The sequence below is a fragment of the Canis lupus genome, chromosome 5 (assembly GCF_011100685.1).
Source record: "Canis lupus familiaris isolate Mischka breed German Shepherd chromosome 5, alternate assembly UU_Cfam_GSD_1.0, whole genome shotgun sequence".
Classification (NCBI taxonomy): domain Eukaryota; kingdom Metazoa; phylum Chordata; class Mammalia; order Carnivora; family Canidae; genus Canis; species Canis lupus.
Genome location: NC_049226.1, coordinates 18292537 through 18580894, shown reverse-complemented (window position 1 = coordinate 18580894; position 288358 = coordinate 18292537). Strand labels below are relative to the sequence as shown.

General features: G+C 45.1%; 2 long non-coding RNA genes across 3 annotated transcripts; one reads left to right on the top strand and one right to left on the bottom strand.

Moving 5' to 3' along the window:
- Nucleotides 1-140975: 140975 nt before the first annotated feature.
- Nucleotides 140976-184275, top strand: LOC111095827. Of its 2 annotated transcripts, XR_005359260.1 has the most exons (4): nucleotides 140976-141136; nucleotides 155274-155342; nucleotides 172501-172593; nucleotides 183713-184275. It is a non-coding gene; the product is annotated as an uncharacterized LOC111095827 (long non-coding RNA). The 2 variants fall into 2 exon arrangements; XR_005359261.1 differs by lacking the exon at nucleotides 155274-155342.
- On the bottom strand, nucleotides 145350-286178 carry LOC111095828. The gene is made up of 4 exons (XR_005359262.1): nucleotides 286000-286178; nucleotides 283757-284016; nucleotides 268702-268928; nucleotides 145350-147166 (listed from the first exon to the last, which is right to left on the bottom strand). It is a non-coding gene; the product is annotated as an uncharacterized LOC111095828 (long non-coding RNA).
- Nucleotides 286179-288358: the final 2180 nt, after the last annotated feature.

Here is a 288358-nt window from a genome sequence, read left to right as displayed (position 1 = left end):
TGCATTTCTCCTGTCCCCATGGCAGTGTTGGGCAACTGAAGCGATATGCCGATGCAGTTACCACATACTAGGAAGTCATGGCATTCCTTTCTTCCCTCTACAGCAAACCTTGTTAACTCATCACAGATCTCTTCCCAGCTGCAATGGATGAGGTCTCAACATCCTTCTCAATGCAGTGCTGTAACAAGCCCAATTAATTAGCACTGACATGCACACAGAAATGAATTTTCTATCCCTAGAATAAAAGTATTTGTTAAAGAGAATTTATCTTCATGATATATAGGTAACACTCTGTAGAGTTTAGTTTTCTTTTTCTTTCCAAGGCTGTATCAACTACAATGAAAACCATCATCTCCCACCAGAGTAGGTTCTTCCTGTACCAATTATGCAACTCATCATCCATTCTCACTCCTGCCTTCTTCCACCGAGGCTGGGCAAGACATTTCTTACGCCAGTTATGTGACCACATCTCAGTTTTAGTCAACGGAGCAAAAACTATTCGGGCAACATTTCTTTTGGGGACAGAAGCTCTTTTTCTCTTAGTTCTTTCTCAGTAACTTCTCATTTAAAGTTTCCAGAACTCTCATACCCCTTTCTCAGAACAGAGAATAATCATTAAAAATGAAAATTTACAGGATAAAATATTATTGCCCCTATAAAAGAGGGATTTGGAGAGGGTCATTCTTGGTCTATAGCAATGACTTTCTATGATAGGATTTCAGGCAATAAGACCAAAGGAGAGATAGGTCAGAAAGAATGGTTTTTCTCATTTTACCATTTGGCTTTCTAGCAAGGAGCGACAAATGGGGTGCCAGGGGGGAAACTCGTATTGTTTTGAGAAAGAGTTGGGGTTCTTAGAGTTCCATGGAAGATGTCAGAGACGAGATACAAACAAATCTTCACATTCAGGAGCAGTGGCATTTAATAAAGTGATTAAGCAGTGACATTAAATAAATTCTCAGGCCATTTTTAAATGATTAACATGGGTGGATGGAGGCCAGGATTCACTGGGGAAGGAATATAGGGGTGTTTCTCTTGGTTTTATAAATTACAAGCAGTGGTGGTGAAAATTTCATGGGAAGTTTTGTTTTATTGTCCTCAGTATTAAATGACATTGATTATTAAGAAGCTTTCTCCCCCTCCCTGCGACAGAGGTGAAGATAAAACCTATTGAGGAATGGAAATATTTGTGAGCAGATTCTGGGTGGTGTTTGTGTTACTCACAGACACTTTAGATTTTTCCCCATCCATTAACCTCTCCCATTAACACAGTGGTTAAGTACCTCCCTCCAGGGTTATAGGGGAGCTTCAGTGATATACTGTATGTAAAGTACTTGGCAGAGAACAAGGTATGTGACATCTATTTAAAAATGGGAGATACTATTGCTATTGTTATTATTATGTTCTATTTACTACCAGCTCTGATGGAAGGAGTCTTATAGTATCTTTATCCAGCAGCTATACCCACAGGGCTCTGTCTCTATGTCCTAATCCAATGGAAAAGTATAAGAAGCACATTTGGATTTATTATAAACCATGTTTGTTTTATTCAATATTAAATCAGGTATGTGATAGGTGACTTGTTGAAGCAAACTGATCTGTGCAGAATTTATGAGTTAATAAAAATAGATGGACAAATTCCACTCAAGCCAAATTCTTGCTGCTGGGGATGGTGGAAGACAGTGGAATGATACTATTGGAAAGTAATATGGGGTTATCCAGTCCAATTTCCTACTTAAAGCAAGAATCACAGTCTTAGCTTTCCTTCAAATGTTTGTCTGCTTCTTTAATGCTGGGATTGGGAGGTTTCACATTTTTCTCGAGGAAAAAGTAGGATACATTCATGGACAAGTATGAATGAACTTACTCATATCATCAGCATCAGAAGATATGCTGGTGCACTAGTTAGATCACAGTGGAAGTCTGAGATATATGGTTATTCTTCATACAGAGCAAAAAACAAAACAAAACAAAAAACAAAAACCTGTGAATCATACCTGAATTCTGGTTCTGATTCTCTCACTGAAAAGGCAGTAGATCATCAAGAGGTTGGGCTTTGGATGCAAATATGAGCTAGAATCAGAGGAGAAAGCTGAAGCCAGAACCCTTCATTTGCACGAATGCTTTCCAAGGCCTGGGAAGGGCCCTGGCAGTGTATTCACATAGCATATGTTTCAGTAAAAAAAAAAAAAAAAAAAAAAAAAAAAGAGGATATATATATATATATATATAAAAACATGTATCTACATGTTTTATAAATATATACAAACATACATACATACATATTTTATAAATTTACATATTTTATATATTTATAAATATATATATTCTATAATTATTAAGACTGAGGGTTCTTTCTACCCCATTCTTATACGTAGAGGCAATCCAAGACTAACCACTAAAATAAACACTGATAGTGGCTATTTCATATATTTTATTGGAAATATTTGGAAATATATAATAAGGGGAAATAGGAACAAAGTAACAAATACAGTTAGAGACCTCAACACCCTTCTCTCAAAAAATCAATGTAACATGTAAACAGATAATCGGTATCGATAAAAAGGACTTAACAAGATCAAGCAACTAGACACATTTGACATTTATTGAACATCTAACCAACATCAACAGAAAACATGATGCCACTTTGTTACATGTCAACTTGCATAGGCTGAAATATACGTCCCAGGATGTTCCCTTTTCTGCATTTCTGATAATGATGGGCCACAGGGAGAGTATTGTGGAAGATTTGGGAGGTGGAAGGGAAGTGGTGGCCATCCATAGAGCATACATGTTGTTTGCTGATCTGCTGAGTCAACCAATAGTCTGAGGCAGCAGGTGGACTGCAGCTGTTCTCTCTTCCCCTGGATCTTCCAACAGCTTCTACAACACCTGGGGCTGCTATGCATGATTCACTCCAAAATGAAGGGCCTCCATTCAGCCACATCCCTATACTGCTGTGTCAGAGTCAACAAGAGTGGACCCAATTTCCTGTCCATCCTCATGGGTTTTCAGCTTCTGACGTTGCCAGCATTTGTTCTGTACCTTCCCCCAAATCTACTTTCCTCAGCTGCCTCCCCAGTGGCCTGTAATCCCCAGTGGAAGATGAGAAGAATGCACGTTACAGAATGCTTCATCAGCTCCCACAACTGTGTCAGGTCAAATTCCTGTAACAAATCCATACGTATGTTGTCGTTCTTTGAATAAACCCTCTCTGGTACAATTAAACCCTCCCCTCCACACTCCACACACACAGCAAAGAGTAAGTAACCAAAAATTTAAAAATGAGGAAAGGAAGGGAGAGATGCGTCAGGCAGTTAATTAATAAAAATGTTATTTTTCTGAACTTTGTAATGTTTGGCATAATATATAAGCTTTTAAAAATGTGTCATTGATTTATTTTTAATGTGCTAAATGTGTTATGATTTATTTTCTCATTCTAAATGTCTTCACCTTTGTACCTAATTTTGTTTTTAATTTTGTGTCCTTTGTCTTTCAAACATCCCTAAAAGATCCACAACTCATACCCACTCGGATTGGAATCCTAGTACCACGAACTCTGTGACATTGGGCAACTTCTATTCAGTCCCAATTTAACCTATAAAACAGCAATAATACTTTAAATAGTATAATAATACTATGAAACTACAAAGGTCATTGCTAGGATTAAATAAATTGAAACATATTCAAGTGCTAATAAATATTAGCTGTTGGAATTATTATTTATAATAATAATACATGTTTTTCAGTCTCAAAATGGAGGTAACAAAATATACCCTTATACTCATGAGGGTTCTTGAAGAATCAAATTAGTAACATTTACATCACTCTGAAGATGTACGTTTTTTCTTTTCTTTTTTTTCGAAGACTTTATTTGAGAGAAAGAGAATATAAGAGTGGGCGGGGAAGGCGGGGCGGTGAGGAGGAGCAGAGGGAGAGGGAGAAGCAGACTCTCCACTGAGCAGAGGGCCCGACATGGGGCTTGATCCCAGGACCCTGAGATCATGACCTGAACTGAAAGAAGGTCTGACTGAGGCACCTGGGTACCCCAAAAGTTTTTTCTTTTAATCACTGAAAGAAGGGCATGTATATGGACCCACATCCTACATGGTCTACACATATACACACACACACTCTCTCTCTCACTCACTCATATACATGCTTCCTTCTAATTCCAATGTAAGATTCAAATGGATTGGCTGAATGTACCCAGACAGGCTGTTTCCATTCAGTCAGGTAACACATGGGGGTCCCCTAGCCATGTCCAGACTGCCTGGCTTTGAGCTCCAGCTCTATCAGCAACTGCTGTAAAGCCTTGGGCAAGTCCCCACCTGATGTCTCTGTACCTTAGTTTCTTCTCTGAAAATCAGGTGTAGTGATAGTATTTACCACTAGGGATGTTGAATTAAGACATGTACAAATACATACAAAATATGCATAAGTGTTACTCCTTTGGTCTTACTGATGCTTAGAGAGTGCTGTTTGATGGCTAGCTGCTGTTACCCTTTGTACCGAGTCAGCCTCCCAGGAACACACCGGGGATGGTATTGAGGCTAAGCTTCCAGGTATTTGGGAGTGAGTATTTGGTCGGTTAAAAAAAAAAAAAAAACCACAAAATGAGAAAAATTACGATAAAGAGTAAGTTGTTCATAAAGCAAATTGCATTATGTTTATTATCCTTTAGTCACTTTGATTATGTTCTTCCTACTTTTTATACCTTATGTAATTTTGTTAGTGGTGGATGGTAATTTAGTTATTGCTTTATTTGACAAGGTAAAAAATTAGTCTTCCTTTTTAAAAAAAATTTACTGGTCTATGAAATCCAAAATTCTGAGATTCCTCAGTCTGGAAGATTGCAAGTCTCCTATGAATTCTGCAGGCATAAGCACTGCTTCTAAGGGTCACCACTCTCAACAAGATGCTGAGTCTATGCTTAACAAAATTTGCATCTGTCTTCCTGTACCACCCTTAATTTTTTCTTAAAGCTCTTAAACCAGATGAAAGATGAAAACTCAGGCATCTTTTCTCCACTCTCACTAGCCTGAGGTTACAGAGAAGGGACTTAAATATGAAGCTAGGGTGATTCCCAGGGCTATCGCAATAACTGGTAATACAAGGGAAAATTAATTAATCCAGAAACTTCCTTAGCATTTGAGCCGAGATAAGGGAATGTCAGTGGATAGCGAAGAGTCCAAAGGGTCTGCAAATAACAAAATGTCTGATTCCAAGAAAGGCCACTTGTCATTGGCACCTTCCCTCTGCCCCTTGCTCCCTACTCCTTCGCTCTACTATTGTGAGAACAGAGAGCTATTTAATAGGCAAAGACCATTTCAAGGCCAGAGACAACCGGTTAATGACAACACTTCCCTGAAATTTCAGCCCCCCTCCAAACATAGGCTTTTTAATCAAAAGAACAGCCCTCTACATCCCTCCCCTAATAGATCCTGGTCTCCATCCACCCACATTAATCACTCCAAGATGGCCCCAGGACTTATCTAATGTCACTGCCTAATCACTTTATTAAATGTCATTGCTCCTGATTGTGAGGATTTGTTTTGTTTCTCATCCCTGCCCATCTCTCCCAGAATTCTGCTGAAAGGTAGTATTAGGGTCCAGACTATGCATTGCCTTTTTGCATCCTCACTGGGATCCCAGACATTTTGAGATGGGGTGCATTTCTGCAATGATGACATGCTGTCATAGAAGTCCTCAGAAAACAGATGAACTCAACACCTGACACCTATCGCCTCTCACACTGTCCATGATAGAGGCTGGAAACATGGAAACTGAGCTATTTGTAAACCAACATGATGGAGAAGCACCCAGTTTTATGGCTTTTTTTTTTTTTTTAAGGAGGGCAGTATGTTTAGCTATGGCCTGAGAGAGAAATCAGCTGTTTTCACAATTACAGGAAGAAGAATCTCCAGTGATTTTCTATTGTTTGTCTCATCAAGCCTTAATTTCTCTGCCTGACATCCAGAGCATCCCCCAATTCAGTCTCACACAGGCTACACTCAAGCAGCATGTCCTATGACCTCTCTAGAAGAGCCTCAGATCCAGTCAGGTGCTTCTTGTGATTTTCCTTCATGCCAAATGTCTTCATTGGTGTTTTTATCCTTGCATTTTTCCTTGTTCCACATCCCCCTCCCCCATCCTCTAGCCAGTCTTCTGACTTAATCAGTTATTTATTTAACCCAGAACTTTTTTTATTAAGCTGTCCCATGTGCCAAACACTGGGGACTGGTAACACCTAAGGTAAGGCCCTCACGTTCAAGGCAAGAAAGACCAAAGTTTATGTAAGGACTGACATGTGAACGAGAGGTAGATGAAAATTTCACAGGTGGAAAATGTCTGCAGGAAGGACAGGAAAGGCAAGTCCACTTGGTGGTGATGGAGGGAAAGGTGTCATAGGCGAGATGACTCTTGAGGTGGGTTTTGGAAGGGGTGTAGACGTCCTCCAGGTGGAGAGGTGTTTTGCATCTCTGCAAGCTGTGCCCTGGCAGGGGTTGGCTCTGGGAGTCCCCCTGGCAGCACCTCCTCTACTGTCCTAGGGCTCGTCTGGGCAACGCGAGCGTGAGTGTGTGTGTGTGTGTGTGTGTGCAGGTTGGAGCGCAGTGCGTGTTTCAGTCTGATGTTTAGGAGGCTCTGTGCACATATCCAAGGCAGTGTGTGAGGCAGTGAGGCTTACTTAACATTCACTACGGGACAAATAAGAGAAAATTAAAAGAGCAATTTTAGGAGGGAATAATTGTTTGCCATACACCATAATTACAACTGCTTGTAAATGCTGCTATCATAAACGAATCTGCCTTTTAGAGGTCTCTTAAATTCTCTTGGTAATGAACAGACGCCAAAGGAAAGGGACCTCGCAGCCCTTCCAGAGAAGCTGGGTCTGCACTGACCCCTGGTGTCTGCCTCGTGCAGAGGTCTATCACCGCAGGCGCAGAGCTAGCTGGTGGGCTCCAAATGCTCCCTGCTACCCCCCCTCCCTGGGTTCAGAGAAGACCTGAGCACCCTTTAGGACCAGAAGTGAACCTCAGACTCAGCCTTCCTGCGCCTTGTGAGGTCATTTCCTAGGATCTGTCTTCAGTGCTCTTCCCCTCTTGCGCCCCCTCCCTGCACAAATGGCACGGTTCAAAAGCTGCCATGGAGAATCTGAATGTCCTTTGGGATGCTCCCAGTCCTTCCCCACGCTTCTCATGCCCCCCAGCCCAAGCTGATATCCACTCCATCATTGAGGCCTATTGGTCATACTTGCTCCATAACACTCCAGTTCATCCACTGCCTAAAAAATCAGGACATCATGGCCCCCTTTGGCTTGCAAGCAACAGTCTCCGAAAAAGGGCTTCTCTGCTTAAGAATTGCTGTCACCGGGGATATCCCACTTTTAGCTCACCAAATTTATTCCTCAACTAACCTTTGATATGCTAGAAGGATTGCTGTTAATTGCTTCCATTAAGTAACTGCACGAGCTTGGGTATGTCACTTGGGCAATCTCGTCATCTATAAAATGAGGGTTTGGGGCAAATAGGGTGTTTTTCTATCTTTTCAAAGGATTCTACTGTTACTTCCCTCAGCACGCTGCCCTTTCCCCTTCTTTTAAAAATCTCTTCCACCAAATAAACTCACTGGTCAAAGAAAATTAATTTGTTACCCTCATTATCTTTTATTTTTATTTTATTTTTCCCATCAAAGACATACTCTGTTGGAGCATCTGGTCAGCAGAAGGTAAGCAACGTTCCTGTAAAGAGTTAATCCCAGCCTAAAATAAAACAAAAAGTAGAAGCTCTGATGTGTTATCTAGCCTGTGCAGCCTTATCTTGAGTAAATCTAGCATTTCTGCTAGTCAGCTGGAAATACTGAGAATTGCACACAGCCTTGTGATACAGCCACCAGAGATCCCTATAAAATGAAGGGATCCATTGAAATAAATGACCATAAACGTAACGCCGGCTCTCAGAGTGTAGCTTTCTCGGTCTCTCGTATCTGAAACCCCTCTTAGCATTCCCTGCAGTGAACATAGCCCATTCCTCTAATTGCCCCTGGTCCATAAATAAATATTCCATCACCAATGCTAACTCTAATTAATTAAGGTTGGGAGGAGTTGGCCATGCTACTTGTAAATTGAGCATATATGTGTAGAGAACTTAGAACAAATTAATTTCACAAAGATTTAATGATTTATTATTTAACACATGGTAATTAAACAATTTTTGGTGGAGTATAATGAGTCTAATATTAATTTTACATTGCCAAACCATCTTTCTAATTTTTCTTTTCTCTCTTGGTCCTTTAATATCTAAAAATTGTTTTCCTCTGATACCCTCCACCAGTCACCTTGATATTCATCACCACCACCACCACCACCACCACCATGACATGTTTACAGATGATTTCGGGCAAAGGTCTATGTTCCCCAACCAAGCGGATCTTCTCACATGCTATTATTTCCCCACAGCACGAATCTGGCTCACTAAAGGATCAGTCTATCCAAATTCAGTCTAGCCCACCTCACTGCTTTTCTCTCTTTAAATGTACCAAATACAGTGTGTGATCCTTGATGAGACTGGAAATGGGGGGGGGGGTGGAGGAGAGAGGAGAGCTATGAAGAATATTGAAGAACAATCAGAAAATGCTGAATACAGATGCATGATAAGGTAAAAGTATTGCATTAACTTCTTGGGATATACAAAGGTATCGTAGTTCTGCAGGGAACCTTCCTTGTTCCCAGAAGATGCATGCTGAAGTGCTCAGTGAATTGATGTGATCTCTGCAACCTACTTTCAAAATTTTTAAAAGATATTTTATTTATTTATTCAGGAGAGACATAGAGGCAGAGGCACAGCCAGAGCGAGAAGCAGGGTCCCCTTGGGGAGCCCGATGAGGGACTCAATCCCAGGACCTCGAGATTGACCTGAGCCAAAGGCAGATGCTCAACCACTGAGCCACCCAGGTGCCCCTCAAATTTTTTTAAAGGAAAACAGAAAGAAGAAAGAAAGAAAGGGAGGAGGGGAGAGGAGGGAAGGAAGGAAGGTGTATGTGTGTGTCCATATACATGCCATGCAGAGAGATAAAGCCAATGTGGCAAAATGTGAGCGATTAATGAACCTGGATGAAAGGTCTAAGGGTGGTCATTATACTAGCCTCTGAACCTTTCTGTAGGTTCAAAACCTTGAAAACACAAGCTGGGAAAAAGAATCTTTCTGAATCCCGTGGATACTAGCACAGTTACAATTTCCTAGCTTTTCTTTCCTTCAAATCCCAATTCCTCCCTGCTGTCCTAATCCCAGGAGGCAGCTCTCTCCCTGCATTCAGTCAGGATGGATTGGGTTATGCTGCAGAAATGATCAGAAAAGCTCAGGAACTTCAACCCTCAAAGATTTCTTTCTTACTTGTGCTACGTGCCATTTCAGATCAGTGGGGGATTAAAGTCATCTTTGCCAACATCTCCTGTGCCCCCATTCTCACCATGGAAGGGCTGTGCCTCTGAAGTGGGCTTTTCTCCAAAGGAAAAGGTTTCTTTCCTCTTAAAGATAGCTGCTTTGTATGAATTCTGGACCCTTGTCTCCTCTGGGCATTTTGCTTCCACAGGAGAGCTTTGGTTCCTCCATCTCTTGGGGCTTCAGCCCCCTGGCCTCCTGGCGCTGAAGGCTCCCTGTCTCTGAAAGCCCTGTGTTCCCAACCTAGGACACCTCTAATTTCCACTCTTCCTTTTTCCTGATAAACCCTTCAAGCTTGTGGCCTTTGCAGATGTCTTTGCTTCCTGACACCCCAATCTTGGTTTTCACACAAGCCAGCATTTGCTCCCAAACTCTATTGCAATGTCTTTTGTCTTTTTGCAAAACAAATGGGGATGTTAGTCCTCTGCCATGTTATTTGTGATCTCTGCTCTGGGGCACTATTGACAATTCCCTCATTTTTGACATCCTCTCCTACGCTGATCTTTGTATGCCAGATTTTAGGGGTTCTGCTCCCATGCTCTGGGATTGCTTTTAATCTTTCTTCAATGCTTCATTTTTATCCTGCCTTCCTAAATATGAGGATTCTCCAGGGACCTTCCTTTGCCCCTTCTCATTCTGTCCCTCTAACCACTCTCTGCAAGAGCTTGTTGACCTCCAGTATATATGTACACATCCAGCCATGACCTCATCTTGTCATTTCAGTCTCTTTGTCCAGCTACTCAGATGATTTTCCCATTAGAGTGTCTTGCCCAGCACCTCAAACCCAATACATTTTCACTCAAAGCCATCCTACCTCCTCTTTCCAAATACTTAATTCCCACCCATCCCGCCCCACCACCGGAGGCATTCTTTCCTTCCAGTTTCTCAAGCTAGTAAAATCCTGGCAGGATTCTTTGATTTTTTTTTTCTTCTTCATTCCTCATTCTTATTTCTAACATTCCAAGTCCTATCTCTTTCCCTTAGATCTGCCCACTCCTCTTTGCTCTTGCCCATGCAGGCCCTCATGAATGCAGCGCAGATCACAGACCGCTCTGATTTGGGCTTTCTACTTCTCCTTCTGGCTTCTCCCCAAGCCGCCCTTCAAACTATGATCGAACAAAACTTATTCTATCATGATAATCCCAGTCATGACCCAAATAAAGAGTCCATCCGACAGAAGCATCACATCCAGACTCTTCAGCTCAGAATATAATTTGCCTTCACTCAAACTCTCCCACATCACAGACTCTGCTTCACCAGCTGTCTAGCCATGCCCTTCACATCCATGCCAGCCTCTCTGCAAATGCTCCCACCTCACCCATGAAAGCATCTCTCACTGCCAGAGCTTATACACCAAAATTTTCCTGTTCCCATTGTGACTGGATTTAGTTGCAGTTTGGTAGCTTATTCTTTAATATATCTTTTTCTTTTCTTTTTCTTTCTCTTTTTTGAATGAAATATTTGTGTATTTCTTGGTTGTTTCAACTTTTTATTCAAATTCCAGTTGGTTAACATATAGTATATTATTCGTTTCAGGAGTAGAATTTTGTGATTCATCACTTAAATACAACACCCAGTGCTCATCACAAGTGCCCTCCTCAATACCCATCACCTATCTAACACATCTCACACTCACCTCCCTTCATCAATCCTCAGTTTGTTCTCTATAGTTAAGAGTCTGTTTTATGGTTTTCCTCTCTCTCTTCCCCCCTCATTTGTTTTGTTTCTTAAGTTTCACCCAACTAACTCATTATTAGCTCTTTGAAGTTCTACTTAGAAATCACCACAATGCCAGGCACATGGCTGTGGTCAGTAGATCCTTATAATTTGACTCACTAATCTCTTTGAGATCTAATAGAAAGTATTGGCTATGTGTTTAATCCTCCTACCCTAGGAGGAATTATACCCACAAATATTTGAAAATATTTCTCCTCCTCAACCCCGTAAGGATGAACTTGGCCCCTGAAAGGGGAGCTGGTGATTTCAAAGTTCCAGAACAACCCATTTCCTGGGGGCATCCATATCTATTATTACACTGTTACCTAATTCTGTGTCACGGAAATATTTACCTTGTTTTTATTCCTGTTCATACTTTCCTTTCTCATTTTTCCCATCTTTGTCATTATGATGATGAAGCACTATTGTGCTTTCATTTATATCGACTCATTCAATTCTCTCCTCAATCTATTTAGGGATGGTAATATCGGTAGATTAATATTTTTGTAATCCAGCAAAAAATGAAAGTAGAGCTCAAAGGATTTGACCTGACTCGAGACTACACACACAGAACACAGATCCAGGTGTTGTTATTCAAAGGCCTTTGCTCCTTCCATCACTTTAAGTTCATTCTGATCTGGATGCCCCTCCTCTGGGCTTGCATGGTTTCCATCTACCCATGCATGTAATGGCAGCGTAATCATTAATTTACAAGTTGGTCTCCCCCGTTAGACTGTGAGCTTACTAAACATATAGAGTATTATTATATTTCATGTTTCCAGTGAATGGCATAACTTGTGTCGGTTGGATGTCTGAATTAAGGCATGAATAACAGAATGAATGACTGAGCGAGAACTGTGACTTGTTATGTCTGCCTCTTAGAGAATTTGGCCCCAGACTCTACACAACTGTGTATTCTCTATGGCACATTATGTGTGACTGTAGAGAAATTTGCAACATTCCTCTCTCTTACATCTCTTTATTGATCTCCTTCACCCTAACAGTCCAGTATCCTCAGAAACACACATCTCACTGAAGTCTGTGCATAGTTAGGATTCAGACAAACTACGGTTCATACCTTTCTTTCTTTTGCTAATTATTAGCTAGTTGAGTAGCTGTGGACGAGCTATTAACATACCAAGTCTCAGTTTTCTCATCTGTAAAATGGACATAATAATAGTGAAAAATCCCAGTGTTGTTATGAGAAATCAGTGGGATGATTTATTTGAAGCACTCAGCCCAGGTCCTAGAACATAAACCAGGGAAGGATGATTGATGTACTTTAGGATCCACTTGGCTAAAGCCTGGGGCTCACTGACTAGCACATTTTCAGATTCAAACCTACAAAAGATCTTTTTTTGGCCAAACTAAAACAGAGGATTTAGACAATGATTCAAATAATTTGGGCTCTAAACTCCACTTTCATCTGAAGAACTCCGAGGGGTAAAGGGATGGGATGGCCCTGGCAGGTCATTTTTAGCATCTCTAAGAACCTCACAGAGAGCTGGAACAAAAGGTCATTTGTCATTTATTTATACCTGTAAAGTTGGACCTTCCTGCTAGGGCCCTCCCCATCTATCTCCTGCTGCTACTGTGTTTCCAGGTGTGTATGTGTGTGTGATGCTTCTTTAATGGCCTGAGTTGCTACCAGCTATCTAGAGGCAGTAAAATAAAGCATTACTCTTAGGTACTGGGGAAATGCATTTAGCGTATATGTAAATCCATCTCCTGGGACAGACAGTTGTATAAACAGAGTTAACATCACATTAATGCTGTTTATCACCAAGGGCAGGGCTTTGGGTTTAGAGACAAGGTAGCTGCATCTCCACACAAATCTCCATACAAATCAGCTTTATGAGATCTCCCAGAAAAAAATGGGGGTTGCTTCCTTCAACACAAGGGTTGCTTCCTTCAACACAAGGCACTGCCCCAGCCCGGTCATTTTCTAGGTGAGCAGACTGGGGTCTTATAAGATCCAACTACACACACGTCTAGTTTGATCAGGCTTTCATTCAGAGGGGACCTAGAGAAGGTTGTCTTGCATTCATGCCCAGGTGGGAAGAGAGTGATCTCTGGCACCTGGGTTTAAACCCTAGCTCTGCTGGTGTGTGAACTTTGGTGAATTGCTTATTTCCCTAAACTTGGTTTTCTCTTCTGTCTAATAAGGACCGTGATACCTCTCAGAATAATTCAATTATTCATCCATTTTCCTTATGTCTGTTAAGGACATATTATGTACCAGACTCTGATGTTATAAGAATTAAGCGCCATTACAGATGTGAGTATCCGGCCAAATGCTGGCTTTATGGTGGATACTTAGTAAAAGTTATGTGGCCTCCTCCCAAGGCTCATGGCTCTGACTGACCTTTCTCCAGGGAAGAATTCCTTCACCCTCGTTTGGGAGTGAGTCAGATCTAGAGTATTTGCAGACTGACTTCCTTCCCTGTCTCCCCGCACCACCCCCCACCAATGTCCGCCCCCTCTGCCCCCAGAACTTCTCCCTCAGGGCTCTTGGGACTAGAATACCCCACTAACTTTGACAGATGATCTTTGAGGGGAGAAATCTCTGACACTCCAGGCCCTAAGTGACAGCGCAAGGATATTCACAACGAACCTGCTCACACTAGATAAAGCCGACTTGTCAAAAGGGGACAGGTCGTTTTAGCACTGGCTCATGGAAGCCTGACAAGTGAGCAGCTCTACCCATTCTAGGGCCAGGTTTCTTGCTTCCTTCAAAGGAGGGAAAGATGCCAGGGTCGTGGGAAGACAGACTACCTGGGAAACAGGTCAAGTAGAAGGCAGGATTACTTAAGAGTGAGGATTACTTGGGTGGGAGAACCAAACATCCTTGCGAGTGCTCAATCCCATGTCACCTTTTGCTCTGCCTGCCTTCTCGGCCAAGGCCCATGACCCTCCTTCCACTCTTCCACCCCACTTCTCACAGCAGCATCCACATCTGACTCTTGTTGGTGTCCTGCTTCTCTTTCCATCGTGGCCTCAGCCACGGCGACGGATGCAGGGAAATATAACAACATAATCCTCTTCACACCACTCAGTCCCCAAAGGTCCTTACTCAGAATTCTCCATTTATCTGGTCATTAGATCTAATTAAATCCCTCCAACTTAGAGCACTGATGAGTGGCACCACTTTCTCTCACCAATTAAAAGAGAGGAGATTAAAGAATGCCCTCGACACTGTCCTTGTGAGGGTGGTGGCAGGGGAAGAGGCAGGGGAGGAACTCAGAAGACTGTCCTTTATCTCCGAAGCAGCGTTGATGTAATGTGGGTTCCTGCCAAAAAAATGTACCCTTTGCGTGGCCGATCCAGCTGAGGACGTCAGGGTGCGTTAAGTAGGCTGCTGTCTCATAGAAACGTGTCCCTCTTTCCAAAGATGGTTTGAACATCTTAAACAAAGGACATCTACCATAAGGTAGACAGAATTCAAAAGAGGAAACCAGGATTGAAGAAGGGAGTTAGGAAGCATATTAATCCACAGGATTAATTAACATATTTGTTGCAATTAACTCTAAATCTGATCAGAGCTTCCTGGTAGCTAAGGCAAAAAAGGAAATAAGGCGTATCACCATAGCTTTCATCATCTAAAAGGAGGAAGTGCGCTTCCTACTATCTGCGATTCTTAGGGGATTAAAAAAGGTCTTCGTTCTTAATTCTGAAAGGACCTTTTCATGTAGGGCTTCACATACCTGAGCGATAGAGAATGTTTTCGATAATATTATTTAATAGTATTGTCTTGTATTTGACAGGCAAGGTTCTGAGTGTTGGAGCTTTGGAATAATGTTTTATTTGAAGAATTGACTTTCCCACATGGGACTCAAAGAGTGACCTCAGTTTTATTAGAACAGCGCTCAGGCCATTTTAGCTTATGGGGTCCAGCAGGATGGAAAAGGCTACTGACTCCTACAGTATCCAGCTCATCAGCAAAGTCCTTCTAAAAAGTACCCCTACTTTTTGCTTCTTTGGAAACAGACCTTCCTTCTCTGCCCTACCCCCACTAACGTGTTTGCTCATGAAGACAGTCATCAGACAGAAACAAGGGTTTGCCACTTATTGGAGCACAGGTGGGTCTCCAGGCTCACCCGCCCCCCCCACAGACCACCTCAGCATAATCTTCTCTCTTCATCATAGCATTATCATCAGAGCCAGCCTTTCTCCCTCTTCTCCTGACTTTCCAGAGGGCTATTTGGGAAGGACATGCATGGATATCTCTTTCAAGCCCTCTTGAGTATTCAAAGCAGAATCAGTTCTGGTGTGGTTGAAAGGATTGGAAGGCTGTGGGGCCCTGAGGCAGAGGGATGAGTGAGGTTCTCAGGTTCACTAACTCTGAGATTCACTCCCTGCCAAGAAGGCATAGAGAAGCTCGGCTTCTCCTCAAGTGTGGGCCTGTGAGGATGCACATTTCTGCCAAAGAGATTCCTTAGTGCACAACTTCCTCTGTTTTCATTCCAGATTCCTTCAAAAGAAACTCTAAAAGAAAGCTCTGAGTTCGGGGTCAGCTCACACCCTGCATGCCCTCCTTCTGGATCTCTGGAACCTCTGACCCACTCAGACATCTATGTCTTTAAGATACTCCCAGGTAAGAGCCCGCTCCCCCCACCACCTCCACCATTTGCCCTTGACTCAACAAAATTATCCTTCAAGGATCCTTCTGGAGAACTGCCCTTTTTCTCTTCTTGTATCCCTACCTCCAATACTGGGCCATATCCTGGCTCCTGACTTGGCTTCTCATCCCAGGGTTTTGAGTTTCTCCCTACACTTTAGACTAGCTCCCTGTTGCTCTTCCTGTAATCACCAGATGATGCTTCTACAGCTTGAACCTGCCTCCTGAAGGACAATTGGAACCTGAAGCCTAGCAGTTTCTCTCCTTACTGACCAAACCCCACTGAGGCTCAGCCCAGTTATGCCAGAGCAGGTTTCTGATTTCACGTCTGGGGCTCTTTTCATGCCTCGGTGGCTGCCACCTGACCACAGCCACTGAGCACAGAGAGGAAGCAAAAACGAAATGAAAACATGGGTAAGGGGAACATTTATAAAACCTGCCCTTCACTATTGTTCCTTCGAGTGTGCTCTCCACTGGCAGCCAAAGCTCCCTGAAACTTGTTGTGTCCTATCCTTCAATCATTGCTTCTCATTGCAATTTCAGCGGAGAATTTGAGAAAGCCTTTGAGGAGAGATTATGAGAAGGGAAGATGCTATTCATGGTCTTACTGAACGAAAGAGCATGGATTTGCTTATCCTAGAGGATGCTGGCCCTGGCAGTCACTCCTTGTGTGTCTTTTGGACTCTCTGTGTCTTTGTTAGTAACCCGGGGCTGGAGGTTTATTTTGTGTGAACGTTTAATGGGATTATACAGGTGGAGTGTGCGGCATGCTGCTCATCGCATGAGGGTGTGCACTCTCGGGGCTCCCTGGAGGCCTGCTCCTTGTCCCCGGGGCCCCCTCCACCTACTCCCCACTGATCATCCCTTGCCCTGTAGGCGTCCCAGAGCTCAGCTTCTTTCGGAAGCCTCCTGGCCTGTTGCAGTAAGAGCATCATTTCCAAAGGGGGCGCTCTAAGATCAGGAAAAAGGCCTTTGGGGACCTTGACTGTGTGTGTCTGTGAGGAGTGCACGCTGGTACCTATGGCTGGACATTTAAAAAAATGACTTTTATGAAATCTTTGCCTTGATATGCTATCAATTTTTCCAGATGCCTTTTCAATATCTGTCTACAGAACTGTATGAAATTATAGTAAGTCCTACAGCTGGGGGGGATGACGATACTGCAGTTGGAGACAGACATCTCTGGCTCTGATGAAATGAGGCAGAGGCATTCTCCAGTTAGTAGGTCCATTCTAGGGGGGCTGCCCAAGCTGCACACCTCCGGAATGCAGGACTCTGGGGCGCCCTCAATGGGAAGCTGCCTGTCTGCAGCTGTTGCTCTGTCTCTCCCTTCCTCCTGCCTTAGCCTCCAGGTAGGCACCTCCCAGGTGAGAAACATCCAGGCTTCAAGATTCCAGGCGGTGCAGGCTGAGGCTGGCCAGGGTTTGGCTCCCTCAGCAAGACTTAGGGTCTTCAGGATGGGGTGAGGAGACAATGAGGGTCTGAACGGCTTTCTCTGAGCCCTCTTGGACCACAGAAGGGAGAATGGTGCTAGAGGTGGCTAAGAAGATGACACCTTCTGTATGAACACGAACACTGAGGTCACCAGACTGCCTGCCAGGGTGTGCCCAGTGACCAGGCCCCTGCCCGGGGCTGCCCGCGGGTGACTCAGCTCGCCCCACTCCTTATTCTGCACAGTGTGCAGGGCACCACGGAAGACCACGGACAGACTGACGAGGCTGGGAACCTCCAGGGTGGGATGTCACAGCTCCTGAGAAAACTGGAGGAGACAGGGGACTCGTGTCTGGCTTGCAGTTGTCCCCCACGCGGTGTTGAATAAGTGGACACACGCACCTGACACCAAAGTAACACCTGCCCCCACCCCGTGGGTGTCTTTCTCCCCGGCTGGGAGGAGGCCGGGCGGGCCGCAGGGCCACCGCGGGAATCGGGAGGGCGCGGTGGCTCCTCTGACACCGCAGGCCACCAGGTGTGCGGCCCCGGGAGCCCAAGAGAAGGAAGGTCCTCAGCATGTGTTACAACAACCTGCGTGTTGCTGTTTAACAGCGCTTGTCATCTTGTCCGTTTTGTCCACCTGCCAAGGCTGCTTCCACCGAGCACTGCGGAGTGGGAGGCGGCCGAGGCTCCCATCTGCGGCTGATAACAGACGGCCTTGCGTGAAGCGCAGGAAGTTAAGAGGCTTTTCTTTGCTGTTGTGGAGAGACCTCTGGCTCCAGGCAGTGCTCTCCGAGGGCAGCGGAGATACTGTCAATTATCAACCTGTCCCTCAAGCCTCGGGGCGGGCTGCGATGGGCCCTGTCTGCCAAGGGATGTGCGCGCTCCTCCTGGAGAAGCCCAGGTGCTGGCAGCCAGGTGAGGCCTGGCTGGGGACCTGCCTTCTTCCCTATCCGGGAGCTGCCGTAGTGTCAGGGTGACCCCACCCCACAGGATGACGGTGCCCACCGGAGGAGGTGGTCCTATTTAAGGAGTGTAGTTTATTCCCCCTCTGGGATTATGTCAATCTCCATAGGAATTCCTTGGACACCCAGGGATCCCCATACTTGCTTCTATCACAGCATCCTAATCCCAGTGTTTTTTTCATGGTGCCTGGGACCAAATGAACTGGTCGTTTCCATCTTCGTTGGAGGTAGCTAGTGTCAAAAAGCTTTGTTTAAGTGTTAACATCCTAACGCCTTCATAGCTATTTGGAAAAATATCAACTTACAGGAAAAACACTTGTATTTCCTTCTTAAAGGAAAAATTCATCATAATATCTTCTTAATCATAATTAGTTACTAAAGGGATGTGGGCACCTGTTGGGCACTGCACAACTTCTCAAACGTTGGACACTGCCATCTTCACTTTCTGTTCCACATTGATGTTTGTCTACCACTTGCCTCTTCTCACAGCAATCGCAGAAAACCCACTTTCATAAAGAAATGGCTCCATTGAAAGGAAATGGTGAGATCTAATGTCAAAACTGTAAACTTCCTTGAATTGGTAATTTGCTTGGTGTCTGGTGGATGTTGAGTAATCTCCAGCTTTTCGTCCAAAAAAAAATGGAAATATCCTGCAGAACTGTGAGAGTTTACCATGTTACCCAGGATCCGCTGGTGCATAGTTTGGGAACTGTGGCCTAGGTACTCCATAGGTGGATTGCATCTCCTTGTGTTGAAGGAAGTAGGGATGGGCTAGAAGTTGGGATGGGGGCCAAGAACGGGGAGAGAAAATTTGCTGGGACTAACCCATAGCTTAACTTTGTCAGGACACATCCTCAGACTATGCTCAGTCTATAAAGAGGAATTTCTAGGGAAAATCAGGAGGCTGGGGACTTTGCTGGGGATGTTAAAGATATATTGTGCTGAATAGAAGGGAGTACCTCCATGAGTTGAGGTCTGGGTGCACAGGGTCATACCTGGTACTATCTGGTCACTTCTCCAACTTTTCCTAGGCTAATTTCTCCCTCTTTCTTTCTTTCCTCCTTTCTTTATCCATCCCTCCTTCCCTTCCTCCTTCCTTCCCTCCCTCCTTTCCTGCCCTCCCCAAATGAATATGTCCTCCTCCCATGTGAACATAGAACAGTGATGAAGAGCAGGTCTCAGGACCCAGATGACCTACCATCTACTTACTACCTGTGTAACTTTAGATAATATCTAACTAAACTCTGGGCTTCAGATTCTACTTCTATAAAATGGATTTAATAAAATAGTGTATTTTATTAGTTTGCTATAAGATTGAATACCTATTGGAGAATAGAACAATGTCAGCTCAGCAAACAGCCGTGACAAGGCGGGCTTGGTGTCTACTTGTGCCCGGCCTATAGTCCAGGGGAAAGATAAATCTCAAGCCACTGTTTGCCCAAATGATTAATTGATTACAATTTTTATGTGTATTACAAAGAAGTGGAATAGTCTATTTAAGTAAGCAACATGGGGATTTAATCTAGATGTGGGGTATGAGTCCCTCAAAATTCTTCCCGGATTAAATAACATTTAAGTCAAGACTGAAAAGATGTATAGGAGTGTATCAGGCCAACATCCAGTGGGTGGAGGAGTTGTGAAAGAACGTTCTAACAGAAGGAACACCATGCCCAGGACCCTGAGGCTCCAAAGAGTTTTGGGCAGAGAAATGCAAGATGTTACATCTTATAGATCACTGTGGTTGCTGGGTGGAGTATGGATTCCAGTGGGTGAGAGAAAAAAACAAAAGACCAGTTAGGAGCCTACTTGTAAATGGTTTGGGGGAGATGGGAGGTGACCCTGCCCATGGTAGCAGTAGAGAAGAGGACAGATGGAAAGGTAATTAGGAGGTAAACTGGATTAGATGCATTGTGAAAAGAGAAGAGAACCCAGGCAAAGGCGCAGGAGTCTTCTTGGAGCAGTTGGTTGGAAGGAAGGTGGGACATGATGACAGGGACAGGGAGCCCTGGGTCAGGGAAGATGCCCATAGGGGCTCTAGGTAGCAAATGAAGAAGGGAGATGACCCAGCTCTACCAAAATCACTCGCCAAATCCTTCTTAGCTAATGGAAAGAAAACAGGGTTTCTGCGCTCCTCTTCTGAATTATCCACATAACTAGTCTGGGTCTTCACTTACTTGGCAGAAAGGCCAGATTGTGGGGGATGGAGGTAGAGAACCTGCAGAGAGGAAGAGAACCCACTGGGGCTGCAGAGTTGTTAATTGAACCTAGGACATATATGGAGTAATTAAAAACAAAGTTTATCGTCATGCGGTCCACGAACAGGCCAGTCCACATTCGCTGTCAGCGACTTTCTCCCTCTCTATGGAGCCATCTTTCTTTCTTGTATTTAAGGAAAAAATGTTTTTGATATTAATTAAGTTACATGGCAATTTCCTCCCCCTAATTAAAGTGGAACCTTTTCACAGGACACTTTGAAGTGCAGCTCTGTGGATAGAAGAAACTTTTCATCCTCCGCCAAAGCTCTGTAGTGTCTCTTCATATTGTTCACTTCAGTCAGAATAAAACTCTTTCTGATAATGAAGGGAAGAGCATTTAACTTTTTCCAGCTATCACACCGTCAAGTTGGCCTGGAGTGGGATGTGGGGAGCGGGCTGGAGCCTTGGCTTCAGGCAGTACGAGGGGCTGGCGGCGGCAACCTGGGCACGTCTGAGAAGGGATGCAATGGGTGGCAGGGCCGGGAGGTGGTGGAGGGAGGACCTATAGGGTGCTGGGAGCCCCTTCTCTCAGGACTATCACAGAGAGAGTGGCAACACCTAACTCCTGGGACATCACTCATTTCCGTCCATCATTGCTTTGCCCCCAGGTCTGATAGGTATAGCGGTTGGACGATGAGTGCCACTGTTCTAATTTCTAGGGGGGGGGCAGTTCCTGTGCTTTTTTGGGGGGGCCCAGATAACCCCCTGAAACTCCTAGAAATGGACCAATGACTAATAGTCAAAGAAGGAAGGCAGAGAGGAGAGCAGAAAGTGGAGCGTGGGTATCAGCAGAGAGACAGAAGCAGGAAAGGAATCCATCCCTGGCTATGGGAAACTCATGTGGCCAGGAAGACATTCTTGACTCTTCAAACCCTGCTGGCTCCTCTGATTTGCTTTCCCTCCCTCCAAGTCTTCCTCTTTTAAGCTCCTCTGAAGGCCCTGGAAGTGAGGAAAGGAAAAGGAGTCTTGTCCCCTCCCTGTCTTGTCCCCTCCCTGCCCAGAAACCAATTTCTCATGAAAACACCCCGGGGAGGAAGCAGAGGCCACTGTTTTTTATCTGTGAATCTTACCGCTAGTGTTTTCCCTGTAGGTATCGACAGCCAGTAAAACACATATCACAGATGGAACCAGAAACAGCCCCTGTGTGTCCACCTCCTCCCCACCAAGATGCTACGGGCCCAGAGTGTCAGACGCTTTAATTGGATTATTGCTGTTTCTCCAGCTGTCTCAAGGTGTCTCCCAAATAGCTCCAAAGCCACAGACAAAGGCAAGTGGAAGAGGCATCTGAGGGAGGTAGAGAAGGATTGCAGGTTCCCTTCCATGGTCTTCCTTCAACAACTGCCTGTCTGTTGCCTTGGGCTCAGGAGGCCTCAGCTTCCTGTCCAGCTGGCAACCCATGTGGTCATAGGGCCCTGCCTGTTGGAAACGGGTTCCCACACAGGAGGGGAGGAGGACAGGAGGATAGGGTGTTGTGGAGGACTTGAGAAGGTAGCAGGGATTTTCCTGATGTCCTGTGGCTTCATTCAGTAACTTTAATTCAACCCACACATAGGTATGGCCACCCCTAGATGCCAGGCATCAGGCAAGGTGGCAGGAAGGAAGATGGAGCTGCAAGGTGCCAGAGTACCAGAGGCCCCCATTGAGCAAGAAGTGGCCAGATGTGCATGCAGGTAGGCAGTGGTTGGCTGGCATAACTGAGCGTGAACCAACAACATGCTCCAGCAGCATCAGGAAGGCAGACTTGATTCCAACGTAAGGAGATCTGATAAAAGCCTCAGGAACCTATGATTTCAGCTGTGTGGATTATATCTGGGAGGGTAGAATGATGGCAAAAGGAACATTCCAGACAGAAGGGCCCCACATGGAAGGTGCTTATGAGGGCAGTGCTGGTGTGCCTGCATGTTTGGGGTACGTTAACTGGGAAGGTGTTGTTGGGGGCAGGGGAGGCACTGCAGAAAGGCAGCAGCAGTTGTGTGGGGCCTTGTGTGGCAGGCAGAGGAATTTGGCCTTTCGCTTTTGTGTCCTAGGGAAGAGGCAGGACTTATAAGGTATGGAGTGGTGAGATTAGGATGATACTTTAGAGGAACACTTCTGTTCCTTTTTGGCACGTGCGCCCTGACCCTTTATTCCCACCCCATGCCTTGCCATCAGAAAAGCTAAGGACACTTGAACACTTCAGTGTGGTTTAGGAGAAATCCGGAGCTGTGGCATGAGCTTCCCCTACCCCTGTACCTGGCCTCTGGCTTGTCCAAAGCTGCCCTGTGGATCATTTTAGCAAAGCTCCAGCAGATCAGGGCACAGATGCCAGAATGGCTTTTCCCAAGGACCCTGGGTCAAGCGCTATCCCATCCCTGTCCCCAGCCATGCTGACTTTCATTAGGTACATATATAATAATCCAGCCAAATCTACAAATATCAAGGGAATTTGCAGGAAAAGGGGGATAAGAGCAAGAGAAGGGTATGGTCACTCCGAAAAGGCTTCCTGAAAGATGTGGCCTTGTGATCACGATGTCATAGGTAGTAGTGAAATGATTTGGGAGGATATAAAAAGGAGAGGTGATGCAGGAGGGAGACAGGAGGTGTGACAGTGGGGAGGGCACAGTATGTTGGGAGGAGGTGCAGGTGGGGAGGTTGCAACAGGTCTCAAAGATGGAGATGCCAATCAATGGTGCTATGAAGTCCAGGCGATAGAGGACCATAGAGGAATATGTAAATAATGGGCCACCAGCAACCCATTCTCCAGAGCTCTTCCTTCTCCACCTCTATCCAGAGTGTAGACAGCCTCCCCTCTTACTCCCTTGGGGCACAGTTCTGCAGATGGATGAGAGAAGACCCTGCAACTGGGGGATCCGGATCAGTCATTGACATTACAGTCAATCCCTGTAAGATTGGCAAGGGCAGGAAAGGTCTTCCGACCAAGGCAAGTGGCCTGAGCGATAGAGATTATGCGTGTATATTAATTCTGTGGTTAGACGGTTAGGTCCGAGAGCTATGCGATAATCTGTGCTTTCTATATATTGGCAATACATCTGTGCTGGCCTGCTGGGAGCCAGGTTTGGGTTTCAGATGTGCTCAGGATACCTGGGAGCGTCCTTCCATAGCATGGCTTCATGGGGAAATACTTTTTTTGGACAAAGGCAGCCAATTCCACCCACATGAAGAGCTCGGTAAGAAAGTTAGCTTAATATCTATTTAGTGCTTTCCTTTTTTTTTTTTTTTTTTTTGGCACCCACATGCCGTTTAACATTCACAGAACACCTATGAAGACTTCCATTTTACAGATGAGAAAACTGATGCTCAGAGAAGTTAAGTAATTTCCCCCAAATCCCATAGCTCCAAATTACAGAGCCAAGTCTCAATCCCTGGTCTTCTGAGGCTGAGTCAAATGTACTTTCTGCCACAGACATAGTCCTGATGAATACTAACTCCTCTCTGTCAGGGTGAGGGACAGTTTGTGAATACTAGGACCCAGCACCCGATTCTTATTGCAGGGCTTCCTAAGGGCTGGGTCTTCAGCGCTGTTGAAAGTCAGACTCCAGCCGCCAGCCATAGGGGACACCTGCAGGCGTTCCAGCCAACCCAGAGACCTAGAAAGAAAACCCAAGCATTCTTAACCTTTAAAAAGATCTTAGCCTGTGGACAGATAAATTAACTCCAGGGCTCTGGGGAGATTAAACCTTATTTTATGGTTTGCTTGTTAAAAACGCATAACTCCAAATCTCACCAGAGATTGCAATTAAGATAGCACGGGGCTAAAGCTATATGAGAAGTATTATTTACTCCTGGCTCCCTGCAAAGACCAAAATGACAATGGGCTTTTCCATTTCATAACCTGCAGTCGATCTGAAGCCACCTGCCTTTGTACCTAAAATGCTTTAGGACACGTGCTTCTCCGCTCCCAGCATAGCTGCGGCCACAGTTCTGTTATCCTTTGTGGTTGCCCAAAGTAACCATAAAAACCCAAGTTAAAACAAAGTTTCCAGGGTGTTAATGTTCAAGAGACACAAGAACATTTTTTACCATCTGCTCCTCTGCTGTTCTCACCTGAGGGGCCCTTTTTCCTGTCTTCCCCTTTCAGTGCCTGAATGCTACAAGCCCCAAATAGCTCCCTGATTTCTAGCAAAGTCCAAGGAAAAGCCAGGTCACTCCCAAGCAGACGGATCTCAACTAAACTGTGCCCACGAGAGAATCACTATGAGCCTTCTCAACAGTCACCATTAATTTCACATAAAAGGCACACAGATTTCCTCTCCTGAGGATCTGTGAAATGTTGGTTACTTTGTTTACGCAAAGACACCACCAAGAACTATCTACATTACTCTTTCTGGGCTCCTTTTCTCTTCTGGAGATCAATAATTCATTTTTTTCAACATATATAAAAGAGATAAATAAAGGAATGAGAGCCTTCCTCTGAGAATATTCCATCTTAGGGTCTGTGATGCACAGAGGGTCTTTCTCAAAAAAAAAAAAAAAATTTTTTTTTTTCTGTCTCAGGACTCACCTGGGACATTTGACTCAGATTCAAAATTCCAGACTGCGTTCAAGAGTTACTCATCCAGGTGATTCTTAAAATCCGTAAATTTGGAGTCACTGGTGTAAAGAACACTGAAGAGAAAGTTAGGAGGATTGGATTTTTTTTTGAGTAATCCTGACCACCCCGTAGCCGTTCCATCTTCGTGGAGTCCAAGTGTCTTGCGGGGTGTTAAATGCCCCCTTGTAAGTGAAGGGGCTGCTACGATGAAATGTGTCGAGCATGTTCCAGTTACTTTGTGAGCATCGAGCCCCAGTGTCACACAGCTTGACGGAGGTAGGACCCAGATTCAGATGGAGGTCTGCTGGACTCGTGAGCCCAGGCTTCCAAGCACTGTGCCTGCACCTCTCTGCATGGACCCCCCTCCCCCCAACAGCTCTATTCTCCTACTTGTTTCTTAACAGGCAAAGAAAAGACCTCATGCATTATATGAGAAGTAAACCATTCCAACTAGTTCCCTCTCTGTCCACTGCGTTAATCCCCCAGGCCCCGAATTACACTGAAATTCTGGACCAGCCCTGTATTTTTCCCCCCTTCTCTGGTGATTATCTGGGGCTGATTTGGCCAAACTTCTAAGTCTGTTGCCTAGCAAGTCCCAGCACATCTGGAGTCCTGCTGTTGCCTCAATTGCACAGCTGTCTACAGCAAAGATGTAGTCATCAGAAAGCTGCTGCCCAATGGAAATCCAGAGAGCAATCTTTATATGGATCAGCTCTTTATACCTTTGTGTGGATTTCACTTCTCACTCACAAAGACAACGGGCTGGCGAGTTAGCAGAGTTCACACTGAGATGTGAGCGGCTTTATAACCAGCATGAGGAAGATTTCCACAGAAAAAAACCTCTTCTTTCCTGGTGACAAACCTGAATTTTTGCTAAGGGGGGAAAAAAAAAAGCTCTCTCTCTGAGAGCATTTGTGCGGACCCAAGGGCTTTGAAATGGGAAGAAAAAAAAAAAAAAAAAAGCCAGAAGATTCCTCTGAGGCAAAGAGACACCACCAAATAGTGCTGGCCCCAAATTTAGGTTTTGCAGACCCTTACAGTAAAAGTTTCCCAAAGCTTAAGGAGGCAGAGCCAATCTGAAGCTTTAAAAAAAAAAAAAAACAATTTTATGCACCAGGGTAGAGGATATTGTTTTAGGGGTGGGGAAGATTGAAGCCTGCAGTGAAAGTAAATGAACCAAAATCTCTGCTGGAGGTATGGATAAAAACCAGAAGGGGGAAAAAAAAAAAAAAAGGAAAGAAGAGAAAAAGAAAAGCAAAAGCAAAACTGACCAGTCTTATGTCGCTCCCCAAGGAGAGAAGTGCTTCAGAAAAGACAGTGGCAACGGTGAGCCCTGTTAGCTCCTATCCTATTCATCAGGCCTCTCCATCAGAGGACACTCCCCCAGACAAAGGCCATTAATGTTCAAAATGGCGCCCACAGGCATCCAGGATCCTGAAGTGCTTTCTGCATCCACAAAGACCAATGTAATTAGACCCAATATTGAACCTCAGAATGGCAAGACTGGATGGGACCTTAGAAGCACTCCGGGCCAACCCTCTCATTTTGCAGTCAAGGAAACTGAGGCCCAGAGTTCATCAACCCAGAAGTTGATGTGTAACTGGGAACAACCTAAACCTCTGCGTTCCAACTGCTGTTTCCTATCACACCACACTGACGCCCCAAACGCTATTGTGTTATAATTATTTGAACATGGGTAATCTCTGGATAATAGGGGATTAATTTTTTTACCATATTATTTGATTAAGTAGGGCTCATCGATGACTTTTTTTTCTCTCTCTTTTTTTAAATTGATGTATAATTGATGCATAGCATTATATTAGTTTCAGGTCTACAACATGATTCGATATTTATATATATTAATTACATTAGCAGTTTTATTCCTGTGTGTTTGGTGTGTGCATTTAGCTACCCTGGGCTTCCAAAATGCAGTTCTCCTTATGTGATGGCCAAAAATGTGAGTCAGTGAGCTGAGCTGATTCTTTCCTTCCCTGGGCATTGTCAATGACCTAATTTATTAATTTTACCTCCCTCCCAGTTTAGAAACCTGGACACGACTGGCTTCACATTAGCTGTCAGTGTTGTCATTCACACTTGTATCAATAATCCTGGGCTCTGACAACTTTCCTTATTTTTAGACCTAAATCCTATCTTATAATATAAATATCACACTCTAGGCAGGGCACCATAGAGCAATTATTGCACTTCCCAGGCGAGGTGACTTTCTTGGCCTCAACGCTTCAAGGCAGCACCTGAGATGTGTTCTAATCACTGAGAGGCATTGGGGCAGAAGTTTATTATACTATTAAATACTGCAGGAAGAAGAAGACACCTGTTCCTTTGGCAGATCGCCAGATCCTTCCCTCCAGAGAGAAAAATGAAGGTGGGGTGGTTGTAAGTGCAACAAGAGGGTAAGCATGGGGTGCTGTAGGAGCTCGTAACAAGGGGGGGGGTCTCTCCCAATGGAGGGAGATTGGACAATCTTCTGGAATTTGCTCAGTGCTTTGCAACTTACAAATGTCTTTCATTTGCACTGTTGCATCAATCCCCAGGATGGCATTTGGATTTTTATTGAAATTTAGAATATTGAATGATGTCCTCCTTAATGGATTTTCAGAACTCCCATTATAGAGATAAGGATGCTGAGGATTGGAGAGGCAATCTGAACAGAGCTGGAATTCAAATTCGGATCTTTTTATCCCCTTCCCCCAGTACTCGTAAGATGTGCATTTTCTCCATATCCCCCCCCAGATCAGATCTGACAAAAGTGAGGTACTTGGTTTCTTTAATTCACTGATTCAACCTTTGTTTGATTAATAGCAATAAAATGCCAGTGAGTGACACAAAGCATTGTGTCATGCCCAGAACCACAACGATCACTAGCTTCCTTACTCTCTGTGCCCAAAGAAACATTTTTGAGAGTAAACTTCCATGATTATAGATGATTATGACTTCTAGGTGGGTATCTGAAAAGATCTTTTAGGGAGTAAATGGTAGAAAGGTCCAGAAAAAATGTCCAAGTCAGTTTCCAGTTTGCTTTGTCAAGAGAACTCTAATGCTCCTTGCCCTTCACCTCCTATCCTACCTTCACGTGCAACTGCCCCCATACAGCCTCACATGACCTGTCTCATGTATGCCCCTTATATGTTACACACAGTGTCATACACAGGTGCACACACATGCAGCCCCCACACTCCTTGGCTGGCACTGTCCACCTTCATCTCCCTTCGTTCCTGTCACATTCTGGTGGCTTACCCTCCTTCGGGGTCTTGGTCTGCTAAGGTGCACCATGGGGGCAGTGCGTGCTGCCTTGAGCCAGGAACATCCCAGAACAGCTGCCTGCCCCCAGGCTAATGTCCCAGTGCCTCCCACAACTCCCCAACCCCTTCTCCCTGCATACTCAGCAATCACTCCAACCTCCATGTCATACTTTCCCGGAGCTCCCTCTGACAAGTTTATCAAGTTGAGAGATGACACTGTCAACGGGCATATAAAAAAAGGAAAAAGAAGGGAGAGAGGAGGAAAAAAAAGCCCAAAGCCTCCCTTGGTTCTGCAAGGAGCCATTCCCACACTCCCAAGGTCATCAGGGTGGGCTAGGGGAGGCATCCTTATTCCTCACCATCACTTGCCTCTTAAGTGAGCTTCCCCAGGCATGGGCTGGGGGGGGGATGGAGTGGGTGGGGGGCTCTATGCTTAGGCAGAGGTTGCCTGGTAAGACAATGGCTGAGCTGATAATGCCAGCAAAGTCATGACACCAGGGACCTCTTACAATTTTAAGATCCAATCAACTTTAAAATATTACCGGCTAAGGCGGATTTGAGCAGGGGCTATAGCAAACAATTGATCCCTGTATATTTACTGAGAGCGCAGGCACCCTGCTGAAATATTAATCCGGGATGGGGGGAGGGGGGGCGGTGGTGGGGAAGGAGAGGCAGCATTAGGACTGCCCAAGCTCTTCAGAAAAATCCTTTGACAAAATGAGTTTAATTAGGGAAATGCAGATGCTATTTTTTTTATGTATGCATTTATTCTGTTCTTTATAAAACATTCCAAGAGTTGACAGCTTACAAAGAGACCTGCCTCCCTTCTTGGGTCTTTCCCTCCATGGACTCTGCCTCTCAACCAGGTTCAGAGTCTGCTCCAGGAGTTGCCTAGGACCTCTCTGCCTCGGACTTGGCCCCTCCCACTTTCTACCCCCCACCCCTACCCGTCACCCCCCTGCCCATTAATGCCTTTCCAGTCATCCCCTAGAGGTTCTGCAACCTCCAGCCCCAGGACCTTCAGAATGAGGGCTCGGCTCTCAGGTTGTAATGAAGGCCTTGGAGGAGGGAGGTGAGAAGACAGGAGGACAGAAGCCAGTACAATAAGGAGCAATTTATCCAGCTCACATGTCTGGGGGAAGGACATCAGCCCCCTGCTTCTCCTGCCCTTGGAGGCATCAATAACAACCATAGAGCCCATGCCCCCAGCATGGGCTTGCAATGTGGCCATGAAAAGAAGGACAAAGAAACAGGCCCTTTCCCGGCAGAGCAGAGCTTATTGCTTGCAGTTAATGGGAGGGTGGATGTGAGGGCCAGCCCTGGGGAAGGCTGAGAAATTCCAGTTACTGACAGGCTGGACCATGGTCAGAGATGCACGGCGGAACCTGAGGCTCATGGGGAGCCGGATGCCTTAGACACTGCTGGATGGAGGGCACACACCTAGGGCCCAGGGCAGCAGCCAGCGCAACTCCTGTGCAGGGGGAGGGCCACAGGAGAAAACCCTGTTCATCTTCCTAGCAAGTGGGATCACCAGTATCTCCCTAGTTTGAAGAACTGGTTTCTTTTTAAAGATCCATAAGAAGATACTTGCTTTTATGATTGCATATTTGTTTTGGCGACAGTGGTCCACTGGCTCCTTACACCTGCTGTGCTGCTTTCACAGCTTGTCCTCATTCTCTTTGCCTGGAATGCCCCGCTTTGTAAAGACCGCCTCTGCAGCCTTTTGAGCTCAGGTCCTAAGTCACCCCTTCTGGGAGGTGCTTCTGACCCTCCTCATTCCTGATTCCTCATTCCTGATTCCCCCTTCTTGCATTTTCATAGCACAACTGTTTGGATTTTGGTTGCATTAACCATTATATTAAATTATAACTTTTCTTGCATGTCTGTCTCTTCCTTGAGGATGAGGACCTCCTATCTCTACACCCCTAAGTCCTCGTGTGCGCCTAGCGAGTAGGTGATGTGCGAAACGTGCTTCATATACAGAACAAGGTGTTCATCTTCCCTGAGGCATTGCTAGGAAGACACGTTTTCTTCTAAGTTAAATCAATTAATCCATCAAGGAGATTTGGGTCACTGGAAAAACCATTAACATGTACCATATGAAATTCCTAATAGCAACCATTTCCCAAATTACCAAAAATTACCCAAAACTGATATTCAACCAATTACCAAAAATGGTAATTTCACATGGTACAACCAAATCCAGGACATAGATTCGCCCAAGGAGGAAAGGAATAAAAGGAAGCAGCGTTTGCTGCATACCGACTGTGCGCCAGGTACTTTGCAAACATCATCTTGTTTGGTAATCATCATCTAATTCTGATTCAGGAGAAAAAAATAAACCTAAAAGGTGCAAGATATTTAAATGCTGAGTTGGGTGGTACTGTAGGACAGTGGGATGGGAAAAGAGAATTATTTGGATGGTGAGGGTTTCATAAAGAAGCTGGGTTTCAGCCAGGGCTTCTCAGGGCAGCCTTGGTGGCAGTTGGTGGCTCTGTCCTTTTTCCTGTGGTAAGCTCACTCTCCTTACCTCCATCGTGGCACTCCATGGCTTCATTGCTATTCATTTACTGGTGTGTTTCCATCCTACATGCTGGGTAGGTCCTTCAAATGGCAGGGGTCTTATCTCATTCATCTCTGTATACCTCTGCCCAGAGTGATACCTGGCAGTCTGCTGGACTCAAATGTTTGCTGGGAATATATACAAAAAAAAAATCATGCAGTAAACTCCAGCAGTGAATGCGAGGATTTCTCAGAGACAGATATGGCTACAGGCTCTCCAGCTCCACACTAGTGATCTGTGTGCCTACAATGGTTCAGGAGTATGGATCTCAACAGGACCGAGCCAAGCAAGAAGGAGGAAGAGACCCAGGAAGGGTTACAATTCCAAATAAGTGTCACTAGACACATCCTTTTCCCATCTCTTATTTCCCTGGCTTGACAGCATAGGTCGTTCATGAACCCCCAATTCCAGACCATCCAGTTGCCTCTGTGGGGACCAGTGGTGCAGTGGGAAGATGCATGAGATACTCCTAGTAACAGCTACCACTTACTGAGCACTCCAGGGTGGGTCCTATGATCCCCATTTTATAGATGGAGTCGTCACAGGCCTTGCCTGAGGTGATAGGCTACAATTCCAGGTGTCTCTGGTTTTTTTAAACCTGTACTCTTAATCACTAAGCTGTATCAGTACAAAATTCAACTTGTTCCCAATTTCCTAGAGTGTCTGGAATTTTCAGGGCCAGAAATGCACACAGGGGTCTTCTCTGGTTTTGGTTCCTTGCCTCCAACCTTTGGGACAAGTCAGGCAGACATTTGAGCAATCTGGGTCCCTCCCCAAGCCCAGCTCGTGCCAGGTCTTAGAGCCTTTCATTCATCATTCTCAATGAGGAATTAACTCATTGGGGTTGATTTATGGAGATGGGCAGGAGCTTCTGCCAGCAGAACCCAGGCTGTTCTCTCCTGTCTTGATTTCTTGCCCCGACTTGTACCCAAAGAGCCCTGGCATCGAAGCTCATCTTGAATCTTAAGAGCCTGTGGACTCATTGCAGATTTAAGCACGTGCCCTCTTGACCCTCAGGATTATGTGGGTTTTTTTCTTCTTAATCTTTAAGGAGGCGTATCTCCAAGGGGAAGGCAAAGTTTCACAGAGGAGATGGAGGTGGCAGAGAGAGCAAACCTGCATATGCTAAGAGCTCTATTCCACAATTTGAATGACAGTGAAGACACATCTTGTCAAATTACCGCTTCAGTCAAACAGGCTAACCCTCACCAACGTTGACAACAGAATGATTTCACATAAAAAAAAAAAAAAAAAGTGAGAGACGTGGGAAATAAACCTTGGGCTATTAACAGGGCTCCCATTCCACTGAGCTAATACAGGTTCTCGTGTCTTCTGGTGTCCTCCTCCAAATAGCTGTGTGCAGCTCTGAGAGAAAGGTCCAGGTTGGGCTGTGTCCAAGCTACTCTGCTGGTGGGAATGGGAGCCCTGTAGAGAAGCTGCTTGAGGACATCAGGCCACCAGGAGTTAGGTAATGCCCGGAGAATAGTGGGAAGGGGGCTCTCCACCATGTTTTCTCCTAACTTTCCAGTGGGGCTACCTTTTCCCTAGTCACACGGCTAGGGAAGCACAGAGCTCTCCACGCCCCAGGACTGGACTAATCGCACGTGTCACACTCCTGCAAGATGTCTGGGCTACTAAAGCAGAGTAACAAAAATCAGAGGCCGAGTCAAGGTCAGCTTGCAGGTGGAGTCAGGGCATCACCAGAGGTAGTCCAAATGAAAGAATGGATGAGGTGGGGAGAAAGTAGAGCTGAGACCAGGATGGAAACAGTGGATGGGCTGCCACTAAGGATGAGTAGGGGAAACAGAAGAGAAATCCATGCTGGGTGCTGGTGGGCTGGGATGAAAAAGGGAGGGCGAGGGAACTCACATACTTGATCAGCAGCTCCATATGTAAGAATAGCACTGGCAGATGATGGCCTTTTGAAGAGTCTCATGGGTCCCATCCTCGTGGGTGTGCCTTTACTAGATTTAAGGAGGGGTACCCCGAGCTCTGTTGCATCGGGAATGTCATTGGGCTCTGGGCGAAGCAGCTTCTGCCGTAGTGAAGTTTTTATCATAAAGATCAGCCCTGACTCCACTAGATCCATCTGCCTGGTTTTTACATCTGGCCTCCTGTGAACTCGTATTTCTAGATGCTCTTAAATCTGCGTTTTGCCAGCCTGGGTGCTGACTCCCTGTCTATTCCTGACATTATGTTTTTGATTTGGCAAACCTGATTTCGGATTTCTTGTCTGTATCCAGAGTTTCACATCTCTCTGTGCCTAGCTCCAAATCGCCTCTTCTGGATCCAGTGCATTTCCAGAGACTCCTGTTTTACTATGACTCTGGGCCCCAAATGAGACTGGTAATTTACTAGGGAAGTGGAAGCCACGTGGTACCAGCCCTCCACCGAAGTTATACCATTTCAGTAAATCCAACTTCACTGGCTAATATTCATTATCTTATAATCATAGACATCTGGGCTTGGGAGAGACTTCAAAGATACCCAATTTGACGCCTCTCTGATTTGCAAATTTCCTTATTACATTAATTATTTCAAAATAATAAGAGCTAACATTAATGGACTTGGCTAGACACTTTCCATATATTACCTCATTTAATCCTGATAATTCCATGAGGAAAAAAACTGTCATTATCATGGTATAGTTTCAGAAACGAAGCCCAAGCTCTGAACCACCATCCCCCACTGACCCCACTTACTATTGGTTCTGAGCTTCTACTTGGATGTCTCCAGTGGAGAGGAACTCAGGACCTCTTGGGACATCTGGCTCATCTTTGACAGTTCTGACTTTGAGAAAGCACCTCCTCATGTTGAGCTGAAAAGCCTCTCTATAATTTTTACCCCTTGCCCTGGTTTCACACCTTAGGAAGATAGAACAAATCTGACAGCTCTCTAAATACCACATCTCACATGTTTCTCTTAAAATTTGCAAAACATCTCCAGGTTCGAGTTTTTCTCATATGACTGTTTTTGATGATGCCTGATTGTTCCAATTTGCTTTCAGTTGGGGCACCCTGGGTAGGGCCCTAATAACTGTATCATAAATATAATGATACATTCTACTGTTGGGTTTTTTTGTTTGTTTGTTTCTACCATTTATTTTCTCTCTTGTGCTAAATTTTAGAGGCTAAGCAAAAGACATATAAGACAAAGTCCTTGCCCTCAAGCTACAATTTTATTGTTTTCTTGGATAAGAAACAATAAGGCAATATATTTAGTAAACTGTTTACTTTGTGGATCTGACTATAGGCATCACAGCAAATCCAGTAAGGGGGACAGGAGTAGGCAGGAGCCATAGGGGAAAGCTGCTTGGAAGACATGTGGCACCCCGGGGCTTCCGAGATAGGTAGGATTCAGGGTGGTGAACCACAGGGATAAATCGCAGGTTGCTTGTTGAATGCAAAAAGGGGAATGGCTGCGTAGGGGGTTTGGGAAATGAGCATGGGAAAGAGCCAAAAGTTTAGAGGGAGATGAGGATGGGGGATGGTGCAATCTTGAATATTAAGCTAAAGGATTTATATGCATGTGAACGTGGAATCAGTGAGAGAGCAGGAGGTTATTTTAAGGGCATTTTGTTCAGTCCAGCCTTTCACATAATTTGGTTTCATGGGCCCCAAATTTCTCTGCAGGGCACCTATGCTAATTTCTATCACCATTCCAATTTACCCCCAACTGGCTTCTCTGTGTCTGTCGATTTCAATCAGGGCCAGTTCCTTTTCCTTTACCTTGCCTGAATCCCACTTTGCCTGAAGTGCTGTCTCCTACAGCTGGACTCCTTTCCTGCCAGGATTACTTGCTCTGAGATACCTGCCTGCCTCCTGCTTCTACTCCTCCCTGTGCTCCCTCCACACCCCTGCCAGCGACTGCATGAACCTTATTTAGCACTTCCTGCTTGATCTCTCCCATTGGCTCTCCATCATCTTTAGAACAAAGTCCACACTTCCTGCCCATTTTTCCAGCCTGATGATATCCAGCTACACACTCCATTCAACAGTGTACCAAAAACTTTTTAATTGCTCAACCATCCCATATTCTCGTTCAATTTCTTGGCCTTTGTGTTCGGTACTCATTCTCCTTGGAGCACCTCTCACCTTGCAATAATGTCCTCCATGAATTAGCTTAGTGTAGCCTCTGGAGACACTTCTGTGGACCACCTGAGCTGAATGAGGTGACCCTCTACTTCCAGAGTCTCTTGTGGCATTTCATGCACAAACATTCAGGGCGCTGAGTGCGAATGTGTACCTGCCATACTGTGCAAGAAACAATACGAAACAACTAGGCTATCTTTTCTTTATTGGAAAGTGAACAGAGGCTCACAGAATCCAACCTGGAGAGCCAGGCTTGAAAAATAAGCAGGAATCCAGTGAAACTCAGAAGGTTGGCTGCAGGAACCTGAGAAAAGGTCTTGCTATGGATGCAATCTGGTCTGTGTACAGTCACTATTGTGGGGACAGACTCGACCTCCAAATGTCCTCACTACAACACGGGGATATTTAGGGATTCCCATTCATAGGGCAATTTTTAATTAGGGGATACCTATCTTCTATTCTTCTCAGTCTCTTACTTTCTTAATTTACACTGTTGTAATGAAAGCCTGCCTTGAGGCAAGGGGATGGCTGAATCGACTCCTGCATCCTGAGGAGTAACTCTGTCTCAGCTCTGAACTCGGCAACCTCGGGAAACCAATCAGACTGCTTTGGAACAGTCCTCCTGCTTCACAGAGTAGTTGAGAGAAAGCTCAACAGGAAGCTGTCAGAGTAAACAACGAGATGATGTCTAATAAACAATTTCCAGCATTTTGTAGCTGATAATAATTGCTCACTTAAGTCTCCCGAAGCTTTAATTTGGTAGGTCTGTAATCAATGGCAGTTTTCTCCCTGAGGTAGGAAAAGGCTGAGTGACAGAGAGAATTGTAAGTTCCTGTGTGATGCCAATCCCTGGGAGCTGAAGGAAGGGGGAGAGAGCCTTCTTGGCTTGCGAATGGATGGAAGTGGGAAGTGGAGGACCTAGGCTGGATCTGAGTGCAGGGGAGCAGAGGAAATGACGTTAAAATTACCAGATGGGATGCGTTCATCAGTAGAAACTGGCTACCTTTCTTCTGAATCAGCTTCTCTCAGCTGGCTTCCCAGTCAGCTCTCGGAGGCTCTGCTCAGAGAGCCTTTCCCTGGGGTTAGGAAATTTAAACTCTCCCAAAGAATCCTAGCACAACTGAGTCCCGCCCGGACAACTTCATTTGGTCTTTGCATGCATACTTTATAATTCCCCTTAATCCACGTCTCTTAGATTCAAGTGATAGCTGGTTTCTGGCTTCTACCTTCGGATTAGCTCTTTATCCATCTCTCCCCATCTCTTCAGGCCCTGCTGACCATCTTAGCTTTGGCAGTCCCATAACCGCATTAATCATTCATATCCTGAAGGGACCCCACACTACGAAGACATGAGTTCATATCCGCCATCAACTGGCATCCAGTGCAGCTCCTGGATGAAACCTCTTTCTTCTAGTTAGAATGGCACCTCTGCCTCTGGCCACCATGCACCTGGGCATGTCCTACACTCACCTAAGATATAAGCCCCAGCACCCACTTGATCAGTTTAAAGCAGTTGTTACAGCGGATTGGCAGGTTCACAGCGGTGAGCTGAGAATTTACTGGAGTGCGGGCGGTAGGGCTCCGCACTGCACAAACACATGGAAACTCCTTCAGATTTTGCTGATGGGTTTTCAAGAGGGATCAGTGTCATGTTTCCTCTCCAGGAATGGCTTCACAGTGGTCACTTAGATGGTGTGATTGGGATGGTGCCAGGCAGACCCACAATTCCCCAAATAGCTCTCTCACGCTTCTGTCCAATGCCTAGAATTCCTCCCTCATCTAGAGGGAGTCGTGGTGTTGTGGAAGAAATGGCACCGGATTTGAATTAGAGAGATCTACCCATCTCTAATTCCTGGCTCTGTTCTTTCTGTCTGTGTGACCTTGGGTGGGTCATGAAGCTTTCTGGGTCTCTATGTATTGCAGGAAGCAAATGAAAATAATTTGGAAGCTTGTTGAATACCCCAAAGCTCTGTGCACCTATTAATTATTACTGCTCTTCATTTATTCAGTCTTTGAAGACTTTTTACCTTCCCAAACCAAGTTTTAATTTTAAATATCCATGGGAGGTGTAAACTTTTATGAATACTAGCTAACACCTCCTGAGTTAGAAACTGAAAACAAAGATCAGGGAATGACCTAGAATGATATCCTTAGAAAAATTTTGAAGCTATTGAGATGAAGAAGTGGTCATCTTTTCCTCTGAGATTCAAATAAATCTCTTGTGACCCCTTTCTGTGTCCAATATCCAACAATGGTACAGTGAAGACATAGTGAACCACCCACTTGTCTACCTGTTTACTTCTTCATCTTACAAAGATCCCTTCAGAGCCTAATTTGTGCCCGGTTTTGTGCTACTTGCTGGGGCTGCAATGATGAACAAGCATCTCTGGTCTCTGCCCTCATAGGGCAAAGAGTCTGCAGGTAGAAACAGACAAGTAACAAGCCAATTATGATAATAGGGTGGTAAGAGCTCAGGGGAGCAAGGTAGAATGTGATATGAGAATGTATAAAAGAGGACATAACCAAGACAAGTGAGATCAGAGAAGATTTTCTGGAGGAAGGCAGGCTGTCTAAGAGTTTGTGAGCAGAGCAGGCAGGCATTGGGTGGGGTGGGGGAGGATGTAAGAGTTTTCTAGATGGAGTAAAAAGTACAATGAGAGTCTAGAGGCAATTGAAATATCTTTTTTTTTTTTTTGAGAAATCAAAATAGTTCAGTGCAAATGAAGCCCGATTACAAGGGAGAGAACGTTGAGAGGTAAGGGGAATCTGTGTTAACAGGGATATCTGCGTGCTATAGTAAGAAATTTGACCTTTAGGCAGGAAGCAATAGGTCACAGAAAGGTTTCATGTAGGAGACTGGCATTCACTATTACATGACTCATCCCGTATAAAATAATTCTTAGCTTGACTGCTCTCCCTGCCCACCCTAACTAGGCTGTGCGTTCCATGAAGACTGTATAATGTCATATTAATCACTGTATCCCAAGGGCCTGGCATATGCTAGACACCATAATAATGTTAATGGAAATGAATGAAACTTATTGTCCCTCCTCCTTTCTTTTCTGTAACTGCCACTCAAAATAAACTGGCACAAAATCAGAACGATGACAGAAGGATTCAGCGGAAACCAGGAGATGGTGTACCTTGTGACTTTGAGCTAGTTCTGTACTTTCTTCTGTTTCTTTTCCTCCTGGGCCTACAGGAGAAGAGTACAGTCTCACATTTCTCAAGCTGATACCTGAGTAAAGGGTTAGGAAGCTAACTCCTGCCAGGCCTCGGGTTCTCAGTTGGTTCACGTATGTTGCCATTGCCCCATTCTCCTGTATTTGTGGCACACACAGAGCTAGTCAGGTTCAGCATCCTTTCCCTCTGAGCACCTGCTCACTCCTTCCCAACACATTCTTTCCCGGAGAAGCTTTCGAGGCAGCTAAACCAGAATTTGCTCTTGAGATCAAATCCATTTGGCATTCCAGAGCTCAATGAATTCTCTGAGACTTTCCAGTGAGCCATAAGACAGCGAGGACATTTCATTCTGGCAACTTTATTAGACAGGGTCCGTGAACATCGGTGTGGATAATGCTCATATTACAACACCACGATTAAAGATTTTCATATTAAAACAATCAGGTTTCATGTGAAGTTCTGAGGCCCGCAGCCTTGAGCATCTAGTGTCTGAAATAGCACAAAGTAGCAGCTTCCAGCCAAGTCCTAGATCTGCTCTTCAGTGTCTGAAAAAGTCAACATTGGGTCTAAGTATTTGTGTGGAAACCAGAGTAAAACAGGGGAATAACCAAAACTAAAGTTAACCTGGCTCTCACATCTCGGTGGTGCCTAGATCATTCAATTTCTTCAAGTTTTGCTTCCATTTATAATACTCATCTTTATCTCTAAAAGAAAATGCTGGTCCAGTCACATCCCTAGTTTAATAAAAACCTATTTCAACAGAAAAATATCAAGCAATACTTGAATCCTGGATATGTATTTCTGAGACTTGTAATTATAAATGGCAACATATGAACCCTGAAATTGCCATCACTGTCCAGTGAAAAATGACCTGAATTACAGCTGTTGTCCCCAGGAAAACATGGCCAACTTCTAATGATCTTGCCCGGTAACCTTCATCTCCCTCTCTCTCTCTACGTCTCTTAGTTTTTCTGCCCTTCTCCACTTTGTATCATTTACTTCCTGTGTCTCTTTCTTGGCTCTCCATTCTGCCCCTGCCTCTGTATATAAGTTTCTTTGTGTTGCTCTATCCCTTTCTAACATTTCGTTCTGTCCCTTGATCTTCCTGCCTTTACTCTATCCATCTCTCTACATCTGTGCCTTCCCATGCCTGTGTTTCCCCCCTCCTGGTTGCCCCTCCCTCAAAGGTAGAAAGCCATTAAAGCCGCTCCACATGCTTTCTTCACACTGTCGCATTGCTAACGTTGACTCCTTGCGGCTCTCACTAGAAATAGCTTTTGCCTTTTGTTGCCAAATCAGAATCTTCTCAGCAGTGAAAATGTGGCTTATGAAAGCAAGTGCCTTGTAATTAAATAAATGGGTAATTTCAGTGTTTTTATTTTTATTTTTCTACCCAGGGATTTTCTTAGTAACAGGAAGGAACAGATAGCGGTACTTTAATTCCTATTGATTGAGAAGAGAACATAAGTTAGACTATATTTAGGTTTTATTTGGGTATTTGTGATAATTAATAAGAAAAGAAGGAAACATCTGTCCTAGAAATGGAGAAGATGAGAGGGAATAGGGCAAAAAAATTGGCTGCATCAGTTAAGACTGCTGGGAGATGCTAAGGCTGGCAAAAATCCTGGCTGAGTTATAGTTTGGAGAAGAGTTCGGGAAAATAAGAGTTTCATCAAATATATCAGAGGATAGAGTGGTCCTGAGGAGGCAGGCTATGGATAAATGAGACGGTGATGAAGTGTGACCATTATAAGCTAATGGACACCTTGAGGGGAGAGAGAGCCAAGGAGACAACACTGACATTCCAAATCAGAATGGAGCAGCAGTCCAATGATGGGTCTCCCTGGGTGGGAAGGAAATTAGCCGGTGTATTCTGCACGCTGCTTACAATCATTCTCCCAGACCTCTGAGGCAGATGGGGGATCGGAGGGGCTGCACCCATGTAAACAGCCACAGGAAGATGCGCAGCAAGCCAGAGAGTCCCAGAGCAAAAGAATCAGTGGCCAGAGGCAGTGTCTATAAACACGAAGAGGACAGAGGGATCTGCAGTGATGAGCCCATAGTCTACCTCATGGCAGACAAGGTTGATAGTTCCTCTTTATTTCCTTCCTCTCTCCATCCTCTACCCCTCTCCCTCCCTATTCTTTCTTCCTTCCTTCCTTCCTCTCCCTCTCTTTTCACCCTGGTCCTGTCCCCTCCTCCTCCTTTCTCTCTCTCTCTCTCTCTCTCTCATTCTCAAACAAAAACAACTGAGTCCTGTGGTATATAGCATCTTTACAAAAAAAAAAAAAAATCATAAGCTCCTTGGATGAGCAGACATTTGTCCCTAGGATTAAGGTTTTAGGCAACCTCGAGACAGTTAAACCTCATGTGGGCCTGATACCATTTTTCTTACCCAAAATACTTCTAAAATAGCTTTCAGAATATCCTAGCATCACTATGAGATGCTTGGGTAGATGTTATTTTATCTCTCCTAAAGCTACATTACATTATAATGTGAGACAAATAATGAACCTTAGACTTCTGACACTCGTTGATTATTCAGGTTGCTTGTTAAACTAATTTTCTTAGGTTCCCCCGGCCCCTATCAAGTGTTTTTTGTTCCGTATTTTATTCTATTCTTTTCAGCAGTGAAGTTTCTGTCTAGGAAGATAATTTAAAAACCTCATACCTGGTGAAAAGTAAGGAGTTGGCTTTGTTAAATATTTATCTTTCATACGTTTTTATTATATTTACTTAAGAGAGGTAGCGTGATGTCATAGGTAAATATTGACATTAGAATCTATACTCTTAAGTTTAAGTTCAAAACCCACCAATTTTACTTGATATGTAATCTTGGAGAAGTCATATAATATCTCTGGGTCTCAATTTCCAACACTGAGGAAGGAGAAAAGACTAAGAGAGCTGTCTTACAGGGTTTCTGTGAGCATTAAATTAGACTAATGTAAAATTTTGTGTCTGGTATATAGTAAATGCTCAATAAATAGTGTCATTGTTGCTGCTGCTGTTGTAGTGTTCAATGACAGCTTTATGATCTACTACCATAACTATCAAACATATCATTGATTTTTGTGTGGAATTGTAAGGAAAAATTTTATATCCCTCAGAATCTCCTTTCCTTGCAAGAGAATGAAACCCAACCACATAACTTTTGTTCATTCACTCAACAAACATTCATTGAGTACTTCCATTTACTAGGAGCTATCTTAGGTGCTGAGATTATAGTAGTGAAAAGACAAGATCCCAGGTTTTATGATGCACATGTTCTGTAGTAAAGAAAGACAAAATACAAAGAATGAGTAAGGAGAGAATACCAGGTTGTGATAAGAAATGTAAATAACATAGTACATACACTTACTATGGACTGTTACTGAGGACTCAGAGATAACTTATGTTTGGGGGATAGAGAAGGCTTCTCTGAGGCATTCAGAGGATGAAAAGGAACAGTCGTGCAAACATTCTGCACAGAGATGAGCAAATGCAAGGGCCCTGAGGCAGAGAACAAATCTGACAGTTTCAAGAAAAGAAGACTTAATTAAGAAGGTGAGTGGGAGAGATGAACAGGGGCCAGATCATAAATCTTGTGGACCATGATAAGGAGTTTGGATTTTATTAATTATTGTGGAAGTAACTGTAGGAAATTAAGTACAAAACTATGTTATTTAAATTCTAAAAAGAGTGCTCTGTGTGGTGTGTGAGGATGGAGAATATATTGTAAATGGTAAAGAGTAAAAATAAGGAAACCAGTTAGGAGGCTATTGTTGTAGACCAGGCTGGGAGAAGAAGAGATGGGAAGAAGTAGATAGGCAGGAAATTTATTTTAAAAGTAGAACCGGGATCCCTGGATGGCGCAGCGGTTTGGCGCCTGCCTTTGGCCCAGGGCGTGATCCTGGAGACCCGGGATCGAATCCCATATCGGGCTCCCGGTGCATGGAGCCTGCTTCTCCCTCTGCCTATGTCTCTGCCTCTCTCTCTCTCTCTCTGTGACTATCATACATAAATAAAAATTAAAAAAAAAATTAAAAGTAGAACCAATGGGCTTTGGTGGTAGATTGGTTGCCAGAGGTATAAGATAAGGAGAGGTCAAGGATGATGCTTAGTTTTCTGACCTAAACAATTGAAAAAGGCAATCAGTGGCACCACTAAGGAGATGGGGAGCTTGGATGAGAGATGAGGGAAGGAGAGGGGATTGTGTTGGATATGTCCAATCAAGATGACTACCAGACAAACAAATCGTTGAATGGGCAGCCAGACATATGGGTGTAGAGGTCAGGGCTAGGGTACAAAGGACACTGCCATCATAAATGGCACTTAAAGCCATGAGACCTGATGAGGTCACTAAGGGATGAGTATAGATAAAGACAAGAAAATGGTTTGGAGAATGAACCTTGGGGATGCCAAGATTTCAAGGTCAATTAGAAGAGGGGTGTCTGGCTGGCTCAGTCAGTAGAGCATGTGACTCTTGGTCTCAGGGTCATGAGTTTGAGCCCCATGTTGGGTGTAGAAATTACTTAAAAATAAAAAATATCTTTTTTTAAAAAGGGTCAATTAGAAGAGAAAGATTCAGGACTAAAAGGGAATTCATTAGCTTGATAATCAAACTGGTTTTAGCCAGAGTGGAACTGACCTCAGGACAGTAGGACTCAAGGTCTAGGATGACATCAGGGTTCTGTCTGTTTCTCGTTGCCACTCTGGTGTTGCCCCAACTCCCTCAATCTTCCAACTCAGCCTTTTTCCCCTCTGTAAACTTAAAAATTTTTCTTTTTGAAGGAAGCATAGCCATAAACAGCCCTGAATTCCATCTTCACAATGCAGGAGAAAAGGAAAAATCTTCTTCCCAACATCTTTCAAATATCTTAAGGAAGGGGCACCTGGGTGGCTCAGTCTTCTAAGCATCTGTCTTCAGCTCAGGTCATGGTCCCAAGGTCCTGGGATTGAGCCGCACATTGGGCTCCCCACTCAGTGGGGAGTCTGCTTCTCTCTCTCCACCCTGCTGGTGCTCTCTCTCACTACCTCTGGCTCTCTCTCGCAAATAAATAAATAAAATCTTTTTAAAAAATCCTATGGAAGATCAGTAATTGACCTGGTATGAGTCACAAGCCATGCTTTCAATGAATCCTAGGCCAGGAGGGCAGAGCCCTATCTCTGACTGGCCCAGCCTGGTTCTGTGCTCCCTAGAGTTCCTGAAAAAAGTATGGCCTGTTTTCTTAAAAGAGAGTAGCCCATTTGTGGTTATTGATGAAATCACTGAGCTAGGCAGCTTTTTCAATTTAGATCTGCTTCCTAATTGTAAACTTGATATATCTGTCTATATCTCCAAATATAGTATGACACGATAGCCTGGGCTTTAGTTCTGGTTTGATATCTTTACCCAAGTTTAAATAAATAAATGTGTTCTTATCTAAAGTTGAAATTGATGTACTCAATATTAATACTGGAAAGTAAAGTGGGTCATGAAAAATAGAAAGAAAGGACCCCCCCCCCCAGAATATCGGGAACCTTCTGCAGACACCAAACCATATGATTCTAGGGGTGATGTGTTCACTGGCAGTGGTAAAGCTGGGTCTCCCAGTCCAGAGGCTCTTCTTCCTTATAGATCGGCATATCTCAGGGAAGGTCAGATGACCACTTGTGACCTTCCTGCCAACGAATGGTTCTACCTCCTGTAATAGGCCGAGCTAAAGCCACAGACAGTGGCCATCCGCCCCATGCCAATTGTTCTGGTTTGACTACCTTGTACATACTCTGTAATTACCTGACTCTAGTCTGGGCCTGTTCCAAGTTTTGTTTTGACTCACTGTGCAGGAAAAAAAAAAAAAAAGTAGAAGAATTTATTTCCAAGCCCACACACTTCAGGGGACTAAGAAAAAGTGACATCCCGAATTTACTAACCAAAATATGATGATGTGAATCACACATTCCATAACGGTGACTCAGATGGCCTATTTAAGATGCACATTTCGATGCCTCTTTAGAGCTCCTATAAAAGACGACAATTTCAGGGGTATCCAGAAGGCTATCCATGCAATGCAACGCACCTAACTGCAGTCTGCGATCTCGAGGAGTCCTCAGGCAGGTTGTTGAGAGGGACCCCCTAAGTGACCCCAAGAATATGACCAAATGAAACTCATTAGATGTCAGGGAAGATTTCTGACCATCCTCATTCTCTCTGCTCCAAACCCACCTGATCTGTTCTAGAGAGCTATACTTTTTCACCTTTATAACCTTTACTCAGAAAGCCATGTTATCTCCTCTAGCAAGATCCTAGGGTCTGGAGCCTTGTCTCTAAAAAACAAATAAACAAACAAAAAACACAAGAGGAAATCCTTCCCTACTAAGAGTCTAAAAGGGCAACATTAATAGGGACAATTAAGGCCTAAGTATTCAGGATGAGCCCAGAAGCTAGTTGGAGGGCTTTTTTGTTTGTTTTGATTTTTGATGCTCTTTCTTTAGCATATTTGGCTTGTCACTTTTTATTTGTCCCTGAAAACATCTGATCCTAGAAAGAAATCTTCATTTTTGTCTACACGGTAGAATCAAAGTGAAGGATAGGAACCAGCTCAGATTGGGGTCAGCAAGGCCATTACTGAGTGAGGTGCTATGTTAGCTCTTCCCTTTTCCTTACAAAGAGTTGGATATTGTGTCCTTGTATGAGAATGCTCCAGGCCCTGGGCGGTGGCTTCCTGAACAAAACCTTCAACTGGTGAGAACCACAGCCTTTGGCAAGCTCCTCATCTGTGAACCACAGTCTCCAGGCCTGACAGATCAGATCCACGGATGCCCAAGGAATTGGAAAGTGTAATCTCCCTTAAGGAACTCTCAAGAGATGTTTTCTCTCTAGAATATATCTCTACTCCTTCCCCCTCAAAATAGGAGTCCAAATAACACACATCTCTCCCAGCTGCCAAAAAGGTAGTGGGACCAGGTGCAATCAGAGCCATCTCCTTAGGTGTGAGATGAGATTAGCCTTTCTCCATGTGATTCCAGGGCCAAATAAAATTCCTTAGGTTACTTTTTGGGATTACCAGTTTTTTTTGTTTTGTTTTGTTTTTTTCTTTTTTTTTTTTAAAGCGGGGGCAGGAGAGACCTTCTCCCGAAATCTCACTATTAGAATTGTGAAGAAGAGAAAATATGCAAATACTAAACACCACAACTAGGCTGGGGAGAAGAAAATGTAAGAAACTTTCAAGCACTCAATGTGGTGGAACTAAGCAAACGGACAAGACAGGTAGTGAGTGTCAGGGAAGTCTCTAAATAGAAGGCGAGGCTACCTGGGCCCCACCTGGGCTGGGATTCAGGTAGGACTTTAGTCTGGGCACCGGGGACCCACAGGGATGCGCCCTCTACCTAGAGGTGCTAAAAGGGACATGGGGCATCAACTGGAACTAAAACTGAGGACACCAAGAAAGTCCAGGGTAGACAGCTTTGCATTAGAGCAGCTGGCCCTCTCTTAGAGAGTGAGGCTTGCTCCCGTGGCATCCTCAGCTCCCACTTATGACATCCATGACCTTGGGAACATCACCATACCTCCCCGGGCTTCGGTTTCCTCATCTGTACACCAAGGGCAATAATATCAACTCTGGGGAACTGCTGGTAGGATTGCAGGATAACGTGCTGAGCACAGTATCTGGCGCATGGTGAACACTCACAAAATAATAGCTATTATTATTATTACCAAAATAAGTAGAAGCCTGTTTAATCAGAAACAAAAGACACAACAATAGAACCACATTATCCAGATTAGCATTGAGAGAAAATTGATTTTTAATCCCACACAGTTGGGCTAGAGTGCCTTAAATCCCTCCTGCCCGAGGCCAAGATTAGTCCCAGTACCCCAGAGCTGAGCTGAGTCCAGAGTTAAGGATGAGGTGGCCGGAGCCAGGGAGCGGGGAGGGAGGCTGAGGCTGGGAGCCAGGTTAGATGCGACTATAGCTTAGTTGGCTTTGAGGAAGTACCGGGACACTTTGAGTAAGTACCAGGGCACTGGGGATTCCTGGGTGGCTCAGCGGTTAAGCGCCTGCCTTTGGCCCAGGGTGTGATTCTGGAGTCCCGGGATGGAGTCCCATGTTGGGCTCCCTGCATGGAGCCTGCTTCTCCCTCTGCTTGTGTCTCTGCCTCTCTCTCTCTCTGTCTGTCTCTCATGAATAAATAAATAAAATCTCAAAAAAAAAAAAAAAAAAGTACCAGGACATCATCTGCAAAAGGAATGAGACTTGTTCTCATCTTTCTCTTCAAAAGCATGTCTGAAAGGGAAAATTATGGTTCAAAATGAGAACTTTCTAATAAGTATAGTCATTTTAAAGACGGAAAGGTGGCTTTGGGAAGGGGCGAGCTCCTCTTTTAGAAGTGATCAAGCAAAAGATGGACACACAGACACTCTTACAGGAAACACCTGGTGAGACGGTTGGACCAGCTGACCTCCCAGGTGCTGTGGTGGAGATGCTAAGGGACCATGCTCTGTTGGAATTGTGATGGCTGTGGAGCAAGGAGCTAAGGCATTGCCAGCAAAGTTTCGGGATGAAATCTTGTCTGGTGCTTTTTGGCCTCCTGAGACAATAATCTTTCCCAGGGGTTAATGATGAAGGTGGTACGTCTGCAAGGGGCTCCTGGCTTCCCAGTTACACCGTGCTGCTTCTGGTCTTTGCAAAAGTTGGTATAGTGGTGGTGCTGGGGGTTGGGGGGAGGGGAGAGGTGGCAAGAGAAGAGAAAATGAGAAAAAAAAAATAGATGCACCATGAAGCCTGCAATTAGTTTGTACCGTGCTATTTCCATAAAGTAGACCTCACACTTGAGATCTGAAAGGTAATCATCTGAGATATCAGAGCCTGACTATAAATAGCCAAGCTCCCCGGGGCTGTAAGGCTGCACCCTGGGAAAAGGGGCTGACAGAGAGGCCCCCTACTGGGGTCCTGGGGGCCAGGGCCACCCTGCCTCCAACTCATCCTTGTCGGTGCCAGTTCCCAGGACAACGAGGCATCTGGGTAGCTATTTATGCCCCATCAACTCTAATTGCCATACTCTAGGGGAGGAAAACTATACTAGACAAAGCTGCTGTATCCACCCAGTGGTTAGAATATAAAAGGTGTAATCACAGGTTCCGCCCAGGAGCTGCCAGGAGATTTGCCCTCTGGCCTCTCTCTCATTCTGAAGCCCTTTGTTTGGGTCCCTCTCCAGGTAGCTGCACCCAGGTTCCTCCCAGCAAATCAGGCAGCTCATCTCAAAGCCGTTTGCCCAGAAGGCCTGAGGAGGGACCAGCCAGACTGGGTTTGCAAACAGCCGCTTGAGAGTCTCCAAACACACACCCCTTGGAACAGACTCATCATCTGGTGGCATCTGCGAACTGCAGCTCAAGCCAAGGCTCTGTGCTCTGGGTCTTTCGCGCCCACTCAGTGGGCTTCTCACCTGTGAGTGCGTGTGCGTGTGTGCGCGCGTGTGTGTGCATTTATGCACGTGCCTGTGTGGGGGTGGGGTATATTTAGTGAGTAAATCCTTGGGTGCACCTAGCTCTGTCCCTGGGCTCCACTGATAATGTATCTCACACATACCTGATGTGCAATTATTTGTCAAATGTTATCAATGTTGTGAAGAATAAAACACATTTTCAAGTATGGCTTTTTGTCATTACACGGTTTCTTGATGAACAGATAACTCAAAGAAAAACTACTTTGATGTGGGAGATTTCAGAGTATTTTTAGCATTCGAAAAGAGCAAAAAACATTGGGAACCACAGCGTTACTAAGTAAAAGTCCACACAAAGCGACTGCACTAGGGCTGTTTTTATGCAGTGGACATTTCAGAAACTTGAGTGAAAAATGAAACTTGCAACTTGCTGAATTAACAAATAAAATGTTTGAGGAGATGCATACCCTATTCGTGCATCTTGCTCTCTCCCTGGCATCTCTCTATCCCAGCCCGCCCAAGGCACTGGGCCAGGCACACAGAATCCAGTAAATGCTTGTCGACTCACCCTCTCCCCGAGGCTCAGCCCGGCACAGCTCCCTGGCCCCTGGCACATCTCTAACTTCGGTTTTTCTTCTTCCTGGAAGTATGGGAAGCCACCCCGTTAAGAGAATGGGGCTTTAGCAAGAATGTAATCATACCCCAAGCACCCCACCCTTCTGAGCATTTCAATGGTCTTAATGGTTTGATGAGGTCTTGAAACTATTCAGTTTCAGGGAAGCTGGCTTAGGTCCCCCTCATATGAGTCTACACTCGACTGGGGGCTATATTACAAAATGTATGGGCTTTGGAGCAGAAAAATGTGCATGCCCATCTAGACTCGGTCCATCATTAGCAATAATTAACTTTAGACAAATCACTGATCCCTTGTTTACTCATCTATAAAACACACCCGATGTGGGAGTTAGCATAGTAATGTAAGATTCCTTTTACTATATTTTTAAATCCAAATTTGATGAGTTTTTTTGGTACTCTAAAGTACTTTTTGGACCGAAAACACAATCCTCACCCTAAAGAAATGGACAATGCAATTGGGTGAGTGATCCATGCAGGGCCAGCTTCAGGGGTGGGCACCCTGTGTAGTCATGCAGGGCCCTCTGCTCAGAAGGGTCCTGTGCTTGGTCTAATAATGCTCTACTCTTGCTGTCTTGAAATTCTTAATAAGTCTTGAGCAAGACACCCAACATTTTAATTTTGCACTGGGCCCCCCGATAATGTATCTAGTCCTGGATATATGCATGCATATCACACTTCAAGAACATGCCTACAATTGCCTTGTCAGCATGACCCAAGGACACTGGAATGCGGATAGAATGCCATGTTAAAGAAGTTTTCCTGGACTGTTTGAGGAGGTCATCAAGAGCATATGACTGCCTGTTGAGGCCAGAGCTGGCCCCAGACAACTGGAGGCTCCTTAACCCTTCCACTGTCCTTGGAATGTACGTGCTGTCCACCGTTCCCACCCTAGAAGCCATCTCTAGGATGCAGCCTTGAGAGAGTAAGGTATTGTGGAGACCATCTGGATTGAATATGTGACTGGATCCAGTTAAGGCCTCTATAACTGGTGGGTGGGGGCAAAGGTCTTCTCTTGCAGGTGCTCACCAGACAAGCATTGTATGTGAGTTCCTTGCTAATTAGAATTGCCACTCACTGTCTCTTTCTTTGGTCTTTCCTTGCCCTCTGCATATAGGGGCCAGTTTAGAATTTTACCCTGGGGTCTCCTAAGGTGACTTCACTCCAAGGTGGAGTTAGTTGATCCCAACAGGAAGAAAAGTAATGAAAGGATGCAACAATAAACAGTACAAAACAAACATTTCTCAGAACTGTTCCAACCCAACAAAGAAAAGGGCCCTTCTGCTTTAGGTGGTCCTGGGTCCAGAGAAACTCTGGGTCCTCCGAGTAGGCAAGACCTTTCTGTTTAAGCAGGCTAAGTGTGCTCTCCCGAAATAGCTAGAAATCGCGGCCTCAGGGGAATGGTCTCCACAGCTTCTTTCCCAGCCCTGAAGCTCCTGCGATACCTCCCTTTGCCTTCAACTTCTCTAAAATTGTTAAAATTGATGAAACACATACGTGATTCTGCTCCTTTCTACCTAACACGTCCACCTTTAGCCCTGCCTTCCTACTCAGGCTGTTTCCACATTAGGAAATTCAAGTCCTGCTCATACTTAAATCTTGGCTTGGTGACTTGCCAGCTATGCGACTCTGGGCAAGTCACCGCCTCTCTGTACTGCAGTTGCATTACTCAGGAAATGAGGACAAAAATAGAGCCTCACCCTTAAAGTTATTCTAAGAATTAAAGAAATTAATACATTTGCAGTAGTCAGAACCGTGCCCGCCACATGGTGAAAGCTTGCCCCTGTTCTCACCCCACACAGCTCAGCTCATCTGCCATGGAGGCCTGAGGTTCCTCTCCCTGAAACTGCTCCATCTCCACTCATTTATTCCAGGCCACCGGCTTCTCTCTTGAATTCTGTCACTATCTGTGAACTAAACTCCAAGCTCTAATCTCACCTTCCCTTCCATGCCTAGCATCCTTGCTGGCACGTAGTAGGCGCTCAATATATGCTGAATGAGTCAATGAATGAATGAACTATGAATGGAGGGAGTCCCTAGAATGATGCAATGAATGAATGATGAATGGAGGGAGTCCCTAGAATGATGCAATGAATGAATGAACGATGAATGGAGGGAGTTCAGTAGAATGATGGAATGAATGAATGGATGATGAATGGAGGGAGTCCAGTAGAGTGAGGGATCCTAACATACAAATGTGACCACCTCTCTCTGTGCTGATCAAAGTCCCTAGTGCTCAGAATAAAACCTGAACTCCCTGACTGGAGCCTTCTTCACCTGGCCTCTGTTCAGTCCCTATACTCCTCACTCTAGTCTCAGTTCGCACACCGCAGCTCCTCACCTGCAGCCAAACCCCCTCTGGTCACCCAGAACCACTTTCTCTCCCGTGGCTCTTGGCTCACATGCGGCTCCCTCTCCTTGCTCCCAGTTCTTGCATCCGGCCACCCCCCACCCACCATGACGGAGCTCAGACTCGGCCTTCTGAGTCCACAGGCCTGTGTCAAGTGTTCTTGCCACACATGCCCAGAGCACGTGCAGACAAAACCCCACTGGTCCTCAGTCCTCTTTTCCCCTTTTTCCACCAGAATGGAAACCCTCCACATAAAGATTGTGCCTTGTTCATTTTCCTATTTTCAGCAACTATCACAGTTCCTGACACAGAATAGATACTTAGCAAATGATGACATATTTATCAAATCAGCATTGCATTATAATCCCTTTATTTCCATTGCTGCCATTCCTCTAGGCTGTGACCACATCTAGGGTAGGAGCCATGGCTTCTTCTTACTTACTGTTGTATCCGCAGCGTCTAGCGCAGCCAGACCCACAGTAGGCACCCAATACATAGTTTTAAAAATAAATAAATGACTTTCAGATTTTAAAATTTCCATCTATCAACCTACAAATATTTATTATGTGCCTTTCCCAGGCAAGACATCCTATTAGCATAAATTGTCAGACTAGACACAATGACAGGCTGGGGGAAAGGAAATTCCAGGCTGAGAAAACAGCATGGAGACAGATGGGGAGCTATAAAAGAGCAGGGAGAGCTTGGGGGGATGGCGGGAAGGCAGTTAGGGTGGGAGGAGTGAGACGTAAGATTGAGAGGAGATTTGGACTCCATAAGCAATGGGGAGCTATTGCAAGTTCTGGAGGGTAGTAGAAACAGCCTGGTTTAGGAACAGACACCCCAGAAGGAGAAGGATGGGCAGGAAGGCTATACCTTCAGGGCTCCATGAGTGCTAAGGACAGGAGGTCTGATGATGACTTGGGTCTAGCCTTGGGAACTGAGAGGATGGTGACATTGTCACTTCGGAGGAAAGCAGGTTGGCACAGTGGTGGTTTGGGGAGGTTGGTTAGGATGTGCTCATGGGGCCTGGGGCCTGGGCTCACCCTTGGATGCACTGGGGCTGGGAAGCAGCTTGCACAGTTGGGCACTACAGACTGTGGAGGGGGGGCGGTTGGCAGGCAGCAGGGTGGGTGGCGGGGCAGAGGGCAGGGAAATCTGGCCCGGAGCCCGAGCCTGAGCCCGGGGCTTACCTTTCAGGGAAAGGATGCAGTAGAGGAGGCCAGGCCAGAAGGGGATGCGGGCAAAGCGAAGGCTCTCAGCCCTGCCTTTCAGGGTAATGTTCACAAAATGTAATCATTAGTGAACAGTGTTGGGAAACAGCGAACTACCAAACCTGACATTTCCAAGCAGCGGGCAGGCAGGTAAGGGGCTTCCCTAGATCGGGTTTCCTTCAAACCCTAACGACATGGAAGGCACTTGGTCCCTCAGAGGAGGCGGAGGTGAGGGGAGAGCTCGGGGAAGGGTGGGGGGCACCGAGGCCTAGGGAAGGAGACGGAGTCAGGAGAACTGGAAGGGGGAGTGGGGTTGCGGTGAATTTTTCTTTTCCACCTGGCACATGGGAGGTAAGAAAGCCAAGGATTTCTGTCAATTGTCAGAGCTTCTACAGCAACAGAGATGTCAGCTCAAGAGCCAAACTGCCATTTCTGCTTTAATTGGAGCCTCTCGGTGAAGGTTGGGGAAGGGATGTGAAAGGGGGTGGTGGAGAGAGGGAGAATGAGAGAGTCAGCAGCTGAGAGATGGAGACACAGAGATCTTAGGTGGGAGGGAAACCCCTCAAGCAGTCCCGACTGGCTCCCCGGAGCCCTAGCTACCAGGGCAGAGCTGCTGGCTGGGCTGGGACGAGGGGCAGGAGGCCAGCACCCAGAACGGCCGCCCCTCCCAGGGCATGCAGGCACCTCAGCACCCAGGTGGGAAATGAGCAAAGGGAGGGGTCTGGGGAGGATTAATTTATCTTGCTTCTTTATAATTTATTAAAAAAGTAAAAGAAAAAAATCCTTTTTCATTTTTCTCCAGTGCCCTGACTACTTGTCAAGCCCACAGTTCTTGATGCATCATGGAAAGCTCAGCCCATGGAAAGCCGGGGCATATATATGTAATAAAGCCCTAATCCTCCTGCAGGCTCCTCAGCTCTGCAGGTAACCATGTGGCAGTGGGTCCAGGCTCTCCTGTCTCCACCTTGCCCAGGTCTCTTCTGTACCCAGAGGTTTCCTGAGAAACTGAGCGATGGACCAGAGGCAGAGTCCGATGAAAGAAAAGATAAATGAGATCATAGTGCGCGCGCGCGTGTGTGTGTGTGTGCGCAAAGGAGAGGGAGACAGACTCTCTCTCTCTCTGTGTGTCTATCATAAATAAATAAATAAATCTTTAAAAAAAAAGGAGAGGGAGACAGAGATTTCAGATAAAGGTCATGTAAGAAATGGTGAAGAAAAGGGAAAAAAGAGACAAGAAATAAATTACAGAAAAGGATACACGAAGATAGTATTGGGTGTATATAACATGTTTCCTGTGCCTTGCCTCTCCCTAAATATTCACAAACACATTAAAATAGAGTTTAAAAGAGGCTTTTAGAAATCCACCAATTCGACTCCTATTTTACAGATGCAAAAACCGAGGCAGCAACGCTCAGGGAAGCACCTCACTCACAGTTACAGAACTTGCAAGGGAAGGTGAGGATTTGAACCTAGATCCCTTGACTCCCTTCCCCGTGCCCACAGAGGCGGGCCCAAGAGCTTGGTGGCCTGACTCGTGGGCATATAATCCCAACTATCACTTGGTGCTTACCGTACCACCCACATACTTTACGCATGTTACCCCTTTTGATTTTGCCAGTGATCATAAAAGGCAAGTCCTATTGTTATCCACATTTCAGGGGCAAAAAAAAAAAAAAAAAATGTGGAGGAAGAAGCACAGACAGGTCAAGTCAATTGTACAAGGTTGCACAGCAGGGAAGTGGTAGGGCGGGAATACAAACCCAGACAATCTGATTCAAGCGCTTATTTTTAACCGCTCTGCTAAGCCACCTCTCAATAATAAATTCAAAGGAAGGTGAACCAAGTCTATGCGATTATTCTCATCAAAAGGTCGAGGATAGACCATTCTCTTTCCAGCAAGCCAAAGCCCCTGAAGTAGGAAAGCAGAGAGAGCTCTTCGTGGCTCCCCTGGCCCCACCTCATTCACTTGCACCTCCCTCCCTGCACCCCCAGACTCTAGGTCCTTGCCAACTGCAGCTGGACCGCAGGTCCCCGTCATCCTTCTCCTTTGTCATGTTGACGAGTGAGGCTGTGTGCAGGGTATGCGTTTTCTTCATGGACACAGTAAAAAGCATCGACAGAGCACCAGGCCTGCAGCGGCTCTGTGGTCGTCCCAGGGGGTGGGGTCCTCATCGAGATGGACAGGGAGAGAGTCCCTGTCCTGGAGCAAGTCTCCTAGGGGAGCCAAGACGTGAACTCAAATAACTGTACCACCAGCTAGAGGGCCATCCGTCACACCGAGACATACACTGATGCTGTGCTAAGAGTTCAGGGGAGCAAGAGATGCCTTGGGGCTGCAGCGGCCCGGAGGACTTCGTGCAGGAGGCGGGCATCAAGCTGGGCAGCGGGGAGTCTACTCAGCTTGGCTGCGCGAAGTGGGGAGCATGAGGAAAGGATGCTCGCGGTACAAGGGATGCTGGCGGGAAGGCCCAGCATCAAAAACGGAGGGGAAATCTCGAGGGGCTCCCAGGGACGAGCAGAGCTTCCCCTGCAGGCGACAGCAGGCGCCACAGAGCACTTGCAGGTCCGGACCTTTCGGCTGCTCCAGGCCCTGCAGGGACAGGCGGTGGGGAGGCACGCTGCGCTCTCAAAAGTGCTTGCCAATGACCTGCAGCTGCGGCCACTGTGCCCTGGGGCCACCTGAGTGGTCTTTGGAAACGGGTTCTCTGAGAGCAAGCACCCAGGGAGGGGCTCGCTCTAGCCCTCCCCCAGGAACAGGCTGCACCCAAGGGGTGACAGCGAGGATGCTGGGACAGGGCTGCTAGCACCGGGGCTCAGCCCTCCCTGCAGGAAGCTGCGGAGTGCTCATGTGCCTTAGTGACACTTTCTAGGGACTGCGGAGGGCATCCCTGCAAACCAAACATGCCCAAGGTGCAGGTAATGGGGGGAGCTCTAGTCACACAGACACCTGCACCTGATGAGTAGCAAGCCTGGGTGCATTTCCAAACAAGGTGTAGAACGTGAGAACCCTACTCTGAACCCCTAATAAAATGTGAGGCCCCGCCTTGGGGTCTCAATCCCATTGGGCTCTCTCCCTCCCCTCGCCCGCCCCACACTCCCTTCTTCCTTCCCCCCTTTCTCCTGCCATCTCCCTCTTACTGTTAGCTGCTGCCAGGGAGTCCCTCAAAGGTCCCCACAGCATTTAAGGAAGCACCGCCCTCCCAGATCTCAGGACAGATCCCAGAACTAAACTCAGAGGCCCACGGCTCCAGGATGCCGATGGTCCAGGACACGAGTCCTGTGAGTCCTATCGGCTTAGGGAGAAAGAGATTTCTCTTTCTTACACCCCTTCCATGGGGTGTGTGTTGGGGGGTGGCCAGGCTTCACGTCTGGGGATACAGGATCTAGGGCAGGATGAGGCCTGGAGCTGACTCCTCCCAGCTCACAGCAGTGTTCCTGTGAAGGAAACTGCGTGTCTTGAGGCCCAGCTGCCTCAACCTGGCACCTGCAGCCTGGTGTTCCTCCCCCCTTGCCGCACCCAGCGGCAGCGGCTTCGGCAGCAGCGGCAGCGGTGGCGGCGGCGGCGGCACCTGCCCACCCCCCCCACCTGGGCACCTGCAGCCCTCGCAGTAACTCCCTTCCAGCCCGGCCAGCCCTCCACCGGGACTGCAGTTGATGAAATCCGGGAGCTATTTTGAAATTTCCTTTTTTTTTTTTTTTAAAAAAAAAAAGTCCAAACTGATTAGTTGATAATTACATGTTGGAACATCTGCTCTGATTTGTTTTATTCTTTCTATTTTGGAAAATTGGAATACAGTGAAGTTTTGCCTTCTGGAATTGCCGGCCTGGCTCTTGGAGTGTGAGCAGTCCTCCTGCTCCACCGCACCTGGCTGGGCCCGCAGCCCAGCTCCCAGGGAAAAAGCACAACTCTCCTGCCCGAAATAGCAGTGCTTTGGCACCTCCTCGCCCTAACCCCGGCCTACAAAGGGTTATAAAACCTCCCTCTCTGTTGTGATCTGCAGGAGCTTCCATTTGCCCCACCTGCCTCATAGCTTTGGAGGCACGTGAGGGGCACCGGCCCAGCAGAGCCTGCAGCCAGATTGGGGTGTGGTGTGGCAAAGCCCAGTGTGGCCCCCGCATCACCCCCCACCCCACTCAGCAATCAGCCACTTGGCTGGTTTCCCTCTGGAAGCGCCTAGATGCTTCTGTCTCCTAGGGAAGAGGGCAGGCCCGTCCTGCCCAGCAGGGACTTGCTGTTATTGAGAGGCTGGGGCTTGCTCAGGTTTGCTCATTACAGAATGCTGGCATCTATCGCCACCGCCGGTCCAAGCTCCAAGAGGCTGCCATTCTTGAGTGACTGTTCAGAGCCTGGAGGTGTTACTGACAGGGACTCAGCAGGGCTGAGGGCTGAGGACCTGTGTGCCTCTTGTCATCTCTTCATCCAATTAGCATTTCTGGAATGTGCATGCAGCACTCAGGGCTTGGTGCAGGGTCATCAGGTGAAGCAGACAGAGTCTACCCTCAGGGGCTCATGACGCTGCCCTACTCCATCCCTTCCCCTTGCTGCAACCAGGATGACTTACAAATCTAAGACAAGATATGATTATGCCACTCAATTACTTTTTCAATGGCTCCCTATTGCCTTTATGATAAAGTCCAAAGTGAAGTCCTTAACTTGGCACCCAGGACTCTTCTAGAGCCAAGCCCAGCTTACCTGGCCGGCCTTATCTCCCTAGTCTCCACTCCACCCATTGCAGGCTTGGTGCTCCAGCCACACCACATGACCTGCCCTGACCGTCCTCTGCTCTTCCTTGCCCATCTGGCCTTCCCACTTGTCATCCCCTTTGCCCGGATTACTCTTCTTTCTTTTTCCCTTCACCTGCACAACTCTGACTTGTCTCGAAGGCCTCAGCCTAAGATGTAAATTTCTCCCAAACTTCTAGGAGTTTAGATGCCCTACTTCTATGCTCCCATAGTGTTCTGAATTTCCCCCTCTGGTACGCACCACACCTCACTGACACATCCTGATTACTTCTTCACCTCCCACCCAGACCCAAAGCCTACTGAGGACAGATACCAGGCCTTGCTTGCTGTACTATCTCAGGCAACTAGCACACTGTCTAACACACGGTGGTGCTCTATCAATAACCATTAGGTCAGTGCAAGGCTGAGCAAATGATTGAACAGATGAATAAATGCTCAGCTTATTAGGAAGATGACATTTCTACATATAATATAATATCAGAAAGTATTATAGTGTGTGTATCAGACAGGATAAGTTATGTTATGCTGCAGTAATAAGCAACCGCCAATTCTCAGTAGCTTATAAAAACTGAAGGTTTATTTCCTGCTCCTACTATATTTCTATCATGGGTCAGGAGAGATACTCTGCTCTATGATGTCCTCACTTAAGAGCTGCAGCCAAAGGGAAGCTCCATCTCTATGCTTCCACAATTGCTGAGGCAGGGGAAATAGGGTATAATGAATCTTTCAATGGCTTGGAAAGTTTACACTCAGAAGTGACACAAATGATTTCTGCTTTGATTTTGTAGCCCAAGCAAGTCATGTGACCATGCTGAACTTGAAACGGGCCAGGGATATACAATCTGACCATGTGTCCAGAAGGAAAACTGGGAATGTTTGGTGAACAGTATTAATGCTCTTTGTAGGAAATCCAGGAAGAGAGATGTTCCACTTCCAAATGAAAATATCTGGCAAGGCTTTGAGACCGAAGTGGCATTTGACTTGGACCTTGAAGGATGGCTTAGGACGGCACTTAGCTCAGTTTGCCAAGCTGTTATTCTCCACGCTGGGAAAGCACCCCACTTCTTTCATTTTCACTCGCTACCCCTGTAGCTGAAAAATTTTGTAGGCTCCCTGTTCTGAACATTATTCAGATAAATAAGACAAAGTCCTCTCTCTGCAGGACTTGGTGGTCTAGTAGGGAAGATAAGTCCTGAATGTGTACAGATATTCATAAAATATGCAGGAATGGGATGCACACAATAAAAAGTAGAAAAAAGGAAAAAGAAATTATTTCCATTTGGAGGCATCAAGTTGTGCTTTGTAGAGACAAGTATGATTTCAAGAGGGAGAATTAGGATGGAGAGTGGGGAGGAGCTCTAGGGAGAGGACTCCGTGTGGACAAAGCCATGGGAGTGGATGTTCCTTTTGGAAGAAATACCCTTTAGGTTAGCCAGGATCTGGGATGCTGGGGAATAGGGCAATGGGAAAACTCCTGAAATTGGGAACTTTCAGAAAAGGGGAGTAAGTGATAGAGGAGCTGTATTGCTTTCTTGCATGAAAATCTTTTCTGAAGCTTCAGCCCAGGAGCCACCATTGGAGTGGGGTGATTTTGGAAGGCCTCTGATAGGCTGGACCTTACCCCTCACATGTCACAAAGAATCTCAAAGATTCACGGATTGTGCAGCTTTGCCCGCTCCCCCATCTACCCCCACCTCCCCCGCAGGGCATAGATTTGTGATCTTGGTGGTTACCTGGCTACCTCCTATTTTCAATGAGCAGAGAATTTCAGGGAAGGCTAGGGAATTCTAGAGACCCTATATTCTGAAATAGAGCCTGATCCAAGGCATTGCCCCATCCTGGAGATGCACCCCCCCCATCCCCATGGGACTTAGGGGCACGTGCTGGAACCCAGGGAGAGGCAGGGCCTCTCCCATCATTCTGTTCTTCCTGCATCCACCTACAGCCATCGTCAACTTTGTTCTATTACTCCCTGATGATTTGGTCACTTTTCAGATCAACCCAGTGTCGAAATAATATGTCAACACAGGCTGTTGCAGTGAGGGTGAGCATGATGAGGAATATGGCAATGATTATTATTAGTTTTCATTTTGTCGGGTTCTATTTTGTTTTGTTTTGTTTTTAGTTCAAATTGCTGTTGCTGAGGAATTATTTCCTGAAGCCAAAATTTCCTGCCTCTCACTCACTTCACACTTTGACTCATTTATTTTTCCTATTTCCCCAAAGACCTTTTGACACTTTGAAAAGTGTTTCACTTAGATACAATCCTGCTCTCTTACCTAGTGTTTCTTCCATTTTTCCCTTCTTGCTTTTTATTAATAAGTCATAAAGAAAGTGTTTCCAGGCAAACATCACTCACTAAGTAATAAAAGCCAGAGCAGAGGACAGAGCGACGCAGAGCAGACACTGGGGAGGTGGCCATTACTCAACAACACGCCCCATGTGGGTGGGAGGGAAGCTGGTGAAAGAACCCCCATGGCTTTTGGAGGCCACCAGGGCTGCCTTGACACCAGCCACATCCAGTCAGCAGTGGGACAGGTCCGGACTCGCAACTCCCACACCATCCTTGCGTCATTGACACAATGGCCTTTCACAATGAAAGACCAAGTGCAGATCATCTGTTCTGGCTTTTCCAGGAGAGAACTGAGGTTCGTGGTTTTGTCCAGGCAAGTCCGTTGGAAGTGGAGCCTGGAACACAGCCCACCTTGAGCCTTCTTCCATTTCTTACACTTTCCTCAGTTAAGCACACCCACTCCCTTGCCGCCCCCACCTCCTCCTGGGTCAGCAACACTCTCATGACTCCAATGTGACTGACTCCATACCTCCCTTTTCTCCTCAACTCCAGACTCATGGTTGTCCACCATTAATTGGAAGATATTTCTACTGTAATAGCCCTCAAACACCAGACTCTATTTGATAGCCCAGACCTGGCTCACACTCTTTGGACCTACCAAGCAACTAAACTATAAAACCTCAGACTTCTTCCAACTGCTCTCTTGTCCTCATCTGCAACTACATTCTACTCCAAATCTCTTCTAAGGTCACCCTTCTGTCTCTCGGTTCTCATTACCCACCCTGCATTCCAGGCCTTCTCAGCACCCTGGCCAGCCTGCTGGTCTCTCTGCCTCTAGGCTCTACCCTCACCAAGTTGTCTTTCACGCTCAATGGAAGAGATTTTTCTACAGCTCACAGAAGATCATGTTTTTCCTATGGCTAAAAACCTAATTACTCCATGAAAGCAGATAGGACTTAGAAAAAACAGGCTGGGGGATGCTAAAGAAAACTGCCCAGCATGGGGCCTGGCCCTGGGCTCTCAACTGATGTTTGACAAATGAATAAAATGGTAATGAGAGCATGGATGGGCTGCTATACCAAAATGGAGAGAATACATACTTTCGTGTTTCCTAGATCTGACGTCTACTGTGTGGCTTCAGGCGAATGCTGAACCACTCTGATCCTTGTGTGGACAGTGGCTAGAAAAGAGCTGTTTAAGGCAGAGAATAATATGCAAAAGGGAACTATTATTGTGTCACAATATTGGCTAAAGTCTGAGGAAGTTCACTACCTGGTACAATGAAAAGTGTGATCTTAGACCAGTCACTTCTCTCTGGACCCAAAATCTCCCATCAATAGGATGACAGTTTGGGACCGAAATACCTCAGATGCCCTTCAGGGCTTATTTCCTGGGATTTGATGTTTTGATCCAAGGCATCCTGTGTCCCTAAGGAGACTTGCTTATTAGCTGTCACAGTCTGCTGTCAAGCTGCTGCCCTGATCCTATCTCTGGATTTAGCCTCACTACGTAGGCTTCTGCTTTCATCTACTAATAAAGATCGAGAGCTCAGATTTAAATCTGATCCTTTCCTTCTTCCCACCGCATATTACACACCTTTTGATCAACCAACCTAGGTGGTTCACATTTTTAAAATATGAGATGGAGAAAAAATATAATTAAGTAGTCAATTGGCTCTCATTATGAAACACACACACACACACACACACACACACACACACACACACACAAAACCTTAATTATCCTGAAGGCTGGCTCTGGTACACACTCATCAAAGAGCCCAGCAGCCCCACATCAAAGCTTGGAATTGGGTGCTGTGGCCAACTCCTTGCTTGTTTCCAAAGCAGTTGTGTTCAAAGGAACAAAAGCTCTGAGTCCGCAGCTTGAAAAAACCCAGCCTGGTTCCCCAGGGCTCCCCGAGTCACCTCTCAGTGAACAAAGAGTAAATTCAGCAGGGAAGGTCCCCATGGGAACCAGGTTTTCTACCTCCCCTGAAAAAAGGTTTGGGCCCAGGGGACTTGAGATCGAGAATGGGAATTTAAGCTAGGGTGTACCCTGGGGATACTGAGATTGGGGCTTTAAACCCCAAGCATTGAGATGAAAAGAAAAAAAAAAAAACAAATCAAGTGAATAAATGCAAATAATGTATACTGGCAGTGTGACAGCCTGTGGAACGACAACCTATAGCTGTCTGTGACCATTGTAATATATATGATGGTGGCAGCTACTTCCTGCTTGCAAATCCTCAGTGACTCCATTGCTTCTAGAAAGAAGAGCACACTCTACATTCTGGTGCTGGAAAGCCTTCACAGTTTGCCCATCACAGTCTTCTGTCCTCATTTCAACAGCTCTGCATTCCAGACAAACCATTTCACTTCACATTCTCTATCTACTACTCATATTTCCAGAGATCCCTGTGTTATTCACACTTGATTTTCCTGTGAAACCACTTCTTTCTCTCTTCCTCTCTTCCATCAGTTAGAATGCCCTTGTCCACTGCCGGCGCTATCGTGTTTCTCTCATAGAGCTCATTCATCGAACTCAGCACACTGTGTGGGGCCAGGGATCCTATCACAGACAAGGATCCCTCCATTCAAGCACCTTTGGACACAAAGATGAGTGAGAATTCTCACTGTAGTGGAAGAGCTCATATCTAGTGATGGAGACAGACATGCCTTCAAATAGTTGCATTATAGTATGAAAAATACTACATCCAGAGCTATCTGGAAATGTAACATGGGCCAGAAATGTAATTTAAAAATTTTTAGTAGACTCATTTTAAAAAGGTAAAAAAAAAAAAAGTAACAGTAATTTTAATAACAAATTTTACTTAACTCAATAAGCCTCAAATATAATTTCAACCTGTGGAATTAGACACATTTTGAGGACACAAGAGCCACATGAGGTTAGTGGCCACCATCTCCGATGGCACAGATATAAACAAAGCATATATAACTGTGAAGAGACTGCAGGGAAGGAAATCACAAAGCTAGCACAGGGAGTCATAAAGGCTTCACAGGGTCTTGTTGGATGAGTGGGGCTCAACTGTTAGGGAAAGGAACAACCTATAGAAAAGCATAGAAGAAGAAAGGGTATGATGTGTCCATAGAAACATAAGATGCCATAAGGTAGACTAATGGTAAGCAATGCTAAGAGTGAGCTTAGAGAAAAGGTTTCACGTGTCTTCCCATGGAGCATGAAAGAAAAAAGGAGCAGTGGAGGTGTTTCATCAGGGGACCTACACAATCCACTCTGATTTTGGAAAATGACCTTGGCCACTGGTTGGAGGGTGGGCTGGGCATAACGGAAGAAGGACTCCAGAGGGCCAGCCAGGAGACTCTGATAACAAATCTTGCCTTGGCACAGTGATCAGTAACATTTCTCAGCATCCCTTGCATTCCATGCTTTTGGTCAGGAGGTCAGAAAAGAGAATCTGGAAAAATCCTAAGTGTTCTAGATAGTGTTGGCCGAGACCAGATATATTCTCATCCGCTCCTGTTCTACTGGAATTGATGAGTGCTCATGGAACTGGAGAAAAGTACGGAAGGACTTTTAAGCTCTAAAAATGAGTGGTAAAGCAAGAAGAGGATACCGAGGAGACAGGGACCTTGGGGACAGTAAAGACACTTGATGTTAAGGAAGGCTGATTGGCTATGATGAAGAGTGCCACTCACCTTCCTGCCATCTGCCAGCCCACATGCACAGTGAGGGAGGGAGAAGTACACTGGGGCAATGATCCTTGAGAGGTGGGGCTGGTTGCTACAGCAGCTAGCTGGTCCTTACTCGTGAGGAGGCTCTTGCTCCGCTCTTAGCACTATTTGTTTATCGTGATTTGACATGCGTGTGTAGTTGCCCTACTGCCGCACTTAGCTGGTAGGGGTTTAGAAGGCATGGCCCTGTGGTCTGTGTGACTTAGCCCTCTATCTCTCCCCTCCCTGAACACAATGATTTACTTTTTAGACAGTCAATGATTCGTTCAGCAATCAATTACTTTATTAATTCAACAGATCCTTTCATCCCTATCTCAAAATACACCCATAACATGATCCCTTTTTACTGCTTCCCCTGCCAAATCCCTGAGCCACAGCAAAGTCACCTCTTGCTGAGATTATTCCTATCGCCCCCTAATTTGTCTCCCTGCTTCTGCCCTTGCTTTCCTTTGGTCTATTTCAACACGAGAGCCAGAGATATCTGGTTGCATATAAATCAGACATCAGCCCTCTGCTTAAATTCTCAATGGTTCCCCTCTTACACTGTTAGTGTGAATGCCAGCTGGTGCAGCCACTCTAGAGAACAGTATGGAGGTTCCTCAAGAAGCTAAAAAGAGAGCTATCCTATGACCCAGCAATTGCACTACTAGGTATTTATCCCAAAGACCAAATGTAGTAGTTGGAGGGGGCACCTGCACCCCAGTGTTCACAGCAGCAATGTCCACAATAGACAAATTGTGGAAAGAGCCAAGATGTCCATGGACAGATAAATGGATAAAGAAGATATATATATGGATAGATAGATAGATAGTTAGATAGATAGATAGATAGATAGATATAGATAGATAATGGAATATTACTCAGCCATCAGAAAGGATGAAATCTTAGCATTTATATCAACATAGATTGGAGGGTATTATGTTGAGCAAAATAAGTCAATCAGAGAAAGACAATTATATGGTTTCACGCATATGAGAAATATAAGAAATAACACAGAGGATCATAGAGGAAGGGAGGGGAAAAACAGAATGGGAAGAAATCAGAGAGGGAGGCAAATCATGAGAGACTTAACTATAGGAAAGGAACTAGGGTTGTTGGAGTGGAAATGGGGAGGGGGATGGGATAACTGGGTGACAGGCATTAAGGAGGGCACGTGATGTGATGAGCACTAGATGTTACCTGCAACTGATGAATTATTGAATACTACATCTGAAACAAATGATGTTCTATATGTTGGCTAATTGAATTTAAAATAGAAAAAATATTCTCAATGGTTCCCGTCTCCCTTAGAGTAAACACCACTGTTTTCACAATGGCCAACAGAACTGGATGTGTACCCTCTCTGTCTCCCATTATCACTCTGACATCATCTCCTCCTTGATGGCATTTTGCTCTTTTTCAAACACGCCAGGCACACACACCATAGGGCCTTAGCACTTGCTGTTGCCTGCCTGATATGTTCTTCTCCAAAGATCTGCCCGGCTCCTTCTTCATAGGCCTCAGATCTTTCTCAAACATCCACAACTCCATAAGGCCTTCCTCAATCACTTTACCCAAATTTCAACCCTACTCACTACTCTTTCTTCCTTGTCTTTGTTTTCTTTTTCTTCTCAGTCCTTATCACTCTCAAACATACTAGAGATGTTATTTCTGTGTCTTGCTTCTTTCTTTCTCACCTAGTGGAATTTACTATCCAAGAGACAGGGTTTTTTTCTTTGCGATTGTCACTACGGTGTCCCTAGTGCCATGCTGGGTGCAAAGCAGGCAATTGGTAAACATTGGTGGAATGAATGCATACAGACAGGGAGGCACAGGGTGCTAAGATAGCTCTAGGAAATGGGAGACACGGGAAAGGCTCATGGCAGAAGTAGTCCCCAAAGGAGACTTAGAAGAATCTGGATTGGCTAGGAGAGGAGGTGCTAGGGAGGGCATGATAAGCATGAGGGACAGTGAATGCATAAGGCCAGGAGCAGAGTGGACCTCTGGAAACTGCACACAGTTTGTTAGAGAGAAAAGAGTAAGGCTGGAGGATTGAGAGATGGGGCAGGAGGGGTAGGCAGGGGCGAGACCACAGCTTCAGCCCAATAGGGCCACAACTAAGGGATTGGCTGTGTTCTAGGCATGGTGGTGGGATCTGCTCCCCAGCTAGGTCATGCCTATGTTTGTGCAGAGAGCAAAATGCAGGGGAAACAGAGTAGAACCAAGCTGGAGAGTTAAGGAGGTTCTTGTGGTAGGCCAGGTGCAGGATGACCCGAGCTCCAGCAGGGTGGAGAGTGGACGTGGGGAGGAGGTGGGGATATGGAGAGGAAGGTAAAATTGCCCAGGTCTGGTGATTGACTGGCTTATGAGAAGGTTGCTCTCTGACCCTGCCTTCTGGTTTAGATGGTGGTTTCTGTGCTGATTCTGCAGGGTGAGATTATAAACACAGACGCAGAAACAGGTTTGTGCAGAAAAGTTATGACATGGGACATTCATGCAAAGAGATCCAGGACGTATTGGAAGATATAAGGCTGACACCCAGGTCCGTGACCTTGGCTGGAGAAATAAATTTGGGAATCAGCAGCAGAAAGATTCCAGAATTGCCAACATGAGTCAAGTGCAGGAAAACACAGGGTGGGCAGTGAGAACTTACACACCTAGTGGAGGAGAGATTAGAACAACAGTTTAGAGGAACCTATGTCACCCTGGGGAATGTGGTGTGGAATGTGATGCCCAAAGTACAAAGAGAAGGTGGAGGGTTAGGGCAGGAAAACAAGAAGACCTAATGGTAGGATCAAAATCTGGCTAGTAGCAATCTGGCGCAAAAAGTAAGTCAAAGACAGTGGTTTGAGTCTAGGCCAAGAGCAGAAAATAGGGTGAAGCCCCAGGAAGGATATGGTAGCCTGAGAGAGCTGCCTAGAAGTGGATCGATGAGGAAACATTGGCTTCCAGTTTTGCCTGGTAGACAACTAATGAAAATGCAAGTCAAATTGCCCGGATGCGCGCTGGTCTGGGTCCAAACCAGAGAGTTGGTTCCTACCAATCTCCCCTAGTCTAGAACCCTCCCCCCCAGACACAGAAAGATAGAAAACTGTTTGCCTGGTGTAAAGAACACTGGCCTTCGTGCAGCTAATGGAGCCCAACCTTGCATGCAGCTGGATGCCTTGGGATTGCCAGCTCCAGCTCCACCTCAAACCACTGCATGACGCAGGCTAGGTGCTTCTCTCCTCTCTGGGCCTTAGAGATGAGTGGGTGGGACTAAGTGATCCTGCGGGCCTCTTTCCACACTAGCATTCTATGGGAATGCAAAGGGCATAGAAACTGCTAAAGATAGGTCAGCCGGTCCTGCTGGGCCTCTCTCTCTCCCAATGCCATTTATCCTCTACCCACCCTGCTCTCAAAGCTTTAGAAAATGCTCTGCACTTGTAAAGCACTGCCCTTAACACCTTATTACCTCTAACAATAGCATTTTTACCAGCCTGGTCATATTTTTGTCTTCCCTGCCCAATGACTATATTTTCCAAGAAAACAAGCTCCTTCAAAAATGCGCTGCCCTCTGCCAAGCAGGGGAGTGCCACATTATCTGTGGTGGGTGCCGGCATTTAGGAGGAAATGATTTTCTTTCATCTGTCCAAGTAAATCTTTCCCCAACACTTGTAAAGCTGATTGCTGCCAATTTCCAGCTGGAGAAACACAGCCATTAAGAGGGGGAGACATTAGTAACTGGAAGATACTTAAAACATTTAAAATGGGGGTTTTGCTTTTCCTTTTTTTCTGCTCCAGATTGTGTATTTTTTTTTCTTTGAAATCTTTTCAGTGTTCCACTAGCATTTCCATTTGGGAGGAGGGAAGTGGAATGCATTTGTATGTGAGTGTGTGTATGTGTTTGATACACCATGGATCATGTAGATATGTTTGGATATTATGTGTAACACACCTATGTGTATATGACATGTGGATACTACACGTCGTGTATATGTATATGCCCCAGTGGTGCATGCATGTATGATGTATATGCAGCTTTTGCAAATCAGGAAAGAGAATGAGAGAGAAGAGGGCAGAGAGAGAGGGAGGAAGGGTGGGGAGGGAGAGAGGGAGAGAGCGAGAGAGCGAGAGAGAGAGAGGAGAGAGACCTCCCTTTGAGCTCATTTCTCTTCATCGCTGTCCAGACATGAAAGCAAGCAGGGCAGGCGTATGCCACACTCCCTTCCTGGCCTCTGTGCTGATTCTCCATATCGTATGCGCCAGGCACTGACACTTTTACCCCTTGCAACTCAGGCATGGGAGAAGGGGAAAAAAGAAATAAAATAAAACACTTCCTCCAAAGAGTGTAGCCACGGGAATCGCAGAACTAAAAGCAAATAATGATTTCCTCTTCTGCTTTTTAAGTAAATACTGCTGCACGATGAGCTATTGGGCAGGACAGGTGCAAAATAATAGACTCTTTTTCTGGTCTCCCCAGCCCCCACGGGGCCACTGCTAACTGCATCAGCTACTCAATTTTCTTTTGTTATTTAAAGATGTGTTTGTGGATTCCTAGGGGGTGGGGGAGGAGGGGCAAGTCCTGTTCTAGCATCACCAAGAGTACTGCTTAATTTGTATTTTTGCTTTATTAATGGAAAGCTACCTGTCGGCCCCAGGATTTGTCTACCCGGGGAGGCTTTTAATGCATCTGTCCAATGCAATGGGGCTTGGGAAAAAGAAACCACTCTAATCAGCAGACTGTGTCTTGCAGGGAGAGGCAGCCCATCCACTGGAAACAGCTCAGGCTGGCAGAGAGGGACCTGGGCTCCTGCTGGGATTCTAGACAAGCCCCTGGACCTCCCTGGGCCTCAGTTTTCTCTTCCACGGAAAGGGGAGGATAATGCACATCTTATCTATTTCCGAAGGCTAATGGTGAGGTTATTTTAAACTTATGATAGCCTTGAAATATCATAGTGCCTCAAGAGGGTAAAAAGGCAGAGTAATAAGAAAAAAAATGTAAGGGGTTATTCTTAATAATGTTTCTATTCAATTGAGTATAATTAATCCTTTCTCATTCCCTATTCTGAGTGTGGTTCGTCCCTTCAGATAAAGGCAGACCCAATCACAGAAGCATCTGGCTCGAGAGGTCCTGAGTGCTCATCTCACTCAGACGGTCGCTTTCAGATTGGGTGACTCTGAGATGTATTCAGGTCTTTGCATCATGCACCCCCACAAGCATCTCTCATTATCAAAGGAAAATGTCTGGAGAGAAACCTGGAGCCTCAAGCAAACATTCCCCAAAATATTTCATTATCCTTGTTAATTGCAAAATATATAGATCACCTCCCATTTGCCTACCCCTGGTCCTCCTGCAAAAACAGAGCCATTTATACAATCTGAGATGGGAAATGCAGAGCTGCTCCCTCGTTCTGTGTCTAGTTTCCTCTCCTTGGTCTTTCATGTCAAAGCTGCAGGAACAATCCTCAGGGAGGCAAATAAGGTAGATCTGCAAATGGGAACTGCCTTCAAGTTTAAAAGATTTTGAGAGTTGGCTATAAGTGCAGGGTTATTTAAGTCATTTCTTGAATTGAATGTTCTCTGATTTGCCTACTAGAGTCTTGTCCCCTTGGAAGGCCCAGCTCTGTGGGGACTGCCTCCCTCACAGCACCCTCCCAGCCAACACATGACTAGCCCTGTGGAACCACTGGGGTAGAAACCCTGCCCTGTGAGGTGTGCCACAAGCCCCAGAGACCAAGGTCTGCCACAGATCTAGGCTAGGGAGATGTAGAACACCGAGCAGCTGAGGCCCACCTGGTCCTTGATTGTCTTCCTCCAGCCCTGAGCCAACGCTTCCTTTCTCCACAGAAACACTCTTAGGGAGAGAGATCCCAGTCTACCTAGAGAGTCAAATTCATGCCTGTCACTTGGTATGCTTTGTTCCATTTTTTCTTCCCCTTTCCTCTTTACCTGTCTCCTTCCTGCCTTCCATGTGAATAATATATTAATTCATTAGCATTCATTAAAAACACTGCCTAATTTGGTTGAGCAAATTAGCAGAAACTATGACTTTTAGTTCAAAGGCCAGGGACACTTGGATGAGAAAAAAAAAAAGGAAGGGTTCAGGGACACGTGTGTACCATGGGGTGCCACCAGTGGGGTCAGGCCCAGTGGGTGCCATGGTCAAGAACTCTGACCACCTAGAGGCAGCAGGACAGTGGGTAATGATGAAAAAAGAAGTTGCAGTGCATATTCTACCTGTCCATCTTGTGACAGAGAAACAAGTCAGTTGAAGACAAACCTTGTCTACCTCGTGATTTCATGTGTGAATAGATCTGACTTTTTCACTAGCCTGGAGCTACTAGCTGCTAGAATTCAGTGTTTATGGCCATTAAGAGAACACTCTTTGATGTCAGAGAGCTGGATTTTAGTTGTGCTTCTATAATGTTCTAGGTATGTGACTTTGAGCTTACTCAACCACCAGCCCTGGTTTCTTTGCCTGAGAAATGGAGAGAACCCTAGTACCCACCTTGTAGGTTATTCTGATGATACAATGAACAGAAATTCCAAAAGTACTAACACATAGGTGGCTAGCAAATGTTCAGCAATGACTTAGTCATTTGGAGCTACTGTAACAGAATGCCATAGATTGGGTGACTCACACAACAGAAGTTCATTTCTCACAGTTCTAGAGGCCAGGGTGTTGGAGATCAGGGTAGGGTGATCAGGCTTCGGAAAGGGCTCACTTCCTGGTTTGTAGACAGCATCTTTCCTGCTGAAATTGGAGAGAGAAGTAAGCTCTCTCCTGTCTTTTCTTTTAAGGGGACTAATCCTACCATGACAGCTCCACTCTTATGACTCGATCACCTCCCAAAGGCCTATTGCCAAGTAGCATCATCCTGGGGATCAGGTTTCAACATATGAATTTTAAGGGTATACAAACATTGAGTCCATAGCAGGGATGGTTATAATTTATCTCCTATCCACTCCCCATTTTTAGACTTTCTGCTTCTAGGCATACTGTTGAAGATACATTTTAGAATGGTCCCCTCCATCCAGCCTGCTCTTACAAACTCAGCTTTTGATATCAACTGCATCTCTGGCAAAGATCTTTAAAGGATACCATTCACATCAAGAAAGAGTTGAACATTCCCATTAGAAATATGGGCAAAAGACACAAATAGCTAATTTACAAAAGCAGATACATAAATGTTCTCCCCAAAATTATATATATTCTTTGCTAATAATAAAAATTCAAATAAAAACAATTAAATCACAGTCTCTATCTTCTAAAATGGACAGGATTTAAAATGGGATCATTGTCAAGACTGTAGAGGGGCAAGATAGTCAGATGCTGTTGATGACAGGCACTGAGGAGGGCACTTGATGATGAGCACTGGGTGTTATACTATATGTTGGCAAATCGAATTTAAATTAAAAAATAAAATAAAATAAAAAAGGAAGTATAAACTGATGAAACCTTCCAGGAGAGCAATATAATACTATAAAGCAAGAGTCCACACTTTGTACTAAATAGACTTATTAAAGGAACAAACAGGAAAACCCAGAAATAGACTCAAATACACATAAGAATTTAGTGTATTAGGAAGATGACATTTCAAATTAATGGAGCCAAGATGGATTATCAGTGAATCTGGTTTGGGACAATTGGGTAGCCATCTGATAAAATATTAAGTTAGAGCTCTACCTCACCTCTTATGCCAAAATAAATTCCAGGTGGATCAAATATAAAACGTGAAAGAGGAATCCATAAAAGCACTGCGAGAAAACATGAGAGCCATCATTTATAATCTCAGAGTGAGGAAGGCCTTGCGACTAAGTTGTCTCAAATATAAATATATTATTTATTAGGTAACAGAAGATGAGAAAAATATTGTGTGACAGACAGCCCCTATTTGTGATAACTGTGTGTAACATTTCTGTAAGCAGACTCATCTGCCAACTTTGAATTTGCAAATAAAGAAGTTTCAATTGGCTATCTTGATTCCATGATGTATTTTGAAATGCCTCCTACATAGACATATGGCTGTGGCATCCTGAGATTATGATCCAAAGGTGTAAAGGATTAGACATTGGATGCAAACTTTGCTTCTTCCCTGGGTTTTCTGGCTTCAAATATGTTGGGGAGGGGGAAACATTAATGTGAAAAAAATTTTTTTTCTAAATATTTTCCACAGAATTTAAGAAACAAAATAGAGGATCATAGGAGAAGAGAAGAAAAAATAAAATAAGATGAAATCAGAGAGGGAGACAAACCATAAAAGACTATCATAAGAAACAAACTGAGGGTTGCTGGAGGAGACGGGGTGAGGGGACAGGGTAACTGGGTGATGGACATTAAGGAGGGCATGTGGAGTTGCAGTTATATGCAACTGATGAATCCCTGAACTCTACCTCTGAAACTATTAATACATTACATGTTAATTAACTGAATTTAAATAAAAATGGAAAAAAACTACAGTTTTTAAAAAAAAGAATAAAAAAAAAGATGAACATATGGTAAGGGGGAGGGGAAATAAAGAAGGAGAAATAAAGTATAAGCATACAGAACAGAGAGTTGAAGGAGGGGGGCAATGGGCTAGATTGGTGAAGGAGAGCCCTTACTGGGATGAGCAGTGGGTGTTGTATGTAGGTGTTGTATGTAGGTGATGAATCACTGAATTCTACTCTAGAAACCAATATTTTTACTGTATGTTAACTAAATAAAATTTAAATTTAAAAAATATGTATTAATGCCAAAAATGAGTTCTTTCCACAGTTTCTTAACTGAAATCATTAGCTCTTTAATGTTCTTTGAAGGTTAATATTGGGAATATATTGAAGATTATGAAAGGTCACCAGTATAGTACGGGGTAGCATCCTATAAATTTGAACACATTATTTTTTCTGCAGCAAGCATGAATATTCATACTAGATGAGTTAGATAAAACCTCACATTAAAACCAGGTCAAGTTTTACCACCAAATGAGCTTGGGCATTGAATGTGTGAGAACTCTTTTTGTTTTCCGAGTGCTATAGATAAGACCTGAAGGCCTACATAAAGAGTATTTACAAATCAATAAAGAAAAACCAACAACCCATCAGAAGATAGACAATGGAACACACAGAAAATTCATAGAAAGGGAAATACAAATGGACTTTAGATGAACAAAAGGTTATCAACCTCAGTCCTAATAAGAGAAATGCAAAATAGAGCTATAAGATGCCATTTTTTATGTATCAAAAGTAAGCACCTGCAGTTGGGCCAGACACTGCTGTTGAAAGCATCAGGAGACACACTTTTATATGCTGCTGGGAGGCACACTTGTTAGTATAACTTCTAAAGAGAGCTATTTAACAGGATCAATAAAAGTTATATGGGATATACAATTCCACATCTAGGAATTTATTCTAGATGTGCCTGATAATAGGACACTGATTATAATAGTTCTCTTTCTATATATATAGTATAGTGTGTATATAAATATATAAAAGATATAGAATATTGTACAGTAATATAAAAGAATTTGACAAATCTTTATTTTTTAAGATTTATTTATTTGAGAGAGAGAGATTGAGTGCAAGTAGGAGTGGCAAAGGGAGAGGGAGAGAGAGAGAATCTCAAGCGGACTCCCACTGAGCATAGAGCCTGACTCGGGGCTCCATCTCATGACCCTGAGATCAGGACCTGAGCCCAAACCAAAAGCGGGATGCTTAACCGACTGTGCCACCCAGGCTCCCCGACAGATCTTTATAAACTAATATAAAATAATACTCAAGGTATATTGTCAGGTGAAAACAAAACAAAACAAAACAAAATGCAGTAAATTGTGTGTGTGTGTGTATGTGTGTATCCATTATACTATAAACTATTTGTGTGTCAGAGACCATGTCTGATTTATTTCTCAACACCTCTCCCCATTGGCTATCACATTACTATGTATATAGTAGATGCTTAATAAATGCTAAGTGGAAGTATTTACACACCGAACACACTCAGTAATTATTTTATTTTTCACTGAATCTGGGCTCGGACTGGCTGTAAGCTGTCGCAGTCACAAGTCATCAGTTTTTCCGTTCAGACCACCTAGACCAAACAGAGCTTACCTTTTTGTGTGTTAAACTCAGAGAAGGCAAGATAGAGGCTTGACTTCTGAAACTCACTTCCATCCCTACCATTTGAGCACTAGCTGAGCTGCTTTTCCCAAGAGGCAGCAGGAAGCTGAGCACTGCAGGGACACCTAACAGGCCCAGGCAGGCTTGAGAGTCACCCACCTTCATGCATGAGTTTGCCTACAGGCTTAGTGACGGCACAGATGGTGTGAGGACCCACCTACTGCTAAGGACCCCCGACATGTCGTGGTCTGCCTTCCACCATAATGAGCTTCTCGCTCTCCCACAAGAGCAGACTATATAATGATGACATTACACGCAGGGAACCCTGGAAGAGAAAAGGGGTTGGTTTCCTCTTGTTTTATTGTCTTGACAATGGCATAAATCTAAACCTTCTTAGGAATCCCCAGAGTATAAAGCTTGAGACAGAGCAATCTCTCAGGAGCCAAGAGGCTCCTCATTCATCAATTATGCACATGCTGGTGTCACTCTCAGGGCCGGAGCACGGAAAGGCCAGGGAGCATGGATGTGTATTTAAAAGTCAAAATCTCCCACTCCTCTATGGGGTAGTAAGCAAGACGTACACGGCAAAGCAGAGAATGACAGAGATGCCCTGGTTTCCATAATTCTCTCCACCTCTTCTTCCGCTTCTAGTACTTTCCTCTCACTCTCTCACCCCACCAGCGTAAAAGATCAGAGATTTTTCAGCGTCCCTGCACAGAGATGCCTTGTGCCCATCGTGCTCCAGAGCGATTGCTTTGGCAGCTTCCCAGAGGGCTAGTGCCAAGGCCTCGGGCTATCTGGGGAGAACACCCAGCTGGCCACCCTGAGGAACACCACCTCAGAGACACAGCCAGGCCCAGCCAGGCAAGAGCAGCTGTTGCAATGAGACTTTGGGGAGTGGAGGCCGGCTCGTGCTCTGTGTCAGCATGGCACTGTACAGCATCTGCAAACCGCAAAAAAGCAAATGCATAATGCAGAACTGCATGTTCCTACTTTCTACGTACTTTTTCATTGTTCTCCCAGGGTATGTAAAATAGATGGCTTGTCCATGGTTTCTGCCTACAGTCATGTCCTCCAATACTCCTGTCTATGGTACTATTTTCCCACACCCAGCCAACTTCGGAGAGGCCGGGCAAGGCAGACCACAGTGGAGCTTAAGTATGGCAGCAGAAAAACGCGTGGTTGGTTTTTAGCTAATTGGTTTTCCAGGCCTCATTTTTTCCACATTCTGAGATCCCAGAACAAAAGGCCCTGGAGCCAAGGTGAAGCTGAGTGAAGAGGTCCTGGTGCTGCCGGAACTCCGGGTTGGCCATATCTTGACCTAGGCACCAGGCCCTACTCACCCAGCCCCCACTCACTTGCGGCTCCCCCAGGAGCTTCTATCCAAAGCTCCCAGAGCTCAATTGAAAGCAGCAGGCGAAAAGTCAAATACTTCATTAAAAGCAGCAAGAGACTCCATTGTAAACCCACAGCTCTTGCCCATCAAAGACCAGACACTGGTATCCAAATCGGTTCTGGTTTCAATCAGAGATCAGATACTTAAGAGGTAGCTTGTGGTGTGTATCTTTTCAATGTGCTGCAGAAAGCCCCTGTTTCTCCTGTTTTTACCTTATTTTTATACTCTATAGAGCCCCTCAAGAACTGCTGCTCATAATACACACACGCACTCATAGACACACACACACACACACACACACACACACACACACGCGCACTCATTATGCTGAGGCAGGGAGAAGCGGAGAAACACTTCAAAAGGTAAGCGTAGGCTTGAGTTTCAGGTTTATTGAATTCCCGGAAATGCTGTCTCTCCTCCTGAGAAAGGTTAGTGTTTGGAAACAACTTTAATCTGGCCAAAGAAAAGGGAAAGAGGGAGGAAGAGACACGGGGAGAGGGAGCCCTGGCAGAGGGAAGAGATGGAGAAAAAGAGAGAGGGAATTGTTAATTTCAATTGATTTTCTGATAAGGTTTCATATCCTGAAGTGTGCTTCAAATCTGAGAAGTGACATCTGCTGAGATCGCCCGTCAGTGTCTGAATTCTCCTGAATGTAATTAGATCTGAGACAAGATAGAAGACTCAGTACGGTGGCCCTTAGGGAGGAAATGGTCTTTGAAAAGAATTATGTTAATCAGACTAGCCTTCTTCTTGCATCTGTTCTGCTGTTATTCTGGGTAAAATTAATAGGTCTAAGGAAGGATCTGATCATAATGACAATCTGGTCTTCACAGCAGGAGGTTTTATAAAGGAGTTGAACTGTGCCTTGTTGAGAACACTTAAAGTAATTAGTTACAGGGCTACTCACTTTCTTTCCTTTTTAATAATAATAATGGTTATTAATGTTTACAAATTAAAGAGTCTTACTCCAGATGAAAGGGGTACCCGAACGCAGACTCAGGAGCAGACGCTCTGTACCTTTACGCCGCGGGCCAGGGCAATGACACCGCAGCATCCTCCTTTTCCTGCCAGATTGTCTTCATCTCTACTCTTCCCTCCCTCCTTGCTCCCCAGGGCACAGCTAGAAACAAAGTGCCTAGGGCTTGCAGTTGTGGCTGGAACCCGCAGAGCTCAGGGGCAGAGGCCGACACTCCTGACCTGTCTGCCCAGGGCCTGGCACAGTGGAGGTGCTCAGTAGATATCTGTTGATAGGCTGAAAGAAAGGAAGGAAGGGGGAAAGGAAGAAAGATGAAAGAGAGAGGAAAAGAAAGAAAGATAAAGAGAGAAAGGATGGAAGATAGAGGAAAGATGGAAGAAATAGGACAATAAGAACAAGAGGCAAGACATAGAGAAAAGAGGAAGAAGAAAGGAAAGAAAGAAGACTAGAAGTAAAAAAGAAAGAAGAGAGATAAAGAAGGAAAGAATGACAGCTCTTTCATTCATTTCATTACTTCCAAGACAGGGAGCGTTGATGCTGTAATTTGTGTTTGGGTGTCTGTTACCCCATAAACCAGGGCAAGCATATTGCAGCCACTGGGTGCAATCCTGCCTGCCACCTTCTTTTTAAACATCAAGTGTTTTGGGCCTGTATGATTACGTATCATCCACAGGTGCTTTCACACTACACCTGCAGATCTGAGTTGCGGTAACAGAGCATGGATGACCCCCAGAGCCTGAAAATGGACTATGTGGCCCTTACAGAGTCTATTGGCCAACCTCTATTCTCACCTCTTGAGAGCAGACGTCTTGTTCAATGTGATTTTCAGACATGCTGAGTGGGACCAACTTTCCCAGAATAGAACTCCCCACCTGCATGATGTTCAGAGACCCTTAAGCCAAGACAAGTGCCACTTAAGGGGGCAGGTGACATGGGAGTGGGAGGAGAGAGGCATAAGGAGCATGAGCTTCTAAACTTCTGTCTTGTCAACCTGAGAACGGTTTCTAAGAGACTGGGATGCCATGTGTGGGCCCCAGGCCCACAGAGCTAAAAGCAGCCACAGCAGGGGCAGTGTCAGGAAGCGAAGACCCGCTCTATGTCTTAACCAACCACCATCACCAAACTTAATTTATACTTACAAGAAACAAGACAGTATGATGCAAGGGTGCAATTGGGAAGGAGAAGGCTAAGGTTTGATCTTCCATTTACTGACCGTGTCACCTGAATTAGAGCATTTAACTTATCCGAGTCCAGTCTTCTCACTTGTAAGACGGAGATGAAAATAATCTAACATTATATAGCCTTGATGTGTTAGATGAGCAAAGCATGTCAAACGACTTTGAAAACCACAGGATTCTGATGCAAAAGATTATTATATAATAGAAAAGTTATTATGTAATCGTGTGATGGACCTGGATAAGCCAGTGTTTCTGTGCTGTGGAAGTGTGGGCGTTGTTCTCCCGAGTTCTGGCTCTAGCACAAGATCATATGCTCAAAGGCATTTTTTGGTAGAGCCGATCTGTCAAGGCAATCAAACTTCGAAACTAGAGTAACACTCATCCCAAGACCCCAGTGGCATAAAACAACAAGCTTAAATTTCTTGCTTATACATCTGCCGGTCAGCTGGAGCTCAGCTGATCCAGAACAGGCTCAGCCAGCTTTGGCTCTCATTTGCTGGGCTGATTTGAGGAGGATGTATCTCTCATCCTCTTTGGGCCAGCAACTTCCTAAGGCATTTTCTTTCCACAGTGATAGGAGCACAGAGGCCCAAGCCTCTGCTGGCATCGCATCTGTTAACACACCATTGACCTCAGCAAGAAAGAGGCAAGCAGACTCTTCTCACCATGAGGCCAAGGCAAGTCAAACGGCCAAGCCCAACATCAGTGGGCCAGAGGAACACACGCCTCTCCTCCATGGAGGTCTGTTGGAGGGAGTGAATATTTGTTGACTAACAACCTATTAAAGAAGCCAAAACATTAGCTAAGCAGTGTCTAGTGTCACCCCACGCTACTGGATCCAGATGTTTAAGGATGCTTATCTTATTTTGATGTTTGTTAGCGAGCCAATTACCAACAGCGGGGCTGACAGCCACTTGCCAATCTGCTGAACACTTTACCCCTGACCTCACTTGTGTGTTTTTTCACATCCAGGTGCAACGGACCATCTAGTAAGGATATCTGCACAATTTCTTCAAAAGCCCAAATTCACTGATGAAATTTAATAGAAAAATGGGCACTATCTAAGGACAAGTTCAGGTCATTTGGAAAATGACATAAGATAGAGATGCAAGATGATTGGATATGCCTGTAACAAGGAAGCAAAAGAAGCCAGGACTAAAATCTGACTCTAGCAAGAGAGTTGAGGTCACCTTAAATAAAGCTGACAGCCGTGGGCAAGGGGTCCCAATTAATTACACCTTAATTTAAAAAACAGTCTCTGTTGCGTGTCATCCTCACTGTCCTCTAGAGCTGTAGGGAATACCATAGCATCCTGGGGCAGGAAAGGGGTAAAGGCAGCTCTTCTGTGTTTCTCTTTCTCTTTCTGCCTTCCTTCTGCTCTGCAAGAGGTAAGGATAAGGTTACCCTAGGATCTACGGCTTCATAAATATGCAGAAGAAAGACAAATCAACTTGAAACTCAAAAAAATAATTAAAATATAAATAGACTTGTTTGTTTCAAGGATTTGCAATGAATGCTTGACTCAGTCTGAAGATTAATCAGCGATGGATAATTATACTTTCACACACACACACACACACATATCCATACACACAAAAAAGATATCCCTGGTCCCTTCTAAGCAACATGAATGCAAAAACTGTGAGCTTTCTGGTTCAAGCAGAGGTGAAGCCACCTGAAGCACTGAGTTTGAGAATTTACACCACACCTGTTGCTGAGCCACCACCACAGGAATGGGCCATGGGTGGCCCTTCCACTTTCCATCCTCCCTCTTTTCTGTCTCTCCCCCTCTATTCTCTCTTCCTGCTTCCCTCCTTCCCTGCTCCTCTCTCTCTCTCTCTCTCTCTCTCTCTCTCTCTCAATCCTTCATTTCTCCTGCAGTGTTTTCTCCCTGAAATTTGACTTTCTGTCAAATGAGAGAAGCAGTCTACCAAGATCTACCAGCACATAGACATTTACGAAGCTTTTATCGTTGGGCCAAACCTGCGATTGCCAGCAAGGTGAAGAAACCTGAGCCCTGTCCTATAGGAACCCATAGCCTGCAACAGTTTTTCTCAACTGGGCAAAATTTTGCCCTGCCAGGAGACATTTGACAATGTCCAGAGACGTTTTTGCTTTTCATGGCTTAGGGTGTTGCTACTGGAATTAGTAGGTAGAGGCTTGGGTTAGTGACAAATACCTTATAAGTCATAGGAAAGACCCCCCCCCCTCCCCCCAATTACAGAATTATCTGGCTCTAAATGTCAATAATGTTGAGGTTGAAAAATCTCGGTCAGGAAGGAGAAACAAGATACAGACACATGAAAAGGTGACTCACTCCTAGGCTATGTGGAATGAGGGCCCCCTATATGCTATGGCACTTGGGCTCAGGTAAGTTTCAGGTCATGCTTCTCTTTCCTCTTTCCGGTCTCTGGCTCTTTCCAGTTCTGCAGGCTCCCAGATTTGCCGCCACCTTTGAGAACCACCTTTGAGATTCTTGATCATAATTGTACTCTTAGGAATGGAGTTCCTCTCCCCTAAGCCATCTTGGTAGCCATCTTGGTAGTTCAGTATTTGGCCATCCAGCCATTCATCTGTTCATCCATCCATCTACTCATCTATTTATTCATTTATCCAATTAATAGTATCCATTTGGCACTGTTGCAGTCACTCAAACTCTACTAGGCACACCTCACTCTAAGGTTTCTCAGGAGGGAAAAAAATTGGAAGAGAATGTGAGCTAAGCATTATGTGAGAGTTAGTGCTAAGATAGGGTGCTCCTTAGGGATCTCATCACTGAGCATAGGGTCTCACTGCTGCCCTATATGTTTGCTTAATGTCCCTGAGCAATGTGCAAGTTTCCTCCTCTTGTTGATGCCTCTAACTCCCCATCTGTTAAGTGGAAGTTTTACCCCTACTCATTGTTCCACAAAATATACAACCAGGTGCTCAGCCTGATGGACTGCTGGAGGAAGGAGAGGGCAAGAGGGGAATGAAGGCGAGAGCAGCAGCATCCTCCCTATGCCCTACAATGGCTTTATAGCCTATGGCAAGTTTCTCAAACTCACTGTGCCTTAATTTCCTCATTTGTATAATAAGCATAATAATGGCACCCTACTAAAAGAGTCACAGTGAATGTTGACTGAGCCCATACATGAAAAGCACTAAGAACAGTACTTGGCATATAGTAAGAGCTCAATAAATATTAAGAGTAGTCACCAGTGTAGGTCATGAAAATTTTGATTAAGTGATGGAGTCTGGTGGAAACAGTGGAACCTCATATTGAGGAATGAGACCCCTGTGGAGCACTGTCTTTTACCACTAACCTTTAAACCAGGGTTTCTGAACCTCAGCATTATTCATATTTAGAGCAAGATCATTCTTTGCTCTGGGGCACTGTGCAGTACAGGATATTCAGGAGCATCCTTGGCCTTTACTCATGACATGCAATAACACTCTCCCCCCAACTATGACAACCGATGTCTCCAGACATTGCCAAATATCCCCTGGGGAAAAAAATCACCCTAATTGAGAATTACTGTCTTAAATGATACTGATAAAAAAAACTAATGATAGTAATAACAAAACATATGTGAGTAACCACCTTTCCATCAGATGCAATTTCCCTTTCGACAGGACCTGAGAGCATCTTACATGTGCTGCACATAAATGTACATGCTTTGGAAATACTTCCATTCTGCAGAATTTGAAGCACTTCGCTACAAAGTGGTCTGGTTGGTTCCTCCAAGGCAGTATGCCTCCAGTTCAACAGACTTGCCATGAGGTGGCTGGATAACAAATGTTCAAAAGAATAAGTTTGCTTCCAAGCAGAGATAACTGAGAATCTGGAGATTAATGCATATATTCCACCCAATTATGATGTTAATATAAACATGACTTCAGAAAGATAACAATATAAATATGTATTAATCAGTAATCACTTACATATCTCTATCAGACGTTCAGTCACATGGCCTTGGCTTGAGGCCTCACTCTGGCATTTACTGTTGAAGTGACTTTCGGTAGGTTACTTATTCTAAGTCTCGGTTACCTCTTCTATAAAATGGAGCTAATAATCACACCCATCTTGTGAAGATTAAGTGAGAAAGTGCCTGGGAAGAACTCAGGACGGTGTGCTGGCAGGAAGGAAGTATTCCACACACGGTAGCTATCGTTATTGAGAAGAGAAAAATGGTGAACCAAAACTTTTAAAATAAAAATAACACATTGGCAGAGGGTGGTGGCTTTCTTTCTCTATTTTCAACTGGTTTTGACTACTGTTAATACAATTTGGGGTCCTTAACTGTATTGGGTTAAATAATGTCCTCCCAGATCCATGTCCACTTGGAAACTCAAATATGCCCCTATTGGAAATAGGTGGGGTTTTTTTTTTGTTTGTTTGTTTGGTTTTGTTTTGCAGATGTAGTTAGTTAAGAGGAGATTATATTGGGGGTATCCAATATTGGTGGCTCAGTCAGTTAAGTGTCTGCCTTCAGTTCAGGTCATGACTTCGGGGTCCTGGGATTGATCCCCACCTCAGGCTTCCTGCTTAGTGGGGAGCCTGCTTCTCCCTCTCCTCCCACCCTGCCCCGGCTTATGCTCACATTTGCTTCCAAATAATTAAAATCTTAAACTACCATGAGGAGGTGGGGATAGATTGGAGTGATGCTTCTGTAAGTCGAGGACACCAGGATTTTCAGTCACCATCAGAAGCTAGATGAGGTAAAGGAAGAATTCTTCCCTGGAGCTCTCAGAGGTAGTATGGCCATACCCACACCTTAATTTCAGATATCTGGCCTCCAGAACTGTGAGATAATAAACTGCTGTCACCGGGGATCCCTGAGTGGCTCAGCGGTTTGGCGCCTGCCTTTGGCCCAGGGCGCGATCCTGGAGTCCCGGGATTGAGTCCCGCGTCGGGCTCCCGGCATGGAGCCTGCTTCTCTCTCTGCCTGTGTCTCTGCCTCTCTCTCTCTCTCTCTGTGTCTATCATAAATAAATAAATAAATAAATCTTAAAAAAAAACTGCTGTCATATGAAGTTATGCAGTTTATAGTACTTTGTTATGGCAGCCCTAGGAAACAAATATACCAACTTGCTGTGTCTCTTAGGCTCTGCTTGGGTGAGTGGTGCTGTTTCTTGATTTGTGCAAAAAATAGGTCTTCCTATAGGTGTTTTTAGCTATCTGTTTATTTCCATCAAAGCCAACATTATTCTTATCTTAATTCAGTCAAGGAGTTCACCTCTGTTAATGAGTGTACTCCAAGCAAAACCTGGTATCCCTTCCTGGGCAGACCAACTTTGTTGACTCATGGGTTCTCATCCTTTCCCTCCCCATTCCACCATATTTCCTTATTTCAAACTGCCCCAGAGGATTATGTCCTTCTCAACTTCCGACTTAAGTCAAAGTCTGACTTGATTAAACTTGGCCAACCCTCCTACTAACACAAGTCTCACTTAATTACCTTCTACTTGTCTATATCTGATCAATGGGTCTAGTAGCTCTATTAAGTAGGTATTATCATTTTTCCACTGAACCTAAAATAAGATAAAATAAAGACTCCTGAGCTTAGGATGGACCATAAAGGACATCTCTTCCAGCATTCCCTTTGCTTCCCCCTATTCAAGGTATGTATTTTTTCTACAATATTCTTATCCAGCAAACATCTAGACACATTGCTTTAAAACCTCCGGTGATGGGAAATTCATTACTTCTTACAACTGTCCTTTTTATCTTTAGACATGTCTAGATTGAGGAAGGTCTTTACACAGATTTAGAATCTGTCATTCCATTCATTGTTGAACTAAAATTTGTGGACTAGCCAAAATAGTTCTACTGAGGAAGAACTGCTGAGAATTGGAAAGCAAGTTCTGTGGCCCCAAGGCTATAAACACTCATCTTCCTTTTTATCCTAGGTTAGGGGCAGAAATAATAATTGGCAAAAATTAAGGAATATCTTGTGAAAGTACACCTGACTTTTCTTGAATGATTTTCCCCTGAGAGAGCCATAACCATCTCAGACAGGAATAACCAGATTATGACAGTTACTGCTCATGGTACCCATTTGACGATTACCATACCTTACCTTCTATCATTGTTGTTTGCCTCGTGTGTACATGTCTAATGATGAATTGGTCTTAGACCTACAGGAAGGCTGTTGTAGGTATGATGCTGTCTCTGCAGTTTTGTGTACTTTGGATGTACAATTTAGTATCCTAACTTCCCAACAGTATCAGCTGTTTATCTTCTGGGCTGCAACTCATGATTATAATCCCAACCTTTGGCCATTCTTTTCTTTCCATCATGCACATACTGCATCTCCATTTGCAACACAAATGCGATCCATCCCTCAAGACCAGATCTAATCCCATTTCCTCCAGGCTTTCCCCAAACTACTCTATGTACGTCTAACTCACATTCATCCCTTTCTTCTGTAAATTCTTCCTATCACTCCTATCATGCTTACCATCTCTCTCCCTTACTTTGACATCTTTATCACCTTGTGCCTACTCTTCTTACTAAACTGTTCCTTGTGCGTATGTGTGGATTCTTCTATCAGGCTCGGGGCTCCTGAGAGGCAGAGACTAATTTTGTTGTTTCCCCCACAGTCTATGTACAAAAGAAATATTTGTTAAAAATACAAATAAGCTCAGTTGTTAGGACTGAGGAGGCTTTTGCTGATTGATCCATGCTCTTTCTCTCATCCAGTCCCTCTTCTAACCTACAAGAGGCTTTTATGAAAAGTGTAGATGGAACAGAGGGTGCATTCAGAAGAGTAAAATGAGAAAACTAACTCAAAGACTAAATCCTTAACCTAAGCCTTACAGGAATCATACCTTAACACTCTGAATAAACACAAACACATCTCTCCTCTTGAAAAAAATTGTCAAAATATATCCTGGGCTGTCACAGTCCATTTCCTCTGTATCACCATTACTGTCATTCATGAGATATCAAGAGCCCAGGGTAGCAGATGAGGGATGGGATGGTCCATTTTATATTCCATAAAAAGACATAGAGGTATGGCAACAAAGAATGATTTGCCCAGGAACCCAAAGAACTAGCCTCCATACTCACTGCCGTGCCACTCTCCTGAGCATATCTCCACTAGCTAACAGCCCTCATGCCAAGAGACCCAAAGCAAACTTTAGGAAAGAGGATGGAAACTCTACTACCAGGTAGAAGTTTTGAGAGCAGAAAACACCAAGTCAAGCTGAGCTAAAGAGGGGTCTTGACTCGATTAGTTTCCTCATTGCTCTATCTCTGCTTTGAGTCTTTCTCATATATTTCCTGCTCATGAGATTTACCAAGTATTCTTTTATCTAGGGGATTGGCAGATTTTTCCCTTCATTCTGTAAAGGGCCAGACTATTAGTATTCTAGGCTTTTCAGGCTCTATGCTCTATATTGCTATTGTTCCTTTCTGCCTTTGTTGCGTGAAAGCAGCCATAGATCAAATTATGAGTCCCAATAAAACTTTATTTATAAAAACAAGTGGAGGAACTAAATTGACCTGGAACTCATAATTTGTTGACCCTTGATCTTGGGGAATCTCTACGTTCTTCAGCCTTGTTCTATTCCTGTGGCCACATGTTGGCTCCTATAGCTCATCTCATTTAGAACTGTTTCCTTCCCTCCCTCCCTTCCAGCTCCATCCATATTCTACATATCTATTTTGAGTCTCTGTATTTTCCCCCATGAAAACTTCATTGATCACTCCAACCTATATAACTCAAGTGAGTTTCCTATAGCCCATGGCATTTATAGTCAGTACCCCAGAGTTCAGAATATAATTGTTTCATGAGTATTAATTTTCTCTTACCAGCAATACTGTGAGGTCCTCGAGGGAAGAGAACACACCTTATAGTGATGTAGATTTTCTACACTTCCCCTATTACAGCTTGGCATGTAGTAAGTGTTTAATAAATACTTGCTAACTGATTTATTGGCTTATGTCTACAATAGTGTGTCTTTGCTTCTTACTTTGTGTGGTAGGCTGAAAAGTGGCCCCTCAAGATGTCCAAGCTCCAAATCCCCAAATGTGTGGATATAACCTTATATGTGAATGAGGACTTTGCCATATGACTATGTTAAAACCTCAAGGTAGAGAGATCACCCAGGATTATCTAGGTGGGCCCCATGTAATCACAGGGTCCTTATAAGAGCAAAGCAGGAAGAATCAGATAAGGGGTCTTTCTGGAAGCAAATTCTTTCCTGGTGCTTCCATAAGAACCAGACCTGTTGGCACCTTGACACTAGCTCAGTGAAACTTATTTCCAAATTTTGGGCTCTGGAACTATAAAAGGATACATTTATGTTGTTTTAAGTTATCAAGTTTGCGGTAATTTGTTACAGCAGCAATAGGAAGCTAAGACCCTCTGTGAGAGAAAAACATTAATGATTAAAGGCATCAAGAGACATCTTTGTACCTCTCTGTGGATGCTACAGCAGACACCTAACCACAGCACTGAGCAGCTTTTCTCCACTGAGGAGGGAAACTTGAAGGAGGTGGTGAGGAAAGACTACAGAAAGGCATATTTGTTTCTAGGAAGAAACTTCCTAGAAAAATTCTGTACTTAAGCTACTCTTCCAGATGTAGTTTAATGAGACTGGTTCTGGAGATGTAGGTTTGAGATCCAACTCTGCCACATGCACGTGACCTTGGGCAAGTCACAGTCTCTTTGGCAGTAGAGCCTGACTGCTGCAAAAGTTGAAGGAGGTCTTCCCAGCCCCACTTAATTGGCCCCAATGAGGCAAATCTAACCCCTCTGTTCATCTGGAATTAGTAAAATATTTACTAGAAGCTTGCAACAAAGCTACCCAATAAGAAGCCCAAGGGGCAGCTCTGTCATACACACCACTAAGGACTCAAGAGTTGGTGATGCTGAACTGCTAAGCAGCTTCGAGACTTCTTTCTGCAAAGGAGAGGTTGCAATTTCTCCAGTCAAAGAATGCTGCCAAGTCTGAGACCCAACAGCTAGGTGATTATTTCCAGAAGGATGGATCAGGAGGTTGTTTTCTTTTGTTCTTATTTTTTTGAGTTATATGCTAGATTAATCATAGAGGTCCTACTAGTATACCCCAGGGTGCAATTATTGTCATTTTTATTCTATTAACAATAACATTAAATAGTAATGGCAGTTTTGTATGAACAGTAACATTCTAGTGTTGTCCAAGTCCAATCCTTCTCGTGTTCCAGATAGTTCTCTCCATCAATTTTCCCCACTTCCCCTTGTGTCATCAAACCTTGCTCACCTCTATCTCTTTCCCTTTACACTCTTAACATGCTCAGCTTCTCCATACATTGAGTGAAAACAAACAAAAGTTTTTCTTGAACCTCCTCAAACAACCAATTGTTCTATTTCTTCCTTCCTTTCACTGCCCAAGTACTCCAAATCCTGTCTGCTCTCACTGCTTCCCCTTATCACCATCCTGTACCCTTTAACATCTTTCATTCTGGCTCTCATTTCAAATAATTATTAACACAAATTACACTCTATACAACTGAACTTTTCTTAATTGACAGCTTCAACAGTCCCTCTCAGTTCCTTATCTTCTTTGACCTCTCCGCAGTGTATAACTGGCCTCTCCTTATAGCTACCACTTCCCTTAGTTTGCATGACAGTGCCTTACCCTGATTATTCTATTTGTAGTCTTTTCTTCTCTGCCCTTTGTACTCTGCTCTTCTTTTCCTTGTCCCCAGTGGTAGCTGGTCACCAGGTCCTGTATCTAGTTCTCCTCTCTTCCCACCACCTTCAGTGATCTCGCCTACCCCAGGGCCTTACCATCATCCATACACCACAGATTCCATTTCTATCTTTCCAAATGTGTTGTAGACATCACCACGTGGATGTTCAAAGAACACACTGAAATAGCTCCAAGTCTGAACTAATGTTCACTTCCATCAAAGCAGTAGAGCCATGGCTCTTCAAGTTGTATAGGCTTGGGTTCCAGACTAAGCTCCTCATTGCTTTACCTGTGTGACCCTAAGAAGTTCATTTTTGTGTCTCTATTTCCTCACCTGAGAGATGGGAAAATAGAAGTATCTACTTCACAGAGTTCTTAAAAAAATTAAAAGGGAGAGTGCATCCAAATCACCATGTTTAGTGTCTGGAGCATACTTATGGTTCAATAAATGTGAGTTGTTATTATACCTGCCTTGCCTTTTCCTATATATAACATCTTATTTTGCTTTTCAAACTCAGCTGATCATCCTTGACTCCACCCTACATCCAACTGATTGTCAAATATTGTCAATTCTTCTTTAATAATATGTTTTTTGTTTCTGTTTTGTGCTTTTCATGTGCTCAGTCTTCTTGCTAAGACCAACGATACCCTTTTATCCAGTATCTCCATCATCCTCTCTACCCTTCAATCCATCCTATATACTTGAGGGTTTTATCTTTCTGAAGTGCAGATTCAACACATAATTTTTCTGCCCCTATACCTTGAATGACATCTTATTACATTACAAATAATTAGAATTCAAGGCTCTCCATGATCTTACCCTTGCCTGCTTTCCCAGCATTATTTCCCACAACTTCCCTGTAAGGATCTCAAACTCTACCCAAACTTAGTGTATCACAAAAACTTGTCTTGCTTTTCTGACTCTGTATCTTTGCTTATGCCTTTCCTATTACTGATACTGCCATGTGTGGTAACTAAAATGTCAGCCTCCCTTTAAAGATTTTATTTATTTATTTTCTTTGAGAGAGAGAAAGAGAGAGAGGGAGGGGCAGGGGGAGGGGCAGAGGGAGAGGGGGAGATTCTCAAAACAGACTCCTCACTAAGCATGGAGGTAGATGTGGAGCTTGATCTCATGACCCTGAGTTCATGATCTCAGGCAAAACCAAAAGTCTAACACTTAACTAACTGAGCCACCCAGGTGCCCCTCTACCTCCCTTTAAAGTCCAAGTAAAATGGCACTTATTCAGACTTAGTGATTCTTAAACACTTTCAGTTTGAAAATCTGATGAAAATTTAGATTTTCTTCAGGAAAGACACAAATGAGCCAGTAGAACACTTGCATATGTTTTCAGAGGCCCATGAAACACTGCTACACCACTGAATGATTTTTCATATTTAATTTTTTTAATTCCCTGAATTCTTAAAACATCACATATCTTTTTCAAAGAACTCATCACATTATTGCTGGTATTTCAGTTAGGTTTTTTTTTTAAGATTTTATTTATTTATTTATTTATTTATTTATTTATTTATTTATTCATGAAAGGCACAGAGAAAGAGAGAGAGAGGCAGAGACACAGGCAGAGGGGGAGAAGCAGGTTCCACGCAGGGAGCCCGATGCAGGACTAGATCCCGGGACTCCAGGATCACACCCTGGACCAAAGGCAGGTGCTAAACCGCTGAGCCACCCAGGGATCCCTATTTCAGTTAGTTTTAATGCAGGTCTTCCTAAATTTCCAGAAAAGCGTTTTCTTTGGTGTTGTTATTGCTATGTTTTTGTTTGTTTGTCTGTTTTTTAATGAGGTTCAAAGATCATCAACATTAAAGTCAGATGAGTGCTTGGTAAAAATGAAGATTCTTGAGGGCAACTTCAGACATTCAAGCTCAGAGTCTCTGGAGGTGATGGGTAAAAGATGGAGAAACATTTCTCTATATGTATGCCCTGCTGAGGTGCTCATGAAGCCTTGGTCTCATCCCATGCCTGAGCCAGCACTCCAGAGGCAGGAGTATAGAAATATCCCTTTAGCCTTTCTGGTCTAGTGTTACTGGGAACTGTGATGGACAATAAAATAATTATTTCTCCTGCCATCTTCTACTGATTTATTGGATTATTTCTACACCAATACCTTTTGAATTTGGAACAGAGACTGCTATGTGTTTGGGGATATTGTATCTGGGTCCCTGAGCTGCCTTCTGTGCAGATGACTTATTTTTCTCAAACTCCTATCCGGCATTGGTGAGGAGGTTTCTGCTTAGTCTTGCTTTGATACATCTTAACACAGCTTTATAGAGAATTCTAGTATGTTTCCTAATGGAGCTTGCCTGAATTATGATAGCAATTTGTGTAAATGCCTTATCGTCCCTCTCTGACTATGAAGCTCTTAAGGGTGGACTAAACCAATTTCCAGGTTTGGCATATCCATTGTATTGCCTTGGTTCACCCAGATAGATGAGGTCTCTTCCTTCACCCGCCCCATTCCAAAAAAGGTCAGAGAATATTATAGCTTCCTTTTTTTTTTTTCCTATCTACAACCTACCCATTTTTCAATTTTTACCTCTTCCACAAAGTTCTTCCCAAGAAGTTCTAGTGCACATTGATCTCTCCCCTTCTGAGCTGTCCAGGGCACTTAGAGTCTATTGCAAAAATTCCTTATCAACTGTAATCATATGTAGTCCACTATCTATGCTAGTTTGACAAAATGGTTAAGTTCGTGGGCTCCAAAGCCAAGCAAACCAGAGTCTGAAATTCAACCCCAACACTACAAAACAGTATGGTCCAAACCTAGTTCTGGGACTCAGTTCAGCACCCATAAAATAGTAGTAATAGCATATATACTTCGTGGTATTTTTATGAGAATTCACTGAGATAATATGTTTAAAGCCCTCAGCATATGCTCAGGATACAGTAAATAATAAATGTTAGTTTTATAGAGATATCTTGTATAAGTCAGATTAGGCCAAGTTATGCTACGGTAACAAGGAATTTTAAAACATTGCTGGTTATTTTTCACTCAAGGTACATATCTAGTGTAGCAAAGTTAGGAATCAGCTCCACATTTGGTTGAGTCAGCTCCCGAGAACCAGGCTGACTACAAAGCTATTAGTGGAACATCACCCATCATCACAGCAAAGGGGAAAGAGACTATGGTAAAGCAAGAACTGGCCTTTAAAACTTCTGTCTGGAAATGACACACCTCACTTCCCCTTGTGTTTTATTGGTCAAAATCATAAGACAGAGTCTGACTTCAAAGGGACAAAAAAAGAATGATTCTCCCTCAGGAAGGGGAGGGGGAAAATAGTTATAAGTCTTTCATTTATTTTAATTTTCCAACATCAATTATTTAACTGATATATCTTTCATATCGCTCAGAACTTAGCACATAGTAGGAAGTAAATACATATTTTATTGATGGGTAGTAGGTGTTCATCATGTCTCTACATTTTGAATGGAGTTGAGTGATTGAAGAAGAAATTCCTTGGTGATATATAGCAAGTGTCTGAAAATGACAAAGTGTCAACTGATGAATTGACAGTAAAGGATCATAGATCCCTGTTTCCTTAAAACAAATGAAACCATCCACCTGGCACATATGCTTAACTTGAGTATCTTCCAAGTCCACATTTGCCTCAAGATTTCTTCTTAGAGTAATTTTTCACTTAGTTCTCTGCAAAATCCATGATGTTGCTGTCATTTTTACATTTAGATTCACAAGTCCAGCACACACAAAATTCTTTATTTCTTCCTGGGTCCCGGCCAGCAATTAGAATCCGATTCCTTCAAGTTATCTTGGGGATAAACATGTGGCCTGGACATCTGGGCACCTAGCTTCCTGCTCTCATAAAAGATGATTCTCTATTTAAATAAATAAAGGCCAAAGAGAGATGTGGATAGTCCAAAAGTGTAAATCTTTAAAGGAAATAAAACCTAATCCCCCAGGAAATTTTGGGCATCTCTCTAACTAATTATTCATTATTATCGATTATCTTGCCCTGGTTTTATCCCTAACCTTGAGAACATTTCTTTCGAGTCACTCTCAGTCTTGAAACTTAGAATCAAAATTCCTTCCTAGGGCATATTTATGGCTCCAGTGCTTCTGTGGCTTCACCAGATAGTAATGTCCCTGGAGTCTCTCTTCTGCCAACAGCAGATTAAGCCTCTACCGGGAGAGCCTTTTGCTTCTCTAGAGTTTTCTTTCTCAGTCATCAGTGATCAGATGTCTCACATGACCTTGATGACAAGTTCTTCCATCTCAGTACTAGAAAGAAATTTCCAGCGGGGAGAATACTATCTCCTTTCAAGTCCCCTACTCAAAATTTACCTTCTTCTTTATCCATAGAGTAGAATCCCAAGTGGGATCTAGAAGCGCTGAAGCCACATAAAGCTGCTAGTCTGGGATTCTGGGAAGCCAGGGGGAAGATCAAAGGGCTTCATGAAAGAAAGGGATGCCAACCTATTTACTAACTCACTCTTTCTTTTTTTTTCCTACTTTCCTTCTTTCATCCTTATCAATATTTTGACTAAATTATATGCAAACCAAAATTTGAATTGAATCCCTTTAGCAACCAGCTCTTTTACAATACAGTGCTTTTTGATACAGACTGCTTTTAAACGCTACGTGCCTCTTTCCAATGCAGTCCCGTAGCAAAACATATCACTATTTAAATGTACTTATAACATCTTACTTTCTATTAAAAGTCAAGAAGAACGAGTAAGAATTTTCCACTTTGTTTTTTACTGTAATGTTCTCAGAGATGAACATATTACATGGCATACAGGTCTCCAACAACTAATTGTGGGTGAAAGTGTGAATGAATAGCATGGTGGTAGACAGATATTCAACCCAGGCAAACTTCCTGAGTTCAAAACACAGTTCCACAGTTCCACACTTACTATGTGATTTTCCTCTTTTCTGCTTCAGTTTTCCTCTCTCTGAAATGGGGACAATACTGCTTGGCTTAGTCAAGATTCATGCAGATAACAGAAAACATACCAGGTATTTTAAGCAGAAAAGGATTGAAGACACCGAATTATGTGCTTACAAAATTGTCAAATGATGGGAGGAGCAGGCTCTGGGATCAGCCTATACAAATCAGTTCCAAAACACCATTGCCCTACTGACCCACTAAGAGAACCCCTACATCTGCCCATCATAAAGCTGAGGAAACAGTAGGTCACTGTCCCAACTGCTAAATTCAAGAACACATCACCTGAGATGTAATCCAAGGATCAGAAGCCACCAGACCGGCTGGTTCTAAGAAGAACAGTCTGGAAGCTATCATCACAACTGCTGCTCCCAGGGTCAAATGGACTAGACTAACTGGATCTGTATTAGGAAACAGATTTTCTCCCTATCTAACACAACAAGGAATTCAAGTTTCAAAAAAATCTGATTGAATAAACAAAATCACATCTAGATTCTAGCTATGAAGCATTCTGGGAAGTGTAGTTTTCAGTTTCCGAGGCACGATGACATATATAAGACGCAATCAAAGAAGAGGGTGCAGTAGATGTTGAACAAACTGGGCCATCCCCTGTAGGATTTAAGTGAGATTGTTTGGGAAAGTGCTTTAGCACAGTGTGTGACACATGTTTAACGTGTTAAATGTTAGCTCTGTAATTTTTTATAAGGCAATCTATCTACACTAGCTTGGGTGGTAACCGCTTACATATATTTCTTAAACGCTACAGGCACAGAATAACAAGTTTCATTAACGAATCTTATAAAACCTAACACTGGTATTTTTGTTACTGGACATTGGTAGAGCCCATGCATCCCTCATCGCGTTCCACATTCCTGACTTTCTTCACATGACTGAAAATAAAGGCAAAATCCTCCTCCCAGAGTTTTGGCAAAATGTTGTAATGCTTCTGCTGAGGCCTTCCCCACTGCTTACCCTCTTGGAATCCACAGAACCTGCAGTTTGGCTAATCACTTCAAGCTGCAATTATCTATAGAATGCTCTCCAATTGTTTGGTCCTTTGTGATTTGGGGGCAGCGTGTATAGGTGTTTGTGTTTCTTTTGTGTGAAGGATGCTCATTCCAGTGACCATTTACTCACTTCTCCTCAATTAGGTATCTTTTCCCCCTTGGGATCAATTCAAGTTCCCTTTGCCTCCTTTTATTTTTCCCCAGGCAAGTGCTCTGAGGACACTTCTTGCATGTCGAATAAGTCAACGCACAATATTGTCAGTGCACCATCTACATACCAGTTTCTATGCTAGGTCCTGTAGATCAAGACTTGCAGTTTGTCTAGGAAGACCTGTGGGGCTCTAGGAACACAAAATAGAGCAACCTAATCCAGATTTTGGTTGGGGATCATGGACAATGTCTTCAAAAATAAAAGCATAAGCTAAGAACTGAAGGATAAAAGATGAATGGGAATTAGCCAAGGGACACGGGCTTAGGGCATCAAAGGGTATTTTATGGAAAGAGAGAAATATACACAGGATATCTCTCCCCTCTCCCAATAAATTAATAGGTAAAAGATAGATTGCTGAGATTAGTGGTCAAGTTTCTGTTCTTTCAAGTATGGGTAATACAAAGCAATCCCATTTGCCTTAGAGCCTGCTGGTCTGCCACTGAATACAGTTTTGGTGGGAATGCCAAGTTCAGTGCCCTGCACTTTGGGGCCAGACTGTGAGTGGATGAAACAATCTAAGCCAATCAGGGGCTCTCTCCAGAATTTGAATCTTAAGTGTGTTAAAAGAAGACTAGATAAAGCTCAGCTTACCATAGTGGTAGGAGGCTCTCAGCCATCCATTATTTTAAGATACTTTGGTTTCTGTCCTTTCTGAGATTGCTTCTTTAGCATTTTTTCCCCCTCTCAATTCTGTGAAATACCTCCTTGTTTCCTGACACATTTTATTTTATTTTTTTTGCCTAAGTCATTCTCCATGACTTGCAACTAAGAAACCTTAGGGGATGCAGGAGAAAACTTTTTTTGGCTAAGGAACATTCTTCTGATAGGAGATTGAGGTGAAAAGCAAGAGCACAGGGCAGGGGTAGATGGAGACTAGTGAACAAAAGCTATCCCTAACTGTTCCACATTAAAAATACGTAAAACATTGGAAAATGAGGACAGAACAGAAGGGGGGGGGGGGGGAATGCAGTTGAACAACCTGGTAAAATTGTTTGAACAACTACGAAGAAGACCTGCCTCCCTAAACATTTTGTCCTAAGGCATTTTTCTACACATAAGGATGCTGAATGTGAATGGTTTTGTGGGGGAAAGGGGGAGTGGAAAGGGAGAAGGAGTTAAGTTCCACATTCCCATTGTCATGGAGTGAAATAATGACAGCTAGTGTGGGACTGGGAGGGAAATTCAGCGATGATGGTAGCTGAGAGCCACAGGTAACCGTGAGACTATAATCCTTGGACATACTGCCATACACCATCAGACAGGGATTTGAGTACATTGTAGCTGACTTTCTTTTTTATATATATATTTTTAAAGATTTTATTTATTTATTAATGAGAGACAGAGAGAGAGAGAGAGCCAGAGAGAGAGAGAGGCAGAGACATAGGCAGAGGGAGAAGCAGGCTCCATGCAGGGAGCCCGACGTAGGACTCGATCCCGGGTCTCCAGGATCAGGCCCTGGGCTGAAGGCGGCGCTAAACCGCTGAGCCACCCGGGCTGCCCTGTAGCTGACTTTATTTTTAGAACAGAATGATCCATAAGGTGATGCCTCTTTATACATTTATGCCTCAAGAAGAAAACCTGGTGGATGACACACCAATATATTAGTAGATACTTTGCATGGTGGATTACATGTGATTTTTATTTTATTCAGTATACGTTTTCAGATATTGAAAAATTTCTATAATAAAATATAATGGAAAAACACTATTTAGAGCATGATCAAATACACAGCCCTTTTACCTCAAAAGACTGCTATGAGGACCAAGTCACACAATGTATATAAAAGTCTCTCGTAAATGTAAGGATGACTATTAATAATCCTTGTATATTCAGAGCTGGTGCTGTTTACAGAGCCCACCCTGGATCAGCAATGCTACATGGGAGCAGCCTTGCTGACTGGACAGAGGTGGCTTTGATACTCTATCCCTTCTTCTAAGTATGGTTGCCTCCACAGCAGCATTTCTGCTTCCCAGCAGCTGTCATGGTGCCAGGGGGTAGGGGCTTCTTCTACCCTGGATAACTGATGCTACTGGCAGCACGTACAACAGATGCACCTACAGAGTCTTGGAAGAGACACATGGTAGCCTGGAGAGGCCTCCACAGATACTCACAACCAAGACAGGCTACTCTAGCACCAACCTCCAGCACACAGGATGACACAGCCGGGACAGTTCTTTGTGACAGTTGGCCACCACAGGTGGCCTAAGGGTCAGTCTTCAAGTCTCAGCAACACGTGGAGGATAGTCCTTTGGGAGCCCTGCCCTGTTGGGGTCCTAGGAACAGTGGGCCTTTATACAGGGGTTTCCGAGGAGGGTCTCGGAGGCCCTGATGGGGACAAGCCTCTGGGACTCAGTATCAGAACCTTCTGAGGCATGGGCATCCTTGAGAACTCCGGGTGATTTTATCCCAGATAGTTCAGGGGTGTTAGGACTTTGAGAGCAGCTGGTTGGTTCTGAGGGCAATTTGGAGCCCTTTGCCTAATGAGGGTGCAACCCAGCTCAAGTGCAAACCCCTCTCCTGAGACCTTGGGAAAGATTCAGGTCAACCTCACTTGCTCCATGAAGCTTTGTGCATACCTCATTCATAGCATCTATCACACGCCATGAAAGTTATATATAGATACACAGATATAGATAGATAGATAATGTGGATAATAGATAGAGACACATCAATTTCCTTATCTTTGTTCAGAGGACTGTGTGCTCCCAGGACACTGGGAATAAGCCTTGTCCACCTACCATAGTGCCTGGCAGGCAACAGCCTCAGTGGCAAACTCAGGAGCAAACGAATTCATCTACTCATTCAACAAATATTTATGGCATTATTGGCTCTGGGCCAGGCACCGTACAAGGCACTGGGGACCCAGTGATGAAGGAGACAAAAACCAGCCTCCACAGAGCTCCTCTTCTAGTGGGGAAGACACAAATATACTGTCACATAAGAAACATCAAACGTCAGGGATTGCCCTGAAGATAGATGGTGCATGAGGGAGGGAGGGAGGACTGCTTCAGATGTGGGTGGCCCGGAAAGGCCTCTGTGCAGGGGCTGAGTGGAGTGAGAGAATGAGCCCTTCTGAAGTCTGAAGGACGTCGTGCTGTCCATAGACGGAGGAGTGAGAAGAAGGCTCCGAGGTGAGAGTAGCCCTGCTGTGTCCCCGGACCACACAGAAAGGCCACACAGGAATAGGAACAGGTAGAAGGTGGGATTAAGGGGACCCACAGGAGCCCAGTGATGCAGGGCGTAGCGAGCTATGGAGGGGAGGCCAGACTCTATTCTGAGAGAAAGGACAAACCATTGCAGGGTTTCGAGCAGGGGATTGGTGCAGTTTGATTTGTGTTTCAAGTTGCCTCATGAGAATGGGAGAGGAACAAGAGTGGAAGCAGTGAGAGTAGTCAGGAGGCAAGAGTAAACGAAGGAGACATTGGGGGATTCCATGTGGATGGTCATGCCCTGCACTGTGTAGATATAGAGCATAGTCAGGTACAGCGGGCACTGGGTTTTCTATTTTTAGCCTGCAGAGAGTAAGCAAGCTCCCGGCCGGAAAAGTCTAGGGCTGGAACCCGCAATGTCCAGTTTCCAGCGTTACCGGAAACCTGGCCAAGACAAGGCATAAGCAGGGCCCAAGGATCAGAGCAGACAGACCAGTAGGCCCTGGGTATCTGGCTGCTTCTTGAAGGAGATGATGGGGCTGCCCCCTGAAGTGAGTGCTAGAGAGCACCACGAGGATGTTGCCCAGGACCCACGCTGCCCCACCTCGCATTCTCCCCCAGCACCCACTAGATGGTGCAGGAGCTGGGACTCTGGCAACAACAGGTGCTGAGACCTTTAGGGCAGCACCAGAGGCTGCTGCCCCCCCTCCCCCCCCCAGGCCTAGGCTGAGGACAGGGAAAAGGAAATTGTAGGGAAAAATAAGACACCTCCGACCCAACCCGCGCCAGGTCCCATTCTCCAGTGTGCTGATGGGGACAGGAATGCAAAGGCACATCCTGGCAGGCGGGGACATGACAACTTTCGCCATCACCTGGGCTCTCCAAAAGCAGCTGGTACACGATTTTCCTGCGAAGCCAGCCCCAAGCACCGCACCTGGGGACGGAGCACTCCTCCCCTTCTTGAGGCCCTCCAGCTCCCGGGTGTCACTTTTATTTACTTGTGTTACTGAGGACTGCCGGGAATGGCAACTAAAATGCTCACGTAAGGGTCTGTGGAGATTTATTCCACTGCCACCTTAGTGCTCGTTAAAACGCATGTAAAAAAGGATGCTGGGAGGTGATCCGGAGCAGAGGCAGCAGAAGAGTGCAGAGCTCCTACACGGAAACTGCCACGGGGTATTTATGGCCCTCAGAGTGAGGCCAGATGCTCTACCTAGCAGCCAGGGCCCTCCGAAGTCGCACCAATGCCCCCAGCATCTCCCCAGCATCGCTTCACGCACAGGAAAGCCTTTGCTCCCAACCAGCCAGGGCCTCACCGCTCTACCCCCACCCCCAGCAAGCCACACATTCCTTGCACCCCTCAGGCACCTGAAGAGTCTAGTACCCTCCTTCCACCCAGCCTTCCTAAATCTTCCCCACCTGCAAGGTGCACACTCAAGCCCCACCCTTAGCAACATCTGCCCTCCCTCGCCCGGACCATGTGAGGCTCATGGCAGGCACACTAGGGCCCCCCAGAGATGTCCATGCCCTCCTGCCTTACACCCGTGACTCTGTTCCCCATGGAGGCAAAGGGACTCTGCAGATGTGCTCATGTTAAGGACCTTGGATGGGGAGGTGCTGGTGGATTTTCTGGGGAGGGGGGCCCACCATAACCACAGGGTCCTTAGAAGAGGGACGCAGGCAGTTTTGAATTGGAAAAATGAGGGAGGCTAGAGGCAGAGGTCTGAACTATGGACCTTGAAGATCAAGAAGGGGCCACGAGCCCAGGCATGCGGGCAGCCTCTATGCTGCAGGAGGCAATGAAACAAATCCCACCCCCACGACTCCAAAAGGAGTGCAGCCATACCAACGCCTTGGTTTTAGATTTCTGGCTTCCAGAAATGTAAGAGAAAACACTGGTGGGGTGTTAAGGCTCTAGGTGTGTGATGATTTGTTACCGCAGCCCTGGGAAAGTAGGAGCGCATTCTCCCCTTTCTGAAAGTGTTTCTGCTACTCATTTTGCTATGTCATCGTGGTCAGCCTCACATGGCCCCCAACTCTAATCCTCGTCTCCTTGCCTGGCCTAGAGGCCCCCAGAAATTCAGGGGGATACACCTGACATAGCTTTTGCATGTCCTCAGGGCTCAATGTAGGGCTCAGCACATACTGGGTGCTCTGCCAATGGGCAAAGAAGGAACTGTGGACAGGTGGCAGGAGCACCTCCGAGGGGGCCTGTGGGTACCCCGCCTGGTTTGCTGAATGCGTTCCAGAGTTCTCCTAGGGCTTCGATGGTCCTGGCACTGTGCTAGGTCTTAGCGATACAGTGGGGTCCCCTTTATAGGAAGTCAGCAGGCTAGTAGGAAAGACAAACAGGCAGTAACTCATGAACTGTGCTGTGGGGAGCTATGGGAACCTGGCAGGGGCAACTAAATTGGCCTGGGGAATCAAGGAAGGCTTCCTGGAGGAAGTGACCTATAGGGCGAGAGAAGAAGGATGGCTAAAAAGAATCAGTCCAGTCAAAGAGCTGAGAAGGTGCTAGGAGGGGGGCATGAGAAACAATGCACCAAACAACACAGACGGAGATATGTATACACCCACATTCAGGGCAGCATTCTTCACCCAAAAGGCAGGAATAAAAACGAGAGGCAACCCAGGTGTCCAGTGATATGAATGGATAAATAAACTATGGTCTATTCATACAATGGAATATTATTCACCTTCAAAAGGGCGAACATTGACACAGGCTACAACATGGATAACCCTGAAGACGTTATACCAAGTGAAATAAACCGGTCACAAAAGGACAAACACTGCATGATCCCCTCAGACGAGGTACTCAGAGTGGTCAGCTTCACACAGACCAAATGGAGAGCAGTGGCTGCTAGGACCTGGGCGAGGAGGGCGGGCAGTCAGTGGTAAATTTTACTTTTAAATGTTTTACCACAATTTTAAAAATTATTTAGTTAAACAAACACAATACCGAGCTAAGAAGAGGCTCCTACCTCTGGACACAAGTGTCTGCAACCATCACTAAGCACCTTCCACATCTAGAGATGACTAGGCCGGCTTCCCACTTGGCAGCCTCACAGTTAATTAGGGATAATTGGGGCAAACAAAGGTATCCCCTCCGTTGGCGTGCCTGGGCTGCACCCTCGTCCATGGTGGAGGTCTTACATCTACCATTGTAAGAGTCGGCCTTGTATCCACCAAGCCTGTCTTCCTCGCTTCTGATGTCTCTGGGGTCTTTCGCCAACCAGGCATGCTGGTGACAGGTGAGTCACGGGCTTGCACGCAGGTTGGGGTGGTCCTAGGGCAGCACATGTTCCTCAGCAGCATGGTTAGGAGTTTCCTCAATGTCTCCTCCGGCTGCATCCACTGATCACCTCTCTCTGGAGCCAGTGGGGAAATGGATGCTCTTTCAGGGCCCCGACAGGGGACCCACAGCAGAGGGACGGGACATGCAGTCACATGCCTGCTCCTTCTGCCGGGGCCATGGCTTCATGAGAGGAGCTGGAGGGTGACAAGGTACAGGTGGTTTCCAGGGCAGCCTCCCTCTGCATCAGGGTCTCTGGTGACTCCAATCTTCAACCCTGTGGCTGAGCCTAGCTCACCTTCCCAGACTTGTTATTCCCTTACAGGGATTTCTTTCTACAGGTTCCCATTCTCTCTCCTTTCTCCATCCTCCTTCCACCTCCCCATTCAGTTGTCCCTCAGATATATCTATGAAGCTCTGAATTCCAAATAAAGCAAAGGTTCAGATTATTTCCCATGGAGCTCTCAGGCCCCAGGGAAATCACAGGATGTTGCTTGACACCTGTAACCAAGTCTCTGAACATTTTGTGACAGTTGAAGTGATTTTTTTCTGCCCAGAGCACAGAGAGGGCCTCCAGGGGAGTGTTGCTTCACCTCCAAGTTGTCATATTCTAGTCTCAGCCGAGACACCCTTTTACACCAATCTGTACTACAATCTTATAAGTGTTTTCTTAGCACTTTTGAATTACATGGTACAGGAGGACAGAGGCGGGAGAGATTGATTCTGTCGAGGGGAAGTTGTTCCAGAGAAAGGAGTAGGGCCGGGGTGATACCAGGACTCCCTGACATCTGCTGAACGGCATGCATGGGAGCACAGAGCCTTGTTATCACTCGTGCCATTATTTCTCACATTCACACGTTCTACGGGTCAAACGTCCTCCCAAAGCACACCATCAGAAGGAGACAGTGTGGGCTAGCGGGAAAGTCTTGGACGTAGGAACCATGGGCCTGGGCTCATGTCCTCACATCTCTCAGGATCCTTAACCTATCAGCACTCTAGTGTGAGCACCCTCAGGACGACGCACCACCACCAGTAGTTTCACTGCCTTCCTTATAGAACTTCTGTGACAGCCAAATGGGATGGCATATGAGAAAATGCTTCAAAAACTGTCTAACACTCTACAAATATAAAGGAGGAATAAAAACGAGAGTAAAATAAGAAGAATATTTATCATAAGAAAGAATAATGATAAAAAAGCCTAGCATAAATCAGTGGGCCTGTGAAATGGCTGATCATAATCTCCCAAATAGCACATTATGGATATTTGTCATGGCTAGAAAAGCCTTAGTTTGGCAAGAAAGGTCCCCCAAATCCCCATGTAAGTGTCCCTCTGGGCTATGGGTCGGGAAGGATAGAGGATGTGTCCTCACACTTAGCTGTCAGAAGTCATCCTGAGTGACATGAGCATCAACCCACTGAGCTGGTTGCCCAAAACTATAACAAATCTTAGAACATGCATTATGACATATTGTCACTGAATGGGAGACTCAACAACAGAATCACTTTTTCCACTTGAACTGTCACCTTCTAGAACAGGACTCCCTTAAGAACAGAAACTAGTTTCCTGCTCTTCTCTCCACAGCCTTGAATCCCCCCACCCCATTTCTTTTCCCGATTCTCCTGTCCAAGAGAGGCTACCTCCAACTCACTGCAGTGTGATGTCGGAAATCCGAGGAGGCCAGTGGGAGAGAGGAGGCTCACACACTCAGCTAAGTGAGAGGGCTGTTAACAGTGAGGTCAGGAAGGTCAGGTAAGCTGAGCAAGCCCCGCGTTGCCATGGAGTTTGTTGAATTAGACACAGAACAAGGAGATGCTGGTAAGAGGAGGTGACCCTGACTGCTGGAGTGACATACTCTCCTTACCAAAGGTATACTCACAGCCCTCCTAGAAAGTCACCCTTTGCGTGTGGGGATTTGGGCTCTGGGGCAGGGGTGGCTGTGCTAGGCTGTCTTATGTTTAGGTGGAAAGGCTGGGAAGATCCATGGTGGAGCCAGATCTGGGTAGGATCCTTAGGTAGCAACTGGGTAGCACCTGGGGAAACAAGGACAGTCAGCAAATCCAACACTGTGAATGGGAATGACCAGAATCACAAGCTAACCAGAGTTAAGATGGATGGAAAACTCAGGAGGTGTAGGCCATGGATGGTAAGGGACCCACAGTACCTTTGAAGACTGGCAGCCATAAGATGTGGGGTTGGGTAGGGGTGGCTGTGAGTGTGCAGCCTGGGCTTCAAGGCCCTTCTGCACCCTTGAAACCACTTAGTCCCTATTTAGCTTTCTTTTGTTCCCACCGCCCCAGACAAGGTTCTCCTTGCTGCTGGAAGGTCCTTGCAGTTAGCACCCATTTCTCAGATCTGCTTGGCAAATAGGCTGATGGAAAACTCACCCTTAGGATGAGCCATAAGTCCCCATGCTCAGGGTAAGCTCATGCTCTATCACTTTCTCTCAACACACAATCCCATAGACAGGCTTCTTAGATAAGTTGCTAAGCAGTGTTTACCACTTAAATAGGTGCCCACGTTTCACAGAAGAGGAACGGCCACTCGAAAGCCCATTGTGACAATTGGCTCCATGCTTGCATTGTGTTTTATTATTGCTGATATTAAAGCATGATAAGCAATATCCTAGTTAATTTATCATTGGCCTTCACCTTATACTTTTGCAATATTTGCAATTTCCCCCCTCTCGACCCCCAGAAGAGAATAGCAAATATTTTACCTTATTAAGCATTTTATGGATGAAATTCAGAGGTATAAGACCTAGTATCTAGTAACTTCCCAGTGTTAAGCTTTTAAAAGTGGCTTTTGATCTATTTTTGGTGTTTTTCAGGTTTCTTTTGCAAACCAGGCATTTTCTCAAGGCTAAGCTTTCTTCCTTTTCTCCATATACAATTTATTCACATACTACTTTTGAGAATAGACTATAGGCCAGATACCCTTCTAAATGCTGAACTACGGTAATACATACAACCATCAAAAATTCCTGTCCTCATTGGGCTTATATTCTATTGGAAGAGACCAATAATAAACAAGATGACTTAGTAAAATATATAGTGGTAGTTACTGTTGTTTGGAAAAGAAAATAAAAGAGGGCATAACAATCCAGAGGTGAAGGATAAAATTTGAGGTTAAAAAAATCTTTATTAGACAAAGGGACATTTGAATAAAGACCTAAAAGTAGGGGATCCCTGGGTGGCTCAGCGGTTTGGCGCCTGCCTTTGGCTCAGGGTGTGATCCTGGAGTCCCGGGATCAAGTCCCACATTGGGCTCCTGGCGTGGAGCCTGCTTCTCCCTCTGCCTGTGTCTCTGCCTCTCAATCTCTCTCTCTCTCTCTCTCTCTCTCTCTGTCTATAATGAATAAATAAATAAAATCTTAAAAAAAAAAAAAAGACCTAAAAGGAAGTGAGAGAGCTGGCCATGTGTACCTGAGGGAAGAATATTCTATGCTGAGAGAAAAGCAAGAGCAAAGGCCCTGGAGCAGGACTGGGCTTAGTGTATCTGAGAAACAGTGAGATCAGTGTGGCTGGAGCAGAGGTAATACGAGGAGCGCAGAAGGAGCTGAGATCATAGAGGAAGTCAGATTATGTTGAGCTCTCCGGTCAGTGTAAGGACTTGGGCCTTTACTCTGGAGGGGGGCACAGGAAGTGTTGGAAGTTTTTAGCAGGATCCCTCTGACTGCTCTGTTGAAAATAGAGCATGAGGGACCAAGAAGAGAAACAAAGAAAATAATTATGGAGCTAATGCAATATTGGAGGCAAGAAATAACGATGGCTTGGACCTAGGTAGTGACAGTGGGAGTAGTCGACAGAGGTTGAACTTTGGGTATATTTTGAAGTTAGGAGTGAAAGGATTTTTTTTTCAGGAGACATAGTAAATGACAGAAGGGGAAGAGTCACAGATGTCACCCAGACTTTGAACCAGGACAATGGGAAGAATGGAATAGCCATCAATTGAGATGCAGAAGGTACAGGAGAGGATGGCCTAGGAAGGAGGAGCGGGAGCTCAAGTTTGGACATGTTATGTTGTGATGCCTGTCACACAGGTCAAGTAGGCAGTGGACATGTATATCTGGAGCAGAGGGGAGAGAATGCACTGGGGGATGATGGTATTTAAAGCCAAGGGCTGGACGAGCTCCCCAAGGCAATGTGCGTGTGTAGAAAGGATCAGGGCTCCGAGGACTGACTCCTGATGCGCTCCAACATTGAGAGGTTGGGTGTATGAAGAAGGATCAACAAGTGACTTCTTTAGACAAAGCAGCCAGAACATTTAAAGGAAAACTAATGAATATGGTGTCCTGGAAGCCAAGTAAAGGCAATGTTTCAAGAAGGAGGAACCGACTAGGTTGAAGGTTGCTGTTCATAAGTCACCCAGCATGAGGAGTGAGAAATGGTCATTACATTTAGAGTGATCTTGATAAGAGATTTTGGTGAAGTGGCAGGATGAATGGAGTCAAAGGAGGTTTTCTCTCTTTTTTTTTTTTTAATATAGGAGAAATCATGGCAGGTATGAATGCTGATAAAAATGATCCAGAAGAAAGGAGAAAAATAATACAAGAGAGGATGATTCAAGAGAAAGAGAAAAAAAGGAGGTTACTGGAGAAATGTCCTTGAGTAGGAGTGAGGAGATGGGGTCCAGGACATGGACTATCAGCTATCAGCCTCGTTTGGGTCACAGATAGTTCATGCTCCTTACTAGACAGACAGCTGGGCTTATGCATTTATATGCAAATGATTTTTTACAAACAAGAGGGCTTGGAAAAGTAGTCTATCAGCTCCTGGGACAGATGACTGCAAGTAGTCTTTGGCCACTGAAAAACTGTTAGGACAAAAGGATTCCTGGCTCTTTGTATCTATCTCTTTGTACTACTTTGATATAATTCATGGAAGCAAAATATTCCCTTATACTAGTTATAATTCTAGTGACTTATTTTAAACCATAGATCCAAGAGACATGATGTGACCAAGAACACGGTGCCTACAGCAGAGTAGTCACTCCCTAAATACTGTTTAAAGGGAAGAACACAGGAATGCATGAAAGCATGAATAACTAAATGGCAATCCTGCTCTTTTACCTGACACCAACCTACAAAGGTATGCAATTGCTCCATATATTTTCATTTGCCGTAGGAAAACAGAATAGCTACACGTATCACAGGCTTTGGAATTGGACAAGTATAAGTTTGATTCCCAGGATGCATCTCAGTTAGATATGTTCTTTAACCTATATGAATCCCATTTATAAAATGGAAATAGCAATGATCCTTAACTTACAGAATGGCTCTGAAAATCAAATCAAACAAAGACTATTAGGTACCTAGTAAAGTCCCTGAGAAATATTAGATATTAAATAAACGTTGACTTAAAAACAACTCTGCTTCATGACCTTGTAAAATTCACTGACTTCTGCAACATCTTTAAATTTTCAATTCAAGCCAACCCATGGGATAAGGAGTTCCAGAAGGTTCTTGTCAACTGTGCAAAATCCTGCTTCTTTCTTTAAACATAAAATTATTTCTTCTACGCCTCAAGCCTCTTTTTCCCCTCACTCCAATTTGGTGATCAGTCCTCACATTTTGGGTGACTCCTCTTTGTTTGCTTTTAGGATTAATATATGTATTTTTTAACCTGCAAACTCTTGTTTTCCTAATGGCAAAGAGATGGATATTTGGGGATCCTGCTTTACTTTGAATGATGCTTCACCCCAGAAGACATTTCTTGGAGACACCCTATGTAAAGAGGAGGGAGATGTAAGACACAGGGCCTCAGATCACATCCCCTCCACAGCCGGCTTTGCTGCAACAAGAGAGATATGTCCACCGGGTCAATGGGGAGGTTTGCGTTGTGGTTTCTTCACCCCCATCAAGTCATGTGTGACTAGCAGGAGATTTGTTTGACATCTCTTTTCACATGAGGTCAGTAACACTCAGCAGACGGTGTTGCAGGCATTAAGGATGTTCTCACAGGATCCTGAAAAGGCTTGTAGTGAGAGATGTTTCTAAGGAACCTAAGGCCACCTACAAGGACTGGTAAGTAATCTGAGAGGAAATAAGCCGCTTAGACTCAGGATTCCCCATGTTTTTTTTAAAAAAAACCAAGAAAGGATGGTTTATCTGCAAGGAAGCTTTGATGGAACAAAAAAGAAATGTGGGCAAAAAAATGAGGGGAGCCCATGCAAGAATCTAGGCACAGAAATACCTGACACCTGGGCACTCCAGCCAGAAAAAAAAATGACAGTATCCAAGTTTAAGTGGGAAGCATTCTCCTCAGAATCTCTAACCTGCTCATCTCCCCCTGCCTCTCTCACAAACATCCCTCTCCCTCTCCAGGAGAATATAGAAGGCTCTTCATATATCTTCTCTTGAGATATTAAGCCCTGCTCAGGCTGTATGGACCATAATTTTTTCCTGGTATGAACATTTTGTGGCCCCGTGTGGCCCTAGAGCCAACATTCTCAACTCAGGTGCTTCTGTGCCCTTTTTCACACAAGGGGCCATCACTCTGGCAGGATGCTAAGGGCCCACAAGAAGCTGCTCAAAGTGGAAGGCAACTTTTGAGGCATCTCTGACCACTATGGGTGCTGCTGGGATAAATGTCAGGGCACACTGCAACCCATTCCCACAGACGACCAGGTGGGATGCTACCCCACACTACTCCTGTCTCTACAGATTTCCCCCGAAAGAAGATGGGTTAGGAGAACAGGACAAAAGCCTAAAGGAAATCCACAAAGCCAGGGGTAGAAAGGACTGACGTCCAAAAGAATGAAGATGGTAACAGTAACACCACCTCTCATGATGTGTTTATAGATTACTAATACGTGTGGGCTCTGGCTAATTGTCTTACATAGCTCACCTCAATTTTGTTACCAACCATGTGACAAAGGTACTGTCCTTAGCCTCATTGTAGAAAGGATGAAGCTAAAGCTCAGAAAGGTTGGATAATTTGCAAAAGTGGTACAAACAGTAAGTGATGATCTGGGTAGTAGAAGCCCATAACCCTATGTTTTTAACTAATTGACGTGGATACTTTGTAAGCAAGAAAGGAACAACACAGAGGTGGTGACCAGGTGAAGGCCTCTGGCCTTGGTCCAGGAGATGACTTGATTCTACCGCAGCCGTGGAAAAGAGGACCTGGAGAAATTCAAGATAGAGAGGCTTCCACCTTTCCACTTTTAGCTTCTGCCTCAACTGAAATGAGGAATGCAGCAAGCAGTCTATGTATCTATCCTAAGATGGGTGAACACTCAGGGAATCTCACATTCAAAAATACAAGATTGGGTTTTGTCCCAATGAGAACACAAATATCAACATGCCTCTGATGGGAAAGCACCAAAAGTCACCCATCGTGCCCCTACCACGGCCCCCAGCACCTAGGCCACCATCCTTCAGCACGTGGCTCTTTTTAACTACCTTCCAATCATTTTCATCCACCCAGGGTAGGACCAGCAGAAACCGAGGAGCCTCATCTCCTGTCTCAGTGAATGTCAGACTTTGAATGAGGACCATTCTCAGCAAGAGTTGTCCTAAACCTGAGATGGGATTCTCAGACAATTCACCAGGACTTCTAAATGGAATTTTTCAGAACAAGGACACACAAAAAAGTTTCTAACCAGCATCACCCGGTGGGATGTTTGAAGAAGTCGGGCCTTCTCCATAAATTGAGGGTGTAGGCTTGGCTTCATGTGGCTCATTTATAGTTTATCAGCCTCACTGTGTGGGGAACACAGATTGAAGGGTGTGTGAATCACACCAGTGCATCCAGGTAGGTTGTCATCTACCCAAGCAGACTGAGAGGACAAGACCTGTTTGCAATGCTTGTCCCCGAGAAAGACCTCTTCTATAAGTTCAGAAAAAAATCTCAATCTGAGGAGAATTTTGTATGCAATAAAGAACAGCATGATTCATTGCTTCCCATAGTCAGTGAGGTTCCTTCTGGTTTTATTTCTGGTTATTGCTTCTATAAAAACTGACTTCCAGAGGCCTGAAGGCTGTGTCTGGCCACCTCTGGGATCCTCACCAAGACTCCCCTAGTCCTAGGGGTCATGGGATATTCATTCCCACAAAAGGCACAAACACAGAGGCAGCCAAATTGTGTGTCTATTCAGGGATCACCTCCCTACCCCCTCCACACACACAGGTGAGCACAGACCAATTTAGCCTCCAGAGGACCTCTCAAGGTCATGCTCCCATGCTGCTCCCAGGCAGTCCAGCTTCTTGGCTTATTTAAAGAGACTGGCTGCTATCTCTCAAAACTCAGAGATCACACGGCTTTGTTTTGCTTTCTCCAAAGGCCAGTCAACAGGCTTATGCTGAAGCAGGAAGGATTTGGGGTTAGAACAGCTTTTGAGGAAGTCTTGTGAGACCTCATTTAATGAGGGTGAAGAGCCGCATCTTCTCTAGAGGCTTATGGGCATGTCCATTGGCTATCTTTTGAGAGAATTTGAAAGCATCTCACCTGGAGGAAGGAGGTGGATTAAAAGTCCAGAGAAGCAAAGTTCTGGCCCTCTCTTCAGAAGTCAATGACAAATAAATTCCAGGATGAAAAGCCAATCAGTGTCAGAAATTAACTTTTTTTTTTTTTTTTTTTTTTTAATGTCAGGAAAGGAGCAGCCTGCCAGGGGTTCTGACCCTGAGACCCATCACTCTGGACCTGGCCAATTTGAGCAGAAAACCCCAGAATGCAATCCTAGTCCCTCCCCTCTCCTCCTCCTCCTCCTCCCCTTTGCTCACAAAGCTATTCCTTGGAAGAGTCCTTAAGCTGTCCCTTGGCTGAGCCCGGCTTGCAGACACCCCAGCCAGGAAGCAGAGCTGGGAGGTGATGTCATGTGAAGGAAGGCCTAAGGGTCTGTGCAAAGGCCAAGGGGTGGAGAGTGGAATGTGTTTAGCCAAGCCAAAGAGGTCAGGATATGGTAGGTCAGGGTAGGTTTTAGTGTCTGGAGATAAACAAGTAAAAGAATAGGTCAGTGGCGAAAGCACCTGTGCCCACAGAGATCTGAAGTTGTCTGCAGGGACAGGGTAAGGGTCCCCATGAATCAATGGGAAATGTCACCCATCTATGTTCAACAAGGCAGCCAGCATTCAAGAAATAAATTTATTTTCTGCTAACAATAATTGCATAAAAGGGCTTGGGAGTAAGTCTATCTCAGAAAGGAAAGGTTGAGAATTCAGCTCACATCCACTCTTGATGATACATTCCCCATCCCTTTACCTACCCTCTCTCCCCAACAGACTCCCTGGGTCTCCCTAGGGAAGAAGGAGGATACTGGTTCTAGGGATTGGATCAGAAACATATATCCATTCTCTCACATCCCTAATGTCTGCAAGTCATATAAGCTCCTCCATCCCAAAGCATAACCACATACACACACACAAGAACCCTACTCATTAATCTGCTGACCACATCTACACATAGCATCTGACTAATGGGTATAAAACTGCTCTTGAATGCATAAAACAAAATGCATAAAATTATAAAGGAAAACAATTACATTAAAGTTCAGTTTTCAAAACCTCTTTAAAACACACCTGTGGATTGGTAATATGTGTGCTTCCTTACTAAAGCTTTAAATAATATCTAACAGTAAATCTTCTACCTAATGTTGTAAGTGATATTTTGATAGACCTACAAGAACTATAAAATGGTATGAAAATATCTGTGATTTCTATTGCTGATAAAATCATAGATACTGTAATACTACTGTAATTGTTGCCTACTATATATTGGAAGAAATGTCACATTTTAGTTGGGAGTTAGTAAAAATGAAGATTCAATATTTTTTCCCATTCAAGTTACTGGTACCTCTGAATTCCGTCGACGGACACTTGAAGATCCACGGATCCCAGTTATCCATTACCCAGACTTAGCTAGCATGTGTATACTTGTCTGTTATGCACATTCAGTCATTAGATTTTCACTTATACACCAATTCACACACACACACATTTCTAAATCCTGTCTCAAAAATACTCAACCAACACTCTCTTATACAGTTGTGGGATGGTAGATATTTAACTACCAGCTCTCCAGGTTAAAAAAAAAAAAAGCTCTGATCTGCAACATCTGCTAACTTCCATGATGTAAATACTGCCACCGTGGCCAATTTGAAGTAACTGACAGATGTCACTGAACATAAATTGAGAAAAAATTAAATAGGAGCATCCCATTCTGTCATGCAGATACCATAGATTGAATAACCTCAAGATGCAGATAAGAGTGAATTGTAAAATAATTAGGAAGGAATGAGCTATAATTATTACTTTTATTTTTATATAATTATATAATTATAAACATATGCAATTTAATTTTTTATAATGGCTGATTTTAACAACCAGTTTGCAAAATTCCTAAACTTCCAAATCAGCTCTCACAGGCCAGCTCAGGCCAGCTCCAGCATACCATTGGCCGTGGTTTGGCATAAACATGCCAAACCCTCAGGTATTTTCTACACACATAACCGATCATCCACTCATTCACATATGTCTCCAAACCTGCACTCATGGACACACACTCCACTAACACCTTCACCTATGTACGTACCCACAAAGTGTTCATATATACCCTAGATATTGAACTCACATGCTACATTATATAAACATAATCACAAACTCACAATCCATAGATGCCCTCAAACTCATACAACCCCAAATGTATAAATGCTGACACAACTACTCCCTGTTTTAACACATTCATCATATACATACCATTCTCATATACCTGAAACCCTACCCATTAATGCAAACACACAAATACTCCATCTGTATCCATGCCCAGAATTCCCAAACATGTCAATGCACGCATCCATATGATCCAAATACACTCACTCATGTAACACTAAAAGTGCATTCATTACGCACATATTCAAATACCCAATTTCCCTACATCCCCAGCAATAAACACACAACTAACCTCCATTCACGCATATGCACATTTAGCCACCCACACATATTATTTATATGGACTCATGCATACAGATCCTCCACATGTCACCTCCATATATCACTCACACATTCTTCATATTCTTACACCTGTCTGCCCCCCACATCCCCATGCCAACACACAGGGCAGACCTGGCACTTCCCAGAGGGAAGGCTGCCATTGGCTCTGAGAGCATCTTAAGAGCCAAGGCAGAGGCCAGTGCTGGCTGGGTGACCCCAGGCTGATACATCAGGAAAGAGCAAGACAGCAACTTGGCCAGAGAGCCCATTGTCTCTGCAGAACACAATTCATCAATGTCTATTCTTTTGTCTTCAGATTTCTGATTCACTGAACTTTGGATCCATTAAATTTCTGCCAATAGAAGCAATGGGACACACTGGGCTGTGTGGCAGGGTGGCACAGAGGACTAAGGAAGTTGTTTGTCTACTGCCATAGAAAGGAAGTCTGAATCGAACAAAATTCCCACATTAAAGGAAGAAAGCAGCTCATTGTTTCCCACAGGTTGGGAGTTTGGGAAGGTATACAGTACATCAGGAGTATGCAACACCACAGGAGTGTCTGCTTCTCTTCCACATAGCTGCTCCCTGGGCTGTGAGCAGACACCAGGAGGAGGTGGGAGAAGCCTGTGTGCTAGAATCCATAGGGGATGAGGGGAGGGAGCTCTTGTAATGGGGCACTGGGGAAGGGGTAGCCTGCCACCACGGTGAGCTGCGGCGGTATGGTCAGGGAGCCCCGTGAGACTTCCACTTAAAATACTAGCCCCCATCGAGCCAACCCACCATGACCCACAACTCACGTTGGTCGCTGAGATGGTGCCAGAGTCAGAGTCTCTGGTTTCCAGCTGGGGGCTTTTCCCCCTCAGAGCAGGCCTCCATAAGGGCTTGTCATATTGAGCTGAAGCACTTGGAGGCCTTGGGGAGTCCAAGTCCAATCTTGACCAGGGCCTGACTCTACTCCTCATGGCCCTGAGGCTGGAGGCGTTGGCCCTCGGAGTCCTGGCCCATCCGGCAGGGCCTCTGCGTCAGCCTCAGCAGGATGGCCTGCTCTGTCAAAACTTGTGACCCTTCAGCGCAAGGCAGGAGGAAAGAGTTTGACTCTGAGCACCGGCTGGGTTACAGATTAGCTGTGTGGCCCTGGACAATCCTAAATCTCTCTGAGTCTCAAGCACCTCCAACTGGAGGTGATCCTGAGCTTTAATATGGAAGGGCTAGAATAAACCCAGAAGGTCTTCCTGGAGTAGGAGGACTAAGCCAGGAGCTCAGGATGGGTAAGAACTAGACACGCCAAGAAGAGGGCTTTGTGGCCTCGGTGAACTGTCCTCCCAGGACAGATAGAAAGACTCAGGGAGGCCAGAGCCCAGTTCAACGCTCTTCATTTATTCAAGGCTTTATGAAGCACCCATTTTTTGACAAGCACTGTTGTCCAACACTAAGGGGTGGAAAAATAAGAATGACCCAGTGCCTGTCCCCCTAGAGAAGTCAGATTCATAAACCAGTGCCTTCAGAGGGAGGAGATGGGCTCCCAGAGGCAAGCCGGGAGCGTGGAAAGGTGAAAAAGCCCTTCTCCCCAGCTGGTCCTGGTAGAGAAGAGATTGAGGAGGTTCGGTCAGGGAATAGCAATGATAATTAACACTTGCGCTGTAAGTGGTCTATATATATTGCCCCAATTAATATGCACATCTGCCCCATAAGGTAGATGCTATTATTAGATACAGATAAGGACAATTTTGAAGCAGGAACAGAAACTGAGAAGGGCCAAGCAGGAGTTGGTGCAGTGGCGCCGAGGTTTCCAACGGTGCGCTCAGGATCACCTCTTCCCTGTCCACTTGGCCCTCCGCTGCTGAGCCACCCAGGCCCAGCTGCTTCTCCTGGCCCTTCACGGAGGGTCCCGGGGCCCCTGCCTCCCGCTAATGCTGTTAGTGAGCCTGACCGACCCACAGCCAGGACTCACTTGGACTGCACAGAGCCCGGTGAAGGCCCATTTGCTCAACGCATAATGGGGATTAGAATTCATTAATGCACTACAAATTAAAGTATTAATAACGGCTACGGAGTTTAAATGAGAGCCAGGGAAGGGAATCGGGTGAGGGGCCGCCCCTCCCGCGTCTCCCACCTAGCCGCATTGTTCTGGCACGGGCGATCGTGCGCTTTTTAATATGCTGTGACAGCCGCTGAAGTGACCCCAGACAATAAACAGGGCCTCCTAGTTAAGTATTAATCTGCCAAAAGAATGACCTTCATCCACTAAAGAAGGGATGTTTTTAAAAACCTCGCAAGTGGAGGAAGGCTCATTTGCTCGCTCATTTAGCATATTAAAAGGGTATTATTGCTACAAACAAGAAATCTAAATGAGGCCTGGGCAGGAGCTGCGGATAACACTCCTGATTAAAGGTTCAGGGTAATGATGAACACGGGAGGCTGAATCCCTCATTGTTCGCCAACATGGCAGGACCTGGCTGCCGCGATGATAAGAGCACTGAGCCCGCCGGGACCAGGCGCAGCCAGGGAGGACCCGAGCGTGACCGGCCAGCCGTCGGGTGCCGCCCTGCCCGAGCCACCGGGGCAGGTGGGGGCTGCAGCAGGGGAGAGGATCCCAGTGAGGGGGGCCTCGGTGATTCCCCCAGGGGACCACGGCCTCCCTTTCTACCTGCCAGCACCTTCCCCTTGTTTCTTTGCAGCTTCTCCCGCCGCAGCCGGTCAACACCACGGACAGCGCCTCTGCCCCGAGCGCAGGCAGTGTGATCTGCGGCTCAGTCCCCAGACAAGTTGGCAGGCAGAGAGGGGGAGAGGAAGGATGCGTGTGCTCCTCTGGCTTCTGGGGGGGGGGGGGGGGGTAACCCCAGGGCCTGAGAGGTCAGAATGGGGAGCTGGGCTGGGGACCTGGGTATGCCCTCTTTCAGCCTGGGGCGGGCTGCTGGGACAGAGGGGGTCCAAGAAGCCAGGCGCAGAGGGAGTTGGGGAAACACACCTGAAGAAAAGAAACAAAAAGATACAAATGAAAGCTCTAATGCAACAGACTCTAAGGGAAAGGGGGATCCACCTGTGCCTGGTACCACCTTTGGTTGCATGGAGGCCTGACAGGTAACTAAGATGGAAATCCAGCCCTCGGGCTTTACCATCTAGGGAGGGAAGCAGGAATGTCTCACAGGAAGCTGATAGGCGCCAAATAAAGTTGTAAGTACACCATATGTAAGGTATAAATAATTACCGGGGCAGCGCCTGGGTGGCTCAGTCAGTTAAGCGACCAACTCTTGATTTCCACTCAGGTCCTGATCTCGGGGTCGTGAGATCGAGGTCCGAGATGGGCTCCGTGCTCAGCAAGGAGTCTGCTGGAAATATTCTCCCTTCCTCTCTCCCTCTGTCCCTCCCCCTGTTTGTGCAGGGGTGCTCTCTCTCTCTCTCTCTCTCAATTTAAAAAATATTTTTAAAATATAATTATCGGGGCACCTGGGTGACTCAGTGGTTGAGCATCTGCCTTCGGCCTGGGCTGTGATCCCAGGGTCCTGGGATTGAGTCTGGCACCAGGCCCCCTAAACTGGAATAGGACTAAATTTTCGCATATAGGAATACTAGTGGAACTGATGTGTCACTCCCGGCCCTAGGTGTGGAGAAAACAACTGACTCCACCCTCTCTCTTCTCCTGCCACAGCAACCTTGGCCCTATGTGACTAGAGGGACCTCATGATACGAAGGGACCCTGGATCCCTGAGTCACTGGATGGAGGAGGACCCCTACCGGCCTACACCAAACTCTTCAGATTTCTGTTGCATTGTATCACTGTGCTTTAGGGGTTGACCTACTGGGGCCTAAGTGCTATTTATCCTGATTAACAAATGTTTGCCAAACTAATAAATGAATATTTCTCCTTTAAATGTCATAGTAAATTTAAGGGAGATTAGTTATTTCCATTTGCCAAATAAGGAAAGAGATTCGGACTTAAGAAATAACAGAGCCAGAAGTTAAATTTATGTCTTCAAATCCCATGCTCTTCTTACTATACCTGGCTGCCTTTCAAAAATACAGTCTGATGTATATTTTATGTGAAATTTATCAAAAGGTACCTCAGTGTAATAGAGGTTAGGGACTTTCCAAATGAGACAGTCCCCTGGTCATCATTGCTGTCAGGACAGGGTTGTCATCTTGGATGCAGTAAAGGCCCCCTGAATCCAAGTATTTCAAAGAAGAGCCTTAGCCAAGTGTTTTCTCCCCTCAGGGCAGGAGAGGGGGGAGCAGCTGGGCAGGGGGATATTTATCCCTCCTTTCTCAGCTTAGGAAAGAGGAATCTCCATCCCCTAAGCAGATGGTCAAAATCAGGATCCTTGGAGATACTGACCCATGCTGACATTTGCGTATCACCTTCTAAATAGATTTGTCAACCACCCATCAGTTTCCAAAGCTTTGGAGCCCAGCCTACCTAAATTTCGGAAGCATGAAAATAGCTGAAGGTAAATACTAACAGGTTGGCTCACACTATGAGTCCCTTCCACTCTTCTGCCATTGCCACAAAGAAGCAGAAGGTAGTACAGGGTAGGAGAAGGACCTCCAGCCCAAGCCAAGAGGAGAAGCGCTCAGTATAGAGCGGAAAGGAAGGTATCTGCAGGACTGAGATTAGTTTAACCTCTAAGAGGAAAATGAAGAAGAACCAATCATAATGGATAAAATGAATTACCTGTAGAGAAATCCAGGGGGCAAAGCTAAATTGTCCTCTGTCCCATTCAGTGTCTCTTTCTCTAGATCCCTGAACTGAGTATTCAGTTCAGCTAACAGAATGAGCATTTGTTGACTAAAGACCATGTGCCAAGCATGGTTCCAGGTGCTGGAGACACAGATGTGAATTATAAGGGTCAGTATTGCTCTCACTCAGGCTAATTAAACCACAGGGTACCTGGATGCAGTTCTCCCCTAGCGGCCAAATCCTCCTGCAGTTAAACTCCTTTCTCTCCATCCTTCCCTTTGAGATCTGTGTTCCCCTGGAACCTCTAACTCTCTGAAACTCAAATCCACACAGCTCCAGACATTAGAGCTGGACAAATCCAGATAGATTGTTGTCACCCAAGTTCCCCATCTTAAAGGTGAAGAAAATGAGACTCAGAGAGGAAGAAATGACTGGACCAAGGTCATTCTCTGGGCTTTTCTGGGAACCAACATGATGACTCATGTGTGCTTGTTGACATGCAAATCAGAAAATGTATTAAAGCTGTTTAGTAAGTTAATAGATGGACTGGTAGAGGTGGGGTGGGGAGGAAAGATAATTGTCTGCTCAGATTGGGCTGAGTTCCATAAATACCACTCTGGCTCCTTCCCTGATTTGTGTCCATCCTTCTTCTAGTCCCTTCCCTTGATGTTGGGTCTCCTCTACCTCTTTTTTTCACTGGCAACTTGAATTTAGAGACCAACCAGAAATTAGAGTCTGGGAGAGTTTCCCTGGCTGAGAAATTTGTCCATCTAATTACTCTCTCTTATCGTATTCATCTCAATAGAAAAGGTGCCAATGCTCTGCCAATGACAGACAAGGTAAATAGGAGGTACCTGCAAATGGTTGGGGTCTTAATTGTGCGAGCTGCTTTATGGGACATGACATTCTGTCCTGGAGCTGTGGGACTGGGTCACCTCCACTCTGACCTCTTGGCTCAGTCCACTTGCTATTCTGCATTCCTTATGGCAGGTAACTGGGTGACAGCTCACTCATAGCCATCCCCTCGGGGTCCCAGCCCAGCTTAGTTGTTATCTCCTCCATGATGCCCTCTCTGACTCTGACCACCCCCTCCCCAGTCCCCATGCTCTCAAGCCTGTTGCACACACCTCTCAGAGTGCTTGGCACATGGTTCTTCCTCTCTGTTCTTGTGCCTTTCTCCCCTACCAGCCTGAGAGCTTCTTGGGAGAGAGCCCATGGTGTCCCGGTTCTTATGTCCCTGGCACCCACACAGGTCCAAAGCACAGTAGTTACTAAATACATGTGTTGAAATCCAAGTAAAATTCAATTCAATTCCTAGTTTCTAGAGTCTTACCCTTGTTTGGATGTTTCACTGGGTTTTGCCCTGTAAGACTAGAGCAGGTGCTACTGCATTGCTAGGTATGTCCAGCAATTATGCCCAGGTCTTCACATGCCACATCGAGCCCCTGGAAGAGGGTAGATCTCATGATCTCATCTTCATTCGAAGAAACAGAGTTCAAAAGAGTTAAGGAACTGGTCTAAGGTTTTGTAGCTGGTCAGGAGAAGCTAGACTGGAGCACTGGTCTGTCTGACTCCATGATTATTGCTCCTCCAAAGACGGCACCCTGACTTGGCTGTGACCCAGCATGTTCTGCTCCCAAGCACCCACAGGTTGAGACTGTCAATGCTATTTGTTGCTTCAGTGAAAATACTCATGCTTTAATTTTCTAGGATGTTGTAAAGTCACATACAACCTAGACTGGACTTAACAACTTCATTTCCCAGTGACATCTGCCTCTGCATATGGTCCCTGCTCTGTTTTAAAAGCCCCGTTCTGAGGTGAGCCAGCGCATCACTGCTCAAGCTGCCTGCATGCTCTGGAGGATTTTACATGGGCTTTCTCTGGGATTCCGGGCCTTAGTTCCTCATGAACTGTAGTGGCTTTTACGTAATAAAGATAAGAGCTGCCTGCAATAAACACCCAGGACAAAAATCCCCTGCCATTATCCCCAGAGATCAAATAGAAGGTCTTACCTGTGAGGCTCTAGAAGATCCCAGGCTTGGGTCTGTTTTTCATATATTCCTCTATAATTCCCTAGTACTTTGATTTATCTAATTCCTGTTGACTTCATCATTTACTTAAACTTACACTCTTTGAAAAGTTATGTAGAATTAAGAGTCATATTAAGCATGGAATCATCTAGAAGCTATTTCTGCTCACACTTTCTTCACGTACCAGACAGCCTGACTGCTTCCCCGCAGAACCTCAAATGTCCACAAACACATGCACACACATCATTTGATAAGAGGTGGAGCAGAAAGGAACATGGTTAGGGAGAGGAAGAGGAAAGAGTGTGGGCAGGAGGGAGATGAAGAAGGAAGTGCTAGGGAAGCTACATACTGAAGGGACTCTAAAGCTGAGGCTAGAACAGTGGTCCTCGTGGTGGGAACAAGAGGAAGGATCCTTGAGCTCCATCTGGCATGGGTGAAATACAGAGAGAAGAGGAGGCTGTATCTGCAGGGTGGGTAAGGTCATAAATTTTGCCTACTGATCCTCCAGTTTTCCAGGGCTGAGAAGTCTACTCTGCTCACAAGAAAGAATAGAGACTGTTTTCTTGAGAACACCTTCAGTTCAGGGTTGGGATGCCCAAGGAAGTAGGGGTCCGAGGGAAAGATGGGGACAATCTCAGTCTGAAGGAAAGCCAAGAGGTTTGCAATATAGAGAGAAGATTCAAGGAAAGAGAAGAAGGTCAGTGAGAACCTGGGGGCTGGAAGGAAGTATACTGCAAACATCTACATTTTGCAAGTAGACAGGACTGTTCCAGATGCCAAAACAGAAGCAGTCTGCACAGGTGAGGGATTTTTTCCTCTGGATATGGGAATGTGTGTCACAATTAACCTCTTGATGAGAGATTTCTCTCAATTAAGTTTTAGTTGACAGGTGGTAAAACCTGGACAACTGGCAAGGATTGACTGACAACCAGGGAAGGTGAAGCCATTAATCCTCTCTTCCTGCCTCCTGTTATATCTTCCTGCCTCCTTCTCACCAAATACCCTTAGCCTATGGATACTCATTTCCAGTGTCCCTTCTAGAAAACTTTCCCTGACCTCTGCACCCCCAACTTCCATTTGAGTGCAGAACCTCTCTTCTGCGCGATCATCAATCACAGCATGCACTTTAAAAATAGCAGTTAGCACATAGCATTATAACCTCTCTGTCTCCTCCATCAGACTGCAAGTTCCTCAAGGGGAGGAATTCTCTTTTACTCTTACACATTGCCTGGGTTTCTAGCATGGTGCCTGTTACATCATCGATGGCGAATAAATATTTCTGCAGGAGTCAATAAATGAATGCCGGAAGAACTGTGAATCCAGTCCAGTAATTCTCCATGGTTTCGTGTTTCACTGTAGGGGCCTGCCAAAGGCATAGGCATATTTTAAGAAATTACGTTAGTCAAAATAATGGTCAACCTGTCACCGGAAACCTGTTTTTGCAGCCACCGGTATAGTACACAAACGTCTCGCCTTCCACAGACAAGTGTCCGAAGCTATTGTACTGCTCACTGTTTGCGTAGAAACATTTGCTATTAAGATTGCTCCCCCTGGAGGGGCAAGGGTCTCACACATCCAATAAACACGGCCTCCTTCTGTGGTGCCAGCTTGACTTCACACTGTACCTCGTACCCGGATGTGTTATTCACAGGAAGCTGTGCCACACTCCGCAACCCGTGCCGCTCGATAGCACATCTGCAGGTGTCACATTAATATTGAAAGAGACATTCATAAAGCCCCCTTAGGGAGAGAACCACCCATCTCCCTGGTCCCCAGAGGATACACAGGCAAGGATGGGAAAAGCAGCCTGTGATGGAGCAAGCAAAACTTTTGCAAAATTCAATGACAATGTCCCTTGGGGCAAAAAGGCAGCAAGACTTTCTGGAATTCAGTGAATTAACAAAAGGCAAAACACAATGGGGGACCTCTTGCGAACACCCTTTCTAACTTCTGGAAGAACAAAAGGAAACTATAGGGCCACTGTGTAAATCCCCCACTAATACATTTCTCAGGATGAAGAAGTAATTCTTTCGGGGGAGAACGTTAAGATGTCAGAAGATCTATATAGTTGCTTTATGGCTTTTAGGGAGTAAGGAATGTCTTTTGCTTGGGTGGCAGCTTCAGAGAGGTGGGGAAGGGAACAGTATGGGATCCAGGGAAGAAGCAGTATGGAGCTGGATATTTAGATGAGGTTACACCTTAAAACATAAGGTAAAAAGGGTTTTTAAGGTTTCCAGCCAAGCCACTCAAAAACAGAAGAGCAAAAGAGCATTAAGGACAGAAACCATAGCTAAGAAAGAGCCACAGGCTTTTGAATTCTGATTTTGATGGCAGGCTACAAGGTAAAAGTCATGAATGCTACATCTGAGGCATTGCCAGCATCTCTCATGGTTGATGAAACCCAACATCTGGGAGCCGGCTACAGAAGACTTTGCTTCCAGACACTCACAGAGGGGAGGGAAGTGGGTACAGTGAGGTGCACCACGGATGACCGGCAGTAGATCCACATCTGTTTAAAAGGTAGATTCTAGACACCACTGCACAGCTACTAGGGAATCCCTGAAGGTGGGGTCTGGGAATATGCATTTGACCAGCATCCCAAGGGGATCCTTATGTACATTGAAATTTGAAATCCAATGGTTTAGTACTTAAGAGGACACGGTGTTGGGTAGGAGAGACTGGGGTTCTATTAGAAGCTTTACACCCACTACCTGAGTGACTGGATAGTTGCTTAAACCCCCAATGCTCAGTTCCTCATCTATAAAATAAGAATCATAATAATATCAATGCTTAGGGCTGTTGCACAGGTTAAATGAAATGCTGAATGCAACGTGCTTAGTTAGCATTGTGCCCGTTACATGGTGATATGTGGTAGCTCTTATTATATAATAATCATTATAGTTTTTTCATGTAAACAAAATAAATGCACCTGGTGTAACTACAGGCAGCTACTAACCAGGGGACCTGATATGCTCAGAGCCATCATGAAGGAAAACATTTTCCCTTGAAATGTGCCCCCTTTATTTTCATGAAGAAGGTGCACTACATCTTTGGCTGTTTCTCCAATTGGTGTGGCCAAATCATGGCTACAACTGTCACGTGATTCCTGGAGGGAGTAACCCTCCATTGGGGAGGGAAAGTGCCGGTTTCAGAACCCAACTGGCTGGAATTGAATGTCTATGCCTCCCCTCCTAGTGGTGGACAGTAATAGCACCTACCCCACAGTGCTATATCATGAGGATTAAAATACACAGCAATCACATAGTTCAATATAGGGCACATATTAAGTACTTCTTAAAAAATAACAGCTTTTAATGGTGTAGAGCCTCCAAAGCAAACCAGCCATTCCCAAGAGGATGCACATTCATACACTCCCTCAGAAAATGAATTCTATGTGGCTAGAATTGTTCCTGGTTCTGTGAACAATGAAAGATTATTCCCTTCCTTCTAGGAGTTTAGGTTTGGCAGAGCTTAAAACAAGAAATGTCATGAGATCATTTGTTGTGTGGCAAGTATTAAATGAGGAACATACAGGGAGGGCTAGAACATTTAGGGGGAGACAAACCAAGGAACAGCTGGGACAGCCTGGTCTCAGTAAGATGGAGTGGTCCTGAAAAGGAGCAACTAAAACAAAGCCAAGGTGAAGAGGATGTATGCAAATTATGCACGTGTATAAAGGGAGTGGGCCTGGAAGGTAGACTCCTACAGTGACTTTCAAAAGGCACTGCATTCTGGGGCATCTGGGTGGCTCAAATGGTTAAGCATCTGACTCTTGATTTTCAGCTTAGGTTGGGATCTCAGGATTATGAGATCCAGTCCTACGTTGGGCCCTGATTCAGGCTTCCTGCTGAGCAAGTCTGCTTAAGATTCTCTCTCTCCAAAAAAAAAAGAGATTCTCTCTCTCCCTCCTCTTCTGTCCCTCCCCATCCCCAGGCACACACTCTTTCTCAAAATAAATAAATAAAGTCCCTGCATTCTGACGTAGAGTCTGGCCCCATGCCACCAGAGAAGGGACACTGTCATCAAGACTCTGGAAGGGTGCAGGTGCACACAGAATGTCAAGAGTGCTCTCAGGTGGCAATTTCAGATCAGCAAGAAGATCCCAGACAAATTCCATTGTAGGCTGCACACATGGACTCAGCTCACCTTCATGCTTCCCCCTTATTTGGATTTCTAGGGACGGGGAGGAGATGGGAACTGAGAGTACAGAACCTTTCTGCATGCCACAGTTGCCACAAGACCTTGCTTCTCCCCTCCCTCCCCACCCCTCACCATCTCTGTAGTCCCTTCCAACACAAAGCTGGAACCCTGGCCTTGATCACCACCCTACATTAAAGATGTAACTCAGAAAGGATCAGGAGGACAGAAGAAACAGAGAATTGAAAGACAGGAAAGAAGGGAAGGAAGGAAAGAGAGATGATGGGAGGCTGGAAAAGGAGAAGTCAGAAGAGAGCAATGGACACATGTGTCAGCCACTGTGCCTTGGGGCAGCTCCAGACAGCAGGACAGGTTTCAGTGGGGTGGCTGGTCTTACCTACAACCAGGTTTCTGCCCTTTCCTCCTTACATCACACACCTATAAATACCACCTGGGGTCACCTGCAAAGACACTCGAAAGTCCATACGTTGTTTTTCTTTCTTCATGAAGTCAATCACTTATTTATTCATCCCCTAGGTATTTACTGAGTGTCCCCTATGTCACAGGTGCTTGCAGATGCAGGGGACATGAAATGCACCACAGAGATGCAGTTTCCAGCCCAGCTTTAAATACCCACTGGGCACTTTTCGAACTGCAGAAAGTACACAGTAATTGTAAGTGATATTCTACATTCTCTGAAAGCTTCCAGTCTGCTCGAGGAAATAACAGACCCAAATTAATCATCTGAACAGCTCCAGCTCCCAGGGACCTCACATTCCACTGCGCTCTTCTGCCTACCTGCCTGTCCACTCATAACAGACTCAGCACACCCTCGCGTTGTTGCTTATTTGCTCATGCATTATTTATTTATTTTGTTCTATAAAAGGCCTGTGGCAGTTAGGGTATGCTGCTTAACAAGCTACTGCAAAACTCTTTGGCTCCAAATAGCAACAATGTATTTAGCTCATGATACTGTGGGCTGGCAATTAGGATTGGGCTCAGCTTGGCGATTCTTCTGGTCTTGGCTGGGTCAATCCACATATCTACTGTCAGATGCTGGTATCTGCTGCTGGGGGTGAGGTGGATGCTGCCTAACACATGAGAGGGGACAGGGCAACATGGTCTCTAACCTTTTTGACAGGTTGGTCAGGATTCATTCATGGGGCAACTTGGCAGAGCTTCTAGAGGACCATTAGCCATGTGCAATTTCTCCTGAGGCCAAGGCTTGGAACTGGCATGTCACCACTTCTTCTGTATTCTATTGGCCAAAGCAAGTCACAGGGCCAGCCTGAAATTCAGCAGTGGAAAAACAGACCCTACCTTTTGATGGGAATAGTTGCAAAGACACCTTACGAGGACATGGTTGTAGGAAGGGGTGTGCTGAAGCCATCTTACTCCTCATCAACCACATGGTCTATTAAACTTCTCGAGACAGATGCCATTTACACATTTTTATATTCTTAGAGCAGAGGAAATAGCTTGTCCTTAGTGATGCCATAGGAGCAGGAAGACTGCCTAGGGAATCGGGAAAGGCCTTTGTAAAAAAGGACATTTGAAGTTGAGATTTGAAGGATAAATGGGCTGGCTAAGTAGAGAGGAGTCTGGCCAGAAAGCACCATGGGTGCAGACTCTGAAAGCTGCCAGGATCCTGGGATAGTCCAGGAAGAGAAACAAAGAGCCAGTGGCAGAAAGGTTGGCCCCAGGGGGGAGGTGGTGCAGAGGAGACAGTGCCGCAGGGCCCTGGAACCCTTGATAAGGAATTTGGACATTATCCTAAGGGCAATGGGAAGTCATTAAGGAGTTTTAAGCAGAGGAAAGAAACGAGGAGGCCTGTGTTTCTAGAAGGTGGCCTTGACTGCAGTATGGAGAATGGATTAAGGGAGACGAAAGTGGAAGTAGGAATAATAAAGTTCTGCTTTAAATGTGCAAACACCATGGGCAAGATTAAAGGGTTGTCAGTGACTTTTACTTTAAGGGCATGATGCAGGACAGAGATTCGTGTCCCTTACCTGAACCCCGCTGCACCCCCCACCTCTGAGCTGCATAAGTGGGTGATCTTTCAGGAGCAAGTGAAAGGGGGGTTTTGCTGGGAGCATGCTCAGCATCCCAGCACCGTGCAACTCCCACCAGAATCTCAGGCAGGGAGAACAATGGGAAGTTCATAGATTAAGATTCTTTTTACCTTTCTATTAGCAGAACTAATCATTTGCCTTTAAGTAAGACATTTCATTTTGATTACAGTAATAACCATGAATAAGTAAAAAGCAATTAATTTCCAGAAGGACATTCGAATCTAAGAGGGTTTCATTTCCTGTCAGGACTGTTAATCAAATGCTTACCTCTGCTGACATCTTACGGTAGTTACCCTTTACTGAGGTCCTACTAAGTGTCAGGAAGTTTGCATAGTTGATCTCATACAAGGTACGTAACATCCTGAGGTGGATGCAATCATCCCGTCCTACAGGTGAGACCCAGGGGGAGCCCGGGCCACCTGCCCAAAGGGAGGCGCAGAGTAGGGCAGCCCCAGAATGGGAAGCAGCTTCTTAATTCTAACAGCCATAGAAGCCAGCTCTTACCCCCTGAGCGTTGAGATGTGCCTGGTTGGGTCCTTGGTATGCTTTATCTCATTTGAGAGAGGTGGCATCGCCATCTCCACTCTACAGATGAGGACAGTGAAGTTCAGAAAGGTCACATAACTCGCCCAAGGCCACACAGCCAGGTCTAATAGCAGAAGCTGTGTTTTTAACCACAACACACCACCTCCCATGTCCTCCTGACTCCATCTTACAGTCATGAAAACATTGAGCTTTTCTTAACTAAACACTCTTATCCTTCCCAATCGCCACGTACAAAAGCTTTGAACCCATAGATATGGTCAGTCCCACCCACATGTCCCTCCTTGTCTCCCTCCTCAAGCTCCTGGATGGCAGGGTCTGTGCCTTAGACCCTCTCTATCTGCCCCCGCCTTCCCACAGCCCTCCACAGCCCCTAGCAGCGCTCACTCAAGCCCAGGACTGTATCGATCTGTGCTGGGTCTTCCCACATGTGATGCCATCTCTGCTCACACGTGTGCAAATACTCCCAACCTGATTCTTCTGAGCGAGTCCTACTAACGAGCTGACCAGGCAGGCAGCTTGCCCCTCCAGCTACATCTGCACACAGATGGATCAATGCCACTCTCCAAACAATGACCAGCCAGTCACACCCCTGCCTCCCCCCAGCACCGATGAGCCTTGGGAGCTGGGGGCTGCGCTTGGACGCTGCTGTTCTGCGACTGCCGTCACTCACCAGCAGGGGAGAAGCTGGGCTCTGCTCCTCGGGCAACAACATCATGAGGAATAATGAGCTGCTCTGGGGGAGGTGAGGGTTTTCTGATCGGAAGACATATGGGGCTGTCACGGTGACAGATGGACCCGAAGGCCCCTTCCCCACTACACTGCCCTGATGACCTAGCCTCTCACCCTGAGTCTCTCTGTCCCTTGGGACTGACTTGGGAGGGTAGGGTGGCCAGAGGGAGGAGCAGAAGCCCATGCAAAGGTGAGGGTGGGGAGGAAGCCATAATGTTCTGGAGGGACGTCATTTGAGCGTTAGCTTCATAACTCACATCGAAACCCCTCGGATCCACTTTATTTATCTGTATCATGAGAGCGTTAGACTTCCACCTCTAGGAACGCAGCTCCTGTTGTCTGTAAAGTGTGGAAGCATGGAAACACCCCTTATTGTAGCCGTGGTGGACAGAGGCCTGGACTTGCAGTCAGGAGAACCAAGCTCTTCTTCCTCTTGCTGTGAACCCGTGGCTAAGTTCCTTGGCCTCTCTGAGCCTTGCTCTGCTCATGTGTGCAATGAACATAGCAAGGGCTTTTCTCATGAGATTTTCATGAGTCTTAAAAGGAGACAGCATGCATGTGAAGCTGTTGACACGGTGTCCGGCTCGGCACAGATGATCTCTGCAAGCATTTACTGAGGCTGCTGTGAGTTTCAAAAGGAATCGCCACTAAACAGGATATTTTTAAACTGAAAGACACTACAAAGTTTACTCTTAGTATTTGACATTGGTCTAAGTACTGTATTAGTATTAGTATTAGTATTAGTACTGGTATTGGTATTAGTACCAGCACTGGCAGGAGTAGTGTTACTTCTGAGGTCCCTTCAATCTGTAAAGACCAAGACCTCCAGACAGAAACATGGGTTCATCATAATGAGCTGGGTACACAGTCTGAGAGGTGACAGAGAGGCCCACCTGCCTCTGCTATGTGTCCCCCAACCCGAGCAGGGGACTGGGGGCCCCAGATCCACCCAGGGCAGAGAGTCACCACCAGGGAAGTGGGAGAGCAAGGAAAGGGAGGCAGAGCAACACACTGAGAAGGTCAGGAGGAGACTGTTCAGGGGCCAGAGAGAGAGGGAGGTGAGTCCGCTGTGTCTGCGCTGGGGAGGCTAAGGAAGCTGTTGCCTCCAGAAATGAATCTGTGCGCATAGCTAACCGCCAAGTCCGGGTGAGTTGGCTGGGGACTGCACCGCGGGAGGCGCAGTGGGGAAGGTGAGGGAGGCTCAGTGAGAGAAGAGGTGGAAGAGAAGGGGGACACGGAGGATCGTGGAGTACGGAAGAGGGACCGAGGCCCTCTCGGCCTTTCCCTTCTTGAAAACCCTCCAAGAATCCCTCCGCCTGCACGAGAAAACCCAGGCTCCTGAGCCACGGCTCCAGCCTTGTGCTCTCGGCTGGGTTCACCTCTTGCCCCAATCCGGCCACATGGCCAACCACAAGAGACACCCCAGGGCTGTGTCTTCCAGTTTGCCCTTGGGCCGCCTTCTGAGAGTCAGGCCTTTTGGCTCTTCCCTGTCTTAGGATAGTATCAGGCATCTTCAAATATCACCTCCCCTGGGAAGCCTTTCCTGAGTCCCTGAGGCAGAACTAGATGATAGTGGGTCCCTGCACACACACACCTCCTCCAGGACACTGCTCCGGACTATCTGCTCCCTTCCCTGCACCAGCCCCAGCCCCCCTGCCCCCTGCCTCCCTGCCCCCCTGCCCCACTGCACCAGGGAACCAGGATGCTGCTGGAGGTGGGCTCTGGCTCTGGCTCCTCTGCGTCCTGTGCCAGAACCCCGAGTCTCAAACACATGGTGCATCACTATCGTGTATTGAGGGACAGGGGTAGGGCGGGTGGAGAGAGCGAGGAAGAGGAGGAAGGGAGGAAGAGGCAGGCGGTGAAGCAGAAGAGAATGTCCCTGGAGAGCAGAGCAGGAGGGAAAAGAATGAAGGGAAGGGAGAAAACTACAAAGGTCAAGTAGAAAGTGAAATGAGAAAAATAAAAGGGAAGAGTAGATAGAGACACCGGGCCGGTGGTTGACGGGGGGTGGTGCAAATGGATCCAGAGACCCTCTGCGGGCTTGTCAGCACCGCTGGTCAGGCCCCCAGGGACCCGCTTCTTCCCAGCCCCACGTCCTCACAGGCGCCTCGAGGTCCCCCCTGCAGCAGCTGTGCCCTGAGACCCGTGCAACGGAGTGTGGCTCCCTTACAGCCCAGACACAGCGGGTCCGATTGCGGCCTGATTTGTGTAAACGGGCGTCACTTACAACACAGAGGAGGTCCCGCTCCCTCCTCGCTGTCATCACCGGCTCCAGCTGGATCTATTTGGATAGACGCCCACAGGAAAACCATTGGCTGGTGGCTTTGCAGGGCTGACGCAAGACCTAGCTGGGTTTAACTGGACCCCGCTGGTCTTCCTTCCTTGCCGGGTTGCACCCCTACCCCCCACCCCCACACACCTGGCCGCGTGTGCCTCCTAGCACCTGCTCTCCAAAGCCACTGCAGAGGCCCTGACCCAACAGTCCCGACTCCCACGCGTCCAGGCAAGGTCATGGGTACATCGCAAGGGGAAGGTTCCAGCAAGTGCTCTGGCCACAGGACTCGCTGGGCTCTGGCTGTTCTCTGAAGAGGGCCGGAAAGTCTTCTGCGCTCACCCCCTGCTGAGCAATCAGAGGCTGGCTTCTCAGACTGAGAGTAGTACATGGATCTATACCACTTGAGGTCAAAGTAAACATCATTAGGGAAGGAAGAGCCCGGAGGCCTCTCAGCACCTTCAACTCTCAGCTTCCCAAGGGAGGCTGTTGGGGGCCGGACTGAAATAAGTGGCTCTTCAGTTAATTCCAGGGCCCACTTAATTTGCATGATTCAGCCCTAGGCCCTTGCCTCCTCTCCCTGAGGCCTTCTGTCCTGCATAACAGCACCAGACCTCATTGCTCCTTTTTCTTTTCTCATCTTCTGAGATGGAGGAAAAGTATCCACTTATTTGGGCAGGTGGTGAGGTGTTGCTCCTGAGGTCCTTCTTCCATCACGCTCTGGCTGGAAGTTTCTAGGAGGAGGGGGTGAGTAACGTGTATGCACAGAGAACAGGGAAAACATAGGGAAATTCTACAGAGTTCCTTGCCTCTCTGGAAGATGCAGGTGACTCTCTTTCTGGAGGGCTGATGGGGTCTGCTGGGGAAGGGGAGGAGGATTGAAATTCACAGGGCTCACTTTAGCCTGGAGCCAGAATATTCACCATCTACCCCTACCTTTCCTTCACTGGAAGTATAATGAGTCTCAACTCTCTTGTTTCTGCTTCTAAGCCCTGAAATGGTCAACAAGTGGGTGTGAACAAGAAGAGAAAAACAAAGAAACAAGTCTTGAATAACCTCTAATCCAGAGAAAATCTGGACCCCTGATGAAAACTGGAAATTAACCAATACACTACATTCTCCAGTAGGCCGGCCTGGTTGATTGGCCCTTTACTGGTGGTTTTCAAGAAAGAGAATACCCTTTTCAATGAAAGTATGAGCTTGCCCAGTGATGGAGGGAGGCTATTGTAAAATCCCAGGCTGGAGATGCCAAAATTCCCCCCAATCAGCCCTCACTCCTACCCCTTTCATGGAAGGGCCTCTCAGCAAGAACAGCCCACTCCCATTCGTCCACCTATTCATTCATTCCTGAGAACATTGGAGCAATGGGAGACCAAGGAAAAATTTGCAGTGCTCCTGTCTTTCTGAAAGTACAGAGTTCAGGGGGTGAGGCACACAAGAATGAGGTGGGACAGTCAGTTGGACCCAGATGACGAAGGTGCTCACATGGCTGGCTGAGGAGTTTAGACTGTTTTATAGACAATGAGATGTTTTGGAAGACTTGGAGGCAGGGGGACAGTGGAGTCCCTGTTGCCAAATAGAAGATCACTCGGAGCTCAGTGTGGAAGGCCAGATGGGGGGCAGGCAGACCGTGTAAGAGGCAGCTGGATAGTGCAGGGAGAGAGAGGAGGAGGGCCTGTGAGAGCAGCGTGGACGCAGAGCAAGTCTCATTGGCATTAGACACACACAGGACTTAGGAGACTTGGTCAAGCAAGCAAAAAACCAACAGAACAATACACTACTCCCTCAAAGCTGTATTTTATTCAGCTATTATTAATAACTGATTTGATTCTATCCATTCCATTTTACAACCCCTGTCTCCCGCAATTGTCTGGTCCTGGTAACAATTTTATTGGAGCATAGGAGGCACATTATAAATACATTTTATATTGCACATTGTATTTTAAGCAAATTTGAGACATCTCTGATTAGGTGCCTTCCCAACGATAGCCTTGTTCAGACAGATAATTGTGTGCTGATTTTTTATTTTATTTTATTTTTTTTTTCAGCTTTGTTCTCTCCCCCTTGGCAAAGCTGCAATCTTGCATACACACGTCAGTGGATAAAAACCCTTGAAAATAACTCTTCAGAAGAAATCTAATTTACTTTTTAATCTGGTTCGGAAATTTGCCAGAAAAATTTCCACCGACAAGCACTGCCATTTATTACCACTTATCACACACCCGGGCTGTGCTTTCGCTCCTGATGGGGCTAATGTAACAGGGGAGGAATCTTCTGATACATTATTTATTTGATACAATCCCACCCAGATAAGATCTATGGGCAGGAGAGGACGAAGTTTGACCTTATCCTTCGTCTAAGGGAAAGTAAGGGATCTTCCCTTGGTTTGCTCAAAGAACTAGCCTCTCTCTATGCCCTTGGGAAGGTTCAGCATCCCAACAGCTCTGGGACTCTCACCGCACAGAAATCATGCTTTGACTTTGCTTCTTTCCCCTGGGAGCTATACCACCCACTCACATATTTGCTTGTGTTCAACTTTGTGATGATTTCAAGGGTCTCTTGCTTGTCCAGATCTGCTTCTTAGGGACAAACATCAGAGTGACATTTAGCACAGCCTTTTCCAAGCCAATCTGGGGTGGCTCCATGTTGGGGAAAGAATATTGGTACTGGACCAAGCTGGCGACCTTGGGCTAGTCATTAAACCTTTCCAGGGTCTTTATCTGTAAAATAAGGAGGAGGATCTCTACAATGCTGCCCAGATCTCAAGTCCATGGAGGCTACTAGGCTTTGGGAAGAACAGAGGATGTGGGTCAGGAGAACTGGTGGGAGGCTCTGGCTTTGCTGCTTCCTGGCTGGTGACATCTTCAGCAAGGTGACATCTTTGAGCCCCTATTTCCTGATCTGTCCACAGGGTTAATAGCTCTTCCCCTGCTGACCTCACAGAGTCATTAAGATGATAATGAATATGAAAGCTTTGCAAGCAGCAAATAAATATCTAAATGTATAATTAATCATGAATCTATTAATTAGTGAAAATACATTATGAGATATTTACAGAACCCACTCAGAGGGAAAACTGGGAAAGAAGTCAGGCTGGGGGCAACCAGTGAGCCTTTCTTTTTTTTTTTTTTTTAAGATTTTATTTATTTATTCATGAGAGACAGAGAGAGAGAGATTGAGGCAGAGACCCAGGCAGAGGGAGAAGCAGGATCAATGCAGGGAGCCCGATGTGGGACTTGATCCTGGGACTCCAGGATCATTCCCTGGGCTGAAGGCGGCGCTAAACCAGGGATCCCCCAGTGAGGCTTTCTATATGCTTATCTCCAGCCTCTAGTGACAGATACTTCAGGTTGACCCCAAGCAAAGGGAGACCTCTGCTTTTAGTGTCTTGATGCATTTTGGCTGACAGTCCTAGTAGACATCTCCAGAGTCCCCCCAAATTCTCAGGATCCACAGAACCAGGATTTAGTCCCCACCACACCCCTCTCATGATTTCTGCAAAATAATGAGGGTGAAAGATCTTTTTTTTTCTTTTTTTAAAAGGGGATTTTATTTATTTATTTATTTTTAGAGAGGACTGGGGCAGAAGGAGATAGAGAATCTCAAGCAGACTCTGTGCTGAGTGTGGAGCCTAGTGCAGAGCTTGATCTCACAACCCTGAGATCATGACCTGAATCAAAATCAAGAGTTGGATGCTCAACCAGCTGAGCTACCCAGGCGTCCCATGAAGGTGAGAGATCTTTGAACACTGGATAGAACCGAATGAAATCATGGTGTGGCTGTGCTCACACTGAAGTCTATGAGAATTTACTGCACTTTCCTGAGCTTTCCTCTCATCTATAAAGTGAGGAAAATAGCACTTATCTGCTGAGGTTGTTGTGATGGGTCAGTGGTATAATGTAATGTAAACTTTATAGACCTCATCTGTCCACCATGAGTGAATTAGAGTCTAGGAGAGGGCCTCAGCCTTGTATACTCATGCACTCATGGTGCCTAGAGCAATATCTGCCATGTAAAAAGACTTCAGTCCATACCTGTTAAGTGGATGGATGAATGAATGAGTGAATGAGTGAATGAGTAAATGAATGAATTAATGGATGAGACAGTGGTTGGGATCATGAGCTGAAGAAAATGTACATAATATTCTTGTCCTGGAAAGAGAATCTTGAGTCCGAAATTAATTTTGGAATTTTAATCTGCTCTCAAATCCTGCCTCCTACTTCTTCCAGGCTTCTCCCCATTCTTGCTCCCCTTTCCCACCTTCTTGATTTCCAGAATGTTCCATCTTCCCCCCACTTTCCCTCCAAGCTTTTCTCTCCCAGTCAGTGGATTAGCAGTGAGGTTTGCCCACAGAACTTTCTCCCTGTCTCCCTGCTTTTTGTGTTCCCTTCTCAGAGCTATGCCTCCTGCGGGAAGAGTAAATATAGAAAAATGACAACATGTACATTAATGCTCGTTAGAATGTCATCATTATACTCTGCAAAGTGTCTGCCGAGGGGGTCCCTAAAGGACACTTAGAAGCGAAGCAGCTGCTCCAGATTTGTTCCAGCTCACATCTCGAAGAAATGACATTGAGATAAATGCAGTATTTCTGGCTGGAGGGAGGGGAGAGAGCAGGGCTTCTTTGGAGAATGGGGAGATGGTAAAGAGAGAACCCACATATTTCCCCAAACACTCAGAATAACAAGCACAATGGTCAGGCAGCATGAGAACATACAGGGACAGGGCGAGCTCTATAGCAAGGACTGGTTTGCTCAACCCAAGAGGCTCAGTGTCTATGCAGAGAGACGGTAAACAAAGGAACTCATATCTCAATCTTAGAACAGCCTCTGAAAGAGTCCTATGCTCTTCATCACATGTGAGAAACAAGTTATGCTATGGAATGAGAAAAACATTTTGTTCTACTTTTTTATTCATAGTAACTGGCCAGGGTTTATTGATGAAGGGGAGGCAACATGAAAGCAAAAGTAGAGTCTATTTACAAGTTTACAGACAAGTGATACCAATGAATATCCCTCTATATTCTACTCACCCGCTCAAGACACATTGAGATGGCAAAGACCTACATGACCCACTCTGGTCAACAACTAGTGAGTAGTTGATTCAGCATCCCAGGCCCGGGCTGAGCATCTGAGTTCCCTTTATCTCTCACCATCTTGAAAATGCCAATGACAAGGTTTGTGAAACTTTTCAGAGACCATGTTTTAATTTTTATTTTGATCATAGAGATAGACAATTTTGAGCCCAAGTTATAAAATCACTACTCTAAGTTCAATGAATTCATACCAGCTATGGCTTGTAGAGCACTTTCTGTTTATAACACACTTTTTCCATGTATTACTGCATTAAATTCTCATGTCTATCCCACTAAATAATCAGGGCATGTATATATCACATTTTATAGATTAGGAAGCCAAGGAGTTGACTTTTCAATTCTATGCACACACCAACATACACATCCTTAGAGAGGATGCCTTTGAAAGGAAAACCTCACAGATAGATGTCAGCACTCACACTAAAAGCACACGATTCAAGGCTCCAACAAACTCAGTAAATGACACTTCATTCAACCCACCATAAATAACCATGTCTGAGAACTTTAAATGCTCAGGATTAGAACTCTCCTTGTCCCATCGAGATATAGCAGCTTCACTGAAGAAGAAAGAGTGAGGTGAGCTCAGCACCCCCTGAAGCCTTCCCATCCTCAAGTCAGGTTACCAGCTTTATTCATCAGCCACGGAAGGAATCACAATAAAGGGAAAGTATACAGGACCCACGTTTCAGAAAACAGATATGTCAGCTCTAGTCTGCCCCTTCCCAGCCCAGTAACCAGTCTACAGTCTCTCTGAATCTCTACATCCTCATCTGTGAAATGGGAGACTATGCCCTGCCACCTACCAAGATCCTGGAACTACTGGTTGCTATGCAGACCTGGCTTATCATGGCCTTCTCTGTTCAGTGCCAGCCTTTGAAAACTCTCAAGGTTTACCATTGCTTCATGATTAAATTCAGAAGTGAGATTCTGGGCCAGGTCAAATTTCCTGCAGTTCCCTCCTCTTCTCCTCAAATATGGGTCTAAGTGCACATACACACACACCCCTGCCTTCCACCCCCACCCCTCCTCTTTCCCCAGGACTCAAAAGACTAGACAGAAAGATTAATTATCTTTAGATTAGGCTGCCTTTGCCTACTATGGCCAAGCACTGGTTGCTTTAAAAATATCCCTGTCATAACTTCTTGAATATTCCTATGTACTAGGGAGACTGCAAAGTTGTATTCTGGTCTCTGCCTTTATGGAAGTCTTATGGGCTCATGGGAAGGTCATGTCACCTGAATTCCCTAAGCATCAGCCTTCTGTTATGTAAAATGAGGATAGAGGTAATGCCTTCCTTTTAGGTTGTTGTGAGGATTAAATGAGATAAGGCACTTAAAGCCCTTGGTACAATGCCTACGCACAGTAAACTCATTATTCTTGTTCCCAATTACAATGAATATTCTGGGGAAAGCATTATACTAGAGTTAGGGATGAGATGTGCTATGGGAGATCTGAAGAAAATGGAGCTATAGCTATACTCAGCAGTCTTTAACTAGAGAAAATTGGTAGGAGAAAGAAGTAATACATAAGACTTTTTGTCATTGGAGAAAATGCTTTCTTCCTCTTACTTGATGTACCCAGGAGGTGAGGATGAATCCACTTTGAGCCACAATCATCAATGTTTCAAACACACAACAGCAGTTCCTGTAAGTGGGGAGAGGGACAATGTCTCTGTGTTCACAGAACTACCCAGCGAGGGAGACTGTATAATGGTAGAAGGAAGGACATATGGGTGAGGCTAACTCCACATGCAGAGACATGTCTTCAGAAAGGAGTGTGGTCTTTTTGCATTGTCTTTTGCAGAGTGGGGAATTTGTGGTGGGTAGAGCATGAGGTGGGGCTGGAAAAGTAGACTTGCATACACCTTTTTCAAAGCTATGTTTCTGATTAGTGGTAGATAAGAAAAGGAAGGCATTTGTTAAATTTTAATTAGAGTCAGCACTTTGGTAAGTATAGTCTTAAGACCAGAAATTATTTACCTTCTTGTGTTATTAAAATAATTTCCACTAGCCAAGTGGGCCCCTGTCTTTAAACTGTGTGTGAACAAGTCAACAAGAAGTAAGCGCCAATTTTGAGCCAGCCATCATAGAGGAGGTGAACTCTGAGAAACAAGTCTCAAGTTGATGGAAGAAGAAATAGGAAGTATTAAAAGACTGAACCTGGTCACAGTATGAGGCAGCTCCAACACACATCCCAGTTGTTTCACATCATGTTTAAGAGCTACTGCCATGGTTCCATTTCTCCCTAGACAGTTGTATCTGTTGTAGCCACATCCATGCCAAGAAAGGACCTCCAGAGTATCTCTGAGGCCAAGAGTGGAGGATTAAAGGAAATGGGCAGCTCTGCCCCAATGTCTTCCTGTGATCAATGCACCTTATTAAGTAGGTCTATTTGGAGGGCTTAGTGTTGAACACTTCTGTGGGTAAAGGACGATCAGGATAAACTATTGTCTCAACTCCTTTCCTTCAAGCTCCCTCAGCCAGCCATCTGGAATAGTTCAGGACAGACTGTTGAGGGTCCTGAATATTGGCTGAGTAGCTTGGACAGAATTCAGAATACTGAAAGCCAGGTTACAGGATAATATTAAGAAGGTGGTGGAGGTGGATACCAAGAGAACAGCGGTTTCCCCTTGCAACAAAAGCTTTGTTGAGCCAGAAGTAAGGGTCATGGGTGTAAATGGGCTTTACCTAGACAGGCAACAACAAAACAGGATTTAGGTGAGTAATAACAAAGAAATTCTGCTCTATAACTCAACCTTTTAAGTCCTACTCAGGGAAAGAAGGGAGAGAGAGAGAGAGAGATTGATAAGAGCCCCTTCCTTTAACTCCATGGGTTAGATAGAGATAGCCCCTAATTCAACCAGTGTTTATGAAATACCAGAATGTACAGGAGGCAAATATGAATACGACATGGCCATTACCTACACAATCACAAAGGGGAGTGAGTGTGTAAACAACCACCCATCACCCAATGGGAAAAGTAGTGTTGCAAAGGTATTTATAAAGGGTAAGTGATTCCACCTGAGACAGTCAGGAAAAGGAAACAACTTTTCAAGAGGTTCTTGAAAAATTACTGGTTAATTGGAGTTTGTAAAATGGAGAAAAGTTTCTGGGCCCACCATGGTCACTTCCCTTAAACATGTGTTCACTATCCTTCTCTTGTGGAAATTACATTTGGGATTAAACCACAGTGCTCTCCCTTCTCTTGAAGGTGTAAGCCCCCCTCCTCCCCACCATGTGTCTGTAAGGAAAAGGACTGGGACGGTGACTGAAATTTCTAGAGGAAAAAGAGTCATTCCTTAATCACTATTCCCAAGGAAATTTCATCTCCTGAGTGGCAAGCAGAATCTTTGTCTTGTTGCCATCTAAATTCTCACTCTTATTTTTCTCAGAGTCCTACATTATCATGTCTCTTTTCTATGCTTGGGAGGAAGTCTCTGTTTGAATTGATCCCTCTCTGGGAGCCCCCAAATGGTTGCTTTTCTTTCCCTTTCTCCCTCTGGTGTTAGTACCACGAACTGTGCACAATATCTCTCCATCTTCCTGTAGCCTACAGTTAGTGCTTGCCATTATTCTTTTGTTCAATCAACAAATATTTATTGAACACCAACCACATGCTTGGTATGGGAGCTAGGAATACAGTAGTGATTTAAAAAAATAAGGCCTTGCCCTTTTGGATTCTACAGTTTGTTGGGAGAGATAGGCAATAGATAATTAAACAAATAAAGATATTAATATATTGCCAGGCAGTCATAAGTTCTTTTGAATAAAAATTGCTTAGTAGGAGGTATTCCAGGAGGTTGGGCAAGGAGTTAGTCTTAGGGTCAGGAATGTCCTTCTGAGAAGGTGATATTAGAGCAGAGAAGAAAGTAAAATAATGGAAGAGAGAATGTGAAAGCCCGATGGAAAGGTGTTTCAGACAACAGAGATGGAATGTGGGACTATTCTTGATATGGTGGAAGAACAGTAAGGAAAAGAGTGTGGCTAGAGTAGAGTGAACAAGGGCAAGAATGGTTGTTAGTGAGACCACCAGGACAGGATTATTTAGGTCTTTTAGACTGATAAGGACTTTGGGTTTTGTGCTAATTTGGACGACATGATTTTAGAGAGTTTTGAGCAGAGGCGGAACATGCTGGAATGTAAATCTCAATAGTGTTTTGATGGCTGTTTTGTTTAGAATAGATGAAAGAGAGGCAAGAGAAGGGGGTGACAAGGAGACTGGTATAGTAGACTGAGCAAGAGATAGTGACTTGAGAGGTAGTATGGAAGATGGTGACAAGTAGTCAGAGGACATGTTTCGATGGAAGATTCAGCAAGAGTTAAATGAAGGATTGGATGGAGAGAATAAGAATAAGTAAAAATCAAGGATAATTATGTGATTTTCAGCCAAAGCAACTGAGCAAATGATGGTATCACTTACTAAGATCTGAAAACTGAGGAAGAGAAACAGATTTTGTGGGTGGAATTGGTGATAGCAAAATTGGATTTGGGGGATTCCTATTAGGCATTCAAAAGGTCATATTGAGCAGGTCAAGGAGTTATAGTCTGATGACTTCAAAAAGTTGTGTGGCTTTAGGGAGGGGGGAAATAAGTCTGGATGCAGTAATGAGAACCAAGGAGAACAGATACTAAGCCCCCAGGTCAGGGGTAGTGGGGAATAGGAGCAAAAAGAGCCACCATGGAATGGATTTCAGGGGGAAACAGGATCCTCAGGGAAGATCTGAGTTCAGTTAAAGCAAGAAGGTGATGGATCTGCTCAGAGATGGGATTGAGGATTCAGGGGACTTTATCAAGGATGGAGCACAGTTCTACAGTGCTCAGTGGAAGGGTTTGGAGTTTGGGTATCAATGCTAGTGTCAAGGCAAGAGGAAATCTGTGAACCTTACAGGATCATGTATAAAAAAGGATAAGACAATAAGATGAGTTGGCTGTCCACCCCATCCCTCACCCCCAGCCATCTCCCCACAGCACAGCTCTAAAGTCTACAAACACCGTTCCTCTACAATCCCTGGAATGGTGATAAGAGAACCACCTAAGGGAGAAGCCCCTGAACAATTTCAAATATCCACTTCTTCCAGGATATAAGTCCTGGGCTTCTCAAGGTCATGTCAGCACTGATGTGATATGAAAAAAACCCACTATGAAGGGCTATATGCTGTTCTTGCCTTTTTGTCTTATTAAATACAGGTGAGCAGGACCTGCAGGAAAGCAGATGATTTCTCCTTCCTAGGTTCAGAGAGGGAGTGTGGTCACCTCAAGTTCTATCCCAGATCTCATAGATAGAGGTTGGAAAACTAAAGCAAGAAACCTAAAAGAGCTTACCAAAGAGTTACAAGCCATAGGCATTTGCGAAGAAAGCTACTAACTCTAGGCAGTGAAAGATGGAACCCAACACATAGGTCAAATGGATGGGAGTCTGTAGGAGTTTAGAGAAAGAGGAAACTCACTGGATGCCCAGCATGACCACAAAAGGCTCATGGAGAAGGTGGGCCCCACGGAGGTCCCCAAGAATGAGGAGCATTCACTGGATCACCTGAAGCAGTGGACAGGGAGATTGCCTGTCTGGATCAGCATCCATCAATACAGTATAGTGTGCCTCTGGGTGAGAAAAAAAACCATTTACTCCTTATTATCCTTAATAATTCTAAATCAAGAGGTGATGGGAAACCAACCCAAAGCTCATTTCAGAAGAATGTGGAAAGGGGAGGCAGAGGGAAAACACATCAGAAAACAAATTCATCTTCTTAGCACAGAGACAAAGGACCAGGGCTTGGTCCAGAGCTACAAAGACTGATCCTTTCAAGGCTGAGCCAGTTTTTAAAGACATTCAAGTCAAGTAGTGATAAAAATCCCACTATTCACTGTTATATTAATGGCTTCTCCACTATATGCAGATAGGTAAAAGCATCATATCTTTATTTGCATTTCTTTTTCTATTGCCTCCAGCTCACTGAATTTCTCCCTTATCTGCCAAGAAATGTCTACTTTTAAGGTATTCTTTCATTTCCTCATGCCATTGGCTGTCAAACGACTTAATAACTTGCCCATCATGGAAGTCAAATATAGTTTATTAAAAATGCATGTCTCACTCAGTCAGATGCCCTTTGGCAGCTTCCAGACCTTGACGACTCTGTCTCAAAGCTTGGGAACGCAGAATGGTCTTGGCTGGCCAGCTGCACTGCCTTGCTTCGTATCATGCTCACTGCCCAGATTATGCTGAAGTGAGGCAGAGAAGGGAGGTGGGAACTGTCCAAGGAGGAGGTGGAACTGGGCCACTTGTCTGACTTGAGGAAGTGGGACCTAGACCTGAGAACCGAAAGTGCCTGAGGGCTTCCAAGCCATCCAGCCAGGTCCGGGGGAGGAATGCGGGAATGAGGTTGGAGCTGGTACCCTGGGGTAGGAGGAAATGGCATCAAAGCAGAAGTGGGCTGTGTCAAGTCAGTGCACCGGGATGATGAATCATGCCTGTGATGGCTCACGTAGCAAGGCTACATCGCTATTTACAGGGGCTAATGAAGCATCCTCAGTCACAGATTCAGAATCTGAGTGTTGTTGTGGCTGAGGAAGAAGCAAGGAGCTGGAGCTAAAAACACAAAGGGACTTGAGGTCTCCTTTTCCTTTATCTGCCACAGGGATGGACAGCACCAGAAGCGTTCCATCAGGATATGTTGACCCTTCTCCAAAACCATCTTAGAGCAGCCCCTCAGCCTCCCTGGTGATGCTCTCTAGCCACCCATGGATCTCTTGGCTAGAGCCCCGTGGCTTCAGCTAATCCTTCATTCTTTATTTTTCTGTGCATAGCAGAGATGAGGAACAGCTATATATGCCTCGCTGTACACAGCATCCCCTCAACTACTTGCAGACTCTCTATGTCCCCCTTCATCTCTGCCTGGATACTATTTAAGCCCCAAATCTCCCACCTCAGTTTCTTGCACTGCTTTCACATCTTGCTTATTAAGCGGCATGCCATGTTCTACTTGATCTGCTCAGAAACCCCTAGGCCTACAGTGACGAGTGGAGAGTCCCAGCTGCTCTGCAGGAAAGAATGTGGACACCACACCTGGAACAGAGACACAGCATGGCAGGAAGGCCAAGAGAAAGCCCAAGGTGCTGTGAGCATGAAAGCATTGCTTCCTTAGCAAGGAGAGGGTCTGGGATTCCTCTAGGGGAAAGATAAGACTGGGCTGGAGGAGTGGATCAGGAGAAGGTATGGGCAGTATGAGGAAAAAGTAATGAGAAAGAAAAACAGAAGGAAGGAACAGAAGGAGGGAGCTGGGTCACAAGACAGGACAAAGAGAAAGGGAGGAAAAAAAAAAAGAGGAGGAGATGAACAAAGAAAAAGTCAGAGTAAGGCCAAGAGCCAGAGAGGGAGAGAAAGACAAGGCCAGAGAGAAAACTCAGAGGAAGACAGAGAGTATGAGCCCTTGAAAAAATGCACAAAGTCAAGGAGAGGATAAGTGAGGGTGGCAGGGGGTGGGGGGTAAGCACAAGGTCAGCCTGGTCTACTCCCCGAGGAAGCACCCATCCTCTGTTGAGACCACCACCGGGGGGAACCGCCTGCGGCCAGGCAGCTGGAAGAGCAATGCGCCCAGGGTCCTTGGTCTTGAAGTGCCTTGTCACCTGCGGTGGGGAGCTTGCGGGGCACTGACACGGCTTGGGCATGAGCAGGCTCCCAAACATCTCCTGGAAGAAACCTTGGGGGACCGAGGGAAGAGGACAAGATAAGGGAGAGAAGCAGAGGCAGATGCCCCGGGGTGGGGAGGAGGTGGGAGGCAGAAAGACAAACAGTGACAAGCTGAGGCAGGAAAGAGAGGAACTCAGAGAGATGGAGGGGAGGCTGATAAGGGCGGGAAAGGCTACAAGAATGATTGGGAGATTGGGAGAGAAATTGAGAGAGATGTCTTGAGATTGAGAGGATAGTGAGAGGGAAGGAGGCCGAGGGAGAGGAAGGAGAGAGAGAGAGAGAGAGAGAGAGAGAGAGAGAGAGAGAGAAAGAGGGAAGAAGATGTACGGCATGGAGTCGGAGAGGCAGAAAATGGAATGGGTCCTAATTTTGAACCTTTGCCAACATCTGAACTTGCTATTCTGCTATCAATTTTTCATCTGTCACTAAGACAAGCTGAAAGAGCTAAGCTGCAGGTTTTGTTGATTATAGAATGTTCCATCCTGATCTGTACCAAGGGTAACTCCTCTGGATTTCTAGATGAACCAGATGCAGTCAGAGAGCGTGGGGAGGGAGGTGGGGACAGAGGAGGTGGCTGCTGCACCACTAAGGGTGGAAAACAAAATCATTTAGTGATGCCCTGAGGGGCTGGAGGAGAGACTTCCTTACACATTAGTGTCACTCCTTGGGGACTGGAGGCTTGGTGCCACGTTAGGGCATCTGTTACCCCAGGGGTTCTGGGGCTGGCCGGGCTGCCTGCAAAAGTCTCCCTTCTACCTCCTTTGTTTCTGCCAAATGCCAAGTGAGAACTCTTCCAGTGGCTTCAGCATGACCTCACACAGATGATCCCTGCCCGTGCGAACAAACGATAACTTCAGTCTCCTCCAGAGGGGCCAAGGTTGAGCCGAGTGAATGGAGAGTAGGGCCGGCACCCCTGGGTCCCTTTGGCCCCAGCCTCCACAGGAGCTCCCAGCAATACCAGTGTGGCACCCATTGGGGGGGGGGCAGGGCTCAGAGGAGAAGGAGAGGGAGGACAAGGAGGTGGCGGCATGCTCCACTGCACCTCTCCCCAGAACACAATGTGACACAAGACATCGGGAGATGGCAGCGAAAGTTCAGGGGAAAAACACACAGTTATTTATGGCTCGGGCATCTGTTGTCAGATCAGAAACAGAGACCTGATCTCAGGCAAATCCAGCAGCCTGTTCGAGAGCAGATGGGGAGGTGTGTGCAATGCTCAGTCCTGTTCTGCTCTCAATTTATTATTATTCCTCAACTCCAGATCCCATCTCCAAAGCAGACATTTGTCCTGGCCACGGTGCTGGGAGGCCCGGGTGGGTGGATGGGTGGTTATTTCCATCGTATGACTTGGAACCTTCCATGTGAAAAGAGAAGATTATGGCAAAATGCAAAGAGGAGAAGGTGAACGAGGGAACAAGAGGGAAAACTCTGGCCCAAGAAGACCGCCGGCTGAACAGCAATGGAGTTGGCCAGAAAGTACCCAGATAAAGATGCCAATCTTCCGAGTGACCTTGGGCAAGTCATTCTGCCTGCCTGGCTGTGCCTTTCTGCCAAATGCTTGAGACTGTATAACTGTCCATTCCCAAAGACACACAAAGACAGCCTCTCAACTAGATTGTGATGGAGTGAATACAAAATTTGAAGTCAAGAAAACAGAGTTCAATCCTAATTTGCTAAGAACCAGTTCAGTAACGTAAGGTAAAACATGTTTCCCTGCTGACTCTCAGTAAAAGGAATAAAAGGGATAAGAGGGTTTATCAGGCCTTTTCCCATTCCCAAAATGCCACAGTTCCATGAGAAGGAACCGGGAAATTGTCAGACATGAAATGAATAGTCTGAAGGACGCAGCGCCGTAGCAAGTACTCGATCTACGTCAGCTGAAGACACAAACAGCCTCTAAACGTGATTCCTGAGCCCCTGGCTCGGAGGGCTCAGCCCTGTCATGCAGGGCAGACTTGGCCCCCGGTGGTACAGGAGACACCTACCCCACCCATGTCACCCTCGGAGCAAATTACCCGTCTCCCCAGACCTCCCACCTTAGCAAACGTCTGTCTCCAGAAGCACTTTTCAGGGAGAGGGTGGAGGGAGGAGGAGCAAGGGAGGGGGACAGTCTGAAGAAAGAGCCTGCTCAGTGTTTGGTAGGCCTCGATTTGAATCTCCATGCCTGTACCGATTGCACTGCCTTCTATTTGTGAGGAAGGTGCTGTAATCCCAAGAGACACCTGTATTTCCCACTTGAGATGCACCTTCTCAACTGAAAATATGCAACAACAAGCTTTGTGTGTTTTGCTGAAAAGCAGAATTAAATTTCCCAACCGGCCTAGATCCATTTACACTTCCATCAGCACGATTCAGAAGGCAGTTCCTAGGCAGGGCCCACAGCCAATGTCAAGGGACTTAGCCCCTTGATAGACTTTCTCCTTCATCTGACTGCAAGCACACTGGCTGATAAGCCCTGGCCCCAGGAGAGCTACATGCATGGTGAAAACTGTATAGTCTGATGTCATAATAATGGTAAATAAAGACCCGGAGTGAAGCTCTAGGTAGACAGATGTTGTCATTGATGAGACACAGGTGTCTCTGTCTCCAGAGCCTGAGAGCTGGTGGGTGATAGGGGATTTGCATTTCAGCTCCCATTCCCAGGGGCTGTCTGCTGCTGAGCCTCACCTGTGCCCTTTACCTCCCTCTCACTACCCAGGCCATCTGGGGGATTTCACACTGCCAGGTAAGCGCTGCTAGTGAACATTTGCAAGTGATCCAGCAAGACCTCACTTTCCCCCAAGCTCGATCACTTCCCTGGGGTGTTCAGTAGGAAAGGAGGGGAAGATATGACTGGTTGCACCTAAATACAGCCCCGCTGGGAAGTCTCTGGAGGTACCTCTAGTGTTGGGACCAGAGGTCTGCCTCAAGGCCCAGCCAGACCACTCGGCATGGAGAGGTCTGGAGCTCCATCTCATTCCCCCAGGCGACAAAGCCACGCCTCCAAGGAAGACAGTGGCCACATCTGGTGAGATGATGAGATGGCACTCTTCCTCCAGGTCTGGGCAGGCTCCTCCGCCAGCTCGCGTCTCTGCAGTTGATTTTGCCTGTTGGCACCTGTTTGCAGCTTACCCCAACTAATGTCTGTCAATGGACTAATTATCATCAAGGATAAGAAATTAAGAAATTATGAATGTGTAGACACTTCTGTTCTCATACTAATGGTTTGTATATTTAATGGTTTGTTTATTATTTAATGGTTTGTTTATTTTATTGATGGCATCTGTCCTCATTTGAACCTTATAAAGTACAAATTGGACTTGTACTTACTCTTATTTGGGTTTTCCCCACCTCTCCTACCTTCTGTCACCCCTAATGAAGGTAACAGTCATTGTATAAATGGATGGATGATAGATAGATAAATAGGTAGGTAGATAGATACATAGATACATGGGTAGAAATAATAAGCTCTCTAGGGTGACAGAAGCTTTCAAATCACATTTATTGAGGGAAATAATGTATTTGGCCCAGAAAAGAAAACATTTCAGTGGGATTACAGCTGTTAAAATTAGAATCTATTTATTTATTTATTTATTTTGAGAGAGACAGGGTGCATGGACAGTAGGGAGAGGGGAAGAGGAAGAGATAAATATTTCTTTTTTTTTTTTTAAGATTTTATTTATTTGTTTGAAAGAAAGAGAGTGCACAGAGGGCAAGGGAGAAGCAGACTCCCCAATGAGCAGGGAGGTGGATGTGGGGCTTGATCTTAGGACTCCAGGATCATGACCTGAGTCAAGGGCAGATGCTTAACTGACTGAGCCACCCAGGTACCCTAGGAAAGAGAGAATCTTAAGGAGGTTCCATGCTCACACAGAGCTCAAAGTGGGACTCGATCTCACAACCCTGAGTTCATGCCCTGAGCCAAAATAGAGCCGGATGCTTAACCAAATGAGCCACCCAGGTACCCCTAAATTAGAATTATATTTTTAAAAACATTTTTAAATTGTGAAATATGATACGCATGCATAAAAGTATGGAAAGTAAATTATAGTTTAACCAATCATGAAAGAAAACTAGTGCATCCACCAACCAGATCAAGATCTACAGCAGTGCCAGCTACCTCCTTCCAGCCCCTCCATTTCCTACTTCTTCACAACCACCCCTGCTTCCCACCCTCAGAGGAAACCACTGTCCTTAGAACTCTGTCTTCTATGGCTATCAGTTTTTTTTATTTCATTTAAATTTTAATTTCATTATCGCCTACGTATGTACCCAGAACAATATAGTTTACTTTTGCCTATTTCTGAAGTTTATGTACTTGGAGATGTGTGATGTACCAAAAGGTTCTACTCAACATTGTAGTTTTTCAAGATTTATCCATGCTGTTTTTTGTAGTTTTGGTTTTTCCATTTTTGTTGTGTATGTTACTTCCCTTGTGTGAATATACTGTAATTTATTAATCCAACTGAATAGTGGTGAATATTTGGGCTATTTCCAATCTGGAGCCAGTAAGCTGATAAGGCTGCTATGAACAGCATCACTTGTGCACATATGCTCCCATAGGGTATAAGATTAGGAAGGTGAGGTCTGGGGAATTTCCTAATCAGATCACACTGAACAGCGTTTTTCAAACTGGTTATTCCTATTTATGGCCCCACTAGCAAGGATAACCCTGCACCTCATGTTCTTGTGTATTTGCTATTGTCACATTCCCATTTCTTGCCAACATGATGAGTATGTAGTAATACCCCAACATGGTTTCAATTTGCATTTACCTGGTTATTAATGAGGTTGAGCTCTTTTCCCCATGTTTACTGGCTGTTTATAGGACTGATCACATCTTTTACCCATTTTGATTGGGTTGTCTCTTTTTGTTCTCATCATTTGGAAGAGTTTTTGATGCAGGATGAGTTGGAGTGCTTTCTCAGATGTATGTGTATCAACTATCTTACCCTAGCATGTGGTTTGCATTCCACACTTTAATGGAGTTTTGGGATGATCAGATTCATAATGTTAATGTAGCCAAATGTGGTGACTTCTAAATTGATGATGAATTCATTTTGTGCTCTGTTTAAGAAATTTGTCTCTCTGCCCTTCAAATTCCAAGTTGAGATTTATATCTGTATACTTAATTCTAGGAGAAGAATTGAGATCACTATAGCTACTGCTAGAAAGAGGAACATTTTCAATACCAGAGGTTTTCTAACATTTCAGACTGGACATCCATGACATGGGCCATCTTGCTGCCTGTCACCCAAGAGGTTCCAGAAAAGAAGGGGTAATAACCCATCAGGGATGCTCTAGGGGAGGCTTACCTCTCCAGTCTATTCAAACTCTAAGATTTGAAGACTCTAATTAGTGATAAAATCTACTTTGATAGATATTCAATGATAGCCAGTAGGGAGCTTTAGCCATGATATGAAGCATGATACATTTGACTGCTTAGTTAAGCAAACAGACATTAATGTATGCATCCAAACTCCTGTCATATATTGGATTTACCTTTTTTTGCCTGGCCACAGGGCTTCTCTTTCCTCATTACCAATATCTAGTTCAAGGTAGAGTACCCAGCCCATGTATGGTCAGTGGGTACCACTGGCAAAGGTTACAGGCAGTGGTGGAAAATAGTGTTTATTTCAGGCTAACTCAATTGGTGGTGGTTGCCTGGAGAGCAGGACTCAGGGAGGGAACAGCATGGCTACACAGCTGGGGCTCACTCTGAAAGTTCTCAATATGGAGCTCTGTGCAAAGATCAGCCCAAGGATGTGGACTGCCCTGGAGGCCTAACCCTGAGCTGCCCAGGCTCCAGAGGACAGAGCTGGAGGCAGGCGGCACGGCCTCTGCTAATGCTTGGACAGCAGAGGAGATCTAATCCTAATCCCCCAAACACAGACCTTCCCCAGGTCTGTTTGTCTTCCCCTAATCCTCTAATATTTAAAGCAATTTCAATCCTGTTTGAAGAGACTTCCCAGCAGTTTGAGTCTGGGGCCTCCAGAGGGATGGGGGAGGAGTGGAGGGAGGGAGGGAAGAAGGAAGCAGGGGAGGAGCAAGAGTGAGCGTGAGCCCTGGAGAGGGGCGAACCAGGAAGATGACAGGCTGCCAATGCTGGCTGACCTTCCTTCCCGAGCTTCCCTCCCAGATGGCTTCTTCAAGATCTCTGAGAGTGAGGATGGAGATGGGAGAGAGAAGGAGGGTCTTAGGCTAAGATGTGGCGCTTGAATAAAGTGACTTCGTTCATTCATTCCATCAATCGGTCAGTTAGTCAGCATAATACTTACTGAGCACCTACTGCGTGGGGCTGAAACTCTGCCAACCTTGAACACATAGTTACCAGGATCATAATAATTACAAAGAAGTATAAGGTTCAGTGGGCTCCAACACAGGGTGGAGATGTGTCAGCAGGAGAAGAGAGCTGACTGTTGATTTACGGGCATTTCTACCATGTCTCTCATGCTTTTTGGCTCTTTGTTGAAAAAAACACCCAAGAGATACCTGCTTCCTCTATCTTGGTGTCCTTTATCTCTGGAGCTCCTTGGCTCCTGCTCCATCAGCTTGGACTATGCAAAATCAGAGTGACAGTGTGTTGGACTCTACCAGGTTATAGCCAGCACATGGTAAGGACCTGGGAGAAACAAGTCTCCCAGAGGGATGAAGGGAGGAGCTCTCTCTAGTAAGATAAGTGATGGCCAAGGACCTGTTGTCATTCCTAACACCTTGCCTTGTTTCAATAGCCAGGGAACAGAACACACCTCTGAGCAAGTCATCCTCATTAGAGAACATTCTCCTATTTCAGGAAGGGCCCCTCCTCTTAAGCCGCGATCTTACTTTTATAGGAGTTTAACTAAGAGAAAGACAGAGAGGGGAGGTAGAGGAGAGAGAGACAGGGAGAGAAACAGGGGAGGAGGGAGGGAAGGAGGGAGGGAGGGATGGAGGGAGGGAGGGAGGGAGGGAGGGAAGGCAGGAAGGAAAGGAAATGGATGAGTAGATGGATGGGCAAACAGATTGATAGATCAATCTATCTCAGGTGGAAAATAGGTTACTTTCTAGGATTTTAAAAGAGAAGGCAGAAGAAAAGATGGTTTTATGACTTCCCAGCATGCAAACAACCAAAGCATCATCTTAAGGAAAACAAAAACAAAAATTATCTTACACAATTTTTATAAGAGGAACACAGCAATAGATGTGCAGCAAACGCACCGTCTAGTTAGATTCCCTCAGGACACTGGGGTAGAGAAGTGAGGAAGGCGTCAAGTGACCACTAGCACAAAGTCTGCCCAAGTGTTCCTTGGCCCTCTCCTTTATGCTGCAGCAAGGACACAGGCCAGGCTTTTACTGAGCGTGTGCTTATACTGTAATTAAAAAATATAAGTGGAGTCTACCAAGAAATTTTGCCTTAAGATCCCCAACTTTAACCTTAAGCCACAGTGTGCTAACCTGCCTCTGTCAACTGTCTGAATGACCTTGGGCTGCCCTTGCGAACGCCAGGCCTCAGGATCCTCATCTGTAGAATAGGGATTAGCCTGGGCTGTCCCTACAGTCCCACCTACCTCTGATAGTCTCTGATGCTAAGCCAGGAAAGCACTAGCAACCTCCAGAGCAACAAGCAAGACTGGCATTTTGCCAGGTTCCCACAGCTTCTTCCAAAGGCTTTTCCAGATGGGATCCTTGATGCTTAACAAGCACCTGAACCAGGATGGGAAGCCCTCCTCCAACCGTACCCTGTGCCCATCCCAGCATCATCATCAGCATCTTTCACTCTTGGAAAACTTTCCAGCGTCTAGCAATGTGTTCAAGTGGCGACTTTGATTTTTAATTGCCAGAAGACATGTTTTCATTTCTTTATCTTAAAGGAGTCCACTGGATCCGATACTTCTGTGTCATATCCCCTCACTTCACTAGTGATGTCAGCTCTAGCTGCAGTAGACAGCTGTTATGCTGACATCATTCTCTGCACATCTTCTGCTTTCTGTTCTGGGGCTTCTCCAATGCCACAGGGATGGAGGCTGTGCCTGGGCCCAACTGCATGAGCTCCTCGTCACCAAGGCTGATCTAGCTGTTGCTATTACTGAATGTCAGGAGCAGAAATCATTGCTGAGATCTCAATGTGATGCCACATGTTGAGAAGACAAATTGACCTCTTGTGGCAGATGGATTACATTGGACCCCTTCTCCCCTGAAAGGAGAAGTGCTTTGTCCTTTCTGGAATTGACACCTACTCTAGATATGGGTTTGTCTTTATTATCTGAAGCACCTCTGCCAGCATCACTCTCTGAAGGCTGGAGAAATGCAGGTTCACTGACACGGGATCCCACGTAACATAGTCAGACCAAGGGACATATTTTATGACGATGAAGATATGAGAATGGACTCTTGGCTCTCTGACCCACTGATACTACACATACCATATCGAAGCAGGAAGCCAAAACAACGGAGCCCACCTAAAACCCTAGCTTAGAGGCAGCACCCTCTGAGGTTGGAGTGCTGTGCTGTAGAACAGCACATGCTGAGCCTGTAGCCGATCCATAGTTCTGTGTCCTTAGTGGCTAGAATATACAAGCTCAGGAACCAAGAAGTAGATGTCACTGTGGTCCCTCTCACTATCACTCCAACTTGCAGAATCTGTGCTTTGAGTCCCTCCAAATCCAGGTTCTTTGGCGTCAGAGTTTCTGGTTCCAAGACAGGGAACAGTAAGGGTTCCACACAGTCTGAAGCTCCAAGGACTGTCCCTTCATTTCAGACTGCTCATGCTGGTAGATGGTGAGGTCAAAAAGCAGATCTAAAAAAAAAACAAAGCAGATCTTAATAATTATAAGAAGCCAGAGTTGCTGCTATGTAATAGGAAGAAAGAAACATGTAGGGGGCTCCAGTGAGTCCCTGAGGCATTCCTTGGTGCCCCCTTGCTTTGTGACAAACATGAATGGGCAGCAATCACAGCCTGGAAGGGAAAAGAGCTTATAACTCCCTGGGATGAAGATCCAGGTCACCCAGAGAGGCAAACAACCTAACCCAGGCTGAGTTCCCATGAGACACAAGAGGATCTGAGGAGTGCAAGGAGCAGATTGTGCATCAGATCTTACATACGCTGATTTCAACCACAGCTGCTGAGGATGGATAGTTCCATGCAGACTTCAAGTTCCCTCTTGCCCAGAACACCAGGGCTTCAGACACACATCATGGGTCTTTTGCCTTCTGCCCAGGGGCTTCATCATTGCAGGTGGAAAAGGACCCCACTATTCAAACACACATGAACAGCCTTAAAGTATGGAGAAGTTAATGCCCCAAGACAATGCCATAACCAGTATAGACACTGAAAGATGGTAAATTCTTCTCTTAGCTGATTCTCCAGGGGACAATTCTGACTCACCTTCTCTATGCTCCACAGAAGGTCCCAGGTGGAATAGAGCCCAGCTGTTTCTGGCTGTGACCTCCATAACACACATTTTTGGGTTTCTCCACTTCCTATACCTTCTCAGCCTCCCATTCCTGCCTCCTGGAATTATCTCCCCAAAGACCTCCTGCACACACACGTATCTACCTTGGGTTCTGCTTTCAGAGGAAACTCAAGATAAAATAGCCCCCACACTGTATAAACTTCAAGCTTCACAAACCCTGGGCCCCCTTCCTACTCATAAACAGTGGCACTTGGTTTGAGTCCACCACACTGGCCTTTGAATCTGCCTTGTTATGCCCTGGAACAGTTGGGCTTTCTGCTCATGTGCCTCTTTCCCCGGTCTTCAGGGAACCTTCACTCTTTTCCCTATTAAGTCATATTCCTTCTTCAAAAATACATTAAGAGCCAGCATGATGTAGGCAAAAGAATGTGGGTTTTGTGGTCACATGGTCCTGGACACATTCTACTTCTGTCTCCCCCCTGCAGAATGATCTTGGGCAGTTTATCTTCTAAGATCAACACTCACGATTCCAATCTCTAATGTCTACACTTCATGTAAGATCCCTCAGTGGGAACATTTAGACCTTCTGTTTCAATTACCTCTTCCAAAATTTCCAGACCCACACTTCTAACCCTGACTTTTTTGATGATCTCTAGACACATCTTTCTCCTCATTTTCCTTCATCTTCTTCACCATTTAATAAGCACTATTAATGTGCCAGTCACTGTGCTAGGAGCCATCAAAATTACACCATTTTTTTCTTTTCTTTTTTTTTTTTAAAAATAAAGAATTGGAGAGATTAGGTAGCTTGGCTAAGGACATAGATAGTGGTAAAAAGTGGTATTTCTAGCCTCAAGGCTTATAGAACTCCAAGAGCCTGCCATATATCACCAATTTATGATTCACTGATATCTCATAACTCAACATGTTCCAAACACAGCTCCTAGTTATCCTCCTTACCCCACCCCAAAACTTGCTGCCCCTGTGTTCTGGATCTGAGTGAATGCTATCCCTGTCCATCCAACTATCTGAACCAGAAATCTGGGACTTATTCTAGGCTCCTCCCTTCCCACTCTTACCAATATCATGCTGTATAGATCCTACTTTATCATATCCTCAAATGTATCTCCTCCTCTCTATCCATAATGCCAGGGCCTCGGTTCATTTACCCTCCCTTCATTTCTTGACTGGATTCCTTAGCGGCCTCATCACTAACTTCTCTAGTCCTGGTCTGACCCCCTCTCAAGGCTGCCAGAGCATCTTTCTACCTTGGAGTAACATGCTGAAACTGTCTTAAGTTTCCATCCCCAGGATGAGCAGTGGGGCACCTTTGCCCAAACCGAGATCTGAACAGGGTGTATGTGGGTACTGGCTCCTGTTTCGGCCCTTCAGGGTACTCCCTACATTATACCCCAACACATGCATTAGACCAAATACCCAAAGAAGCTCAAAATTCCTGCTAGGGGCTGTCCTGGGGTGTCATGACCCAGCACTGGTTCCAAGAGGGTGGCCTGGTTCATGGATCTTTCCCACTGAGTAGAGCAGTATTTCTTTAATGGAATGGAAGTGTTGGGTGTTAACAGGCTGACTTGGGGTGACCCAAACTGTAGACAGGGCCCCTATTCACACCACAAGGGACCCTGCCTAGCACTGTGGTCTCCCCCATCTGTCCTCTGTCCTCCTTGAAACATAGCCTAGTGAGTCACAGAGTTTTGCTTCTGTGCTTTCCCATTCACTGTTCCTCCTTCGGAGTACTTCCTGACCTCTGCCCCTTTTCCCTGCTAAGCAAAGTTCTTTATATTTTGCAAAGTTCAGCCTGAGCATCTTCCTGTGTAGCTTTCTATCTTTTCCCAGCCCAGGGTAGTTAGCTGCTCCTTCTCCATGTTTTCATGGGGCTAGTACATATGTTCGTGACCTTATATTGTAATATCTTCCTTATTAGACTCTAAGTGCCTAGAGAATAGTGACAAAGACTTACTGAGTGGAACTATAGGTAAATATTTAACAAATGTTTGTTGAATTAATGAATAAATAACTCCTAAGATTGCTTTGAGGATCCAGTAAGATAACTAACATACTCCAGATGTCAGCTAAGGTCACTCTGTCCTCTGACTTTAAATGCAGTTGATAAGCTTCCTGTTTCACATTTCGTGGGAAACTAATGTCTTTCCAAGATTCCCATGAATGTCAGAGACCTTAAATCTTAATGATCTCTTCAGTTTCTGAATTCTTGCTGCAATTTATCTCATTCCCTTCTGACTGCCATTCTTTCTACTTATCTCTGCCCTGGACTCTGTGCCCAGTCCCTTTCTCTAGGATCTCCCTCCTATTTAAACATAGAAACCAGTTATGGCTGTAGCAGACACTCAGAATGTTTGGGGCAATGACAAGGACTTATATCCCCACAATGCAAACAACCTAAAATTGAATATCAGGTTTTATATCCTTAAAAGTCTGTAAGCCACCCAGTGGAGAATGTCTTACCTCTGCGTTTCTCCATGGACTCCATCTTCCCACTATGGCATCTGTACTTTTTCTCTCATCCTCCTTCTCCTCACCTCCTCCTTTCTCGAATCTTTCCTGCTCTCCCCACACCCATATTCTGTTCATTTATTTATAAAAAGAATTTACAAATATTTAAATCAGAGCAAGGCATATATATATATATATATATATATATATATATATATTTTTTTTTTTTTTTTTTTTTTTTTTTTTTTAAAGAACCAAAGAGTACAGACATTCTTATACTGGAATTAAATCTTTTCTCCTCCCCCCACCTGGAATTCTACTCCCCAAAGGAAAGCATGTTAAGCCATTTCTGTTTTGAGAGCTCCTACTGGTTTCTTCCCTACTCTAAATGGTGTATTTACACCTCCATTTCTTGATTTATTGACCACAGATATTATCTATTGATTACCTGCTAGAAAATATCAAGAGTTATATTTACACCATACCCAAGGTGACTCCCTCTTCTCTTCTCAGCTCTCATGATTATTATGTTTTAGTTCTATTAATTGCATTCATAATTTTAAATAATACATGTGAATATACACGTCTTGTTTCATCTATATCAGGTCATACATTTTGCCTTCCTGCCTTATAAAAGGAATGTATGAGCACACCCACATTTCCTTCTACTTCTCATCTATTTTTCCACACTCCTCCCTGTCAGCTGTACCTCTACCTTTTCACTCTCCAGACTGACAACATTTACATTGTACTGAGCGTTCTCAGGTCTGCCCTGCATTATATTGTAGGGGCTGCAAGTGCCCACAAGGACCATACTGGCTGTGTATATGAGTCAACTGACCCAGAGTCTTGGCAGGGGGAGCATTGATGACTGTACTGAACCAGAAATAATGTGTCCAACTTAAAAACATTACAGTTTAAAAAAATTCTATATACTCAAAGTAGCATCCATCATCTGATGTTTGTTCTAGGTGACCAGTTTGTAACTCTCATATAAGTTATTATAAAAGTTGAATGCCAATAAGCAGTGATAGTGCAGAGTGATGGCCACCAAACACTCCATTTGCTCCCCTACATTTCCATCTTCCTCACTGTCTAGTGGGAAGAGAACTATGACTGGTTCTAGCCACAGAAATGTGAGAAATCTCTTAATTTTTTTCAATTTGAGATACTGAAAACCCAGTGAGATTTACTGAGCTTTCTGCTGCTGTAGCTGAAGCCAACTGTTCTAGATGGTACAGCTCCAAAGTGGAAGAGCTTCTGTCACCTGGATCCCTGAGGGACTAGAGGGAGCACAGTTCTGTGCTGACCTGCTTAGACCATGGAGGTGACCAAGAAATAAACTTTCATGTCAATGAGAGTCAACGAGAGTTGAGGTTGTTACCTCAGCATGACCTAATCCATTGGTATTCATTTGGCATTTAAGTTAATATTTCTATGAAAATATTATTCACTGCATAGCCAGGAAGTGAGTTAGAATTATGCCTTTCCCAAATGGATCAAATGCCATGATTCCTTTGCCACTTGAAAGACAATCTTGCTATGATCTAGATCAAATGTATTCTTTTTTCCACACTCAAGCACTGCACATAAAACATGACAAACTTTATTTTGATTCAAATATAGATCATTCATTTCTTGGGCACCTGAGTGATTCAGTGAATTGGGCAACTGACTCTTGATTTTGACTCAGATCATGATCTCAAGGTTGTGGGGAGACTCTTGTTACGCTCTATGCTCAGCAGAGAGTCCGTTGAGATTCCCTCTCCCCTTCTCCCTCTGTCTCTTCCCCCACTCATGCTCTCTCTCTAAAATAAATAAATAAATCTTAAAAAATATAGACCATTAATTTCTTGTGTGAATTTTTGCATTTTCTGAAATTTTCTTTCTTTCCTTCTAGAGAAAAGAATAATTTGCCTTCAGTATAACCTCATATCATTAGGCCTTCAACTATTTATTACATGGAATCCATTTAATTCACAGAAATAGAATTCTAGAAGCATCATACCATTTGCTCTAATCTAGACAATTTGCCCTTTGGGTCTATCATAGTTATTATCTTGCATATTCACATATCTCATAGGTTAGTTGTACAGTTTCCAGGATCTCATGCATTCCTTTTTTATTTTATCTTTGTTTTGTAGGAGTACATCCTCAAGTAATTTCCTTAGGAAGAATGTTTAGGAGGCAAGTGTTCTCAGTCTTTGGATTTTTGAAAATGATGCTATTTATCCTTCACAAATAATACTGGCTCTAGGTTCAATACATTTGCCTTCAAACCTATAAATCTGGATTGATGAACCAATCACATACCACCCTGCCTCTCACACTGAATACAGCTATGAAATCCATATAGAATGAATGGTACAACTACTTAAGGACTCTGAAAAGTGAATAGGAACAGGCAGATTGGGGAAGAAGACAAGAATTCGAGGTACATCAAACCAGCAGTACATTTTCCATGTTTCCTCTGGTATCCCCAGGCCTGGGCAAAGAGCTCCAAGAAGGGCCATCTGATTCTGAATCAAGAGTGGGAGAAGGTCCCAGCCAGGCTCTCCTGTCCCCACACCCTGCTCATCCGGAGGTGGGGCAGGCAGGCAGACGACGGGCTTTGAGGCACTGCGCCTGAGGCCCAGGCCAACAGAGTGATGGGTGAGACCGCACGACCCATCTCTGGCCAGGGCGGAGGCTACCTATCGAAGTAGTACAGCTGGACTACTAGTATACCTGACCATGTGACCGAGACCGGCTCCTTCCTGGTACCCAGGCAGGGAGCATTCGGGCAGCCTGGCCAGGATGTAGTGACTGTCTACCCTAGTCATCAACCAATAAATGTGATTACTCTTCCAAAAAAAAAAAAAAAAAAAAAGAGTGGGAGAAGGGACTTAGCATTCAGAGAGAGTGGGGAGTTCTATGATTTTCTTTCTTCTGCTTTATTTTCTCTGTTCTGTGTGTTTCTGATTCTCCTGTCATGTCAGCAGTGCCATTAGGAGTCTCAGATATTTAAATCTCTGAGGCAGAAGTACCTTCCCCTCCAATCATAGAAGAATATGGGGCAAACTCCGATTGATTTTTTTTCTATCTTCTCACTTCTTGACCCCTGAAGTGGGCACAGTTGCAAATAGTGTAAGACAGAGTGAAAAAACTAAAGTACGGCATTCTGTCCAGAGGAGCAATAGAAAAGGCCCAAGGACCTGGAAATTACCAGGAGGACCTCAAGAAAGCAACTCCATAAAGTTGTATATCAGTTCTCAGGATCTCCCTGAGCTGTGTGTGCATGTGTCTGAGCCTAAACAGTGAACCCGAAACCTTGAGAACTGAACAGTTCACCACCACCCAGGTCTCCATGCTGGCCACTGGTGGGGTACAGGAACTGATCAAAGTGGCAATCAAACACCTTGAAGTAGATCTGATATTGAAACCATAACCAACTGAAGGCCGGTTGGAATGTGCAGCCTGAGCCAAACCAGGTTAACTTCCTGAAAAAACTTCCCTAAAGGATATAAACTAGGAACAGAGACTCAAACCATAATATTCATAATGACCAGGATACAGTTCAAATTATTCAGCATATAAAAGATGAGGAAAATCTCAACTCCAATGGGAAAATACAATTAACAAACACCAATGCCAAGAAAACAGGTGTTGGAATTATCCTGCAAAGACTTTAAAGTATCTATTATAAAGAGACTCCAATAAATAAAAGGAAACACTTTTGAAAGGTAGATGATATCAGAAAAAAAGTATAAGATATAAAGAATCAAGTGGAAATTATAGAGCCAAAAAACACAATAACAAAATTCAATAGTAGAATGGAGACAACAAAGGAATAAGTAAATTTTAAAATAGATTGTTGGGGCACCTGGGTAGTGCTGTAGGATGAGCGTTCCTCTCTTGGTTTCAGCTCAACTTGTGATCTCAAAGTCATGAGATCAAGCCCCGGGTGGGGCTTGCTCTGGACTCAGCAGAGTCTGCTTAAGACTCTATACCTCTCCCTCTGACCCTCCCCCTCTAAAATAAATAAATAAATATTTAAAATAAAATAAAATAGATTGTTAAAAATTATCCAAGTTGAGCAACAGAGAGAAAAGATTAGGGGAAAACAATTAAGGTACCTGTGGGACAATAACAAATTTCTAATATTCATGCCATCAGTACCCCAGAAGAAGAAGAGGAAAAACATAAAGTGTTGAAAAATTATTTGAAGAAATAATTGCTGCAAACTTCTCTAACTGAGTGAAATACATACACCTACAGATTCAAGAAGGTCAGCAAACCCCAAACAGGGTAGGGCCACAAGCATCATAATCACAGGGAGTCAATGTGGACAGAGGATAGAAGATATCCAAGATGCAGCTCTGGACAGCTCCAAAATGACCAGAATTCAGAGATCAGAGAGATAAAAAGTAGCCAGGAAAGAAGACTGAGAAGTAGCCAATGAGGAAGGAGAAAAGCAGAAAACTGTGATGTCCAGAAACCAAATGAACGAAGTAACTTTAAGGAAGGGCAAGTTATCACCTGTATCAGAACTCTGCAATGTGTCACATGGATTGAGGATTAAGAAGTGAACATTGAGTTATTTTTAAAGTTCAAGTGAATAGTGAATTTAAGAATATCAGTTTTGAGGAGTGGGGGACCTGACTGAGGAGGAGTCAAGATAAAAATAGGAAGAGAGAAACTATACAGAGAGTATAGTAGCTCTTCCAAGGGGATCTTTCTCTATAAAGGGAAGAATGAGGCAGTTGCTGGAGGGAGGTAGAGAGGAGAGTGGTCTGTTTGAGCTGTTTGTATGTAAAAAAGGATGAGCAGCATGAGAGGGAAGATGTGCTAAGGGGAGAATGGGGAGCAGGATGGGGTCTGGACCACTTGATGCAGTGGCTTTAGGTGTAAGTTCAGACAGTTTAGTGCGGTTACCTCATAGAAGGCAGGGTATCTGGGCATAGATGCAAGCAGATGGGTACAAGTGTGGGTGGGTGTGGGGGAAGTTCTCTTCTGTTCCTGCCATTTTTTTTTTTTCAGCTGAGAGAGAATAGGCAAGACATTTGTTGAGGATCAAGAAGACAAGGGATGATGTAAAACAGTGGTCAGGTGAGTCAGAAGAAAATATAATGGGGTGTGGGGTAGCCCCAGGGGCCCACTGGAGGCTGATGATGACCATTTCAGATGAGGCCAGTCAGTGTCATTTCGTGATTTTACTGTTTGTCATTCTTGTAACACAATTTTCTTGTGTTAGACACTTAATATGGCCTTTAGCCTAAGGACTCATGATTTTCTTACTCTGGGAAACATTCATGGATAATTTCTTTGATAATTTCCTTCTATCTCTTACTCATTCTCTCTCTCTCTTTTTCTCTTCTCTATACTGGAGGGTATCTTTGACCCTATCTTCCAGCTCTTCTATCAAATTATTTATTTTGGCAATCATATATTTTTAATTTCCACAAGGATTCTCTTGTTCTTTAATTATTTCTATTTCATAGACTGTTTTGGAGGGATTGTGGGGTTTGGGGGGTTATCTTTTAAATTTTTAATTTAATTTTAATTTTATTTTTAATGTGAGAAAGTCCAAAGTTGTGGTTGAAAACACAAACATAGAAATCAAACCAATTGAATTCAAATCTCAACCCTGCCACTTCCTGTTTGTGTGAACCTGGGCAAATCATTTAAACCTCTTTGTGTCCAGCTTTCTCATCTCCATCATGGGGGGATGATGGTTGGAGGCACCTCCCATGATATTTGAGGATTCAATGAGTTAATGCCCGTCAAGTGCTTCCAACAGTGCCTGACCAGAGAAGGCTAAGGAAGTGTCAGTCATGGTGATGACAGTGATGGTGCTGATGATGGCAGTGATGGACACATTATCTTGAGGTTCTCTGGGGTCGTTAGTTAACATTTAGAAAGCTTTCTCCATTTTTTTTTTTTTTTTTTTTTTTGAGCTAACTGGGGTTCTTCCCAGTCAATTGTTCTGTTTGCTTACTTTGGTCTTTATAATTCCCTTGAATGACTTTCTCAGTATATCTGGCATTCTGGGATTTGCACAGTAGGATTTAAAAACAAGGACCTACCTGACTGCCCATGTAGCTGTTGTGTATGTAAATCTCTTTCCCCGAAGGGCTTCCTTGAGTGAGAAGTTCACAGGACAGAGCTTTTCAGTGGCGGGCTTTGCTTTAGGGTACAGATTGAAAAGTCATCTGTAAGGTGGGAGCCCGATGAGGAGGCTTATGGGGTTCCAGCACCCACACTGGAAGCCCTAGACTGCCTACCTTCTGTACAAGAGGAGCTCTGTGCTGAGCGGAGAGGGCAGTGGAGACACTTCCAGATTGCACCACCCTCCTTCTCCCCACACCTGTTGACTCTTAGCCCAGAGCCTTCTTTTGTTCTGCCAGGAAGATTGGCTTCCATTGCTTCTGCAGCTGCCACCTGAATGTATTCTGGGCTTTGACTCCTCACTCCGCTTCATTTATCAATGCATTTTCATCTAGGTCTCATTTTCCAAGGATTCGTTGAAATCTTTCATCTGCTGGTGATTCTGACCTCACTCCCTATTCCCTTTATTATTATGGGTTTATTCACTTTTGTATTCCTTTAGCATCATTTTAATGGGGTCTCCAGAGAGATGAGAGGTTAATTTATTGCCCCAGTCTGCCATTTTGAACCAGAAACTCTATTCATTTCTTATGCAGAACAGTTTGGCATTCTCTTTGTTTTCCTGCCTCTTTCCAAAAGATGCCCTCAATACCTCACCCTCCTCACACAAAGTGGCTTATCGAAGGTATTTTTCTAAAGAAAGACAATTTCTTTTCTCAGAATGCTGGTGTGATATATTTAAATAACATTTTCTTCCCAACTTGCCCTATGCAAACCACTCAAGATGGTGCATGATTCATAGTAAGTGTTCAATAAATATTATTTCCCCTTCCCCTCTTCGTAGTCTTTGCAGGCCACCACTACTCAGTTCCAATCACATTCTTCCAACACTCCTGCTCTCATTTGAATATATTTATGGACTTATGTTTATTTCTGGATCGGCTTGTGTATATATATCTCTTTATATGTGTTTCTTCATGTTTGTCTGTATTCCCTTTAAGGAAAATGATGCCAGAGGTGTTGAATGACTCACTCAATAATGTAAAAGTAAAGAGTGGTTAAGCCAACACTTAGAACCATACTATGTAGCACAGGCCTGGTGCACTTTCCACTGGACGACCCTGACCTCTGAGAATGTGTGGATGGGTCATATCATCCTCCTCCTTCACCAGCCACTCCCAATCCCAGAGTTTCGGGAATCAAGATCAGAACCAAAGTCTGTCTTAATCCCAAAGTTAATGCAAATGGTTCCTTGGCAATTGCCCTACCACCCCAGCATTGCCTCGGAGGGCTTTAGGTTGAGCTAGGTGCTCTGCACTCATAAAGACTCAAAAATTAAGCTTGGGGGTCCTCACGTAGGCTGCTGAGAACTCTCTGCTTATATAATTCTCAGGAAACTCGAGGAGACTCATATTTCAAGGCCACTATTAGGTTAAATGGGCATCTGTGGGCCAGCATAAGAACCAAATCATCAATCATTTTTGATGGGAAAATGTGTTCCCAAGTAATACACAAGCAATTCATGAATGAGCTACATCTCATTTATAGGTCTGCTTATTCCCCGAAGCAGGGCTTAAGGCAGGAGAAAAAGGAACAGAAATGGTGACCCTACAGTACCTTTGAATATGCTTTCCTCCTCTGCATCCTCCATTGTAAGCCTGCTATTTTAGATTATTAAAGGGGAATTCAGAGAGAAGAAGAAAAGAAAGATGGAGGAAAAGGGATTAAGGGGATCTTCTGAATCACATATTCCCTTTCATAAGGAAGGTACCTAAATTAAATCTAGAGTTCTGCTGCCTTTCAACCTCAAGTACTGAGGGCAGGACTGGCCCCCAGACCCACCCCTACCATGTAGGAGCTGCACTGGATGACCTCTCAAGGTCACTGCAATTCCATGAAGTATGAATTTAGTTCCGGAAGGCCCTATTAGATTTAAAGATAGTATTCCATTCAGCAGTGTCTGGGGGAGGGGAGAGTAGCATATCTAGGCCCCCTCCCCACCTTTAATCTCTGCATAACCCCTCCCCATGAACAGAAAGCCTGGCCATTCTTTGCCATCCAGGGGAGCTCCGCATTCTGTATTCTCAGCTCCACAGTCAGCCTTTGCTCTGTAGCTGTAGAAGGAACAAACTCAGTCTCCCACCCCGCCCCCAACCCCTACTCACCCCCCACACAGTCTAATTAAATGTCTGTGCAGTTACAATTGAGCTCCTCATGCTCAGAACCTATGGCAAAGGGCAAGAAGCCCCCATTGGTTCAAGGAAGAAGAATTCAAAGGATATTTTTTCAAGAGACCAACAAAACAGAAGGTGCTGCTTGTGCTATCTTTGATTTAGGAAAACGTTTTTTTTTTTTTTTTTTTTTTTTTTTTTGTCATTTTGTTTTAGGAAACAACAGAATGAAGGAAGAAGAAGGTGGTTACCCATGGGGCCTTGTCAGTGGAGGAAGGAGAATCTTAAAAAAATTTAAAAAAAGAAAGGAAAGACCAGCAGGATAAAGAATGTGGAGAGGAGAGAGACCAGTAGGTGGGTGGGTGGGAGGGAATTTGTCCCTATTTTGCCTCTAATGCTTGTCGAAATGTCCCACTCTTCAGGCTACAGCAGGCTGATTCCATAAACAGAGAGGCTCATCTCTTCCCCTCTTGAAATCTGAACTGTGTAAGATGGAGTGAGGAAGAGCACATTCAATCAAAGGATCACAGAGGTCCATGTGTGCACATGCTATATTTATTCCCTTGTTTGGGAAAATTTAATCAGCCTCCTGGACAGTAGATGCCCAGACATGGGCCACACCCGCCGAGACTCAGAGCCTTGAAAAGGTGCCATGGAATATTTGGGGCGCATTAGACTTGCATCTAGCCAGGCTCTTCCACAGCCTCAAGATCTACCCCTCAAACCATTGTGTCTTTGAAACACAAATATTTTCTGAGAGTCACCTACCTGGCTTCTTTGGAAAGAGCACTTGTAATCAAAGCAATCTCAGAAGGCTCAAGCCTGCGGAAAGAGGACCATGGCTAAGATTGGTGGGAATGTGGATGACTTGGGATCATTTCCAGGAAGCAAGGTGCATGTGTGAGAAACCACACCCCAGGCTGGGCCCAAGCCTCAGTGGAGAACATAGTGATGGAGAAGAGAGTACTTGTGTTAGGAGGGAAGAAAAGGAAGGAAGGATGTAATGCAGGTGAATAGAGAAACAAGAAGGAAGAAACCAAAATTAACTGAGAATCGTTGTATGTTCAGCTTGTTGCAGCTTCTGGATGTAGCCTTTATCATTCCCATTGCAGAAATTCAGGAATTGAGAAGCTACAAGCCAAGAATTTACTCTTGGTCACACAGTGAGAGTTGGAATCAAGATCAGAACTGAAATTCGTCTTAATTCCAAAGCTAATGGTTGTGGTTCCTTGGCAATTTCCCCGTCACCTCCGAATTCATCCCCAACCACCCAGTAGGACTCTATTTCAAGTACCACTTATTTGGCCATTTTCTGGGCTCTAAATGGAAACACATGAAAGTCCTGTCCATTAGCCATGTTAGGAACAACGATTCTGGAAAATGGCCACATTGTGAAGGGGCCCCAGGAGATGGACTATCCATGCACCAGTCTACCCCTGAATATGTACAGAGGCACCATTGACGTCAGCACTCCATCTGTGCCTCAGGCCCCACCCGCAGCTTCAGGAGGTCTTCACATTTTCCAAGCTCCAGTCTCTTCCTCCCTCTGCGTTGGGCTATAAAATGTTCTCTTCAATTATTTCTCTACTTCTCGCTTCAGAACAGCCAAACCAATAGCGCTGCTCCATGGGTTATGTGCCGTATGTCACTGTGCTGTGAAATATTAAGCCTTCACAATAGGTCCGAAGTCAGCGACGCACAATCTTTTAATGGTTTAGCTCACTCGGGCTATTTGAAAGTGGCATAATATTGCTATTTTTAAATAAATGGGATCTGTATTAATGAGAGCCGACCTCTCTCGGCCCTGCAGAGCTGCTCCCTGCGTCGAGCCTACATTGGGGATTTGGCATGAAAGGGAGGGGGGAAAACAGCTTTTCACAATGGGAACCAAGCAGCGCTTTAAATAATGCTCACAGATGCTAATCATCTTGGGGGAGGGGTGGTGCTGGGATGATTATTTGAGTGGATAATAGATTTCATCTTCAAAGAAGACTTAGAGTCTTGATATTGAGAAGAAGGTGGGTGGCACATGAGTACAAGTGTGGGGGTCGGTATATGTACAGGTGTGTGTGCAGGTGAATGTGTGTGCAGGTGTGCATATGCATGTGTGCAGGTGCATGCATAAACATGAATGTGGGTTGTGTGTTTGGGGGGTGGTATGTGTACATGTGCACACACATGCTCAGGGGCCAGACACAAGCTAGCACGAGGTAGGATGGTATTGACATGATGACAATTACTGTGCTTTTGGAGGTTTGAAAGGGGAGCCTCTGAGGAATGGGCAGGAAGCCATCCTGACCAGCTATGGAGACAGTGACAAGTGAAGAAAGATCCTCTAGAATAGGGATATGTCAGGCTTTGGTAGATCCATAGTTGGAAGACTCTGGGAATCTGGAAGTCAGTTCCTACCCTGTGGTCTGTCAGGCTGACATCTCATTGGCATGCAACAGGTATAAAATAATAAATCAGGCTCAGTGGGGCCCTTCTGCTTCTTGCGACATGATATTGTATTTGGAGACGTTGAGGACATAACCGGCCAGGCAACCCAGGTCCCTGATTGCCAAGGCCCCCTTGCCTCTGGGGACCCTGATAAAACTGTCTCCTCCTCATTTGCAAGCTGGAGCTAGAGCAGCCGAAGCAGACTAGGATGGGTCAAGGGGACTTCAGAAATAGAAGTGGAATATATAGCAGAGGACTTGAGAAAAAGGCTTATGAGAGAGGAGGAAAGTCCCTCTCCCAAAGAATCTAGCCAGGAGAATTTACAAGAAGCAGCAAGCCAGCAGCTCTACCACCAGAGTGCATGGGCCTCAGTTAAAAACAACTCTGATAGGCACTCCTCCTCCAGAAAGGGATTTCCCTCTTTCTTCCTTTTTAGGGGGCTAGACATTCTGGTTTTGATATATTTAAAAAATATGTATGAGTTTTCTGGATATGTAATGGATAGCATGGTGACTATAGTTAACAGTACTGTATTATATGTCTGGAAATTGCTAAGATAGTAGATCCTAAAAGTTTTTACCACACACCCACACAAATTGTAACTATGTGAGGTAATAGTTGGGTCAACTAGTCTTATTATGCACACAATCTGTCTTCGTCTCCTGGGTCCAGGCTGATTCTGTTCCCACTCTGGCTTAGGGTCACTAGATTTAGCAATAATGGCAAACAAATAATAGTGTAAGTATCTCTCATATGCTACCTGAGATGTATTCACCCTACAGATAATTCCTCTTTGAACTGAAATTCAATTTGACTGGGTATCCTGGGTAGTCCACAGAGTTAAAGTGCTGAGGGGGAACCTCAGAGAATTTCTCCGTATTCTGCAGTTTGCCCATTCATCAAATACTTATTGAGCACCTTCTGTGTACTAGGCCCTGGCAGTATGGCATTGACTGTGACAGCCTGGGCACCACAGTTATGGGGGCTGGGTCTTTCTCATTTCACGATATATATACATCGAATCTTTATGTTGTACACCTTAAACTTACACAATGCTATATGTCACTTATATCTCAGTAAAACTGGAAAATAATGCTATATGAAAGTCAGGAGAGTCACTCGATCTGCACCCCCTCTTATTAGTTATCTTTTTTTGTGTAACAAATTACCCCAAAACTGAATGACTTAAAACAACAAATGTTTATTAGCTCCCAGTGTTTGTGGGTCAGGCATCCAGGCACACCTAGCTGGGTGCCTCCACCTCAACATATCTCAAAAGGTTATGGTGTTGGCTGGGGCTGCTGTCTCATCTCAAGGCTCAACTGGGGAGGCATTTGCTTGCAAATTCACTCACATGGTTCCTGACAAGCTTTAGTTCATAGCAGGCTGTTTGACTGAAGGCATCAGCTCCTAGCTGGCTATTGGCTGGGCCTCCCTACATTCCTCACCACATGGGCCTCTCTGTAGAGTAGCTCAAAATGCACCAGATGGTTCCCCTTAGAGTTATATTCTGTTAATAAGCTGACCTCAGAAGTGACATCCCATCGCTTTTGCGATATTTTAGGTATTAGAAAGGACTCACCAGGCCCAGCCAGCCATCATGAGGAAGAGCTTACACGAGTGTATAAATACCGAGAGACAAGGATTCTTTGGGGGAAGGTTATAGGCTCCGCTATATCTTCCCCTTCAACAAGTTTCAGAGACCAGGACACAGAAGTTACTCAGGACTGTGTCTTGTTCACCATTGTATCCCCAGCACTTAGCATGGAGCAAGGAGGAGGGGCCCTCACCTTTCTTGTCCAGCTTAGACCCAGCGTCATAGACCTAGTGGCTCACGAGGGTATTTTCAGTTTAGTGGGATCCGTGGTCTGAGGTCTTGAGTGTCTGTGTCTGGCTTTGGAGCCATGACTGACCTTCTCTATTCCTTCCCTTTCATTACCCTGCATTCCACCTTCTCTATCTCCCAACTGCTTCTTGGAAAAAGATGGAGAAGCCAGGGGATATCACAGGGCATGACAATAAATATGAGGAAAATAAGAAGTCAGGTCTAGAAAGAGAAACAGAACACAGAGTAAAAAGAGAACAGAAAAAGAAAGCACTCCCCTGCTGCTACTTCATTTAAATAAGACACAAACATTCATTAAACAGCTACGGTGCACTGGATACTTTCTCGCATTTGTTCATTTAATCCTTATAAGTTTTCAAGGCAAACATTCTTATTCTCTTTCTGTAATTCAGAAAATTGAAATTCACAGAGGTCAAGTGACATGCTCAAGGTCCCACAGCTGATAAATAAAGTGGAATCAAGCCCAGCCTTTTTAAGGTCCCTTAGTGCTCTTTGCATGCAAACAGGTTGAAGATGATGGAGAGGAGGGAGTATCAGTCTACTTACATCAAGATTTGATATTACCAGGGCTGTGTTGTGGTAGTGGAGGCAGTTGTTTATGGTTAAACAATGTATAAATTACATGGGGAGGGGAGGGTAATGAAGCATGTTTCATTATAGAAAACAAAGACAAGTTGATCAACAAAGACTAGAAGGGACACAGTCTCCCTATCATACGGCTATACTTGGTTTGTGGCTAAAACCAACCCTATCACAGCAAATCTCCCAGCTTGAACTCAGACTTGGTTCTGCATAACCTTGACTGACTCTCACGGTTGCAAATGAAGATAGGCACCAAATGAAAGGACTCACAGGACCACTCTGAAGATCGAAGAGGAATTCCAGGATGGCACAAGCAATGGCATTGAAGAGAGGGGCATTGTTTCTCAAAACAAATAAGGAAAGCAGGGGCACAATCCTTTTATATGTTAAAGCTCCAGAGTGTTTGTTTCTAAAAATTCCATTTCCTTACCATAGGGCCATAGATCTAAATTTATGACAGGAGAGTGAGTCCTTGATCTTTCTATAAGGGATTGAACTCGGAGGCAGGTTGGTAGGTTGACGAGGAGACTGTATGAGGGAAAGACCTTCTTTACCATACTGCCATTCCTACTTTGTAGACCCTTCCAACACACATATGCGTGCTCACACACACACACATACACACACACACTCACACACACACCCTACCAGAATCTGGAGACATTCTTTTCTTTCCATTCATGACAGGTGTTTTCTTGTAAATATGAGGGCCTGTCTTCATCCTTCTGCTTTCACCACGATCCATCAATTCTGGTAGCCCATTGCTCCTGAACATGCCCACCTAAACCAACTCTGGGTGAGTGTCAGCAGAAACTTGAAATGATCTCACCTCAGGACTAGAAGAGACCTCTAGTAGTCATTACCTGACTCCTCTCCTGGTTCCTGAGCCTCTCCAGAAAGGCTCAGCCCTAACCCCTACTACTCCCTTTGTTTAGTGATTTCTAGCACCCGGATGTTATTTTCTTGAATCTCACCAATTGCAATATAAATTTATATGTGCTGAGGCAAGGGAGCAAAATGCATTTTACTAAAGTAAAACATAGTGATAAATATAATAGATGACTGGGAATCTTCTTTTTAAAACTTAGCAAAAGTTAGAAAGTAAACTAGTTTGGAAACAAGTTACAAATTGACCACTAGAGGGGCACCTGTGAGGCTCAGTGGTTGAGCATCTGCCTTCAACTCAGGTCGCGATCCCGGGGTCCTGGGATTGAGTCCCACATCCGGTTCCCCTCAAGGAGCCTGCCTATATGCCCCTGCTCTCTCTCTGTGTCTCTCATAAATAAATAAATAAATAAAATCTTTTTTTTAAAAAAATAAATTGACCACTAGGCATTAGGGGCACCATGAATCTGTCACTATTTTGTTTGTCCTGTTCAATTAGTTTCCCCCTCTTATCCTACCCGCCCCCCACCCCCTGCCTCCTCACTCAGCATTCAAAGATGTAAAGGAAGGCCAGAGGAATAGAGGTCAGGGAACCTGGGGTCAAGTCTGAACTTAGCCACTCTATAACCTTTGTCAACACAGTCTCTGCATGCGCAGAATGAAGAGGTTGGACTGGGTTAGATCTAAGTCCCCGTGCAGCTCTGTTTCTATGAATGATATGTATGCACTGCTATGACAAGGAGCCGAGATGCATTGCAATCACTGAGTTATGCCATCCTTGTCAGGAAGAAGTGCCATGGCCTCCTCGTCTGGACTGCCACTGCCACCATGGTTATTCAGAGAATTCGGGGAATCTTACGACTGGCAGGTGCCTTCCCTTAACTGTAGCTCCCACAAACTGGCTGTCAAGGGAGAGCTCAGAGTTGCTGCCAATCCCTTCTGAATTGCTAATACAGAATAGCTGCAGAGCCCCTGCTGGAGGCCCCCCTGCTACTGACCCCATCAGGGGCTGCTGCCATTTCGCGGGTGCACCAGCCTCCAAAACCATGTGATCCTTCCCAGTGCTAATGGCATTCAACACAGAAACACTGCCCTGACAAATGGAGTTCAGCCTCTCCAGCCTCTCAGGCTCAGAGCACCAGTCAAATCCACTGCAAACACCTCCTGCTTACAAAGCAGCCTCAGGCTACTTGGGCTAAAATGCTTAGGGCTCTTGGCTTCTGGACAGAGGCGCCCACTCCCCAGCTCCTTAAGGAGTATATGTGGTGACCCATCAGTGAATGCCACCACACCAGAGAGTGGGAGCTGAATGGACTGGGACAGAGTGATGGAGGCAAGGAAGGTGTGAGGGTAGGGGCAATGGGCATTGTTCTTTCCACCACTTTTCTTGTGCCAGATAAAAGTGTTCAACCTCCATGCTTGCCAACCCCTTGAATGTGTGTGGCTTATATAAATTAGGGGATCAAGGAGACAAATTCTATTTTGGAGTAATGAGAGACAATATAAAGATCAGAACAACCACAATGAAACCATTAGTATGGGAGGAAGAGAGAATTCTTCGTGGGAATAGAAGGTTTATAAACCCACTAAGTAGAGATCCATAATGAACTCCCCGTTCTGAGAGCTTTGCCATCCTGTTTCAACAAACCATTCCAAACATCTTGTTTGATAACTTTTCACCTTTGTACATGCTATAGAATGCTCTTTTCTTGCTTTTAAGTCTCATCACATTAATGATGAAGGGATGCACACGATACATACGTGTCTACAAATCAACTTGTGAGAGCTTGAAGCTTTCCTGCACTCTCTCCCTTCAAGCAAAGTCAATCACCTCCTTTTTGTCACATTATCCTTGCATATCCTTTATGGTATAACTCGACATGCTGTTTTGACCTCTGTTTATGGTTTGTCTGTATGTATGTTTATGGTATGTTTATGTTAGACCATAGTTCATTGAACAGAAGGACTGTTTATTATTTCTTTTCTTACACAGTGCTCAATACAGTGTATAGCACACAGAAGTGCTCATAACTATTCATGGAATAAATGAATAGGTGAATGAATGAATTAGGGCCAAACACTTTGAATTTTTGCATAGATTCTTGTCCCTGAGCTATGGTCACAGTCACATGAAATACGATGTAGCTGCTTGGTAACACTGTCCAATGATGTGGGGCCAATCTTTTAACCCATTTCTTCACCCACCGCCTATAGTGGGGACATCAGGAATTGTCTAGCATCTTAGGAACAATTGCTCCCACTCTAAACAGTAGGATAGTCAGTCTGGTTGCCTGGCTCTGAGCAGTTATATGACATACTACACTCCCATAATCATCCATCAGGACTGATTTGGGAGCTAGTAGAAGAAATATATCCATTAAGCCAGTGCTGAGTCTCAGTAACTGCCGTATGGTTTGAATAATCAATTGCCATTACCCAACATCCAATAACCAATGGAGATGAAGGCGTTCCTCCTCCCACCCCCTCTTTCCTCCACCCCAACCAGATTTAATAAGATGGCTCATGATACTCCATCTCCTCATGGAACCCATGAAAGCATCATAATCAAGTGTCTCTCATTCACTGGATGTTCCCAATCAGATGAGGAGGGTTTACAGGTGAGAGCAAGCTGGAGGCTTGGATCCCTGACTTGGCAACCCATGCCCCCATGTTCACCACGCTGGAGGGGTCCTCTTCAGTACACTGCTCACAACTTGGAAAAAAACACCCGCATCAGCCATTTTTCATAAACAAGAAAGAGACCAATTTCCAAGATGCCGCCTGATTTCCATAACCCTTCCTCCCTCCTTTCTGAAGCACGATGTAATCTCTCCCCTGCAATATAATAAATATTTCACTTTCAAATCCCGATTCATTAAAGGAAGCCCAGGAGGGAGAAATAATAAGGTGTCGCTTTACAGCCCAAATAAAACAGTGAAAGATATATTCTATAATTTATACTTCCGACTTTAGGTTGAGATAATTCATATATCATTTTCAGTTAGGGACCCAAAATGGTGCTGTGTCAGCATATTGGCTGAAAAATAACTTTTTGTATTATTTTATGCCTTTCAGTAACGTGCCCTGGTTATCATACATCAACACTAGGTTGAGTTCCAGTGTCTCGGCAGCTCCTCTAAGTCATTCTCTTTCCTAACCAATGTGACTTTCCCTCCTCGATACAGATAGAGCCCCTTAGCTGTATACACATGCATACTCTCCCAGGCACAAAAGCACAGCTCCAACTGGAATCAGCTGAGCCATTTCTCTTACCATTGTGGCCACAACTTGACTCTTCTTTTCTCTAAGGATAAGAAAACTAAGTGAACTCCAGTTGGAAATAAGCTGTATGATATTTTCCAAAAGAAATACAATCTTACATGTGTGTAGCACTTAACAGGTAGGGGTTTGGAGGGAAAAACATCAGCTTTGGGTGTAAGTTCAAATCCCAACTCATCCTCTTACTATCTGGGTATTCTTGAGCAATATTTAATCTCTCCATGCTCTAGTCTTCTCATCCATAAAATGGGGATAATGATAGCTGGCCAAAGAAATTTTGGAGAATTGTAACTGAGGTGAAAGTAATCATCAAATCATGGTAGAAATTCTGCACTTGCTATGCGTGTATGTGTTTATGTGTATATACACTAGGTGCACAATAAATGTACGCACACATACACAGAGTTGATATGGTCCAACACTTTCGGTGGATTATCTCACCTATTGTCATCGTAACCCCCAAAACCTGCTACTACTGCGCTCCTCATTTTACCAGCAAGGAAACGGAGTCTTGAGAAGTTAAACCATTTATTTAAGATTGTTGAATATACATAATAGGTATTTAGACAATGACACTTTTACTTGGTTTCTGTTTATGAAGTACTTTCCTAAACATCTCATTGGGTTCCCGTGGTAGAGCTAGGAGCTGAACAAGGCAGGAGGATCATTATGAGAAAATGCATCCACCTGCCTGTACTGCCATGTTGTGGGGGCCTTGTAGCTTTTCTCATCTGCTTCAATGGCCCTTCGGTTCAGACATATGGTGAGTGTGTAGGGTTTTTGGACTCCTTTAGGTCAAGTGGGTAAACATCAAACTTTCTTGGCCAATCCCTTTCTACTCAGCAAATCTCTAGTTACTCCATTTGTCTGGAAGGTACCATATTGAGACTAATTTTCTGTGCCACACAGTGATCCCCCATAGATAGAGCCAGCCCTTCTCTGCCTGAGGAAATCAAAGAGAACCCCCACAGCATTCCATGCTGTGGGGTTCCAACAGTAGCAGAGGCTTGAGGTACATTGTCCTGCCAAAGGTTTTTAGGTGATGTTCATACACCTGGGTTTACTCTTCCTTTTCCAGATCATTTGGTGGAGACCCACAGGATTAAAGTGACCTGGACTTAACAGAAGCTGGTGTCAGCCCCAGGGCCTGCACCCAGAGCCCTGATCTTCTTGCCTCCAATGTACTGTGAACTCTCCCTGTCCAAGTGCTAGACAAGCCTCCACAACCAGCCCCCTCAGTCCTGGGAGTCCGTGTTCAGGAATAATGATAGCAATAGAGTAAAAACAACAACAGGGGCATGTGCAATGAGTCAGGCACTATGTTGATACTCTTTGTGTATTAGTTCATTTAATCCCTACAACAACTCTATGAGGGCATAACAACCCTACTATTACCCTTTCATAGTTGAAAAAAACTAAGACTTTAAAAAATAATTCTCCTGTGGCACATCCAGATAATGGAATACCATTCAGCACTAAAAAGAAATGAGTATCAAGCTATGGAAAGACAGGCAGGAATCTTAAATGCATGTTACTAAGTGAAAGGAGGAAGTCTGGAAAAGCTGCATAGTACAATCTAGAAAAAGATGAAAACTTGAAGACAATAAAGTGACCAGTGTTTGCCAGAGGCTGAAGAAGGAAGGAGGGAGGGATAAGTAGGTGGAATGCAGGGGATTTTTAGGGCAGTGAAACTACATAATATTATAATGATGGACCCATGACATTATGCATTTGTCAAAACCCATTACAAAACAAGGAGTGAATCTAATGTGAACTATGGACTGTAGTTAGTAATAATGTATTGTATAGTTGTATTGGTTCATCGATTATAAGTGTACCATGCAAGGTATTATCAATAGGGGAAGCTGTATGTGTGTGGTGGGGTGGGAGATAGTATATGCAAACTCCCTACTTTCTGCTCAATTTTTTTTATAAACCTAAAATGGCTCGAAAAAATAAAGTATTATCAAAAGCAAAACAAAACCAAAAAAATTTCCAAGGTCATTCGATCAATAAGTGGGCAGCCATGATTTAACTTAAACTTTGGCTCCTAGGTTTTAAGTCAGGAGATGCAATAAGCCTTTACCTGAGTTCCAATTTTCTCATCCCTAAAATGGGAATCAGACCAGTCATACCTCTCTCTGGCCCCTTATTCAGAGAGTGCAAGCAAAATGGTTGACTGTAAAGAATTTAAAAAATTTTTGTCAGCTGTCAGGTGCTGTGCAAATTCAAGAAATGACCATCGTTGATCTGAAATCCCATCTACTGGTCCATAAAAAGGATGTTGTGCTTTTCTGGTTGCTGCTGCTGAACTTGAATTGGAAGAAAATCATATGAAGAGGCTCATAATCACCTTCCCCTTTCCTTGGACACTGGCTCATTTGATTGGGCTCAAAGGGAGGGCTGAGTCTCCAGGCCCCAAAGAGGTGGAGCATCTGAGGACACAGAATCTGTGGGTCTACAAAGCTCTTGAAGCAGAAAGAAGAGAGAGAGAGAGAGAGAGAGAGAGAGAGAGAGAGACAGCTGCAACAGAATTGTCATTTATCATAAGAGCGATTTCCCTGTTAATAAAGTGACCTTGTGTAAACAGTTCAACTTCTCACAGCTCTTGCGTCATTAGGAAAGGGACACCACTGATCGATCGCAACCACACGGTCTGCTGAACCAGGGTGAACTGTCACCACCAAAAGAATTACATGTGATTCAACCCAGTCGTGGGGTCACAGAGACACTGGGCAAGGGAAGGGAGATGCTTCTCACCAGCTCCTTGTGGGCAGAAGGGTAGACTAGACCCTGGGTAGTGGTGGGCCAGAGATGGGGACTCCTCCCAAGACCTCTGAGCTGAAAGCAAAATGCCCCTTGCAAGGCTTGCTGCATCCAGACCATGCTGTCTGTCCTCGAGATTGCCTGTGGATGGCTTTTTGGTCTCCCCGAAAGAGAGATCAAGTAGGCAGGACCCTTGTTACCTGCGTCTGTGATGTAAAATAGCTGAAAATGACCACAGAGCTTCAGCCTCTTTCAAGCTCCCCTGGGTTTTGCCTGATGGAGTCATGGCTCAGCACATTCAGATTCTTGGCTGAAGGGTCACCATTGTCATAGCATACAAGCCACCAGCAGAAGGGGAGCTGGCTGTCTCAGCTCCAGTACAGAGACCAGAGGAAGCCCAGCACCTCCTCACTGGAATCCAGGAGACGGAGCTGGGAGATAGGGGTGGGTTATCATACCTTGCTCTGCGTCCCTGAGTGAGGGTTAAACCAGTTGATCTCCAAGGTGCCATCTGGTTCTGAGAGTTCCAATTATGTGCGGCGCTCCTCTTAACTAAACATATAGATATTAAAGCAATTTTTAAAACTAATAAGGTGAGCAGCTGGAGTGGAAAATCATCCTCACGTTAATGCAACCCTCTACTCCCCTCCCCAATTGTTTTTCTCTGCCCCCCTGAAGCTGGATTTGCCAATTTTTGAAATTTTACAAAAAGATCTTATTTCCTACAAAGACAAAAGACATCTTTTAACCCTCTTTTCATGTTTCCTCTGGTCTGGAATCCTGAGAGAGGGAAGCCTCCATTCTCCAGGAAAAGAGGACATTATGCAAGAAAACCAAACCCATCATCACCCCTTTTTCTCTCCTAGTAGAAGCTTCCAATTCCCAGTCAGTGCTCTAAGCCCTGGAATTAACCCCCATTATGTTGCATAGCAGCCAGCCTCGAATACATACAATGCAAGCAGAGGGCTTTTTGATGCACTGACACAATTTGGTGAACATAACATATTTCTTTCTTTTCAACAGAATCTATCCTACCTTTTGTCCCAGTTCTTTAAGGGCTGCTGCTCTCGGCCTAGCTATCACTGAATCTTCAACGGAAGTGATAGTTTAAAAAGGACTCAAGTTCTCTCCCCTCCCAGGAGTATCTGCATTTAAACAGGGAACTCTTAATGGTTGAAATCTTCCACATCAAGGAATGAATCTCTAACAGTAGAATTTCATACCTTAAGGCAGACAATGGGAGCACTCTTTTGTGGTGGGGTAGACCTGGCAGGGACACTATCTTCTCAATCAATTTCTCACACTGGGCCTATCTGCAAAGCCCACCTGTGGGACTTTGGAGAGACAGAGACTGCTTCTTACTCAATAAAGAAAGCAGCTGGGGAGCCCGGGTGGCATAGTAGGTTAAGCGTCTGACTCAGGTCATGATCTCGGGGTCAGGGGATTGAGCCCCACATTGGGCTCCATGCTCAGTGTGGAGTCTGCTTAAGATTCTCTCTCTCCTGCTACCCCTCCTGTTTGTGCTTGCTCTATCTCTAAAATAAATAAATATGAGAGAAAGGAAGAAAGCAGCTAGCTGTGCTCATGTTCCAGTTATCTTTCATAATAACGAGAAGGATCAACGTTATTCCTGACTGGGAATAAAGTGAGGTCTAGACCCAGTGAGGGATCATGTCTCTTGAGAATCTGTAAACCAATCTAGATGAGGGGTTGGGGTACAGTGCGTTCTTGCTTGACCTGAGGGCCAACCTCTTTTATTCATATAAATATGAATAAAAGTAAGTAAAGTAACTTGCTTCAACAAAGAAAAATTGAGATCCAACTGTTTAAGAGACAATGTGGAAAATCAGGTGGGGAGCAAGGAGTAGAAAGAGCTGTTAAAATGGGGGTGGGGGAGGTTTGATTACTGTCCTTGAGGGACCCACAGTGTAGTGGTCAAGATGAGCATATACTTAGCACACTGTAATACCACTTTAGATGTTATATGGACAAAGTGGTATGGGAGCCCAGGAAGGGGGCAGCTAATGGCACAAAGGCGTCAGGAGAAGCCTCAAAGAGGCATTTGAACTGCACACTAAAGAATGAGCAAAGTCTTTCCAGAGATAGAAAGCATATCGAGACATAAAGAGTATGGAGGGCTCGGGACTACACAAAATAACAATTCACCTAACTAGCTGTTTTCCTTAATTAGATCCTTCTTCCAAGTACCTCTCCATTCTCCAGCTAGACGCCTATGCATGTGCCATGGACACCTGCCAGCTGGGCATGTGGAACAGGCTTACTGGTAAGAAGCCAGTCTACAAGGGTGGGTGAGGGCTGGATAGTGGCCTTGAATATCATACTGAAGAGGAGAGCTTCTTCTCAAGCCACCACTACTACAGAGTGAAAAGCAACCCCTCAGCATATTGCAATCAGCAGAGGAAGTGAGTATAACTGGGCCACTAGCAGTTTTTGGAAGTTCTTCGAGGGAAATGTGCTTGGAGTCTTAGTTTTGCCCTGAAAATCCTTGCCAGTGTTGGTTTATGCTATAATGTATTCATGTCTCTTTTAATATAAAAATAATATTTGCAACCACTTCCTAGTGAGTTAGACAGGGATTGGACATGTTCGTCTCGTGGGGTCTCTCACTCCCAACACACTGCCAAGTCCCTCGGGGTGCACACCCAATCCAGGTTGAGAAGCATGCCCTGAGAGGTGTCATGCCCAGATCTGAGCATTAAAAAGGAGGCAGTGGGAGGGGGACGAAGCCAGAGGCAGGAAGACCAAGTAAGAGGTAGATCGGCTAGGAAGGGCAACACCGACAGGAAGGGAGAGGGGAGAGTAGATACTAGGGAAGGTTTCTGTATGGACTTGATTGGACTTGGTAACTGTTGGTCATTGAGCAGTAGAAAAGAAGCTCCCGAGTCCACGTTTTCTCCCACAGTGCTAATTACAGTCTCTGTTGCTATGAGACAAATGCTCCCCTCACTGAGCCACTTCAAAAAGCCATTTTATTAAGCTCGCGGGTTCTGTGAGCTAGGAATCCAGAAGGGCAGAGCTGGGATGGCTTGTCTGACCCACAATTTCTGAGGCTTCAGCTGGGAAAATCTGAAGGCAGGAATCACCATGTGGGACCTGTACTCCTGTGGCTGGTGGTCAATGCTAACTGTCAGCCTGGACCTCAGCTAAACTACAGATGGGAGCCAGGGGGCCTGGGCTCACTTGGGCTGCCTTACAAGATGGTGGCTTGGTTCCAAGAGCAGGCATTCCAAGGGGGCCAAGGGCATGGCCTTTTCCCCAGCCTGGGAAGTCACAAAGCATCGCTTACACTGCACCTTGTTGGTGAAGGCAGGCACAAAAGTCCGCCCAAGTTCAACAGACTGTCAGGGTCATAGACTTGGATGGGGGAGCATTGAGGTCACATTGGAAGAAGAACACGTGGGATGGGAGGCTGTGCTACGCTCATCCTTGGAGAAGATAATCTGCCACCGCGCTCTGTCAGGAGACCCTCTTTTCAATTTTCACTTATAGTTATAAGCCCAGTTTGTAACTGTGAGCAATTGAGAAGTTCTTATGGGTTTCACCTTTGCCTTCCCCCACAACATCTAGCAGCAGGTCTTGTTTTCAGAAGGGTTTAGTAAGAATTTGCAATGAATGAATAAACAACAAATGAATAAATGAATGAGTAATGGGCCGCTGGAATGTCTCCATGGCACCTGACACAGACATCTGCCTGGAGAAACTGGAGCTCCTTGAAGGAAGGGCCCACTTAAGGAAAGTTGGTTTTATTGCTCTCACATCCCTCCTGTATGTTCTCAGCTAATCCGGCAATCCATTATTTATGTGTAGCCTAATTAAGGTTGTGAGTGGCTTGATCCTTGTTTACTTAAGCCTATCCCGGAAGATTGTCAAGATTAAATAAAATTACCTCCAGGCAGGCAGGCCTCGCAGGGGCTGGGCTAGAAGAGAAGACTGGAGACTAAGAAGCTGCCCCTGGTGTTCTGGGGAGCCTGCACCTTGGAAAACTTCATTTCTGTCTCCCACACACGCACGCATCACACGCCCGTGCCGTATCCCACCCAGAGGCACAATGGACCACACACGTGCGCAGGCATCCATGAACACCTCTCCACGCACAGGGGGCTGCCGCTGTATAAATGCACTCTTACACAAATGCTACTGCTCCTGCATTTGCTGCTGCCAATTCCAGCTCCCTTAATAAAGATTCAGATAATCTAGACCAAACAAAACTCAGTGAAGTCTGAAACTAACTAATCGAAAACGATTAGCTCCTCTCAGCCTCTGAATTTACCCTTTTCTTGTAAAACCAAAGACCAGTTCTTATTTGGATACTGGCCTTGTATATTTAATGAAGAGACGAAAGGGTGGCTGGAGTGGTGGAGATGGGTTAATATTTTTAAATGATTAGTAGCAAATTAGAAAAGGTTTCAAAGGACCATTTACATTCCTCCCACCCACCCCTGAGCCTGTTCTTCTTTGGAACAGTAGTTAACCCCTCAGTATCCAGCTCATACTCAGGGTTAAAGGAGCCCCTCATCCATGGGAGAACTTTTGGGTTTGCTCACACTCACATCCAAATGGCTTTAGGGTACCTCAGGGTTTGAGAGAGAGAAGAGCTATTCTTGTCCACCACTCTTCATCCTCCAGCAGCATCAAAAGAGATGCCATTGGCAATTGGTTATCTAGGGTGAAGGCCTGGGGGGCAGTGATGGAGACAGGGTCCGCGACCAAGAGTGAATGCAGGAATGGAGGTTAGAGATGAAGGTATCATCCACATAACGGTGGTAATTAAAGCCATGGAGGTGATGAGATGACCCAGGAAGGGCAGCTTGTGTTGGAAGAGAAAGAAGCCTAGAGAGCACCTATGTTGAAAAGGCAGATGGAAAAGAGGAGCTGGAAAGTTGTCCCTGAATCAATATTCTAAAAGGTAGATGGAGGGGCATCTGGGTGGCTCCGTGGTTGAATGTCTGCCTTTGGCTCGGGTCGTGATCCTGGGGTCCTGGGATTGAGTCCTCCATTGGGTTCCCCACAGGAAGCCTGCTTCTCCCTCTGCCTGTGTCTCTGCCTTTCTCTCTGTTCTCTCTGTGTCTCTCATGAATAAAAAAATAAATAAAATATTTTTTAAAAATAAAATAAAAATAAAAGGTAGAAGGAGAATCCAGGAAAAAAAATGAAATCATAAAAGATAAGGGAATGGAGAGTTTTGAGAAAGAGATAGTGGTGGTCACATCTAATGATGCAGAGAAGTCCAGAAAAAGGACTGAAAATGTCCCCTGGCTTAAAAATCTGTAGTCCCTCAATGAGCTTTGACACACAATCCAGTGAGGTCTTGGAGTAGGGAAAGGGAGGCAAGTGAATGCATGGAGGGAACAAGAGGTATGAAAACGGGTGGATTAATCTTCCAAGCAACTTGTCTAGGTAGGAAGTGAAGAATCCAAAGACCCGGGATCAAGAGCAAGGAGAGCTGTTTAGGATATGAGAAATCCGAGCCTCTTTGAAGGATAAAGAGGAGGAACAAGTAGAAAGAACATGAAACAATGGAGGACAGAGAGAGAACGAGGGAGTGAGGTCCCAGCTTGGTAGGAGAAGATGTGATCTGGGGATGGTGGGGAGTGGGCCATGAATGGGAAGATCCTTCCTTCGATAGTGGGAACGGACTGGGAAAGATGCATAAATCCAAATGGTGCCGACACCTGAGAGAAGATGCTTCAACACTTCAGGTTTCTAATTTTTCAGAGGAAGTAATGGATGAAAACATCTGCTTAGCGTGTGAAGGAAGCTTGAGAAGAGAGAAGGGGATGAGTGGTGAGGAGGAGCAAGAGTGAGAGCTGCCCAATGACGAAATAGTTGGCCTGTTTTGCCACAGAGCTCAGACTGTCCCTGGGTTATGCGATGTCCCTTTGGAATTCTCAACAAATCAAGGTATAGGGGCAGAGGCAATAGAGGCGTCATGGAAATTTGCCAGCTGAGTACAATACATGATAGAGTCCAGCAGACACACCAACACCGGAGTCACTGGTGACAGTCATGGCCGTATCTGTTGTGCACAGTAAAGAAGCCAAGGCACGAAGGTGCCCACACAATGACTGGCACAAAATCTTCAATAAATGCTGGCTATTGTTTTTTTTTTTTTTTTTAAATGCTGGCTATTGTTAGCAGCAACCAATTGGTGATTTCCAAGGCCATTCCCTATCTTGAATTATAAAATCTAATATTCTTCTATACTACAAAAGAAATAAAATGGAGACAGGGGTTTTTAACAGAAGAGCTTAAGATTATCAAAGGGATTCCCCAGAGGAAGGGCTATAAAATGTCCACAACGGCTATTAAAGAAGGGGATAGAATCCTGGATAAAATGAGGATCAGGATGGGGGGCACCTGGGTGGTCCAGTCAGTTCAACATCTGCCCTCTGCTCAGGTCGTGATCTTAGGGTCCTGGGATGGAGCCCCACACCGGGCTTCCTGCTCAGTGGGGAGTCTGCTTCTCCTTCTTCCTCCGTCCCTCCCTGTGCTCTCTCTCTCTCTCTCTTTTTCTCTCTCTCTCTCATTCTCTCTCAAATAAATAAATAAAATCTTTCTTAAAAATGAGGGTCAGGGACACCTGGGTGGTTCAGTGGTTGAGGGGCTGCCTTTCGCTCAGGTCATGATCCCGGGATCTGGAATTGAGTCCCACATCGGGCTCCTTGCAGGGACCCTGCTTCTCCCTCTGCCTATGTCTCTGCCTCTCTCTCTCTTTGTGTCTCTCATGAATACATACATAAATAAAATCTTTAAAAAAAATAAAAATGAGGGTCAGGATGGACTCCTAGGTGCCCGGAGACAGGTCTGAAAGCGATGTGCCATAGCATCATGTGCAGTCCGTGGGCCCGGGCTGCCCCCCAGCCATGCGCTGCGAAAGTCTTGGGGGGCAGGAGAGCAAGGGTCACATCTGCCGCAGGCTCAGCAAGAGAGGTGGCATGTTTGCTGTCCCTGCTGTAGCCCGAACCACCCCGCCCTGGCCCACAGCCAGCCGATGACAAAACTGAGGTCGGGACAAAAGCAAATGCCATGGCTCGCACTTTAATGGAAATCTGGACGACCTGCCAGGGTTTCCACCTTAGAGCTTGTGCGCGGCCACCCGTTGTCGTCGTTTCCCCAGCACAGGCAACACAAACATCACAGCAATGAGCACCAAGGGCCTGAAAACTGCAGCGAAGACCATGAAGCAGCAGATTTATGAATCGAGGCCCTGTTTCCACGGCCGGGCACGGGGGAATCATCATTTCACATAAATAAGCCACAACATGACCTAGAGTAATCCTCGGCAAAAACAAAGTACTAAGGGAGCCTGGGTTCCTGCTGTGAAATACTAAGTGTGCAGTTTAAGCTTATTTGAAGCATGTAAAAGCCTTAGGGCCTGCACATGGACCCCGATAGCTTTAAGGAGAGCCTGTTTCGGTTGGAACAACGTTGTCTGGCGCCTAATGCTTATCAAGCACCCAGGGTGGTAGGCCCAATTATAGAATTAACATTGCTCCTATCTGCTCAGCCAAATAGAAAGTAACTACTCTGTGAAGGGGCTAGGCATCCGAAATGAAGCAGGGGAGGGAGAGGCCTCTAATTGATCTCATTTTTTTGCCCAGCAGCATGGTGCCAGTCTCAGAATCTGTCAGGCAGATGGAGGAAGGTAGGGGTAGAGAAGGGATAGGAAATCACTTCACTTCATCAAATATTTCCGCCCACCCTTGTATCTTCTCTCTCTCTCCATCTCTCTGGGCTCTTTTTTGTTCAATCTATTAATGTTTCATGTGTTTCTATCCCTCCCCTCAGCACAGTCCACAAGTAGGGCCAGTTGGGTGAACTAAATAGAGCATCAGAGTCACAGAGACCTGAGCTTGAATCATTCCATCACTAACACCAGCTGTGTGCTCTTGGGCCATCTCATTTACTTCTCTGAGTCATACTTGGCTCACTCAAAAAAATAGGCACGAACCCTCAATACTAACCTTTCAGGGTGAATCTGAAAAATCAGTAAGATGACAACTGCTAGCCTCCAACATACTCTGTCTTGCCAGAGGACGCAAACACTCGGATGTCAGCTGGAGTCAGCCTTATCCTGAGAGCCACGTGAAATTGGCCTGCACCCCAGCCCACTTGTGGGAGAAAACCTAGTCTTTCCAGAGGTTCCCAGGGGAGGCATTTAATGCTTCTCCTGGCTCCAGGGGAGGACCCATTTTCTTATCTAAAGATGATTATCTCCTTTCTAGTTCACACATGCTGAAGTTAGATGCCACCCTGCCTCCTTCATTACTTCCAAATACTCTTGCCCTGAGACTGAGGCTTTCACTGAAATGTGAGGAAAGAGTTTGCCTCATGGTACACCAAACACTCTAACTGGTGAGGACATCACTGTCCAATTTTTGAATGTCCTTCACCATTCCACCACCTCCCTGGCAACTCTCTGTGCATCTCAACCTCTCCCCTCCCTCTTTTCACCTTCTGCTCATCCCCATCCCCATCCCCAAATTCCTATCCATCTCTTACACCAAGCAGTTTGGTCACTTTCTTCTGTGGCCTGTCTTCCCATTCCATGCTTGAAGTCTCATCTTCCACCTCCAAAACACCCTGTCGAGGTATTTTCCTAAACAAAGTCAGTCCTCTTCCTAGGAGGAAGTCTGGTGTCAGCTGTTAATGCAACAATTATGTTCCCCCTACTAGGCACATCCTCAATCAATAAATGTTAGTGACCTCTTCTCTCCTTCAACTAAAAAACATCTTTTCTCAGACCACCTGCCCCTGAAATGACCTTCCCAATCTCTAAGAGCCTCCTGAGAGCATAAGCTTCTCATTGGTTGTTCCCCCCACCTCTGAGCCTGCTCTCCGAAAAGTCAGCTTCAATTTGCCAAACCCAATGACCTATTCCCATTCTCTGTAGCCACTGACACTGTTGACTATGAACTCTTCCCAACCCTCAGGCTCCTCAGGGCCATTGCCCCTAGCCCTTCACCCTATCTGCAACCATCCCTTCTCAGGGGTCCCTCCTCCCATCCCCACTTCAGATGTGTGGACACTTCAGCTATGTGGACACTGCCCCCATTAGTAACTCTCATCTCTTCTCAATCTTCTCAATTATCCCTCCTATCTCATCCATTCCAGTGGTTCAATGTCCCAGGAGGTAGGCAGGGCTGTGAGCTATCATTCCCCCAAAGCGCTCTCTCTCTCTCTCTCTCTCTCTCTCTCACACACACACACACACACACACACACACACACACATTTGTGAGCATCTCCTGGAAATCTCTAACTGAGTGAGGAACAGGCATTACCAACTCACAAATCCAAGCCATGCTCACCATCCCCTCCAACCCCACTGCCAAGCCCACACCTCCTCCAGCATCGCCACCTTCAGTTAGGGAATCACCAGCCTTCAACCCTCTCCAGGCACCCGTGATTCACTCTGTAAACATTTACGGGCTTTTCTCCCCAGGTAATCTCATTCACTCCCATGGCTTTAAATAGCATCTATATTCTAATGAATCCAGAATTTATATCTCTGCCCCAAGTTCTGCTATCAGCTACAGACTCATATATCCTACTGACTATTCAGCATCTCCTCCTACTCAACTCAAAGACACCTCAAACTTAATATAACCAAAATTCTTACCTCTTCCCTACCACGGGACTTTTCCAATCAGACTTATACTAGTAAATAGCACCTCTAACTATGCATTTACTTAACACAAAAACATGGACATCACTTTGAGTCCTCCCTCCTCCTCTCTCCCCCACATACTTCAGCCTGCTAGCAACTCTTGTTTCTTGTTCTGAAATGTATCCCAAACCCCTCCTTTTCTCCCCACTTTCATGGCCACCCCCATGATCTAGGCTATACACTTGTTCCATGGACAATTCCAGTAGACTCCTGTAGGATCTTTCACACTCTTATAGCTTCACACAAACTCATCATACCCTGAACAAGAAAGCTCTCCACAAATATAAATGGGATCATGCCATTCTCCTACTTAAAACCCAGCAGTGGTCTCCCATTTCTCTTGGAAAACACTCCAACTACTTTATCATGTGCTGTAAACACTTGTTGTCTCTCCAAAGTCCCCTCATCCTACTCTTCATGGGATGCATCTGTGATAACTCAACATTTTTTACGTTCCTCAAATAAGGAATGTACCAAGCTCTCTCTAGCCCTCTTTCTTCTGGCATGATACTCTTCCTTCTGAACTTTAGGTCTCAGCATCATTTTACTTCCTCATAGGAGCGTTCCTGACTCTCCAAGCTAGATTTGTAACTGTTAGCCTACCATTTTCTTATATTACTCCGCCCTGTTCCTTCCTAGCATTTAGCCACTTTCTGGGTTTTTTTTTCTTTGCTTGTTTGTTTCCTGTCTCCTCCATAAGGGCATGGGCCATGTCTATTTTGTAAACCACTGGATTCTCAGCACTGGAAACATTGTCTGGAACATAGTAATTGCTCAATAAATACTTGCTGAATGAATGAATGGTTGAAAAAAAGAATGAAAAAAAAAAACGAATGAATCTTAAATCTGCATAAGGTGTTTGAAAAGACACAGTCCTTGTGCTCAAGGAATGAGCTACCCAGTATAATATAAGCTCCAAATTTTGTGAGAGGCATGGTTAGCTCATACAGAAATGCAGAGGTAAGCATAACCAACCAGTCTGGGGGACTTGTGGAAGAATTCAGAAAGTTTACAAAGAGACAGGATAGGGATGACACAAGATAGGGACTTGATAAATTTAAAATTTTTTTTGTCGTTGATTGAAGTGAAATTAAAATTTACATTTTCCTTACATTTTAGCTCGACATCAACTCAGGTTGATGCTGGAGAGAAGAGCTGGAAATTTTGAGTATCAGTGCAAAATATAGTTTTGGTCCTTGTAAGAAAATAGGTAATCTGTTGGTATGAAAAATAGATTTCCCTCTCTCACCCTTCAAAAAGATAGCCCCAAAATTCTATTGAGTCCAATGTGTCAATATTATGAATGTAAAGCCACAGGCTACAGGTGTGAATTAATGAATCGAATTAAGGACAGAATAAGGATCATGTCCTCTGAATGACATTTTCTCCTTAGCATATATGGTATTCATCTTAGCTTCATTATGCTGTGGAACAAATAATTCCAAAATCTTAGTGACTTCCACACCAAAAGTTAATTTCTCACTTATATTATGTGAGTGTTGGGCTCATTTTTATTCCTGACCCAGGCTGAAGCAGCAGCTTCTATCAGGGACATGTCGGTCTGGAGACAGAGGAGAGAAAGTTATGGCAGAACCAAGTTACGGCTCTTAAAGCTTATGTTTGAAAGTAGCTAACATCACTAACACATTTTATTGGCCAAAGTCCATCATATAGTGAGGACTGCTGTCACTGAGTCAGGGATGCATAATCCTTGCAAATATTTGGTGATAAAAATACAACCTACTATGACATATATAATCCAAGTTCATTGCTTACATTATTTCCCTTAACTGTAAGAATGCTGAGAAATACTTACATAAGCTCTAGATAGGAAATACAGACAAGACAATAGTTGACACCAGTGATGGAATGAGACAGCAGGAAAAATCCCAGCAAAGACAAAAATTCCATTCCCTATTGGCAGACTAACCCTGCAGAGCTAGAGTTTAGGATTTCCTACAAGATTTCCACCTAGAACATCTATATGAACAAAATAGTAGTCTCCTCTTCTTCAACAGTCATAATATTGGGTAAAATTGGAAGCATTTAATTAAAGCCTCTGTTTTATGGAAACATACTGGAAAATACTGTATACAGAAGTTTTTGGTTGGCCTCAAGAGCTACCTGGTCTTCTTTGCATGTGATGAGCATATTCAAAAAAATAAATCCAGGGTCAGATTCAGCAGCTTCTCAATCATATCATTAAGTGCAGATCAAATAAACATTTTAGAGGGGGAGCAGGAGCCCCCTATTTAATTACAGCAAATATTCAACCATAAGTTCCTCAATAACAGAGAACACATCTTACACATTTTTTTAATCTTTGGAAGCTAGCATAGTGCCTGGTACCCAACAGGTGCTCCATAAATGCTTCACGCTAACACATTTCTGGAGGGGAGGTTATATCCAATTTCAAAATGCTCAGTCAACTTGACCCCAAAATTCCAAGCTTAGATACATATCCTAAGAAAATAATCAGAGATGTTCACAAAGAAAACAACTGGAGATATATAGGATGCTTATTGCAGTCCCATATATAATAGCAAAATTGATTAACAACCAAAATGCCCAACAAAAGAGTACCAGTTAAATACATTAGTGTATATCACATAATGGAATGCTATACAACAATGAAAAATCATGTTTTCAAAGAACACATAATTGTAAGGGAAAATAAAATATATTACAGGGGAGAAAAAGTTCAAAAGCTTGTAGATATGCCAAAACGTCATTTTAACAAAATGCATATAGAAAATATGTGCACATATATGCACACACATACATGCATACACACACATACATGTCTGAATGGGACAGAAAAAAATGATCTACTACAAGGAAAGAACATGCATTTCTTGCAAGTCCCTTTTGGCCGGTAAAGATGGGGCATCTTTCATGTACAGAGGAGTGGGACGTGTAAGGATGAGGAGACAGGCTAGGCTGGGGCTGGAGACAAGGCAGGCTAGGAGTTGAGGCAGCTGACAGTTGGTGGGAATTGGGGGCATGGCAAAGAACTCACATGTCTAACGGAGATTTTTATTAAATTTTGCGGTGCAATATATATTGTATCCTTCTCCTTTGCCTCTGCCTGAAAACTCTGGCAAAATCTTCATTTTCCTTTTCTACTTTGTGGAGACAGATTCACTCTGGGGAGGGAGGGTGTCCAAGTGCCGACTCTTGCTCAGGGACGAGAAGCAAGGGTGTCTGAGGGACCCAGCCCCATCTGGGATATCTTTCAGGAAGAAAATGCACCAAAATATTAAACAGTCATTAGCTTGGGGTTGAGAGGAAAAGGTGATTTTCATTTCCTCTTTGTACTTTAATGGATTTTCCAAATTTCTGCAATGAATATGCATTACTATTATAATCAGAAAAAAATGTTAGTTTTAAAAAATAAATTGATGTCAAATGAATGAATAAGTGAATAAATCAATGAAGGAATGAATTAACTAATTAGCGAAATGATTGACCTGGGCAATAGAAGCACAAACAGGATTCTAGTTGACAAATTTGCTTGTTCTTATTTTCTGCTGTGGACATTAGTCAGCCTCTATCTTTAGATGAGACATATTTAAAAAAAAAAAAAACAAGAAAAGAAAAAATCTTCAGATGGAAGCAATATTTTCATGCCCTCTACTCTGCGACATTTGCAAAATGCCTCCATCTCCCCCAGCCTGGCTCATTCCTGACATGCCCCTTATCTTTTCCCGCAGGGTCTGTGGCCAACACCCCCAGAATTCACCAGCACAGAATTCCATGAAAATCAGAGAAAGCAGGCAATAGATGAAGAAGGCAGCATCTACAAAGGAGACTGCTGCCTGCTGGCTTTGAAATTTTGTGGCTCTGTGTTTAGAGGGCCTATGTGTCCATGATGTGTACAGGCATGACATCGAGGTTGCAAATTGAAAACATACTTCACACACACCTGAACACATTCCGTCTGAACCAGTGCCAAGCCACATGTGTTGAACATGTCAACAAACTGTCTGATTTGTTCCTATATCTCTCCCACGCAAGCACTGTCAGGCAGGGCTGGAAAGCGGGTGCACCGAGCTGGACCAAACCTACAAGGGCTTCTATAGAAAGCATATTGTTTGCCCATATGGGCTGGGGGAGATGGCAGCTGGGTGAGGATCTTGCCTCCTGCCAGGCTGAGAGACAAGCAATGTGCTCCTGAGTCCTGAAATCCAGGCTGAGGACAGCCCAAGGGCATGGGGAGGTTTCTGGAATATTTGGGGGATGACAGCTCCTGAGTGGACCCTTGGAAAAGAGAGCAGAGGAGGGGAGAGGAGAGGAGGGGAGGGGGGTGAGGGAGGAAGAAGGAATGAGAAGCCTGCCTGACAAAGCTGATTTTTTTGTACAGATGCTGCTGGCAGGAGAACAGAGTGGGAGCGGTGTGTTCAGCTACATTAGTCAGAGGGATAGAGTTTTAATAGGCTGCAGAAGGAAATGATGACAGCAAAGTTCGGAGCAGTGAGTAACTCAATTTAAGAGAGCCGAGCTCCCTGGGAGGTGACAGCCGAGGTGCCGTTTCCCTGTTTGGCCTTGTGGGGGCGGGGCTGGTGTTGGGGTCACCACAGCAGACACTGGCATCTGACCTTCTACCTGAAGGAGCCTGGGGCTCTGGGAAGTCACCCAGCAGCTCCTCCTGCCGTGGTCCCGGGACATCTGAGATCATCAGCAATGATGACCAGTATAGAAACCCGAGCATCTGGAGACAGCGTTGTCATTTATGGTCACAGGACAGAGGGAGAGCCCTATTTCTGGGAGGCTCTCTGCATGGATGGGGCAGGAGAGGAGACTTTCGATGGCTGCAGGAGCTAAGGATGGACAAGGTGACACCTGGGCTGCCAGTGGTCAGCAAGTCTGGTGGAGGAGTAAACTGGCGACAATGCTCACGGGGCTCAGGCACCTTTGGATAAACGGGAGAAGGCATGTCCCCACCGCTGAAGGACATGTCTCGCTGGAGGGGAGGGAGGCATGGGTTCCACCTCCACTCGTCCCCCTGGCTGGGCACCCTTGTTCAGAGAACCATCTGCCGTGTGTAGCGTGAAAACTAGCCTTTGACAGACAAACTCCTTAGGCTGGCATTGCTGGCCCTCCGGGAGCCATCGCCACTCTGACTGTCTCACGTATCACTCGCCACAAATCCACACTCCAGCACGAGGCAATTCCTACCCATCCTCCAAGCCACTTTTGCTTCTACTGTTTCCTTTAACAGTAATGCTTTCACCCACCTTTTTGCCTAACACTATCCCATGCATTTTTAAGGTCCTGCTCAAATACCACCTTCTCCAGGAAGTCCCCTCTGGTTGCCTCCAAGTCAAGGGGATCTTGTCCTCATTTGAGCTCTCACTTCACTTTATGTCCTTGCAGCATCATTGTTTTTGTTGTTACCATTTACCTCTTTCTACCCATTTTTTGTATTTGTTTCTAATCTTCTCTACTAGACTGTGAGTCCCCTGAGGGCACGCCCTGCTCCTCATTTTTGTTACAAACCCCACAGCATCCAAGGGGTATGCCTAGCAAGTGAAAGATGACCCATAGTCCGTCTCATGGAAAGAGTATTGAGCAAAGTGGATTTAGATCCCAGTTCTGGTCACTTGAAGATAATAATAGCTAATCACCATTTGTTTTTATATGTGTCAGGTATTGGAAAGTGCTTAACATGTAAGAAGTTACTGAATTCTGCTAACTTATCTAGTTAAGCTTACTTGGCTTTTATCTCCAAGTGCAGAACAGGAAACTGAGGCACAGAAAGAAGTCAAGTGCTGTGCACAAAGGCATCAACTAATAAGTGACAGAAATTAGATTTGCACCCACCTGTGACCATGTGACCGTGTGCTGGGCTATTACTCACTGAGCGACCTGGGGTTTAACTAATCTGATTCTTCCCCCTTCATCTTTAAAATGGGGATGATAATATTTATACATTATATGTGTCAATTATATGTTAACTATGTAGACTCCTGGAACACAATAAATCTCCAATAAAGAGTAGTCACCATTAATATGTTTTGATTGATGGAAATAAAGAATATAGGAATATAGGATAGTAAGATGTCCAATGGAAGCATGATGCGAACCACCATGTGATTTAAATTGTTCTGGTAGTCACAGAAATAAAGATGAAACCAAGTGGATAAAATTAATTCTAATAAGCTATGTTATTCAACCCAACATATCCAAGATTTTTATCATTTCAACATGTAGTCAATATTAAAAAATATGAATGAGATATTTTTACATGATTTCTTTACAGTAACTCTTCCGACTCTGGTTTGTATTTTACACTTAGAACTCACATCAATCCAGACTGACCACATTTCAATTCTTCAAGAGCCACACGTGCCTAGTAGGTACTGTATCGGACAGCACAGATTTAACACAACTGAGAGGAAAAAAAAAAAAAAAACCCTCTCCAAAAATCCTATTAGGAAGTCAAACTTCTGCTATTTGAGTTATGATGGATTTTCTCTTTTCAAGAGCTCATCATTAAAATGTAAATACCCCTGAGAAATATCAAGCAATGCTGAAGCTAGAGCCAGTGTTACAACTCAGACCTGCTGAGACACTCAGAAGCCACATCCAGGGGTTTAAAGTGTGAATCTCAGAGTCAGACCCGAGTTCAATCGCGAGACTGCCTCTGACAACTGTCATGACAGTGGCTGAGGCCATTAACGCTGCAGAGCCCCGTTTGCTCACCGATGAGAGAGGGGCTAACCCCCACCACTGCATGTGGGGCTGACTTCAGGCTGAGCAGGGGCCAGCACAGATGCTCCAGAAGCCTCAGCTCACTCCCTTTCCCCTCAGACCTCTGTGTCACCCTAGCTGTCCTTCTCTGTGCCCCTTTCCTATCACAAAGACATCACTAGGGATTTTTACCCACATTATGGGGCCCTGCTTGCTTATCTCCCACAAGAATTTGCTGGGGGTCTATATTCCTAGAAGATAGAGGCACCAGGGGTCCCAGAAATGTGCATTATGCTGACAATGGTTGTTTCAGCACCAGGACCGATCCAAGGATTTTCAGGTCCACTCTGACTCAGACTTTCCCCTGGAATCTGGGCTCAGCTCTGCCTCTGGCCCCTGCTCCTGAGCAGTAGAGCATGCTGGCCCCTCAGTGCGCTACTCCCACCACACTCAGATGTGGGGCTGTGGTTTGAGAAGGAGGCTCCACCTCTGACCCACAAATACCTCTTCTGATCATATGTCTCTGACCACCTTCCTCTCCAGGGTCCAGGACTTTTTTGTTCCAACTCCTCTGTCACAGCCTGTCCTTTGACTTTGTCTTGGTCATCTATAAGGCAAAGGCAACTGTGTGAGAGGTGGCCCATGGAGATGCACACAGGTGGAAGAGCCCTGGGGTCCAAGGTGTCAGGGTGCCATCCAAGGGCCACGGGTGGATTTCTGGGATAGAGGGGGAAAGTCATAGTCAAAGCCCAGAAAATAAGGGCAGACTGCTTTGAGCCAAGACCCCTTAAAGACCTAATGACACCAGAAACAGCATGAGAAGTCTGGGTTATCACAGGAAATAAGGGAACCGTGTGAACGGGTCAGCTGGTCCCAGACACAAAGTACACACATGAGATATGTCCTATATATATACTGAGCGTCTAGCTCCTAGAGCCCCACGGCTTGTCTACCAGGACTTTCACACACGTTGCAGACACCTTTGCCCCTGTGTTGAACACGTGTGCTGCTTTCACTTGAACTTGTCCTCACTGCTGCCAACTACTCACGGAGCTGTGGCCTGCCAAGTTAGCACACGCAGCATGCCATCCTAACTCAGAGCCTGTTCCATCCTGGTCCTCCCGCGGCATGACCTTGCTGTAACTTATAGGCCCTACACCCAGGGTTCTGAGGTATGACATTAGGATGCTCACCATCTTAAAGGGATGGATGGATAGAGCTTGGAGGTGGAAGAGAACAACAAGACAGGGCTTGTGTCAGAAAGACCCAAATCCCAGCTCTGCCACTTGTTGTGCAACCTTAATCAAGTAGCTTATCTCAATCTTCTCCTCTGTAAAATGGGCATGATAAGACCTATCTTACAGAGTTGCTATGAGATACAAATGAGAAATAATATCTATAAAGAACATTTTAATACCTGGCACAGAGGAAGCACTCAGTCAATGGTAGCTTGATTCACATCCATACCTGCACACCTCTAGTGGCTCACCGTGGATGGAGTGCAACATCCTTAGCATGGCACCAAGGCACCATACAAGCTGACTTTTCCATCTCTTTCTGCACATTTGCCATAGGTTCACTTCACTCAGGCCATGATCAACCACACGTAGTTCCGGAACGAGCCACGTCCTCTGCTGCCTCTGTATCTTTGCATGAGATGCTCAGGATGCTCTCTCTCACCCTTCTTACCCGACTGGCTCCTACTCCCACCAATCAGACCAAGGAATGTCCTCCAAAGCCTTCCTCTACCTGAAATACAGGGATCCCCTTCTGCAGAGCATAAGGCACCTCACAGACTCCTCGTCCGTATCTCTATTCTCTGCGCTCTAACACAATAATGAATGATATAATGAAGCTCCGAAAGGCAGTGACTGCAAGTGGAGTAGAGAAATATCCTCTTGAAACAATCATCTGTGGTCTTTTGAAGGCACATTTATAATTGATGATACATATCCACTCTAGGTGGTGAAATATATTCCCAAACAAAAATTCAAAGGGAAATAGAACCATGGACAATGCTTTTCACAGGTGCCCAACACCTGTTTTCAACCAACGACCCTTGGAGGACACAGTATGGTGATTGGTCACCTCCTGCCTTTTTTTCCTTCCCCTCCTTCTCTTCCTCCTCCTCCTCCTCCCTGCAGAGAGATGCTCTCTACTGCCTTCCTGCAGAAGCCAGTAAGGAAGTGAGCGCTCCTGAGGTCCAGGCGCGAGTGCCCGGGCTGCTGGCGGGCCATCCCGCCTCCTGAGGAAGGGACGGGAGGAAAGAAGGAAACATCTGGAAGGAGCAGCATTTCGTTCTGGACCTTGCGCACATGAATGATGCACTAAGACAATTCTCTGCCTTATCATAAATTCTGCAAACTCATGAACTTTGCAATCTCTGAAGCTCAGCGCTGTATGGGAGCCACTTATCTTGTGCTGAAAGCAATATAAAAACAGATGGCAAAGAGAGCATCGGGAGATAAATCAGCGGCCTGGCTGCCAGGAGTATGTGGACAAACCCAACATGGCCAGACCCTTGACTCTCAGACACGGATGGGACCTGCTCCACGGGGACACCCCTGGGGTGAGGTGGGCAGAGCCTGGCAGGGAAGGTGACTGGGAGGAGGAGACGGCACGGAGTCCCAAGGGGAAGGCAAGGGAGGAAGGGCACCTTTATAGGCGACTTTGGGAAAGTGGCCAGCCCTTTCCCGGGGAGGAAGCTGTGACAGAGGATAGCTTGGGGCACCGTCCACAAAGCTGCCACCAAGACCAGAGCTTCAGCATTTATGAGCACTTTTCTGTAGCTGCCGCACTAAATCCTCACTGCGAGCCTGTACGAGAGTTACTTTTGCAGATACAGAAACAGAGACTCAGGCTTTGCGTGTTGGCCAAAGTCACACAGCAGAGCCAGAGTGTGAATCGAGGTGTGATGACGACTCCGGTGCTCTGTCCCCTACGTGGCAGGGTCTGGCGTGGCCTTATCGGACTCTCACTGTAGTTCAATGCGAAGGCGGAATGAGGATAAAAGTAAGGCTCCGAGTCTACATGCCCCTCCCGAGGTCACACGGCTAGTGTGCAGCTGGGCTGAGGGACACCCCACCTGGTACTTGTTCTAGCTCCCTGGGCTCTGGGCCAGCCTGACTTGCCACCCACACACAGCCCAGCTCACAGTCGGCTTCTGCCCTGAGGCTCTGGGCCATGCTCATGGCCCCTAGGGACAGGCCCAAAGCAGAGAGGGAGTCAGGGAAAGGGAATGAGAGTCAACAAATGCTAAGAGTTGCCTGAAGAGAAAAAGGACATCCAGGGCCAAGAGGCAGGGCACAAGAGAATGAGGAGATGAGGTGATGCGACAGACAAGAGTGTGCAGGAGACCAGTGGCTGCGAGCCTGAGCAACGACTCTGGTCCTGGGTCAGTGTCGGACCCCCCTTGGGACATGAGTCATGGATTTAGAGCTCAGGGACCCCACCTCTCTATGCTCTAAAAAAATGCCGCAAATGCCTCTTTCTGGAGGGACAACAGCCAGCCAGTGATGTCTGTTTGGGTTATTACAGTCCGTGTGCAGCAAATAGGTAGTTAGTGAGCACCTGCTCAGTGCCCGGCGCTGCAGTGCGGGAAGAAGGGAGTGAGGATACAAGCGAGGTGGCTGAGTCTCATTCGGAGACCCGATGCTTCAGGTTGGCGCAGGCCCACGGCCCCAAAGCCTGGTAGAAAGGAGGTCACTTAGAACTGTACTGTAAGCAGGAAAATACACCCCTTTACAGTGGCCAGAACACAGGTTTGGGAGCAGAGCAGATCCCAGCTCCGTGCCCACTGACTGAACTCAAGCCATTCTGGAAATCTCTGGGTCCTTTAGCCACCATGCTGGGCTAGCGCTGCCCCTTGGGAGGCTGAAGGGAGGGATGAGTCAGGCACACACCCGACTCCAGGCACTCAGTAAAATGTTCCCTCTTGCCTCCCACTCTCCTTGAGGCTTGCCCTGTTGCAGCATGTTCTGATCCTGCCCAGAAGCCCCTCATCAGCCTTGTGCACACTGTTCACACCTTCCCCCACTCCCTTCAGAGCGTAAGCAGCAGGCGTGGCCTTGCTCGTTGGCCGGAGTTTGGAAACCCTCAAGTCTTGAGGCCGTCTATCTCTGTCCTTTTGGTTGAACTTCTCCAGGATGGAGACCACACCTCCCAATACCCTACAACCCCCACAGTGACTAGCACACCAGGACCCTGGTCCCAGGGACCTCTGGCCTGAGTTTTGGCTGGGTGACTGTGTTCAGTACGACTCAACACCCATCCACCTACAGTGTCTTGTGCATCCTGCCTGCAGAGGGCATATCACATTCCCTGCCTTGTTTAATCTGAATAAACCCCATGAGCTCCATGTAGTATCTCTCTTACCAAACAAGTGCAATATCTCTCTGAAGCCCAGAGATGTGGAGAGGGTGCCCTAGGCCACACAGATCCTCAGAAGCCAAGCTGGGATCTCTGTATTGAATGTCACAACAATGATGAACCTACTGCATTATTGACTTGATCTCCAGTGGGTCTCTCCATAGCCTTAAAATAATAAGGAAGTCGAGGCACAGAGGTCAGGCAACTTTCCCAAGGAGCCATGGGCTGTCAGTGGTAGGACCCAAGCTGGTCTTCAACTACAGCCTGAGCAGATGTTCTATGCCCAAAGGCTTGGTGCAGGGTACGTTCCGGCTTCTGCGACTAGACTCAGTGGGTGGTTGGCCTGCGCTCCAGATGCTGCTGCTTGCAGGGCCTCTCGGCATGGGTGGGGGTGGGGGGTGGCTCAGGGAAGGACTCAGCTCAGCCCTGCCCACCCAGCCCTCACCCAGGAAAAGACACTAGTTTAGAAGCAAAGCGGAGAAGGGCCAGATGTGGGGAGGGGCTGAGATGAGCCTGCATTTCACTCAGGCAATGAGATGCCTGCTTGCAGTTGTTTCTTTTTTTTTTTTTTTTCCCCCAAAACATCCCTCCCCTCTCCAAAATGAGCAGGCTTCGAGCCACGGCTGCACTGAGACAATAATCACTAATCAAGTCGAAGTTTGCTTCTAATCAGTTCAGTTGTTAGAGGAAGAAATGCAGCCGGGAGGATGACTGCTCATCACCACCACATGCCAGAGGGGCTGCCGGGGTGGCGCCCGCGGCCTGCCGAGCACCCTGAGCCCGCAGCCTCTCCCAGCTCCCCTGGGCATTCGGCATCACAGCTGCTCTGGAGGGATCTTCTCTGGGTGCCTCTGGCCCCAGCTTCCCCACACCGCCGCTTCAGGGCGCTGGAAAACATGGAAATCACAGAGCGAGTGTCACCTCTGGAATGGAACAGGTGGGCTTGGATCGTGGTTCTGCCGGTGACAACCTGGATCCTTGGAAATGTTACTCCTTACACGACACTGCTGGCCCTCCACTGTCAAAGGGAAAATAAAAACAGGTTGTGTCTCCCTGGAAAACTCTACTCGTCCTTCAAAGCACAGCTCCCATATCACTTCTTCTGTGACTCCTTTTCCCACCAGCATTGTGTCCCCCTGCCCGAATTAACGGTCTCTCTCCCATGTTTGCCAAAGCACATGACTCAAACACCTGCTGGAGGACTCATGAGTCTGAGTGCTGGTTTTATCATTTACAATTCTGTCCTCTTGACCAACAGCACTTGAGGGGAAGAAATTCTAATGCATTCAAACTGTGACGCCCCACACGGCCGCAGCGCCCAGCACATAGCAGTCGCTTATTAAATGTTTGTTGAATGAATAGTGCGTGAAGAGTGAATCGGTGGCATGAACACTTGAATCCATCATTGGTATGCAAATACGCTGCTTCCTTGTTTATCCAATATTGTCATCACATGCAAAACCTCTCACAGCCACGGGCACTCCAGCCATAATCAGCAGGGCGAGAGGTATGCAGAAAATAAGGAAACGGGACCGTCCCCAACTCCCACACGATTTCGAGACTTTTCCAGTTACTGACAAATGCACAGATCCTGCTTTATTCAATCTAGATTAAACCTCTTAGCGAGAAGATTTTAAATTAAGTGTGACTGAATTAGCCGCTGTTAATTTTTTTCTCCCTTAGATCTGCTAATCTCCAAGCAGGCCCCTCTCTTCCTCGACTGATCGGTTTCCTCTCTGCTGCCCCAGAATTGATCTGTATCTGCCGGGATTTTGAGTGGCCTGGGCTCTTGGGCAGGGAGAGATACGAGCCTGCTGGTGGAGCCGGGCCCTCTTTGCTGGGAGACCCCCCCATCCCCCCAAGAGGGCTGTCTGGCACTCGCTGAGCCGGGGCTCAGGTACAGTGCTTGTGAGCTGCTATCGCTAATAGTCATCTGTGTGCTTCCACGGGGCCTCCGCTGCAAACCCTCATTTCGGAAAACAGAGATGCGCAGGAGTTCGTGAGGCCCCAGAGCCTCTCAGGGAACTAGCTCTCCTCAAGGACAGCAAAGGGCACACGGATGTGCTGCTTTTCTTCACTTCTCATTCCCTGCTCCCCGCCCCTCAAAGGAGGCCCTGCTCCCCCTCCGCCTGCATGCCCATGTTCTTACCATCCTCTTGACGATCTTCTCGTGGCTGGAGACCTAAGCCCATGCTTGAGAGGCCTGTGTCTTGGCAGGGCAGCCTGGGCATATGTGAGAGGACCTGTTACAAGTTGAATTGTGTCCCCCGAAAGGATGTTGAGGTCCTAACCACTGGTACCTGTCAATATGACCTTATTTGGAAATAGGGTCTTTGTAGATCATCAAGTTACCATGAGGTCCTCAGGGCAGGCCTTAATTCATTAAGACTGAGATCCTTAAAAAAAAAAAAAAGAGGGATCCCTGGGTGGCGCAGCGGTTTGGCGCCTGCCTTTGGCCCAGGGCGCGATCCTGGAGACCCGGGATCGAATCCCACGTCGGGCTCCCGGTGCACGGAGCCTGCTTCTCCCTCTGCCTGTGTCTCTGAGCCTCTCTCTCTCTCTCTGTGACTATCATGAATAAATAAATAAAATCTTTAAAAAAAAAAAAAAAAGAAAAAAAAAGACTGAGATCCTTATTTTAAAAACAAAAACAGAAATATCAGAAAGGGAGACAGAACATGAGAGACTCCTAACTTTGGGAAACGAACAAGGGGTGGTAGAAAGGGAAGTGGGCAGGGGGGTGGGGGTGACTGGGTGGGCAAGGGGCACTTGATGGGATGAGCACTGGGTGTTATGCTATATGTTGGCAAATTGAACACCAATAAAAAATATAAATAAAAATAAATAAAAAATAAAAACAAAAACAGGGAAGCCCGGGTGGCTCAGCGGTTTAGCGCCGTCTTCAGCCCAGGGCCTGATCCTGGAGACCAGGGATCGAGTCCCACATCAGGCTCCCTGCGTGGAGCCTACTTCTCTCTCTGCCTGTCTCTGCCTCTCTCTCAGTCTGTTTCTCTCATGAATAAATAAATAAGATCTTTTTAAAAAAATGTCCTTATAAGGAACTTGGACACAAGATGCAAACACAGGGACGGAGAGCGCCATATGAGGACTGGAGTTGTGTGGCCACAAGCCAACAATCTCCCCAAGCGAAAGCAAGGCATGGAGCAGAGGCTTCCCCCAGGCCTTCGGAGGGATCGGGCCCGTGACACCTCGCTCTCCATCGGCCAGCCTCTGGACCTGAGAGGCCACAAACTTAGCTGTTGGTAAGTCGTCCAATTCATGGCACTTGGTTACAGTAGCCCTGGGACATGAACTCAAACTCAAGTCTTTCCTCGGGCTGGGGAGCCCCCTTCTCCAGTGGAAGCCCCTGCAGAAACAGGGTGGGAGAGAGCCCTCTGCCATGTGGCACTCCAGGTGGCACTCCAGGTGGCACTCCCTTTGGTGGCCATGAGGCCTACTAGAAAGAGCCCGGGCTTTGGAATCACAGCCACGCTCACAGCTCTGCTTTCCTGCTCGGAGCCACTGGCTCCCTCGGACCTACCATGGGGAGACAGGGCTGATTCGCATTTCTGCCCAGAAGATGAAAGGAGCAAATGTACATTGAGCCTGGTTTCACACAAGCACCTGGTTCAGTGAGTTGAAATGGCCACTAATTACGCTCGTGGTGATCGTAATGACTCTTACACAAACACCGGGGAGACGTGGAGATGGGCAGATCTGACCACTTTGATGAGACCTTCCCCAAACTGCCTGATTCACAGCTGCTGGGTCCTGTCACCCCGAAAGCCACGTGTCCCCTGCCTGCGGCGTGTCCTCCCCCGTCCTCACGGCCACGGCCCCCGCATCCGGCAAGCAGAGCAGTGCCAGTGCCCGTGCAGCCCGGGAGTGTCCTTCGGGTCCTCTGTGGCGGGAGTGGGGTGATGTGGCATCGGTGATTCATGACGCGGCTGCGGTAGCACAAGGACTCCGGGCAGGTTATGAAGCCATCAATCTTGGGCTGAGATTTTTCTGGAATGCTACAGCCAGTGAGAAAAGGTTGCAGGGGCCTGGGGGGCAGGGGGGAGGTGTGGAAGATCTTTCTGAGGCACACAGGAAATGCCCCAGAAGAAAAAGGGTGCACTTCAAACTAGAGTTGTTAGAAGCATTTCCCAGTCCGACCCACCAATCCCAGCTGTGCCCTCTCTCCCACACCCAGCCCAAATGCCGCACACACTCAATCATCCCAGCCAGGCCAGGGCTGCCCTCGGGAATCTGCCACACTGGCCGACAACCAGGTGGTTCTGGTCATCTGAAAGCTGGGACACTCTGGAAATGTCTCAGCCCTATAATCGACACTCTCCACATCTGACCTCTTAAGATTGGCCCGGCCAAGCCCCCTCCATCAGACCACTCACTGTCCCCTGACTCATTCCCACTCCCTCTATGCCAATGTGACCCCTGCTAAGAAAGAGTCTAGGCTTCAGAATGAGATCTGGATTGCTAGGGGTCCCAGCAGGGAACAGGGTGCACCAAAAGCAAGGTGGTGGGTGGAAGGTTCACCACTGGGACTGTTGACTAAAGTTGTGAGCAGCCTTGAGGAAACCAACAAGGACCCAGAGTGGCAGGGGGCCATTACCACTCATAGGCCAGAAGGGGCAAGAGAGGGAAGCCAGAGACAGAGGACAATGACAAGTCCTGTGGGGTGTGGCTGGCAGGAGAGGCACAGTCCACTGGGGGCAACCAGTGGGGGCGGGAGGAATAAGTATCCTGACTCACTCTCTACCAGCCATCTTCCAGAGCCTTCCACTGCAAGACCCAACAAGAAGTCAAGGGAGCTCATTGGTCAAAGTCCTAAGTCCTGTTCTCCAGGGTTCAACGCTGGGGAAGAAGGATGAAGAGTGGATCTGGGTGAGCAAACCAGACACTGGGCTTATGTCCTGTGATCAAATTTCAGTTTTCCCTTTTATCAACTTCGTGACTTTGGATGAGGAACTTAACTACTCTGAGCTCCATTTTCTTTATTTTTTAATTTTTAAAATTTCTTTAAAGATTTTATCTATTTGAGAGAGAGAGTGTGTGTACACAAGCAGGGGGAGCAGCAGAGGGAGAAGCAGAGTCCCCACTAAACGGGGGGCCCAACACGGGGCTCAATCCCAGGACCCTGGGATCATGACCTAAGCCAAAGGCAGTTGCTTAATCAACTAAGCCACCCAGGCACCACTATTTTTTTATATATGGATTTTATTTATTTACTTATTTGAGAGAGAGAGAGAATGAGAGAGAGAGAGAGCATGAGTGGGAGGAGGAGCAGAGAGAGAGGGCCAAGCCGACTCTATCCTGAGCAGGGAGCCCGACACAGGCCTCAATCTCACAACCTGGAGATCACAACCCAAGCTGAAATCAAGAATCAGACGCTCAACCAACTGAGCCACCCAGGTGCCTCCATTTTCCCTATTAAAAAAAAAGTGAAATAAGACTTTCTGTGAGTATATATACCATTGTGAGAATAAACAAGGCAATATAGAAAGTGCTTCTCACAGGGCCTGGCACATTGCACATGCTCAATAAACAACACCTATTGGGGATTTTTAGACTTGTTGAAACCGTAAGTGAGTTTCCATGACGTCCTACATGGGGCTTGAACTCATAACCCCGAGATCAAGAGTCACATGCTCCACCAACTGAGCCAATCAGGTGCCCCTTCCGTGTATAATTTTTAGGTTTGAATCTTTTATCCTTCTGGAATTGATTTTGTTGTAAGACAAGGGCTTCAATCACAAATGTATGTGCAGATTGCATATATGGGCCAAGAAGCTTGCATAGATGAATAAAACTGGCTGGGTGGTGCTAAGGTCGTGGTGGTGAACTGGACAATGAAAACCGGTCCCTCAAGGAGTAGTAACTATTCTACGCCAGAACACTGACCTTTTCTTACATTAGCATTTTTAAAAATCATAAAATACACATGACATAAAATTGACCATCTTAACCATTTTATAGTGATCTTTTCAAAAGTACAAATCGGATTATGTCATCCCCCACCAACAGCTTACAGCCTGCCAGGATCTTCTCGTGCACTTATGAATAAAATCCAAACTCTTTGCAGTAGCCTGCAGCCCTGGCGTGATCTGGCTGCCCTGCCCCTGAGATCTGGAAGCTCTCACATCCCTCTTCTGCTCCGCTCAGCTTACCGTGCTCCAGCCACATCCACCCCTTTGCTTCCTGGTATCACTCAGTCTCTGATGGTCTAAAGTTCTTCCTTCTTTTCCCCCACACGTCAGCTCAAAAATGACCTTTGGGGCAGCCCTGGTGGCTCAGCAGTTTAGCGCCGCCTGCAGCCCAGGGTGTGATCCTGGAGACCCTGGATCGAGTCCCACATCAGGCTCCCTGCATGAAGCCTGCTTCTCCCTCTGCCTGTCTCTGCCCCTCTCTCTCCTCCCTGTGCATTCTCATGAATAAATAAATAAAATCTTTAAAAAAAAATGACCTTTGTACAGAGGATTTCCCAAATATAGAACCTCCCAGTGAGGAGAGGTCAGAAACCAATCCAACTCTTCTACCATTAATGTTTCACGATCCACAATGCTGGCTCGGGCTGCCAGTCTGCAGCCACACAAGTAGACAGTAGGTAGATCTCCGGGGTGTCCCCCCCAACCCCAATGACCAGCCAGGGGCCTCAGTCCTCCTTTTAAAATAATCCACCAGCATTCATTTAAAAATAATCCACCACTACTTCATTGAAATGCCACTTTCAGCATATTCTAAGTTCCCATAATGTATTGGGGTTTATCTCTGGACTCTGTATTTCCTTTTTTTAAACATTTTATTTATTTATTCATGAGAGACAGAGAAAGAGAAGCAGAGACACAGGCAGAGGGAGAAGCAGGCTCCACGCAGGGAGCCCGATGAAGGACTCTGTCCCGGGACCCCAAGATCATGACCTGAACCAAAGGCAGATGCTCAACTACTGAGTCACCCAAGTGTCCCTGGACTCTGTATTTCTATTCCTACTCTAGATGCAAATACTTAGAGTATTTCAGCTTCATAACACATTTTAATTTCTGACACTATCTTAATATCTCACTATTTAAAACCTTCTTTACACTTGTCTTAGCTATTTTGCATGGCTTCTTTTCTAGAGAAACTTCAGCACTATTGTCAAACCCCTCCAAAAAATCCCATTTGTGTTTTGATAGGGATCATGATGAATATACACTTTAAATTTGGGAGGATTGATGCAATTAACAAAGTTGAATGGTTTTATGAAAGATCAGTGTATCTTTCCACTTTTTCAACTTAAGAAATCTCATTAGAATTTCAGGTCTTTCTTCCTACAGGCCCTACCCCTCTCTTGTAATATTTATTCATGGATTTTTTATCTTCTTTGTCACTATGAATGGAAGTTTTTCTTCCATTACGCTTTCTACCCTGTATTGTTGGTATAAAAGAGAGCTATTGAATTTTATATTCTAAAATTTTTTTAGCCAACCACTTGGCTAAATTCTTTTCTAGTCATTAATAGTTTTCTAAGTGCTTCTCTTAGGTTTTCCAGATTTACGCTCATATCTAAAAATAGTTATTTTGCAACTTCCTGTTCAATATGTATATCTTTTTACTAGTATGTACATCATTGTCTCCAAAAAAACACTGAATAATTGTCATGATAGTGGTCCTCCTTTTCATATTTTTGACTTTAACAAAAATGCTTTCATAATTTTTAAGCATGATGTTGGCTTTAATTTCAATGTGAAGGAAGCGCCCCTCTATTCTGAATTTAAATCAGGAATAGGTATTGCCAGTTGCCAGATGTGTTTTCATTTGGCATCTATCGAGATAATCCCAAAAAGGATTATCCTGCTTTGACTGCCCAGCCCCTGCCCCTGCTGCAAGACCACCCCCTAAACTCTATGAGGGGTACCAGCTGCCAAAGCTAGGCCCAATCACTGTTGAACAGCCCTCCTGTGGCTGCAACATGACCCTCGGAAGATTTAAGGGAAGTTTCTAGAGCCCCATCTGTCCCTGGTAAGACACCCTACCCTGCTGGGATGGCACTGCTGGGAGGACAGATCCCTGAAGGAGGCTACATATAGCACTGATGATCTGTCTTCCCTAAATCCTTCCAGGGCTGATCTTATAAGACCCTATGACACTGTTCACCTCCCTTCCCATTCGGCTCACACCCCCATGTGAAAATGTTCCGGTACAAATGCTATCCAATCTCCCCCCTTCCCAGACCCCTGAGGCCCTCCACATGTCCTCCAGGATTCATGGAGGACACATGTCATCATTGGCAAAATCCCCTACAGAGGATGTTCAAGCTTTTCTCTGAAAGATCTCATCTCCAAATCCTGCCTCTGCCCCCCACCTGTGCTTTCCAGGAACCCCTCCGAGTAGTGACCAGTGGTATCCCACAGTGTGGAGCATGGCGAATATTCGTCTTTTCTTCATTCCTGCTTTCCAGCCTCCTCTCCTCCATCCTTCCTTTCTCTAAATCTCCTGCCCCTCTGAAGGCCCCTGGAGCAGTTACCTATCCACCTCCTGGTCATTTTGTGCCAGTCACCCCCTTTCCCATTCCTGGCATTGCTCTTGGCACTTAATTGTCACATGGATGGCACACACACACGCAGCCTTTCCACATCCTTGAACTCTCCCCTTTCAATGAAGTGGGGACTTTCCCTCCAATTTCACTCATGCTCTAGACTTTGTCATTTCCTATAACTGTACCACCAGCCCACAATCAGGTCACCAGGCCTACTCTTCCCCTCACTACTCTAGTGTCTCTACCTTAAGATTATTCCAAACCCATCCAGGATTTCCCTGCATCAACTTCTCATTTTTTTGGCTAAAACTTCTTCCCATTTTTCTTGTCTTTGCATTCCTTGTTACCCAGCTGTGATTCCAAACCACACCACTCTAATCTCTCCCTGGCACATACCCTTAGCTCCCTTGTTCTCCTCCTCTGCTAAATTCACCTGGCATAAACCCCAACTCTTGCTAGTTGCACTGAAACAGTAAGATCTAGATACTCAACAATTTTACTGCATTTCTTTATTCCTTATCCCATTCTCCAAGGAACTATGTCACATTGTGGCACAGACGGATAGTCATCCCACAATATTTGTAATATTCTTAGTAATGGAATCGTTAATTGGACATATGGTTGCTCAGAAGTATGACTACATTTCTCAGTTTTCCTCACAGCTAGGTGCGGGCTTGTGGCCAAATTTCTCCCAGTGCAACTTTCACGTGGCAACTTTGGGAAACTTTCTTTAAAAGACTGCAGAACCCCAACTAGTACACCCCTTCTCCCATCTTCACTTTGTCACTTGGAAGGTGAATGTGACAGCTGGAGCTTCATTTCAGACTGGGAGATGAGAGTTATGTCTCAGGAATAGGACCCTCAGACCCTGAAAACTCCATGGAGTAGGGCACCCACACTGGTATTGGGGAGATTATTTCCAAATTTTAAACTTATTTAACCCACTGTTTTTTTGAGTGTCTGTTACTCACAGAAGAATAAAATATTAGCCTATCCACATTCTCCTCCTAAATCTGACACCCCCTTCTACTCTACACTACCAATTGATTGCTTCTTACAATGTAAAGACACGATCCGAACAGAATTTCCACGTCCACCTACCACCAAACCTATCAACCTACTTACATCTGTGCCTTCACCACCTGCCATCTATTTCTTGATGATGGGTGAACTGAACAGTCCTGTTCCCCCCACTCATATGCTGAGCCTACCTCTCTCACCTACTCATGGATTTCATCCCTGCAGGTAACCTTTCCTGTCTGGCATCATCAATGCTTCCCTCGTTAAAGGATCAGTCCAAGGGATACAAACCATGTTTCCCTTTCTCTTGTACTCAAACACAGCATAATGCAAAATTCCCCTAACTTCACACCATTCTCCAGCCCCTTCTCTCCATTGCTTCATAATAAAAATCCCTTGCTTAATACCTGCCTGTTCTCAAAGTCTCCTCGGTTTCTTCTCTCTCTTGAGCATAATTCTAGAAAGCTTTTATCTCCATGATATCATGAAAATGCTCTTGGCAGGGGGGCCACAGTCTCCTCCTTCCAAGATTCAAGATTCAACCTCCAGGCAAGTCACCTGGCATCTCAGCAGCATTTGGCACAGCTGATCATCACCCCCAACTTGGTTTGGAGGGCACCACTCTTCTTTAATTGCTCCCTGCTTCCCAGGATGCTCCTTCTTAGTCCCTTGCTGTTTCTTCCTCATTTCTTTGACCTCTAAATGACCATGTGCCCTTGAACTCAGGCCACAGAGTGGCATTGGTTACTATCTATATACTGATCATTTCATAACTGGAGCCTCATCTCTTTCCTGAACTCCAAATTTACATACCCAACTGCCTATTCCATATTTCTGATTGGACAATTAATAAGCATTTCAAATTAATACAGCAAAAATCACATTCTGGAAAATGCTAGACTCATGTAAGGAGGAGAAATCAGGCAAGCCTCAAGAGGGACATGTCCACACTGACATTGAGCACTTTTCCCCAAGGCAGGATAATCCTAACAAATGGTTCCTCCACTCATCTAGCTGTCCAGGTCAAAAGCAAGTTATTCTTAATTCCTCTCTCTCTCACTCTCTCTCTCATTCTTGACTCATGTTGACTCCCAATCTACACTATCAGCAAATCCTGTCAACTATACCTTAAGAACAAGACCAGAAACTAGTTGCTTTCCAACCTCCATCGCTACCACCTTTGTCCAAGCCTGCTGTCCTTTGTTGAGACAACTGCAAGGACACCATAACTAATCTGCTCCCCTGGATACCTCTCTGACCTCCTGTGATCACTCTGCCCACTTCCCACTCTGTTCCAGCCATGTGGCCTCCTTGTTGGTCCTCCAACTTGCCATATATGCTCCTGCTTTAGAGCACTTCCATGTGCAGCTCCCGATGGCTAAAATGTTCTTCTCTCAGATGCTCACATTTCTCTCACTCACTCTACTTAGGTATTTGCTCCAGAGGCACCTTGTCAGAGAGGCTCTCCCTGACCATCCAATCCAAAATAGCATCCCACCTTTCTCCATCATTTCTCTATCCATTACATTGTTTTATTTTTCTTTGTCACTGCCTGATATTGTATTATTTATATACTCTTTTCTTTGTTTATTGTATATCTCTTCCACTGAAAATGGAAAGCAGAGACTTTGGCTGGCTCTCCTCCTGCTTGTCTCCAGCACCTAGAACAGTACCTGATAGTAGAGGCATTGAGAATATTCTGAATTCCTTTTATTCTTTAAACTAATAACCATGTGGACACAGGTTAGCCTGAGCAGCAGGTAGCTGGGAGCAAGATGAAAAATGCAGAGATCCAGCCTCTCGCAAGAAGAGAACCCTCTGACTCGAAGTTGGGGTTTGGGATCCCAGTGTTCGTGACTGCACCAGCCCAAAGAGGACTTTCTGTCTCCCTGGGTGGGGAGGAGAAAGCAGGTCTTGGTTCAAATACTAAGATTCTTGCTTTCCTTTGAGTGTTAGTATATTTTCCCGAACAAATGTTCCTTCATTTGCTATTATATCCTCAGGACCACTTCCAAAGATTTTAAACAGTTTTTTAACAGAAATATTTTTCAGCAGTTTCACAGGGGGCAGCTCCATGGATTCCCTCACACCATCATGCTAGAAGTGAAAGTTACATTCTACAGTGGTCATCTTGCTTTCACCCCAGGATCCTGCCAGGCTCCTGCCCTTGCTGGGTTTTTTTGGCTTTAATACTTCAGGTGTAGAGAGATGAGTTCATCGTAGTTCTCAGTGTAACAACATGCTGTCATTTGTGCAAGGACCCCTTATCGTGATACATTTTTAAAAATTTACCTTCTTTAATCTTAGCTCCTCACTCTCACTCCAGTTCCAATCTCGCAGGTAGCCAGGCTACCGTATTAAGTATTTTTTGTCCTCGGTGTCATGTAAAGTATACATTGCATTTTAGATCTTTTTTTTTTTTTTTCACTTAGCACTGATTTTAGGATCTAGCCATGAATATATCTAGTTTTCTATCTTTAAATGTTGCATCATACTCTCTGAGGTGTCCCCCATCATATCTGCCCACTCTCCCAGCACAGGCACGATGTTGCCTTCAAGTAGAATTGCAACAGAGTTCTTCACTGTCCTCCTATGGATCTGTGCAAGAATCTATCTCAGACATATTCCACAGGTGCCAGACACAGGGTCTGCTTGTATGTGATGTGCCAATGTGTCCAGACTGCTCTTTGGAATGGCCTCACGACTCTGCGATGCACAAAGCCTTTGCACAAAGACTGGAGAGCCACGCCTTCCAACAGCACTTGGCATCATCCTGACTCTGCTAGTCTAATAGGTATAAAGCAACATGTCATTGTTGTTCTAATTTACATGTCTTTGATCATTAATTAATTTCAGCATCTCTTCCTATGCTTATTAATCTTTAGGGTTTTTTTTCTCTATAAATTGCCTATTCATATCTTTGTAGCTGATCTTTTTTTGTATATGTGTTCAGCACCATGCTAAGAGTTTTATATTTTTACATCACTTAATTCTCATAACAACCCTGTGGAGCCAGTAATATCATTTGTTCCCTTCTCATCCAGAATAAAACAGTGATTTAGAAAGTTTTCATAACTCTCCCAATGTCATATGCATTTAACTAGCTGCTGAGCCATGACTCAGGCCCAAGTCTCCTTGGCTCTGAATCACAACACTGTACTCTCCTCAACAGAGGCACCCCACAGTAACTGGTGCCTGGACAAGACTGTTGGAATCCTTCTTGGAGGGGAGTGTTGAATGCACTCATTTATTCAATAATGATTTATCAAGTACCGTGGGAGGTATAGGGAGGAGAGAAATAAATAAGGCAGAAAACGTCCCGCTCTCCTAGCTTAGGGTCTAATGTGGAGATAAATACAAAATAAATATACAATGATTTATAAATTATGATTGCACTAAGAGTTAATAAGAAGTATGCGTGGACCTAATGAGTCAGGCTGTTCTGAGAGTGGCATTTAAGCTAAGATGAAGCAAGAGAGAAGGTGGTGTAGTTTGAGTCTCTGAAAGTAGAAATCCCAAGTCAACATAAGCCTTCAGGGACAGAGACAGGGAGGAGGCAGAGGCAGGAAGAACTGTTGAGATACTACTGTTGATAGAGTTTGTTGATACAACCACTTTGGAGGACAATTTGACAATATCTTGTAAAACTGAACAGTACATACACTACAGTCCAGTAATTGATTTTCTACCCATAAACCCTAAAGACACTGTCACACACACATACAAGGATGTCACCATTGCAGTGCTTATAATAGTAAAAGAAATAGGGGGAAAGAAACCAAAATGTCCATTACTAGAGGAATGAATAAATTGTGCCATAGTCACAAATGATGAAATATAATACAATAATTAAAAGAATGGGCTAGATCTATGCATATCAATGTGAAAATATCTAAAAAGCATAAAATATATGCATAAAATATGAAATATTTATACAGTATTAAAAACCCAAAGAAACACAACATTTATTTTTTATAGATATAATTTTAAATAGAAAAAGTATGAAACAAGGATTGGAAGAGTAGGAGGAAAATTCATAATAGACATTTTCTCTGAAAGGGAGGATGAGGAATAGAAAGGAGATGAGGGAAAAAAAGGAAACTTCAGTTGTATCTGTATGGTTCTATTATTTTATAAAAAAATGTTGAAGCAAGAATACAAGATGTTAGCATTTTAAAATTCTAGGTGGTGGGTACCCTGATGTTGGGTTTATTTTCTGAACATTAAAAATTTATTTTCAACATTTTTCAAGAAAAAATACACAAAAGTAAAACACCAAGCTTATCCCATTAAAAGTGGCATAATATTTAAAATGTTAATACCCTATGTTGAAGAAACTGCATTGAGCATCTTTTCCAAGAGTATTTCTATTGTTATCAATGAAATCTTCCTATATGGCAAGGCGTGAAACCTGAGAAAGTTATCTTTGGCATTTGTTAGGCTCTTTCATGTTTCAAAAATGATATTTAGGTGGTTTCAATGATTGTAGTTTATTGTGCTGGAGAAAATAAAGAATAGGAATAAGTCACTTGGTAAGGCTGGAATCACACAGCTGGAGCCCCTCTAACAGGGTCATCCTCTAAAAAACCAGCATCTGTGACTCTTTCTCCTATCCCTCCACCACTTGTTAGGCTGTTAGGACAACCAGAATCCATTCCTGGATTAGCCTTTGACATGCTGCACTAAAACATAGCAATGGTGGCAACTACATATGTGTCTTAGGAAATTGTATCAATCATGCAGCATTCACTGTGCCATGGAATTTGGGCAACAATTGCAGCTAGGTTCATTGGATTCAGAAAGGAAAAGCTGGCAACCATTTTTAAGCATACCTATTCCAGTAGCTTCTTTTCTTTAGCGTCCCTCCAATACGATGCTCTCCCTCCTACCAGTATGCCGTATGGTACTCTATCTCTTGTGTATGATCCATGCTTCTATGTATCAAGATTTGGGATGCCCTCTGAAGACCCCAACTTGTTTAAAGTTTACATAAACCTGGACCTGAGGCTTCTATTGTGAGGACTTGAAAAGTTACAGGTACTCTAAAAAAACTAGCTAGGAATAAAAGAAGGGGAAGAAAAGGAAACAGAAAAATCATTATCAAATATGTGGTCATTCATAATTATTTTGTCTTGAGGAGACAAGGTGTGGTTGGCAGAAAAGTTCAAATGACAAAAAATTTGGTCCAGCAATTCAATTTCTACCCATAAAGCTGAAAGACACTGCCACAGACACTGTAGCAGTTGTCCCTCAATGGCCTCATAAACTGAATTGGGTAGAGATATCGATCTATTTTGATGTTCTGGGACAGTTTATATAGCACAAAGATGATGTGTTTCTTGAAAGTTGGAAGTATCCACTGGGTCCCCAGACTGAGAACTTCTACTTCTGAGAAAACGATCTATTGGTCAAGACTTCTTAAAAATTGGAATGTTTATATGCATTATCCCAAAATAATAATTATAGAAATCAATAATTTTAATTTTCCTCACAGATTTGAAATATTTAGCACTTAGCTTTTAATTATATGTTTCAATAGTTTGATGCCTATACGGTTCTTTTGCTTAATGAATTCTTTATTCCTGAAATCCTATGTTTGCTCCATCTTCATCCAATGAGGTATATCCTCAAGTAGTTTCTCCAATGAAGAATATTATTATTACCAATAAAATTAAGAGGTAACATTTTTAGATGTAATAGATGTGCAGCACACTCTTCTAAATTCTTTATAAAGATTACATCTTTTAAGATTTAAAGTAACTATATGATATTGAAATTCTGCAGAAGGTATTTAATATTATTATCTTCCCCAATTTGAACAATTTAGAAGAACCTAGACACCTAGAGCATAAATAACAACAGACCAGGGTATAGAAGCCTTGAGTCAGCAACATTTGCCACAGAGGAAATCCAACAAGTTTCTGTGTTGGTTTTAGCACTTAAGTGTTGCTGAGAAGTAGTCAGAGGTCAGCAGGAGTTTCGTCCCTTGGCAGCAGCCAGTTTTGTTGCTGGTGGTGGTAGGGGCTGTGATTTGTTTTGTTTTCCTGGAGGGCTTGTTTATGGCAGAGGTATGGTGTACCTTCCATTATCATTCCCTGGAAGAGAGAGAGCACTTGTGATCTGTGTATTCAGTTTTTCATTTCTGGAGAGTTTCTCTCAATTCTTCCTTGTATTGTTTCTGCTATAGTTGATGTCGATGGTACCTTGGAGACACCTGCAGAGCTGTTTCCTGTCTTCCACGTCTACACCATTCTCTTTAAGCTCCCTCTGCAGAGGAGTTGTTTTTTGTTTTTGCTTTTGTTTTTGTTTTTATTCATGAGAGACATAGAGAGAGAAAGACAGAGGAGAGAGAGAGAGAGAGAGGCAGAGACACAGTCAGAGGGAGAAGCAGGCCCCATGCAAGGAGCCCGACGTGGGACTCAGTCCCGGGTCTCCAGGATCACACCCTGGGCTGAAGGCGACACTAAACTGCTAAGCCACCAGGGCTGCCCAAGGAGTTGTTTTATTAAAAAAAAAAAAAATTATAAGCACTGCTGTTTCAATTTTCCACAAAGTCAGACCTGCTCTTCATTGCTTCCAAAAGGATTTTGATTCTTCCAATGCAAGTCTAGAATCCTTGGAATCCACACCTCCACCCCGATCTTAACTTTACCTGTTTTCTATCTTGGCACATATCCTTATTGCATTCTCTCACCCAAACTTGCTCCTTCCCAGTGGCTTTCTGGTCCAATTATAAAGAGACTCTATCTTCAGGCATGTAGCTTGTATCACTTGGGATGCTTTGGGTTGCAAATAATATAAATGCCAGCTTACCCCGTAACAAAGCAAACAGTTCAGGAATATTTTGAACAGAGTTCAGTTGCTGGTCCCAGTGGTTTCCTTGTTTGCCCTCCTCCACATGTCAATTATTTTCATCAGGCTGGCTTTCTGAGATGGCTGCCAGAAGCAACCAGAGCTGCACACTTCATCCCAAGCAAACACACAGAGAAAGAGCATCACCTCCTCCAATTATTGAAAAAAAAATCCTAACCTTCACTCTGATTGGCCATCTTTCAACCAACCACTGTGACCAAGGAAATGCATGCACTAACTGGCTTAGGTCTCTTAAAATAATCACTGTGATAGGGGACAGAATCACTGTACCTCTGTAGGTGAAGATAAGGTCAGCATGGGGGAAGGGATGGATGGCCTCAACACAAATCTGAGTATGGTTAGGAAGGGAAATGAGAGAATTACTTGGAGTTTGTTGCAATTTGGTCTAGGTTTGGGGGGGGGGGGTTGTTTGTCTGTCTTGTATACACCTAGGTATTCTCATGGAGAATCACAGGTGATTTTACTCTTGTCCTCACTCCCCTACACCATCTATCAGTCAGACCTATCAGCAATGACTCTTAAACATTTCTTGAATCAGACCAATTCTGACCATGCCTCCTGTCTAATCCCAGACACTGTCACCTCTCACCTAAACCATGATAGCAGCCGCACTGATAACTCCATTCTTTGCCAGGCAGCCAGAGTATTCTTTTAAAATATACTTACCTGCAATGAGAATAAAATTTGAAATCTTAATGATAGTGTACAAGACCCTACATAAAATGGACAGCTTTTTACTATATTCTAGCAACAACAGCCTTCTTTTGGTGACACCTTGATTTCTACCTCAGGACCTTGTACTAGTTATCCCCTATATCTCATGGGTTCTTCCAACAGGAAGTCAGACTTTTGCTGATCACTCTGTATAAAATTGTATCCTTCCACTTACCCCATTACTCTAGACTCTTCTTGTTTTCTTCATTGGTGTCACTTGCTAATTTAAATTATCTTCTTAATTTGTTTGTGTGTTTATTTCCCCACCATAATAAAAACTTTGTTAGGGAAGGACTTTTTTTTTTATCTTGTTCACCATCATAGTCCCCAGCACCTACAGTAGCACCTGGCACTTAGCCCTCAATAGACATCTGTACAATGAATGAATAAATGGCTGAAGACAAATTCTGGGAGAGATTATTGGCTACACGGAGCCAGAGAGAGGTTCACCCTCTCCACTTCTGAAGTGTGTTGAAAAGATTTGGAGGTGAGTGCGGTGGAGGAGAGGGTGGCAGATCATGTTACATTTCAAAGAATGATGTGACATGACCAGAGTCACGTGTCAAGGCAGGAAAGACAGGCAGGCTAGATCCAAGAATCCTGGGCACCATCACATCCCTCTTCTTCAAGAGGGAATCCTGCCTAACATGAAATGATCAGCATTTATCCGGAAAAAAGAGACAAAGGAGGCTAGACAGGAACTCTGATTTTTGGAGGTCATTTTCCAAGAATACATAAAATACATAAAAGAAATTGATATGAGGCTCTCTGAAAAAAAATCAGTTACAAACAATTCATATAACAAGCCCTGGAAGGCTCATATATCTTCCTAGATTTATTAAATTTCATTTCAAAAGTTGGTTATAAATCAGCCAACAAAACCCCTTTTCAAACCGCCTCCAATATCCTCCATTGCTGTTATTTAGAACCTTAACTACCATTTTCACAAAAGATATAACACTTCCCATGCCCTTTGACATCCAATAACCCTAACTGATTTAGACTCCCCGTTTTAGCAATGGGCTTGAATGAGCCCCAAGAAGCTAAGACCCAAAAGGCTGAGGGATGAATGGGGAGTCCGGGAGGGCTGCGGAGACGTGTTGGGTAGAGAAAGCAGTAAACATTGCCAATGTATGCAGAGAAGCATGTACAGTATGCCCCCTAGACCTGCCACATATCCTGTGATGAAGTCCAGGAACTTTGCCACCAAGCATTTCTGGGCTTTAGTCCCTGCTTGGCTACTTCCTACAAGTGTGTCTTGGTTGGATTATCAAACCATATTGAGCCTTTGTGTTAGCGTCTGAAATGGGTAGCATCACCTAAATCACTGTGTTGTTGGGAGCATTAAATGAGATCATGCATGTAAAGCACTTAGCTAAGTGCCTGGCACATGTAAGCCCTCAATAAATACATTTTCTCAGGGGCCCTCCTGTCAACCACACATCTGCTCTCTCTTGGGACAGTCAGGCTACTATGCCCCTGGATGAATTTATGGTAAAGCCTCATTAATTTGGACCTTACTCACTTAGAATTTATGATAATTCATCAGTGGCCTAAGCTGAAATTTACTTTTATAAGTGCTATAAAAAAAAGTAACAGAGAGGTTCGAACAAATTTATGAGGAGACTATTTAAGTTAATGAACCATTCACTGTTACTTTAGAAGTAGTCATTTACATACAAATAATTGATGTGCTAATTACAAATGATTCTTATCTACATAGGAAAGTGGGTCCCTGATTCGAAGTATAGTTCAAATTATTGAAAATATGAAAGATGTTTAAAAATGTATTAGATGCTTTTAAGAAATTATTTGCTATTTTAAGATAAGTAATCAACAATGCATTGTCAATTTTTAAAACTATTATCTTGCATAGTAAAGTATTGGTCAAACTGAAGGGTTTTAGCCCAGCTCTGTTCACGTATATATGGAGTAAGGGAAGAAGAAAAGAACATTCTTCCTCCTATGCTCACCCTCCCCTTGTTGCTGGTTTCACTTTGTCTCTGCCATTAAAGGAACACTAGTCCTCACAATTACAATTTTCTCAGTAAATAATGACCATTTCTCCACTGTTTGAGCCTCTATTACACATTTTATTTTTATTCTGATAAAAACTGACATTTTTTGTAACTCTAGGCTTTTTTAAGAAAACAATTTGTAGTTTGTCCTCTGAGCTAGAGCTGTCATGATTAAAGCAGGTAATGAATATGTGTAAACAGTGCTCATTTGGAAAGAACTGATCTAGAATAAGAAGCAGGAGCACGAAAAAGATAAAGAAGCATCCACTGGAAGGAAACTTTCTTCTATGTGGAGAAAATACAATCCCATGGCTTCTACCAACTGATAATGAAAGGCAGAACAAATTCTAATTTCCTCTGACTTTTAATATAGAGCTCAAGAGACCGAGCAGTGAACAAGATGGAGAGAAAACATACCACATTTCAACAATATTTTTAAACATAGTAAACCTTCGGTTATGGGATTTTTACTTCTGGCTTAGATGCAGTAACAAGGATTGGATTTTTCCTCCCATCTGAAACAAATTTTAAAGGCAACCAAACCCAGGAAGCAAGAGTTCTCGAGACAGAAGACAGCGGACAAGGAAGGACAGCGATCCCTGAGAGATGAAAAACAAGGTGAGCCCAGGATTGAGGGAAAAGAAGAGAGATATAACACAGGAAGGGAGACCCACAAGGAGCCCTGGGCCTCCTGAGCTGGGGACACAGAGCTTAGGGTCTGGAAGGCCAATGCAGCTAGTGTTCAGAGTACTAGGGAGCAGAGAGAGCCCTCCAGAGACCTGCAGAGGGTCCCCTTCCTGCCTGCTGCTGAACACTGGCCAGAACACGTATGTGTAGAAACTACCCAGGGCCCCACTCACCAAGCTGCGGGAATGGCCAGGGTGGCGGAGTTCAAGGAGAGGTGAGGACAGGTGAGTCTAGATCTCCTCTGAAAGGCTGTTAAAGTCATCTGTGAATGTTATGAGGGCAGTGAGGCAGAATCACAGTCTAGAAGCTCTGGGTTATAACCGGGAGAGATGAAATGTGATGTCCAAGAAGATGATCCCTATGGTCAAAGGGTAGATCAATGGACAATGTAGGGCAGTGAACCTTTCATTGGGGCCCCTGGTGCTGTTTGTTGTGCTCTTTTGTAGTCTTGTAAATGGCTACTTTACTGTCTACCTTGAACTAAATACCCAGGAACTTCTAACTCTTAAAATGATCTTCCTTCCACCTTGCACAGACCACTTTCTCTGTGTAGTGGAGAATTACTGCTTTGTCTCCCTGTACCCCCCACCCCTTCTTCCTTCTGGTCAGCTACATCTGTTGCTTTCTATAACCTGGGGCTTGGGACCTGAAAGGGGGATTCCAGCTTTTCATATGAGCCCACAGAGAGTGGCCTCTGTGCCTAGCTAAGCCACCGTGCCAGCCTCCTGATCAGGGCAACTCCTCCGGGGGTGGACACATGATCTAAGTTAGCCATTCAGAACTCTTCCTTGGTGGTGGCCCCCCTCACCCCCTGCAAAGGTGAGAGAAACTCCTCCCTCTATGATGGTAAATCTTGAATGATGGGAGGCTAGAAACTGTTGACGGCCATGTCCTCAAAGAAAAAGCTTTTTGGGATTGGAAAGAATGAAGATGACATGGAAAGAAGTAGAAATGATAAATGGAGTAAGAAACTCCTTTAAGGGCTCAAGTCCTAGATTCAGGCATTTCTGATGCCTTCATTATGTAAGACAATAAATTGTCTGGCTTCTCTTACCTGCATCAAAAGAAGATCTGAGGAATACATTATAATTTCTTGTATCTGATCTCTGGAGTAAGAGAGAATGTATTTAATTCTTGCTCCTCATGACATTTCTTTAGGTATTTGAAAATAAGTATTATGCCTCCTAAGCTACCTCCATTCTCTTCTGGGAAAAATACTCCAGTTATTTCAGCTTTTCCTAATGTGTCATGGTCTCTAGGCCCCTCTTTATGATGGTCACTCTAATTGGGGTGTTTTCTAGTTGTCTCTGATCATCTTGAAATGCATCAACCCAATAAGCAAGATGCCCCCCCTGTGGTCTTATCAATGACTACACCACACCCTAGACACAAATTCTCATATTAACATAACCCAAGACAACATCAATATTTTAGGCAATTCCATTATTCTTGGCTGAATTTTTAATTGTCATTATTCTGAATCCCCAGTTTTCACATGAATTACTGTGAAGCCACATATCCCCAACTCTACAGTTGTGCAATTAACTTTTTTGAATTAAAGACGTTATGGTTTTCCCTGTTCAGTTTCATCTCACTGTGTTAACCTCATGGCCATCCTGTTAAGATAATTAAAAATCTGATTCTTTCATCTGTAATATTGTTATCAATATTGAATATAGGAGAATCAACCTTTCTTGGCTAGGACCATAGACAAAACTTTTGGGGTGCCACAAACATACTCTCTGCTTAGCCATACAAGCCCTTAGAAGGTAAAACTCCCTGCCAGATGGGTAGGAGTGACTGGTGCCTTCTCGCCATTCCAGTTGATGAAAACCAGAACTGCTTGATCTTCTATTTAATCCTATCCACTATCTATTAAAATTCACTAAAGCTTGCTAAGCCTCATTTCCTTGAAAGCCTATCAGGTTTCGGTTTCATCAAAGTCAAGTGTATTTAATTAACACAATCCAATTCATTCTGGAAGTGGTCAAGTTCTCCGAAAGGTACTCAATAGAACTACTGGTGTTTTTATAGGAATTAAACGTATGATACAATAGACAAAAATAAGTGCGCTTTATACATGCCATTACTACCACCTATTTTGCATACAATTGAATAAATTATCTTTTGTTATAAAACATTAATCCACTTTGCTAAGTGGAGTAATTCTCATCTCTGATTCAGCCTGCTAAGGAGTGTCTTGGGAGCCAAACTCTAGTGATTTTGTCCTGGCTTTACAAGGAGGGGGCAGGGTCCTCTGGAGAAGACTGCCCATTTTGATGATGTCAAAATTTTGTCCTTTTGACCCACCCTGGGGCATTTAAGTCCCTCACTAGGTTTTCCTCCCTGATACTCTGAGCTCCAAGAAGAGTTCAGACACGTAGGCACAAGATTGCACATAGGAAGCTCAAGCAGTTACGATCAAATTAACACAGCAGGCCATGGCCAGCAGAAATTATATAAGAAATTGGTGTGAATATCAGTCCCCATGCTTCAAGGGACTCCTCTGTAATGAGTTAAATGGTATCTCCAAAAAGATATGTCCATGTCCGGTTCCCTGGAACCTGTGAATATTACCTGATATAATACAAGATTGAATGTTACCTTATTTGGTGAAAGGGTGTTTGCAGATGTAATTAAGCTAAGGATCTTGATGTGAGGAAATTACCCAGGGTTTTCCATTTGGGTCCTAAATCCAGGGACAAGTGTCCTTACAGAAAAATGCAGCATGACATATGGCACAGACAGAAGAAGACCCAGATGGAAGAGAAGGTGAAGTGATGTTGAAGGCAGGGATCAGAGTGATGTGGCCACAAAGGAAGAACAGGAAGGCAACCAGAAATGGAAAGAGTCAAGACAGGATTTTCCCCAAGCCCTCCAATGTGAGTAGGGTCTTGTGAACACTTCATTTTTGTCTCCTGGCCTCCAGAACTATGTGAGAATAATTTCTCCTGTTTTAAACCACCAAGTTTGTGGTACTCTGTGACAGAAGCTTCAGGAAGCTAATGACACACTCCACAGGCAGCTGAGTAGTATCCAGGAAGAAAGTCAAAGGGGAGAATGTGGTGGTGCCTCCAACATATGCCCCCAAGAGAGCACATTTCATCATCAGCTTAAAGATGCCCTTCCTGTTGCCAGCAAGGTCAAAGTGCTAGACTGCCCTTCACTGCTTTATTAAGCCTTCAAAGGCTGCCTCGTTGCCATCCTGTGTCTTCACCCCACTCAGGGCTGTATGGTGTTGATATTTATGCTAGCCTGACTTTATGTGGGTACAGATTTGAGGAAGCAATGGGAGGAACACAGGCAGCATCAAATAAGGCCTGGGCCAAGCTGCCAGCTGCCCAGAACCCTAGGCCATCAAGGCCCTTAAAACATAAGATGAATTAACTGAAAACACAGGGCCGTTTGACTCAGGTTGTTCATACTAACCTTCTAACATACATGCCAAAATGTAAACTTGTTCTTCTTTCACTAGAATAGACAAACTCATCAAGAAGAACTAAAGAAAATTTTATTTCTATACATCTCTGTAGATGTTTAGGTTTTTTTGTGTGTGTCTGTGTTTGTTTCAATGCATACAAGCAAATACAGACTGAAGTAATCCATTTTTTTTTTCATTTCAGCCACTCAGTTTTTGAATTTTGCAAGTTCTTCTCTATTTTCTTATCATTCTTTTCTCATAGCACCCAATTCCTTGTTCTATAGAGGCCATAGTATCTTGACTTTCTCTGAGAGATACTAATAAATTGTGAAGTTTTGTTTTTTACAGACCTTTCTACTTTTTAATGATCTTTGGGTTTTTTTCTCCAAGATCTTTAATTATTAACTTATTTTTGTTGGTCCTTCTTGAGTTGAGACTTTTTTTGTAAGGATTTGTAATAATTAATGTAGTAGCTTATATTTTCCAAAGGTGGCTATAATAGTATCATATATTCCTCATGCTTTCTACAGTATAATACATGCTTCATCAAGACGTGGAGTCTATATGTTCACCTCCTTGAATCAGGGAAGCCGGATTGTTTTGACCAATAGAATGAGGCAGAAGTGCTCTGTGACAGTTCTGGGTGTACCCTTCACTAGCTCAGCACCTTCTACTTTCTCTCTTTTAGAAACCAGCCTTCATATAATAAGCATGATTACTTTGAGACTGCCATGCCATGACAAACCATAGGGAGAGAATAAGGCCAAGGAGAAACAGAATTACAAAGCATGTGAGTACAAGCCATCTTCGTGCAGTGGAGGAGTTTCAGAGGACTCCAGCCCCCACTGCCATCTGACTATAACTACATGAGAGACCCCACCAACATAAGCCCAGACAACCTAGAGAACCACAAGAGATAGTAATTAATTGGTATTCTAAGGCATTGAATTTTGAAGTGGTTTGTCAGGCAGGAATAGATCACTAGAACACTTGGTTTCCATTCATATTTAAAATGTGGTAATAGGAAGACTGATTATAGGCATCTGGACTAGGCATACAAAGCTGGTGGCCTTCATCCTACAGATAGTGACTTAACCTTCTCTTTGAGGCCTTAAGCAAGATCTGTGATAGCTTTGCTCTTGAGCACCAACACCTATACTAAGCTGCTCGAGTTCTTTCCAGACAGTTCTTCAGAAAGAACTCTGTGATTTTTTTTTTCTTGGCCTGAGACAAAGTACCTGCTGCAGGTTTCCCTTTGGGTAGGGGGAAGACAGGAGAATGATGAATTAAGATGTGTAAACTATTTCCTGCATTCACCACAACTCCGCATCAGCTGTAATGCCTGCTGCTCACCTAGTCTCAGTCCCAAGGGCAATGAATGGCAGATGCAATCCTTTCCCAACTGTAGTCACTTGGGTGACTTTTCTCAGCTTCATCTTCCCTCTTCTACTGCTTCTCAGTCATGACTTTTTCTTTGGCTTTCCGTCTTGTAGAAATGTATTGAGATCTTTCTCTAGTTCATGGAACACTTCCAATTCTGTTTTATTATTATATGTGTTGGTTGGGGGGGAAGAGGTCAAATCATTATTTTATTCCTTTAAAATCATTTAAAATTTTATTTTAGATCATTTTAGCTTTAGATAAAAATAGACATGTTCACTTCACATTCCAGAAACTATGTTTTTTTTTTAAATTTAAAACATTTTAATAAGTCTTCTTAAAAGTTTCTTGGCTTGAATATTTGAAAACAATTTGTTTTAAACTAGAAACCAAAAAATACAGAAAATCTGGATTCCACTTTCAGTTTGGATGTAGAATTTTGCAGAAACATCACTCCCATCTTAATCACCAAAACAGTCCAGATCACATACAAAATCAGAGATTAAAAAGATTGATCAGAGAAGGAGAACATGGAGAAACCCAAATGAAATAAACTCCAGAAAATTAAGTTAGGAGTTCTTTATAGGAAAGAAAAGATTTACTGTCATTCTCATCCCTGATGAACCTGCAGGAAGAGAAGAAATCCACTATGGTAGGGTAAAGGGAACTTTGAAGGAAAGTCAAAAGAACTTGTTGAGGGGAAACCTGGGTGACTCAGTCAGGTGAGCATTTGACTCTTGGTTTTAGATTAGGTCATGATCTCATGGGTCATGAAATCGAGTCCCAAATCAGGCTCTGAGCTCAGTGGAGAGTATGCTTGAGGATTCTCTCCCTCTGACCATTCCCACATTTGCTCATGAACTCTCTCTCTCTCTGTCTCAAATAAATCTTTTTTTTTTTTAAGGGAATTTGTTATGGCCATGTATGGACTGCTATAATATATTGGAATCCTGAAGAGCCACAGCCACAGAGCAAGCACCACCCCACTCAATCTCATGGATCTTCACAAAGCATTTAGGACAGTATGCCAAAAGGAAAGAGGGCAAAGGAATGCTGAGAGAGACCCACTATGAAAAGTAGGACCACCACCAATTCTAAGATATATGGCATCTGAAATCAGGAGGGAGGAATACAATAGAGTAGCTAAGAGAAGTCCAACAAAAGCATCTTAAGCTCTCAGGCTGAAGGCAAGGAGAAGAGCTGAAAAACTAGGATCTTAGGTACTCCTGACTTTAACCTAAGATAGACTGGGATGGAGAAGAGAAGCCCAAAAAGACCTCAAGCCACACAAGGCTTTTAACTACTGCCCAAAGACTCAGCAAGAGGCAGAAAGTCTGAAAGAAATCCCTGTATTTATCCCAGGTCTTCACCAGGGTAGGAATCCTACCCTAAGGAGATTCAAGAGTGGAGCCACAGAACAGAAAAAGATATCCCTGGGCTCAGAAAGAAGGGAGCTAGATTCATGAGCAAAGAGAACTCAGACACCCAAGACAGGTAGTTGGGTTGTAAATCAAGAAGAGATCTTGCACAGTTCAGCAAGCTTATATTTGTTCTCAGAGTACAGGCAAAAGTGAAGGAAATGTCCTGATTTCATTCTTAAAATACTTGAAGTCAGTGATAAATTGAATCAATCTAAAACCACAACAAAGACCAGAACCAGTTCAACTATAGATCTAGTGGACTGGTGCAAGAAAGGGCATGCCCCTCTCTGAAGACAAAATATTATTTCTGTCAGACTCTACTTTCCTCTTATATACAATGTCCAGAAAAAAATTTTAAACACTTACAAAAATAAAAAAGAAAGAATGAAAATGACATCTGTGCTCAAGAGTGTAAATAGTAGTCATAGAAACAGACAAAGAGATGACCCAGAGGACAGAAAAGGACTTTAAAATAACTCTGATAGGGCAGCCTGGGTGGCTCAGTGGTTTAGTGCCACCTTCAGCCCAGGGTGTGATCCTGGAGACTGGGGATCAAATCCCATGGGGGGTTCCCAGCATGGAGCCTCCTTCTCCCTCTGCCTATATCTCTGCCTCTCTCTCGAATAAATAAATAAATAAAATCTTTAAAAATAAAATAAAATAACTCTGATAAAAATATTTTAAAAATCTAGCTTATAAGACAGATAAGATGGATGAAGAGATTCAAGGTTTCAGTAGAAACATGAAAACTCTAAGATGGAATGAAATAAAAATGCTAGAAATCAAAATATAACGTAAAAATTAACTCATAGATGAGTTTAACAGCAGAATGAACACAAGCAAGGAAAGGATTGGTGAAACTGAACAACTGAAAAAAAAAAAAAACTATCCAAACTGAAATATAAAAAAACTTAAAAGAATGGGGGGATGGGGTGGGAGGAGAGGGCACTCAAGATCAATGAAGCAATGTCAACAGTCAAATGTATATAAAGAGTCTGTCAGAAGGACAGGAAGGAGAAAATGGAGATGAAATATTTGAAGAAATAATATCTGAGAACATATATCTGGGAAAACTGACCTATAGCAATCAATTCTGAGACACATGTGATTAATAGTATGAGAAAACCTGTTAGGCCCCCAGGAAACAAGGAATGCTATACTCCAAAGGCTTGTAGGAAATGCACTCAAAGATAACCTTCAACCAACACACAGATGACTGAAGAATCTCAGGGAGAGGATTAGTGAGTGGACATGGGACATAGTAGGGAACTAAGGCCAAAACAACAGTGAAGACAAGTATGGAAGAATAGTATGCGAATGCCAGAGGTCCTGGAAAAGTAGAAATAAGACAACTAAAATGGGTGGAGAAGAAGAAGAAAATTGGAGAAACAGAATAAACTCACTGACTGACATATAGACAGTTAAGTAGGAGGCAGAAGATATCACTTAAGTCTTAAAACCCCTCAGAAGTTGCCCATGTAAAGAGAAAGAAGACTGCAGGCATTACAAGCAATCAATATAAAGGTACATTCTAGAACAACTAAAACTTCCTAAATACCAAAAAAATTAAAAACAAAAGAACAAGGAAAAATATCACAAAGGAAAATATTAAATCAACAAGAAAAGCACAGACAACCATTTTTTTTTTTTAAGACAGGAAAAAGATTTCACGGACACTTTGCAAGAGAAGATACCCAATGACCAAGATGCATACGAAGAGATGTTCAGCAGCAATGGGGCCACCTACGTAAATGCTTCAGAATGAGTACAATTTAAAAAGTAACTGTACAGAATGCTGGAGACACTTGGGGAGTAAATTAAAATCATGCACACGAAGGGTGGGTGTGTAAATTGGTACAACTACTTTGAAAAACTATGTAAGCAGTGTCTACTAAGCTTGAATATTTGTACAGGCTATGATCAAGCAGTTGGGCTCCTAATATGTATGTGCCTAACAGAAATGTATGCACGTGTGCACACACTGACATGAACAAGCATATTCATAGCAGCTTTACTTACAATCGACTGAAACTGGAAGCAACACAAACATTTATCAACTGTAGAATACCTAATAAAGGGCAGTATATTCATAAAAAGGAATATATTACAGTCACAATGCATAGCTAATGCAGTCATCTCTGAGACATAAATTTTGAACAAAAAGGCCAGACAGAAAAGAGTACATACTATATCACTCCATCTACAGAAGGTCCAAAAGTAAATTTTTTCATGACCAAAATTAAAAAGAAAAATCAACAAATTACAAAATAATAAAAACAATTGCATAATATATCATGTATAAAGGACTAATCTCTGTAATACATACAGTATTTAATTTTGAAGAAAAACACCAAAGCTCTATTTTTTAAAAAGCAGGAGATGGAGCAAAAGTCATGAACAGACAGTTCACAGGAAAAGATATATAAATGTCCTTTAAACATGACAAAATGCTCACTCCTAATAAGAGAAATGTAAAGTAAAACTGTGTGAGACACCATTTCTTGCCCTCAGATTGCCAAGAATTCAAAAGCTTGACAACATTCTGTTAGCAAGGTTGTTGGAAAACCAATAATCTCACACAGGGCTGGTGGAACACAAAAGAGTAACAGCCAGTGGAGGAAGATATAGTAATATTAAACAAAATTTCATACATCTTAACCCTTTGACTCTGTAATAACCACTTTTAGGATTTCATCCTTAAGATATATCTTGAAGGGCTCCTGGGTAGCTCAGTGGGCTAAGTGTCCAATTCTTGATTTCGGCTCAGGTCATGATCTTGGGGTGCTGGATCAAGTCCCACATCAGGCTCTGTGCTCAATGTGGAGTCAGCTCAAAGATTCTTTCCTTCTCCCTTTGCCCATCTCTGCCCTCCCCCACTGCCCCACTCATGATCTCTGTCTCTAAGAATAAATAATCTTTAAAAAAAAAAACATACTTAAGATATACCATGTGAGATGGTGGATCTTAGCTAAATTTATTGTGGTCATCATTTTGTAATATATGCCTATATCAAATCATTATGCTTCACACTGTGAACTAATATAATGTTATATATCAATTAGAGCTCAATAAAACTGAGGGGGGGGGAAGACACCTTCAGAATTTATATGAACTTCTGGTTTCCAGTCCAACTTGTAAAAAGCTTGGAAGTCATCATTTCATCTTTATAACAAGAAAAAAAGCTGAATCAACTGAAAATCGACAACTGTTCTTAGGTCCATCAGAGAATTGAGGTCAAAGGAGAAACAACTTCCCTGAGAATTGGACAGGAAAATACAGCAGAAGCCACCGCTGGAGCCACCAACTGGTAGGAAAATCAGTAGGAAAATGGAGGTTACTGGCTAATTGCTAAGGACTGACTGTGCTGTAGTCAAAAAAAAATATCTTGGGGACCATCCACAATGGGGCCTTCACTTTCATGAATTTTACCTCTCGGATCCTCATAGTTTCTGAGGACAAAGCTCTAAGAAAAATCCCCCTGTATTTCCACAAGAGGGAGGGGGAAATTAACCATTTTGAAATCTACCTAGTGCTTTCTTTTTTCCTTAACAAAGGTCTGCCTTCTAAGAAAAGTATTTTGTCAGAGCCCCATGCACATGGAAGAAAGGAAGTACCCAACTTCAGCCTCCTACTGCCTTCTGATGTCTCCTAAAGGGGCTGGGTGGGGGGAGGAGGAAATAAGCTGAGAGGCACTTGTGAAGTTCCCAGCCTTGGGCATAGCTTCACAAAAGTCTGAGGCCTGATTGTAACCTATAGAACACTTCCCAGCCCCTACCTCACCACTCCATCACATATACATATTCAGTATAATATCAGGGAAATGCAATGGAAGAAACTGTAAATTTTAGACCTTATTTAAAAAGAAGTTTCTAGGGAAACCCAAAGACAGCAGAGGAGATAAAAATAAAGAAATTTTAGGCTCTGATACCTATATAAATAGTTATAGCAAACAGTAAACACAGCCAAACTCCTTGCCAGGTAAACATAAAACCTCATATTAATGGCCTATCTCAGTTACTTTTACTTGATACAGCATGTCCAGTTCAACAGAAATAACAAAACCTGCTAAAAGGTAAAACACACAGTCTCAAGAGATAGAACAAGCATCAGAACCAGACTAGGATGTGGCAGAGATTTTGGAAGTGTCAAACCAGGAATATGAAATAACTACGATTAATATGCGAAGAGCTCTAAAGGAAAAAAGGAACCAATGTGAAAACAAATTGGCAGTGTAGGAGAGATGGAAACGCAAAGAAAGAACCAAAAGAAAATGCCAGAAACTGAAAATACAGTAGTAGAAATGAAGAATGCCCCTGATGGGCTCATCAGTAGACTAGACATGGCTGAGAGAAAGAATCAATGAACTTGAATACATCTCACTAGAAACTTCCCAAACTGAAAGACGAGGGATTTAAAAGTAAATAAATAAAAGAGCAGAATAATCAAGAAGTGTGGGACCTTTACAAAATATATAATATACGCAAGACGACAAGAAAGAGGAAAAAGAACTGAAGATATATTCCATGTATGCACACAGTCACTCATAAAAGCACTATTTATACTAGTAACATATGGAAACAACCTAAATGCCTATCCATAAAAGATGGGATAAGTAAGCAACAATTTATCCTCTGACAGCGTAGGACTAGCAAGAAGAAAGGACGGGGAAGATCTCTACCGACCAAGAGTGATTTCTAGGATAAACTGTTAAGTTTTTAATTTTTTTTAAAAATGACTTTTTAAAAAAGTGCAAAAGTTATATATATTATTTATATATTTTATATATTATATATAGATAGATTATTCATAGGTATAGATACATTAGAATATTATTTTTTGTAAAAAAAAAAAGGAAAAGCATACTTTTGCAAAAAAGAAACTCAGGAAAGATAATTAGAAACAAAGAAAAATCATTACCTTAGTGGGTGAAGAGTAGGGAAGAAAAGATGGGGGTGAGAGAGAAGCTTCTCCAAATTTAACCTTTATATGGCTTTGACTATTGAGCCATGTAACTCTTCTGCATATTCAAAAGTAAAATTACATCGATAAAGGATGAAAAAGCAAATCTTCAAAGAGAATGCAAACAGAGATAAATGAGCCTAACAAAATATTGCAAGTAACACAAATGCCTATCCATAAAATTTGTTTGTTTGTTTGTTTTAAAGATTTTATTTATTTATGATAGACACAGAGAGAGGCAGAGACACAGGCAGAGGGAGAGGGAGAGGGAGAGGCAGGCTCCATGCCGGGAGCCGGACGCGGGACTCGATCCTGGGACTCCAGGATTGCGCCCTGGGCCAAAGGCAGGCGCTAAACCGCTGAGCCACCCAGGAACCTCCCTAAAAGTTTGGATAAATAAACGATTGCACTATATAGCAGTAACATGACCACACAAGAGTTTTTGAAAAGGCCCTTGAACACAGTATTCTGGCTGTATACACACTGTGGCCCATATCCTAAGATTTTTTGAAAAAGCGAAATATCTTGAACTTTATTCTACACATTTGTTGCTAGAAGTGGTGTCGGTGTAGTAATTCTGAAACTCTTTATTGCATATAGTACATGTGTAAATGAATGCCTGTAGTGAGGTTTTGGGGAATGGGGTTCTCACTGTGGAGAAGGGACAGTCGGTGTAGAATGAGCAAAAGTGGGTGGTGTTGGCTTTGAATTGGAGGTATCGATAAAAACTCACAATTTTGTGATATTTCCTATCTCTGCCCACTGAAAGGAAAATGACACCCAGCATATGAAATGATATCCTCCCAAAACCCATGTCTCCATGCCTGTTTCTCCACATCATTCTCACCCACTTCCCATAAGTGACCATTTCCATTTGTTTCTCATTTATCTTTACTGAGTTTCTTTCTGCAAAACAAGCAAATACATACAAACACACACGAAATATTCTACTTCTCTTTTCATACACAAAAGGGGAGATATAATGAAACTTAATGCCTGGTATTTGATTTCTAAATATAAGTCCTCACTAAAAGAAACTAGGGCTCCCTAAAGAAATGACAAATTCTGGATGTGAGGCAGAGAAAGTACAAAGGGAGCTTAGAATATTTTCTGTGCTGGGAAGCAAGGGACACTCAAAGACTGAAGCGGGTACCTCCAAAGGACATAGAAACTGGCTTGAAAGGGCTCTGATTAGAAAACTGTCAGACAATTTGAGCCTCAAAATTACTAGTGAAGGTAATAGGCTATAATACACTGAATTTAAAAATCCATACATAGTGATACTTAGTGAGCAAGAGAAGAGAAGAGAGGGGAAGGAGAAGGTTCTTTATGGGAGAATGCCATCTAATAAAAGCTGAAAGAGAATTAGAAAAATCACCATTTTGCAGTCATCAATATAATTGCTTCAGGCAAGATCATCAATGGATGCTAAAACTGTTGGGTTAGAGTTTGTCAGGGAACAGTGTATTTACTTCTATTACTTCTGCTAGTATTTATAGTTTACTTCTTAAGTATCAAGATAATGAGCTATTAAAATAGAGATCTGGAATACACCATCTTATCCGAGTGACTAAATTTAGCATCACCAATAATGGAACAATCTGATGTTATCTGCCTCCTTATGGGATGCATGAAAAGTACACAGCATCAACTGTGTGGTATCCTTGCTAAATATATAGAGATAAATGTATTGAATCCAAATCTAATCATGAAGATATAACCATACAAATCCAGATTATGAGGCACGCTACCCAAAAGTTTCCCTGGACTCTTTGAAATGTTAATGTCATAAAACACACACACAAACACACACACACACACACACACACACACACTTCTGAGGCTGTGGGAATGATCTAGATGTAAAAAGACTAAAGATAAATGGTAACCAAATGCAGTATCTTGTCCTTGATTAGATATGGGATTGCAGACGGGGACAGACAACCTTACAGGAAATGTTGGGATCTATTAGGATAAGCTGAAAATGGGCTATACATTAAGTGGTATTATTATAGTAATATTAAATCTCTTAGGCATGAGAATAATGCCATGGTTATGTCGGTAGGAAAAATAGTCATTCTTAAAAGAATCACATTGACAGGAGATAAAATGTCATGATGTCTGCAACTTTCAAATGGTTGAGAAATAAAAATATATGTGCACGGGATCCCTGGGTGGTGCAGCGGTTTAGCGCCTGTCTTTGGCCCAGGGCGCGATCCTGGAGACCTGGGATCGAGTCCCACATCAGGCTCCCGGTGCATGGAGCCTGCTTCTCCCTCTGCTGTGTCTCTGCCTCTCTCTCTCTCTCTCTCTCTCTCTCTCTCTCTCTCTCTCTATGTATGACTATCATAAATAAATAAAAATTAAAAAAAATATATGTGCACATAGCGAAAGACACAAAGACGGCTAGCCCAAGAGCCCATGGATGAGGGAGAGAGTGAGCACACACATGTGGCAAAATATTAACAACTGATAAATTCGAGTGCAGGAGATATCGAAGCTTGTTATTGCTATTTTTCTATAGGTTTGAAATTTTTCCAAATAAACAGTTGAGACAATATACAAAATTAGAAACAGTTTGTAGACTTGTAAATGAATGAAAATGGGAAACAAATATATGTTAACATGATTTGTAACTCTAACCATGTAAATTACTTCAATTGTAAATGACTGAGTAGTTGTGCTAGTTAGGAATGATGATAAAACTGTAAAATGTAAGAAGGAAAAAAGATGAAGCTATGCTATTTTGAGCATTAAGAAAAAGTATACAATTTCAATAAAGAAAATTCAATTTCCTCACATCTCTACCAAATAAACACTGAAAAACTTTAAAGGGATGCCTGCGTGGCTCAGCGGTTTAGCAATTGCCTTCAGCCCAGGGTGTGATCCTGGAGTCCCAGGATCAAGTCCCACATTGGGTTCCCTGCGTGGAGCCTGCTTCTCCCTCTGCCTGTGTCTCTGCCTCCCTCTCTCTGTCTCTCACGAATAAATAAATAAATAAATCTTTAAAAAAAATAACTTTAAAGACTATCATTTGGGTTTCAGTTCAAGGCAGAGGATTTAACATACACATTTAGCTCTGCTCTCTTCCAGATTCCAGATTTATTGTATTTTAGCTTTTGGAATAAACCCATGAGGACAAGGAGTACTGGAGAGGAAAGTAGAATAACAAAATTTTGAAAGCTGCAAAATAGATGGGCAGGCAGGCCTTGGCTTAACAGCAGGAGAACACTGGATCCTAAACCTGAGTGTGTAAACCCACGGAGCAGGTCGATTTCCATCGCACAACACCTGAAAGGCTCAGAAATTGGCAACATGAGGTATTTTTGGAAGTGAAAGGTAAAGGGTGGCTTGGAAAGAGAAGGGCTGGCTGGAGGTATGTCCAAAAAGCAGAGTCTCTTTTGTATCCTTAGTAGCACTGAGTCTTCCCATAAACTGGAAAGGTACTCTCTGGAGAACATAAAACAGGCACCTGCCATACTGAAAACAGAGGGATTTTCTAACAGTTTCTATGAGGCTACTAGGAACTAACCTCCAACCTTCTTTCCCTACTTTATTCCCACTAAGTGGACAGCCAGGCATTTAATCACCACCTGGGGAACTGGAAGAGTTGACGCTAATATGGCCAACCCAAAGACGACGTGAAAGGGATGAAACAGGAAGTGCCCTGGTATGATGGCCCAGACAGATCACACCAGCTCTGTCTCAATGGCATTTACATTTGTGCCCAACATGCTCTCCCTCCAGGTACCAGCACTGCTGTTTCCCTTAGCTCCTTTAGGACTTAACTCAAATGCCACCTTGGTGGGACACTCCTTGACAGGCTTACTTAAAACTGCCTCCATCCCAAGCCTCCACCCACCAGAATTCCCTGTCCCTCCTCCCCATTCTACTTCTCTCCATAGCAGTTATGATCATGTAACACGCTACCTGTTTTATTTATTTTGTTTATGGTCTTTCCTTCTTAGTGGAACGTAAGCTCACTGAGCGCTGGGCGTTCTGTCTGTTTTGTTCTCTGTTACATTGCCAGAACATAGAATAGTGCATGGTGCAGGGTGAGCACTCAAATATTATTGAATAAATAATAAGTAAATGCTCACTGAGCATACATCACCGTAGATGGAAATAGCTCCATACCAAGAATATGGTAAGAAAGATAAGGGGAATAAAAAGACCCCACAAATTTCTATAGAGAAAAAAATAAGGCAAAAATAAGACAAAGTGTCAAGAATCCGAATGGCATCAGTCTTTCAACAGCCACAACAGAAGGTAGATGCAACGGAGCAATTTCTTCAAAATCCTTTAAAAGATTTCCATCCTAAATTCTATATGTAAACTATCAATTAAATGTGAATTTACAGTAAAAATGCTTATAAAACATGCTTTAAGGCCTTTACACTAGTATCCCCTCTATATGAAATTCTTCCACAAAATGGCATCATGGTTAACTTCCCACCTCCCTTAAGTCTTCTCACATGCCAGCATCTCTAACTGTCCAACTTTCTCTAACTGTCCTTGCACTCCCAATCCCAATAGCCCTCTGAGATCCAGGCCAGAGGGCCTCTGACCTGGGTCTAGGTTTCGTAAGGCCCAGCATATCACTAGTATGTGTATATATGCACACAAGTGCACTCACATGCATTATTAGAGAATATATGGACACTTCTGTCCATTGGAATCTGGCCCTCCAAGCAGACTCAGGCCTAGCCATAACTGTTAACATCCATTCTCATGACTAACACCATCCAGGCTCCAGGAAAATGCATCCCTCCATCTTTTTCCCTTTGTCCTTGACATAAAAGGAAACTGAATGCATGAAGGCTTGTGGATTGGGCCACTACCAACACCAAAGAGGGGTGCTGCTTTGGCGTGTAGAGAAGATTTGAGCAGCAGAAACACTTAAATAACAGACAAATTAATTAACTTGTCAAATCCTTCCTCCCAGATAGCACAAATGCAATAGATGCTTACATAAGAAAGTAACATTTTCTAGTGGTGCTGTACATTCATTTTCTCCCTTTTCTCTGAATTCCAATTTGTGATTCCAAGGTACTCACAAATTCAAGAGATATCCACAGCAGTTGCATGTGGCAACTGAAGAATGTTTTGCAATATGAAATGATCCATATTGCTTTTAAATTTATATATATGTAGGGCTAATGGTACCATAAGTCAATTGTGTTGCCAATTAAATGGGTCCTCACCTGATCTCTTGCTTCAGGCTCTACAGATGTTAGGAGCAGGACTCTCTGATCCCTCATTTGTCTCTACTTTTGCTTTCTCCTTGGAGCTTGCCATTTTCTAAAATCCTATGTAATTTGCCTTTGTTTATATTTGTCATCAGATGTTCTCTGCCGGAATATGAGGTCCTCAAAGACAAAGATCTTTTTTTTTTTAATTGACTTCTGTTTTTTTTTTTTTTTTTAAAGATTTTATTTATTCATGAGAGACATACAGAGAGAGGCAGAGACATAGGCAGAGGCAGAAGCAGGCTCCATGCAGGAAGCCCGATGTGGGACTCGATCCCAGAACTCTGGGATCACACCCTGAGCTGAAGGCAGACACTCAACTGCTGAGCCACCCAGGCATCCCAAAGACAAAGATCTTAGAGTTTGTTCACTGATGAGTCTCAGACACCCAGAATAGTGCCCAACATATAAAAAATATTTTCTTCCTAGAATTCTTTTTTTTAGAGAGAGGATGTGCATGAGTGGGGGTTGGAGGGGGTGAGTGGGAGGAGGAAGAAAGAGAATCTTAAGCAGACCCCAGCACAGAGCCCAACACAGGACTCGATCTCATGACCCTGAGATCATGACCTGAGCTGAAATCAAAAGTCAGACATTTACCCAACTGAGTCATCCAGATGCCCCTTTTCCTAGAATTCTTAATAAGTGTTTGGTGACATTGAATAAATGAATCAATGGTTTGATTCTCTGTATCGTTTTTTAAGAAGCAACTGAGGCATGAGCACCCCGCAGAACAAGGGATAAAGCAAAGAAGATGACGCAGGGTTTAAAAACATGGGATCATATGAGATCATGTGTAAGAGGATCAAAGAGCATATCGAGGATGATAGGGAAAGAAAAGTATGATGTGATGGCCATGCAACAGGCCTGGAGACTGGCCAGTCCGAACCGGAGCAGGTCGGAAAGTTCCAGAGAGATTTCAAGAAAATGAAACAGACTAACTCGCAGACGTGGCTGCACATATTGAGAGGAAGTATATGCAACTGAGGAAGTATTTGAGGATGAATTATTGACAGTAACGGGGAAAAATAAACAAGCAAGACAATTATTAACTCCAGGGAACAACATGTTACAGGCGGAAAAGTAGACACAGTGTACCACATGGTTTATAATAGTCATAATATCATAAACACAGAACATTACTGAGAGTGTGCAGTGGGGAGACCAGGGAGAAACAACCAGATCTGCATTTTCCATATGGAGAGTCAAGAGATTATGTCTGAAACTAAACGCATGATAAGACATTTCATATAAGGAAATAGCTTCAGTATGATGGGGGTAAATACTCAAGGAATCAGCTAAGGGACTAGAGACGGAGAGTGGGAAATGGAGGGATAGAGACAGGGCAGGACTTCAGTTTTTCATGATGAGCCTAGAGGAGCAGCTGATTCGCTAAACTACGAAACTTTGATGAAAATAAAAAAACTAAATTAAATACAAAAACTAATTAAATACAGGGAACCTGGTGGCTCAGTGGTTGAGTGTCTGCCTTTGGCTCAGGTCATGATCCCGGGGTCCTGGGATCGAGTCCCGTATTGGGTTCCCCGCAGGGAGCCTGCTTCTCCCTCTGCCTGTGTCTCTGCCTCTCTCTGTCTCCCATGAATAAATAATTTAAAACTTAAAAATAAAATACAAACAAAAGCCACAACAACTCCATTTGCAGTATAGACATACAGATGTAGACAGAGCCAGTAGCTCTTTCTGGTAACCCAAGTGCCTCTGGAGGAGGGAGTAAGGGTGTAGGGAGGAGGGTGGTACCTCTCCTGTTCTGCTACATTTACTTTTGTATTGGTTTTATCTTAATGAAAACACACGCGTTATTTGAAAAATTTGACAAAAAGATACAATACATAGTGGGGAAGAAAAGAACACCATTTTGAAGAAATATCAAATTACTGGTTAATCGGGGGCAGCCCCTGCTAACTATGACCTGGACTAGAAGGTTAAGAAGAAGAAAGAGGCGAGAAGGCTCGGTGAAGACAGGAAGATGAGGGACCAGAGCCCCTGGAAGAGGACTCTCAACCTTTAAGAAAACCATGAACTTCTGGGGTCTAGAGAGGCATGGTGTTTCTGCAGAGAGACTGGTCCTCACACCGTATCTTTGATGGAACCCAGAACTGGCCCTCACAGCAGAGCTACCAGGGAAAATGTGTCCCCTCTCCATTCCCCCACCCAGCCTGTACCTAGAATTTAGGTTTGCATCAGTCTGTGGGGTTTGGGGGGGTTTTATTTTTTTGTCAGGTTTATGGGGGTGGGGGGCTGTTTTTTGTTTTTTCTTAAAGCCAAGTTAGTGCCTTCCTAGGAATGGAGTGCATGAAGCCTGCCTCCTGCCCTCTGGCCAGCCTCACAGATGGGCCACTCGGGCGAGGAGCCACCCAGCCCTGCCCTTGAGTGTTCCCGGCTCACTCAGCCCTGGCCAGCTCCCCTGCCAGAGGCCTCTGGGAGTCGTAATGCTGTGGGCCATTACAGCAGAACATTGCCTCTGCTGCAGGGACAGCTGGCTCGCCCCCAGAGAGCTGGGCCTCAGCAGATGTCACACCTCCCTCCCCACCACCGCCAGTGAGCAAGGGGAGCATGTCTCCTACTTGGACAGATCGGCGCCATCCAGCAGGCCAGCAGGATGCCTGAGAGGCGGTGCCTTTACCTAAAACAACACTTCTCCCACGGTGACAGGTCAGAAAAGAAAACATGGTGTTTCGTGGGCTTTGCTTGATTTTTTGCTCAGGGTGGGTGTCTGAGGAAAGTGAGGGACTACCAGATCACAAGGAGTCATCTATCTATGCCTATCCAAGCCTTGCCTATTTCATGCGTGACTGACACCATCAACTCTCATGGAGACATAGTGGAATAATAGCTAATGTTTGTTGAACTGCGTGCCTCACTCCGGGCTCATATTGATATCTGTAATCTCAGTTAATCATCACACACTTATGAAGTGGGTACTATGATCATCCTAATTGTATAGATGAGGAAATGAGAATTGGGGTTAACTAACCAGCCCAAGATAAAGAAGTTTGAGCGCTAGGATTGAACCTTAGGTCCCTTGTTCTTAATACCTCCCTCCACTGCTTCCCTTAAAATTGGGAGGTTTTGAGCTGGACACTCTATGTCAATCAACTTTATATTTACTTTAGGTAGTGGCCTTCCAGACCACCTGGGGTTTGAAGACACGTGGTTGGGGTTGGGGCAGAAAGGCACTAGTTTGGTGAGAGCCCTGGCTGTCTGGACTTGGGGTGAAGGATGAATCCAGATTGTGCTCATTGGCAGAATGGCAAATCCATTAACTGCAGGCTTGTCTCTCATTGGTTTAGGAACCATGTCAGACTGAACATGCCTCTGTGGCCGGGCAAGGTAAGGGCAGGTGGAAGCAATGTGTGGGATCGCGATGAGGGGGAGGAAAGGGGCGTGACAGGGTTACTCAAAGAAGATTGATTACCTGAGATGCCACCAGAACCACTGAAGATTTTTGAATAGGGCAGAGTCATGATTTAAACAAAAAAATTATTTTTTGTATGGCAACTATGTATGTATAGCATTTGTATGCACAATGGGCATGGAACAAGGAAAGATGGGAACTAAAGAAGTAGTTCAAATGGTCATGAATCCATTCTTCTAAACCTTAAAGGCCTCATGGCTATGGAAATAATGGAAATGACATTTAAAATGATCAAAACAGCCTTGCAAAGGAAAGAGAACCCCGGCTTCCACCACCTTCTAAGAGATGCCCTCTGAACTGCCTCCCTGCCTGATTCCTCCTTCATTCCTTCTGTCCTCCTGCAGGAGAATTCTCTGTTGACAGTGACCATGGTGGGGGCAGGAGGCCAAGGATGATTTCTTTTCCGCGAGGACTGCTTTGCAATTGCCCAGTGCCAGCAATACATATGCAGCTCTGTGTAGAGAGGAGTTTGCATTGAATCTGTTAGAAAGGAAACTCCGAAAACCTCTGTCGGAAATGACAGCTCTTGACAAGATGAAAGGAGGTGTCTTGCTCAGATCTTCACTTAAAACAATCTGGAGTTCCATTAGTATTCATTGAGGAGATGCAGCATGGAACAAGTACAAGCCCCATGAATAAAATTAAAACTGGTATTGACTCTCTGCGCAGATGGAGGGTGGGAGGGGGCTGCCAGGAGCTGGCCCGGCTCTCACAGCCGCGATTCTTAGGGGCCAGATGTGGGCCATTCAAGGCAGCGTGTGTACGTTTTAATCCGGCCCCGCCACCCTACCTTTAAGCCAACCCATGGTCGTGTTCTGACTTCCAGGAGCAAAGCAGCCATAGGCACCCACTGTGTTCTTCCTCACGGTGGTCCCCAAGGGACCCGTTCGGCTCCTGACTCTTGGCTGCATTCTGTCTAGGGATTCTTACCCTGACCTTGGCACTCCACGCTGCTCTATGTTCTTATTGATTCTGATGCTGGTCTGTCTGTAAGGCCTTTGGTTTATAGGTTTTGCCCTCCGCATCCTGCCAGTCTAGTCCACTGCTAACCACAGAATACCCTGACCTGGTCTCCCCACTGAGTTCCAACCTCCAGCTCCAATCCAGCCTTGCTTTGTTCACCTTAGTGTGAGGCTTTATACAAGGGGGCAGTAGGGTCAGGCCCTCTTCCTGAAACTGTCCCTTGCAAAACCCATCAGGCTAGACCTGAACCCAGTCATCACTCCCCACCCCAGGCCCCAAGTGTATAATGCTCACTTACAAGAGATTCGGAAGAGGAAGGGAGGAGAGTCCCCGGAAGGTGAAATTATTCCAGGAAAGAGTTGTGAAAAAAATCCCACTTGCCTACTTTTAGCTCCCTGTTGCGATTCCTACAGGGTGAGGGTGACCCAACCCTTTGGAGGTCTCATATGCCCTCAGGACTTATTTGCGAGGCCACGTTAGCTCCTAATTGTGTCTGCAGCTGCAGCTCTCAGCTCCAGAATGTCCCCTGTTCAGGAAAGCACCTCCGTCTGTCGCCGCCGCCCGTATGTTTCCCATTTCCTAGACCCGCCCGAGCAGCTGTCTCCAATGAGCCGCAGACAAGATTTCTGCTCCAGAGAATCCAAGCTGGGCAGGGCACTGCTGAGTGCAACGTCCACCACAACAGGCCTGTGTGTGGGGCATGTGCGGGGCATGTGTGGGGCATGAGCGGGGCGTGGGAGACAGGGAGGTGGGCCGCTCAGAAGGAGCCCCACCCTGGAGAGGTCCCCGTGTCCAGCTTCTCTTCGGACACTTTTCCAGGTTTGTTTTATGATAAAGAACAAAAATCACCCTCAGTGATGTTCAGGGGCTCCAGAAAAGGATGGGATGGGAGCTGGTTTGGAGGAGTTATTCACTCTTCTCCCTACTGTCATGAGGTTAACTTCCGATGCCCTCGGGTCCTTGCAGAAGGACTCAGATCTAAAATGTGGTGTCTCCCTTAACTAACCGTCTTTAAACAAGGTTACATCTATGCCCCATCACCTTCCAGAAGCTTCCACTGGAAGACACAGCTGGAAAAGGTGGGTGATGGTCACCGTAGGGGTAGAGGTGACACCTTGGTGATTTCAGCCATCATGAAGCTCAGGAGTGTGTCTCTGTGTGCACACATAAGGGGCCTTAGAATTGAATTCAGGTCTCACGGCCACCAGGACACTCTCCTAAACAGCTCACGGTGTAGGGCTGTCTCCTGCACATGCTGTCCATGTCCCCTTCCCCGAGAATGTGCCTGTTCTCTCCCTTTACACCCACAGCCAAGACTTCTGCAGTGCTTGCTCTGCACTGTGCACCTTATATGGATGCTATTAACCCACTTGATCCTGACAACAACACTTTAAAGTAGGTTCTATTACTGTCATCCCTATATTTTTGTTGAGGAAACTGGCAGAGAGGTGACATAACCTATACGGGCAAGTAGTGGTGGCTGGACGTGGCACCTGGAAGCCTGGCTTTGCAGTTCAGGTCTCATAAATACCAGCATAAAATCCTTTCTACGACCACATGCTTTTATTTGCATGTGTTGCTGTTGCTTCGTGGTCATTTCGGGTGCTGGTGCTTCATCTTTCAATCATATCATAAGATGCCTGAAGACCGAGACTGTGTGGCACACGTCTCCGAACTTCTCACAGCATCAGCCCAGAATCTCACATATATAATTGCTTAATAAATGACCAGTAATTAACATGGTGAACAAAACAAGAGAAACCAAGAATTTCAGTCTTTTCTCCAACTTACTTTGCCTCCTAAGCATCCCTCCAAGAATAAACTTTACTCCCCCAGGAGAAGTTATTTTAAAAACTAAATAACTAAGTACTTAAGAAAAATTCATCCCTCCTGATGAACTGAGGTTCCTGCTGCTTCTCTTTTTATTTCTGCTACTGAGACGCTCAAGCTTGTGTTTTTTCTTTAGAGGGCTTATTATACCTAGTGTAAATGTTCTGCTCCAATTACATCCCCCTTTCTTATTTCTTAAATATGTTCTTTTTGTTTCCTTGTATTAATCACTTTAGAATTTTTACCCATATATTTTATCATAAGCTACCTCCTTTTCTCTTTGGAGGCCTACTAACAGCCTGGAGTAGGTGTGCTTCCATTTCCTCATCTGTAAAATGGGGTTAACAATAGTCCTGACAACACAGGGTTGCTGTCAGGACCAAAAGGGTGGAAGCATGAAAAACACCCGAGACAGACCCTAGCCAGTAATTAGCATCCGATGCAAGGAAGATGAGAAGAGGAAGGCAGGAAAATCAGAATATCCTTCCAGGTATCCAAACAACACTTATGTGCGTGTGTGTTGAAAAATATGCTCCAGGCTTGTCTCTCTAGCCACGTGTGTGCTATTCACGTCTATAGGTGATAGACGTCTCAGAATGTCCAGAACCAAACTCCCTGCATCATCATCCCAAACCTTTTTTTCCGATAATCTTCCTTATTTCAGGTGATGGCCACTCTACTCTTCCAGATACTCAGGCCAAAACATTTCAAAAGGTCTTTAATTTCCATTTTCTTACACCTCCGCAGCCAATCCAACAGGAACTCTTTTGGCTCCTCCTTCAAAATAGACCTGGAAGTCCACCACTTCCCACCCCTTTGACTGCTAGTTCCCCACTCTGAGGCAGGCACCAGGTTTTCTGCAATAGCGTCCAGCCCAGTTCTATCATCCCTGCTCCCTAATCTACTTCCAATGACAGATCCTGTCCAAATACACTCAGCTTGTCGTTGCACTAGTAGAAGCCAGCATCTTCACCATGACCTCTACAGCCCTGAGGACCACCCCACAGGTCCCCTCTGGCCTTCACTCCTTCCCTACCACTCACCTCAGGCCCTTTTCCAGATGCCTCATGGCAATTCCTTACCTCCTTTAGGTCTCAAATGCTACTTTGTCCTAGACTCTTCCCTGACCACCTTGTCTAAAATTGCAAACTCCCCCCCCTACACACACCCATCCTTCTCCCCTGCTTTGTTGCTCTAAACAGCACTAGGAACCATGTACTTTGTCATATGAAGACACCAATTAGCTTACCGATCGAAGCCAAATCACCTAGGCTGAGTCCCTGCGTCACCCATCACTAGCTGTGTGATCCGGTGCAAAGTACAATGGAATTATTGTAACAATTAAATGGGTTACCCTGTATCTAGAACATCTGGTATACAGTAAGCATTCTATAAGTGCAAGCTACTATTTATTTATTAACTATCCTGCTACAATGAAAGTTCTCCAATGAAAAGGAGTGCTGCATATTTTGTTCACCACCCTATTACCAGCACCTAGAGAAGGGCCTGGTATTTATTAGGTGCTTGATAAATGTTTGCTAGCTAAATGAAGCTACACCCCAGGAGAAAGGTACTACGTAGAATTAGATATCCTATGTTTAGAAGTGGCACTTGAAACTTTAAAGTGAGGAAACAGAATAGAAGAAAAGGTGGAATGCAAAGGAAAACTGAGGTCTGGGTTTTAGGGGTTTTTTTTGTTTTTTTTTTTTTTGGCAATTTAGAGTTATGGAAGTTAATAGTTGGAGAATTAATAAATAAGGCCAAGAAATGGCCAGCAAGCCTAGACAAGACCCAAGAGGGTATGTGATCTGAAAACCAGAGGAAAGAAAACTCTAAGAATTGGGGGTGAGCAGTAGTGTTGAACACAACCAAGAGAGGGTACAGACCGAGGCCCCCGTCGGACCATGGAGCTGGTGTGGGAGAGAGTACTGGTTACTCTCAAAAGAGCAAATTTAGTGCCAAGGTAGGAAGAAAGCCAACACCAGGATGAGCCAAGGAGGAATGACAAAGTAGGAAGCCGCAGCAGCCACTATTGACTGCTCTTGACGTTAAGCAGTGAAAGCAAACAGAAGAGGAAAGTTGTCAAAATAGAACTCTTCTCATTTCACACATTGAAGAAGCCAGTCTTTACTATGACTCCTAACGTGAAGCACCATTTTCAAGGGAAGCATTGTTACAACTTACTATTTATTTATATGTAATACATTCATGGATCACTGCTTATGTACTGTTTTTACATGTCCAGAAATCTCTCTCCCTTTCCTTGTTTTTCTAGTTTTGTATTATGAGAGGTTTTTTTTTTTAATAGGTGCACGCCGGGTGTATGTGTATATAACTGGTTCCCAAATAAGAGTAGAGAGCAATCCTTATATATTCTTTTTTTTTTTTTTTTTTTGTTCATAGAACTCAAAATCTCTTTGTGGACTGAATCCATTAATGCCTGAATAAAAAAAAAAAAAAAGATGTGTTCTAAATTAGGGGCTCGAGAGGCTACCCACTTCCCACCTGCCCTACACGGGTATTAATTGATTTTCTAAGTTGTTCCATGGCAACCAAGTAGGACTCTAGCTTCAGTTCTGCTTTTTCGTTATCTGCCCGGTACAACGATGGCTGCAACAGGGTTGAGGAGCAGGAGTCTCCCACCCACAGGCACCAAGGGGCACCTGTCAAGCAGCAGGGCACTTGGGCTACCTTCAATGGCTGCAGAGAAATGGGAGAACAGAGAGGCCGGATGCAGAGGAGCCTGTGGCACACACAGGAGGGGCAGGGGAGTGAGTCAGCATCCCAGAGTGATGCTCCGGAGTTAAATCCATAACACTCGGAACCAGGTTGTAAATTTCAGGCCATAGTTCATTAACTCCAGAAGTTCAAAACGATACCCCCTGCGCGTCCAGTCAATGCAGCTGAGAGTTTTCCCGGCGTGTGATGATCCATCAACAATTGGATTCCAATATCTTTTGCTTCATTAATAGAGTCACACGGGCCCCTCCTATGGAGCTGGGTAAGGCTTCTGCCTACGTGCCTGCTCGGCTGGGCTGCAGCTGTGTCGGAGGCATCTTGAGCCGCAAGCTCCCCGCAGACCCCAGGGGGTGCCTTTTCTTGACCAGGATCTCCAGTTTGACCAAAGCTAGCATCAAAATGCCTTCCGTGGGGCTGGGTTAGCTTTAACGAGATGACGCCAGTGCTGATTCGAGGCAGCGCATATCTTAGAAAATGCTCTACAGCTGTAGGGATCGGTATTACCTCCTAAGACTCGTAGCTGGGGCCTAGTTCACATTCAGCTTGACAGTGTTCTACGACCTACGAGGCAAGTTGCTTCTGCTGGGCCTCTTGGAAGTCGCTTCCCCTACATGTCCTGATGAAGCAGCTGTCATACCCCGGACTGGGGCTGGTATGAATCATCCCAAGAGGTCACGTGACCCACTGCCAAGAAGGGAATAGTAAGCTCAGAGTGTGTTAGGCTGCGGGTGAGCCAGAGTGGCCAAAAGCGTGAGAAGCACAATCCACGCCCAGGGGACGATGGTGACTGCAAAACAGAAAAACAAAACCTAGCACTACATCTAAGGATGAGCTTGGATTTGGGAATGAGGCAAAGCCAAAGTCAGGAGACTGTCTGAAGAAGCAAAGAACAAGGGTGGCAGTGAAGACAGGTGGGTTCTAAGTTGTTTGCTATGAACGTCATGTGAAGCGTGGTGGGTCAGCTTGGCTTCTGGGTCCTGGGTGAGATTCAGCTGAATGGGCTCCAAATCATGAGCCTGCCCTCTTCTCTTACCGGAACTTCCTTCCTCTACTGGCTGACAGCCGTTCAAACCATGAGGGCGTGCCACGTAAACAGGACAGCACCACCACCACGATTTTCAAAACCTTTGTGAAATTCAAATGAGGCTTTTTATCCTTAACAGCCCTCCCCACTGGGGACTCTTCCTTATTATTATTATTTTTTTTTTACCAGATCCCAAAGTCTCTTGCCTTCTAAGCCACTAAAACTACCCTTAATGTGGACTCCATAAACCTCCATTGCCCATAAGCACTAGTAACATTTTCTGCCTCCTGTTAATAAATTGTTCCTCTCTTTGCACAGCAGAGAAAAGATGAAGATGAAATTGGGGGGAATTATTTCCTGAGTATTGTTTTTCTAACAATAGCAATCCTTGCTCCTGAGAACTCTATTTTGCTTAATATGTTCTTTCTGCAAAGTGGTAAAATGTGACAGTGTAATAACCCAAAAAGCAGCATGAAGGGCCTGATTCCCCAAAGTGTCCACTGAGAAAACATACAAGTGTTTCCATCAAGAAGGAATTGTGTGCATTGAGAGAAGGTAAGTGCGCAAAATAAGGGGCTGCCATAAAGTGGGGTCCAGGCGTCAAGGATTAAATGTTTGGATTCTTTGCTTCACAATAGAAGCATTTGTGGAAAGAATGGGTCTCTATTTCTTTCCTTAATGGGGATATCACAGACACACGGTGAGTGCATGTCTTCTTCAGGATAAAAGGAAAATTGGCTGGTTTAAACATAGAAAAAAAAAAAAAAACACCTGGTCAACAACAACAGCAATAATGCTGAACAAAATCAGAACAGATTTCAATGACAGTGGACCTTGCAGCTGGGTACTGGGGAAAACTTCCAGACATTACATGTCAGGACCCCTGAGACATAGAGCTAAAGGGTATTTTGGAGATGAGTCCAAGGTGACCTTTCAAGTCACTTCAAATATCCACTGGCATCACACTGGAGGAAGGCACTAGATCTTCAAAGTCACATATTCTGGGACGAGTCCACATATCCTGAACATGCCTTTGGATGTCAGCATCTCCAGGCGCCACCTTGCCAGGTGGGGAGAAGATTGGAAGGGTTGAGAGATCCAGGGATACAGCCTACAGTGGTCAAAGGATGATTTTCCAAGAGAGAAAGGCAGGACACCAGTCTGAAAAGATGAAAATCGTAAGCTGCAAGACAGAAATGTGCCTCGCGCCCCGAGTAGTGAAGGCAACAGCTTTGAGACAGACACAGCATTGAGGTGAGCACAGGTCAGGCCAAGAGATCCAGGGCACAGAACGCCATCTCTGTGCCAGGCCAGGCTGTGGCGTCCGGGCAGGCACGCTTTGTGCTCTACATGGTGCCTTCGTGCATTAATGGTCCTTGACTCCACTTCACTCTTGGCCTTGTGCCTCTGCATTTCCTCTCACAAACGAGGCAAACTGTATTTCCCTGTTCCTTGTCTTGGATGTGGCCACATGACATGTTCTGGCCAGTGGAATATTAGCTACAGAGTGGCCGAGGGCTCCAGAGGCACTAAGGGTCTGCTTTCTGCACTCAGCCACTGTCGTGAGAAGACCAGGTACAGACCAGCCCATTAGTCCTAGGAGGGGGACGTAGGACATATGGGACCAAGGCGAACAACTCTGGCTGAGTCTTTCCTGATCACACGGTCCCTGGCGACCCTGGCCCTGCAAATGAGCTTCAGGAGGTCAGCAGAACTGCCCAACAGAGCTCACCTAACCCTCAACTAACTGTCAGATTTGCAAGATACAGGATTGCCATTTTATGCCGTGGGTTTGGGTATGATCTGTTACACAGCATATGGTGGCAACAGCTAACTGATACAAGATGTCCAGCTGAGGAGGATGCGTGGGGGCTGAACCACAGCCTGCATTCTGCTGTGCACCGGACCCAGAGCTGGGTCACCCCGAGGGGAGGATTCTACTTGCTAACTCACACAAAGGCACCACATGGGTTAGTGGCCATCCTTGCAAAAATCAGTGCTATCCATGTTCTCATCGCTCTTCCCCATGTTCTCTGCTCGTATCAGGCTGAAATCCAGACCCTGTCTGCCTTCCAGCCTCGTTCTAGCTAACACTCTAGACCCTTACAGTGCCACCCTTCTAAAGCTCTTTGCACATCAGTCCCCCACCCTGGTCAGCCTCACCCTTCCTTTTCCCTTCCTTCCTCTGCTCCGTTGGATAAAGGGTGGTCCCGCCAGCCATGGCCCCGGAGCTCAGCAGGCCCTGCACCTGTCCTGCACCGACTCCCCACTGCACTGGCCAGCTTCCCTCCTCCAGCAGGCGGGGACCAGCCACATTCTGCGGGCAAAACGGGGTACGGGTGCCAGGGAGGCCGGGGTGCCTGCAAAGCTCCTTTAACCACCTGGGAAGAGAGCTAAGACAACTGTGCGGAACACGGAGCAGAAAGTGGTTAGCATCATCAGCGAGCGACAGATTAAGAGCTGTCAGCGTTCAGGGGAGACATTTACTTCTAGTTGGGGGTCTCGGGGGAGCTTTCAAGGAAGAAGTGACTTTGAACCAGATCTTGAAGGATGGAAAGGCTCTGCAGATACAGAGAAAGGGAGGGTGAAGCCCTTCAGGCAGAGAAGCAGCAGGAGGACCCCCACGGTCACCCTCCTCCAAGTTATCAAACCACCTTAGAACTGCTGTGAGATATTTGGCCTGGGTCCATGTGCAGGGTTGGCACGTGGGGCTGGGGAATCTCCTTCCAAAAACCTAATTTGTCAACACCCTGGGCTCGGAGGAGAAAAACAGAAGCCAGAGTCTCGTTAGCTTTGAACGTCCCCAGTCCCTTGCAACCGAGTGGCTGCTGTGACAGAGACGCAGCCTGTGTAAATAGCGCCGGATGGGATTGCAGCTAATAGGGTTATTAATACCTGTCACCTCCCAGGATGGCGGAATAATGTGGAGGTTTTCTACTATAGATTAAAACCAACCAACAGGGAATTTCCAGAGGCTGGCAGTCACTGCTTTCTCTTCCGACATCTCCTCCTCCAGCCATGCAGACAGGGGTAAGTGATTGTCCTGGGGAAGGATTGTCACCATGGTAAATGCAAAAAGCAAGAACAAACCTACCTCCCTTAGCCTCAGGCAAGAACATGGGTATTTGAAATTCACAGATAATCCCCAAACCTTGCTTCTGCCTGCAGCTGTGACCTCTTTTCTGGCCCCAGCAGTCACCCCAGAGAAAAGCCACCTTTACTTGGGCTCCATGGCTTCTGCTCCTGGGAAGAATCAGAACAAGGCAGGGAGCTGAAGAGAGAATGTAGGCTCTGGATGTTGGGGCAGAAATCTGGGCTCTGGGGGTGGAGCTCAAGCAGGGTAGCTCCACGGGGGGCCAAGTGCCTTCCAAGCTGGTGACACCGCTGTGTTCTCCAGGCCCACGGAGAGTGACTAGAGTTGACCGTCTCTGTTCCCTTTCACAAAAGTATCCAGGAGCCCTGAAGAAAGGGCTCCAGGAGCATGTAGGGCAAAGTGTTGGAGCTCTACTGGAGGCTCCTCCTTAAACAAGACACTTCGGATGCACCTCACCTGGAAGGAGCTTCCGTGGGAAGAGGAACCAGGTGAGAGCCCAAATGGCCTCAGGTATTGTCAGGTATCTCGGGATAGATGGCACATGGCCTTTATCTGCCTCCCCTTCCAGGTCCTATTTCATTCCTCTCCTCAAAAGGAAAGCTCTAGTCACTATCATAAGGCCACAAATGCCTGAGTGGGGCTTTCACTGCTGCCAAGGGATGCTCACCCCTCTTTAAAAACTCTGCAGGTGTCTCTCCTGCTGGGGTTCACCTGCCACATTCCCCAGGCGAGCCCCGTGATAAGCCTCAGAAGCTGCATACAGCAAGAAGAATAGCAGAATGAAATCTGGAGCTCACACTGTCCTCTTTGGCTGGGACCTACCCTACAGTCACTCTGGTCCAAGTCTCTGCAAGAGCCAGCTTCTCTGAAGAAAGCCCTGTCCCCATGATATAGCAAGGTCTGTGGAGACCTTGGAGAAAGAGGCTTGGTTTGTATTCGGTTGTTGAGGTCCTTTCTTCTTTTGCCTTCAATTTTCAACTACTCCGGGGAGCCGAATTCTTCACTCTGCTGTTAAGGACAGAACTGTGTCCAACCCCATCACCGCCCCCTCCCCCCCAACCCCTAGTTCATACACTGAATCCCTAACCTTCAATTTGACTACATAGAGGGCCTTTAGGGAGGTAATTAAGGTTAAAATACATCATGAAGGTGGGGCTTCATCCAGTATAACTGGTGTCCTCATAAGAAGAGGAAGAGATACCAGGAGTATGAGCAACAGAGGGAAGATCATGTGAGGACTCAGCCATTAGGTCACCATCTGCAAGCCGAGGGGAGCAGTCTCGCCAGAAACCAGCCCTGCTGCCACCTTGATCATGGACTTCCAGCCTCCAGAACTGTAGGAAAATAAACTTTTGTCATTACAATGCTAGTCTATGATAAACTCTATGACCACCTGAGCAGACTAGTACACCTGCTGTCCTCATTCTGCCTCTGGGCACCTTGGTGTCTCACTGGAGAGTAGGTGATTCCAGTAACCACCACAAATGAGCATGGAGGACAGAAATACTGCACACTGGATTTGAAGGCCGTGTTGCCTTGTGTTTAAGGACATCGCCTGAGCTCGGCCCACGGGAAGGTTAATTTTCCTTTGTGTCAAATGGGATGATAATTGTTCCTTATCATAGAGTTGTAGTAAAAATAGTTAAGTCACAGCCCAGAGTAGGCACTTAATAAAATGATATCTGTCATGTTTATTATTTTTGATTGGCCCTACCACCGATCTACAGTATGACCTTAGGCCTGGTTTCGCCATGTGTAAATATTAAAGGTAGATGCTTCCCATCTACAAAGTATAGTGAGAGTTTGAAAAGAGACAAAATAAGGAAGAAAAATGCCTCAGAAATCCAGAAGTGGATCTATCATCATCATCAACATCATCATCATCATCATCATCATCATCATCATCACCTGGCTACAATGCTATGTCCCTGTCTGAGGGAAGCCTGGCAGTCATGCCTTGGGATTCCATCCTGTGCTCGGGCCTTGCTCATTCGGCAGCCTCACAGGTATGGTCAGGTAGAGACTCACAGAGGTCTGAGGCCCTGCTGCCTGCTGCCACAGCCCCCTGCACATGCAGAAACCCTCTTTCCCCATCTTTCCTACACTGCCCAGCCTCCAGCAGCACAAACAGCAGTGGGTGGGAGGGCAGGCAGGAAAACTGAGTGAGTCACTCTGACACCTTCCCACCACCATCCCTGCCAGGCCCTGGCCCCATGCCAACAGGAATGGAGTGTCATTGCCTCCATCCCTCCAAGGATATGGGATAAATGAGGCGGGGGTAAGGGACAGCGGAGAGTGTTCAGGGAACCCTCAGAACACAGCCACCATCCCGATGCAAGCCACATGGTTGGGAATTCAGTGACAAGCCTGCCCTCTGCATCTCCTCACCTCAGCAGGGCCCTGGGCAAAGACGATGCCCAGCTGCTGGCAGCCCAGAGAGCCATCCTGGGTGGTCATCTGTTTGCAGCCCAGCCTTTCCCTCCTTCCCTGATAATCCTTCTGCCCACCCAGCAGTGGAGGCACCATGCCAGCCTCAAGCTGAACAGGCTTCTCAGACATCTCCAGATGACTCATTGGCTGGCAGAACAGACCAGAACCTGAGTCCTTTGGGGGTCCTAGGTGCCCCCGACATCTCAGGATTGAGATCTGGACTGGTTTCATCTCCAGTGGCCATTGACACACTCCCTCTCTACCAGAAACTCCAGGAGGCCCAGAGCAGAGGAAAGCAGGAGCATGCTTGGAAGGAGAATGAGAATATTCTGGAATGCCATCTCTGTGGCCGGGGCCAGCTCCCCATAAAATGCCTTCACAAGCCCCTCCTCCTCTTCCCCAGCTCCTCTCCAAAGAAAAAGAAAAAAAGAAAAACTAGTGAGAAGTACAATCAAATCAGCAGGTGACATTGGTATTAATCCCAAGACTCTCGCACATAGAACAATTTAAAAAGCTGGTAAAGAAGCACACACGAGAAGTGTTATTTCTGAGTAGGGACAAAGCACTCGATACTGCCAGGATGAGTGAGGCCCCCGCTCGCTGCTCTCCACCCTCTCTGCTGTTTACAGTAAAACTTCCTCACAAGATGCTATTAAGCTTGGCAGTTACTGTAAATGCTACTGTCTCTGTTGACTTCCGTATAGCCCCAGGAAATTTTATCCAAGACAAAGTGGGTTCCACAGAGAGACCCAAACCGCCACTTGTTCCTCTTCAGAAAGTAGAAGGTGCCCTAGAGAGAGATATTAGCCATTCTTGGGCTGGGGAACATTGGCTGCCTCCCCCTCGACTCTGTGGGCTATGAGAACAATAATGAAATCAGCAGAGCTAGTGGGATAGATTCCAGAGCAAAATGAAAAGCCATTTGGCCATTATGAGGAAGGCCAGAGAGCAAGAGTCCAACCTCTTCTATCTGTCTTCTCAGCTACCTTGATGGAGGGAGAGAAATAGCCCATTCTGGGATCTATAAATTTAAAAAATAGACATAGGACTGGTTTGAATTATTTGCAGGTAGGGAGGCAACAGGATTCACACTTCCCTGAACAATGGTGACAAGACACAAGGACACACTTACATTTGTCAGCAACCTACACCACTTTCCACTTCCCTTCCCCAAAGCAGATACAACCTCTGGATAGAAGCCACCAAGGGACTTGTTTAAAATTCTCTGTGATTAATTCATGGCATTTATCTTACTTTCATCTGAATTTTAGAAGGGAGAAAAGCTTTGGTGCCTCGCCCAACATCCTGAAGCAAAGCCTTATTCATCTCCAGATCTCTGGTGACACATCAAGGCGTCCACAAAGCACCAGTTGAATGGACGGTGTTGCCCACATGAGCCAGACGTGGGGAGGGCGGTGTGCTTTCAACAAGAAAACTTAGAGTCAAATCTTGGCTCCATGATTTACTAGCTTTCAAACTTTGAAGCATAAATCCAATTTCCTCTTTTGTAATTTGGGCATAATAATGCCTCCATTACGAGGCCAATGGGCAGATGAAATGAAAGAGAGATGTTGAAGTGCTCATCACAGTGTCTGACACATCAGTAAATCTTGTTGGATCTGAATCTGCAGGATCAAATATTGACCTCACCCAGCCCGAGAGCGAAAATGCCCATACGCCTGAATGGGGCACAGTCAGCAACAGGGATTACCGGGCTCCAGATCCACGGTGAGCTGCTGCGGACTCCAGCATCTCTGGCCATTGGTTTCTATTTCTTTCCGCCCACTCCCCAGCTTATGTATGCTCAGAGAAAGCTAACGAATTTTAATATCATCCTAAGTTAAACATCATTATGAAAGTAAACCTGCTGGAAAAAATCATATAATGCATCCCAAAGCCAAATGTAAATGGTTTTTAGATTTTCCATTATTTTAGGTTACCTGTGCCCAGGAGGGACAGGGAAGGTAACCTAAATTCGTGCAGATAATCAAGAACTGATTATACTTCTGGATGGCCTGCTTGTTCTAGAGTCTAAAGCAAAGATCCTCAGACTGATACCACAGAGAATCTACTGCTCATTCCCCAAGGGGCTTGTGGTCACTCAAGTTAGGGATGGTAAGAGGGCAAATGATCCAAATTCCTGAGTGTGACGGCAACGATGGCCATTACTAAATGCTACAAGTAAGCGGTGGGGAGGTCTCACATTCTGGAAACCTCCAAATAAAATGGTTTGCCTGACTCTTTAAATTTACTTAAGACCATCTGCAGGTGACACTCTGCCCCAATCTCAAAAGACCAATCTCAGCTGGAAATAGAGGAAGACTAGCATACCTATCTCTCTGCTGGTAATGAATCAGTCTCTCCCCACTTTATGCCAGCTCTTTGTTCTCTAGATCTCACATCATGGGTTATCATCTTACCCAATGGGAAGTAGTTCCAGGAGCCAAGTTTCGTACCCGAAAATCCAACAATGGTGGTGTTTTCCTTAACTGAGCCAGAGCCCCAATAGTGCTGTCCTCTATACCTGTTGTGAGCCACAACAGTTCTGCCCTATGAACTTTTCCAGACTGTCTCCCAGGAGTTCAAATAGATACCTGGATCTAACACTCAGTTCTGCCAGTTCTGCCCTATGAACTTTTCCAGACTGTCTCCCAGGAGTTCAAATAGATACCTGGATCTAACACTCAGCTTTGCTCTCAGATGACACCACTCCATAGATTATAAACTCGAGAAGAGCAGATTTTGTCCAGTGCACTCATTGATGCATCCTACGTGACTAGAATACCAGAATACTGTCTGGCACAAAGTAGGTCTCAATATTTACTGACTGGACATCTTGCCTGACTCTTTCCCTCATCCCCTGGATTTTCTGTCTTTGAACACAGGTTCTTGTGTTCCCATCTCTAGAACACTCAGTCTCTAACTTTCTCCAGAAGAAGGCTTATGGTATAGTAGAAAGCTCAAGGACTTCACAGGCAAATGCAGATTTAAATCTCAACTATACCAACTTTGAATTCCATGTAGGCCTGGGTAAATTGCTTAATTTTTGTCTGAGCTTTCTTATGTTTCTCTCTAAAATGGTTATAATAGCACTTCCAAATTTGTTTAAAGGATTAAATTATGTATATAAAGTCCCTAGCAGGATTCCTGGCGCATAGATGGAGTTCAGCAAATCGCTTTACCTTCTACACTTTCCCACACACGGAGACGTCACGAAGAATCAGTGGATAACTTAGATAACATCCCTGGCATATTATGATGCCTAATACATGCTAGCTTCTCTGTCCCTGTGTTCATTAGTCATAAAGCATTCGCTGTGTTCCATGATGTGCCAGGCATGGTACTCGGGGCTGGGGATACAGAGATGGAAAGGCATAGGCATTATACCCAGAGAACTCACGCCTCGGATGAGGAGAGGAGATAATTCAGCAGATGAGTATAGAAAACTAGGTAAGAGTGATGATAAAGAAATGCACAGGGTATGTAGGGGTCCTGAAGGGGGGACCACCTGACTCCACCTGTGCATGCATTCTTGTGCTGACTCAGCCAGCTGGAACCCAGCCCTGAGTGGGGCCATGGTGCCCACGACTGACAATAGTTGGCCCTGTTGAGCTCCACACTTAACTATCAGATCACAGGTCTGTCGGATATTAAAATATGGAGTCTCTTCCTCAACCACCACCCCCCACCCCCTGAACAGACCACTCCTAAACTGTTGCTCCTTCTTTCTACACCTTCCCTAGCCCTTCAGGAGACAATAGGTGCTGCAGCCAAATCTTCTCTTCCTTCATCCACTCCTGGGGTAGGAAAGAGGTTTAAAAAACAAGCTTCCAATATGATTCTGTGTGTCACTGTGTGCTATGAACCTGCTTTGTGCGAAGAACCCTGCTGGACCCTTTACACATTTGGTCATTGAGCTCTCCCGACCACTCAACCAGGTGAGTATGGTTTCGCCCATTCCCTAGATTTGAAAACTGAGAGTATAAATGCTTGTTTAAAGTTACAAGGTCAGTCTGGTCTGATCTCATACAGCTGTGCAGGTCTTCCAGCAGCCACAGGCACTCAGCAGAGAGACTGAAGCTCTACCCATGCTCTGCTCACCAATGTGAGCACCTGGCATGGGGCTGTGCCCACCTGAGGGAAGGGATGACTGTTTCTAGTTACACAAGGGCATAGTCCGCTTGCTTGCCACCACCCACCAGGCAGCACCTGCTTTTCTCCTCTGCAGATGCAGGTGCCATATGGGCCAACAGCAGCCTCAGTTGGCACCCGGATGAACCCAATTCCAGAGTCCAAGTGCTCCCCTACAAATCCATTGGCCCCTCAATACCCTAGCATCCCCACTTTAACATTGAGGACATGGGGCCACTAGGCACTGCCCATTGCCATGTGCCAGCTATTAAAACAATCCTGCAGGTGAGAATTGGTGAAAACACACAGGAAAGCAGACAGAAGATGGCTAAACGGTTGCCCTAAGTTACCTGAGTAAGTGCCAGAACAAGGATTCAAACTTAGAATCTTTTGACCCTAGGCACAACTTTTTCCCATGATGCCAGGCTGCCTCAAGAGAATTATTTGTTCAGTCACAGAGCTGTGTAACACAACAGCTAGGGTTAGAACCTGGGCTTGCAATTCCAAATTCAATGAATAACTGTCATGGACTGGTTGGGGATGGTCCCAGTTATCTATTGATACATAACAAATGACTCCAAAACATAGTGACTTAGAAACAATTATTGATTTTGCTCTAAAGCCTGCAATCTGGGCAGAGCTCTGTGGGGATAGCCAGACTTTATTCTATGTTCTTGATAGGGCTGGCTTGATGGGCACCAGAGGCCTCACTTCTAAGATGAGCATCATCTAAGGGCCTGAATCCTTCTCTACATGGGCCTTTCCATTGGAGTGGTGTGGGATTCCTCACAGCATGCTATCTGGGTTCCAAAAACAAACCTTCTAAAAGACTTGTCAGGTTCCTCCCCACCTAGTCTTGAAAGCTCCAGAATGCTATTTCTCCTTCATTCTATCAATCAAGAAAGTCCCGAAGGTCAGCCCAGGTTTGAGAGGAAAGGCACAGATTACCCCTCTCACTAGGAAGGGTAGGAAAGAATGGGCAGCGAGCTCATTTGCTACAGAGACCTTGGTTCTAGAGAAAGTCATCGTGGACACTTTCCAAACATAGACCTCATTCAACCATTACAGCATTAAACTGCCTTGCTACACAGATAGTCGAACACCCAAAGGTGGGGACAGGTACCCTCACCCATGACCTGCAGCGAATGTGACAGCCAAGGGGAGCAGAGACGATTCTGAGCCCAAAGCATTAGGGCACATCACAGGTCTGGCTGGCCCTCACTCACAGGAAAAATCACCGGAGCAAAATCAATCCGCACACCATCTGGTCTCCGTGCACTCGCAGACTCCAGCCAGGCCCTCAGCCCCTCACTGTCACAGGTACTAAATTCCCCTGGACATGCATGCCAGAGAGAGCCAGGGTTGAAAAATACTAATAAATCCATCCGAACATTATGCTCTCTTGGGGCTTATCGGTATTTCAGTCCTAGTCACAAAAATAACATACTGTAAAAGACTGATTAGTCATCGGATAATTGAGTTCTTAAATGTCAAAAACAATATCGTATGAATATTCAACAGATCAGATCATGCTACTGAAACTTACCTGTTCCATCAACAATGACTAACATTTCTCCCCCATTGTTCTTTCCCAGAAATTATGTTAATATGACTTTTCTGAGGTGATGAATGTGGTTCTCTTTAAAACATATTGTCTTACAGGTTAATGCATAATGAGCTGGTTAAAGAAAGAGGGCTCGAGAGTCATGCTGGATTTGCATCTCCCTGAATTAGCTTCACCTCCCTGCTCAGAGAGAGGGGGCATCGGAGTAGAATTACTTCCAGCAACAGACAGACATCAGTGCTCTACTCTTTGTGAATTCTATTTATTATTTTATTGACTGATTGATTGGCTGGTTGCCTAAGACCTGAGGGATGCACTGTTTTCAGGAAGCTCAAATTAAACCAGGACCAAGGTTCAAGTTTTGTGGGAAGCTTGTGCATAACTGAATTCCGCAGAAAGTTAGGAGTGTGGCAGGCTAGATATACTTGTAAGACCTGTGTTTTGCTGAATTCTCAAGTGTGCGCACACGTATGCGCGTGCATTTGCACACATGCACACCTCCCCACTGATGAGGGAGGGGAGCGGGTGTGTAGTTTTGATTCAGAAGATATTTTCTGAGCCTGGAGTCCGGAGAGGAGGAAACTTTCCCAAGCAGATCCCTGCTTTCTGTTAGCCTGGCCTCAGCAGATGCTGCAACAGCTGGAACCGGGAGCAGCTTGGTGGGGTGGGAGCTGATATTGGGGGCAGCTTGCAGGCCCTACAATGTGTCAGGGGCCTTGCTCTTGGTGGAAGCAACACGATATGCCAGGAACCAACTGCTCCTCCAGCCAGACTGTCTGCTCCAGAGGCTGCTCCAGCTTTTTCTAGCCAAAATGTGAGACCCACTGGGTCGAGTTCTTTACTCCCAGACCCAGCCCAGCCTAGTGAAACTGGAATGTGCAGAGATGGAGATGCTCCTGACCTCTTCCTGGCTTACTAGTTCGAGGACTTATCATCATTCCCACCGTCTTATATCCTATCCTGCTTCCTCCCCTGCCTGTCTGTGCCTGTCCCAATCTTGTTACACTGCTAATCAACCTTTGAGAACATCATAATACTTTTGCCCTCCCACTCCTATCTATCCCAGTAGAGCCTATACTCCTCTCCCTGCCAACCTGGCAAACAGTCATCAAAACCCACACAGACGCAGAAAGTATCATCAAGTGTTGCCATGAGCCCTGGCCCCATTGCTCTTCCACCCCACACTTTCCCAGGCTTCTGTCCTTGCAGATTGCTGGGGAGTGCGGCAACACAAACCTCTGTTCGTAGAAAACACACTGACAGCCACTGCTTCCCCCTCCCAAGGTCCCAGGAACTCAGCGAATGGAAAGGAGCCTCTATTATTGGCTCATCCCAGGGTCTCCTTCTGCCTGCTGCCTGGTGTCAAACGCACAGGCCCTGCTGTCTACACAGTCAGGCTAGCCCACTGATGGCCCAAGAAGAAGCAGCCTGACTTAGGGCAGCCAGACAGGCCTGGATCTCTTGCCAGTCTCAGTTCAGAGCTCTGTTCCTGCGGATCAAGTGCTGCCCTTGACCTTGTACAGCTCACACACCAAGCATCAGGGAAGGGGATAGGGAGAGCAAGTGGACAGAAGACTCCTGCTGCCCTGGAGGGGCTTACAGGCCACTTGCAGAAGCAGGACCCTATGGAGGGCTCCCCTGAGCAACCGAACAGGCAGACAGGCTCTTTTTGCCCCTGAAGAGGGCTTGGGCTCAGCTGCCAACCCACTGGGCCAGAACAGACTGGAAACTCGGCCCGGCCCTAACCCTTGCCAGCCTCATCTTAGAAACAGAGGGGTTGAGTCTTCTTAAGCATGTTTTTAATTACTGCAAAAATGTTTCATCCTAAGCAGCAGTGTGGTTCTCAGTTACCCACATGCAGATTGATGCTCTCCGTATGAAGCGGTTAGCACAGACATTTAAAAACAATTAGGATCCGAGGCAACTCAGGAAGAGCTCGTTAGGTGGGGGGGATGGGAAATCAGGCAGTCTGCTCACCAGATAACTAAGTTATTTGTGCTTTTGATGGGGAGGGAGAGAAATGATTGGTTTGTTTAATATTTCCCTTTTGATGTCAGATGGGAGCTCTGGCCCCACACACGCGCATACACAGGCATGCGCGTGCACACACACACACACCAGCAACATTCCCAGATAACGAGACAAACGCACTTTTAATGCTCTAGGAAGGTGCTAGCAATGAGGAGGTCCACAGAAAGGTGATTATCTCCCGGCAGGCCTCTGACACCCCCTGTCATGCCCCCCCAGCAGGCTGAGGGCCAGGGAAGGGTGGCCCGGCCCAATGAGAGCTGGTTCTGGGCATGTGGGGGAGCAAGGCCCACACAGAGGGGCATGGCATCTGCCTTCAGAGAGTGACCCCTGGAACCAAGAAAATGCCTAGGGGTGGGGGCTGGCTCTTGGACAGCCAGATGACACTAGCTCCACCTCCCTGCCTTGTGTCCTCCGTTAAGGCAGGTAGGAGGCCCTGAGGGCCTTCTAAGGAGTGTTGGGTTGAGGAAGAGAGAGAAGGATCTCTTGCCAGTCTTAGTAAGGAGCTCCTCTATTCCTCCAAGGGTCATGGCAAGATGCCTCTGAACCTGGCTAAATTTCTGCTCCCAGGTTTCCAGAGGGCAGTGAGCTTTGTGTATCTCATCAACACCTAGGCTCACTCTTAGCTGCCCATGGGTAGCCTCCGAAGACAGCAATTGTGTTCATCTACTTTGTTTCCATATGTATTCATCCACTCAACATGTACTGAGGGGAGTGGGCCACGAAGTATGCTAGGAGTAGATGGAAAGGCCCAGAAAGGATCGAGGAACCATGGTCAACAGACTCAGAAGCTGTGAAATGCCTCCACTTCCATGCACCAGCCCGTCCTGGGCCTCCCCATCATGCCTTCTCACCCAGGCTGTTTCCTGAGTCCATCATGTCACGGCGAGAACTCAGGCTTTGGAGGCAGTCTGATGTAAGTTGAAAACCTGCTTCAACCACATACCAGCTGGGTAGCGTTGGGTGATTACCTAACCTCTCTGAGGTACTTTCACTCCTGTAGAGTAGGGGCTGTTGGGAAGATTGATTCAGATGACATGGAATATGCAGCAATTCTCACAGTAATTACATTCATATGAGCAGTAATAACATTATGTGTCTCTCTTGTACAGTGCTGTCTTCACGGGTCTGAACCTACCACCCACAAAGGTCTTCTGAACTCACACATTCCCTAGGGTCTGTGTCACGGGCCCATGGCTGGCAAATTCTCTCTGACCATGACTTAGGGAGACCTCTTGGCCCTTCATTTTCCCATTTCCTGGAGTTTTTTTTTTTTAATGGTGCCCCAAAAATGTCAGGTACATTAGACACATTAAGGGTTCATTCTCTGGCAACGCCAAAAATATTGTCTCAATGGGGAAAATGGTACTATTTAAATAAATATCAGTGAAGATGTGCATTTTTCAACTCAGCTGTCACTTTATGACTGAGCCGCAGACCGTGCTCCTAGATTTATTTCTAGGAGGCTTCTCTCTGAGCCCTGGGACAGAAGCAGAGAACCCATAGCAGAGGGCACTCTGTGGGCAGATCCAGACCCGAGACCTCCCCAGTGGTCAGCCCAACTATTTGCAAGCACCCAAGACACTGGGAGTATTTTTGAGCGCTGATGATTTTGTAATTTGCAGAGACGCTGGTATCTCCATATGCCGCCACAGAGTGGGATTGTCTCACAACAAGCATGAGAGAATCGCACCTCGGCGAGGAGTTCAGTAAATTCGTCTGTGAAACATATTTCAATTCCAAAGGCAATTTCCTAATTAGTAACAACACACAAAGCCTTGGCAATCTGAAAGCAGTTCTCTCGGCAGAGCTGGGTCTCAGGCTAAAGTAAGCCCAGGAATGAGGCACCAGCTGCATCCCTGGTCTAAGACACAGGCTTCTGAAAACCCTAGGATCTGGGTTAGGAGTTGAGTGGAGGCATACAGCCTGTCAGGAACCAGAATGCTGATGAGCAAACAAAGCAGTGGATCTTTCTCTCCACTGGACCCATTCTCTTACAAGCTGAGCTGGGAGTGACGTGGGCTTGGGAGACAGAGGAGCAGATTTGTTCACTCAACATTTACCCAAGACTTGCCAAGGGTAGGACCAAGAAAGACATGATTCTCGCCCTCCTGGAGCTTATAGATTATTGGAAAATACAGAAATTGTTGAGTAATTAAGGAGTAGCCAAAGGGTGACGGCCAGGGCCCTAGATAGTCAGCAAGGCAGAGCCAGTTTTCTCACAGGAAATGATGCATAAGCATAATGCGGTGGATTTGAATTCCCACATCACAGTCTCTGAGTCTCATCTATAAAATGGGCACATGATAACTACTTCATGAGTTTACTGTAAGGATCAGTTAAGATAATGGACTTATGGTGCCTGGCACAATCTAAGGCACTTAATATGTGCTCAATAAAACAACAACAACAACAACAAAAAACCATCTCTTGCTTCAGTTCATGAAGGCCTCCCAACTTGTGGCTGATGAAACACATAAAGAGCATGACTCCATCTCCTACTCCCCTCTCCCTGAAAGAGGACTGATGAGTTATCTAAGCAGGCTCATAGGATCACAGCCAAGAACATTGAGCTCTGTTTCTAGAGGAATCTGCAGTACCTGACAGGGTACTGCAGAGCCCAGGGGAGGGCACCTCATTTTGAAGCCCACCTTCTAAGAAGGCTTCCATAAGTAAATCATATCCTATCAGCTCTCCCAAGCCTGGAACTGAGGCCATGAAGGTGGCCCTTGTGAAAAGGACCACCCAGTGCCAGGAGAGAAGATGGCATCTCTCTGGCACCCGGGCTGGAAGGCTGGCACCCCTGTCTTTGCAGGAGCAGCAGTGTGCCCCCATCTGTAACCCAGGGATCTTGAATCCTCAGGCTGTGTCCTCGGCTGTACCCTTAACTCAATAGTGTGTATCACCTTCCCTTCCCAAGCTCTCAACTTCCCCATATTAAAACGGGAAGAATCTTTTCCTTTTTTTTTTTTTTTTTTCCAAAGTCCTGTGCATTTTGTCCATGACAGTGAGATCCTGAGAGGAAACGTGTTTTAAGCTCTAAAGAAGAAATCCCAAGGAGTGTCACCTGCAACCAATCAATTCTTCTTGTTCTCCATGCACAGCAGACGGCAGCGCAGAGGCGCCCAGGGACGGGGGCCTCCCTTGCTCTACGTTCCCAAGCTGCGTTCCTAGCTCTGTTGCATCCAGGGGCAGCACCTGCAGCACCTCAGTGACACTCTCTCCCTTTTGCCTTCACATCTCATTTCATCCCTGTCTCCTCTCCCAGGGGCCACACTCTCGCTCGCTCACGGATCCCAAGCCCTGAGCCCTCTCGAGCTCCTGGCCGCCACCATCAGAGGCCCTGGGCATTTGTTTTCCCGCCGCACAGGACTGCACACTGATACATTTGTACCGCAGGAAGCAGAAAACTAGTTTAACATCTCATTTATTTCATAGATGAGAAAGTAATTCCCTGCTGAATGATTGTCCCGAACCAACAATTCAGAGAGGAGGAATTTACAGTGCTGCCAAGGACCGGGGTGCATTACTGTAGCGCCGTTATATAACGGAGCTGGGACCTTTTTTTCCTCTCCTGTTAGCCTGAAGAGAAAAGCCATTAAATATGATTAAGGTTAAGAGATTGCTAAAATTACAAACAGCCGCCATTCAATTATTTTGCTCTATAAAATGCAACACAGATTGGAGTTATTTCTCTGAAATGTGTTTTTAGAAAATAACATAACACAGCTAACTAATGTGGTTTGATCTAGCAAATCAGGTTCCAGATACCACTTCTAATGCAAAGCTAAAAGGTTCATAATTTAACTCAAAGTTGGTAACTTAAAGTCGTCAGGTGCTTACTTTATAGAAAAGCTTTATAAAGAGAAAAAAATCAATACCATGCCAACTAATATTCTGAAGTCATCTACAGCCAGAGATTCAATCAATTTTATCACCCATTAAAGGGATAGACACAAAAATATATATATTAAAAAAAAAAGATTCTTAAAGAACCAGCAACAACTTGGCCTAACAGGTCCGTAGTTGGGGATGGCGGGGGTCTGGGGGGGCAAATCTCTCCAATATTTTGTCAGATTTCACAGGGCCCACGTTGGGTCCTGAGGGCGTTTGTTCACAGCCAAGGCAGCGGGGAAATGGAAAAGAAACTCCTCCCAATCTATTCAATCCATATGGCTCCAGAGACCATTCCCGGTAGCAGGGAGAAGTCCGGGAGGACAGCCTCTTGCTGCCGCCGGACTTATAGTTCACACAGCAGATGACTTACTCTCGGCTTAAAAAGAATAAAAAGCTCAACTGCACTGAAATGAATTTTCTGTCCAGTTTATATTGAATGTTAAAATAATTGGAAATTCAGAAAAACCTCTATGCAGATATATTAGTAGCTGGAGACTTCTGGTTATTATGGTTAATAAAATACAAGAATTATATTACACTCTGCTCACAGACTCTGGTCTGGGACTCACAGTCCCTCTAGACAGAATATAAGCCATTTATGAGAGTAAACTTTGTATACAAGCTAAACACATAAAGCCATGTATTAGAATCGGACAAAACATTGCAGGCCAAATAAAAGCTAGCTAAATGCCATATTCCCAAGGGCAGCTGAGGTGAGCTCCTGCTCTCACAAACCACACATGGATTTTTCTCTTGGCCGTTCCAGCAACCAAAAAACAGCATCCTCCCACAACTGGTGGCTGGTTGGGAACCAGACAGGTTCTGTGCTCACGAACCATATTTTCAAGCCTCCCTCCTACCCCAAATGGCAACACAGTGGGCATGCGTAGATCTCTATGAAGTCAGTGGGGACAGGGGTGCTGGAAGTTTGTGAGAGAGAAGGCTCTAGGGAGGAGGAACATTTGCATCGGCTACCAGTTACGGTGAGGAAGTTCTCTAAAGGAGAGACAGAAACATGTGGCCGGGGAAGGATCTTACCTGATCTGGGAATGCATGTACCTATATAAATAGAAAATAGGACTAAATATTTTTCTTTATGAGAGTCCCTGAAAATCAATGCCAAGTGGCCCCTGCAGGGACATTGCAGGGACACAAAAGCTGTCCTCTCCCAGTATGTGCTCTCAGCTCCCCGTGGACCCCCATACACACCCCCCATGCTCATCTCGCAAACTTCTCAACACTTATTCATACTGTTTGTTGAGTACCTACAGTCTGCACTAAGCATCATGCTAGGGGTTCAGTTCTTGCACTCAAGAAGCTCTTTGTTGAATGAAGGAGAACATATGTCCAATTATAATTATATTGGTAATTATATTACATATGTAATTAATTATAAATCAATATTATAAATGACTGAGATGTGAACAGTGGATTATAGGAGCACAGAGAAGGACTTGTTGGGACAGTCGGAAGAGGCTTCAGGCAGAAGAGAAACATTTGACCTGGTCTCAGGGATGGGGTGATGTTAACTAGGTAGAGAAGGTAGAGGGAGGCAGAGCAGCCCCTTCCAGGTCAAGGACAGAGGGTGTACAAAAGACACCACAGTAGGAACAAAAACAGCATGTCGGGGGACAGTAAGTAGTTCAGCATGGCTGCAAGTACCCATCCTTCGTCATTGGGAGTCCTCATTGGGGGAATCACAAGCACTTAATTGAACCCGGAGGCCAGGTGGTCTTCATGCAGATTCAATGGCAGGGCCACAGCGGTGGGGCTGAGGTGTCCTCTGATCACTCCCTGGCCTTGGGTGTCACAGCTGCACTGGATTCTGAGGGCTATTGACTCCCTGCAACCTGGGCAAGCAAGAGACCAAATCGTCTGAAGATTTTCACCTTTTATTTTTAGAGTGACTCCATACAGCGGCATTTTATAGCCCATGATTGTGGTTTCAAGTTTATTTTAATCTGTAGCAAAGTTTTTGTAATGACTTTCTAATCTGTTTCTGAGTACTCTGTGGCCCTGCATTATGAGGCACCTACCCGGTTGAGTGTCTGCCTTCGGTTCAAGTCATGATCTCAGGGTCCTGGGATCATTCATTTCACTAATGCTTATTCTGAATAAAAGTTTTTGCTTGAAAAAAAAAAAAAAAAAAAAGGAAGGGGCCAAGGGCAGAGGACGAAGCCAGAATGATAGACCGAAGCCAAACTGTGACAATCTCTGGACACCACACCAAAGATGATGGAGAGCCCCTGGAAGTTTCCAGCGGGGCGGAGACATGATCAGATGTGTGTCTGAGAAAGACAACCCTGGAGGTGATACGGTGGAGGGAGGGAGGGTGGCAGCATGGCAGGGAGAACAGGTAGGAGGAGAGGAGGCAACAATCCTGAGAGAAACCACCAGGGTCTCAGCTAAGTCCGTGGCTGGAGAGACAATCAGGCAGTGACTGATTTAAGAGGCATTTAGACGGGAGACTCTCCAGCACTCAGTGTTGATTAAATGTGAGCAATAAAAGAAAAAGGAGAATTCAAGAATTAATCTGCAGCAGAGATATATCCAGCAGGCATTTGGGAAATAAGGGTATGGGGCTCAGGAGGGAATTCAGGATCTCACAGGTGCTGCAACCTCTAGGTCACAGAGAGACTGGAGATGTCCTACATCCCGGAGAAGGACAGTCATGGATGGGTCCCAAACTCACAGGCACGTGTGACCCTTTGCTGTGGATCAAAAGTCCCTAACTCCAAATCAAAGCAGAGATTTCTGCGAAATGAGAGGAAAAGAAGATGGAAAACACCCAGATTTTGTGTCAACCACTTTCTCCGGGCCTCGGGTTCATCTGTAGCGGGAGGAGGTCGTATGACACAGGGGAGGTATACTGAATCAAGGGGTTAATGAACTTACAAGTAATGAACTCAAGTTAATGAACTTACAAGTAACTCCTCAAGTTAATGAACTTACAAGTAAAGCCCTTTAAAGGTCCAGGAGCAGGGCCACCCTGGGTGGTTCAGTCGGTTGAGTGTCTGCCTTTGGCTCAAGTCATGATCTCAGGGCGCTGGGATCAAGCCCCATATCGGGCTCCCTGTTCAGTGGGGAGTCTGCTTCTCCCTCTGCCTCTGCCCCTTCCCTCCTACTCATGCTTCTCTCTCTCTCTCCTCCATAAATAAATAAATAAATAAATAAATAAATAAATAAATAAGTCTTAAAAAAAAAAAGTCCAGAAGCAGAGTAGGGTGTCTGGGGCCCAACACACCAGAAATCGGGACACGTGGTCACAGGTCTCCAGATTCCCCATGACATTGACACAGGACGCTACCAGATGAGTCCAAGTCAACCCCACAGAAAAGTTACCAAATCAGACATCGGGAGGGAGAGGAGTCATGGGGATTCAGCTCCCTGCCATAAGAAGATATGCAGGCTCTGCTATGTCCCTCCGGAGGTTTATCCAGAAGTTCTACCCACCTGGTACCATCCTCAGTGGCTTAACCAGGACCATGCCCTGACTCCTCATCAATTTCTGCCACATTCTTTCAGCTCGGGGACAACTGTCCCAGTTCCTGGGCCCTGCCTTACACAGGGAGCTGCTCAGACTCTCTAGCAGCGTGTGTCCTGCCTGGGCCCCAGGAAGGACTCAGGTGTCTCTCTCCTCTGCCTCTTGAGCATCTTCCAACCAAGCTGGGGCAGCTGGTAGGGACAAAGTAGGCTTCAGATGATCAGTCCCGAAAGTTTCACAGAGTCGGCATGTTTTCAGAAGGAACACAGAACACAGAAAGCTCCAGTGGAGTCCACCTAGGAGGTGAGCGGAAGAACGAGTTGTCAAGGGCACCCACTCACCTCTGGCAACTGCACCTGACCCCAGGCTCTCTCAGGAGCACACTCTCCAAATTCCTTCTACTCTTCTAGCTTGATGAAATATTTTAGAGTGAAAAAGGACAAAGAAATGCTACATCCATGGGTTCATCTGAACTCTAGTCAGTTGCAAGAGACATGTCTCCTATAAGAAAGTTCTTATTATGCCAGTGGGGCTAACCAGGCATGCCTGTGCCCAATTTAATTCCAACCCCTCAAAACATCACCCCCCCTGCCAGCCACTCGCCATGACACTCCCTCCTCTACCCATGTGCTCCTCCACCCTTAGCCAACTTGAGCCTGGGACCAGCCGCTAGACCCACATGGTGAGAGGCGGGTCTCACTGCTCCCCAGGAAGGAGAGAAAGAAAAGATGTTCGCACACTGCCAAGGCTTCTGTTGTAGAATGTTGTGGCAGGCGAGGCTGGGGCTCCTTTATATCCTTAATCATGTTCCATTTCCAGCTGACACAACTCAACACTTTATGACACAGCGCCACTTAATAAGACTCACTATCAACCTAGGAAGGGGGATGATGAAGCTGGGGGAGGGAGTGATGAGGAAAGAGGCTGAATGAAGAGAATGAAAACGATGGGACTTTTTTGAAAAACCAGAAAGTCTGTTGTCAGTTTAGATTATAGTCTGAGCAACCAGGGCAGGTCCTTAGGGACTGGAAGCATCTCCCAAGCAGAGCAGGAGCTTCTGTACAGAGGTACTGAGCTCAAAGAAGCCAAATCCTTTCCTAAGAAAAGGGAATAGGTGTGGGCGTAGGGGCAGGGTGGCATTTATCTTGGCTTCCCAGAGCAAGAGAGACTGAGGAAGGGAGCAGTTCCTATGTGACATTCTGGCCCTGGATGGCTTCAACTGGACCCAAACTTCTCTCCAACTAACCAGTCATTCCATCAAGGAGCACATCCTTCTCATCTTTATGAAACCGTACACACCAAACAGTTGCTGGCCTCACACCAGGCAGCCCAAAAAGACTTGTTGATCTGATAGAAAACATGGTTCCTACCCTAGAGATGGTCTTAGCTGCCTTGAAGAGACAGAAATATCGAGTACAAAAGAGACTTAGACACCAGATCATGAGATCTTCTCATTTCACCCACTGGAAAGGTGGATACAAAGATGTGAAAGGCAAACAATGTCATAATTCTAAGGGACTCAGCCAGGCCCCAAATCTGGGGCCAAGTCCTCGCGGCACTGATCCTTCAGCAGTATCTCACTGCCTCTGTGGAATGAGGATGTGTCTGCAAATGAGTTCAGAGGCATCCATTGGTCCATAGTCCATCCATCCATCCCTCCCTCCCTTCTGTGATACAAGGCTGGGTGTGTGCACAGGGTAGTGGGAGGCAGGAGCATAAGAATGTGCATCATACCACATCCTGCCCAGGTCCCTGCTCCCCTGATCCCCAAGAGAGGAAGGTATGCAGACATAAAGAATACGTCCCAGCCCAATATGCTGAGAGTTAGAGTAGGTGCACAGAGCTATACAGCATAACGTAGCGTACAGAGCAGATCACTGGGATGGGGGTGGAGGAATTTGGGAGGACTTAACTAAAAAAAAAAAAAAGGTCCAATTTGAATCTCTTTAATAAAGAATGGGTGGTAGCCAATCACAGGAGGACAGGAAGGTATTCTAGACAGAGAGAGCCCCAAAATGCCCCCACCCCCTGAACTCTGAACCTTTGGCTTCAGAGGTACTATTCTGTTCTGGCTCTTCCCCTGCCCCTCAGAGTACTCCTCGGAGTCTCTCTCAGGGGCAATCTCATAGTCATCCCACAACTGGAAAGTGTCTATCGGATCTGGCAACGACGTGGCTATTGCAACCCAACAACTAGATCCCATCTACATGCCATTTTCCTCTCGTCGCACCACATCTCATGCCTACTTAACACTTATCACCACTGTCATGTCGCGTTTATTTTTGTCACCTGCCCTGCTAGACTTAAGTAAGGTCCTAAAGACAGGAACTGCTTGGCTGTATGCCCAGCACATGGAGTGTGTGTGTGGTGCCCAGCAGGGGTTCAGTCCGTATCGTCCACCGGGAGCATGCATACACAGTGGGAGCAGAAACACATCCTCACAGACCAGGGGGCAAACGGAATAAGAACCAGGACAACAGACATTGATCACTCTTTCAACAAAATGTATGGTGAAAGGGAAGAGAGTGCAGAGAGGAGGAGAGATGCAGGATTTAGAGAGGGCTTAGGAGGGAAATTTTCTCCAACTGTGTTCCCGGAAGTGAGGAGCAGAGGGTCCTTGACTACTCCCCATGGGGCCCAGGGCACATCCTCCCAGACCTCCAAATACCACCTGTTCCAAGATCTCTGTTCCTCTCTCCACCCTAGGGAACCCTCCCCATGACCTGCCTCACCCCATTCCCTGCATAGAATCACCCAAGTCCAAGCCCCTCTGGTGTCAGCCCAGCTGCATAGCCTCTTCCCTGGGGTACGTTCGGCTGCCCCTCTGAGCAGGAGCCCTGGCACGCAGTCCTTCAAATCTCCTTTGAGGGGAGGGGAGGGTTTCTGATCTAAGTCACCAGGAACAAAGCTGAAGGCTCTCAAGAGGCCAGAGGCTCTGCGCCCTGAAAGCTTGGACATCTCAGAACTAGGGGTTACCCCTTCCCCCAACCAGCCCCAGGAGGGGCACTGGCTCCTCCCCCTTCACTATCACAAACTGCTCTGTGAACCCCAGGAGCTGGATCTGCAGCAGCAGCCTGGCTCCTCCCGGCCTGCTCTGCCACACAGGCTGAACTGTCAGCCCCTCCATCCGGCTGCCGCTCCCCTGCGTGACCAGGGCTGCTCGCCAAGACCACACATCCAGCACCTCTTCCCTCCTCCAGCCTGGAAGAAAACAATGGATTCTCGGCTGGAGAGTGTGGGAACCATGGTGATTGGCCATAACCGAGCCACAGAAAAAGAGAGGAACTGGTGAGGACCCACAGAGAAAGAGATCTTACAGCACGGAGCCTCGTCCCTTCTGCCTGGATCCGCAGAACGGCCCCACCAGCAGAAAGTATGACAAATCCCAGCCCGATGCTTTTCTGAAGGCAGAGCCACCACTATGGAAAATTCTGGTGACCTCATGCAAATCGATAGAAGGGTTTAGCAATTTTTTTCTTTCCTCAATGATTTGTTGGAAAACTTGGCTTGTAAATGTTCATAAGGGGATGCTGTTATCTTGGAGGTGAGCGCCGTGAAATGCATTAGAGCATAAACGCCAGAGACCATTCTAGATCAAATTCTCCATCTGATGGAGGGCAAGTTCCTGAGGCTCTCCGCCCCCAGATTTCTCATGCACATAACGAGGGTCATGATAGCATCTCACAGAGCTGTTGAGAGGGTCAGAAACAACATAGGGGAAACACCCCACACTGCGCCTGGCACACGATAGGCATTCGGCACATGGGACTGGATTATCAGGACCGAGTCCAGAGGAGCAGGCCCGGACACCAGCCGAGGGTGTCTCTGCCCCGATCTGGCTGCGTGCTGAGGGGGGCAGTGCTTGCATGTGGCCTGGGGGTCAGGGCCAGGAGCCAGGCCGAGGATGGCAGAGGAGGGAGGGCACGTCCCTCGAGCCCACCCTCCTCCCGCTCACACCACGACGGCAATTGGCTTCTCCTCTTCCCTAACCTGTTTCCATGGTTCCCATCCAGCCTGCCTGTAAAATCTGTCACACTTTTAGCATAATGTGCAGCGAGCACCACAGCAAATAGCTCTGTGTCGGCAGCAGGGGCCAGGCCAGGCCCTCCCTCCTGTTTGACGGGGAGGCTTCTGGCCCTGGGCTGGGGGGGCCGCGCTGGGCACTGGAAGCACGCATCTCCTTTGAGTGCTCCACTCTGTCCAAATTACCTGTGCTCGCCAGGTCCCTCTCGCAGGTGGACCCATTAGCAGCATTGCGTGCACACCTGTCAGCTCTCTAATTACACCCTTCCGTGCAAAGCTGGCTGGGGGAGTTCCCCGCTTTCTGCTGGGGATCTTGCTCCATGCTGTTGTCAGGAAAGGCACGGTGCAACCTGCCTGGTCTGGGGGTAGCTGCTGCCCCTGTTTGGCTGGTTTATTATTTGTCTTCTTGCCTTCGGTTTCACGGTTTTTTGTTTTGTTTTTTTGTTTTTGTTTTTATGAGAAGCTGACTTCTTAAGGAAGACCAAAACCAACGTCAAGTAAAAGAACACAGACAGGAAGCAAGGAAGCATGACTTTAACACCCTCTTTCATCATTTATTTGCTGAGTTATCATGAGCACGTCCTATAGCCTTCTCTGGGTCTCCAGAATGGGGATGACAATAGCACCTACCCCTACAGAGTTATGACAATCAAGTAAGACCACGTATGAGGAAGTCTTTCTTCACCACAAAGCAATGAATCCGTGTGCATTATTCTTGTGAAACCATGGATTTTGGAGCTGAGTACGCAGTGAACTTGTTGAATGACTCCGGATAAATCACTTAACCTCTCTTGAGTCTCTGTTTCCTTATCTGCAGAACAAGATTAATAATCTATACCCTGTCTTACAGAATCGCCAGGACCAACAAAGATTAAAGACATGAAGTGACTTTGAAAATCATAAAGAACTCCATATCTGCGAGGTGGTGGTGTCCCTGAAAGCAGGCTTGCAAGTGAGAATGGGAGAGTCACAAGTCTCTGGAGATTTCACCAGCCCCGTGCTTTGGGCACGTACCACGGAGTCTGGGATTGGGTACCGGGAGGCGGGGGACAGGCGAGCCCCAGAGAGGGTCCCAGCAGGCCGTGGTTATAGCATGTTATATCAAAATTTGCAGAGCAGTTGCCACGTTCCAGACATGGTACCACGTGCTTCACGTATCTGATCTCACTTAAGTCCCCTATTTGCCACAAGAGGCAGGACTATCAGAGCTCCCAGCCCATAGATAAGAAACTGAGGCTCACATACCGCACCTAATTAGCGGCAGAGCTGGGACTCTAAACCCAGTTCTACCTGCTACAAAAGCCAAATAATAAGAACAGCTGCTAATAGTCCTGGAGTGCCTGTCATGTGCTAGGCGTGCTCCAATGCTTTGCATGCATTCACCCATTTCCTTCTCACTTGTGATGGAGGTATCTTATTGTCCCCTTTTCACAGATGGGAAAATCCAGGCACAGAGAGCCAGGTAACTGTGACTTTCTCAGGATTTCACAGCTAGTAAGACCACCACACTCTTTACAGCAACCTTGAATCATGGGTATCCCTGATGTGCAAAAAGCCTAGCTGGGGAGGAGCAGAAGCCAAGGATTCTGATTGCTCAGATCCTTCACCCCAAAAGAGAAACAGCTCCTTACTTGGGATCTAACACTAAAGCTGTGCCCTACCTCTCCCCTGCACAGATGAGGGTATGTGCTTAACAAACATCCATCATCCATGGAAATCATCCTTCTTGGTCATACTACTAACACTACCACCGATTTGCGAGTGATCTTTTTGAGTTAACAAAATAACTTTCTTCTTCATTACCTCGTTTTATTTGCAAATGGTGATGTGGACCTGTGGGTGACAGAGCTACAGGCTAACATGGAATTAGCTTAGGTATGGAGGCGGGGGAGGGGGGAGGCATTTAGTGAATTATCTTGTGTTCTGTGTCATGTGATCCCCTGCAACAGCCCCATCGAACTCATGAGAAATCTGGGGTTCAGAGAGATTAACTAAATAACTGGCCCTAAGTCACCTGGCTAGTAAGAGGCAAAAAGCTAAGATTTGATCAGACAAGAGCACATTCCACTAAAGCCTGAGACACACCACGGAAAGCACCTCTGAGAGCTCTTAGGACCCCAGTAGATGGAGGGGTGATAGCCCCAGGACAAAGCACAAGGATGGGAGCTGGTACCAAATGCCAGGGGAGGCACAGAAATCCTTAGCAGAACATATAATATCACTCAGAGCAGAGAAGCTACAAATCATTGACACCCTCTCTAGGGTAGCATCCCCTCCACTAATGTATGTGTACATGTGCACATACAGCACACACACGTGCACACCCCTGCTTCCCCGCAGCCCAGACAGAGAGCATACACCCCACATGACTCCAAGGGCCCAGGACCTGCTAGCGCCCTCACTGGGATGTTGCCACCAGAAGCATCGATCACTGGCTCAGCCCTCATCCTCCCTGACAGCAGGGCAACACTCTCCACTCACCTCCAACGGGCCTGTCTCTCTCAATGGACTCTGCAGGACAGATACAGAAAGTGAAGTCCAGAGCAAGGTCTGTCCTGCACCAGGATTCCTACTTTCTAAAGAAAACATTTTTTTAATGCAAAAAAGAGGGCCATGGAAAGCACTGCCCAGAAGAAAAAGCACTCCCTTCCTAGGCCAGCAGTTGCCCTGCCCTGTTCCGCCTGTCATCAGGGATGCACCCAGCCCCATTACTGGCCGGCAGCATAAACAAGAGCTGTGCATTTGGAATCTGGGGAGCTGGATTCAAGTCTCGACTTTGCTGTGTGTCCTTGAGCAGTTTACCTCTCCTCTCTGAGCTTCTTTTCACTTCTCTGCAAAATCAAGAGGTTGGCCTATAAGCGGGCTTGGGCTATACGAGTCTGTACTCACAGTCTCCACCAGAACAGTGCATTTCCCGCTGCCCTGAGTGGAGTGCGACGGAGCAGTCAGTGATGACTAGAAAAGTCTAGCCCTTCCCTGGAAGCTGGAGATCTGAGGTCTTAGGAACCCCATAACTCCTATCTCCCAGCTCAGGTAAGGGTGTCAGCTAGCTGCCATCCTGACTCATGATAAATCCTGCTCCTGGCAGAGTGTCTGGCTCAGAAAGGGTGTTCTGATAAGGGTTGCTAAATAGAGGGATGAGTAAATGAATAAGCATCTTTGGCTTTCTGCCCCCTACCCTCCATTATCTTCTGGTCTACCCCAAGGTGACTACCTCCCAGAGTTCACTTCAGGACCCCCCTGGCCCTATGACCTGCACTCGGTTGATCGTTTGCCCACAGTGCTGTGGCCCTCGCCTTGTCCATGCCCTGATGGATAACTGCCCTCCATGCAATGAGTAACCCTTTATCTGACAGGTAATTAGCTATGGAGAAAGCCAATTAAAACAGAGCCCATATTAATAAGAGGGTCCGGATGTGTATTTGACTGCAGATGCACAATGAATTACTTTAATTTGCAAAGAAAAGTCTCCTGGCCTGGAGAGCTTGTTTTGCTACCAGAGAAACGGATCCCTCTAAAAGATGAGCCCCTACACGGCAAAGATGCTCAGTGGGCGAGAGAAGCTCAGGATGCAAGTGTCCGATCCTCTGCTTTAATGGACGTATTAGTTCAACATCTGTCCAGCGGCCTGGGTGTCAGCATCCCTCCTCCTGTGACACCTGTGGCAGCGACAGGGCAGCTGCCCAAGCAGCCTCTGCACCAATCGTAGAAAGAGGGGCCCCTGGCTGCCATCAATACCTATTTATTTCTGTGGGCAGCAGCCTAAGGAGAGGAAGTAAGCCCCAAGACTATGTCACCTGGAGATCAGGAGATGCCTGGGGATTAAATTCTGTGCCTTGTGCTGAAAGTATACCCCCTTGGCTGGACAGTCCAGGGTGTCTGAAGGCTCAGCTAAGAAGCCACCTCCTCTGGAAAGCTTCCCTTTAGCTGCCTAAAGCCTTGGTAAGGCACCCAAAGCACTTTTCCAATTTATTAAGTACCCAGAGGCAGCCAGAGGTGAGACTCATGCCAAAATATCTGGATTCAGATCCCTGTTCCGTATAACTTTGGGCAAGTTGCATAACCTCTCAGTGCCTGCCCGTTCTCATCTATAAAATGGGCTGACAGCGGCCTCCTCACATAGTTGCTGTGAAAATGAAAATCAGCACTGGCACGGGCAAGTGCATGTCATCACCATCACCCTTGTTTCCTGCTTCTTTATCAATATTCCTTTGGGCACGTGCCAGTTCAGAGAACACCGAAGCCGTGCACATCTCTGTCGTCGCTGCATACACACTTGGTGACAAAGGAGGGTCTGGGGCGACGCGCTTCCTCCACGCCGAACTCCAGACTGGCTTTTGGAAGCTCACACCCCGAAGGACAGAATGACCTGTCCCTTAGCATGACTCTCCCTCCCTGCCTCCCTTCCTGGGACGGCGGCTCCTTCCCTCCCACGCAGGTTATATTTGGTGCAATAAAGCAAAGCCAGGATGAGAATGAGAGAGAATAAACAGCTGAGCGAATCGGGCTAGGAGATCCCAGCCTCCCTGGGGTGCTGGGGTCTCTGGGGAGGGAGGCAGTCCCATCAGCCCCTCAGGTGGGGAACCGGGAGGTGCTGGAGACAATAAATGCCGATTACCCCCGGGGCTGGTGGTTACAGCGCCACGGGAACCCACCCCCTGAAGCGCCTGATTGCTTAAGCATCTCTTTGCAAAATGTTTATTTTATTTATTTTTTTTTCCCATGAATGTTTAATCAGGTGCCTTGACGAGGCGCACAGCAGCCCTCTCCAGAGAGCACCCGGAGGTGGCGTGATCAGTGCTGTTTTTCACGGAGGGTGGCGGAGCGGGGCCACCGCCCTGGGCCCTCTGCCTCACGTCCCCCGTCTGTCACACCTGCAGGGCACGCCCCTCCCAGGCCACACCCAGCCCAGGGCATCCAGCTCCCCGGCTGGCAGCAGAGTCGGGTGCGGCCACAGTGACCCATGCACCCCAATTGGTAGTGATCGGGGTCCCCGTGCCCCCGAGGCTGCGGCCTGCAGAATCTGACCTCCCGGCTCATTCATCCTCCTTCCTGGCCTCCCTTCAGTTCCTTCTTCACAGGCCTCCGACCTCTCCTCCCCGACCCCACTTCTAGCAGAATGTGCTCTCCAGGTGACTCGCCCTTTGGATGGCCTTCACCCCCAGAGGGTGGCATGTGTCATCCGGGGATGCTAGGCTGTAGGGGGCAGCCAACTCTCCCCCTCCCGCCTCGGTTCCCCACTGGCTCTGAGCCCTGCTTCTGGAGGCTCCTGGATTCCTCCCCCTTCCTTATCCCCGGCCTCCTGGGATTATGGGGAAAGCCATTACCTCAGGATTAAGCTTCAGCTTGATTCTCGTCAAAGACTCTGGTCACCGAGTATTTGCTTAACACCAGACCTTTCAGGCCCCATCAAATTTAACAAGGCCTGACAGATTTGGGATTAAACAGAGAAACCCAGACAAATCCATACTTTCATAGGAGCCCCCAGTGACCGCAGCAGGACCAGCAGGATGCTCGAAAACGGATACCCTCAAGTGGGGGTGACAGCGGCAGGGGTCCTGCCCAGCCGGGCACCGCTCACTCTGCTCAGCCACCCTCACAGACCTGGCCGCAGCCCTGACTCAGGACAGGGAACGCCGAGGGGGACAGCTTGAAGGATGGAACAACAGGGACAGAAGGGAGGACCTCGCTCCTCTGAGTTCCTGCTCAGCCTGTCCCCACCTGGGCCCTGCACCTGCTCAGAGCCACTCCGGTCTCCGAGGCCTCCCTCTGGGCCTCGATGGCTGTCCCCACCCCCCATGCCTCCAGCTGCACCTGCCCACGGGCCCCCTCCCACCCGAATCTGGAGTCTCAGTCAAGCCAGCCACAGAAGGGCGCTGCCCCCAGTCCCCCACGCAGACCCAGCACAACCATGCCCGTTGATTCCAAAGCTCATTTTGTCACACACGTAATTGGACAGACAGCATGATGATGCGGAAGAGCGCAGGGGCCACGGAGCGTTTCCAAATCCAACGGCCCGGTCGTGGGGCTCTGGGAACGCTGTAGAGCCTCAGTTTCTTGGTCGCTAACCCGGGAGCCGACAGGTGCTCCCTTCCTCGGGGAGCGGTGGGGCACAGGGGCTGCGTCCGAGCAGTAGATGCCACTCTCCCCGGGGAGAGTCGTGCAAAGGACATCCTCCTGCCTTCTTTTCTTCTCTCTTGCCTATTTGGTTATGCAAGTGGACTAATTAAAAAATAATAACAAAACGCCTCTGCCTCTTGCTTCCTCATTAGTGCTCCTACGAGAAGCAAGCACAGCGCACCTTTCCCCCTCCTGTGTTCTAAAAGGTGCAGAGTTGGATGAAAATTATACACCCCCCGACACCAGAGAAGTAGCGGTTGTTGCATTTCTTTGAGGCCTGTTGCCTGATTTCTCTCAGGCTCTCTGCCCAGTTCCTTTTGGCCCTGCCTGACTGCTAATTTGCCCGCCTCCAAGCGCCTGGCTTAGGCTCAAACTTCATCTTTAGAAGCAAGGGGGAGACGAGGGGGTGGCGGCGGGCTTACGGAGGCTTCACTTTAACTTTTATTATAGATACAAAGAAAAACAATGGCTTGTGTTTACTGAAAATTAATTTTTTGGAAATTACTTTGTCATTTGTTTTACTCTTCTTAATTAAAATTTACTCGGTGAAGAGAACACCCCATAAATTAACTCAAATGCAACAGCAAATTAATTAGCATTTAGTTACTAGACATTACTCACAGGCCGGACAAATTGTTTTCAGGCTGTCGTCTGCATTTGGCATCCGGGGCGCAGGCAGGGCTGGCAGGGCGCCGTCAGCTGTTTTCGCCAGTGCTCTCTGGGCTTTGCTGGGATCCCTCTGTCACCTGCCCTTCCAGGTGCTCTGGTCACTGTGGGAGCAAGGTCCCTCTGAGCACAGGTCTGGGCAAGCCCTTTACATCTTCATCTGGGGAACACTCATTCCTTCCCTGGAAACAATCGGGAAGAAAGGTGGCATCAGGAAAGCGAGACTGTGTTGCAACAGTCTTGCCCGGATGCTGGAGGATGACAGGGTGACCTCAGGGAGGCCCCTTTTGGCTACAGAGATCCTCGATTCTATGACATGCAGCCTGATGAGACCACTGCCAAGTCCTCTCTATCCTTAAGCAGTATGAGGATTCCTTCATTCCTTCCTCAGGCCCACATGTTGGACCTAAGGAAAAGCTCCCCGAAGGAAAGACCTGGAAGGCACAGGGGAAGTTCATACAAGAAACAAGCTAGAATGACTGGTTTCTGCTGACAAACCATTCTTACTTTTTGCAAAAGAGGATGAGAGGCTTAGAACAAGGTGGTGAAGGACCCACGCAAGCTGCCTGGGTTGGAATCCAGCTCAGCTTGCTGCTGTGTGACCTTGGGCAAGTTAGTTAATCTCTCTCAACTTTGGTTTCCTTGGATCCTAATAATCTCTATCTTTGAGGGCCGCTGGGAAGAATAAACAAGAGAGAATATATAAAGCCTAAAAATGGGGCCTGGCACACAGCAAAGGCTTGGGCAGCACCAGCAGTTCTGTGAGGGTGGCTGCGTGTGCAGCCCCTAGGACCAGATGTGTGGGCTTGGAACCCAACCAGGCTGCTTACCAAGAAACCAAATGTGCCTCAATTTCCACATCTGCATGATGGCGATGACAGGAGGCTCTTGTTTTAAAGAATAAACCATTTAATACTTGAAAGTGCTTAGAATAGCACAATAGTGTCTAGCATATAATACATGATCAATAAATGTTTGCTGATATTTCATCAATACCCTTTTTAACATTGCGACCAGGTCAGGGGCATGGAGCCATGAGCTCATAAGGGGGTCAGTTCCCCCACAGTCGTCTGAGGGAAGCCAAGCAGCCAGTGCAGAGGCGGGCTCTTCCTGAGAGAGACTTATCTCTACGCTGCACCAGGCCCTGCAAATGAACAAACGAGTCAGCCCAGCCGGGCCAGCCGACAGTAGAAACACCACTAATGCAGCCTGATTCCCTCCTATCTATGCAGAGTGGCAGCCCCATAAATAGTCCCCCTTGCTGACAAACAGGAGGGAGGGCCAGAAGTGGGCACTCACTGATAAACAATGATGTATGGCAGGCTTCTGCAGCAAAGCCACTGTGCTCCTGCGGATTGGGGCTCTCCAGGGGAGGAAGGTGGAGTGACCCGCAGCTGCGATCAGAAGAAGGGTCATTACAAGGAGGCCTCTGACCCCCCGTGTCCTCTCCTTCCCCTACCATGGCCTTGTCATCCCCCACGAGAGAAGCCCCGCAAAGGTGGTCTACTGGCAGTTCCAACAGCCAGACACCAGGGACAGGGGCAGGGCAGCCAGGGGAACAGCAGGCAGGTTGTTCAGCGGCCCCTCCTCGGTGGCCAGAACACTGCTAGGACAGAGCTCTCTGGAGAAGCAGCTTTGCTGGGCACTGTGTTAAGAGCACGTACCCTGAGCCAGCTGAGCCGGTTCAAATCCCAGTCCCACCCACTAGCCTCCTACATAGCCCAGAGCAAGTTAGTAAATCTTCCATGCCTCAGTTTCCCCAGATGTAAAATAGAGATCATTAGAGTACCAAGTCACAGGACTGTGAGAATTACAGGAATCAACACATATTCAGTGCTTACTTAGCCCAACACTTGGAACAGAAGCAGCACAGCGTATCTGCTACTATTAATTTCTTCCATAGAACATGTGCCATCCTCTCACCTAGCACATTTTTATGGAGCACTTATTATGTGGAGGACATTGTATTTGGTGCTGGGAGTAGGAGAACAAGTGAGAAATATAGCCCTGGCACCCCAGCAAGAGTTGTCTGTTACAAAGTGAGGTGCATCTGGCATTTTCTTGTAAATGGTGGTGTTTCATCAAATCTCACGTTGTCTGTCACTTATTTCACTCGATGAACACTTATGGAGCACCTACGCTGTGCCAGATACTGTGAGAGGCACCGGGGACATATGCGGCCACCCAGAAATAGCCCCCACCTTCGGAGCAGTTTAACAATAATCACAATAAGGCAGTCTGTGGCTGATGCTACGCAGCATCCATCACCCACTTTCTTCCTGCTCGAGCCTCAGCATGATCCATACCATCCCTCTGGCAAACTCCAGAGCCTGATTGGTTGGAGGACCCCTGCCTCTGATTGTTTGAGGAATGGGTGAATGAATCAACTCCTATAGAATGAGATGTAAGAGGAAGGTGCTGAAGGTCTGGGGAAAAGCTTCCTTTCCCTCTCCCACCAACAGTGTCAAGATTCCTTTTTATCCACGTTCTCGCCAATGCTTGCTGCTTCTTGTGGTTTTGATTTTAGCCATTGTGACAGGTGTGAGGTGATATCTCATTGTAGTTTTGATTTGCATTTCCCTGATGGTAAGGGATGATGAGCATCTTTTCATGTGTCTATTGGCCATCTGTATGTCTTTGTTGGAAAAATGTCTATTCGGGTCTTCGGGCCATTTTTTAATTGGATTTTTTGGAGTGTTGGGTTGTATAGTTCTTTATATATTTTAGATATTAACCTCTATTGGATACATCATTTGCAAATACCCTCCTCCGTTCAGCAGATTGCCTTGTCGTTTATTGATGGCTTCCTATGGCTGTGCAAAACATTTTATTTTGGTGTGGTCTCAATAGTTTACGTTTTGCTTTTGTTTCCCTTACCTGAGGAGAAATATCCAGAAAAATGTTAAGGCTTGTGTCAAAGAGATAACTGCCTACGTTTTCTTCTAGGAGTTATATAGTTTCGGGTGTCACATGTAGGTCTTTGATCCACTTCATTTTTTTTTTTTTTTGGATGATGTGAGAAAGTGGTCCAGTTTCATCCTTCTGAATATAGCTGTCCAGTTTTCCCAACACCATTTGTTGAAGAAATTGTCTCCATTGTGTATACTTGCCTCTTTTGTCATAGACTAGTTTATCATATAGTTGTGGGTTTGCTTCTACACTATCCTGTTCTATTGATCTACGTATCTATTTTTGTGCATGTACCATACTGTTTTGATTACTACAGCCTTGTAGTACATCTTGAAATCTGGGATTATGATACCTCCAGCTCTGTTCTTATTCTCAAGATTCTTTTGGCTATTCTGAGTCTTTTTGCGGTTCCACACAAATTTTAGGATTATTTATTCTAGTTCTATGAAAAATGTTGGTATTCTGATAGGGATTGCACTGAATTTGTAGATTGCAAATTGTAATACGGACATTTTAACAGTATTACTTTTTCCACTCCATGAGCATTGGCTACCTTTTGTTTGTGTCATCTTCAATTAATTCCATAGTGTTTTACAGTTTTCAAAGTACAGATCTTTTACCTCCTTAAGTTTATTCCAAGGTATTTTATCCTTTTTGATACAATTGTAAATGGAATTGTTTTCCTAATTTTCCTTTCTCCTACTTCATTATTTGTGTATAGAAATGCAACCTATTTCTGCACACTAATTTTGTATCGTGCAACATTACTGAACGCGTTTATTACTTCCAATAGTTTTTTGGTGGAGTCTTTAGTGTTTTCTATGGGTAATATTATATCATCTGTAAATAATGACAGTTTTACTCTTTACCACTTTGGATGACTTTTCTTTTTCTTGTCTGATTGCTGTGGCTAGGACTTCCAGTACTGTGTTGAAAAAAAGTGGCAACAGCAGGCATTCTTGTCTTGGTTTTGATCTTAAAGGCAAAGCCCTCAGGTTTTTACCATTGAGTATGATGTTAGCTGTGGGTTTTTCCAAATGTACTCTTTATTATGTTAAGGTATGTCCCTTCTAAATCACTTTGTTGAAAGTTTTTTATCATGAACTGCTGTTAAATTTTGTCAAATGCTTTTTCTCCATCTACTGAAATAATCGTATGGTTTTTATCCCTTCTCCTCTTAATGTGGTGTATTACATTGATTGATTTGTGAATATTGAATCATCCTTGCATATGCAGAATAAATCCCACTTGATCTTGGTGAATGATCCTTTTAATGTATTATTAAATGCGGTTTGTTAATATTTTGTTGAGGATTTTTACATCTATGTTCATCAGAGATATTGGCCTGTAGTTTTTTCTTCTTTGAAGTCTCTGTCTGGTTTTGGTATCAGGGTAAAGCTGGCCTCACAGAATGTATTTGGAAGCTCCCCTTCCTCTTCTGTTTTTTTTGGAATAGTTTGAGAGGAATAGTTATTAACTGTTTTTTAAATGTTTGGTAGAATTCACCTGTGACTCCATCTGGTCTTGGACTTTAGTTTGTAGGCAGTTTTTTTATTATCATTATTACTGATTCAATTTTCTTTATAGAAATTGGTCCGTTCAGATTTTCTATTTATTCTTGATTCGGTTTTGAAAGATCGTATGTTTAAGTTGTCCAATTTGCCGGCATATAATTTTTCATAGTATTCTCTTATAATCCCTTGTATTTCTATAGTGTCAATTTCTGATTTTATTTATTTGGATCCTCTCCCTTTTCTTGATGAATCAAGCTAAAAGTTTATCAATTTTGTTTACCTTTTCAAAGCATCAGCTCTTGGTTTCATTGATCTGTTCTATTTTTGTTTTTACTTTTTTTAAATTTCTACTCTGATCTTTATTAGTTACTTCCTTTTACTAATTTTGGGCTTTGTTCTTTTTCCATTCCTTTAGCTTTAAGGTTAGAATGTTTGAGACTTTTCCTGTTTCTATATTGCTATAGGTCTATATTGCTCTATAGATCTATATTGGTCTATATTGCTATAAATTTCTCAAATAGAACTGCTTTCATTGGGTCCTAGAGGTTTTGTACCGCTGTGTTTTCACTTTCATTTGTATCCACAGTTTTTTTTTTCTTTTAACTTCCTCTCCGTTTGCTTCATTGACTCATTGGTTATTTAGTAACATGTTATTTAGCATCCACATGTTTGTGGATTTTTTTTTTTAATTGTTTTTCTTTTCTTTCAGTTTTTTTTTTTTTCTAAGTGCTTTCTAGTTTCATACCATTGTGGTCAGAAAAGATGCATGATATTATTTCAATCTTCTTAAATTTATTTAGATTTGTTTTGTGGCCTAACGTGTGGTCTATCTTAGAGAATATTCCATATACACTTGAAAAGAATGTGGTTTTGGTTGTTTTGGGTTAGAATGTTCTGTATATATCTGTTAAGTCTTTCTGGTCTAATATGTTGTTCAAAGATATTGTATTCTTTATTGATTCTCTGTCTGGATGATCTTCCATTAATATCAATGGTTCAAATCCCCTACTATTTCTCTCTTTACATTTGTTAATATTTGTTTTATGTATTTAGGTGCTCCAGTGTTGGGTGCATAGATATTTATGATTGTTTTTCCCTCTTGTTGGATTGATCCCTTTATCATTCTGTAATGTCTCTTACTATAGTCTTTGTTTTCAGTCCATTTTGTCTAACATAATACTGCTATCCCATTTTTTTCTTCATTTGCTTGGAAAATCTCTTTCTATACATTAACTTCCATTTACTTGGAATATCACTTTCTATCCATTCACTTTCAGTCTGAGTGTCTGCAGGTCTGAATGAGTCTCTTATAGGCAGCATAGAGATAGAGTTTGTTTGTTTGTTTGTTTTTCCCATTCCACCATCCTATGCCTTTTGATTGGAGCATTTAGACCATTTACATTTAAAGTAAGTATTGATAGGTATGTACTTATTGGCATTTTGTTAACTGTTTTCTGGTTGTTTTGTAATTTTCTGTTCCTTTTTTCTTGCTCTCCTGATGACTGTCTTTAGCATTATATTTGGCTTCTTTTCTTCTTTTGTATCTATTATAGGTTTTGTGTTAGTGGTAATTGTGAGGCTCGTATGAAACATCCTAGGCATACCACAATCTGTACGAAGTTGATGGTTACTTAAGTTCAACACGTACTAAAAGAACTTCTTTCTTACTCTCATCTCCACATTTTATGTATATGTTGCCATATTTTACATCTTTTTACTCATAATTTTCTTACTTCTAATTATGGCCTTTTACTTTACACTTAAAGAAGTCCCTTTAACATTTATTAGGCTGGTTTCATGATGATGAACTTTTATTTGCCTGGGAACCTCTTTATTTGTCCCTTAATTCTGAATTTTAACCTTACTAGATAGAGTATTCTTGGTTCTAGGTTTTTTATCCTTTCAGTACCTTGAATATATTATGCCATTCTCTCTTGGCCAGGGTCCTAGGGTACTCCATGCAGAAATACCCTGGCAGGGTGGCTGGAGCTTAGCAGGGCATGAGCCAGGGAGTCTGAGGTCTTTCCATGCAAGAGGCACTCGGGCAGAACAGCTGTAGCTGAAGTGGGTACAAGCCAGGAGGCCCAAGGGTGCTCAGTGCAAGGGGTACCCTGGTGAATCAGCTGGACCCAAAGTGGTATAGGACTGGAGTGTTCTGGGTACTTTGCACATGTGTCACCTTGGTGAGAGAGCTGGAGCTATGGTGAGTGCTGACTGGGAGTGTCCTGGTGTGTGCCCTCAAGCTGGCTGTGTGCTGAGCCATGGTGGGTGTGATCTAGCTCTCCCACCATTTGGCAGAGTTTAGGGCTGAATCCTTTGTATTCTTGTTGCCCTTTGAAACCAAGGCTTTTTTCTGTGCCCCAGGGCACTCAGAGCTAGAATGACCTATAGCTCAGAGCTCACCTTCCCTGTGGAGGGGTATAAACTGTGGCTCTTGCCAGCCTTGCCAAACTGGAGAGAGTTCCAGCTACTGTCTTGCTACTATTTGGCAAACTGGCTAGTTCCTTTATATTCTACTTGTTCTTTTAAACCATTGTTTTCTTTCTTTCTTTTTTTTTTTTTTTTTTTTTCCTGCGCCCAGGGTTATCCCTTTCCTTGTTGTTCACAGCTCAGAGTGGGTTTCCCTTCCTGAAGACTCTGACTCCCCTGCTGGTCTCTGTGTGGTCTATCTTTTCTTGTGCAGAAGCTATTCAATGTAGATTTGCTCTGTCCTGCAAGAGGTTTATTTAAGGTCTTCCTCCGCCACCCTCTTGGACCAAACTTCTCCAGGTTTCTGTTCTCTGCTGCTAAAGCATCCTGTGGAATCATAGGCTAATGGTAATACATCTTACTATTAATAGTTAACATTAAAAAGTGCCTGACATTTCACAGTACACTTTCACATTTATTATTTTATTTGATCTCCAAACCAAACCCGTCAGAAAGCCTTTCTTTTCATCCTCATTTTACAAATGGAGAAGCAAAAGCTTGGGAGTTTTGATGACTCACACAAGGTTGTTCAGTTGGAAAGTGAGGAGCTGGTGTCTGCCCATCAGAACTTGGGCTGGCTAACTCCACCTTCTGTGTTCTCACTCCCATCCAACAGGACTACCATTGCTCCAGCGTTTTTTGGAACATCTCTCCTGGAATTGACTGTAAGTGATTTTAATAAAAAACAGTTCCAGGACAGCCTGGGTGGCTCAGTGGTTTAGCACCGGCTTCACCCAGATGTGATCCTGGAGACCTGGGATCGAGTCCCACGTTGGGATCCCTGCATGGAGCCTGCTTCTCCCGCTGCCTGTGTCTCTGCCTCTCTGTGTATCTCTCTGTCTCTCATGAATAAAATAAATAAAATCTTTTAAAATAAAAAATAAATAAATAACAGCTCCAGAAAGGGGATTCCTGCTGTTTCCAGAGGAATTCAGGCATCCACTAGGGGTTTTCTTTCCATAAGGCTTCCATAAATCTCTTTAGAAGTATGAGACTTTTGGAGCTGTCAAGAAGGCAGACAAAGATTGAAACTTAATCTTTTTTTTTTTTTAAGATTTTATTTACTTACTCATGAGAAATTGAGAGAGAGAGGCAGAGACAGAGGCAAAGGGAGAAGCAGGCTCCATGCAGGGAGCCTGATGTGGGACTCGATCCCAGGACCCCAGGATCATGACCTGGGCTGAAGGCAGACATTCAACCATTGAGCCACCCAGGCCTCCCTGAACCTTAATCTCTTGGGAAGTGGTCTCCATTGACTTGTCCCAGTGAAGAGAAACAGTTTAGTCCACAGACACTGCTAGATCATTAAAGAAGAAGGGACGATCCATTGTTACCCTTAACAGTGACATTTGTACTATCTCCCAGCACTGTTCTAGAGGGACGTGGTGCCAAGCCCAGGAAAGGAGTGCCATAAAATATGAAAGGAGGAGCCACATGAAAAACCTATTAACAAGCACTGGCTCCGAGAGCAGTAGAGAACAGAGTGAACCTAGGTGCAGGTAGAGGTAGTTTGGGGCAATAATTTTTCAGATCAGGACTAGATGAAGGTAGACTAGAAAGAGGCCTACACATATTTGTGGTCAGAGGGGAACAAGTCACAGAGCAAAGACCAAGGGGTGAGTACCGTATCTTATATGATACGATACTGTTCTAAATCTGTTAATAATACCATCTTGATATAATCCACACTAAATGTTTGTTAGCACACACTTTAGAGTCACTTTGCCATCATTCATCAGTACAGCCATCCATGATTTACTTCAGATGCTATCAGAGGACTACCATCTCTGCCTTCTGAATCTGTAACGGGGAAAAAACAGCACCCATTCTCCACCATATCAAACCTATTTCAAATTGTAAAGGTTACTTTTAAAAATAGGCTACGGTAATGTACTCGCTGGCACTACACACCTTGTACAAGAAAAGCAGAGGCAAGAAGGGTATGGGAAGTTAGAGAACCTTCCTTTACTGACTCTCAAACTGAGTGAAGCTCTCTGTTGAGATGATCTCTGACATTTACAGTGGAAACCTGTATGTTCTTGCTATGTAAATAAAATTATTGGTATGAAATGACATTAAAGTTTTGTCAATAAATGAATTCTTCCTAAAAAAAAAAAAAACCTACAAGTAGGTCTGATGGCAAGGAATCCTCAAAGAGTGAAAGGTGGGTCCCACGGGCAGCATGGAGTTCAGACCACATGCTGTAGAAGGAGATGGTCCAGCTGATGGCTCTCTGACCACCCTGTTCCTTTGTTCTCATTCTTAAAGGTTCTGTGCACTGATTCTGAAAGTTTTACAAAAGGAATATCATAGTTGCCCTTGAGCCATTAATCCTGGTTCAAGAGTGGGGTGGGGAGCTGGAGAAGAAGTGATACTCTACTGCTGGAGTTGAAGACTATCCAGGGAACAGAAGAGGAAACAGAAAAAATAACATTCCTTTGGGGAGAGGCACCAGACCCCCAAAATAAGACAAAGTAGGACCACTTGATCAAAAGCTACAGTGTAACAGCACCTGCAGATGCCAAGAGGCTGGCGGGTAGGGAAATGGGCCCCTTTACCTTTTCAAGAATCCTTAAATGGCCCCTAGGGGGAATACCACAACCCGGTAACAGTGGGGGTAAGAACAGAAGGGAAGCATGTGAGGAGCTGTGAGGGCTGAGGGGAGAGGTCAGCAATTTTTTCTGGCTCCTTATGCCCTTCCCCTCTGTACTGCTGTGACCTGGGAGCTTGAGGTTACATACGTGCCTGTCATGGAGTCGAATCTCCATTCTTGGAGCATGGGTTTGAGATTTGCAGTTGGAAGTCTTTGAGAGACAATCACAGAGAATAAAGTGGCTGACCAAGGTGGGCAATAACATATTTTTGTCAGGAATAACCACTTTTTTTGGTAACTGTTGCCATTTCTAGCAATAAAAACCCTGAGATTCAGAAAAAGTCTAATCACACAAGGCCACCCAAGTCTGCTCGTAGAGTTGGCATGATTGGTTGGCAAGCCCAGGCTTTGAATTCAGGTAATGATTCCACCAGTTTGTGTGTCTATAAAGACACAAATATCCATCTCGCCTCATTGTTCTAAGATGACATATGGAAAGGGTTTAGTCCAAAATCAGCCACCTCACTGGCACTGAAGAAATACTAGTTCTCCCCTTCTTCTACCTGAGAGACTTGCCTAAGCGTGGGTCACATTTCACTCTTTCTGTGTAGCTCAAACTCTCTCCAGTGCTACAGAATTTCTACATTACAAGCCTGGCTGAGTGTTTGACCTTCTGGAATGAATTCAGTGCGAATAATGTTATTGATGTCAATGAAATAAATCAACATTGTCTTTACTTTTGGTCTTGGATCATACTTTCCATCATCTGAGAGATATTGAAATTCTCCATGGCATGCTTGGGCTCTTAGCTTCCAGCTCACAGCAGAAATGGCAACAGTGAGCAATAACTAGGCACCTACTACCTGGTGCCCAGATTTTAATTTTGTAATACCATTCTCCAATTTTAAGAAAAATCAAGGCTCCTTGGAGAAATGACTGATTCTAGAGTTCCTTGCAGGAAATATAGAAGTAGAACCTGGAGCATCTAATTGTACCACAAGGTAAGGAAGTGCTCAAAAAAAAAATTAAAGAATGGACACAGGAGCCAAACTAAAAGAGTTCTTATTGACCAAAGCTGGAAAAATCTGAGCAACGAAATAAGTAGTGTAGCATTTTTATAACGAAAATATAAAATAAAATCCATGAGTCCTTACTGATGTAAATAAATGATTAAATAAATAAATGAATGGACAAGGTACTAAACTACTTTTTGGAAAAAAAAATAAAATAAAATAAACTACTTTTTGCATTTAGTCTCATGTAACCCTCCCAGCAGGCCCATGAAGTAAGAAACATAATCTTCATTATGTAGAGCAGGAAACCGAGGCTCAAGGGGTTAATTAACTTTTTCAAGGCTACCTTCTGCCTCCCCCCACCCCTCATGTGTAAGAGACCAGGGTTAATCCTAGCTCCCTCTGGTGCTAATGTCTATGCTCCTTTTCCATACCACACACCAATCCCAAGTTAATATTTTATTTCAAATTATATTATTCATCTACTTCAAAAAAAAATGGAATAAATGCCAAGACTTCATTGTTTCTCTTCATCACTGAAAATGCATAGCAAAAGTTGTATAAAAACTTTACTGCTCTTCAGATTCGGTTCCAGAATGAATCTGTCCCTATATCTAATTTTAACTCTTCAGCCATCCTTCTATCTGAATGTGCGAAATCTCTGACTTTTTCAATATTTCCATCGGGCCATTGGACAGCTGCTCCATGTATCACTGTGGACAGCTTGACTTTGGTCTTAAAAATGTGGATGCCTTCACACAGACTTGCTTCTGGCATTACTCCATCTGCATATGCCACTTCTCACTTGCCAGGGGTCTCACCTGCAGGCTTATTTGCTGCCATCCAAAATGGGACTTTACATTTTTGCTCTAAACATCAGCCACTCACCTTCATGTCAACACAGGACAACTCGCACTTTGGCCGCTAAAGCTTCTTCTTCAAAGACAGAGTGATCTACTCTATGCTGTATTTCAGTTTCAATCAAGGATCCCCATTTTCCACAAACCACTCAAATGTCATCTCAGAGTACTAGATTCACACCACAGTGTGATACTCAGATCTCTTCATATAATAGTAAGACTACTCTACTCTCTAATAAAATACAATGTTAGAGTTGCCCTTTGACTCAGTGATACCACTTTTAATAATCTACCCTGAGGAAATAATTGAAACACAAAGATTTATGTAATGTTCACCACATCTTATATGCAATAACTAAAAATTGGAAACCATCTCAATATCAACAATAAGAAAATGGTTAAATAAATTATAGTGTGTAACTACACGAGAATATTATGAAGCCTTTAAAGATCATGTTTTCAAAAAAGATTTAAAGATACAGGAAAACATTTATGATATGGAATTTTATTTTAAAAAGAAAAAGAAAAGAAAACTACTTTCAAATATACAAAGGGCTGGAGATTGAAGATGGAGTTAACTTATTCTGAGTGGCTGCAGAGGGAGAAAGGGAAATAGTATCCATAAGAGAAGGCTACCAAGAAGAATATGGGGGAGGATTATAATTTTTCTAGTGGTTATGGCTGTCCAAAGTGTAAAGGATGTCCCGGGCAGGTCATGCTTTCCCTGGTATCAGAGGATTCCAAACTGAGGCAGGGCAACCACCAGATATGGGAAATGGCAAAGGAGCCCCAAACAGAATGTGACATTGGCCCAGAGAACCCATGAGGGTCCTTCCTCCTTTGATAGTATAAGATTGTGCTAGAAGCTTTGTCTTCTAACCACATATATGAGCATGATCAGTGTCAGAGAAGATGAAACAGAAGAGGCATGAAGAGTGAAGGCATGAATTTCCCCAAGTGATAGCAGATGGGTCCTATCTTATTACAGCACTGTTGCCCCTCACTCAGACTACAGGGGTCAGTCTTTGGCCTTCCCAAATCAAGAGATTCTTTTCTCTTCCTTAGGTGGCCTGTTTTGCACAGGACAACCCTCACATCCAGACATTTTCTTCTTATCTACTTGGAGCCTATTGGTATCTTCCTTATTTTAAGGTTTTGATTTATTTATTTTAGAGAGAGAGGGGTAGAGTGGGGAAGGAAGGAGATAAGCAGATTCCTCACTGATTGCAGAGCCCAACTCAAGGTTGAATCTTACAGCCCTGAGATCCCTGAGCTGAAATCAAGAGTTGGACTCTTAACCCACCAAGCCACCCAGGCTCCCCCTGTGTGTATCTTTTCAGGATGGAGAGTTTTGGTGTTCATTGAAGTGATACAGAGTTGGAGAGTCAGAGCAGCCTGTGAGGACTTCTGCACATCCTCAAAATTAGGTTCACTGTGGTGGTATACCTTACTACTTCATTAGCTGCAGATCAGGGTTATATGACATGTGTTTAGTTTATACAGGGACTTTGGAAGAGACTAGATTATAAGGCAGCTGATGACAGACCCCTGGAAAAGGCTGGAGAGGTTCTACTGTAAATACCTAAATAGAGATTTGTGTAAGACAACCTTGAAAGCAGAGTTTTTAAAAGGTCTAAGGAACACCTAGCACCCAGATCTTGATTTGTAACACCATTCTCCAATAAAAAGAAATTAAGGCGCCTCAGAGAGATGGCTGATTCTAGGTTTGGGGCAGAAACTACCTAAGTTGAGCCTGGATCATCTTGTAGTACCAGTAAGTAAGGAAGTGCTCAAAAAATAGATGGTTGAGCAGGTCCAAGGGACATAGGAGCCAACCTAAAAGAGCTCCCATTGGCCAAAAATGGAAAACTTTGAGCAACAGGCTAAATCATGGAGCATTTTGTTATAATGAAGTGATAAAATAATGTAGTGATATAAATGTTGATGTAAATAAATGAATGGGAAATAAGAGACAGGTTGGCAAAAGAATTCCAAATAATTTATGTAGGTCCTCTGCCCTCAATGAAGAGTTGCCTTGAGTGCAGCCTGCACAGTGACTTCCCCTCAGACAGGGCAGTATGGAAAAAGTGTAACTTCACAGTGGATTAACCCAAGAGACACACTCTCTGCGGAGTGATAAGGTCAACACCAACAGTGATACACCACGTATGTGATAGTATGTACCCTTTGCATGACATGAAGACAGCACATTTACCCTTTGTAGTCTTCCTTCCCAAACTCTTTATAGCCCCAGCCTAACCCTGAGGAAAACATCAACCAAATCCTAATTGAGGCACATTCTACAAAATACGCAGCCCGTCCCCCTCAAAACTGTCAAGGGCACCAAAAAACTTTAAAAGTCTAGGAGTGGAACACCTGGGTGGCTCACTAGTTGAGCATCTACCTTTGGCTCAGGGCATGATCGCAGTGTCCTGGGATCAAGTCCCGCATCAGGCTCCCCGCAGGGAGCCTGCTTCTCCTTCTGCCTTTGTCTCTGCCTCTCTCTGTGTGTCTCTCATGAATAAATAAATAAAATCTTAAAAAAAAAAAGTCTAGGGGGTGCCTGGGTAGCACAGTTAGTTGGGAGTCCAAGTGTCAGGTTTGGCTCAGGTTGTGATCTCAGGGTCATGAGATCAAGCCCCATGTTGGGCTCCACAATTGACAGGGAGTCTGCTTAGGTCTCCCTTTCCCTCTGCCCCTCCCTCCCCCAGCATGTACTCTCTCTCTCTCTCAAAATAAATAAACAAATCAATCAATCAATGCTAAGAAGGGCACCTGGGTGACACATCACTTAATAAACATTTGACTCTTGGTTTCATCTCAATTCATGATCTCAAGGTGGAGAGATCAAGCCCCACATAAGGCCCCATACTCAGCCAGGTGTCTGCCTAAGACTCCCTCCCTTCCTCTCCCTCTGCCCCTCCCCACCCTCTGCATTTCTCTCTCTCTAAAATAAATAAATAATCTTTAAATTAAGAAAAAAAAAAAGTCTAAGAAACTGTTACAGCCAAGAGCAGCCTAAGTAGACACAAGGACCAAATATAATGTGGTACCCTGAGTGGAATCCTAGACGGTGAAAGGACATTGGTGAAAAATAAGGAGATCTGAATAAAATAAAAGCTTTAGTTAACAAGTAGGTACCAATACTGGTTTGTTAATTACGACAAATGTACCGTACTAATGTAAGATATTGGCAATCGGGAGAATTGAGATGAGCTATATAGAACCCTCTGTACGATCTTCCAATTTTTCTGTAAATGTAAAACTATTCTACAGTATGAACTTCAAGCCTAAAGAAGAAACTAGAGGATTGGGCCTGTGTGAGCACTTTGTGGAAGCTGAGTGAGGCTAGATGCTCAGAGAAAGGAACAAATCAGATGAATTTCCAACATTGGGAAACCACCAAGAACAAAGCAACAGGCCAGGAGAATGGGGGCATTTGAGGGTTTTTGCCTGGTTCCTGCCAGAAATGCTCCAGCTTACCTTGTCCTCCAAAACTGCGAGTCTGTCTGGGTTGACAGCAAAGCAAACCGGAGCAAGGATCAGAGGCTTTGTGTTAAGCAAGACAAAACTAAGCTCTGAAACTCTGCAGTCCACCAGCCGCTTGAAAACCTGCTATTTCCTATAGTCCCAACTCCAGGACTCACTCACCTGGAATAAAGTCGTTCTTTCATTTCTAACAAATAGATGTGCGAGTCCGGGGCTCCCGCGCCTTCCAACCCAGAAGATGGGGTGTAGACCAGGAGTGGGGAGCAAGGCTACAGGTCCGCGGGGCATCATCTGGAGTGGGGAACGAGCACATCTTCATTTTACAATTGCCAATTCACGTCTCTTGGAAGCAGAGAAACTGGAAGTCGAAAAGGAGGATTTGGCACCGTCCCTGGCTTCTGCCATCCTTGTGACACTGAGAACTGGAGAAATCCAAGAAAAAAGAGGCCCCGGAATGAATGAAAGGCTGAATGGGAAGCCGGACACACCCTTTTCTCAGCAACGGGAAGACCAAAGTTTAAAAGGGCAGAGCATAGTGTCCTGTGACCAAAGCCCCGTGCGCTTGTGCCCTGACCCCGGTTCTGGTCCCCTGCGGGTCCAGCTCCCCATCCTCACCCGTAATCCGCCAGAGCTTGGGCTCACTTCATGCCGGAACTCCTTCCTCCCAGAGCTTTCTCTGGAGCTGGTGGTTCTTTGAGCCCAGAGGGTGCCCTCAAGCAGCGCCTACTTATTTCTCCCACTTGCTCACATCCCGAGGAAAAGGAGTAGAGAAAAAAATTTGGGGGGTCTTATGATTAAAAAATTGGCTGGGCGATGTTTTATGCATGCATCTGTTATGCTAAAATAACCATCCTTTCCAACCAGGCCCACCTGCTGTCTTTTTCAATTTTAAGTATTTCTAAGTAGCAATCAAATCAGTATAATTTGTTCTTTATCTCGGCAAAACCATTGTGAAAGAAAAATGTGACCATTATGTTACATCAGGGAAAAATACAAGCCCTTTATTTGCAGCCTTCTCTATACTCTATCAGATCTCACAGTTGTCATTATGCCAGTTGTATTTAATGTTGTTCAAATGAACAGAGCTTTCTTTAATCACTACAGCCTTCTTTCCCCTAAATGCTTTTTCCAAGGTTATGGTTTTCAGAGATAAATACATAAATACCAATGTTATGAATACGTTAAGGGTATCCAAGAGACAGCTTTCAGGATTTGTAGCAAGAACCTGCTGTCACTGGAGTCACACAATAGCTGGCTGATGTTTTGAGTACGAAGTTACTGGGTATTAGGAGAAGGCCTGATACCCTGCTCCGCGGCAGAAGGCTATTTTGAGCGGATCACAATAGACTACTCAGCAAACGCTGGCTCTGAAATCTGGTGTCAGGATCCTCAGTGCTAATAACCAAAGGCACAAGTCCAGAGCCCTGAGCACTGGCCCTTCAGAGCTGGGTCACGGTGATCCGGGCTGGGGCTTTGGATCACACCTGCGGGCAGGGGTCCTTGCGTGGACCTGACACCGAAGGCAGGCCAACGTGCGGGCTGAGGGCAGGATTTCACGCCATCTACTGCAATGTATTTTATTTGCCATTTGCAAATTAGGAACAAGAGGTTTAAAGAGGTCAGAGGACTTGCTCGAATGCGAATGTCCAGTTAGCAGCAGAAGTGGGATTAGAACCCAAGTCAGCCGAAATGCATTTCTGCTTCACTACTAATTGGAGCGCGTCAGCCTTTTAGCAGACCTCACATGGGACGGTTCCAAGCTTATACAAATCTTGCATTTATTCATTCAGACATTTCCTAAGCAAATATTTACGCTTTGCTGAGATGCTGCGAATAATAATTATCAATAGCTAATATTTTTGAGTGCCTGCGTCCTTCTAAGCACTTGGTGTACACGAAATCACTTGTCACTCCCAGTCACCCTAAGGGGTAGGTGCTATCACGATCCCCTTTTCACAGATGAGGGACATAAGGCACGGCAAGGTTAAGTAGCTTGCCCAAGGTCACACACAGAGAGGAAACCAGGATTCACAACCAGCGGACTGAGTGGCGTCAGCACCCTGAATCACTGCAAAGGAAAAATATGTCCATATCATCGTAAGTGCTGGGGAAAAAAAAAAGTGTGGATTGAGTAAAGCATTGTATTTTGCCCCTGAGAAACTTACAACACAGAGAGGAAACATCTATGTAAACAAGTAACTGAAATGCAAGATATGATATAATGTGTCAAAAGGAAAACATAAACAAAAACTAAGGGAGAAGAAGTGATGAATTCCAGCCAGGGACGGGATGGGGAGCAGAGCAGGGGAAGGGGGAAGGAGGGAAGGATGGGCCATGGGACCAGGCAGCCACACTAGGTCCCCTCCGACCCCATCCATAGGGCAGATCACGAGATGCCACCGCACCTTCTTGGGTCCAGTAGGAGAATCACGGCTCTACTTTTTAACTCAAAGGGTTACATCCGGATCTAAAGGAGAGAATGTAAGCAAATGTGATTTATAAGCTACAAGTCCCCTACTGATTTTATGCATAACTGGTGGACTGTGGGCTCCTGGAGGGCAGGAAAGACATCTTATTCATTGGTGGCATGATCTTCCCTCAGCTTGGGGTCTGACGTGTGACAGGCATTGTTGGCTCATAGAAGGGAGGGCGGGAGGAGGAGGGAAGGGAGGAAAGAAGGGAGAGTAGGTTAGGAGGAGGTAAGAAGAAGGAAGTGGGAGTGGAGCGAGAGAAAGAGGAGGACAATTAGTTAAGAGGTAAGAAGGGATGCTGTGTCAGTCAGGGCCCTCCAGAGAAATAAAAACAGGGAGATCGCACTCATGTTCCCATGCACGTACGTGCGCGCTTACATGTATTAAGAGATTTAAGTCACTACATGTATTAAGAGATTTAAGTCACTGGTTCTTGCACTTGAGAGGGCTGGCAAGTCTGAAATCCACAGGGCAGGCTGGAAATGCAGGCAGTAGTTAATGCTGTAGTCTTAAGGCAGAATTTTATGGGGGGACGGGAGGATCTCAATATTTGCTTTTAATGCCTTCAACTGATTGGACAAGGCCCACCCGCATTTCGGAGGATGATCTCCTTTACGTAAAGCCAACTGATTATAGATGCTAACTACGGCTATAGAACACCTTCATAGCAGCACCAACACAGATTAGTGTTTGATTAAATAACTGGGTAGTGTACCTAGCCAATCCGACACACAAAACTATCACAGATGCCATTCCAAGAGGAGAAACCGGTACAGCGCGGCACAGAGGCAAGGAACAGAGGCCGAAATTAGAAATTAACCTTTACCTTGGGGATTTGGCCAGGGGTCTGGGAGGAAGGAGGGGCTGCCAGCTAGCTAGAAGGCATCGCAGGTGGCTGGAGACAGCTGAAGGAACATGGGTACTTACGGGGTATCTGCTCTTCCATGTGGGGTGGAGATGTGGAACTTGAAACTGCAGACTCAGAAGCCCCCCTCCCAGACCTCTAAAACACAACTCCAAGGTGGCCCCAGGAATAGGGACTTTAAGCTCCCAGGTGATTCAGACATAACCAATCAAAACTGAAGACCTGAGTTCAAATTCTGCACCCACCACTCACTAGCCAGGCGCCCATTGAGAAGCTACCTTCCAAGAGCCTTGGTTTTTCCATCTACAAAATGGACCTCGTCGTAGCACATCCAGGGTGGTTGTGGGTGTAACACGTGTAAAGAAAAGGCAGAGGGCAGCAACTCACTGGTGCACCGCAGGCACGCGTGGAACTGGAAATAGCACGTTGGCACAGTCAGTACTCGGTGCTATGGGGCCCGGCGGAGTCTGCTGCCGAAAGGCTCCGGATGGCCCGTTGGGAGGCCATCCGCCCTGGCCTCGAACCACAGGGAGCCAGCCCACTGCCTGTAGAGACACTGGTAAGGGCACGGGCTTCGGAGTCCATGACCAGTTCCCTCCGTGTCACTGCTGGGACACGGAGTAACCTCGGGAGTGGCAGCCTTGCCTCGTGGCTCAGGAAATGCCGCAGAACTCAGCCACGGCCCCCGAGCCTGTGCGAGGTCGCTGCTTCTGAGGTTGGAGCTGGGATGTGGTTGCCCTGCTTGGCTGCTGCTGGTTTCGTTGTTCCTCCTATACGCAGAGTGTCACAAAGAAGCATCCTCAGCTGTACAGCCAGCATGCCTGGGCCTCTGTGGGCTTCTGCATGTCTACGGAGGCCTCGGAAAACTAACACCAAGGTATCCAATGAGCTGGAAGGCAGCAGGCTTGAGAGACAGGAAGCTTGGGCTGGTCTTATGGCTTCCCAGCTCCATGAGCTTAGGGAAATTGTTTAATCTCTCTGAGCCTCAGTTTTGTCATCTGTAAAATGGGGAAGATAATATCTGAGTTTTCAGGTAGGTCATGGGGATCAAATGGGATAATGTGGCACAGGATGGTGGCCGGAGTCCCTCTCTTCTGCAGTTCTCTCTTCAGGTGAGGCAGAGCCACGCTCTGGGAACTGCCTGCATCTTCCCACCTCCGTCCCAACACGCACGTGCACGCACGCACATTTGTCATTTGTCTGGTTGATATCCTTTAGATGTTAGGATAAAACTGTGCATTTGGGCAGCCCCAGTGGCTCAGTGGTTTAGCGCTGCCTTCTGCCCAGGGCGTGATCCTGGAGACCCGGGATCGAGTCCCACGTTGGGCTCCCTGCATGGAGCCTGCTTCTCCCTCTGCCTGTGTCTCTCCCTCTCTCTGTGTGTCTCTCATGAATAAATAAATAAAATCTTAAAAAAAAAAAACTCAG